This window comes from Cheilinus undulatus, linkage group 1 (assembly GCF_018320785.1).
Source record: "Cheilinus undulatus linkage group 1, ASM1832078v1, whole genome shotgun sequence".
Classification (NCBI taxonomy): domain Eukaryota; kingdom Metazoa; phylum Chordata; class Actinopteri; order Labriformes; family Labridae; genus Cheilinus; species Cheilinus undulatus.
The window spans coordinates 30299935-30588292 of NC_054865.1; the positions used below are offsets into that span (position 1 = coordinate 30299935).

A 288358-nucleotide genomic window follows, 5' to 3' on the forward strand; every position below is an offset into this window, starting at 1 on the left:
ACATTTTACACACTTCAATGCAGCTAGCTCTAGGGTCAAAATGTGTCAAAAATTGACTTAAAAAATGGAAAAATGAGAAGAAAATAGTAATGAAAGGGGGACAAAATAGGCTTCATGGGTTGTAAAGGGTAGATATGGCCAGAAAGGTTGTGAAAATGGGTTAAATAGTGTTAAATGGGTTAAAAGAGGCAAAAATGGGCAGCAAAAAGTAATGAAAAGAGGACAAAAAAGAGGCAAAATGGGTTATAAAGAGTGGATGTGGTCAGAGAAAGTGGTGTAAAGGGGTAAAATTGTTTTGAGTGGGTTAATAGAGGAAACAGATGTGTTCAATGTGGAAGAAGTTGGCTGAAAGAAACAAAAAAGGTAGAAATGTATAAAAAAATGTTAAAAGAGACAAATATGGGCAGGAAAGAGAAATGAAAAGAAGAAAAAAAAGAGGCAAATGGGTTACAAAGAGTAGAAATGGTCAGAAAAGTGGTGAAAAAGGGGTTAAATTATATCAAATGGGTCAAATGAGGCAAACATGGGCAGGAAAAAGGAATGAAAAGATATAATAGAACAAAGTTAAAATTGGCAGAAATTGATGAAAGCTCGAGTATGTAACATTCAATGAGAGCTGTGTAGAATCAACTGTACTCCCCTCCCTTCCTGTTCTTCTCCATGTTTGAGCTCCATAGCTCTGCCCCTCTTCTCACATACCTTATTGCAGATGTGCATGTCCACTGAATCGCATGTCCACTGAATCGAATACTGATTGTAGAGCTCTGGTGGAGTGATTTTGCTCCGCTTTTCCACTGAAATCAGTGGCAGAATTAGAGGTTAGAAAACACTTCACCTCAGCATGAACAAATTCGACACGGGGCCGAACACTGCTGGTAACTCCACAATTGTATCAACTTCTCACTGAGCTGAGAGGCGGCAGCGCACCCACTACAGCGGCCAATAGGAACGCTCCCTCTGACCTGAGCCATGATTGGCTGTGAGTGCTAGCCTCCTCATTGGCTGGAGCATCGTCCCTTGCTGGCTTTCCTCAAGTGAGAGTGCAGCGCAAGGAAGCGTTGCAGAAGTGTGTTATTTTGTTAGATGACTTTAATAACAAGATCCTGACAGGTTGTGTTGTTTTTGTGGGCATACGACACTGAAAATAAATCACTTACTACAGCTTTAAAAGAAACAAAAAAGTTTTAAAAGTGTAAAAAACTATTAAAAGGCAAAAAGAGGCAGGATAAAGTCAAAATGTATCAAAAAATGACTAGAAAAGACCAAAATGGGCAAGAAAAAGTATTGATAATGGGTCAAAAAGAGGCAAAATGGGTTATAAAGTATACTGTCAGAAAACGTGCTGAAAATGTGTTAAGTGGTGAAATTGTTTAGAAGCAGCAAAACAAGTGGTTAAAGGTGGTAAAAAAAAAAAAGGTTAAAATGGGCCATAATAGGAGAAATGTTTGGATTAAACGAGGGAAAACAGGTAAAAAAAAAATGCCAAAAGTTGCAAAATGCAAGGAACAGTAGTGAAAATGTGTTAAAAAAGCAGTGAAAAGAGGTTAAACATTCTAAACAACAGAAATAATATTTTTTAAATAAAAACCCTATTATAGCTTGACAGTCTTTTCAGCTTCAAAATGTGGAAACTAAGAGGATGCCACCATCAATGTGACTGATCCAATACATATATTGATATCATCAGTAAATCACAAATGGGGAGGGCCCATTTACTGATAATGAGATTGCATTTATTTATTTGCCACTGATGTTGGGCCAAAACCTTGTATCTCAGTTTTTCATGATTTACTACTACTACTACTATTTTACTGTGCCCATGTTCAGAAAGTCATGTTTGCTTTCAAATGATGTCCCCACTTCACAGTGGCAAAACGTCAAAGAGAAAAAGTGAAAAGCTAAAAGCTGTTAGCAGATTGCAAAATCACTTTATTATTTTTTTTTGGGAGGGGGGTTGATGTGCCCAAAGTGATGTGACACACAGAACATGATGCACAAAGTTACCCATTCTTGGTGAAGCATGATGATTAATGTGGGCCCCTCAAAAAGAACAGCATATAGCTGCTCATGACCACCTTAACCCTCTGACTGACATTGTCGTATACCACAAGTGGTGACAGAGGCTATGAAAAGTTAAATGACCTGTAAAACATAAATTGTTTCCTCTTATTTTTTTCCATTGAGGTGTGTTATTGTGCTGCTCTAATGGTTCTAGCCATGTCTTTTAATCCCTTATTGAAGATTTTCTAGTGAGACTGGAACTTGGATGACTTTCCAGGGTAAGTCTGACATTGACTATCTCTTCAGCCATTTCTAATCCATTTCAATTCTTTCTGCTGCTAGTGGCTAATGCTAGGCACCATTTTTCATCCCACAATGCTTTTCAGCCTTGGCAACCAATGGTAGGCTCTTCCATAAATTGCTTTGTAAGACTTCGCATGTATTAACTCTTAGGTCATGGAGGAGATGGTCTGAATAGCTAATAATGGAGAGAAAGAGCGACAAGGAGCCTGTGATGTGGCCCTCGGTGTCACTGAAGAGAGGAACTGCTTCGGATAATGGCTCAAATAGAGCCGGTAAAAGGCAGTGCAAGGACTTATTGAAAAATACGTCAATTATTTTTGATATTGTTTTCACAGAATGATTTTTTTTTCTCTTTTTGGTCCCCAAGAGATGGGAGGAGAAGTTTGGCCAAAAAAGTGTCAACTATTATTGTTTACTGTGTGTCATTATGGCAATACACATATTCCTTAAATGCCAGGTTGTCCTGAAAAAAAGATGTCTAAAGCCTAACCATGCACCACAGCGTTGATGTTTTACAAGCTCTTTTAAGACAGCAAGTCCAGGTGAGACAAAATGGCTAAAGGATAGCCCTGCTCAAGAAATTTGTATTCCTCAGTCTAGACACTGGGTTTCTCCACAAGATATACAGAGATGTCTAACCACTCCAACTTTGGCCACCTTTTATAGGTGGCTCTTTGACCCACTGACCCAACAGAAAGCATGGGTCAGAGGAACATCACTGCATTGCTCCATGCTAACTTTTCACTGTCATACAACATGTAATTGCAAAACAATTATATAATTATTGGACAAGGTGTCCAGATGGTCAATAACTCTTTGATTCCACAGGCTTACTTTCTTCCATCAGAAGTGCTCAAAACACATCAACACTGTGTCAACATGGTGTAATCTTTACAAAGCCTTTTGGGGATTTTTTTTCAAGACCAAGATGGCATCTCTAAATTAGAAACCATCAGAATTAGAGTACCAGTAAATTATAAGTCTTTTACTACATTCTGTTATGCCAGACATCTGTATTTTACATCTAATTAGATGCTGTATAAGGTTGGAGAGAATGAATCTAGCTGAGAAGGATTTCACTGCATCTCATATACCAAGGATGGTTCTGGTCAGCCCCCTTTAAAAGTGTTCCCAGAAAATGAACCGAGTTTCCAAAATAACTGACATTGTGAAAATGTGGCAATGTCAAGCAAAGATAACCAAAAACATCCTTCAACCTTCAGCAGAGCTGCAGAGTCACAGCTTATAAACAGATCTACAGTTAACACATAAAAACAGGAATAAAGCTCCATTTACATGCACAGGCAAAGAAAGAAAAAAACCTATATGGCTGTACTCAGGGGAGGCCTGTGCAGAGTATTCTGGGATTCATTAGCAGCCCGAAAGCGAATGACTCATTGTAGTCTCCCTGACCTCTTATTTGTTTTTCTCTCATTTATTCCCTTCCATGCATCACAAGTGAACTTAAACATGCAGCAAGAAGCCTGCTTATCATTCAGCAGTACATCAACAGCAGCACAGAGCAAACACCACCCATAAGGGGAAAAACAGAGATGTAATCCACCTTTTCAAAAATAAAGTGAGCAAAACTTAATTTATCAAAAACATTGTTCAGACTACACCAACAATCACTCCTGCATTTTCCCCTGCAGCACAGGAGCAAATGAAGTGGCAAGAAATTGTGTTTTAAGAGAAAATTATGGCCTCAGAGTGAATGGTTCTCTATCTTACAGTGTGTGTGCGTGAGAGGGGGGAACAGTGTGCCCCTCCCTCAGGCACAGTCTGCAGCTGAGGTTTGAGGCTGCCCCAGTATTACCATATACACTCACATATTCACAAAAATACTGTCACACCTCATACCAGCTGTGCCATGAATATCAATGGTGGCTCTTCTTTTGGACTCCCTCTACAAAACAGACAGTGAAAAATGTTCATGCATGGCTACGTTCCACCTGGCCCACTCCATATATCCGCTTTAATGGGATAATGAACGCACAGTATAAAGGAATTGTGCATGACACCAAGCTGTTATGCACAATGCATGACTTATTTCACTGAATTTTGCTTCTTTAAGGGACTATATTTTTGGAAGCTATTTCAAGAAGTGTGTCTGTGACATTGCAACAAGTCACCTTGACAGTGAGGTGAAAAATTTTGGTGATTATACCAGAAATGGCATCCACTCTGCACTGGAAAATTGCATTTACACTGGCTGAAATACCCAGGGTAAATATTTTTTGCATTAGTCTGGAGCTGATTCTGCTGACAAATTTACACCCCCCTGTTTCCAATTCTAGCCGTGCGATTGAGGGAAAAGTCCACCCCGGTTGCTAATGGCCAAATACAGTTTTCACAAAGAAACAATAAGAAAATAATTTGAGTGAAATGTGTCTCCAGGTGTGCATGATCCTCCAGGGACCACTTTTCCTCTGTGTTGCACCTTTTTGTGTGCTCAAACCTACTTCACAAACACAGCTGGAACTATTCTCTCTGCTTTTTTGTCTAAAAGGAGAGCAATCGGCAAAGATGCCCCGTGCAGCCATCCAGGTGCTGAGCTTGGCACAGACAAGAAGAAGAACTCTGTCAACCTTTTTGATACGCTTGCCTGTGCTTGAACAAAGGACGCTTACACGCAGGCATAATTGAAGAGATCATGCAGTACCTGCGTTTCTTCCTGCCAGCCAGTTTGCAAGTCTTCACAGCTGTGAAGGCAAACTATCCCGCTGAGAGATGACAAAAAAAAACAAGGCAACAAAAATCACATAGCCAATAAGCAGCACTGACGCTAAATTAGCTATGTCTTTGTGGGAAAGAATGGCCCTGATGCTATTGACAAGGGAGGCCTGTTGTGTTTCTGATCCCCGTTTGGAGCAAAAAATTGTGCAGGATTTTTGTGAGATGGTCTACAAAGACATGATTAAATGGAAAATAAATAAATATTCATAACAAAGCCAGTGCGGTGCCAGATGTTACTGTTAGCTGCTCTCAGAACACCAGGATCCCCAAAGACAATTCAGTCTGACAGACATCAGGGTGAGCACACACGCTCATGCACACACACACACAAAGACCCACAAAACGAATAGAACATAATCCATCTAAGCTGACATCTCTACTTCCCAGTGACCAACAAGTTCATGGGGCTCATTGTGACACCTATCCATACAAATATATGTGCTTATCACACTGCTAGATAGTTCTGAGAAAGGTGACCACCTCGTTGTTCATTCATGGAAGATAAGACTGTCCCTCTGATAACATAAACACAAAGTAGCTCACTGAGATGGCATTCAAATGTCAAATTTGCATCCATATCAGCACAGAAAGACAGAAAGAAAGTGGTCAGCTCAATTACTGAACCATGAAAATGCTGTTTTCCTGTTAACTTTTCATAAAAGTCTATCTATCTATCTATCTATCTATCTATCTAAACTGAGTAAACTAATATGTTTGGTAGATGGCTTACATTACAAAACACACCTTTTAAACCCAGATGGCAGCAGTGTTAGAGGGCATTACTTTCAAATTTAACTCATTGAATTACTGCGTTACATACTAAAAAAGTAACTTTTTACATTACAGCGTTACTGATAAAACCAACGCATCAGAGTACTGTACTTCGTTACCAAATATTTGCCCTTCAGGCACTCGTTCCCACTTGTCACAACGTCCAGCAATGGCACGTCTGCCTTTCACTGTGTTGACCCAACTGTCATTGTACAGCATAGATTACGGCCCATAATCTGTAACTCTACAGCCTTGTAACACCACTAACAGATATAGAAACTTTAACAGCTCACACTCCTACAACAAACTGAGTAGAAGCATGCAGATTTACAGAAGCGCTGTGCGTAATAAACGTGCGTAATTGGAGGAGCTGCACAGCAGATTCAGTAAAGACAACATAACAGGAGCTTTTGAACTTACAATGATGCTGCTCTTGTCCCTTTAATCCAAAATCCAACATAATGAGGGCAATTCCACAGTGTAATGCTGTCCTCTCTGTCATTTCACTAGCTCAGTAAGCTAGCAATGAGCGCGAACTGGCACAGCTGTGTTTATCTGGTATGTCCCAACATGCATAGGGGAAGAGAGAAGGACAAACAGTGCTGATGAATCCGTGTGTCATTCGTTCATTTAATATTTGACTGATAATTGAAAAACAGTTGATTTGGTTTTTAAAACAGAAAAGTGAACAATGAGCCATTTTTCGTTTATTTGTTTTTCAATTTTCAATCAAATATTAAATGAACTCATGATACACGGATTCTGGTGCTTTGTTGAGCTTCTTTTTGCGGCTGCAGGAGAAAAAAGAAATTGGGGAAATTTCCTTTCAGTAATGGATCACTTTTCTGAAAAAAAGTAACTTACAATAGATTAGATGAATTGTAAAACTAACATGTTACGATTCTCGTTACAACAAAAAAGTAATCTGAGTACTCTAACAGTAGCACGTTACCCCCGACTATGCCCAGCATGATGAGCAAATTACTGTAAAACAGTAACAAGTTACAGTTATTCGGTACTACTATTAAAAATTAATTGAGTTACTGCTTTTTAAATAAATATGTTACTTTGAAAAGAAACTCAGGTGTTGTTTATTTCTGCTTTAATACTTATTATTGTACACATCCCATTAATAAGTTGTTACGGCAGTGGGAGAAGAAATAACTCAAATGTCATATATCATTGTAGCCATTATTATCATGGTGAAAACTTTTGACTGGGTTAGAATATTTATTTCAAGTCAAGTGTCTGTACACTGTTTAAGAAGAATAAATTATCTACAATGCACACACTGTTGTATTACTTCACTGCTAGAAATGTACAACACTGATAATGCAAATACAATTACTGCTTCTGCTAATGCTAGTGATAATTGGGTTTATATAGTGCTTTTCAGGGGACTCAAAAACACTGTAAAGGGAGACAGGGGAAAATAAACAAAACAAAACAAAGACTACCTGACTAAGACACAAGGGATGTTTGTGGGGAGTGTTTAGGAGAGATTCTGGGTTGTAGTGAACAGGTGGTGTTTGGGGAATTATTTAACTAGTCCAAAGATAGTTCCTTGAGGATATCTGTGGGGATAGTTTTCCAGAGGGTGGAGGCTATAGTTCTGAAGGTTCTGTCTCCTTAGTAACAGTATGTTGTGTTCAGAACAGAGAGCGGGTCAGTGACTAAGGACTGGAGGTTCTGGTACAAAATGTATAGATGAAGGACATTAGGTACTCAGGGGCAAGGGCATGAAGTTATCTGTAGGTGAGGAGGGGGGTTTTGTAATTTATGTGGAACATAATCGGTAGCCAGTGAAAGTGGATGAGGGTAGTAGTGATGTGCTGCCTGGGCCTGCCAGGATGGGGGCTTTGGAGCTTTGGACATGCCTGAGCCCGTCCAAGGCTTTGCTGGGTACCTAAGACAGGACTCCATTGCAGCAGTCAAGAGAGGAGGTAATGAATGTGTGGATAAGGGTTTTGGCCGCAGGGTTTGAGAGTGATGCTCGGCGTCTGGAGGTATTTTTAAGTTGGAAAAAGTCAGATTTAATGTGTATTTGGTAAGAGAAGGATGGAATATGGGCTTATGCCCTGGTTACAGACCTTAGGGGACATTTGGATGGAGCTATGTCCGCATCAAGCAGGAGATCTCCAACTTTCCAGAGAAGCACCCCGGGGGCCAGAACCATGAGCTCTGTTTTATTGCTGTTCAGTTTGAGTAGATTGAATGAGATTCGGGCTGAGATGTCACACAGGCAGTTGACCGGACTGAGTGGATTGTACTACGCTTACTGTTATGTTTCCTCCCAGAAACATGAAACTTGTAAGAAAGGTCGCAACTGGGGAAACTTATGATAACTGCTTGAAGAAATAAAATGGAGTTAAAAAAAAAGTGGTTGTAGATGTCTAAAAGGTGGCTGGGGATTATAGTTCCTCAATGCCACCCACTAATATTATCAGAAGGATACGTAAACTTACAATTGACCCAAAACAAAAACAGGTGGGGGTCAAAAGATTTAGGGGTAGATAAATTTAATTTTCCCCCACACTCACACAAACAGGTGCCCAAATTATTTTAAATCCCAACTCAAAGTGGGCCAGCTGATGGTGTTGACTCTGGCACACACAACCCAACTAAACAGCGCAACAACTTCCTCTCTATATAGCCTACCAGACCAGCTGATTAGTAGCAGCCTTCCCAAGTTTTGGGGGGAAAATCACGACGTTTCTAACAAGTTTAGCTATTCATAACAACTACAATGTATCCTAACAGTAGGAAAGCATTAGCTATCATATCCCATAATGCAGCATTGCATGCTTGCTGACCACTCTGCATCCATTATAGGCAGTATATCTCATTGTCTGACCTGTGATTCTCAGTCTCATCTTTTAGAGAAAATGGCATTTGGCACTTTTAGTTTGAAGGGAAATTAAAGAATGTTGTTTTGCATTAGTATTGATAAGCTTTTCACTGGTGTGAGCCACATCATTTTGCCTCCATGATATGAGACAGAGCATTTTAAATGCACATATAGATATCAGTACAACTATCTTCACTTTGTAAACCAAGTTAGCAAGCTCTGTTGAGAGAGGAAATCAAAAGAATATCAAGGAAATCTTCCTGTCTGACAGTCCTGTTACCTTGTCATCTCCTTGTCCATGTCAACATAAGCAACAGAGAGGAAAATAGGAACTAGGCACTGCATGTTGTGCTGCATTTTGCTGCATCTGGGCAGAATGGACATTATTATAAGAATCAATATAATCAAACTAATTTTTCAACTGGTGATCACTCCCTTTGAGTGACGATAGGACATGCTATAGAGAGAGCTGCATGTCATCAGCATAGAAGCAAAAACTCAGACTGAATATTAAAAGTTAATGGACAACAATAATTTCAAAAATCAACATATAATTCAAAGCAAAAAAAACCCCCACTTTTATAGAGTTATCTATTGGCATTTTTAAATACTTAGATGTAGGCTCTGAAAGTAGATGTGATTACTGTAGGTAAAAAGTCGAAATTATAGCTATTCACTTGCGTTAGCACTTAACTGAATAAAGTTAAACTTTGTCCCTTTAGTCACCATTTTTTGTGGGTGGATGGGAGGGCATTACTGAAAAGATTTGAGATGCACTGAATTAATGTAACTCCTTGATATTTGAATAGAAAGACAGACAGACAGACAGACAGGTAGGTAGGTAGGTAGGTAGGTAGGTAGGTAGATAGATAGGTAGGTAGGTAGGTAGGTAGGTAGGTAGGTAGGTAGGTAGGTAGGTAGGTAGGTAGGTAGGTAGGTAGGTAGGTAGGTAGATAGATAGATAGATAGATAGATAGATAGATAGATAGATAGATAGATAGATATTCTTGTGAGGCGCCTTCATTTCACTAATTAGCGAAAACAACAGAACAAACTACCCTTTAATTACATCTTTTTCAAAAAGCCAATTAAATCTGACCTCAGGGAGGTTAAACACATTACTTGATTGCATTTCAATAGTAGACATGCAGTTTTTTGCAATCCTACTCAGATCCCAGAAGATGTTTTATTTTCTCTTTATTTGCCTGCGGGGGGTTCAGAGGTCAGGCTCTGTAACAAAACAACACCTTTTGTGGTGTCAAAGACTCCCTTCTTGCCCAAACACACCCAAACATGGCATATCTTATTAGTCTATATGCCAACATGCAGCCCTGACAACCAGTTCTTTCTAATTAATTCTCCCTGTATAACCGATTATTGATACATGCTACGTTCCATATAAATGCTGCCATATCAGGTCTAACTATCATATCAGTATGATCTGCATTGCCCTGGTATTGATGTTACATTCCCATCTGCACTAATTAGACCTTTCTGTGTACAGAATACACCGTGCGAGTAACAACACTGACAGTGCACATGCTCACTTGCATGAATAACAGAACTATCCAGAAGAGAGTGCCTTTAAATGCATCATCCTCTGAGTGAAGTAAAGGACAATCCTGTTGAGAAATTGTGCACAGCAGATAGATAGAAGGTGTGGAAAATTTGAAGTGCAAACATGTACCGTTGAAATTGTAGCTCCAACAATCTATTTCACGCTCTGTGAATGGCAGCGTTGATTCAGCACCATGGACAGTGACACTAGGCAGCTCTGAGAACTCAGACAGGTTTAAGCTGACATCTTTTCAAGCAGCAGTGTTTTGTTTTCTCCATCTTCTACTCCCCATCTGTTCATACTGTCTTTATATCAAGAAAAAAGAGAGGCAGGTTTGTTTGTAAATAGTTAAACAGTCCATAGGCTGCTGCATGTTGCACCTCAGCATGCTGCTATCTTTTTAATTATTCAGCCAAATATGCCTTTGATCCCAGCACCTGACCACGCTGCTATTTTTCTCTTCAAATCGTCCTTTTAAATGAAAGCAGCTGAGGTTTGAAACCAATGAAAAATATGCTTGTTATAAGAAAAGCACCCGTTAGCTGTGAGGACTTCCAACTGCTAAGAAAAAAAAAAAAAATGTTAAGCAGGATCCCAGTATATGAAGACTTGGGGCATATTTAAAAACAATTGTGTAAATCCTTTTGTCACAGACAGATATTTTATCCCTATAGAGGTTTCATTTAGTTTTAGTTCAAACACCATCTTGGGAACAGTTTGTCACTGCAGTATTTGTGAACATTAAAACGCTCGCATTCAAGCCCTTGTCTGGACAAAATCTTGAACCTTCCATGCTCTCTGAGTTTCTGTTGACCCTACACTCTTGCTTCAGCTGATCTATGTTCATTTAAGGATCTGTTTGTTTCGGTTAAGTTCAGAAAACTTCTCTTGACAGCTGTATGCCTCCTTATTATGATAAATTCCGATTCTAATTCTGGAGGTAGTCTCTGATAAACCCTGCTCTGTAAAGATAACATAGCCATCTTGGAGGGTAGAGTTCAGCCTCAGACTGCAGACATAACTGGTTGAAGAATCTCATCTTGATACCTCTATGCATTGAGACTGACTCGTGCCTCCAATGATGATAAGCCTCGTTTTAACAATAGAAATATATTTTCTATCATACTATTTTAGTATAACATCATGGAGCAGTGGCTCTCCGGCCCCAGGAAGCACAGCTCTGTCAGTTTTCTCCCCTCCTGGCCAGTTGACAGCATTCACCTGGCATCCCAGGTGTAAAATAGTCCTTGTTAGATGGTTAGAATGAAAGCCAGCAGGGCCTTGGCTCCTGAGGACCAGGATTGAGAACCACTGCCGCAGAGAACATTTCTACAAGGCTTCACAGCAGTGACTTTCATGACTAGTCCTCAGGACTTACAGCCCCGCTGTTTTTCTTTCTAAACATCTGACAGGGACTTTCTTTTGCCCAGCGTGCCAGATGAATACAGTCATTTACCTGAGAGGACTGAAAAAAAGGAGTACACATATGTCCAACAGATCAGAGGGGTTATGTGAGAATAGTGCTCTGCAACATAGTCTCTTAAGATCTTTTTAAAAGCATCCAACAGTTGTCAGTAGACAAAATAATAAAGACTAACACATTTAATTTCTGATTTGCTTTCAAAAATAATTAAAACATCTGGTTCACAGTATCAGAGTAACTTTTAGTCCAACACAATAGCATTGTTTGCCATTAAAAACTCAAATTTCCATCAGGCAATACCAAATTTTTGCCTTCTATTTTAAAGAAAAAATGCTGCCTCTGCACCGTTCAAATGTCCCGAGCTTTCCACTCCACACAAATGTTTGCATTCTTTCTCTGCCCTGTGGGGCCTTCAGCCATCCTGCTCCCTCATTGGCCTGCGCTGCGCTTAATATGCAAATGATATGGTGGGCGTGGTTTTATTTAAGGAGTACGGGTTGACGTCACGAGAGTGAAAGAGTAGGGGGGACTCAAAAAATGAAAACACATAGAGCATCAGAAAAAATAAATAAGGCTGAATCCAAACAAGGGGGGCTTATTGGCTGAAAAGAAAGAGGAGAAAGAAGGAGAGAGTTGGGAGGGAAAACAGGAGGAGGAGAGGGGAGAGAGGCACAAATAACGGAGGAGGGGGGGAGTGTGCGAGAGAGATAGATAGATAGAGAGAGAGAGGGAGAGAGAGAGAGAGAGAGAGAGAGAGCAGCTCCGCCGGCCCATTGAGGAAAGATGGCTACAGTCACTGCAAACGGAGTGCAGCAGGAGAATGGATTCAGCACCACGAACAGCGCCGGCAGGATGAACGGGCTTACCATCGGCCAGAACACCATTCCCATGAAGGACCACGACGCCATCAAGCTTTTCATCGGCCAGATTCCCAGAAACCTGGAGGAAAAAGACCTGAAACCCCTGTTTGAGGAATTCGGAAAGATATACGAACTCACTGTACTGAAAGACAGGTTTACGGGAATGCATAAAGGTTGGTTATTTTGAATATTTTCACTTTCGTGTGTGAAATTCAAAGAGGAGACACCGAAGACAGCGTTCGTTTGAGTTTTGGGGGCAGAGAGCATGAAAAGTGTGTAAATGTACACATGTTTGGGACAGCCCCGTAGAGCCGTCAAACACGCATGCACATGAAAACACGCGGATATAGACTATGAGGCGTGAGAGAGGGGGGAACACGTGGAAGTGAATGGCTCGCAAACGCAGGGTTAATTGTTCGCAGCCCGTCCACGTGAATACTACAGCTGAAAACGCCTTTGTGTGTTTACATTGACTCTCATGTGCTGAGCAGCCCAGCGAGAAGGGGGCGGGACAGGCACGCGCTCGATGCTGTGTTATTTGTGCAGCTGCAGAAATGTCTCCACAACTAAAATAGAAAAAAAAAAGCTTCTGTATAGAGTCCATTTATCGGACTGAAATAAATGCTTTCAGGGGAGCGGAAAATGCAAACCATTATCAGGCTATCAGTGATTACGGTGCTGCTTGGCATGCTGCTTTGACCTTTCAGCAAGCTATTATGCAGCCTACTTTTCGGACGTCATTATCTGTGGAAAATACTATTTGCATGGCAGCTGAATTGTAGGCTTATAAACGCTAGCTGCTGCCGTGGGCGGGCTGCAGTCAGGAAGTACAAAGCAGGATAATAGTAGAGCAAGAGATCCAGCATGCACCGTCCTATCTCGCCTTGTACTGTTCTTGTTGTCACCCCTCTCCCTCCTCCTCTTTCTCACTCATTGTCTAAAACGAGCGAGATCAGTGTTCACTTAGTAATTAGACAGACCACGACGGGAAATCAAGGATCGATCAAGTCTGCTGATAGTTATAATAATGGGTGCCACTGTGCGGTTAGAGCCGGAAGGTCTGCAAGGTATTAAAAAAAGGGGAAAAATCCAGTTAAAGTCCGGAAAAAAAGTCCAAGTCTGCTTTACACAAATAATTGCTTTTAATATTAAATAAACACCTTCTCTTGTATTTAATTTACACAAACCTATAATCTAACAAGAATCATAATGCTAATTTTAAAAACAAATCGAGAGAAGTTTATTTTTTTAAATTACAAGTTTTAAGCCCTATTGTGGTAAAGAAAAAAAATCAATAGTATAGCAGGTGCAAAGATTACTTTTATTATTAAAACTGTAATAATAATAATAATAATAATTATTATTATTATTATAATTACATTACTGATCAGAGCACTTAGAATGACTCAATAACTGGAATGAAAATGCACAATAAGGTCAAACGTCCAGTGTGTGTGTCATTACAAGCAGTCTGGGTAGAGCTTCCTTGTTTAGGACAGTGGTGCAAGTTGTAATTTCAATATTGCACTCATATTGCTAACAGTGATTGATCCATTTTTGCTGATTGTTTTTCTAATGTTAGGTAAAAGATTTTGAATCAAGTAAGTTAAAAAGCACACACTTCCAGTGCTCCATATCTGCACATATTTACATTGAATCCACAATCATTTACCTCAATCTATTCACAAGATGTTATGCAGTGGCCATGGCTCGTGATTTCACTGATCAGCTAAAGTCAAGCACTCTTGAAGCAGAAATGAGTTTGCCTCTTTCTCTGTGTGTGCAGCCCTGAAGCAGGTCTCCATGCACCACCTGTTCCTCCAGCCATCAGTAGCTGGTGCTGAACCTGCTCCTGCTCCCTTTTCATCGTTCCTCCTCCTCAGCGCCCCTTGATCGATTAAAACAATATTTCTGATGTTCGTGTTGTTTACGCCTGTCCTCGACCATCCCTGAATGTCAACACTCGAGAGGATGGTTTCCTCGGGAAGGATAATCCTGTTCCAAAGCCAGACCGTTTGCCCGTTCAAATTCATCCTCCACCAAGGCCACTCTGATGTATGCATTATGCCTACTTCATCCCGCGTGACATTCAAAGTCACTTTGGGAGCACAAGCATGCACTTTTAATAAGATTTCACCAAATGCATTATACGGATGAGTTTTTCTTATTGGCTGCTCACCTAAAGCATGTTCATGTAACCCCTGCTGCGTCTGTGTGTGATACCTGAACACTGGAGTAAGAAGGTACAAGAGGAAGGAAATGGGATTAGTGTCGTTAACAAAACCCAAGTAGGTAAAGTGAGTCATCATCTGTGTCACTCAGAGCAACGAGACTGAAACAGTGACTGAAAGCTCATTCTGACACACAGAGAAAAGCTTTTGTAGGTGAATTGAAGGTAAAAGGAATGACTTGCTAAACTGTGAAAGTCCCTTGAAAGGCTTCACAAGTTTGTTTAAATTGAATTTTGTTGGTAGGAGGTCTTCATTGTCTGACTTCTAACTTCTCAAATTCAATTGTGATTTAATATGAAAACCAATACCATCTCTAGATCCACATGCTATCTATTATCTAACACTCCATGGTAGCATACAGACTCCATTATCAGGGATAGTAATTGTTTCTAAAGTATTGAAGTGCTAAGTTGAAAACAGATAGTCCTTAAGATAAACAACTACTTCTTCTACCACCACTACTACAAGCAGTTCTACTATTACCACTGCTACTGATACTAGTAATCTAATGTACAACTCAACTCATTTATCTGCTGAAGATAGATTTTTCAGAATTCCAGGCATAGAAGGTACAATTTTAAGAAATCAAAAACTCTTAATTGCTGGGATATCCATAAAATATATCTCTGTAGATATTATACTGATTTTATATTCACAAAAATACATGATTCTTCTTTCTGAAAGGATTTCTTATTGGCAATGGTTCTCCAAAAAAAAAAAAAAAAAAAAAATCCTTAAAACAGTTTTAACATCCTTCTGCTCTGTTTTGATTTTCTGCTCTGTAGCATTACTATTTTTCTTCCCTCCTTCCTCTTAGCTGTGCTTTTTAAGCTGCAGCAGGCATCTGTTTCCAGTAAAATAACTCTAAAACAACCTAAAATCTACCTGCCCCACAGTAAGCTACCCTGCAGATAAAGTTAGTATCTGCTGAGGCCTGCGAGCATTTATCAGCGTAAGACGTACTAGAGTCTACACACCTTGCAAAAGGAGATTGAATACTTTGATTTATATTTTACAGGTTGCAAGACATGTGCCATGTGTTATAATTAACAATTCTTGCCAGAATAACTTAGAGGGGTTTCAAATACCTGTGTCTCTCTTACTGTTTGTTATCTGCTGCTGCCAAGGGTCAATTAAAAAGTGTCATGCCGCTTTTAAAAAGATCTTTGATTTTTTTCCTCAGCTTGCTAGTGGGCAGTCACACTGGTTCAGTAATACATCATATTTGTCCACGACATCATATTTGTTCACGACATCGACCAGACAAAACACACCTTTTGCTTAAGTGTTATGTCATTAGGCAGACATTAAGTTACTGTGGGGCTGTAGTTTCTAGTTGATTTGCTATACCACTCATCGTTAGGACTTTAACATTTCTACATTTCTAAGTTTGTTGCAGTATTGTCATGAGAGTGTATAGATGTCCATACTGGACAGTTGTGCTGTCAGTGCATGGTAATCCCTCAGCAAAGTGTTGCAGGACTGTCACAACTAAACAGTTCTCTACAACTAAACATTAAGTAAAAAGTTTCACCTACATTGCCCAGTATGTAAGGTTCAAGGTTCTTTACCCCAAAAAGTATTTATTGTGCAGACAGGAGTTTTGCCATCCCAGAGATACAAGCAACAAATAATGACAATACAAGACACAATTACACAAAATTTATGATAAAGCGCTTTAGAAAAACATCCATTCTAAAATACAACATAAAAAATGCCAAAGTGCTTCTGAAGACTCCCTGAAATAAAACATATTCCACTGAAGTTAAAGTTCATCATCTTGTGCCAGTTTTGCAGGTACAAAAGTGCTACTGTAGTGTTTCATTCTCCCTGTAGATTCCACTGTAAAGGAGGTTACAGTCAAAACACTAACAAAAAATAAGAGATGTGCTGCTCAGCTTCACCCATATGTTCAGTAAAAACTTAACTTGATATGGTATTTTAGCTAAACAGTTAGCACTTAACAGTTTCATGAATTTATTCATGTAAGATTGAAAGCTATTAAAAGTGGTTGTCCTCATTTGTGCTGCAAGCCACTGGCAAAGCATTCTTGGATCAGTTGCAGCATTAACCAGGAAGGTCACTTTTAAAAGCTTTTTTTCCTTCATTACATGAAATTCATTTATGAAACAAAACCTGTAAACTTAAACACCTTTTCTGTTGAAAAGATTTATAAATTTTAAATAATTAATCTGCAGAGGTAGGTGGAGATGAGCTGCAGATCTCTGCATGGCTTGGAAATATCTAGCAGTGATGATATTACAGGGCTGTGGATAGAGGGCCCATTACAAGCAAGCATAAAACATGAATGAGATACAGCAACAGAACAGCAGCTTCCAGCAGCAGTTTATGCTTTGTCATGCTGCAGTCTTTGACTGAGGTCACCACCACAGTTCAAACCAATCCTGCACAAATGCTCCAACCACACTTTTCTCTGTTGAGAAAAAAAAACATACTGACTCAATAACTTACTCATTGCCGGCTTAAACCTTGTATCTCCATTTTCCAAGATTTTAATTTATTTTCATAAATCAGTACCACTGGTCACCCTTTACATCTGTCAGCGTTTTTTTTTTTTTTTTTTTGTAAACAAATTTTAAAGCAATTAAAAGTGTCAAAAAAATACTGACTACGACCAATATAGTGTTAAGTTATATGATTTTTTTTTTTTTCTGAATGACACTAGCGCCATGAAACTTACTTAATTTGTAGGGTGCACAACATTATTGGGATATCAGTTTAAGCAGGTATATCCTTAATTAGTTAACTTTTGGTATTGGCAGATATGAAAACTCTACAGATATTTATAACTTATATTTTGGCTGTAAATATCTGCTCATATCAGCTGTTACTATTAGCTGTATGTTGGAATAAGTTTGTGGACCTTTAGGCAGGACCAACAGGCCTATGTCAGCAGAAATGTATTTTTTTTTTTTTTTTTGTTCATCCTTGTTCCTTAAATTCTAAAGTGTGTTTTAAGGACTGGAGTTTGTTTCTCTGTTCATCTTTCAATTTTAAAATGCAGTTAAAGGACAGAAGTTCTGGGTCTGAACTACATTTGCACATAGGTATTGACAGCAAAAATCACTATTGTCCCTACTTTTTTTGCAATTAAAAGCAAGAAAATACAAAGAAACAGGTTTTTTTTCCCAAGCACACAGTAAAGAAAGTTATCTCTTATGGTGTTAATCTTAAAATCTGATGTGGGAAAATGTACTCATATTAAAATAGTTTAGTTTTATTCATGGACCCTTAAAACTGTCCTTCCTTTTCCATCCCCTGTAAGTGTTTCACGGCAAAGATACATTTTGTGTCCGTCACATGACAAGACACAGACCATTACAACTTTATAAACAAGAATTTATCTGGCTTTAAGACCCATTAAAAATATAGGAGAAAATGTAAGTACTTCAGTAAAAGTATGACATGGGAGTAGTAATTTTTAAATTAAACTAGATTTTTAATTGTGAAAATTCTATGTATTGTACCTTTAACATGCTGTTTTATTGGCTGGATGAATTGGATTTATCTACACAGACAACACTGTGCTGAGCTGTGTAACTTTTATCAACAACGCAGACCTTAAGTCATTCCCATCAGCTCTGCACAATATAAAGTTTTGCAATAATCTTTACCCACAGTGTAAGGGGTTTGAAAAGTAGTTTGTGTTCTGTTTTTGTTCACACAAATGCAACAGCCAACAGATCGTGGTTCGCTATTATGGTAATGGCCCGGGAGGCTCTGAATGTTGTAACACTGTCACTAATTCAACCCACATTTTTATCCCAAACAGTCACACAAACATTTTCTTCACAGCAGAGCAACAGAAGCGAGGGGGAGGATATAATCAGTTTGGCTCCATAATCCCTAAAAACATAAAGTTCATAAAGATTTAATGCAGAGCTGTAAATTGAGTTTGACTACTACTTTCAAATCCCTCTTTGAGCTGAGTTTGTGGTTGAGGGAGATTTGATTTGTTTCGGATGGATGATGTATACCGCTGTTGGCATCAGTTAGTAAACCGTACCTAATGGATGATTTGCAGCACTACCTTCTTTTCACAGCCCGAGTCCTGTGACACAGAATTGCACCATAATTATGGATTTAAGGGCAGATCAAAATATGTCATGTTTGCTCATGACTAATTCATGTGGATTGTGCTGCAGCAGTTTGAGCAGATGTTTTGTGCATTGTGAATTCTAACTTTGGACATTTAGGGTACCTCCAGGGACTTGTCTGAATATCTGGGGATTTTTACATGATTTATTTCTCATAGCCATGCTGATGTGCATTCAAAGGGCCTTTTTCCATCATTTTTCTTTAACAGATGATTATAACTCACCCTGTAGTTGTTTCACAGTGTTGCCTTTAATGCCGGTTTGATAGTTTGTGTGTCGTCAGGGAGCCTTACACAGTGCGTGGGATGACTTGACACAATTGGCAGTGTGTGTGGTGTTGTAGCCAGGTCGTGCTGTTTAACATCCATCACTTTGCTGAGCACTACATTATCATAATACTTAGTGTCAGTGCCAGAACGCATGCATTGTTCAGACATGCTGAATGTTAGTGGGGGGCAAATCTTTTGCTTGAGTAGCGTTATCTATCAATCCGTCTCTGATGCTGAGAGGAGGGACTCTGGGCTGCAGAACGCAGCCAGGAGGAAGTGATACAAAGAGATGTTAAATATCCTCATCCATTCTGCTCTCCTCGGTAGGTCCATGCAGTGGCACTGGCTATAAATAGCTGGCCAAGTCGACATCAAAAGACCTCTCTATGGTATTGTTTTTCAAAATGAGGGTCCTGACCCCTGGGGGTTCACCAGGCAGTCCAAGAAGGAGCACTGAAACTTGGAGAGAAGAGAGGGGTAATGGAACAAAAGGGAAATCAATGAACATTATTTGGGTCATAAATGTTTTAATTTGTTTTTTTTTAAGATGTAGGTTACTGCAAGACTAAATCTTTGTGCTCTTTTTCTAGGTCAGTCCTTCAAATAAAAAAATATACACACACACACACACACACACTACTCTTTCCAGTCAGAACTGACAAGCCGCAGTGATTGATGCTGACAAATCAGAAAGTAACCATACCACTGAAACTTATTTTCCGCCTCTTAAATAGGAAAAAAATCTACTAAATTATTAACTTTTACTCTAACCACCCTAACTCATTAACTACTTTTACTATCTATGTAAAATACTGTTAGGAAGGAATTCTAAAGGCTGTTTCTAACAGGAAACAACATGTTGAATGTATTAAATGAAAATCTGAGCAAAAAATGTTTAATTTTACTACTGCTGATTGTTAAGACAGTATGATAAAGATAATAAATGAAAAAGGTCAACAAAATTATTACTTGTTTTAAAATATGGAATTACATCAGGAAAGTTGACTGTTTCATTTCTGTTTTTTGCCACTGTTATAGACAGTAAAGTTTAGACAGCTTTATAGAAAGGTTAATACTATATGCTCCTTGGTGTTGCAAAGTTTGGGGACCCTCCTCAAGGGCAGTAGTAATCAAAAGTAGCCAGTATAGGATCATTGATATGAGCTAATTTGCCTTAGAAAAACAGATAATTAGGGCTGTCAAATGATTGATATTTCTAATAAGGACTGTTTCCAGATTTTTTATCGTTAATCATGATTGATCTCCATTTTGTAGCATTTGAAATTCTACTAATTTGCATTCAAAACTGTTTTGTTTCATTTTGGATTTTTGTACTGTCTGAGACTAAGGGTATTTGACCTTCTGTTTGGATACAGACATGCTTTTATACTGACAGTAAAAAAGGCACTCTGTGTTGATCAAAGATAAATAAATTGTTATGGATTGAAAAAGAAAAGAATAAAAAAGGTAAATGTTTGATATCACAAGGTGCAGATAATGTTTGACTTAGCAGTTGCACTTTATTTTAGTGGCCCCTAATTACCAAGTAAATTTATACTACATGGTAATAACTGTCTAGTCATTTCTCAGGAATAAGATGGTAATTACCTAGTAATACGTTTGCATTTCACCAAGTAATAACCTGGTAATATAAAGGAAGTATTCACTTAGTAACATTGTATTTCCTCTTAATGTTGTAGCAATTGTTCTGGTTATTAGGTGGTATTTTACCCTTACCCTAACCCTTATGATATCATGGCAAATTCTCTGGTAATTTGATGGTATTTTGAAGTACTTTTCTTAGCAATAAGATGATAATTTTCTATTTAACCCTTTATGACCTACCATAGACCATGTCCGCTAGAGTATATCTTTACATTTTTACATGCTGTGGTCCTTTTTTTGGAGTATTTGAACTGGCTATACATCAATACAACACTTAAAGCCCAAACTGTAATGATATGTTTGTGATAAGTCCACAGTAACAAATGAAATTGCTCAAAAGTGCAAGAAACCACAAGAAAAATGAAAAGAGTTTTTTTTTTTTTTTTTTTTTTTTTTACATACCTCCCTAAAATACAGAGATACCATGGCTGTATCTTTCAAAATTGTGATTGTAAATAGTTGCACAAGATTATTTCAAACCACAAAAAAAATATATATTTTGAGCATACATATGTTTGCAGAAGACCATATTGAAACAATAATTAGTGCGACTCGTGACCTGCAAGAAAACAACATGATTATTGCCCTGATTATATTATATTGTTTTTGATGTGTGGGCTTTATACTACATTTCTGCAAAAGAAGGAAGGATATTTCTAGAAGGAAACAGTACTCTGGAACACATTGAATGTGTTATGTGTTAGTGTTACTACTCTGGTTTTATATACAAAAAGAATTATTGCTCAATCTCATTTGGTTACAATTCTACCTGCGGTTAAAAATAGATATGCAAATGGGAGCGCCAGCGATCCCGTAGGTTTTAAAGGGTTAACTTGCTTGATAATTCCCAGGTTATTTCTAATAATAGGTAATTTGGCCCACCAAATCAAAGTGAGTACATCTTTAATACTTTTCAAGTAATTGTTAGGGGTTGGGGGTAAGGGTTGGGATTAAGGGGTTAGGCTTTGGGTAAGGCTCAAATACCACCATATTAGCAGAGAATTGCCACAGTATTACAAGTTACAACTTAAGAAATGTACATTTTTATTAGAAAAATACTTCCTTAATATTATGATAGTTCCAAGACACTATATGTTAAATACAACTGAACTGGTACCTTAGAAAATACTAGATAATTACACTTATTACTTTAAAATTACTAAGTTATTAGGGCCCACTAAAATAAAGTGTTACTGACTTGTCCACTGAGCTGCCTGTGAGGTTGTTTTTTTATTTAAGCGAAATGAGACAGGGGGGCACAGTCAGTGATGTACATATTTCACATCACGTGGCTGCCATGTTACAATGGCTTTACCAAAGTGTGCCAAAACGGAAAATACAAAGTGATAAACGCAACTTAAAACAACTGAATGCACTGATTCTGGGCTTTTATACCATTTTGATTAATGCATTAATGCTGACAGCCCTACAAGTAAAAAAAAATCAGTATTATTTATAAGTATTTCATGGAATTTATTAATGAAAGGATTTGCCTGAGGAGACAATAAATCATATATTCCTATCCTATAATAATCAAGAGTTTTCAGATTTTCTTTGTAATTGATTCTTTTTCTTGAAATAGTCTTGAGATCTTTCGTTGCAGCCACTAGGAGCCATAGATCCATGTTTTTGTTGGAGTTTTATCTACAAACCGCGTGTAGTAAAGGAGGTGTTGGACAGTGATTGACAGTTTCAGTATGTTGAGTGACAGGTGTATCTTAAGTCTACAGATGACCCCTCTGATCATTAGAGAAGGGGCTGTGTGTGAAGCAGACAGCTAACCACTCAGAACGACTCCTCTCTGAATGTAAATGAACATGAAAGTTGCTGTGCAGGTAACGCTGTGGTTAGCAAAGACACACAAAGAGAAGAGAGAGACCTCACTTTGTAGTAGTCTCAGCACCACTGAGAGGGTTAGGGTCATTTTCAGCAGCATCTCGTGTTTTACATGTTTTTTTTCAGTCTTGTGCTGGATATTTTTTAGAAATTAATTTGCATTCTCATCCCACTTTAATGAACATTCTAGGATGAGACGTGAGTGGAGACCGAAGGAGAGCAAATTGCTCATGATTCATGAATTCCCTGCTAATGAATTGAAATTTTATACAAATTTGTTCAGGAGTTATTTCAATTACAGGTATCTGAAGCCTTAAAAAAGCCCAATTTAGTCTTAATGCCTGGATGCATGCAATTGTGAGCACATGCTAATTTCCATTTTAAAAACAAACTGTTAGAAGAAGCATTACATGGGGGAAAGTTCTTTAAGTAATTACCCTGAACGTGTTGAGCAAACGCAAAAACACATTTTGCATATCCTGTGTTCTCTTTGAAGTAGTTTGCAGGGTTTACTTTTTCATTTGCCTTGAATATAATTTGTTGAACTTTTGTCCCTTGTTGAAATTATAGTGTGGTAAATTGTCTTTGATTACCAAAGTATTATTTTCACCCCTCTTAACCTGCTCATCACAGGAGCCAGCAGTCCTTCTGTAGAGTCTACCCTTTACGTAAGGGCATTATCCTCCTGCTTCTCCTCCTCTACTTCACATTTAATGCATGCAACACTTATTTAGCTCATATTTGATAAATTAAAACTTTGATTCAGGAGGGCATTCATTATTTATTTAAGGAGAGTCAAGTGAAGTGCAATTAATGTGTAGATATAAAACTAGACCAGTGGTCTTTTTAGGATAAATCCTTTTTTTCTACTTATAAAATACACTTCACATTGCTGCAAATCTAAGCATCACATGGGACATCATGTCCCTCTTTGCTTTTTTTGTGCTAATGTTGTGCAGACAATCTAAATCAGTTTGCATATTCTGCATGGACCAATGACCAAGTCCATTTGCATGATTTCATATTATACCAAGGAGTTTAACCATGAATGTAATCCCATGTCAATTAGTCATCTTAAAATTTTAAGCTGACAGTCCTGCCTGCTACCAGCTGTTACATCCTTGTTATCCCCCTTAAACAGTATCATTCTGCCTCTGTTAATGCTCTCAGAGCTAAATTCTCATGTGTTCTGCTCCACAACTGGATTCCTTGTTCCCTGACTGCTTTGGGAATAAGATATCCCTTGGGTCAACGCTGTCAGAGGAAACTTCTTTAAAGTCCTTGTTCCATCGCCCAACACCCTGACCTAAATATTATGAGCTACACTCCTAAAAAAGTCCACTTAAAAAAGTCAGTTTAACAAAAAGTATCTCTTAATGATGTCCTTAAAGGAGTAATCTGCTGTCAGGTATTTTTACTTCACTTGTTTCTGACCATGAAGCCTCCACAATAACAGAACAGTCTTATAAATTTCAGTAAAATTGCAGAAATATTCATGATAATTTTCTTAAAAGCATCTGTTATTTTGTTATGTGGACTCTGTCTGTGTTATATTATTGTATGCATTATCATGTAGCCACTGTTTAATACTGTAGCTTTCATAAAAAAGACTGCTAGAAATTTATCCCATATAAGAAAAACAGTGATTCTAACCTGTACAAAATCTGCAGTGTAGTGGCTTGTAATAATACGTACTTGAGTGCATCTTTGTATATAAGAGCATTTTAAAGTGAGGAGGTAAAATGACAGAATAATAAAATCACAGAAAATAATGAATTACTTTTACTCATGTTATTGTAATTGAGTTGTTTTTGTGTACAAGTAGTTTTTAAAATCAGTACTCTTATGCTGAGTAATTTCTGTGGAGATTGTCGTTCTGCATTGCATTCATACTGTGTAAAAAAACACATGAAGCTGAACCAATCAAATTTCCAGCAACTGCTCTAAACTGGTCTGTTGACTGGCTTAAGTGTACCACATGACTACAATATGAACAGAAGAGAAGAAGAAGAAGATGCATGTTAGTTCTCAGCCCAAAATAAGAAACATGGAGGAAAACGTGGCCCTGGTAAAATGCTGCTGCAAAGCTGAAATAAATCAGTAAATGAACCGGGAGCAAAAATCAACAGCTTCATCATATACTAAATGTCTTAAATGAAGTACCTTCCTGAATAGATTCTTAGAGTGCTATTAAAACTCCTGTTTGAGAAAAATGTTTCAAAGTAACTACATTACTTGAGTACAAACATATGATGTCCTTAGGTGTCACAGTGCCCGGCATGTTTGGATGGGATGAAGATTTCTGCAGGTTATGGTCCATTAAAGGACATTGGAGTCAAGTAATGCATAAAATCACACTGACTTAAACTTTTTTATTATTATTTTCTTTTTATTTAAATTTATCTAACCTCATTGAGATCAAGAATCTCATTTACAACAGTGTCCAGGCCGAGACACTCTTATAGGGCACTTATTGCAATACTTTGGTTTTTAAAATTAAGGCCCTAGAATATTATTGGTGGACTTCCCATGAATTTTTAAAAAACTTTTGTCACGTTCATATACAGTGCTTAACAAATTTATTAGACCATTCGCCATAAAACGAGAAAACTTATATATTTTAGAAATCTTTCAAAAACTTGTTTAAAAATGAAAATGTTATTGTTATTTATTTGGCAAATAACAAACTGAAACAACTAAAAAGTCCTTTTCACACATAATAACCAAAAAAAAATTAATATTTTGTATGGCCTCCTTTGGCCTTGATAACAGCTTGCATTCTTGCTGGCATTGTTTTTATGTACTTTTCCACAGCCTCTTTTGTTATTGACTTCCAAATAGTTCCTAGCTGTTCCCACAGACTTGCTTCAGATTAAACTTTTGTGCGATCAATCTTTGAATCTACTAAATCCCAAATTTGTTCAATAGGATTCAAATCCGGACTTTGACTTGGCCAGTCCATCAGTTCCAGTACTCCAGATTCCTTTTTCTTGTAGTCTCTGCACAGCTTTGAAGTATGCTTGGGGTCATTGTCTTGTTGGTATATGAACCCACGACCAATCAGATTCAGTCCAGAAGGGATTCCAAGATGCACTAAGATGTTGTGGTAGACGTTCTTGTTCGTGATACCGCCGATTTTCACTAATTTGCCCACGCTGTATCCACAAATGGAACCCCATACCATAATGGAATCTCCACCGTGTTTCACTGTGGGTGCAATGCATCTGGCATCAAAACGTTCTCCAGCTTTTCTGCGAACATAAACACCAGGATGCTGACCAAAGAGTTCAAACTTGGACTCGTCTATCCAGAGTACCTTCTTCCAGTCATCACCAGTCCAGTGTTTGTGCTCCCTGGCAAATCTGAGGTGTTTCTGGATGTTTGCAGGCCTCAATAATGGCTTCTTAGCAGCTATTCTTCCCTTTAGGCCTTGTTCCGTCAGTCGTCTGCTTATGGTCATTCTGGAGACTTTCTCAGACTCTGATCTAGAAGCATTTATCTCTGCCTGAAGATCAGCAGTGGTCGTCCTTCTGTCTGTAGTACTTAAAATCTTGAGGTGACATCTGCTTCAGTTAACTTTGGTTTCCTGCCTCTTCCTTGGCACATTTTGTAAGTACCAGTCTCAGCAATTGACTCCAAAGCATACTTGACCGCACTGTGAGAACACTTTATGTCTTTCCCTTTTTGTCTCAGAGACCATCCAGCATCATGAAGTGCTTTAATGCGGACTCTTTCATTTTCAGTGAGCTCTCCAAGTTTTACCATTTTGAACAGGAATGAGGAATTTCAAACTGAATTCCCCTTTTATACCCAAATTTGAGCTGGCTCACTGAGCTTCTCTGAGAAGTCAGAAATGAATCAAGCATAACATTCAACCATTTGACATATTAATCAAAAAATATTAATGTGCTTTACAATTTTTTTTTTGTAAATCAGTAAATTTGAAAATTCATGGATAACAATAATAATTATGTTTTAGCATTAAAAATATCATTTCAGTTAAAGAGCTTCTACATATTGGTGTATATACATACATACATACATACATACATTTATATGTAATTACTAAGTGAAATTTAGTAGTGGTAAGCCCACAATAAAGATAAAAAGCAATTTATGTCATTTAAGTGTAATTAAACTGTTATGCTGTTGTAAAACTGGCTAAAACCAAACACATTTCACTATTTATTCCATTTCTATTTGCTTATAATTCAGTCAGAGAACCTGAAAAAAATCAAAAATATTAACACTATAATTATTTTAACCTCACAGTAAAAATAAAAACTGATACTACAGTTATACTAAAACCATTATAATGTTATAAAAAAGGACCCGAAGCCAAACCTATAATTTTTAAAAATCCTTGAAAATGTCTATAAATTGGTAAACTTTACCATTTGATCACTCGTTGTTTTTTACAAACCTGTGGTGACATCTAAGTACGCTATAGAGTACCATTATCATACACTATAATAACTTATTTTCAAGGACATATCCTAAGTGTGGTTGCTAGATGAAATGGCCATATGTTTTAACATGGACAACATTTTACACCCCTAACCAGCCATATGTCCAAATATGGTTCCTCCATTTTTCAGGCTAAATTGCAGCAATTACTAGAAATCTTATGCAAACAAAACCTTTTATATTTAGCACTACTGTCCATCTGCATAATGTTTGAGTTTCATGTACTTATCTTGGTTAGTTATGATTTTAGGGACATTTTTGGACCAAAAGAGATGTCAAACTGCTTTTGCAAGTTCTGGAGGAAACAGGAAGTTCAAGATGCTTTGGGCCACTGCTGGTTGGCTGGATGCTGGGATGTCACATTCTGTGACATTGAATGGTCTCCACTGATTTGCTGAGAAAATCATTCTGGTTTCTATTGTTTTACAGAGAGTCGGGGAAGGCCAAGAAGAAAATGACTGTTTATGGTTCCTAACCCAATAGGGGGGGTTTAAAAGTCATAAAAACAGTTAGTCACGAGACAAAGCTTTGCCTGATGTCATCTCAGAACACATTATAAACTCGTTGGAGTTATGCAGCAAAGCAGATCAGTAAAAAAGAAAAAAGTAAGGTTACAATGAAGTGTTAACAAAAGCCTACAGCTCCCATAAGCTTTAGCTCCTACATGCCCCCTGGGAAGCCTCTGTTCATGTCCCACAGTTTTGTAATGTCACAAAGGATGAAGAGTGTTTCCCCAGGCTCCCAAACTTTCCTGCTTTGCTGTGTGTCATGTGTTTCATCAGTGTCGTTTAGCAGATTTTTCCTCTCCAGTAAGCGCCTAGTTGTGGAGGTGGGTGAAGGTTGTCGTGAAAGGGAGACTCTTGGCCGGGTGCCAGAGAGTGTTGCTGTTTTTTTTTGGGGGGGGGGAACTGATGGGTGCTATGTGCCGCATGCTGCATATCATCTGTATGTGTGAGTATCTAAGTTTGTGTGTGTCTCTTCTCTCCCATGGGAATTCTTGGCAGCAGGTGTGACATGTAGTAATGGGAAATTATGCTGCACAGTGCAAAACCTCTTCTGAACGGGGTCACCCACTGTCAGCTCTGCCAAGTGCGTAACAGAGCAAGCACTCGCCCTTTAATGAAAGCTGTCACATTAATGTTAGGGACTTATTTATTCATGCATATTCATTCTCTTCTCTGACGTTTTCAAACACTAATAAAAAATCTCCAAAAATGTGAAAGGGCTCAGTGTCAGCTCATCATTTTGATTATTTGGCAGCTAAAACAATATTCATACTGTTTGACTTTTTTTTTATTCCTGTGCCAAATTCCATAACTATGAAAATGATCATTTATTAGAAAGTCATTTGCATGAGATTCCGGAAAAAAGCACACATCTTTGTGGGTGAATAAGCATTTTCCATCAACACTTAAGCAGCCCAATTTACTTTTGTAAAATGACAGAATAAGATGACAACAAAAACAACAACATAGTAGCAAACCATGTAGCAAACATATTCATGAATCTAATCTGAAGGGGCTGTCATATTCTGATTAAAAAAAGGCGTAAAATTTGAATTTTATTTCTCACCCAGCTTGCTATTTTCTCTGAGGGTATAGAGCTATTAACTTCAGAGAGCCACATTCCAATTGTCAGCAGAGAATATGAATTCCATTTTAATATAGTACATGTTTTTGGCAATAGCTTGTAAAACTCCAGTAAGTCTTATATTATGGCTCTGCGTAGAGTGGAATTACTTCAGTGAAATCACAAATCTCTGGGTCCATTTGGAAGGTTACACTGTGTTTTGTTTTCTTATTTTAGTAGTCGACTGTAGGAAAGCTTAATTTCTGAACAAACAATCTATGGAGAGGTGTTAGGCTTATTTGGAGTGGATTTTCACTGAGGAGCTAAATTGAAGGATGTTTGAGTGTTTCAGTCTAAATGGGCTTACATTAAAACAATGGAGAGAGCTAATGTTTTTATTTATTATTATCTGCTGTGTGGATTGTGCTTTTACTGTCTCCAAGCATTATTCTCACATATTAGACAGGTTAGAAATTCTGAAATACCTGCTCTATATTAACCTTTTATGGGTCAAGGAGCCATGTAGTGTTACTTCACTTGCCTTTCTGGCCTCCACCCAACTCCCTGAGATACAGTAGAACCAATATGATTTTTTTCACAGCCAATCAGTGGAGATCATTTAGTGTCACAGAATGTCACATCACGGCATCTGACCAGTCAGCATTGGCCCAGAGTGTCTCAAACTTCCTGTTTCCTACTACTTGCTACTAACCCAATCACATCCCCATTCCAGGCCACGGTCCCACATGTTTCCACAGGTTTGTAGAAAAAAAAAATAAAGACTGATCCATTCGTTTAAGTATGTTTAAGTATATTACACTTATGGGGTTTGTTGGTTTTTAGCCCTATTTAATTCATGTCTGTAACTCTGTTAACTGTAAATAGAAAATGTTAATGAGATATGTTGATCTCAGTGAGATTTTCTTGGTTAAATACATTTAAATAAATAAATAATTTCCCCTGAAATTCATTTAGACATTTAAAATTTGTGATTTTTTAGGTTTCCCGATAGAATTACACAGAAACATAAATGGTACAGATACTAAAATATAAACGATTTTAGTCAGTTACAACAGTTTAAAAGTTTTATTAAACTTAAATGACATAAATCAGTCTTTTATTTCTACTGTGAGCCTTATCACTGCTAAATTCACCTAGTTATTGAATATTTGTTGAAATTATAAGATAAAACAAGTGGTATCACTACTACTTAAACAGAGACTGCACTGACTCTGTGAGGTTTGGCCTGCCCCTGTTCCATGTCCTAGGTTTTATGGAAAAGCAGCAAGTCATTCCTCTTTGAATAGTTATTATGCACCTTAAAAATAATTATATGTATAAAAATATTTTGTGTTCAACTATTTTTTTAAATGGGCAAGTAAATACTCATTTGACTTTTATATGCAAATCTTTCCATGAAAAACTTTTTTATATGCATTAACTCTATAGAAAATCTTTATTTATTTATTTATTTATTTATTTTTACCATGGATGGACAGGGAACCATATACAGTCACTTCATTGAGCTTGATTTTCACCATGATAATGTAAAATATAAATAAATGAGACGAAAGTAAAAAAAAAAAAAATGCATTGGATATCCACCCGTAATATCCTAGGGCTTTAATTTTAAATTCCAGTGAATGCCCTATAAAGGGTTACTGTGAAAGTTTATGCTGTGAATTTTTGTTTAGTAGTATTTCTAAAGTCCTGAAGCTTCTTAAGATTGTAAAAACAAGAACATACTGATAATCCTTTCTCTTTAAATGCAGCAATAAATTCTATGTTTCTGCTGCTGTTTTTTTTTCTCTTTATAATAAATGGTGGTGTATAGTTGTGCAGCGATTGCCTGGTGGTATAATCATATGTCTTTTCTGTCTCCCTGTTAGGATGTGCCTTTCTAACATACTGTGCCAGAGAGTCAGCACTGAAGGCCCAGAGCGCCCTCCATGAACAGAAGACTTTGCCAGGGGTAAGTGCCCCCGATCTGCCCTCTGTCATAGGCTAAAGCCCCTGGGGGGAGAGCGTCCTGGCACGAGAAGCAACATTATTATAAGAATTATATCATACATGCACATGCTGAGGCACATGGGGATACAGTGTACATTAAGATACACACAGTCACACACAGAAACAGATGGAAAGAGTCACTCACCCGCTTTCTCAGACTCTCTCACTGCCTCGTTTTCCGCCTCTCTCTCATACACACACTTTTCTTCCAGGCTCATTCAACCACACACACATAAGCTGACATACTGAAAGAGCGCGAGTGGCCTATCTCACCTTGCAGTGTCTTATTACACTAATCACCCCGGCGGAGATATTTGATAAGCGCTCCTTCATAACAGCCCCTGCCGTCCTTCCCCTGTCCTCTCACAATATGGCTGCCACAGACACTAATTGCCTTGAGGAATCCCGCTCTCATTATCACATATAATCAAACAGTAAGTATAAACAATCATTTTTACCATGTATATCACCATCTGGTGTTTTTGTTTTAATTTTCTTCCCTATTATTTTTTTCCCACACCATCTTGTATCGCTTGCCTTTGGCGGGCAGGTAACTTTTTCAATTAAAATAATGGCCTCTTCAAATGACACAGGTAAAACCAAGCCAGTAGTGGGCTCTTAAGCCCACCCAGGAGGAGACCCTCAATCTGAGATGAGTGTGAGCTGTTGGTGTCTGTCTGTGCTTGATGTGAGCAAGCGGGGATTCAACTCTCACGTCTAGGGAATTATCAAGGTGTGATTGAATTACACCCGCGGGTCCCTAAGATGGAGAAGCTGTTCTAGTGCACATGTTCTTACTGCCCCCTCCACCCCCCCGCATTTTTCTCCCACAACATATCAAGAAACCATCCCAGGGGGAGGCTTTAGTCCCAACCTCTGGATGCATGTTAATTTTGGAAGCTGTATTAGGTTTATTTTTATTTTGTAGACATAAGTGTTTATTAGTTTTAGTCATTTTTACCTTTAATAACATTTGATCCAGTTTTAGCCATTAAGTTATCAGATTTACTATTATTATTATTTAAACATAATAAGCCATATTTCTTAACTAATACTGTAGTGTATTGATACAGAAACCTTTCTTGATACTCCCTAAATATTCAAGTTTTTCATGATTATAAATCTTTAGTATCATTTGGGGAGAATAGATGAGACAACAGAACATTTTTAAGAGAAATTTTATGTTTTTATATTTCTGGAAAAACTATCATTTCCCCCCCAAAATAACTATTAACTAATTATGAAAGCACCAAGCCTTCAATTCACTCATTTTGGTCACAATACATCTGAATACATCATGATGCAACTGGTATGTTACTGTTTAATTAGCATTTATCCTGCTGATTTCAGAATGGACTTTGGCATTTGATGACTATTTTTAACCAGTGGGACATAGCTCATCGTTCCCAGAGCAGCAGCCACTATACTGTGTCTGAATGGTGCTCAGTGCTACAGCCAGTCGACAGTTTTTTCAACATGAAGACAGTCAAAGGTACAACATTTGATCTAATTTGATGCACAATGCTCTCATGCTTGTTAGCTGAAACTTGAAAAAAAGAAAAAGGAAAATGTTCAGCAGCCCACCTCTAACATTTTAATCTAGTCCTGTTTGGAAAAACTGAAAATGTATTTTATTATAAAAAATCTATTTTGGGCTGTCAGGTTCTCATTTGAAATCTAACAGGCAGGGGTCCATCCTAGGTGGGCTTTGGGTGGCACAGCCCCAAGACTAAATGTGATTGACCACCCCAACACAAGCCTATTGTTCTTAATTTTGAGTGGTTGTTTGCTATCACATGATCCCAAATATCCATTGGGGGTCAGGAAGCTGGGGACATTCTTTAGGATGAGTGATTATTACTGCAGTTATCATATTTGGTATTATATCACAAACACTCAGTTCTGCAGATCTCCTAAAAGAGGAGACTTTACCGTTAGGCAAAGGTAGGCAAATGTCTGGAGCCCCGCGCGAACACATGACTAACTTAACCCTCTCCTCCTGCACCTGCCTGTATTCAGGCCATTTGGAATTTTAAGGGGTAAACACATTAAAACATGAAATATTAGGAAAACTCAGTCATGTTTTAGTGGAATTAAAGCAAGCTGATAATGATGAATTGTAAATATTTGTGTGAATCACTATATTTTTTTCAACCTAATAATAGGGTGTCTTAGTGTATTTATTTGAGTACTTTAATTCCTTTATGTTAACTGGAAACATAGAAATATTACAGATTAATGAAACTATAGTTAGGCAGAAATGCTTGACAAAGGCAGTTATGACATATCATTGCATGCAACACAATAGAGCCACCCCAGTAAAAAATGTAGAACTGGACACACCTTTTGTTGGAAGAACAAAGTATGACAAGAAGAAAGAATGGAGAGTGATGGGTTTAAAGGGGGAAGGGGTGTTTGATGGAGTTGGGGGGCTTGGTTTTGTTTCTCACTATCAGGTTAATCGGTGGTTTGCTCCTCAATGTATTTCCCGGGTACTTCACTGAATGTTGTACACTGTGGTGAAACGTCCCTGAGAAGTGAAGGCTCCCTGGCTAGCTCCAGCCTCCTGCAGCTTCATAATGAGATGACTGTCATGATGGTCCTGGATAGGTGTCCCCTGTCTCTATTGCCCTCATGGAGGGACATTACTGTTTGTCGTCTATCTAGGAAGAGGTTAATAGCATGTTCTGTGGGGGTTTGGGAAAACATATCCCCAGTACAGCTCACAGCAAGGGGTCAGTGCTGCAATCTCTGGCTGAGCACAGGCTGCATACAGAGAGCTAATAAAGACATCCGGTCTTTCTGCGTGTCTGTATGAGAGAGAGGGAGAGACACAGGGACAGAAAAAGAGAAAAACAAGGGGAGTTGGGGGGGGGGGCAAAGACAGAGAGAGGTGACACTTCTGGACAAGCCTCATTGTCACTGTCATGGCCGGATGGTTTGAGATGTTCAGTGTTGTAATGCTGCCCTTTCAGTGGCTTCTGCAGCGTTGCAGACATGGTTGTGTTGTCCTGTTTGGCTGTGTGACTGTCAGGCAGTCTTAATGACATTTTTGTTCAAATAAGACATCTGTGATTTGAAAAAGTATAACGTGTTTATGTCAAGAAAAAAACATACAATTTTAAAAACAGTAGAGGGTTCTATCATTTGCAGTACTGGTTGCAGTGTATGACGTGGTTAAATACAATTTAAGAGTGTTTGTTAGCTGTTTCGATCACGTTTCACTTTCACTCTTATGGTAGTATTTGAAAGAAACCAAACTGCCTAAAATTCACATCACCAAGACAGAGCAATTCACTCTTCTACTAAGCTCAAGCAGAATGCTTAAAAAAAACACAAAATAACCAAAAACCTCCACACAAATTCTAAAGTTCTGGAAGGAGCTGTGAGCCTGTGAGTTTTGATGAGCATTGCGAGCGCCCTCTGGCATCTGTCAAGAGGAAAGTGGTTCCAACTGGGCAGAGGGCAGAGGTGCTGAGAGCGTCCCAATTCTTGTTCCATGTTTTCAGTTTGGTCTGCATTAGGGTCTTCTGAGGCTTGTTTGGTTGAAAGACAGAGACAAGTACTATTTTTACTATTTTAGACAAGTTCTACAGCCTAATTCATTTGGGATACCAAGCAGTGCTGGGCAAGATACTTAGAAAAATGTAGTGAGCAAAGATACCAGTAACTCTCTGTTAGATTAATATTTACTACACAGATGCTACCTTCCTGTGAAAAGTAGGATACTAAGCCCTATCAAGACAGTTGAAGATGCTTCATCAGAGCTTTTTTTCACAGTGAGAGTCAATGCTGCTTGTGCATGTTTATTTTGACTGCTCTTAATAACCTTTTCCAACTTATATTTTAGGCAAATAACCTTAACCAGCAACAGGAAAATTAGCTTCATTGCTTTATGATAGTGCACGTTGTATATTTGTTTTACCAGACATACATACTTTAATGATTCTATGAAAGTCAAGGGGAGGCTTTGTTGTAAATAATACTAAGAAATGTTCTTGTCTCTCTAAATCACAGCTACTCAGAAATTATTTGTTTTCCATAGTATAATCAATAGATCGTGGATGCAGGCCAAAACCTAATTTTTTCATGATTTTATTTTTTCATAAATCGATCACCCTTTACAGCAGTGGGTTTTACAAATTTTAACCAATTAAAAGTGTCAACAAGGTTCTATCATCATTCAGTGTTAAATTAATAGAAAAATAACAGTGTTTTTTAAATTCTCTGAAAAATGGGGATTTAGGACAGGAGCTCCCAAACTTTTCAGCCCTTTTTGTGCACCTGATCTTCTTTGGTCTTTTGAAATTTTCCTTGCTGGTGTTTGCTGACTGCACTGGAGATGTTTTACTTTAACCAATCAATCATTATATTTCCTTGTGGTGGTAGCAACACATTTTTATCTAAATATCTAATTGAATGTTAAAAATGTGTTGCAACCACCATAACTCAACTAATGTCGTTTTTTTTTGTAGCACCATGACTCTCTTTTAATGGAGCAAGAATTTTTTTCAGTTTGTATTTCTGTCAGAAATGGTTATACATTATGTAGTGATTGAAAAAACTTAGCTGGGCAGGCAGGTACGAGTTACAGTAGTAAGAACATAATTTAGAACAAGAAGAAATTAAGTGTACAATATTAACTTGCTTGGTGAAAAATGGTATTACCCCCACTACCAGCCAGACTCCCTTGATAAAATCCACCAACTTGAAGATCACTGAAGACAATCATTTTCTTAATTTGCACTTCTTGTTTAAATTCAAGGCCATTTTCCCTGTAGAAATAACTTTTAAATGATGTACTTTGCATAAACAGAGCCCAGATGATGATGCCCAGCTAAAAAAATCTCAGCTAGAATTCTGCATTTCATCCTGTGTGTCCTTCATGTAATACTTCCATTGTTACAAGTCTATTTGCCTCACATTTCTTGCACAGTGACGATATTTCCACATTAACACCCTGCATGCATTCCACAAAAGCAGGAGACTTTAGGCTTAACAGCCCCAGCCGGAGAGGAGGCAGAGAGTTTAGCGTGTGTGGTCTCAGCAGGGAGCCTCCACACTTACATCATCTCCAGATTGGCCGTGAATCTTTAACTTTCCATAATTCACGTTCCTCTGTTCTCTAAGTCTTCTCCAGTGTGTTCCGCGTTTGAGTTGCCACCAGGGAATGTCGCACCGCGCCTGTTGTGGCTGAAGCGAGCTTTGTTTACATTGTTTGATTAATTGCATGTAAAGAGTGTAATGAGGTCTTGATGTCCTGTGCATCCGATCCTGCTGCTTCAGTTTGTACTGTAAATGTAATCAGAGATTCAGCGTCTTGCCCTTGGTGAGTGTTGTGGTGCTGTTGTGTTTACGTGCTCATTCAGCATATTCCCCGATGTAGGGCAGTATAGCATGTGTATGTGGACAGGCTACGTCATGCCTATGAATGATTTCTCCACGGATCTGATTAATTCCTGGAACATTATCACAAACACTAGGGCCAAATAGAAGTTAATGAACAATTCATTAGCATTTCTGTTCCACTTCAGGACAACTTCCGCCACAAAAGGTAAGCTGTTGATTACAGAAAAAAGTCCCTATAGCCAAATTCTTTCTTTAATTTCCTGTAAATGTTATCATTATGATACATTTTTTCTTTAATTGTAAATAATGCTTACTTACTGCATTGTTGTCTCCTAACTTGCTGCCTTCAAATGAACCATGCTCCCTCCTTTCAGGGCCACTCTGCGCTCTCCTCTCAGGCCAATTAACTCCTGGTGTTCACATGTAACAAGCATGCTAATTGGATGCCACTGAAGCCCAAAAGCCAATTAAAATTTTCTAGGCAAAAAGATCCGCTTCTCTTTGTCTCTCATTCACTGTTGCTTTTTTCTTTTCTCACCCAACCCCCTTCTCCTCTACTTTCATTACTTTTCTTCACTTTCTCTGCGTAAAACAACATTTCTCGGTTTCTATATGCACCTGACCCCTGTATTGATGACGGGGCAGCCAAGTGCAACAGCAAAGAAGAGAGGAGGAAAAAAAAACTTTTGCTTTCTGAAGTGTTTCTCTTCAAATCTGAAAGGGTGTAAGTTTGAAAGTATCAGCCTCTGCCAAAGTATGCAGCGAAATGTCTGGGTGTCTCCCCTTCTTTCTTCTTCTTCTTTGGTGCATGAAAAGTGCAGAAAATTGACTTGGATGTGTGCTACACAAAAGTGGGTCAGTGGGAAGATTGTGCAATACCAGAATCATGTGTCACTAAGCACACTGCCATGGACCAATGCGCCTGTGTGCCTGACACTCACTCCTGGCATCACACCATGGACGCATGGTGCAGACCTGCCATATGTCTTTGTCTGTGTCTCGGTGCACGCTAAGAATAAGCAACCAGCGCTTTTCCTCTTATTGTCATTTTAACATTCTTCAAGTACGACATGTCTCAGAGAGGCAGTGAGCATGAATGCATAATGGAAAAAGTTTCATTTGTGTCAGTTTTTGTCGCCTTATTTTAGTTTTGATTAAAGCAGACTTGTTCACGGAAAAGCTACTAAACTATACATACAAAGTCACTCATATTTATTATGGAAGCTGTTGTGAATCATTTCTAGGAGCCTTACTTCCTCTGACATGATTTCAAAAATGTCTTAACTGATATGGATTTAAGTAGAAAGGAAGTTTTTCAGTCATAAATTGTGCATTTATGATGCAGCAGTCAAGCATCTCATCCAGCAGTTTCTCTCCTTGTCACAGTTGAACTAATTACTCAGGCCATGCAAGGCCTGTACCCATTCTTTTAAGGGACAAATTGCGTTCTGTTGCTGATCAATTTGTCCTCTGTGCCAGATTTGTCAACCTCCAGTGCCCCTCAGTGGTTGCCATTATGAAGCAAAAAAAACAGGCCTGGGCATTGGACGTGAGACCTCAGCAAAGGCTCCCTCTGCTCTCCTCATCATCAATTACGTCTATATCATTCCCTTTCTGCTGCCCGCTATAGAAAAGAAATTAAAAAGGGCCATTGTTTTTCTAATCCCCCTGGGATGAAAGCATTTAGTACGCTGCTGCACCGTGCACGGCCATCCTGCCGATTAGGGAGTGAATGGAATCACAATCGAGGGATGCACTCAGCATTGTCTCCTATTATGTGGCTGGTGGCCCTGAATATTGTGCAAAAATTAATTTCGTTCCATCTGATGGGATTTTCAACCTTAGAGAGAGGGAAATGTTAATCCTGGCAGACAGGCAGGCGGGTGGACATCGTGGAATGCCCGACTTTTTTTTTGTTTTTACTGGTATCAGTGTGTGGACAGGGTGCAAACAGAGTGGATTGTGAGAGAGCCTTTAACCAGCCCATAAAGATGGCTGGCCAGAGGCGCTGGACAAACGAGCAGGAGAGATAGTGCCTTTTAAAGGCCGCAGGGCAGGACGGTCTGGGTGCTCAGAGGATGGCAACAACCAGGTCCATTTGTCCTTTTGAGCTTGAACATATACTGCAATACAGTGAAACAGGCTGGTGTTCAGGTTGTTCAGGTGGAAAATCCCAGCTACAAAAATATGTCGTGACTCCTCCAAAGTCATAAAAAGTGCATTGTACCCTTAAAAAACCCAGCAGTTTTTCTCTATCTTGATTTTTCCAGTAAATCTGAAAAACATAACAACAGGTCAGATTTTGTATTCATCAAAAAATAGAAGGTGGCTGTTTTCCCATTTCAGTCTTGAAATTGGCAATCTGATAAACAAGAAGAAAAAAAGTTTTTTTTTCACTTGTCTTGGAGTCTGGCATTCAGAGTCATATATGCAAACTCAATGCAGTATCTTTATTTATAGACAAAACTTTAATTTCCTTACAGAAATGAGTCATTACAGATGATGTGCATATTTTTTAAACTTTGATGCTGACGTCATCACTCTTATATTCACAACTGGATAAAGCCTATACCACTGGCTCCCAAACTGGGGTCAGGACCCCCCTAGAGGGACCATATAGCTCAGAGATTGTCAAAATTAGATTTGCACCTATTGACTTAGATCATGATTACACACTTACTAGATGGATTTTACAAAAGTCTTTTGGGATGTTAATTGAAAAAAAGTTCAGTTTACAGCAAAAAATGGATTTATCAAAGAATTGGGATTTGGATTTATGCTGAAATTTAAGAACAATGTATTGTTTTTAGTAAGCATCCTGGGGGGCTCAGTTTTTCTTAGGTACTTCAGGGGCTCCGAGGAAAAAAAGCTTGCCTATATAATATGCATGCAGATTACAGGGTGTCTGTAAGTACAAACAGACTGAATTGAAAAACCATCATTGACACTATTTCTCTGCAATAATTCAAAAGTACAATATTATTTCTTTGAAGAATAGTTTTATCTTTTAATGCCTGTGCAAAATTGGCAAAGTCAGGCATAAAGAAAACAGACAAATTTAACTCTCTGTTTGGTTGTGGTTAATTGAATAACTCACTTCAAAATGAAAAGTCAACAGAGAAATTTCCCCTTTTTTCTTGCCAAAAATGTTTTAATACCTACAAACTGGGTCCAATAAACAATTACATTTTTCTAAATAGAAATACTTAGACTTATGTGTTCTTGCGGGACTTGTTTGTGTGACAAGGCCAGGGATGGTGTTAAATACACACACTGCAGGTGAGCAGGGAGCAGGTGGCCTAGTGGTTAAAGGCGCTCCCCATGTACGCGGGCGGCCCAGGTTCAAATCCGGCCTGAGGCCCCTTACTGCATGTCTCTCCCCCACTCTTGACCCTGTTTCCAAATCTATCCACTATCCTCCTTTATCTAATAAAGGCACAAAAATGCCCAAAAATAAATCTTAAAAAAAGAAAAAAAAAATATTTCCATGTTTAGTCACACTAGCTTTAGGGTTGCTATTCATTTATTATTAGGTTTGGTTGGTAAGTGTAGTCAGTTAGGGTTTATTTTCATTTCTTTTCACCAAGTAAATTAGTTTCTAAAACACTAGTTAGAGATGTTCTGTTTTACTTGGTTTTTGATTGAGGAGCTCTCATTGGTCCTTTCATTTTAGCCTCAAATTTTGTTTGTTGCATTCTTCTTTTGTTATAAATAACTTAAAAGCCCCTGTAAAGTGTTTATGAATCTTTATTTTAGGTTTGTTGTATGACAGGCCACTGTGTTATGAAACAACCATGCAAATTCATGAAAAAACATCTCTAAGTTTATAAAATTAAGCTTCAAAATCATGAAAAGTGAGGTAATAAAATGTGCTCTAGGATGGTGTGGACGTGTCACTTAAACAAGCCACGCCCACTCAGAAGAAATACGATCCTCTCAGTCAAAAAAAGATGCTTCTGATCAGAACGCATCTGCATGGCTCTGTGCCAGAACAGAGGAGAATGTTTGATATCACAGACTAAGGGCTGATATCAATACCGATTATTAAAAATCCATGTGACTGAAAACTGATACTTTGAACAGATATGCATTTATGACAACAATCAAAATATACTTAATTGGCAAAAGTAAAACTGCATGTTAGAAATAATTGAGATAATTTAGCACTTACTCTTTCAACATGAGAAACAGCACAGAGGAACACCATAGCAGTAGGAAACAGGGAGTGATGCTGTTCACGCAAGCTGTTGCTCAAAGCCAAGGAAGGATCCTCCAACGACTATGTCATTGACTGCCGTCAGAGGACTGTTCCAATCTCAGGGATCCTCGAAATTTTTCCAAGGACTGAGTCCTTCAAACAGAAAATTTCCAAGGATGCACATGTGTATGCTCTGCTCACAGGAACTACCAACAATCCAGTGCCCAAGGGACCTGACTCGGGAGGATCCTTCCCACAGAGGAAGGATCCTGGACTTTGAGAGACAGATTCAGTGTCAGTGTCAGGAACAGTGATATAGTGATTTTACATCACTAGGAGACGCTGCAGTGGCTTAACCAAAGTGTGCTTAAAAGTATTGTAAAGCACATGATTAATGCGTTTGAAAAATTAATGCATTCATTAATTATAGATCTTAATCAACCAGGATAAATGCATCAATGCAGACAGCTCTAGTACAAACCAAGAATTGAATGAAATGACAGGAGGACCAGTTAGAAAGAGCCAACTGAGCCAAAGGTCAAAGATTTGAGTCTGCACTGAAACAGTGTCTTGCACAATCAACCCTTAAACAGAAATGACAAACAACATAATCATTTTTTTTCTCAGTTGAAGGATGCAGTAATAGAAATCCTGTGAAAACCTTATTTTTAAAATATGATTGCTTGTGTTCTCAAACACTGAATGACACAGCGTGGGTTTTTATTTTAGAGAGGATAAGCCTGAGCCTCCCTGGACTGCTTTTATTTTAATATGTGCTGAAGCTGTAAGCTGAGCACTTCCTTCACACCCTTCCTCCTCTACAGACACACTCACTATCTTTCCCTGGCTGACAGGTGGAGTTGGACTCCGTAGTGCATGCTCTACCCCTGCTAATTTATCCACTTCTTTAGCTGTAATGAGGCAGAACTGGTAAATGTGGGGACAGCATTGTTAACATTGCTGCTTCACTGGGGAAGAGGAGAAGGCTGACAAATAGAGGAGGGGGGATGGAAATGAGGCCCGGGTGCTGTCATACCTCCAGGAAAGATGCTTTTAGTCTTTTTCTTGGGCTGGATTGCTGTCTCGGAGTTAGACTGCACGCTGGAAGATGACATTTCCTAAACCAATTAAACATCAAAGTTTGTGTTGCATCGAGATAAGGCTGTTTGGGAATACAAACTAGAAAGGAAAAACCAAAAAATTAATATTTGAGGCAAGATTTTTACCTCAAAATCATCAAAAAGATGGCCTGATTCGGCTAATTAACTTCCGATTCCGTTCAGTTTGAAGGGATCAATTTAAGGAGATCAAGGTGTAAATCTAACTTTTAAGTTGTGCAGTGAAGGATGTCTCCATCTAGTTTCAAAGAATGTGATTTCCAGGAAGAAGTGGATGTTGACACACCAAAATAAGTTGGTTACACCAAAGGTGTTGTCTTTCCCTAAGACAGCTGCCAAAAACACACTTTTTATTGAGTCTTATTCACCTTATCCCTATTTGTTTCCCCAATTCCTTCCCTCCCCTCGCCTGCCTGTCAGGAAGTTCACACCACATTCTGGCAATCACTGCAGGCTTCCAGACAATCTGTACCTGTTTGTTCAAAGCGAAACAAGAGGTAAAGAAAACATTACAATGGTGGTTTCAGCAAATTACTTCAAGCTGTCAGACTGCATATAATCTTACACCTAAGTGTTTAAATCTTGTGCTTATTTGACGATAATCTTCATTCACTGGTGACACAGACACTCAAAGCAGACCTCCTAATTTGGACGATATGAGACTGGATGTGTGAGGGGACCAAAAAGAAGGGAGAGGGGTGAAACAGAGAGCCAGAGAAGAAGGAATAGAGAGCAAAAAGAGGAAATAGATAAACTGATGATTCATCATGACAAAGAGAGAGAGAGAGAGAGAGAGAGAGAGATTTAGATAGAGGGAGAGAAAGGAGGAGAGGAGATGCATTCTTGCATAATTACCAGCCGAGCATCACCAGGACAAACTCCTCCATCAGCGTGTCCAAAGGATTAACTACGCCACGCTCCTCTTATCTCCCCCATTTCGTTTAAGAAAGAAAATGACCTTGCGCTTGTTTACATGCTGATTAAAGACAGGAGGGAGAGAAGGAGACAGCGAGAAAGTCAAACTGTAATCACAAGAGTTTGTTAAGTGAAGTATTTTGGCTGGCGTGCCTTCAGCAGATACAAGGATCTGCAGCCAGACTGTGTCACAGTGTCGACGAGAAGAAAAAAAAAAAAAAACACCTGATGTAGCGGCTAACGAGCCATGAGTGGGCAGGGACAAAAAGAGCGTGTGTTTGTGGGGATAGTATGTGATAAAAAGTATGTTTGCTGTGTGGGTGGTTCCATTAGTTAGTCTGCCTGGTTTATTGCACTGGGAATAACGGCTGTTTCTGGGCTCCTATGAGTCAGTCTATATACTATACGATGCTACTATGTGTGTTTGTGGGTGCAGCTTTGTGTTTGTGATGTGCATGCAAGCACTCTTGTATTTCTTTTCTTGTTAGAGGCAGTGTGATGTTAGATCTTTGAAGTAAAGGGTCATGTCTGCTGAACTATATTTCTACTTTAACAACATGGATTCTGCTTCTTCTTGGGAATTTCAGCATTGATGATCAATACATTTATATAAAATTCTGTACTTGAAACAACTTTTATAAGTATAATGTGTAGGTAAAATCCCTTAAAACAGTTAGGTTATTTTAAGGAATTAGAATTGTCTCTGTACCAAGCAAAAAATGTAGCTATGTTAAGTGCTTCTCAACTTGAAGGCCAAATTTTCCCTCCAGCTTTTGTCTTTTATTTCACTTCAAGCATTCACATACCCACACTTGTTTGTCCCATGGATTGTTTTTGGCTCTAAAGTAATGCAATCAGAGCAAACTTGTGAGACTAAATAGAATGAGCAGCATAGAGGCATAAGAGCACAGTTAGACTGGGCAATTATCATTAATTAATGATTGATTTTCAAAGGCGCACATTTAACATGAGGATCTAGACGGACTAAATGTTATTCAGGACTTCAATTTCTTCAAAAAATAGCTAAAATTAACCATACAGAGCAGGTCATGATGATTGGACAGTTGTCAGTGGGACACTGAAGGAGATGTTCATTTCAATTGGCTATGAAGAGATTCAGTCTTAGGACAAAAGTCACTCTTCTGATATTTTTTCTCAATGGAAAAGGAAGAATTTCTTAGGAAGACTGATTGATTTCAATGTCTGGAGGATTTAAAAGTTGGTGAGTAGCAGGTGTAGTCCATTCCAATGATCTTCTAAATTTGTCTTTGTAGAACATTTTCAACATTTTCTATATAAAATTTATTTTCTTTCTTTCTTTCTCTCTCTCTCTTCCTTCCTTTCTTTTTTTCTTTCTTTAGCAGTATTGGCTCTTAATTCTCTGATTAATAGGAGACAGGTCCTTTAACCTGCTGGATCGCACTATGGGTAGCACATGCGTTGTTTAGAATTTCTCAATAATCATTAGATGGGTCTCTGTGGAGTAAACTGTGATGTGAAGTTTACCTTTTTGGCGATCTACAGACAGCTGGCATTTGTATCCCTTCTGGAAAATTAATCTAGGTGCAAAGAGTGCCATTTATTCAGAGCTCTGAGTCTACAAATCCACATTGCTATATCCATGTTAATATGACTGTTTATTACGTTTTCTGTGATTAAAAACGTTGCAGTATCGGTTCTTTATTTTGACACCAGAAGTAAAAGACAACAACTTCCTCAAAGCCTGATGGCCAATCAGGGCTGGCAAAAGATCAACAAGAGACAAGATTGTTATCTGCTAGTTTTAGAGGAAAGAAATGGCCTAAAAGATGACAAGAGGATGTTTGCTCTCCTAAAATGGGATTTATGTGCATTTTACAAACAACATATGTGTGCAAATTGTGAATTGGTTTGATGGAGATAAATAATAGTGATAGTTCCTGTTATGTTTTTGTTAGCAAGTTGTTATTTTTTTCTCCTGATAGACAAGGCCTAAATATACATGTGAAAAGGCTTGGTCATAATTGATCTGGGTGTGGTTTATATACAGTTATATGAGATTCCATTTCTGTGTGGTTCTTTAACTTGGTGTTTCGTGTCAAATAACTTTTGATACATTCATTCGACATACTTGCTGCTCACATAATCTGATCATCTGGGTTGTCCTAAAAAACACATCTGGGTTGAAATTCTGCAGGCATTTTTTAATTAAAAAATACAGGCACACCAAATATAGCAAAAGCTTGATGGGGTTCCAAGGGTTAAGGTGAGATAACACATTAAAGTAACTCTAAAATTACACCAACTTTTCAATAGTCACATTGAGTCAAACAACAATGCTCAAGTTGTTGTGATTTAACAAGCAAGCTAATATTTCTGAAGGAAAAGCAGTGAGATTCACAAAAAGCCCCGTCCTGTCCTGCAGGGTCCCCATATTCACCTAGTTACTGCATGCTCTTTTAGATAAACAACACCAGACAAATACACTCACTAGCCACTTTATTAGGTACACCTGTTCTATTGCTTATAACCACAAAGAGCTAATCGGCCAATCTCATGGCAGCAGCTCAATGCATTTGGGCATGTAGATGAGGTCAAGATGACTTGCTGAAGTTCAAACCAAGCATCAGAATGGGAAAGAAAGGGGATTTAAATGACTTTGAACATTGTTGGTGACAGACAGGCTGGTCTGAGACCATGTCCATCCCTTTATGACCACAGTGTATCCATCTTCTGATGGCAACTTCCAGCAGGATAATGCACAATGTCACAAAACACAGATCATCTCAAACTGAGTTCTTGAACATGACTATAAGTTCATGATACTCCAATGGCCCCCACATTCACCATATTTCAATCCAATACAGCCCCTTTGGGATGTGGCAGAACAGGAGATTCACATCATGGATGTGGAGCTGACAAATCTGCACCAACTGCGTGATGCTATCATGTCAATATGAACCAAAATCTCTGAGGCATCGTTCCAACATGATGTTGAAGCTATGCCACAAAGAATTAAGGTAGTCCTGAAGGCAAAAGGAGTTCAACCCGGAAATAGTAAGGTGTACCTAATAAAGTGGCCACTGCAATTATCCAGCATTTACTGAGACTAACATAAAAAACAGACTCTACATGTAACTGCTGTGTTTAAAGATTAATTCACAAGCTTATTTTCATATTTCTCACCCACTTGGTAATGTGATGTGAATTATAGCTACGAACAGAAGTTTTTCCGGTTTTGGTAGAAGGTGTTCAGACAGAGAATGAGCGAGAACAAGATTGCCATAGAGAAAGCAAAAGGTGAAATGAGGGTGCACGGGCCCCTGCTAGTTTTCGTTCAGTCAGCCCTGCCATCACAGAGGAAGGCTCTGACAGGGAGGTGTCAGAAATAGCACCAAGGCTAACACCTCACCTCTTGCTTATTAATGCTGCACTCCCATAGCCACCTCTCTTATCACACACACACACACACCAGTTACAATGCAACCGACATCTACAAAGTTCACAGAGCTCATTCACTTGTACACAAGGCTGGTGAGCACACATCCCGCCCAAACACACTCACACACACAGTACATTGTCAGATCAATATTGCATTACTGCAGTATGTTCTCTTCTGAGAGGTTACAGTGATAGGTGAGGGCTGTGGGTAAAAAGCGTCTCTGCTGTCTGTACAGTGTCCAGGCACCTGGGGCAGATCTGAGGAGACTTCACAGCGCTGACAGCCAGTTTCACCTCCTGGCTTCAGCGCTGTCGCTCTTCACGCTCATCCAAGGCTCTGCCTCAGGCCTGTGATCATCTATACAGCATGTGGAAGGTGTATTGAGGGTGTGTGTTAGAATGTGATGCTTTTACGGATATTCTATTAGCTCTGGTATTAATGTGTGCTATGAAAGCTATAGATGGTCAGACAGTCTCTGATGAAACCAGGGAGCCATTCTGCACATTGGCTGACTGTGAATTTGTGTCGTTTTAAATTATTTTAGTTGTCTTGTTTTTTCAGGATCAGATTATCACTAGAAAGGCCAGAACTCCTAGCTACAATGTAGATGGTGAGAGATCATTCTGACTGTTTAAAATGTCTGTTATCTGTAATGATGGACACCCATTTAGAAAACAGAAAAACATTTATTGTGTTGGGATATTTTTTTAAAGTACTGACATAACACAAAATTGTATCAACACATTCATGTCAACATTTTTCCATATTATTTATCACATAAAGCACATGGTAATCAATACATATAAAAACCTGTATTTGTGAAAGATAATTACTCCAGCACTGTCAGAACAAGGAAATAATAACTAGTTGTATCTGAGTTGATGATGAAATATTGAGTTTTGATCCCCTTTTATTGTTTAATAACAATATTTAAGTATCATGAATGAACTATTTATACAAATTATATTTTCAGATTGCCTGAGAGTTTGGGCGTGACTTTTCAATAAAGACAGCTGTACCGTCATCACTTTCTGTCATCAGCTTCACCAATATTTTCACACCAACTGTAAAGAGCCATTTGCTTAGTTTTTTATGAGATGTTTTTGCTATTAGTTAATCCAGAATAATTAACTTAAACTAAATCAAAGCTTCACCCAGGAGAAGTGTTAAAAGGTAAGCTAAAGCAACACAGTAAAGGAACTTGCTACATCAAAGTTTATTTTAATGTATCATTGTTAATATGATCATATATATAGATATATATAATTTTTTTTTTTTTTTATATTGTTTACATATCAAACCAGTTTGTCCTTGCCAGTGCTAATTTCGCATGTTTGGTCAAACTTATCTGTACTAAAATAATGAGCTTTGTTTTATTATAAAATATGAGATAAATTTGGTTGACGAAACCCACGATGAAATGTTTTGATGACAGCTAAAACAACGTTTTCTGATATGTCTCTACATAACAGCTGGATGAAGGGGATGTCTAAAAATGCTCATCCCAGAAATTGTCAATCAAACCAGCCTTTGATCAGCACCACAGAGCAGCACATTTATCCTGACCAATAACAGCCTAAAACCTCCTTAGCCTGGTTTAATTAACCCTTTATAGGACACTCGTTGAAATACTTGGAAATTCAAAATGTAAGCCCTAGATTATTATTGGTGGATGTCCCAATAGCTTCTATTTTTTGTCACAGTTACATAAACACATTCAGTGCTTAACAAATTTATTAGACCACCTGTCTCAGAGACCATCCAGCATCATGAAGTGCTTTAATGCAGACTCATTTTCAGTGAGCTCTCCAAGTTTTACCATTTTGAACAGGAATGAGGGATTTCAAACTGAGTTCACCTTTTTATACCCAAATTTGAGCCGGCTCACTGGGTTTCTCTGAGAAGTCAGAAATGAATCAAGCATAACATTCAACCACTAAAACTAATTTTTCTGTTCAGGAATGCAAGTAAATAACTTTAATTCGACATATTAATCAAGAAATAATAATGTGCTTTACTATTTTTTCAGGTTTTTTTTTTGTAAATCAGTAAATTTGAAAATTCATGGATAACAATAATAATTATATTTTAGCATTAAAAATATCATTTGGGTTAAAGAGCTTCTACATATTGGTGTATTAACCATTACAGAAACATAAAAAAATATTTTGGTTTTACCAATTTTTACTAATGCTGTTAATTTAGGGCAGCTGTGGCATAAACCTTACTTTGGGTGGTGGTCTAATAAATTTGTTAAGCACTGTATATTCATTATTATGGTAAAAATGAAAGTCAACTGATTGACCATATATGGTTCTTTGCCCATTTATGGTTAAAAAAGGTCAAATATTAAATGCATAAATTAATTTCAGCAAAAATAAGGCTTGAAGTGAAAATATAAACTTATATAAACTACATAACTATAATACAACTTAGAGGTTAGTAACATTGTAATTATCAGTTCGTTGCAGTTATACATATTACAAATGTGGAGACAGTCAAAATGACTGCTACGGCCTTCTAGTGTAAAATTACAGATCAGTAAAACCAGCATGGCTACATTTGCATGCATGTGTGCCTGAATACATGCCCATCTAGGTCTCTGTGTCTGTGTGTGTGGACCAGAGGGAGCCAAGTCCTTGGTGCTGACTGAAGCTCCAGCTTTTCCATTTAAACTGTATCATTAAAACGGGCAGAGAGGCGAGGGAGACGGCCCCTCCACACCTCATAAAGTGTGAGTGCCATGCCAGGCGGAGTGGCATGCACCACTGCGTTTACGGCGGGCCAAACTCACTTTTTACACACCTTGTCCTCTCTGTCTCTCTCTCTTTCTCTCAAACTGCTTTCATGGTTATCTGTTTATATGATATTACTCACCTTCTGCTTTCGTACTTTTTCTGCTTTGCCCCTGCTAAGTATTGACTGGTTTTCAAACTACCCCCTTTAGATCTCTCCCTCCTTCTTTTTTTATGTCAAATTTTTCCAACAAGGAGCTGGAGCGTAACATTGAAAGAGTATAATCAATGGAAAAGCACCACTTAGGGAGCCCATTTGATGCATACTGTAGGGCAGAGTTGATTCAAGGGTGTGGATTGAGTCAAGCCTCATTTCATATCCTCCCCAATTAGTCATCCAGCTTGTGCCCTCTGTAACCCCCTTTTTCTCCAGAAGCACCGTCCAGACGGGCTCTCGTTTTGCACTGAACTATGGATGAGTTAATTTTTTACCCTCTCAATCCCAGAGTTTTTTCCTACTCAAAAACAGAGCCATTTCTTTTTACCCTCCTCTCTCTGTTCTCACCTTTTCTGCCTTTAGACACGAACCTCTGCATCTCCTCACCGACCTCCTCCATCACTCCCACATGCTCACACCTCTCCAACTTTTCCACCCATCCGCCCATTTTCCCTCCACCATAAATCTCTACCCAAATCCTACTTAAACCCGCATCAGCAGCTGTCCTTAAAACTCCATTATCTACAATTACTTCAGCATTAGGGAGCTGGAGCACACCTGCCTCCACATAAAAGTGCCCTCACCTAAAAATATTAAACCAGCCCAAAAGGGGATTTGTGCTATTTCACTTTTCCCCCTTCCTTTTGTTGTACCTGCAGTGCGGCTTCCCTCATGGTGAGGATATGAACCAGAAATGCCAGCAGTGTGGATTAGGGCTCCTGATTAGTGGGTGGGTTAGTCAACCTGTGTGTTTGTGTGCACAGCATTTAGATCAGTGGGTTCCCAGTACAATGGTCAGGTCATCTACCTGGCCTGACTGGTGCAAAGAGCTGATCAGCTGCAGTGTGTTTTCATTTGCATGTCTGTTGTTGTGGAACTGTTTGCCTGTGTTTTAGTACATGTTAGCTGGGTCTCTTTTAGTGGGAGCCTACATTGTGTGTAACCAACCTGCGCTAGCTTGAGGAGATATTGGAAACTTTCTGTTCATACTTTAAGGAAAAGAAGAATATAATAATTGGATAGAATAACTGACTATTAAATTTGAAAATTAATTCTATTAGACGTGGTGAGGTACATAGTAAAATACCCAAACTGAAGGAATTTTGTGGAAAGAAAAGCTCCCTTCTCCACATTCTTTTTAACACTTTATTAACCCTGGTTCCCTCATCACACAAACTTCATGCATCATTAAAACTTCTTGTTAAATCATCTTATTTTCTTATTAAACTTGAGGTTAAAGCACCTGTTAGAGTACTTTTACATTACTAAATATTGAAACCCTTTAGCCACTTGTTCCACTCAGCGGTCGTAAAAACAACTGCATGTCTGCATTTAAATGTGCAGACTCTAGTGCCAATGTACAGTGTAATTTACAGCCCATAATCTGCATCTCTGCAGCCTGAGAACACCACCTACAGACAGGAAAACTTTTACAGCTCTTTAACATGCTCACAATCTGACAACAAGATGAGCAGAGGCAGACAGAATCACTCCAATGTGCGTAATAACAGCGCGTTACTGGAATGGCTGAACAGCTGATTCAATGAAAGCAAACGGGGCTTTTAAACTTAAATTTCACCAGAAATCCATCATAATGGGGATAATTCCACAGTGTCATGCTGTCCTCCCTGTTAACTTGTTGGCTCAACAAGCTAACAATACGCACGTAATTGCACAGAATGTTTACCTTCCACTGGTATGGCGTTACGTGCCAACCTGACTACAGGAAGAGAGAAGGACAAACAAGTGCTTCAAGGAGCTTCCTTTTTTTCTTTCTCTCTTTTTGAAGCCATGGAAGAGAGAGGAAATTTGGGATTTTTCTTTCAGTAATGGATTACTTTTATGAAAATGTAACTAATAATGGGATTACTTGAATTGTAAAACTAACGCGTTACGTTACTCGTTACAACAAAAAAAGTAATTTCAGTACTCTAACAGATTACTTTGTAACGCATTACCCCCAACACTGGACATGACAAGAAAAAAATCCAATACTGGAGTGGTTTTTTTTTTTTTTTTCAGAAACAAACTTCACAGGCATGTTTTGGGGACCTCTGAGACTAATATAAGCTCGTCTTAAAGGGGTAAAATATGTGACCTTAAAACAACAAGTGTACATTAAATATTACAATATGCGCAAAAGAGAGCCATAGGTATGCATTAGGTTTAGCAATATATACTTAAATAAGACGTTTCAGTGGATACTTGCTTGTGAGAAAGAATCTGTCGAAACACCCTTTGAAGCTTACAGGTCCTTTCTGAGAGCACGGACCTCCACCTGTGGAGGGGCTGAAACGGAACAGACTCCTTCTTCAAAATATACTTTTTCTTTGGCTCCAGTGTTACTAACCTTCCTAAACCTTAATGGTCCACCACTGAAAATAGCTGTAGGTCTCTGGTGATATATTCACCCATACAGCTTGTGATCTGTTGAGCTCTTGTGCTGTTGTGGGGAAGTGAGATCATGAATGCCTCCTTACGAGTCTTATGGCCTGGCCAGATTCTGCTCGTTGCATCTTCGTCGATCTTTTTGAGGTGATGATTTGCCAAGTGGTTCCTCATGTTACTCGTACTCCCCATCAAATGTGTCACCACAGTCTGGCAGAGTCTGTGTATTGTTATTTGTTTGTCCATTACCTTTTCTCTCTCATTTCTTGACACTGGGAAACCAAAATGATTCCACATATCAGTTTTAAAAGTTGCTGGAGCCTTTGCAATCTCTAAAACTTTGTCACTCACTTCTCCTTTGCCACTTGTAGCACGAACAAATTTCATGCTGTTAGATCAAGCCAGCGATCGCAGTGCAAAGGATGATGTACGCAAGGACTGTAGTTCCCGCTTTCCTTTACTCTCACTTACTTATTGTTTGAAACCATCACATGTCTACGATAGTATTAAGACGCTTCTGTCACCACAATACTGCAAAATTACTATCTCTACTACTAACCATTATTACATTAATTAATCAAGTCCTTCATCCTTTGATATTTATGAAAATGCAATTAAGATTTTTGTAAAAATTCTCCAAAATGTTCTGTTTCTTTGGTCTGTATTCAAACTGGTTGCTCTTCTTGACCACCAGTCACAGTCAAATGCCATTTTTGCTTGTGAAAGTCTTGCATGGCAAAGCTTGGTGGTATAGTGATCATTGTGCACTGCTTTTTACAATGCATTTTGGGATACAGTGACTGCTAAAGAGGAGTGCTTCTCAACCGGTCTAGCATGAGGACACACAATCATTTCTTAAAAGGCAAACCATTAAGCAAATTTCTCCACTTTTCAATTATGATTAAATATTTTAATGAGAAATGAGAAATGGTGATATACGACTTCAAAGTAAAATCCCATCATCCATTTTTTGGCACATATTTTTTTCACATCAATGACCCACTGAAAATGGCTTTGTGATCCACTTTTGGGTCCTGACCTACTAGTTGAAAACCAAGGCTATAGAGGGTAGTATGAAAAGTGATTCCCTATATTGTGCACAATATCATGTGAAAGGTCTACAACACAGCCACAATATTAGTAAGGATTTTCCTTTCTACATTAGTAAATTATTGCAAAGAAAGGAGCTTATTTGCACTTGAGTTCCTGCGGTATAATTGTGATGGTAAACCAGCTCCTATTGCACCAATGCTTTCTGAATTACTGCTGCACTTTGGCTTTATTCCCTGGAGTAAGATTCTAATCAAAATCAAATTTCACCCTTGTTTTTGCTGTGAGCAGGTTACAAGAACTGATCTGGTAATTAGCTGGTAAGGATGCAGAGTTTAGTGGTCAAACATGCTAATCAGGACCTGGGAGGAAAGGCAAAGGCAGTCATTGTGCATGACAGATGTCAGAAGAGCAAGTCCATTTAAGGTGAAATTGCATAAAAGATGATCTTGTAATAGTCTTTTAATTTGCATGTGCACTTTCATGTGTTTAAGATGTGTGTGAGATGCCGCAGGCTGGCGGATGCATAGTGTGAGGGTTGGTAATGGACATGTAGGGAGGCTGGTCTGAGGGGTAACGTGCAAGGGGGGGTCAAGCGGACTCAGCTGTAGGTTGCCTGATCTGCTCTGATTGACAGTGATGGCAGATAAGGTGCTGGTGGAGAAGGGAATGCGAGCAGAGCTGCAGGCAAAGATAAGGGCCAAGATTAGCACCCTGCCACGTCACACTCACACCCACAGATATGCACTCACACACACGAGCAGAGTCCAGCAGAGGGTAAAAGATTGAGATGTTGACGTGGAAAGGTATTGGCTACAGTGAATACAATGGGCAACCAAGAGTAAGACTGGGCATATTGTGTGTGGGTGAGATTGTTCATCAGGCTGTGTCCCAGGTAGCATGCACACACCCTATTGAGTGGAGGCAGCCCAGCTGGGGGGAGTTCAAGGAGGAGGGCAACTAATCAGCTCATAATCCAAGCGGCTGCCGTTTCCAGGGCAACACTGCTGTACATTCATGCGTGGCAAACAGATACACTCTCTTATTTCTGTCTCTCCCTCTTTACGTCTCTTTCCCATCTCTGTTTTTGTTCCCCCTTTTTTCTTTTCTTCCACGGCCATTTCCCATCAGCACAGCCCCATTTTCACCTCTAATTTGTTCCTTCCTCTGCCTTTCTTAATGTCTTTTTCCTCACTATTTTCTTTTTTCCTTTCTCCTCTGTAAACACAACCCCCATCCTGCCCTTTCACTTCAAATAGTCTTTCCTCTCTACCCACCCCATCAAGCCAGACCCACGTATATCTCTCTCCACCTAATGTTCTTCCTCGTCTACCATCTCCTGTCAACAGAACATCTATCAGTTCTCCCCTTCTGTCTTTCACTCTTGTCCCTCCCTGTCTTCTCAAGTCTTTTAAATTTTCCATCCTCCTCTTGTTTACCCCAGACCACATCCTTCCCCTCTGTTTCCACTTCTTCATTTTCTTTTTCACTCTGCTCCTCTCCCCTCAATTTTTTTTATCTCCTCCCCCTCCCCTTTTTTTCCTGTAAACACTCTTGTCTTCTTCCCTCATGCCGGGGGGTCCAAGGTTGGTGTATTTGTGCAGTGATGTTGGAGGCCTTGATGATCACGCTCTAGGAGATGATTATGTGGTCAGGGCCCCGCAGCCTCCTCTCCTGCCCCGCACTGCTGGAGCTCTGCTCTGCTGCTGCTCCTCTCTCTGTGTGTCTGTGTGCACGCAAGTGCACAATATGTGATATAAGATCATTTGCTTGTTTGTCTATGCGCATGTACATTTATGCATTCATATAGTTTACTAATAAATATGCATGTTTAGAGCACCTCCTGCAGACCAGATCTTTAAAGAATGCATATTTCATGTATTTAATGCATTTATTTCATAGTTTAAAGATTTAAATATTGATAAATGAGCTCATTTTGTGCATCATTTTCTGGACAGATTTACAAATCCTACTACTGTGCATGTGCATGTGAGTGTGTCGTCTTTGTTTCTCTTTGTCTATATCAGCCACGTCTTTCTCACGCCTGAGTCTGTCTGCAAAAAACTTCATCTCTCTAAAGCAGTGATGTAAATAACTCATAACTGTAGCCCTAGCTTGTCTTGCTCTATCAGTCTCCATTCCTTTTTCCTTTTTTGACCTCTTGTCTGTTTCCTCCATCAATTCGACACATGTCAATGCCCCACCCTGAAAGCAAACCCACACGCTAGGGCTGGACCGTGGAGAAAATTTGGCCCTGACATTTTTGGCTCAAACCAGCCCCTCACAGCAGGTGGACATAAAACTGAACTGTATACATGCTCCTTTGTCCCCTTTATTAGGTAGACCTACTAAAAAAATCCACAAACTAGAGGTATGTGTCATAGACACATGTAATCCCCTACTCAAGTAGAGTCCTGTGAAATGCATACACTTACTTAAAACAAGTCAGAATCAATTATATTTCCTAAATTTTAAAGGCCTTAAAACAGTAATGAAATTGCAGATTAATTCAGTAAATTTACTGAAATAATGCTGATAAACACAAACTTGATATTAAATCATTCAGAAAAAGCTACTCTGCTTTAATCAACATTTAATGGTTCTGGACATTCCAACTCCAAATCCATCTCTTTAGTAAGTGCTGTACTATGTTATACCATCCACTTCTCTAAACTCATTAACAAATACCAAATATAAGAAATCAAAATGGAATGAAATAAAATTATAATCAAATATACTAAATAGGATAAAGTCCCTATAAAGTGAAATCCAAACTTCATGTCTTAACAGTAGAAGCTTAGCAGTTCATCTCAATACAGTCTGTTTTTTCATTGATAGTTAACAGCCATTTACATGCTGTGGTTTTGTTCATTGTGAGGTAAGATGGCCAAATCTATCAGCCACAGTGGCCTAGGGGTCATTAAAAGCATCAAAGCAGAGAGATTTGTACCAGAAAACAGTAAATGTAATCCCAAACTTCTGTCTCTTTGTTCTGGCACAGAGCCAGGCAGCTGCACTCTGATCAGATTTTTTTTTTTTTTTTTTTTTAATTTGAGAAGTTTGTAGGTTTATAAGTAGGTGTGGCTTCAGCTCATTTAACTGAGATGCCCACACCATCCTAGAGCAGATTTTAATGCCTAATTACCTCTGCCAAGGAGGTTATGTGATCAGGTGAGTTTGTTCGTTTGTTAGTTTTTTTGTTAGCAACATAACTCAAAAAGTTGTGGACTGATTCTGATGACATTTTCAGGAAATGTTAGAAATGGCATAAGTAAGAACTGATTAGATTTTGGAAGAGATCCAGATCACTGTCTGGATCCAGGAATGTTTTAAAGGATTCTGTACTATTGGGAGATAGGGCTAATGGTGGAGGTCTGCGCTCTTCAAGTGCTTTTCTGTTTTTTTTTTTTTTTTTATGATTTTGAAGCCTAATTTCATAAACTTCAAAAAAGTTTTTCATGACTGAATTTTGATGTGGTCTGTCATATAAAAGAATAAAGATTTTTAAAATCACTTTACAGGGACTTTCTGATATCAAATTAATCACATGTAACATTTATTACTGTCAATAATAAGAGTACACAATGTTAATGAAAATTCTGGCACACTCTATGTCACTGTGATTAATCTAATTCAGGACTTTTACTTATAAAGGAGTACTTTTAATGCTGTGGTAAGAGGATTTAACCATGTCTTCATTCCTTAGATCACAGTAGAGCTATAGAATTAATCTCAGACTGTTTTATTTTTCTACATTAAGGGGACCCACAGTCTAATTATATTTATAAGCCTCATTTACCTGTCACAACCTGCCTCTCCTCCTACTTCACATGTAGCTGCATGCAGCTGTAGATGTCTATTAGACTGCAGAGTCTTGACAAGTTTTGTACATCTTGACAGACATTTTTTTACATATCCAAACAATTGCTTCCATACTTAAGTTTTGCTTTCTCTGAACATTTAAGTTTCACTTTCTAAGCTGGAGCAGAGGAGACGTGATTGGGCCAGTACTCTGTCATTGTAAATCAAACAACCAATGGGCTGCTGCCCCTGCGCTATTAGCAAGGAAAAAAAAAAAAAAAAGATAGATCGTGCCGGCCCTAAAGTATGTGGAAAAATGCCTGGTATGTCAGATTGCCAGCCTGGAGCCTCTAGCATTTTGTTTTCAACCACCTGCAATAATTTGTACCTCACCAGGCTGATGATTACACCGGTGTAAATGTGAGAGAAGTGTTGGTCATGGTGTTAGAGCCAACTAAATCACCCTGCATCCCTCTCACTCAATGCTGGAGTGATGGCCTGCTTGCACCCATCTTTTTCACCTATAGGAGCAGAGGTTGGATTTTGCACCTCCATGCCGTTGAAGACACAATCGATTGCATTCATAAAATAAAACGTTGGACATGAAAGGAGCTTGATAAACGACAGGCTATTTGGCCCTAATTGCAACCCTTTAAAACGTCTCGGTGATGATTTGAGCGAGCTTTTTCCACTGAAGTTCCCGAGATCAAAGTGAAGAGAGAAAGATTAAAACGCGCTGACTTGCTGCGTCTTAACTGCATGTCTCCGACTTGTGACCCCACACGGCCTGCAGCTCAGTGAAAACGGCTGATATTCTGCACCTTACAGCCAAATAAATCAAAGTCTCCACAGAAAGCTGTCTTATCGTGAGTTACGCCGGTTCCTGGATCCTGTTGCAGTTAATCATCATCCTTCAACCTCAGCCTCATTATGGCTTTCTAGCTCTGAACAAACACAGAAGGATGGTAGTCGAGGAAAAAGTAAGAGGCATTTTTTGGAAGCGCATAAGCAGCAAACATTTATTTCCTAAATACTGTCAGGAGGAAACATGCAGCTGTGGAATTTACAAGCTGCATGCCAAGATTATTAATAAAGACATATGACAGTCAAACAAAGAGACTGAAGCAGGGTGAGAGGATGTGTGTATATGTGCGTGTATGATGGGGGTGATGGAGATAAATGGGGTTAGATCAGCAGGAGCTATTAGGACGATGGAGGGGAGCAAAGAAGAGGTTGTGTGTGTGGGGGGGTGCTAGTCTGCCCGGCTTCCCCCCTTGAGCCGACACGGAGACGATGTTTAATCAGGCCTGTGAACCTATGAGACTGAGGTCACCCCGGCACACTCATTAGACCTGATGGGAGCACTGTAGTACGACAGATGAGTGCAATCTTTACTCCGTTCATCCATCTCTCAAAACACACACATATAATCACCTCACACCCCCCTTCCTCCCCCCTCCTCCTCTCTTGCCCCAAATGCCTCATCTCTTTCATCCTGTTATTTGTGTGTTTGTGTGAGCGCCAAAAGAGACAGATATACTAACTCATCACACAAAAACAGTTCAGCCTCTTCTTTGTGGCTTCAGCTGACAGACTGTATGTAAGTGATGGCTAGATGGGAGCCAGGGATCTCCAGGAAAGATGAGCCTCAAAACTGATAAGTGGGCTAAGGAGACAACTGTAATGGATGGCATGAGGCATGTAGGAACAAATAAATAAAAAAAACTCTGAATGCACAGTAGGATTAAAAGCAGTTATTTTTGCAAAGAACTTCATTTGCCACAGCTCCTTCTTCTTTGTTTTTCTTTTTCAAACATTTATTTTAACACAAAATAACATCAACAAAGGGTGTCCACACTTTTTTCCTGACAGCCACATTTAGTAAACTAGAAAAGCACTCGAAGAGCACGGACCTCCGCCATAAGCCCTTTTTCCCAATAGTACAGAATCCTTTAAAAAATTCCTGGATCCAGACAGTGATCCAGATCACTCCCAAAATCTATTCAGTTCTTTCTAATGCCATTTCTGACATTTCCTGAAAATTTCCAGAAAATCCGTCCACGACTTTTTGAGTTATGTTGCTAACAAACGAACAAACAAACGAACAAACCCACCCGATCACATAACCTCCTTGGCGGAGGTAAATATGATAATGGCTGTGCCGCTTAAGTAACCTTTATCTTATTAAACTTACTTAAAACAATCTTAGTTTAAGGTATGAATAACTTAGTATGCTTAAAGAAAATAGCCTGAATCACAGCTATTCACTAAAGCTGACAAGACAAATAGCCAATCATTATTAAGGACTAGATAAAGTAAGACAGCTGGGTATGTTGGGGATTTTTGCAAACAGATTTAACAACCACAGAGTGATCTTCCACATGTGAATGAAGGCAACCTGACAATGTATTAGAATGGGAAAAGGGAAGTGGTGAAGCCTAGAAAGCCACTTGTTGACCTGAAATAAGATCAGAGAGAAGAGAAATATGAAGGCGATAGGGGAAGTCTCTGAATGATGAATCAGCGCAACATTTTTAGAATTGTATTGAAATCTGTACATACCTGTGACTATGATTTTTTGTGGCACTTTTAACAGCTTTTCTTTCTCATTATATGAAATTCATCAATGAAACCAAAATGCTGTTTTGCTGTTTAGTAAATACACCAAATGGGGTGCAGTTTTTAATGAAAAGAGTCCTCAAGCTAAAGCAAGAAGTAAACAGTAAAGATGGGCTGAGCTGAGCAGCTCGGATTTGACTGCAAGCATTGAGGATGATTCGCACAATATGCTTTGTGAAATCCCCCTAAAGCCTGGTGTACACTGTGTGACTTTGAGTTGTCCCAGGTGAAAGGTGACCAATCGTGGTGATATCTTTGGTAGTGGCTCTAAATCGGTGGTGCTACGTCACACTGTGAGGCAGGCTGACAGACGGCTGTTGTAATGGTCTGCAACCAAAGATAGCCTGGGATAAAATTCTGACTGTGTCAGAAATTTAGGATGACCATCTCACAATGTGACTGCTCTTACAACCTAGGTCGACTAACCAAGCAAAAGAAAAGCAGGAAGAAATGACCTAACAATAAACATAACACTGGTGCCAAAATGTAGTTTGAAGGTTTCAAATAAGGTGGAAAATCTTGAACTCAGACAATTTTCTAAACAAATGAATGCTACAATTAAAATGGCTTTGTTGTTTCTTTGCTTCATTATTTACCATGGCACTGTAGATGGATGATGCACACTGATGAAGTTTATTTCTTGCATATCAGCGTATGTCTTACCTGCGATTTGGGGGCATTTAGTGGGAGCTGTCATGGTACAGTCTGCACACATCAAACTTGATGAGATTTATGTTGAACAGTGTTGCATGCCAGAAACGTATAAGCTTGCTAAAAACTCAGAACAAAGGAGTACCATTTGTGCTGCTATTTGCTGCCATAATTGTCCTGATTCATAAGGGCGTTGGGAATCAAGGCATCAATATCATTTTAGTTATAAATATACTCTTTATGTTGTTGTTCCTCAGGTTAGTCATAAAAAGATGCCAACAACTTCTTTTGCCAAAATGTTTATTTACAGAATTACATTAGAGTCTCTACAAAAATATTTTCTAAAATATTACTTATCAATAATCCCAATAGGAAATTTGTTTTTTGTCAGCAAATTTTATCACATTTTCTTCTCGCACAGGCTTTGTTATTGTAGTAGGCCACCACTACACAAACACATCCTCCACCTGAACAAATGGCTGTTTGAATGATGGAGATTGCCTGAGTACAGATATAGTGAGCCTGTTATGTTTCTATTGTACTTCAGCTTTTGCTTGGGACAAGAACTGTGACTTTGTCCAAATGTCTTGCCGCAGATGTCAGCAAAGGGGTTCAAACAATGTAGCACTTGCAGCAGAACATCTCGTCTCAGTTTCATTCTAAGAGCGACCTGTCTGAGTGAAGGCTTGATGATGCCAACATGCAGACACGGATGCAGATGAGGAGTGGATTCTTTCTGAATGCTGTAGTCAAATAGTGTGTTCAATTTTCCACCTATTCCCAGCAAATGTAGTGTCGCCATGCTCAGCCTAAAGGGTGATGGTTCCCCTTGTCAATGCCTTCATGAAGATCTGCATGTTTGCAGGCTAGCTGCTAGCTGAGCCTCAACCAAACCAAGGATCAATCTTATGTCAAACATGCTGATATAAAACAAACCAGCTCCAACATTTTCCTCCTGATCTTTGAAACATTGTTGTCTGTTTTCTCTGTGTCTGTGGGATCTCCTAGGAAAATGAACCTCAAAACTGCTTAGAGGAAAAAAGGAGATGACTGGACTGGCTTGTAGGAGAAAATAAATGCTAAACTCTGAATGCACAGTTGGATTAAATGCTATCATTTTTACATAAACCTCATTTGCCACAGCTCCTTCTTAAATACATTCATAAAAACTGAACCCAATGTTTAGTCACTGGGTGTGCACACCTGGAAGTGACGATACCCCACTCAGTCCAAACTGGTTGGAGTCAGGGGAGTTGATAAGAGTTTGACAGGGATGTTTGCAGAAGCTAAGTACACACCTACAGTAAGAAGCTGAGATTTATTACCATACAAATGACAACCCACAGAGCATGCCAAGGAGTTAATTACATGCCAACCTATCAGAGGAGTAACATGACAAAATAGATTTGGCATTGGCAGATTAAGATAGAATCAGGGGAGGAAGAGAGAAAAGAGGTGGGAGAGAGAAAACAGAAAAGAAAAAGGTGTTTGCATTGGTGCTGTGTCAACTGAGAATATTCCAATAACAGTCACAAACATTTAGAGATTGTCTGGACACACACGGTCGCACAAAAATAAACATCAGACAGGTTATCCTGCAGCAATGTTATTGCATCCAGTATTACAAAGAAAGACAATAAGCATATTGTCTGTGTTTTATTGCCTTTCCTTTATTTCACTAGCTGGAAATATCCAAACTGTTCATATTACAGCACTCTTTTTGCATTATTTTGGTTATTGAAACTGGCAGGGATGAGAACTGTCAATATAATAAGACAATATTCGCACCCTCAGTACACAATACAGAGAAAACAGGGGTCGTTAGACATCCCAAAGAGAAGAATTTTATTGCCATTGTGCAAGAAAGATCATGCCTCTGCAAAAGGAAGAAGAACTGTATTTTTCTCTAACGGGAAGAGTAGAGAACATCCTATAAATCCTTATTGTGACAGCCGTGTAAATATTTATGTTCACAAGCCAGACTGAGACTAACAGCAGAGGACATTGTGGTAAGGGGAACTGGGAATGTAGCTGTACCTCTGCTCAGCACGTTAACTCAATATTCATCTACCTCCCTCGCTCTACTTCTTCCCAGTATCATCCCCGCTGCAAACCGCACATGTATATTCATTACTGACCTCTGACTGTCTCAGCCATGGAAGCCGCGCAGCCCCGCAGGCCGCTGTGATGGCACCATCATAAGCGTACAATGGCGGCTCCGTGAGAGGCTTTTTTGTGTCGGATAAAATGAGAGGCGATGAATGTAGATGTTGGTGTGAGCTATCAAGAATGGTTGCTTGCATCTTTGTTTGCGAGACTGTAGTTCTGCCAGCACTCTTTGGGGCAAGTTGCTTGTGCTGTGGGTGGACGGAGGAGGGGGGTGACGACATGGGAGAGGACATGACTCAAACAGCTGCTGGGGATGCTGGGGGGGATTTTCCAATGGATAGTGTGGAGTTGAGGAGGGTATCTTTTGGGCTACAGAGAGGGTGGCAGTTTGTATCATAATCTGATTTTCTGTTGTTGTTTCAGAGCGTACAGATTCGAATTTCGGTGATTACAAAGAATTACTTACAATTGATCAAAAATGGAGGTAAACAGCATTGATGTAAGTCCAGAACAAAAATGGGATGTAATTATCCTGTGTGCATCTTTCCTATTAAAAAGCATATTGTCTGTTGTTTTTCAATAAAATTATTCTTATGTTTCCCAAATGTTGGCGTTGATGTAGATACCTTTTTGATGCACCATGACGGTGGAAACAAAAGGCTAAACAACATGAATATTTTTGGCTACAGTCCTCAATTGTCATTTGTATTTCTTTAAATCATCATCATTATCAGAGTATCAATTTATTGGTCTGAAATATTCCTAAAGAGCCGAATACCTACAAAAATTGAACACTCCCTCATTAGCCACAGCTAGGGGTAAGCTCAGATCAGATAACAATTAAAATTTATATGGAAGTCCAAAACATCAAATTACAACTTTCTAAATCAAAAAAAACGGAAACTTCCTTGGGTTATGTCCCAGTTCAAAGTGAAAAAGCACAAAATCTCTACAGGCATTTTTCAAAATTTCTGATAAATTCATCCACTCCGAGGCCAAGTACATGTAAAATTGGAACAATCAGAAAATTAGTTACACTGAAAGTCTAAGATGTCCTGATTAAAATGATGTATGGCACTTGATGTTGACTACTAGCAGGCCTTTTAAAAAACAACATGAATGCAGATGAGTCAGGCGTGCCCCAAACTGGTCTAGGTCTTTAAGGGTTAAAGGTAGAAATCCCCTAAAGTTGAGGATTCTGCTCGTGGTCGTGGGAACAGCTGGCTGGGCTGTAGTCAGGTTGTGGTCAGTTGCAGTTTTCCAGTATACACTGCACAGCACACAATCCGACTGAAAGTCGACGCAACTTCCAAGTTAGTCGTGGGACACAAAATCTGCATCTTAATCATACGAAATTCGCACAGTGTTCACCAAGCTTTAGTTAGGACATGACAGGTCAGGTATGGAGACATATGCTGATTTAGCACTCCCCCACATCAATCTTGACCCTGTATTACTTTGGCCTAATGGTGGCTGTTGTCTAGGCCTGCGCCGTTCCCATGCCCCAGTTGGTTTGTGATGTTCTTCCACTTGTTAAAACAGCAACTACATTGACTGATATGTATACAGACAAATCAGGGTTTCAGGGTGAATTGCTTTGGTAGTTATTAAAATTGGGATGGGGGGCTGTTCAAACCATACTAGTGTTTTACAGAAATCTGCAACGACAGGACACAGAGCTTGAAAATGGGACAGTCCCGGTTAATCAGGATGTATCTCCTCCCCATATGTAACCATAGTGTGTCTTTGGTGAGCGCAATTTCTTCATTTTAAAGTAAAGAATTCTGACAACAACCCAGTGAGCATTGTTAGGATGGCAGAATTTGTACTGTGTCGTGTATGTGTGTTGGTGTGAGTGTGTGGGAGATAAAGGGACTGCTCTGGTCGCTGTGAGACAAGGGGGTCTAACAAGGATGTATGGCTGTTTCAACATCCATCTGCAGACATTTTTCTACCGTCATTCACTCCTTCTGCCCCCCTCATAACACTCCTCATCCCACCTCTCCACACACACCTCACCACACACACACACACACATGCACTCCGACAACAGCAATGCTCCTTTTGCCATTACGTCCACTATTACAGCATTCTCCCAGAGCTGACAAATGGGAGGTGTGCTTGGAATCCAAAGTGGCACTGGTCCGATCCCCGCCTTAGCCCCTATGATAGAGGTAAAACCTTTAGCGGTCTTTTATGCTTTTCATTACCTCTATGTTGTTTAGATCTACCTTGGCAATAATTTCTTGCATAAATACTGTCACATAGTAGGCAACTTATTTTTAAAGTAAACTGTATTGACTATTAGAAGTGCACAGACAACCTGCTCTATTTGTGCTGCAGAGAGGAATTACATTTTACCTCAAATCAGGTCATCCTTATTTTGGGACTGTCTGAGTTTCTTATCAATAACATGTCTGTGCAGCATTTAATGAAGCTTAGTGAATTAGGCTTCTGTAGGTGTTATTTTTTAACCAATACAGGCTGTTTCTACTCAAATTATTGTTGTTCATGCATGCAATCTGTTACCCATGGAGGTTGGGTGCAAAAGCAGGAATGTCAAGACTGTGTATATGTTCAGTCTGTAGTTTTGTGATGCTAACACTAGTTGGATTAGTCCTGGATTAAAACAGTTGTATGATAACACCCCCTCAATGCACAGTATGCTTTTACAAATGCCAAAATCTTTTGAAGGAGCTGAATCTTCAAACATTTTCATGTCTTCATGCTCAAGCAGATTAAAAAATAAAAATGCTGACTTTATTTTTCTAAGATAAGCAGCAGCAACACTTGACAGTTGATCCTGATCTCTAATTTTACCCACAGAGTTAAACAGAAAAATGAGAGCAGATTGCAGAGTGTTTGAGTCATACATGTCAGTGTTGTAGAAGGTTCCTGTTGTTTTAAGGCAACCTTGACAGCTCAGACTCTTGTTGATTCATCCTCATTTAGTCAACTTTTTTTCCTATGCACCATGGACTATAATGGAAAAACTAAAACAAGCTCCTGCCTTATAATCTACAGTAGTTCATCTTACTGGCAGTGTGTAAGTAAGTTAAACTCATTCCTGCACTTTGATTTTCTTTAGTACAGCACATTCATATCCCATCTCAAATAGCTTTACTAACATGAATTGACAGATTTTAACCATGTAAATAGAAATTATTTTGCAGCATTGATAATGAAAAGGATAAAGTGATGACTTGACCCAGATTCATAGTGGTCTTTTGCCAACTACATCAATTTAGGAATACATTTTTGGCAGTTCATATGAGCACAATATGGTGAAAGTGCTGGCATTAAAATGACAAATTAGTCAGAACTCAATCTGTAGCAATCCTTCCATGTTCTGCCACAGTTAAAGAAAAAATTCAAGCTAAAATTAGAGATGCACAGTGTGTAAAAATCAGGGCCAATGCTGATGTTTAAAATACTAATTTAGCTGATTTTTTTTCCCTTTCTCCTTTTGGTGTAACACTCCAAATGTCAACATTATCTCTACCCTTGACAACAAAAAGAAATCTGAGATTCTGCATCATGCCATATTACCCTAACCTTGCAAAACAAATGGATACGCCTGATTCCCTGTTTTTCATTGGCGAATCCATCTTGCAAAGCTCCCGTCTGAACTGTTTGGGCCTGGTTAGAAAGTGACAGGACCAATCAGCAACGGGGGCAGTACTTTCAGGCGCAGCACAGTCGTGACGTAAACAAGCAGCAGCAAGAGCTGGTGCAGTTATGGAGGAAGAGATTAGCATGGATGCTGCTAAAGTGGCAGTTTTATTGGAACTTGACAACATTTCTTTGTTAAAAGCAGAACAAAGAACAGCACTGAGTTGTTCTTTATTCAAAACAACAAAAGTCGAGTACTTACATGTCTATAGTCGCCATGTTTCACATTATTGCGCAGCTCGATAGTGCTACGTCATGTGTTTTGTTGCTCTGATTGGCCTGTAGAGATGTGACAGACAGAATGTTCATCCAATCACAAATGGATGTTTGAAACACATCCATCTGGCATGTCAGGTTAATATCACCCTAAATCGGTATGACACCACAAATAAACATGTTCTTCTGATGTACACATTAGTGGTCAACAGAAGATGTTTGTCAAAGGGGACGATATTGGCCAATACCGGTGTTAAACTGATGCATCTGTGCATCCCTAGCTAAAATGGTACCATAGAGCAGGGCTTCCCAAACTTGGCCATGCTAGGGACCAAGGCCGTCCATAAAGGGGGATAAAGGGGGTCCTTTTTTGGGGCCCAGCCAAACTGGGGCCCCATGGAGGTCAGCAAAATTGCAGTAATGTTGAGCTGTGATAACCATATTTTATTTTTACCCTGAATAATAACCACTCTTCTCAAAGAAGAAAACGAACTGTATTTATTTATGCTGTAGTACAAATCTAGCCTTTTTCAAAATGTAAGCCCCTTAACCATCTGCGCCAGGCATTGTGGTATACAACAAGAGGGGACACGTGCTAGTCACTTTTGAAGCATAAATCGTAGCAACGTAAATGTTTCCTTCGAAGGCCCTCCATTATACCGTTCTAAAGACACACACCTTCATAGCTCTTAAAAACATTTTCTAGCAAGCCTGGAACTTCTGTCTTTAAAGATTAAATCCACACCAGTAAGTCTAATATGTAATGTCTTTTTATCCATTTATAATCCATTGTTGAATCACTCCTGCTTCTAGTGGCTAATGCCATACGCCATATTGTCTCTTTGTATCCCACAATGCATTGTGACTGGGCTGTGACAACTAATTGCAGGCTGTTTTGTCATCACATCATGCGTTGTTGAACAGCACATGTGCAACACTTAGAAGAGGAGGTGGAGAAATGAGTGAAAAGCAACTAACAAAAAGCAAAAAGCAGCAAAAATGGAATATATAAATGCCAAAATGAAGTGGGATGAAAGGGCATACAGAGGCAAAACAGTGGCAACAAGGGCAAAAAAAGGCAAAAATAGGTTAGTAATGCCATTAAGAATTAGCAAAACTGGGCAAAAACTGTCTTTAAAAGGGGTTAAAGTACCACAAATAAATAGTTCCAACATCAGAACCAAGTAATAGTTTGACACACTTTTCAGGTCAACAATAAGGTAACTGTTAGCCAAGGTGCGAATGCTAATTCAATACATCCAGCGCACATGTATTGATACCATCAATGAATCTCAACTGGGGAGATCCAATTCTATGGGTTTTCAGGGGCCCATCCAACTCTGTGGGCAGGCCTGACCCCCTCTCTGGCAAAATGTCCTGAATTCCTTACACAATCTGATGGAAAATATCAAGAACTATAGAAATGATGTATCAATAGCTTTTCTTATTTTGATTAACAATGAAACATCTTGCTATTTGTTCATTGCATTTAATGTTCTTGTAAAATCTTTCTTAATGTTAAGATTGTAGTAACAATATTAATTGTCAGTACTGGTAAAAGTTATTCTTTTTGTAAGGCATTTTTAGTGCTTTTTATCTACTCATGAAAAAGTATTTCTCTGCTACAAACAGTCTTTGTAATGACTGAGAGTGGGTTAGAAAATAAAGAAAATTGAAAGATTGGTAAGGAACACATGGAGATCAATATACAGTGATTTATAACTCTAAAAGTCATAATTATGTCAGATTTATTTTTTCATTTTCCCACATCTTTTACCTGCAACTTCCTCTTGGCGATCCCCCTGGAAGTCAGGAACCCAACTTTGTACAACACTGCCATAGAGTACAGCGCACTAGTGTACACTACCTCCAAGAGATTACACATCATGCACCTGAATTCTCATTTTCGGGAGGTTTCTAACATCCCAAATGGCACTTGGAAATAGAAAGGATTATTTGAAAGGCCTGTGGTTGTTTACCTGTTCTTTTAATATAGCCGAAAATATCGGCAAATTAAATTTCACAGTCTGCTCTTAAACCTCAACTAATCCATATATTGAGCCGAAGAGAGCTTTTTAATTAAAATACTGGGATCAAAGTGCAGAAGTAGACTGATCCAGGTGAAAGGGAGAAAAAATCCCACTGAAAAAATGGCATCATCCACATCAAACAATTCTAAATCAATAAACAGCAAGTCAGGCTGATTTGCATCTAGTGTGCAAACACGATCAGCCTTTTTTTATGTTTGGAGAGAGAGAGAAATGCGTCCCCATCCTCTCATTACTCATAATAATACATGTTAGCATATTTTATCAGCCAAAACAATGCAATCCGATTAAAAATAAATTATGACAATACTGTTTGTTTTGAGGACTAAGACATTAGGCCAACTTATTCGACTCAATTACAGCATGACTTGTCTTGGCTTAATGAATTAAATTGTCAGAGACCAAATCTGTCTGTGTTTGAGATAAATAACTATCATGGGATTTATTCTGATTTTGAGTTTATTTAACATGCAGTGATCTTATTGTGTAAAGAGATCTTGATGTGCACTTCAAATATGGAGAAATGCACAGATTTGATGCAAGAATTTTGACCCCTGCAGAACAAAAGCAGTTCATTTATACCCTGTCCTGAGCTGGGTGATGTCATTGTCACCTGCGGGTACTAGACTGTGCCATTTGTGCACGTCAGCCTCTTCTTGCCTCAACAACTCCATTGTCTTTCTGTCTTTACCTCTCGTCTGTAACGTCTAATCCACCTCTCTGAGTGTTTCAGCTTGCCTCAAATTCACTTTTTCTTCCCATCCCTGTCTTCTTTTTTCTTCACTTTCCTCGCCTGCCTCTCCGTCTCTTCTCTTCTCAAGTAACTTCCTTCTTTGATCCAAGTAGTTGAGAAGCAACAGACAGGAGAATAATAGCACTTTTGGTCTTTGAGCTAATGTCAGCGTGGATAAGCAGCGTGCCTTGCCTGGTATTACAACTTTCACCTGGCTTCTCTTTTTTGCTTTCATCTCTCCCCTTTTTTCCTCCTCTTTTCTTCCATCTCCACCTCCTCCTGCACCAGACAGTTTAGATTCATTTCTCTCTGATGGCTCCATCTGAACTTGGCTAGGTAATGGAGGGCAAAACAACAAACAATAGCTGAAGGCTTTCCTGGGCTCTTTCAAAGATGCCAGGTGGAATCAAACATTATCAGCATGCAAGTGAAACACTCCGGACCATAATGTAATATTTGTCGCACGCAGTTTATGCATTCACACAGACTTATGCCTTTACACGGGCACACATTCACACAAACACACAGCCTCTCAAGCCCCTAAGCTTCTTGTGCCCCTGATGGGAGACAGTGCCTTGCTGGTAGTGGTGATAAAGCATTTCCAGGCTGTTCTGCCCAGCCCTAACCTCCTGCCTGTGTCTCTTCCTGTTCCACAAACCCAAGCCCCTGCTGGTTAAACCTATCGATCCCCACAGCCACACAGCTACACCCAAGACAAAGCTTCTCTTTTCCCTTCTCTCTCCCTCTCTCTGAGTCAGAGACAAAGCTGAATTTTCTGCCATGTTTATTCCCTCCAGTGTGTCAGCAATGTGGAAAGATTTGTGTTTTGTAGTCTGCGTGTGTGTGTCTTTTGTGGATCATCAGTATTGGTCTGACACATTTTCCCCCATGTGTTTCCCGAAGCTCTTGTGTGTATGAAACGTGTGAGTCAGTTTATGACGGAGGGCAAGGGCCACGTTCATGCCCTCAAAGTCAGATTGCAATTAAAAGGTGGGGGGAACGACTGTGTTAAAACAGCACTTAAGGACCTGGGAGCTCAGCTGGCTAGACCCATTTCTGTAAGAGTGGCCTCTGACGACTCCCAATTCTCTCAACCAATTATCTGTGCACTCATCTATGCACAGCAGGGCCACTCCCCTCCCTTGACCAATCAGAGAGCTGAGTGCCTAAAGATAGTCACCATGGTAAATGAGTCCAGCGTGCCAAGTAAAAATGTTGATCTTGGTACTTTAAGGAAAAATTAGATGCAGAGTTTAGAAAAAAAATAGAATTTAGGTCTGGCTGATACTGCTCTTATTATGGCTGTTTCAGGACAATTTAATAAAAGTGAAAACCAAAATTTGTGTCCAAATCCACTCGCTTTGTTCAAATAAGGTTGCTGTAAAGATACGTTTAATCTGGGAAGGGTAAATATAGTGCCCCATGATGTCACAGGACTCTATGGGAATTACCCAAATTATACAAAGATGTAAAATCAGGAGAAGCCTGTTGTTAGCCGGTGTCACTGCCCTCACTGAAAATTAACAGCCAGCTACAAGCTGTGTTTTTTTAAATCATTGTGAGGTAAATATGCCAAATCTATAAGCCAAGGGGGTCAGGGGGCAGGCTAATCTCTGCAGTACTTGTCTGTTTTTCACCAGAACAAGGCCAGCAGGAACAAATAGCTTTCCTGCTGAAGATGTTATAATTCATATTTCACTTGTCCTTGGTCCTGGAGGAAAAAAAAGGTGCAGACTATGGCTTTGTCTCTCTCAAAGCAGCAACAGTTCAATTGTCCTATCTGTTAGCATAGCAATGCTAAAGTTAAGTAAAGTATCTGCTGATAGGCATGTTCTATTCTTACCAAGTCTGTCACAAGAAAAGTCACCAATGCTAGTCATAAATGACTTTTATTTTGAAGATTTAAATCAGGAAATGCAGTGCTTTCAGAAGCAACTTAACAACAAAGGCATCCCACAACAAAGAGAGAAACATAATTTCACATAACTCTGTAAATAAGATACTAGGAATACCTGAAGTGTTAAAAGCAGGATGAGAAAATGAAACTTTTTGGAGTTTTTTTTATCTCTAAACCATCCGCCTGTCATGACATGAATGTGATTGTATCTCTGGTGTCTTAAAAAAAGAGACAACAAAGTCCTTCATTGTAGTTGTAGCATTTTTTTTTTTTTTTGAAAGAGAGAGGATCGTCTTTCTTGTGACTGGATGTGACATCAATGCATTCAACCAGCATACCCACAGCATCGCTGATATTACAGTGTCATTTTTCATAATTTAGAAGCTTAATTTTATATACCCAGAGGTATTTGAATTATGACCAAATCGCATACATAAATAGTTAAATTGTCACTCCAATCTCTTTATAGCAACCTTGACAGACCCAAAGAAAACAATGATGGAAACACATGGTGAATTCTTGAAGCAGTTGGTCTGTGAGCATTTGTAATCTAAGAGATGGATAATAATCTGAAAAGCAGCATGCCTGACTGAGGCTTTATTGATAAATTTGCTCACACACATACCAGAGGTGATTTTGAATATGCTAATGAGTGGTCGTTGATTGATTCCAGTTATGGAGAATAAAGCAGGAGTTCACAGCTGAGAGCCTGTGGCAAGCTGTCAGATCAATATGAAGCTTCCTCATACCCACCTATAGAGAATGAGAACACACCCACTCACATGTGCAGAGCATGTGTGTAGCACTCACATGTACTGTACGCTGTCATGCAAATCGTGCAACACTGAGAGGTTATTTCCACATTATATCTAGGGCATCCATTTTTATTGGAGGCTTGGAATTAAAACTTCATCCAGTGGCGAAGAGGGTTCTGTGAGTGGCAATAATTGAGGGAATATTGCCTGTCTCCAAGAGTGAGCCACGCTTTTACGTGAGGGCCCAGAAAGTCATTTCATTTTTCTGCCCATTACTTTTTCCCTTCTTCTTCTTTTTTTTCCCCTCCCCCCTCTTTTTTTTCTGAATCAAAGTGATGTTGAGCTGGTGCTTTGGGACCAAGGGGATTGAGATGGAACATGTGTGGCGGTGGGGCAGAAGAGGGAGGAATAAGGGGGGAGAGAGAGGAAAAGCACAGAGAGATGAGTGGGACTGATGTGACCAAGGGAATTACCTGAAAGAAAGATGGGGGAGAGAGAGAGAGAGAGAGAGAGGAGGGGGACGTTGATGGGAGTGAGCGGGTGCTGGCATCAGAAGGAGATGGAGAGAGTGATATATGTGTCAGAGTTTTGTGTGTGAGAGAGAGACTCTCCATTTCATGCCCCACCCTGGTCTCTCCACTCTTTTTACCCATCCACTTTCACCCCTTCCTCCCCTCCTCTCCCCCTCCACTGTTTACGCTGACAGTAATTTGACAGGCCGGGGGTTGACAGACTTGAAGCCGGCAGGGTAAGCGATTGTCAGGCCCGGCGTTGTCGGGCAGCTGCTGACTGGCTGAGGAGCTGGCAGCGAGATTGGGGGAAGCTGCAACCGGCCAAGGGGGATTGATGGGGAGGCCAGGGAGAGCTGTCGCAACGGTGATGCGATGGAGTGGGATAGACGGCCCTTGAAAGGCCCAGGGGGGTATCTTTTTTTTTTTTCTCCATTGCAACCTCAGCTTAGCCCGAGACGTGCCACCTCTTTGATTACTACCCTGCAGTCTCATACAGACAGGAGCAAGACACCTCTTACACTTCGGCCTTCACGCCGTTACTTTTCCCATCAGTCTTCACGCTGCACAAGCACTCGGACAGTTACAGATGTTGTCTTATTTTTATTTTTTCTTTGTACAGTTTGACCACATATTTGAGTGGGGAAAGATTGAGGAGATACCATCTATCCAAGCGGAACAACAGACAACCTGACCATGAAAATACAGAATGAAAAAATGGATAATCCCAGGAACTTTGAGGGCTAGTATCAGCTAAGTCCTGTTAGTCACCCCTGTTAAGACTATCAGGAGAACAAATGCATAACCAAATTTAAGAGAAATAATCTTAAAGTGGAGGAAAAGGTAAATAAAATATCACTTTGGTAGAGTTTAAATAAATGTGCCAGCTGGAAGTGGTGCTGGGGAGTCCCCTGAAGGGTTCACACATACTTATGTAACCTGATGTGAGATAGCCAGGTGGGCACACACACACATAAACATGCACCTATAAACAAACACATATACACAGTTGATAATGTTTGCACTCACAGACACACATGCAGACTCGCACTATAATGCAGCAGATGCCAACCTGGCTTGACTTCATGAGTGGACAAACAATCTAAGCACACACATCCTTAGACACATATTGAATGCACAAACATGCAACAACAAACACATACACATATGCAAGCACTGGAACTCTTGGCAACCTCAGAGAACCCAGAGGAAATCAGCATTACTTAGGATTAAAACAAAGGGGCCTGCAGGTTTGACGTGACGTGCATGTTGTCTCCTCCAACCTAATCTCTTTTTCTTTCTCTGCCAGTCAAATCTTTGCCTCATTCTCCTCTAAAATAATGCTGCTGGAAGACGAAGCAGGAAACTTGTTTTGTTGTTGACGTCAGTGTGTTTGCGAGGTCTTATCAGGATTCAAAGGATTCCTGGTCATGAAACTCACTCAGTACTTAACTATGTAAGCTCTAATTTCCAATGAGAGAAAGAAAAACTATCAAACACACAGTTACGGGGTTTTATTCACCATCAGCAATAACCCAGTACTGCTGTACCTGTGGACACATCAGAGGGGTTTATGGGATCTTTATTTCTGATTGCACCCTTGTGAGCTGACAACGGCATAAATCTCGGCGGTGCTTTAAGCAACAGCATATGCAGCCATGAAATGCTCAGGGAGGTTGTTACAGTGAAGAAGAGGGAGAGGAAAAATTCTTTCTCACATCAGTTCGGCCTACGTGCTTCTCCTGAGAGGCTCTTTCAGCTTCACCGCTGCAGAAAATGTCTATATGAATGTTGTTGAATTGCATTGGATCATTGAATACTGTTGGTAAAATAAGTGAACTAAGAGCTGTTACATAACTCTAAACTTTCAAAGCAATTATTGAATTGGTTCAGGAAGTTTATTCTGTATAAAACACAGTCGAACCTTTTACAAAAAGAGGATGCACGTCTTTCAGGAACATATACATGCCTCTACAGAATTACTTTATTTATTCAAAGAGTGACCTAAATGATAAGCCTATTTGGGAGTAGATTTTTTTGCTTCTTTGACCACATTTTCTTTCCTGTATACCAGACAGTGATTTTGAAAGCTGTTTGGGATTCTGGTGAAAAATATGAGTGGTCAAAATAAAAGCTTTTTCTTTGAATGCATGTATATTTTATGGCATCAGTTCTTGCAATGCAGCTGAAGTACAAAGAAGATCCACAAATGTTCTCATGTACAGAGGCCTTAAGTGGACTTTCATCCATACACTCCATGTTGAATTATTTATCTCATTATCTCAAGATAACACAATTGGGTTTCCTGTGATTTCATGGGAAAATGAGTCCTGAGGTAATGAGATTAACAAGTCCAGAACTTGACAAAACAAACAAAACTAAGTAGTTACAGTGTCTACAAAGAGTATTCACCCCCTTGGATGTTTTACCCTTTAAATCTATTTTATAAATCAATCATGATCAATATAATTTGGCTTTTTTGAAAAAACAAAAACAAAACTCTTTAATAAAAAAGTGAAACAGATTTCTAAAAAATAATGCCAATCTAAGAAAAATATGTAATGTAAAATAAGTGACTGCATAAGTATTAACCCCCTTCACCTCAATATCAATCTGGCTTTCACATCTGGACACTGCAATTTTACTCCTGTCTTCTTTGCAAAACTGCTCAAGCCCTGTCAGGTCATGCAGGGATTGGGCATGAACAGTCCTTTTCCAGTTGAGCTGCAAATTTTGAATTGAATTCAGTTTAAGGCTTTGACTCGGCTACTCCAGAAAATTCACCTTGTTGACTTTCAACCATTTCTGTTTAGCTTTCGCTTTTTGCTTCAGGTCATAGTCTTACTGGAAAATAAATCTTCTTCTAAGCCGTAGTTCTCTTGCAGACCAAATAAGATTGTCCTCTGGGATTTTTCTATATTTTACTGCATTCATTTTACCCTCTACCTTTACAAGTCCCTCAGGCCGGCTAACGAGAAGCATTCCCACAGCATGATGCTGCCACTACCGTGCGTCACAGTTGGGATGGCGTGGTTAGTTGTGATGTGCAGTGTTTGGTCTCTTTTTTGCACAGTCACTAAGTTTGTAAGGATGGCCTGATCTAGCTCGATTTACACATACCATATTCCTTCAATTTCTTGGTGATAGATTTAACTGAACTCTGGGGGATGTTCAGAGACTTGGATTTTTTTTGTATCCATCCCCTGACTTATTAACCTTGCAAAGCAGATGGATATGCCTGTTTCCTTATTTTTCACTGGTGAATCCATCTTGCAAAGCTCCCGTCTGAACCGTTTTGGCCTGGTTAAAAAGTGACAGGACCAATCAGCAACGAGGGGCAGTACTCTCAGGCGCAGAGGGGTCGTGACGTATGCAAGCAGCAACAAGAGGCCGGTGCAATTATGGCGGAAGAGCTTAGCGCGGATGATGCTAGAGCACCAGTTTTATCAGAACTTGACGACATTTCTTTGTTAAAAGAAGAACAAAGAACAGTAAGTGAGAAGAAGTGAGTCGTTTTCTTTTCAAAACGACAAAAATCGTGTACTGACATGTCTAGAGTCGCCATGGTTCGTGTTATTCCTCAGTAGCTGCGCACGCGCACCTCAATAGTGGCTACATCACCTGTAAAGACATGACAGACAGAACGTTCATCCAATCACACTCCAAGTTTTTTTCCAAATCCTCTGCCCTTTTCCAAACGCTTATTGAAGGTTTTCCAGATCTGGTGTGTCAGGTTACTGACTTATACTTTTCAAGAACTTTTTCTCTAAGTTGCTTTGAGTGTTCTTTTGTTTTCACAGTGTAATGGTAGCCAGGAATACCAATTAACCAGTGACTGGGCCTTCCAGACACAGGTGTCTTTATTCTACAATCACTTGAAATGAATTCACTGCACTCAGATGATCCCATTTCACTAATTGTGAGACTTCTAGCACAAACTAGCTGGACTTCTGTTGAATTAGGCCAGTCACTTTAAAGGGGATAAATATTAATGCAATCACTTATTTTATCTTATATGTATTTTTGTTTAATTGACGTTACTTTTTGAAATATGTTTCCACTTTGACATTAAAGAGGCAATGATCCATGTAAATATAAACAAACCAGTATAAAAAGAGTGGATTTATATATAAACAAATTTGGAATAATTCCTCTGCCTTTGATTTTAATGAAAAGGAATATTCTGTGCTGATTATACCATGATTAATGACCTGCTACAGAACACACTTACTGCAGCGTGCAGACTGACACTAGTCAACACCGTCATCACTTTGGCTTGTCCCAACCTGCACCTGCTGCTCCCTCACTAAACAGAGCTGGAGCCTATTCCCATCCCTGTCTCTTAATCAACACTGAAACATCAAGGAAGGCTAACTCAATGTGGCAGAGGTGCAACAGGCCCATGTTAACATCCTCCCTGTAGCGCTCAATGGAGTGCAAATTCGCTGGCTTCTTTTCCTCGCTTACCAGTTGACATTTCCTTGGTTTAGAGATGAAATGCATTTTGTGAAATAAGCCTTTTAGAATTGTATTAAAGAATTATGCAAAATCTCTTTCAACAAAAGGAAAGTAAAAGGGACCGTGGAAATAGACAAAAGTGTTTTTGGAAAACAGGTTAATGATCTTGCATTGGAGCTGAACCTCCTAAACAGGTCACCATATCCCTAATGAGGGAATTGGAGACTAGATAACACTGAAAATGGTGTGGCCATTAATTAATAATTAAACCTCATCTCTTTGCCGTTTCTGCTCTCGGACGATCCCTCCTCACTGGGGTGTTTCTTTAACGAGGACTTTTCCGTAATGGACCCTTAACGAGGAGCGAGCCCCCCCTGCCTGGCCCAGCATCTGTGCTCTGCCGTGCTGGGGTAGATTACAGCACGCTTCAGCAAAAGTGCCCATCACCACTCCCTTGCAGCCTGTTACTCCATCCCTTAATCCAGCCTGCCGAGATGCTGCACTTTCTCGGCTCTCAGGCCATATGCTCACCCAAAGATCAACTGAGATGGGAGGGTGAAGAGGCACAGCTTGAACTTGCTGCATTTCGGACTCAGGGTGCGAGTTATTCCAAAGCGAGGGAGCTCATTTTCCCTTTCCTTCCTCAGTGAGGAGAGTGAAGAAAAACGACGGCAGTAATTCATGGCAGCAGATGGAGACGTCAGCTCTTATTGTTCTCTTGTGCAAAGTCTGAACAGGACTGCTAAGCCACAGTCGCTAATCACAGCCCAGCACACAGTCCCAGGTTGATCAGGTGATTACTGGGGATATGGAGATGTCTGACATTATGGATCCCACATGCTGGGACACCAGACTGGGTAAAGGGAAGCAAGGCAGCCATGGGGGCCCAACATAACCTGGATGCAGTGTCTGATCCTATGAAGGGCAGCGGGAGAGGCTGCCAGCGACCCACCAGTAAGCTCTGACCTTTCCATAGCCTGAGTCTGATCTGGTTTCCTGTGGAGGAGTGTAGGTCTTGGAGGAGGAAAAGAGGAGAGACAGAATCTCTGGAACTAACTGTGCAAATACTGTATAATCCAGACGCAGCCATTGCATGAAGAATAAAACAACATTTCCAGAGAATGTGGTTCTATTATTCTAGATTTAAAAGAAGGCTTTTACTCATTTAAAACTTCTTGTACTGTCAGAAAAAGACTGAAATGAACGATTAAGGCCAAAAGTTTGTGGTGACCTTCCGTCTCTGTGTGTGGCTCTCAGCCCAGAAACTGCTCATTCCAATTGATGGTGTTTTATTTAAAAGCAGGTCACACATTTACAGTCTAAATTTTAAGAAAATGTTTCATAATGTCTAAAAACAGCTGGTCATTTTCACTGAAGGTTACTTGAACTTGAAGAGCTGTTAGGTTATCACATCTGTTATTCATGCTATCAGGCTGTAGGTTGTAAGATGGCTGTAGAGTCAACACATTTAGAGGTAGACATATAGTAGTTTAAGAGCCATCTGGACAGTTTCTCTTGGATAACAAGTCAAAGAAGGGTTTGTCATTTTTGTTGCCACAAAAGTACTCGAGCACAGTGTTTCTCAACTGGTGGGTCAGGACCCAAAAAGTGGGTCACAGAGCTGTCTCTAGTGGATCGTGAATGTGTGCCTTGGGAAAAAAAATGTGCCAAAAGGCTATGATGTATGGCAGCCCTCTGTGGACAAACATCCATACATTTCAGTTTACTCAGTTTTCCAATAATTTCACAGGATTTTAACTTATTTATCCACTTTTCTTGGGTTACCAAAACTGGTTTTCCCTAGATAATGAGGTTTTTTCTTGTGAAATAAACAAAATTTCCCTGCAATCTTGGGAAAATTCAAGAAAATATAATGTAAGCATGTATGCCTTTCTGTAACAATTTGCATTTCAAATATTTTTATGTCTAATAAATTCACCATAATAAATTGAAGGTTTTAGGTTTTGAATTCGGGTCGCAATTTCTCACATGGAGGTGGTGGGTCCTGGTGCCCGACCAGTTGAGAACCCCTGCTCTAGCACATCACTTTTTTGTATTGCACAGTAACAAACCCCTTTTTAAGTGATGATACCCAACACTGTTCATAACATACTAACTATGTTTACCTGGACCACTTGTAATCTGAATAAATGCCTGATCTGAATAAAAATCCTTCACATTTAAAACTTTAATCAGAATTAATATAAGGTACAGACACGTGAGAGTAGTACAATCCAATATTTTCACGTGGCGAGGAGTTAAAAAAAAAAACAAGCAGTCTGATGGAGTATAGTAATGGTGGTTTAGTCACAATACAGGCCTAGAAAAAATTTATTTTTCTACAGAAAACCCTTAATAGATCTGACTGATGGGATAATACAGCACATGACAGAGCAGTTTTAGTCATTATTATGATACATGAGCATGCACATCTGAATCAGATCACATCTTTTAGAGTCCATGTGAACAGAGAAGATTACATCTTTGATCAGAATAAATTAATCGGATTGTGAAAAAATTGCTAATATGAGGTAACATTAGGCTGTAGTGCTATCTGTTGCCTTAGTGTTAGTGTTAAGAAACCTATCTCAACTAGTCTAATTAATCACCCCCTCAAATGTAGCCATTTAGTCATGGACTGTAGTCAGAAAACAAACAGTTTGTAAAGAACAGGCTTTAGACAATGGCAAATTGATATTTGTGTGAAATCTGATGATATCAGATTATATAGATATGTATAGATAATAATAATATCAGTCGACATAGCTCCTTTGCCTCTGACAAGGTCTCTGCCAGCTTTTTTTTTACCTCATGTTAGGTAACAGGGCTATGTTTTTCATGACTATTGATTTAATTCAGAGAATTTAATTTGGCATTGAAGCAAAAATAAACCATATTTCTACTTATTGTTGCTGTAATAGTGTGTATACTGTTGACTATTTCTAGCTGCTGATTATAGCTCTGTGCTTGCTCTGATGCACAGCTAAGATGCTGGAATATACTCTAGCTGGATATAGTGTTGTACAGTGTATAGTAGCTGAGTCATTTTTGTTGGTCATGGGACAATATGGAGGTTACCCCACTTGTCATCAGGATGAATGCTTTACCAGTTGAGTCTTTAAGAAGGTATTATATGGCACACATCTTAAACGTATAATAGATTAAACAGGACTTGAAATGTTAATAGTTTTAAATGATTCACACTAAAATCTTTCCTCTACAGCTCAAAATATCCATTTTCCCTACCATCACTGAGGAACAAATCTCAGCTCTTGTAAGATTTCTGCCATTCATCTTGAGTTCAGCATCCCCGCTTTACTCCGAGGTGACTAAGTTTGAGTTGCTAGCAGGGCCTATTACCTCTTTGTGGTTCTCCATTTGTTTGTCTCTAAATAACCAGGGCACTCTGACTGGGAGGTCAGCACTGGGAATGCAGCTGCTGTCGGCTTCCATTAAAGCTCTCATCTCCTTGGCAGCACAGCCATTCGGGTATACCTGCACCCACATCTTCTCTGAGGGAGAAATTCTTGCTTTTTTGTCTCTAACATTATATCTCTACCCCTTCTAGTCCCTTTCTTTTCTCTTCCTGATGCTTCTCTCCTCTCCTTTTTATCTGAGCCTGCTCATCAAGTTGTGTTAAGATGAAGAAATCCTTAGATGATTGCAGCTCTTGCATTGGAGGAGAGCATTCAGAAGTGTGTAGGGGGAGGGGAGGGATATGTGGAACGTTTTAAAGATTGAAAGGTCAGGATGGTAAATTGCCTCTCTGTACATGAGTCTCACTAGTCCTCTGACTATAATGTGTAGGATTAATCCTATCCACTACCTTTTTTGTTCACAGTGAGCCAGAGACTGTAATATGTGAGCTGCTGATTTTTGAAACTTTCTGTGGATGTTTTCTCCTCCCTCTTAAGAGCTCTTTGAAAGAGTGGGCTTTTGAAGGCTGAAGGAAAAAAACTGCTTTAAAAGGGGTTTAAAGGGAAAAAGGTGCCTGAATGTCTGAATTTATGTCCCTGTTTGATTCTTATATAAGTGAAACTCAGTATTGAAATATGGATGTGTTTTTTTATGTGAATTCTATAAATGCATACATAAATATGGATGGGTCCGTCTTCTCTGCAGATGCTCTTGCATGCATTTTTTCCCCCTCTCACTTTCCAGTGTACGGCCAGGCTGATATCTGTGGTGGGCTTCATTTTCATATAATTGAATCGCGGCTCTTCCCACTGCGAGGCAGGATTTGGTTAAGCTGAAAGTCCTTCTTGACTGCTGTTACCTCTGCGCAGATTTGGTTACAGCTGTTACCACAGCAGCAGCCTGCCAGGGCCTGTCTCGGCGGATACCTCCCCTAATTACTGTGTTTATTGGAAATTAAAGATATACCAGCTAATGAAACGCGGCAAACATTACCGCCAATGCAATGTCATTAATTCTAGCCTGGCTCCCATCTCCCATGTGAGGCAGAGGCGGAAAAGAGGTGCCGCAGATTAGCATAAATATGAATTTTAGTCAGCTGGAAAGCACTTGAATGAAGAAAAAAATAATGAAAAAGTTGTGTTTTCATTTCCCTCTTTATTTTCAGGATGGGGATAAATAAAAAGATGATGGTGGACTGGGCACAGGAAAGGCGGTTGACGCAGATAACATTGTGAGCTTCTTTTTGTATAAGGCCCCTGAGTTGTATGGATGTTTGGCAGCCAGGCATGGTGGGTAGCTGATGGCCATACAGCACAAACCTCTTATTTTCTGTTGTTTTCCATCAATAGTTATGCTCTAAACTCAATTTTAAAAACCAAACTTACAGGCAGTAGTGGACACGTATATAATGGAGTGAGTATTTCGTGAAAGAGAGGGTACAAGGTAGCTAAGAAATGCTGTATTGTCAGCCTGCTAACACTCAAATGAGTCTAGCTTGTCAGATTAAAAGAAAATTAAAGTCTTACTTTTGTTTTTTTCTGACTGTTTCTGTCATTTTAAGCTTTACATTTTGTTTTCACTGCTGCAATACATTTCAATCTTATAATATGATGATAAATATATCAGACATTTGATGAATTAGTGCTGTATTTTCACAATGTGCAACATCAATACAATAGATATCCTTTATATCCTAATTGAATATAACATTTCGTAATGACTTTTTTAAAGAAGAGAGAAGTCAAACTCCCTGTGAGTTTGTTGTTCTCAGCATTGTGTTCACACTGACAGAACATGGCTTCCCTTCACTTACATTTTCCTTAGAGGTTCAAACGTTTTTTTATATGCCTTTTCATGTGGACAGCCTCCTCTCAAACCGAGTAGAGACAGTTCCGCTTTCTCAGGTTGAAATATAGTCCCAGAGTACAATTCAAGGACAACCAACAGACTTTCCAAACCAAAAGAAGACTTCAGTCAAAAATGCATTGAAGAAAAAGAACCAAATCTATCCTGAGCTGCATATCTGAATGGAGATGTGTCCTTTAAATGGCTTTGGATGAAGCACAGTACATTTATATGTCATCAGGAATGTTTATTTATTGTATGATTCTGACTAAAATTTCACTTCTAAAATGCATGTAAACATTTTAGGCTGACTGAGATCAGCCTTAGTCAGACTAACATGCTTGGCTTGTGCAGTTCTGAATTGGTTTACTCTTGCATGTACCACTATTGAACCCAAACAAGACTGAGTGCTCTGCAAATGCTCCACAGTCTCTACACTGGGCTCTGACCTGGAAGTCAGCTAATGTCATAGTGTAACAAAGTAGAAGATATCACCATAAGGTAGAGGAATGGCATTTTTTCCATAGTTTTGATAAGTAAACCAGAGAGTATGTAAGAAACATACAGAGCTTTAAATTTTGTTTACTTTCATCACTGGATGCACAACCAATTAATTTTGCTAGCTAACTTGCTAGGTCCATAGTAAAAGGTCCACAGTAACTTGTAACTGAAAGGGGGCGTATTACTACTGGCTGAGATGTGCTTCCATCAACAAAATCTTTCCCTGTTCTTGTACACTGGGACTAGAGATAAGCCAATCCACAGTTTTCACTTCTGATCTGATTCTGATATATCAGTACCAATGCCTGATATGAAATCTGATATTTATAAAAAAAACATAATTAATATTCTTAATGCTTTTGGTGGCATTATGCATAAGGTTTCACAAAGCTCTAGCAAACTTGAAACAAGATTTCTTATTTAAAGATCAAAACAGATTTTAAAAATGCATAAAACTTAATATTATTCCCAGTAAATATATTTATTCTTTGTGCTGGCTTCACATAGAAACAGGTGGCAAATAAAAAGCCATCATTCAACTAAACAAGATATATCTTGGGACTATTGTAGCAGATTGCATAAGATTTACAGTTTTCAAACAAAACATTAACATAAGAAAGTAAGCTACTGAAAACATTTTATTTCCTGATGTGGGCATTAACAATAAAAGCACTCAAGAAAACAACTACTACATATTTTCATTGTCAAGGATTTGTCAAAAGTACCATGTTGATCATTGATTTAACTTAGTTTTTACAGTCGGCCCTGCTGTCTGCAAAGCAGCTTCTCCGACCTTGCTAAAACAAGCTAGTCATGAGTTAAATCACCTTTAAACAGTTGTTTAAGCTGTTGTAATACAAGTTGCTGCAGCTCAAATTAAAGCCACGGACAGGCAGACCGAGTAGATGTTGTTTATGCGGATATTAAACTTGGAGAGGATAGAACACACCTTTTGCCCTTTTTACCATACTTCATGTTAATCACAGATGGTAACACCTGGGTTGTTATGTGACTGCTCTTTAGTGATGGAGTAAATGTGATGATGAGTGGACTCAGACTGAGCTGCTGTCTCTCATATGCTAAGCTAACGGTGGCACCTCGTGTCTGCATGTGCTGCCTTCATGGCAAAGAGGAGGCGTCAGAATTTGGATCAGTAATGTGGATCAGCGCCATCACTATGATCTCTGATAAAAAGATAATGTAAATATCTGACTCAGTACTGATATAATTATCTGGGCCATCTCTTACTAGGACAAGGGCTCTCATCCAGATAAATTGCCAACTTGAGCTACAACTGTATCTCATAGAGACATAGAGACTAAGGCTTTGTCCACACGGAGACAAAAACGATATATTTCTGTTCCGCTGTAGGATATATGCCAAGCCTGTAAGTGGCGCTTTAATGCTGCCACGTAAATGCACCAAAAGAGAGAAGAAGATTACAGAAAACTGCCCCAAACTTTCTCCTGGTTGCCCTTCTGGTTGTTCTCTGCAGTGGATCTAAAAACATCTGGTGTATGCTGTTCTCCATGACCATTTGTTGTTCTCGGTGGTGGTAAAGAGCATCAGATTTTGCTGTAAAAACCATAATAAGCTCAATAGCTTCTGCAGCACAAACACAACCCCGTATTCTGCCATAGTTGTATTGGCTTGACCCGCGCATGCAGTTTAGGTGAGCTATGCTAAGTATGATGTAATCGTTTCAAGAAAGATGCGGTTGGCTGCCCCCACGGAGACGAAACAGTAAGCATTTACAGATTTGTTCACTCTGGGACCTGGTTTCGAAAAGAAGCAATAACGGCTTCCCAAAACACCGTTTCCGTGTGGATGAAACGCCGATATGACAGAAAACTCTAGCATAAACTCCTGAATTCGTCTCCGTGTGGACGGGGCCTGAGGGAGGGGTTGAGGGAGGAGGGAAGGGGTGAGTTGTGATAGTTTTGTTTGGGTATAAAGGGACCAGTGATAGAGCAACATCTATTGGATCAAAACTTGCACATTAATCCTTATAATTCTTCCTCATATTTTGAGTGTCCACACCAGTTTTAAAGTTTCTAAAATTTCTTCAATGTGTCGAAGCATCTTCTTCCTTTTCACTGTCACACCCATTCACATCCTGTCCCTTAGTACCCAGCCAGTGTCCTTTACGATGCTGTTTTAGTGGTTTACCTGATTGATGTTGATGTTGCTATTGTGTTCTTTGACTAAGGCTATTAAAATCTCAGGTCAATGCTTTCAATCTTCCCTGATTTGGAGTCGTTAAGCTGCTATCTGCATTAGGCAAACCCTGTTTTTGTGTTCAGGGGAGTAAACAGTGCAACAGCAGACAGAGAGTAAGTGAATTAAAAGAAAAGGATACTTAACTTCTCCTGAATTATATAGTACTGTCTGTCCTCTGTCAGTTAAGGAACACATTCTAGTAAGAATAAACTGTTGAAAACATTGTTTTGAACTTTTTTCACCATTTCTATTCAGTCAGTCCTCTTGTTCTTTCTGCTCTCATGTATAAGAAAGTGACAGACTTGTTCATTCATGTAGGTATGCAAGGGTTGCTTAAACATCTAGCTTATGCACTCGTACTGTATATACGTACAACCATTCCCACTTTTGGGTAGTTAAGATATTTGGGTAAAAGCAGCATATGAGTAAGAAGTCCCTCTCTGTGTTTTAGCTGTTTATAAGGAAACAACCCCAGTGCTCTCCCTTTCACACTCTGCCTTGTCTTTCCTCCTTAGGCTGCTTGATTTTTCTCTGCTTCTCCTCACTATTTCATTTGCCTGCTGCTACAAAGAGAAAAAGAAAAAAAAAAAAAAACAAGGTATGTGCCAGACGAGCATCAAAGATGAGAGAGGAAAAGAAAAAGGGAGGTGTTTTTAGTTTCCTTGTGTTTTTCTTTTTTTTTCTTTCCTGTGACTCCCTAGAGAGTGGGGCTGCTGGTGTGTCATTCAGAGTGGACACAGGAACTCTGGGGACTCTCCTTACTTCCAGGGAAAACTTGTGAAGAACTATTTTATCAGACCGGTCCCGTGGAGAATCCTTTCATTTTTCTGTTGCCTTTGTTTTTATTTTCAAAACATGTAGATGACAGTGTAAAGAGAAGAGATCAGAGGACACGAGAGACAAAGATGTGGGATCTTTTTGTTCTGTAAAGATACCATCTCCTCGCACAGAGTTCAAGGATATGCATCAGAGGCGGTTTCATGTTGCACTCTTTGTTGTCTATTTGACGCTTCGCAGCTAATTACAATCCCCTTGGAAAGTTAGATCCTCTCTGCATCTTTAAACTGTAAACACAACTCTCCTGTCTGTGCAGAACTGTAAGCTCGCCTCCCCGCAGTGGCTTGAGGGGTGCTTCCTTTCCCTTTCAGTTTTGTCCTACACAGATTTCCTTTTGTGCAAATGTCCTCTGCACACCTTGGAGTGGTGCTGTAATATGATTAACGTGGAAAGTCGTCCCAGCAGCGGCCCGTGCTCCTGAGCACTGTGCATGCCCTTTGGACTGTCTACAGCAGCGCTGATGAAACCAAACACATTTATCAGGCGCATTTATATTAAACTGCACCAATTTCATCATCCCACTGCCAGGCACCACACCCCTGAAAAAATAAAAATAATAACAGCAGAATCCAATTTGATAAAGCAATAATTGGATTTACAAACATCTGAGGAGAGATGTGATCCCAGATTATTTATTTAATGAAGTCTTGTGATATTGGCTATATGTAAATTGTTAACCATGGGAAGCATTTTTAATAAATCCCCTGCCATATTTACAGGGCTGCCAAGAAAGGAATACATTATTAGGGCTTTGTGTGAGGCCTGCTTGTGTGGATTGTTGGTGATGTTAGGTGTAGATAAAGTTATGCACTGATTGATGGATATGAAGGCTGAGAAGGCATGCAAAGGGGAAGAAAACTGAGGTGTGTTTAAATGTAGGTGAGATTGCTCATGAATGAAGCCTCTTGATAGAATGAAATGTTTTTTTTCTCCATCCTTCTTCAATTTCTCACACTTTAATCCCTTGTTCCCATAGGACAAGTTGAGGTTGCATGGCTCCTTCTTTCTTATGACTTAACCCCTGATAAAACTCATCCCCAGTGACTGAAGGCTCCTTGCAGGCTTTGATTAAACCACTCTGCCTTGGGACAACCAGCATCTATATGGTGATGGCTCATATGCCTGCAGAATGATGTTATAAGGACTGTGGACTGTATGGGGCCCTCAGTGCAGTGTGCATTAATTGAAACCCCCTGCAGTTCTTCTTGTGCATTGGCCTTAGGGGACTTATTCTCACACACCCTCAGTGGCATGCTGTCTTAAAGCTCGTCAAGGATCTCTAAAGTGAAATCTTAATGAGCCACAATGTGCATTACCCCCTGGTGTTATTTTTCCATGTAATTTTTTTAAAATGTAGGCCCATTGAAATTATCTCAAGTGTTTTGAAACATCGACCTCTGTGTAAAAGGCAGTGTAAGAGCAGAGATTTCTCCTCCTGTCCCCTAATCTCCCAGCAGGATAAGGATGATGGACAGACAGACAGACAGATACACCCGTCCGCTCCCTCTCCTTGCTGTGGTAACCTCCCTGCCATCCTCTCAGGCAATATTGGCAGTGTGACCTGTTTTTATCAACACGTCCCCATCCCACCTCCAAGCCAGATGCAGCACGGCTCTGAGCGACGTGGAAGGAAGATCTGCTGTTTACCAAAGCCTCTGTCCCCTCTACGTCTTCAGTAGAGGTCGACACCACATGGGCTCTCTTTACAACACACAAACACTCCAATACACACTCCAATACACTCTCTGAGCTTGTTTGTGAATTGGAAGCACTGAGAGCTTTCTAAAATTAGTTTAAATGTATCAAGAACCCAGCCGCTGACCTTTTTTTCTCAGTATATTGACAGTAACTTGGCGGGGAGTTTTGCAACTCTAACACTTCCTCCTTCATAAAGAGATGTAAAGTTGAGATCACAAACAAACTGAAATCAAGTTAAGGCTTGATATTTTATTATCCAAAACAAACGAACTTGTTAATTGTTATGTGTATTTCTGCATCTGTAAACTTAGGGTACTGTTTTTATTGGATTAAAACCTTGAACAGTTCCTGGGACTGTCAACATTAATGCAATAGTTGTGTTTAATTAAGGCCCATAATTAGTGACTTTTTATTGCATTAACCACATACGTTGTGGTCACTTTCTGCAGCATTTCCTTGCAGCAGCAATGATGTAAAATACATCCACCACTGCCCCTTACAAACCTTGTGAGACTGGTGTTGTTATAAACAACAAGAAGAGTTCTAAGTTCCTTATTTCTCTTTCAAAATAAAGGTTTGTTTTTAATCTAAACAGGGAGTAAAGTAGCCTTAGCTCAAGACAGAGCAAAAATACAGCATGAAGCATAGCAAAGAACTTACTGTTGAGCTTAACTGTAGTATTTTACATACTGTACAATACATTTTGCACTTTTTTCCTTTTGTTTAAAGATTATCTTTAGGGCTTTTTGGCCTTTTTTTAGATAGGAAAACTGAAGGGAGACAGGAAATATGGGGAAAGAGTGGGGAAAGACATGTACCAAACATGAGCCCAGACTGGTAATCTAACCTACAACCAGCGCGGCAAGGACTATAGCTCTGTATATGGGTGTATGCTCTACCAACCAAGCCAAACCGGTGCCCCTTATCACACTAATTTTACTGCCTTTCTAACCAATTAGAATTTTCCCTCAGCATTTTCTAAAAACAAGTATTAGACAGTACACAGAATATTCAAGGACGATACAAACTTTCAGTTAAGGCCTATAAAATAGATTAAAAGATCAAAATCAGTTCCATACTGCTACCAATTTAAAATACTGCTGTAAGATAATCAAATGAGATATAGTAAACCAACTAAAGAATTCAAAAAAGCTCACCAGTCATAAGGGATTTGAATATTGCTGGTCTCGGGCCAAAACCTTGTATCTCCATTTTTTTTTTCATGTGTTATTGGTCACCCTTTACATCTGCCAGTGAGTTTTAACCAATTCTAAAGCAATAGAAAGAATCAAAAGGTGCTGACTATGATCATTCCGTGTTACATTAATTGAAAAACAAAGTTTTTTTTTTTCATTCCCTGTAAAGCGTTGATTTTGGAGATACAAGGTTTTTGTCTGACACCAGCAATATGTAGACGCTATTGCAATACATGATGTATTTTTGTAAGTTTGGCCGCCAGGGAGAGAGTAAATTTCTCATTTGGGTCTTGAGCTGAAAAAGTTTCGGGACCCCTGCTGTAGTGTAATATTGTTTTGTTAAACTAAAGGCTGTATATTAATTACACTGTATGTGAAGGACCAACAAGGGACAACAGCTATAATTGGAAGCTTTAATCTCTCAGTAAAGCATGTTGGTTTTACTCTGTTTTTAAACCAGGTTTCCTGGTTGTCCTGATCAAATACAAAAACACTTCTTATAAAGCATAAAGAGCATAAATCTGACTACCTTTTTATGTCTGTGGCCATGAACTCCAAGCCATGGATGATACAGTGAAACTGAAGTATCTTTAAATAATTTGTTATAGTCCTTTAAAGGTAAAATGTGCAACTTGCTGTGCTGTTGACATCATGCACAATGTGAGCTGAAACAACAAACCTGGAGGGAGTCTGACTTCACTTTTTTTTTTAAGAAAGTCATGACTCAACAGTGTAGTTAGGATATATCTGCAATATTAATGTTAGAAATATTGCATTCATCATGTATTTTAACATTTCAGTTCGTCCTTTGAAAGGGAAATCTTGTAAGTTTACAGTAAGAGAGTCAAAGTTTCTTTATTTTCTATGTTCCCTCCTGGTCTGAAATGAGAAACTTTAGTCTCAGTGATATTAAGGAATCACTGCATTAAGCCAAAGCCCTCCTATCCTTTATTAAGGCAAGTCAAGTTATTTCTTGCTCTTGCCTAACTAATTCATGTATTCCCAAAAGATCTTGTTAATATGTTGTACCCATTTTGTTAAAGATTTGTAAGTTTAACTCTTCAACGCACAAGCCTTTTGTGAAATCTTAAGGAAAAACATTTAGATCCAGCAGTGCTCGTGAGGTGATTTTTCCCCTAATCCTCTCCAATCACACAGGACCCAGTGGTCCGGAGCCTCAGTGCCGAGACAAGAACCAACACGCAGACAGGCAGAGGGATGAGTCTCACTTTGTTAACAGTCCCTGGCTACAGTGCAGCCCCATCGCCTGCTTTTGGGGGGGTGATTTTTCAGCCTCCAGGTGTTTACCTGCAGGATACGCATCCCTCCTGAGAAACACATCAGTGTCACACACTAGCTGTGGGCAGGCACATCGCTCAGTGCTGAGTGAGCGAGTGCGCGAGTGAGGGTGGGGCCGGCAGTGGCAAACAAACAGAGAATCGAGGGCAGCGCTGCTTTTTGTGCAGCCCTGCTGGAGCTCAGACTCATTAGGTATGAAGCCATCTCGGAGCAGGCATCTGTATCCTGCGAGAGATCCCACCAGAGACCGCACTGAGAGAGCCATCAGATCTTCTCCAGCAGGCCCCTTTGAACACAAACCCCCCCTCCTCGTTCTCTCCCTCATTCCAGCTCCCATCTAAACACAGAGACAGGATAGAAATTTAATGAGAATTCTGTGCTGCTTAAGCCTGCTGCAGCTGCTGCGTGGAGCCCAGATAGGAATGTTTTGTTCACTTATTTTGCCCTCCGCGTGCAGGCTGTGGGGTGAAAGTTGCAAATGGAAGGGGGAATAATAGATGAGTATCTGCTTGCATCTGATGAAAGGTCTAAGTGATACAAATGTGTCCCATTTCAGTGATCCATCCAGCCCTGTGTCATCTTGGTGATTTGTGGGAAAGGTCGTGCAAGAAATGACTTTGGCTGAGGAGGCAAATCCCCTGTTTATGTTTGTTGTGCTTGGTGCGGCAGCCCGCAGAGCGATGTGCTGGGGAGATGGGCGTCTGGTGCAGGTGGTGTTTTTGGAGGATAGGGCTGATATATCATTTGCCAAGGTCGTACTCAATTAGGCTATTTGTTGAGCATAGCTGCATGAGGTTGGTTTAATCAACCGAGGAATGGAGACAACAACGACAAAAGAGGAAATAAATTAGGCATGGCCAGGCCATACTCTCAGGCATGCAGCAGCATGCGGGAGAAATGCTCCATTTAGCTGGCCATCTCCTCTCCCTGAGAACCCCCTATACCCACCCGTATACAAACCCTCTCACACACTCTCACATACAACTTTCATTTGTCTGTGACTTTCTTATACAATTGAAACAACCTTTCTGAATCACGACAGGGGTACAAACAAAAGGTCAATTACACCAGATGGGCACAATTAGTAAGTAATTTAAAAAATAGATTTGGGCTGAAAATTAGGAGTGGCTCTAGCTGTAAGGTGTGGCATACATCAAACAAAGTGGCACAGCCATAACAAAGAAACAACATTTGTTTACCCTGATTAATCCTAGACCTTGAGGGGTGCTGGAGCACCTGTGTAAGTGTGCACAGCCCTGGAGGAGAGGAGTCAGACTGTGTTAATGGTGGAGCAATCAGCGGCCATTCAGGTTAATGGGCTTTCAGCAAGTCGGCCCTGGCTAATGTGTGATTTGGAGGGTTAGCCCATAGCTCAGCGGCAAACACCAGTCACATTCAGCCTCGCCACATGCTGCCAGTAGCTTTCCCTCCACCCTCAGACTCCTCGGCTGCTTATGACAGTAAATATTTGATTAAATAAATGAAGGTTGATTAGCTCTCCAAGGCACGGCGGCGGTCTGTATCGTGCTCAGGTGCGAGCAGCTTTGGTTTTCTTACCAAGGGACTGTCTCTAAATTACCAGACGTCTACATTGTCATCTGCTCAGGCTGTAAACTAAGTTAAGAGGTGAGTTGGAGGATTGGTGGGCGATGCCAGATGATTAATTTGATTGCACAGAAACTCCACAGATAATGTGACAGTCTTGCTGCAAAGATAAGGAGTTATGCATTGATCCTATCACTGCGTTTCCTCACACATACCTGTGCCTTATTTCTGCCTCTCTCTCTCTCAGTTCCTCTCACTCGCTTTCTGTGAGACCTCTTAAGCTGTGACATTTCCGTCTCCCTGGAGACAGAGCATGCCAGGAGGTTGCCATGGCAACTCTCTGCTCTTTAAGGCCCGCACAGCATCAGCCCACCCCCCCTACCCCATACCAAGGAGGGGGTACTGAAAGGGTTGGGGGGCTCCAGAGAGAAAGCACACCTGCTGGCTTCCTGCTAATTGGCTATTTCTCTTACTTCCTGTTTCTTCTCTAACTTTTTACCCCCTCCCTGGATCACTTTCCTTTCTTTACTCTTTTAACTCCTTCAGTCCTCATCTTTACAAAAACTCTGAGCCCAACCACAACTCCAGCCTCCAGTGTGTAGCATCTCTGACCCTGTCAGTTCCTCCTTCCTCTATGTCTGTATTTCATTTTCTAGTGCACCTCTATTATACTGCCATTCTGCAGCCCTGTCACTTTGGTTCTGACCCTTGCACATACTCTACTTATTACTGCTTGCTTGTCATGTTGGTGATATCACAATTGAAGCTCATTCTGACAGGTGTCCCTTGCAAAGAGCATCAGGTAAATGTAAAAGGTTAAATATAATCCCATGCCCTTCCACACAAGCACCCTCTTAACACCTAAAGACAGGGATAAATCTGTCGCATGCACATCTTTGTGCATTTCACCTTCATTCAGCCTGATGTAGATGAGTGTACATTTCCAGTGGGGGTGTGTGTTACAGCTAAGGTTGGTTAGTTTCGGACTATCTTTTACTGGTGAATGATCCTGATCCTCTCATCCTCCAGAGACCTCTGCTCAGATTAGAAATCATCATCTCTGTCTCTCTGACACCAAGCCATGCCACAGATCCTCTCAGTATGCACACCTACATTTGGCAAACCACACAGCTCATATTCCTCATCTTTCTCTGAATGCTGTGCTGCTTGAGTGCACCCGCTGATTGAATGACATGTTTGCAAACTGATGCTTATAGTGAGGAATGTATTGTTTGTCCTGCACAGTCCGTTTCCTGTAAAATGTCTGATGAACACACGTATCAACCACTGCAACTTAATAATACATTCTTTGTGCTCAGAAGTAGAAAAAATTGTACTTTATCAAAGGTAAAGACAGATATTCTGGTGGCGTCTGTTTTCTACACCAGGCGTCGAGCATTTTCTTTGGTGGTACTTGTGAGAAGGAGGCTTGACAGGTGGCCGGAGCAGCCTGCCACCCCGTCGGCTGGTGACATTTCAGCAATATAAAAAGGACTGCATGCATGACGCTGAGGCTCAGCTATTCCTGTTCAATTAAGTCCATGAACAAACCTCGCGTGTGTGTTTTCCTGCTGATAAAGTCTTAGCTATTGACTTGTGAGCAACGCCAATGATGATTATGAAATCTGTTTGCTAGCACACAATAAATATTCAGTTTGTCTATTTGCCAGAAGAAAAAGATAGGCCAGTAGACGGTTACATCAGTGAAAAGGGACAGGGGAGATAAAACAATAACAGCAGGGTCTATAGGCTCACCCTAGACTAATACTCCTATAAATACCACATACTGCAGAGAATATATTGGCTGTCATATCATTTGTAAAGGTATATTTTTCTGCTGTCAGTTTCTGTACCTCATATACGCTGCTTGGGGCACATGTGGCTTGATAGGATTTATAAGCACTGAGCTGTTCACACATATGATGGCAGATTTAAGTGGATTTTTTTGAGAGAGAAAACAGAATTTGGACACAAAATGCCCCGTGACCTTTTTTTTAAGTTTTCTTCTGCTCAGGCCCAGTCCACACATCCCATTTAGCTGCAGCACCTGGAGCTCACGATTACACTATTGATCCATTGACTGGCTGGGCTTCATCTGTCCAACCCATCCACCTTTGAGCACTTCAATTATCAGAGCCATCACAGCCTCACTGCTGCGAGTGGCAGCTTGTCCAACACTGTAATCTGTCAGGGAATGAGATCTCGACTGCCACGTCATAACGCCAGACGCTCTCCCATAAGTCACCTTGATCATGAAGGGCCGTCAGGAGCTGACAGCGTTGTGAAAGGGCCAAACTAGCCTCGGAGATCGTTGCAGCTCGGCTTAGCAGCACAATCTACCCAACCAGAGGGGCGGAGACTGAAGAGGATCAGATGCAACCTTAGATGCCTAAAAGACAAAAATTGACTTTGCACAAGCTTAAGTGTGATTTTGCCTTGGCTGTGATTTGTGTTTTCTGCTTTTTTTGTGGTTTTATTGGGAAAGCTCTCTTCTTTAGCTCTTGTCATGATGGATAGTGAAAATAAAATCTTTTCAAAAATCTATATTTACTGAATGCTCAAGTCTTTAATTCCAATTTGCCATTCAAGTTTTAGGTACAATCAACATTTCTCCTTGATTTCAACCTGAATTTTTTTTTTTTAATCTGAATTTATTTATATTTGAGATTTATCTTTTATGAGGTTACAGACACAAACTGTATGAAATAGGACTACCATTGGAATATTTCTAATATGTACTGTGGTAAAGCCCCTAAACTGCTTTGTTTTTTGCAACACTTTTTTTTTCTAAACACTAGAACTGCCATCAGGTATATTTACTCAGAGCTTTTTTTGACTTTATAATACAAATTTAGAGTCAGTCTTTGACTTTCCTGAGTTTTTTGCGTATCACCAAGGGTGGTTAAAACTGTTTGCATAAAACCAAATTTGAGAAATGGTCATTTCTATACCTACAACTGCCAAGCAGGTTAAACTTACTCCATTCACCCCATAAGAGAAACAATAGACATTGCCGAGGAAAAACCCTTGTCTATTGCTGCACTGCCTAATCAGAAGCCATAGAGCAGCCATCCCCAAATGGCGGCCCGTGGGCCACTTCTGGTCTGCCATCAGGTGTCATCTGGCCCATGAGACATTTGAGAAAAAAGACAGAAATTTTTAAGAATATTTTCATTTTCAATATTAACCTTCTTAGGTGTTTTAAAGACAAATTTTCACTCATTTATCTTGATCTTTCCACAATTATAGCAAGGAAAGGTCATAAAATGATGCAGTAAATAAGTTGGATATGGTACATTGAACTCTCCTTAGAGCAGGGAGGAACATCGTAAAAAGACGCACAGTAGAGTGGCAGCAGAGCAACTGCTTCTTCACCTCAACTTTGCAAACATGCAAAAAAAATAACCCATGTCCGGCCCTTGGCTTGCTGTCCTTGAAATATTTTGGCCCCGGGGGAAAAGTAATTGGGAACCCCTGCCATAGAGTAACCTCCAACATGGATACCCCTGGTGAAAAAAGGGGAGATTTACTTTTGAGAAATGTCAGTAGATATGCAGAGTGCATCAAATACAGAAGAATCTGAGGGTGGAGAAGTTTCAGGATTTGGCGACCAGTCCTGGGAGGATTTTGGATGTGATAGGGCATTATCTGGCAATGTTATAGTTCTCTTTCTGTTTTTAATCAGCTGTTCATACACTGGTACACACCCAGGCATACACTGGTCGAATTTCATCCGATTCAGCCACAAATGTTGAGTCGCAAGAGTTGGATTGTGTGTCGTTTGTGGTGCGGTGTACAGAAGGATACGATGGCCGACCATGACCAGACTACGCCCCGACGAGCTGCTCCCAACTTTTTGAATGGATTTCTGACAAGTTTTATAACTTGGTCGTCCACACCCTACCAGAGTGAGAGCAGACTTATCAGCTTTGGGGTACTTTTTCCTTTGTACTATTAGAGAGTCAGCTTAAGAATGAGTACATTTTACCTGCTGGCAGTTTCAGGTATAGAGAGACCCCCGGCAAAATAAATCCCACTTTGTATATGTACATTTTTGGCATGGATTGGATTTTATTTTGCTCTGTGCAATTGCCACCCGCAAAAAAGTACAGAAAAGGCTCATCATAAGGCCGTGGGCAAAGTTATGTGGTGCACAAAGAAGCTGCCAATGGAAATATAAGTATATAATAGTATATAACTATTCCTCATATGAACAGAAGGATTTATAGAAAGCTTTGAAGGATTTGTGTTGTGAATAGGTCTTATCCTTGTTAACTTAGGATTCACAGCTGCTTAAGTTGACAGTAGATAAGTCCTTGGTCAGTTCTGCATTTTTAGAGGTAGAGAAAGACTTTCATAAAGCTGGCTGAACAGAGTTTTGCAGGGAAGATTTGGGTCTTGACATGTACAGAGTGAGGGGATGAAAACTAAGGCAACATCAACACCTACATTTACAGCTCATGAGAGGGAAAAACAGAAAAAGCGACATATTTTACCACACAGCACAGAGACAGAGGATATGTTTCATATGTACACTGTTGGCTCCACTAAGGCACTAGCAAACAATAACTTAAAAGAACAAAGTTAGTAAAGATGCACAGCGCAGTTTGTTTTCTGAGTAATGCACCTGGTTTTGCCACTAGTTTTTATAAATTCACAGAAAAAACATTACATGTCAGACCATTAAGACTGTTAATATTCCGTGCTTCAAACCAGAGAAACCAATACCTTAGTATTGTACGTAAATGTATTACAGTGAGGTAAACAGATTCCTTGTCTGAGACACAGAAGACAGGAAAACCACAAGGACAGGTTTTCAGAAGCAGCCTGTCCAGTCTGAACTAGCTGGCCAGCAGGGGACAGGATATTGATCTGAGATCCAGTCTGAGCTGGGTGAAACAGCACGGCCACACCACCGCCCACGCCAACAAACTCGCTCTATAAAAAGATCATATTCCTGGGGAAGTTGGGCTCCGTGTGTGTGAGAGTGAGAGGTAGAAAGAAAGACGAGGAGTGTGTATGTGTGACAAACTGTTTGCTAATGTGCATGAAGTACATGTTTGCCTGCTCGTCTGTCTGTGTATTTGAGTCCCCCCCCCCCCCCCCCCCAAACAGGGTGACTCTTGCCTCAGGGTGGAGGTTTGTGACTCAGAACTGCAGTAATGGCTAGAGCTATGTTGGAAGCGAGGCCAAATGGACTGAATTCAAAGCACGAATTAGTCAGCACGTCTGTCTTCGAACACACCACAATGGTGCTACTACTTTAGCAATAAGATATGAGTAATATCAGTGATAAATCTGAAAGTAAAGTTCACCCATTTGAGTCCTCTACTACCTATTGAGCGAGCAGAAAATGTTGCAAAACATGTATTTTCTCCAACTGGAGGAAAGTAGCAGAAAGATAAATTTTTTTCCTGTAAGGTGAAAGGCTCTGCCACCTATCACACATGCAGGGGTGTTATTTTCTCAATCTTTCTCCATCTGGGGTGTTACAGATTTCCCTGAAAGAAGGCGATAAACAGTTCTTAGTGGATTTGATTCTTTGATCATAATGCTCCGCTTTGATTTTAACGGTGAACAAGACAAACAAAATTCATCCCCTGATGTTGCATGCCTTCCTGTTCTGTTCATTTGTTTCATCTCCGTCATGTCACTGCACTGTAATTACCATAACAAAAAAATTGCTGTCCTCCAATGACATTGCTCAAAGAAATAAATACAAACTCCATAACTGTCAAATAACATCTAATATAAATGAGAAATGGCCGAGACTTTGACAGCTTGATGATATGCAGCAGATAAGGTAGAAAATACACTGGATTAGAGCTATAATCATCGAAAAGTGCCTCTTAAAGTTCCAGAGAAGAGATGTAGTGACAGATTCATCTTTACCCTGTAATTCTAGTTAGACTCTTTAAAGCTTCAAAACTTTTCCTCTTCAGAAATGTAGAACCCTGAATGTTTCTCTTTCACTTTTCTTGAGTGTTGTAGAAACTACTTGGACATCCTTCCAATAGTGGACTAAACCATGTGGTAGACATAGCTGAGGCATCAAAACTTAAAAATGAAATAATGTGAAGAAATCAACCTTTGTTTTGCAACTGTTGGTGATTTGATCATTTCTGAACTAAATTTTCCATTACATTATTCACAAGCTAATCCAAATAAAAGCAGAAAAACTGAAAAAAAAAGTGTTTTTAAGTACTATTTAAAGGCAATACATTCCTGTGTTTGGACCAGTTTGAACCCTTTTAACTATTTTGTCTTGTCTGGACTTATTGTCTTAAATTAAAACACTTGTAAAACATCAACCCTGTGTTGCACAGTCAAGGACCAAACATCCTTTTTTTCAAGACAACCTAAGCTTTAAGAATCTGTGTGCTGCAGCACTGTCACTTGAATTTTTAAAAAGTTATGGGACTATAAAGCCAAAAGAAAAAAACTCAAAGATTTTTTTGTGTGACACACAGTTAACAATTATGACTAAGACTTTTTTGCACAGACTTGTTCTCCCAAAGTGAAAAAATAATAATTCTATACAAAAACTCCTCAAAATATTTTTACATATTTACAAAAAAGTCCTTGTGCTTTTTGATTTAGTTATTTTTGTGCCGTTATTCAAAGCTGTTCCTGTCTGCAGTGATGTGGAGGGCCATATCACAGGCACTCTGTCTTTTCTTCTCTCCATTATGAGCTACCCAGGCTGTTTTCTGCATGACTGAAGTGTAAAGACATGCAAAGAACGGCAAAGCATGATGTAACCACGGAACAGCCTGCCATCGATTTCACAACCATCATGGGAAAACAATATAATGTATAGCATGCTATGCTAGTGGCAGAAATGATGAAAAAAGATTAAAAATGATTAAAAAATATATTCAATGTCGGAGTTATTGGAGTGGATTCAAGGCTTGCTAGAAAAGCTACTTGACATGATATGAAGGCATGGATAGCGTCATTAGAACAGCACAATTGCAGGCTGCAAAAGGGGAAAAAAAGTAACTGGCTGTGATTTATGGTCAGCAAAAGAACCTTTGTTATAGCAGATTTTATCTGCTCAGCCTGTGAGAAAAAGCAGAATGTATTGTTTATTACTGAGCAACTTTGTAATTACTTGTATTGAATTGATTTTTTAAAAAAAACACTACAATGGTATTTTTTGTGAAATTATAAACTTATAAATCCAATGACCGTTTGGCACTTTTTGTGCATGATACGTTGATAAAGTTCAATCTAATCTAATTTATTGTTTAGTTATTTGATTTTTTGTAACCTGTGTCTCTTCTTGTCATATATGAAAACTACTGCAGAGGGTTGACTCAGAGGCCTGCCGTTGTCGCAAGATTCATCATTAACTGCAATTTTGAAGATGCCTCTCATATTTATAGCAGCTAAAATGATTTATTGAGCAGCGCATCACAGTCACCAATTTAGAATCCCTGTAAAGTGATAGAAAAATCTTTATTTTAGTTTTGTTGTATGATAGGCCACTGTGTTATGAACCACCAGGCCAAATTTCAGTCTCCAAAAACATCTCTAAGTTTATAAAATCAAGCGTCAAAATCATAAAAAATGAGGCAGAATGAGTCCATGCTCCAGCATGGTGTGGGCATGTCAGTTGAATGAACTAAAGCCACACCCACTCACAAGAAATCCTCTCAAATTTACAAAAATGCTTCTGATCAGAGAACAGCTGCCTGATCAAGCAGAGAGACAGAAGTTGGGGATTCATTTTACTGATTTCTTATACAATTCTCTCTGTTATGATACTTTTAATGACCCATAGGCCACTGTGGCTGATAGATTTGTGAAATTTACCTCACACTGAACAAAAAACAGCATGTAGCTGGCTGTTAACTTTAAGTAAATGCAGTGACATCGGCTAACAACATCTTTAGATGAACTGCTTGGTGATTTTATATTGTTTATATTGTTTATATTGTTGTTGCCCATGACATCACCTCAAGACTGGTGATGTCATGGGCTCAGATTTTTGCCCTGGCCAAATAAAACCAAGCCAGGAAAGAGGTGCACACCTTTCTAACAGTCTAAATTCAAAATTCAGTCAGACATAGATCTCAGTGTTTTCATGTTTACAGGAACCTTATTCCAACATATCTTATGTGTTAAGTTTGGATTGTTAGTTTCTTTTTTCTGGAAAATAATCCATTACTGAAAAAAGCCTCCCATGCTCTTTCTCTGTTGTGGCCACATAAAGAAAGAAAAAAGAAGCTCCACAAAGCATATGCACTGTTTTTGTTTCTCTCCTACCTCTTAAAACAAGTAAAAGTTTCAGTACCTTCACATGTGTGGTCTTCTTTGTCTTCTTCTATGGGAGAATGTTTAAAACTGCACTATTAAGGATGATTTTGAACCTTCTTGTTAAAATTACACAGCTTATAAAGCAAGGTAAAAATGTTTTCTTTGATAGAAAATAAAACAGGTTGGTGGAATCTGATCCATGGCTGCAAAATTAATTTGGGCAAATTCCAGTACAATCATCATTTCAAACATACTTTCATCAAAGCTAACACATTGATGTTACAACCATAGCTGAAACTGTTGAAAATGGCATGATTTAAGTCTCAAAGCTTTAGATGTGGTTTCAACCTGTTTGCAAATGACTCAATATGGGGTCCTTTTGCTTTTGATACATACATATTGGCAGACATAGAATCTCTATGAAACTACAAGGTGATCTAGTAACTTCTTTACTTTAAGCCGCAAATGCCGACTGCCCACCTCTACCTATAATGCAAACATTTGTACAGAAGTCAGGGGTGTTTGTGAAAGCATGCTGTGGTTAGACCCTCATTTCAGTGAAGGTAAAAAAAAAAAAAAAAACATATGATGAATACAAGTGAAAAAAGGAATAACCAAGTCAATGTCAAGAGATCAAGGATTTTGCTTTAAGTGCTAAAGCTAGAGTGACAAGGCTAAAAAAGGAATTATCAAGATGAGCCTGGCCCTACTTCACCCCTGTCATGCTTAAACAGGCACTTTCCCTGTGAAAACTGCTCTAAGCCTGAGTATTTTCTCTCTTATCTCCCTCATATCATGAAACTGTCAACATTCCACCATTTTCATTTATATTGGATTTTATTTGAAAGCTACTGAATTTGAATTTTCTTCTGCGAGGGTTCAAAGTCTTTGTTATGGTAAATTCATCTCAGTAAAATAGCACAGGAGGCCAGTAAAGTGGCTCAGCAGTTGGCACTGTCATTGCACTGTTAAAGAAGGTCCCTGCCTTCTTTTTCTTTGTGGCACTTGTAAGTTGTCCTTGTGTTTACAATGGATCCTCAGGGTGCTGCAGCGTCCAACAGGTTGGAAATGTGCAGGTGCAGATGCAGGGAAAAGTTTCAGTTGTATTGCTTTGTGTTTAGGCTGTGATTTATTCCCCTTGACTGGAACAACAGAATTACTCCAAGTGTATTTTTTAACACAATCTTGGCCATGTTTTCTCGTCCTTGGGTGTGAGTGATGGCTGACAGTTAGTCGTCACCGCTCTGCCAGGCCCTGTGTCCCATCTCGGCTCTGCTCAGGTGTTACTGCAGATTGTCCTGGCAGACTCGCAAGAGAAAGACTCCACCCTGCTTCTCTTTTTTTTTTAATAGCAACACAGGGAGTATTATTTGTGCATCCTCTTCAGCCTTTTATCCCAAGCTAACACCTTTACCACGACACCAGCCACACAAAGCAAAACGCCAGCTGAGCCTAGCGCACACGCATGCAGCGCGTTCCACAACATGGGCACTATGACTGCGCCTGGGTGTCAACACAACCCAACTCAATTACTTTAGTCTGCAGCGCACCACTAATCCCCCCTCTACCCCGCCACTATTATTCATGTACATCAACAGATTTGCATGTACTTTCACGCCAGTATTTAGTTTGCTGTTTATTTTTAGAAGCCCACGCCTAATTAGGGGGAGCTGGTGTAGAACACAAGCATAAACGGCAACATTAGTGCTGGAGCTAATGAGAGAAGATATTGTGGGTAAAGCTCAGTAATTTCATCCTGTACTCTATTATTATTCTTTCATTATCATCTCAGCGGATGGCTGACCTCTCTACCTCTCCTGCTTTTGCTCTTCTTTTCTTGCTCTTGGCAGTTCTGGGCTTCCTTTTCTCTCTGTTTGCTCAGGTACATATAGCTGTAAGTAAACAAACATTTGTGTTGTTTGTGTTGTGAGAGGACCTTCTTGCAAAGAGCAAACAAAGATGTGCTATGGAGAGCGATGTGAGAAAACCACCAAGTTTTCCCATATGCACCTGTATTTCAAATTGTGCTTTCTATATATGCCCTGTTTTATTTTTCTGTTTGATGCAGATTCATTTTATTTTTAATGTACTTTCAATATACCCTAAACGATTCTGTTAGATCAGGGGTCACTAACTGGTGGACCGAGGTCTGGGTCCAGACCCATCCGATACAGACCTGGGCCCGGACCTACAATCATTAGAAAAACAAAGAGAGTAAAAGAAAAATCGAGTGAGCTGAGACAAGGAGTCTAGAGCCCTATGATTTCTGCATTATGCTGTGCTTTCTAGAAAGAGGAACGTATATCTGAGGAATAAATTCCGAGGAACACTAAACCGTGGCACAACCTGTACCTCACTTCACAAACACTCACCCTGCCCCCTCCTTAACAATACAAAGCATGTCAGAGCAGCTGCACCGGCAAATATCACTTAGCTCAACATGGGGCAGTACAATAAGGGGTAGTTTAATGTTGTACCTTCAAGAAAAGTCATTGGTGCTACAAGTTATTTTACCTCACCAGAGAGTCCCGGAGAGAGAGAGGTGTGTCTGTGCATGAGGCACACAGCTGAAGTCACAACTTGAGGACCTGCTCACCCCTCTGAGGCTTCAAACTCAAGTCGGAGGGACTCGAAGTCCTGTATTCTAAATGATGTTACATTTAAGTATCAATTAGCATAATAATTTCTCCCATAGATACTGCAGTTCCTTTGGTTGCTTAACGAGCCAATACGTGTCTGCATTAACTTAGCAATATGAGGCAGATGGACAGACAGCGAAAATAGAGAGAGATGAGGAGAGAACCATTACAGTCAGAAGTAAAACACAATGCAGCATCAAACTGCAAAGACTGTTAAAAACTGAGAGTAAAGAAAAGTTTAGAACACAGTCACTTTAATGTGACTTTCTTAAGAAGTCATTATCACTCTGTTTGTTGTAGTTTCAATACATTTAGGGTAATTTCTATTTAATTAGTGAAGATTTTATTTATTTACATAAACAGGTCACTCTTTTTTATGGTAAAACTAGTGGAAAGGTAAAAAATGGAATTCCAAAAAAATTAAAATGGAATTTGGCAAAAAATAAAACAGATTTCATAGGGCCATAAAGGGGAGATTCACAGACAGAAAAATGGATGAGCTGTAGACAAAGAAAATTTTCATATTTTATCAGCACATGTCCCTGAAATCACCACTATCGATCACCTGGCTCATACAGCGTCATAATGGTGATTTATGTTTGAAAATAGAACACAATGAACCCCTGTCTAGTAGAGATGGCAATTCAACCACCGCTGCGATATGATTTTGGAGAAAAGGAAGTTCATTTTTTCTTGACTCTCTCAATGAAAATATGAATATTAACAGTATAATACAATAATATTTTTCCTTTCATGTTGATGCTATATAGAGCTGTTACTAAGTCTTAACTGCTGCCTTCTGTGTGATGCCTATATGATGAAGTGCTAAAGCGTCAGTTTTATCAGAACTTAATGACATTTCATCGTTAAAAGAAGAACAAAGAACAGCAGTGAATTGTTTTCTTTTCAAAAATGTCAAAAGTGGTGTACTGACATGTCTATAGTTGCCATGATTCGCGTTATGCAGTTCTATATGGAGATTATTCCTTGGTAGCTGTGCAGGCGCATCTCGGTAGCTGCGATGACGTCATGTGTTTTGTTGCTCTGACTGGCCCGTAAAGATGTGACAGAACGTTCATCCAATCACCCTCCAAGTTTTTTTTCAAAGGCTCTGCCCTTTCGCAAACTCTGTATATTGAAGGTTTGCCAGATGGATGTGTGAAACAAATGGCATGTCAGGTATTGTATTTTCTCTGAGCCTTTTTGCTATAAGACATTAAATATTTGTGATTTTATTAAGGTTTCATGATGGAATTATAAGGAAATGGCAGAAAGAGTGAAATGTATGTGATTTCAGTCAGTATAACAATTTCTCTCTTAGGACTCTGTCTTAAGTTTTGTGGGAAAGCAGCATGTTTGATTCATCTTTGAGTTGTTATTATGTACCTCAACAATAATTTAGCAATAATTTTGTATTTAAATATTTTTGAATGTGTTGACTTTTTATGTGTTCATTTTTTCCTTCATAACATTTTTTATATTTATACACTTAATGGAGACTTTTTTTAATATATAAGCAGGGGAGGAACCATACGTGGTCACTTCATTGCCCTTGATTTTTCACCATGATAATGTAAAGTATATAGAAAAGAGACAAAAGTAAAAAGTCATTGGATGTCCATCAATAATATTCTAGGGCTTAAAATTTTAATTTCAAAGTTTTTCATTGAGTGCCCTATAAGGACTTTGTAATGCAGCAACAATCTCCCCTTTACTGTTGGTTTATGTCTGATGTTATTTTTACCATAACATTCATCAATTACTATGATATCCATGAGCATTTTATATGCATTGTATGTTGGTGCTGGTCAAATGAAGAGGTATTACACAAATCATTCATCACAATGGCACAGTATCAATGAAGGCAGTATGTTAAAGACAGTCAACTGTGCTGAACTCAATATGAGCCAGTCCTGGCGTGGGCATATCATATTTATCATCTTGCTTAAGCAATGGAGACAGCCATTAGTAGACAGTGTATGGCAAGGCAAAACAAGCTGGATGCCTTCTAAGCATACAAACCCATACATTATATTTTGAATCCTTTTTCCTTTCTAAAATTTCAGGTCTTGCACAGATACTGTATAACAGCCTCAATGTATGTGTCCCTGATTGAATTGTCCAACGTAAAGCTACCTTAAACAACTGAAGTTTTCATGAAAGTGAATCCAATCAATGTAAGTTTAGTCAAACACTGCAAACGCTCAAATCCAAGCCAGAGTATTTGCCCAACTTCTATTTAAAAGATCTCATCACACTTATTTCCAGCCACCTTCACATGACAACTCAGTATCGTCTTATTTTGAGAAGTAAAACACACTAATAATGCATTGCTTGAAATAAGTAACAATATCTACTGAGAATTGGAGAGTAAATTTACTTACAAATATCTAAATAAGTTAGTTCATCTTATTTTAGGACACTTAAGTAAAGTTGGCACACATCTTTACCTATTAAAACACTTCATGGCTTATTTTTGGGTTTTATATCTCAAAATAAGATGTTTTATAGACTTGTCTAGTAAATGTGGCTAAGAATAAGTATATCCAGACATTTTACACATAAATTGGATACAAACTTGCAATAGATTAGAATGTTTGCAGTGCAGGAACTCATCTTATGCTCAATATCTTGATGGTTACGGTGATATCCGTAAAGCTTCACTGATTCATCCTCCCTGCATTTGGAAGATGGTGCGTGAGATGTTTTCGGTAACCTGGTGGTCAGTGGTGGCAGGAAGCCGTAGGACTGTGTGCCGTCACGCCTGTCTCCCCACAGGCCCTCTCGGGCTGCAGCCCCTCTGTGCTCCTCTGCCTAATCAGGCTGCTCAGTATGCAGAACAGCCTCCCCGATGGCTCTGCTGCTCAGCCCCCAGTCACTGACCTCCCCTAAAGCTATGGAGCCGAGCCGGGCTGAGCTGTGCCCAGTCAGCCGCTGCCAGATGTCAGGAGGGATGGATGGCAGAGAGAGTTATGCAGAGGAACAAACAGGCCTGGATCAGGTACCACTGGAGAGTTCTTTTTTACAGTTTGCCTACTTTAAGCCAGATGGGTGATACTTGTTTGTCAGAAAAGACAACAAATATGAGAGTATCTGAATGTTGGACAAATAGACCAAAATAGAACACTGTAGTCAACACACACACCAAAAACTACAACTAAAGCACTCCTGACTAATTTTTGCATTAGTGAAGTCAGTCTAATAATCTAACAGTTACTTTACTGTGTACAGTGGAGTAGTGGTGGTGATGCCGCCTCACAGAGGGATAACTCCCTGGTGGAGAGGAGCCTCTTTGGTGGAACATGTGTGCATGTGTGGCACTACAGATTTATCGTACAGTTCAAAGACATCCTTATTAGCTTAATTTAAGATTTTAAATTGCCCATAGGTGTGACATGAGAAGGAATTTTTGTCTGTGTGTCAGCTCTGTGATTGACCTGCAACCTGTCGAGGGTGTACCCAAGTTTTCAGCCAGTGGCAGCTGGGATCATCCTGGATGGATGGATGGATGGATGGATGGATGGATGGACGGACGGACGATAGCCTACAAAAAGTATTTACCCCCTTAGATGTTTAACCATTTATTGATTTTATAAATCAATCATGATCAGTATATAATTAGGCTTTGACTCAGCCCCTCCCGAACATTCACCTTGTTATCTTTAAACCATTTCTGTGTAGCTTTCACTGTATGCTTCAGGTCATTGTCTTGCTGGAAAATAAATCTTCTCTCAAGCCATAGTTCTATTGCAGACTGAATAAGAGGTGTCTTGGTGGCCTCTCTCACTAGTCTCCTTCTTGTACGGTTATTCAGTTTATGAGGACAGCCTGATCCAGAAAGATTTACACATGTGCCACAATTCATCGATTTCTTGACGATAGTTTTAACTGTCATCCAGGAGGTGTTCAGTGCCTTGGAAATGTTTTATATTCATCCCCTGATTTATACTTCTCTGATTTGTTTGGAGTGTTATTTTGTCCTCATGGTGTAATGGTAGCCAGGAATACTGATTAACCAGTGGACCCTCCAGACATAGGTGTCTTTATACTACAACCACTTGGGACACACTCACTGCACTCAGGTGATCCCCGTATCGGTAACTGCAAGACTACTAGCACCCATGGGCTGGAACTTTGTTGAATTAGGCCAGTCAATTTCAAGGGGGTGAATATTTAATGCAGTCACTTCACATTGCACATTTTTGTTTGATTAACAGTAATTTGTAGAAATTTTTTCCACTTAGACATTAAAGAGTTGGGGGGGGGGACTTTTTGGGGGGTTCAGGGCTTCTGTACCTTGTAGTTTAAAGATACAGAAGCAGCAAGACAGATTTTTAAGTTTTGACAAAAAAAGTGAACCATGGGTAAGAAAACTTTAAAAGGCCAAACTATCTGTAGAAATCAAGAAAAATGCAGCCCCATTTATATTGGGGATTAATTAGAGCCCTGGAAGATATTATGAAACATCTTCTTTTAGACAAAACTTGGACCAGCATTAGAACTCAGCACACATAAATCAAACCATCTCTGCTTAATTCTTGCTAAAAGAAACAGAGAGAAGTTGCCAATGTTGCTCCAGCTCTTGATCTGTTTGGATGCACTGCTGTGTATTAGAGGCACTCATTTCTGCCTGTGAGCTGACAAGGCTGCTTATAGAATATCTCAGATCTGCAGTAATAGCGTAGCATCGCAGTCTTTTAGTCATTTTAGATATACTGCATGTAGTACAGATAATACTTCCTCTCTGCAGACTTATTCACCATGAGGCACTGGCTGAGTTTCTGTTGTTCTGTTATTTGTAGTCGTTTCACTAGTCTCAGTAGGACAGCCTGTTCTTGTTTGTTTGGGGTTTTGGGAGCTGCTGTCAGTCGTGAGACATCAAAGTACTGCAAACACTTTTTTAATGTGATCATGGGGAAGTGAAGAGCAAAATACCAAAGCACTGGCCACTTATCACAGAAGGAGACCAAGCAACTAAAACAAATATCACATATTTCTAGGTGGGTTTGTATAGTTAAAAACAGTGCACTTCGAGCACTTAGAAAAAGTGTTTTGAGAATCCTGTGTCTATTGTTTAGGTATTGGAAAATCTGCAATCAACTGATCATTGCAAATTGTTTTGGTTTGATCTGAAATATATTAACGTTTGCAAAGTCATTTTTAAAGAATTACACTGAAGGTTTGATTAATCTTTGTCTCAAATAATGACATAAGACACATTATTTGTGCACATACTGAACATGCACAGTCCCTCCCATCACTCCCCTTAATAAAGAACAAGGCTGATGTAATCCAAAGTAATACAACACCCATAACCACATACGGATGTTCTCACACCTACTATATGTCAGGCAATTTCACCAGAAAATCACATTAAACAAAAAAAGGAAAGGGAAGAAAAACTCTCCCTGGGAATTCAGAACTGGAATTCCTTTTCTGCCTCTCAACATGTCACACTTAAAAAAGGAATCGAGGTATTGATCTCTGGGAAGAGAGTCTGTCAGGCTTGCCGTGTGCCTCCCCCCTGGTTCCCAGCTCAGCCAGAGCCCAGAGAGGATGTTATCCCCCAGGGCTGATTAGAGGCGTTTCACTGGGGGACTCCCAGGTCACTCTTTAAACTCCTTCCTCTGCAAGCCTGCTGTGTCACACCAACGGCATTCAAGCAGACGACTCCTGAGGAAAATTACATTTTTTATACAGCTTTTACTCATCTGTATGTCCTCTTTAAGCCATTAAGTTGTGTGTAAAAAAATAACTCCAGGATTAATTTCTGATGTGAGTCCAGGTTTCATCTAAACGTGTACGTGTCTTTGCACATGTGTGGATTCTTACACCCATCCTTCCTCATTGTCACCGCTGCGCTCTGATTGATCACATAGTCTGATTCTGTCAACACTGGTGCCAAGCCTGCTCACTGCTGTGAGAAAGAAAAGAAGATGCTGTGAGAAGGAAAAGAATAATCTATTTTCATTGATATCGCTGAATGTTTTTGGAATTTTGTAGTTACCATAAAATCTGTGTTGTACGGATCAAAGGCAAAGACTTTTGAGTTGAATTTTTCAAAGCAGTTTTGGAGTCTATTTCATGTTTCACAGGATAAATGAAATCTATAGAAGAGACTGCAAAAGAAGAGCAAGAGTAGTGTTTGTACGAAGTGTGTGAAAGAGAGGCATGAGCTGAGAAAGGCAGAGGGGTTGCATGGGGGAACTCATCAAAGCAGGCACCAAAACAGCCTTCTGCCATTTATGATTGTTTTAAGAAGCTGTTCTCAAGTCCTTAGAGCAATGTTGTTCATCATTGTCAGCATCTTTCAACCTTGCAGACAAAAACTACTCCATTGTAGTGGCAAAAAGGCAAACCGATAGCACCATGAAAAAAATCTCCTTTGCCAAGCAGATTTTTTAAACAAGAGAACAGACAGCTACTATAAAGCTCTGTCTAAAGCTGACACTGTATAAACCATTAAAAGCAAAACCCCTTATACAGTTGACAGTGCTTTCAAGGTATTTGAATGATAAGTATTCCTGATTTATTTGTACTAATTACGAAGTGAGGATGAAACAAGGCAGTCACCTCACTTGTGCTAATACTCAAGAGCAAAAAACAGCAGCTCCATTTCCATTTAGGATGGGCTGCAAAAGCCCCAGAAGTCCCATCAACACTCATAATGAAATGATGACTTTAACATAAGGTACATGTTTACCGCCTAGAGCAAATATGAACTTGGAGTCAAAAGCTGTTCTTTATGATGGCACACTGTGACTCCTCCTATTTAATTTCATTAAAGCTGAGTTATGCATTAAAACAGGAGTGACAGACAGGTAGTAGCTATGTGATAACAGATCAGAGCAGTCTAAAATACAAGACTTCTTGTGCCCAGTAAAAACCAGATTTAAATTGATGGGACAGCAGATAAACATTGGCTACTGATCTGTTCATTCTACCTCATTTGCTGATGGCTGATACTGATTTTAAATTGATGCAAAAAGCAAGAATAGTAAAGGTCATCAATATCTGCTTTTTTGTGCTGTTTTTGGGGATAAAGTTATTTTCAACAAATGTAGTTTCTTCTACTCTGAGGCATGTTCTGACACCATGCTTCATGCTCAATTATCAAATTTGACAGACCTTTTGCTGCCATTGATCCATTTTATTGCCCAGTGAAGCCTTGAAGTCAGAGGAGACAGAACATCTCAGGGAGTTTTTAAGTGAATAAGCGTTGATGCACTCTCCATCAGAGGCCCTGAATTTGTGGGGCCATGTCTTCTGTCTGTCAGCAGGTCAAATCAGGGACAGGGCATCTACTGGGGGGAAGACTGACCTTTACCTTATTGAGTTAGGCATGATGAGATTACAGAAGAACCTGAACTGCCAGGCCCATTACCACCCTGTTCTCCATTAGTGACCTCTGGCTGGGACCAATATGTGAACAGCACGTGCATCACAACGGCACAAAAAAAAGCAGTTTTACAAAGGTAAGATTACATAGAATAAAGCATATACATGTATACACAAAGACATGCATTACCAGGAAAGTACAGCATGTACAATAATGCTGTTATGTTGGTTTGTTGTGCTTTATGTTACACCTAAAGTGTGAACAAGTTAAGTGCATATAGTTCAAACGTACAGATTTATATGTCTGCAATATTTTTTGTGTGTACAAGTCTGCAACTATTGTGCAGCCGAGGCGGCCCGCGGGGCGAGCATGCTCTCTCCTTCTTTCGCCTTGTCGCGTTTGTCTGTTCCTATCTGCCTCACAGCCTCCTCTGCCTCCCCCACACTTTGCCTGGGGAGTGATTAAATCAGTGTACGCCTGTCCACAATCCAAAGAGATTGGCATACACACACAAACACATCCGCACCACACACACCCGCACAGCCACAGAGAAAACAGACACACACATACACACAGTAAGGACCCAAATACAGAGAAATAAATTTACCTACATCAACCAAAACATAATATTTTCAATATTTATTAACTATTAAGCTTGGTCACAATGAGACTGGATGTGGCTGCTGACCTGTGTGATTGTCTGAGAGTGAGCGAGCGCATATGTAGTACTGTAATTTTTGCTTGTCTGAAATATACAAAGACCTTTTGCTGTTCTGTATTCTTGTCGTAGAATATCCATACGATGTGCTTGTCCGTGGTATAAAGAGTGTGTGCATATACATACTCTGTGATCACAGGCCCCTCTTCCCTCTTCGTATGCTTGGGTGGATGTGTCTCCTTAACCTACTGTATGTCTGTGTGCTGAGGCATCATGATGTATTTCCATGGGTGCTTCTCTAGGTCTGTGTGGGTTTAATACACAAGTGTGAATCCCTGCATGTGCATGTGTGTGTGTGGCAAAGCGTCCTTATGATAAGTGACTCCCAGGCTGATTAAAGAGAACTCTTTCCCTCCATAATGAACACAGGAGATCCATCAGCCATTGCCTTTGAGGAACGCCAGGCGCGTCAGCAGCTAAAGTGCCTGTGATCTCTCGGATTTCAACCAGCGTTGATTAACTTGGCAGCATATTAAGTGGAAAGGTATTGAGCCGGCTGGAACAGAAAAAAATCACATCAGCAAGAGTTTGTCTTGTAGGTGCTGGTGACGTTATATTTGCATACTTGAGTAAAGTTAAAGTGCTTATGTTTGGGAATTAGAGCAAATATGATTAGAGTTTTTCAGGTCAGCTGAGTGGGTCAGAGTATTACCAAGCTTATGTCTGCCCAGGGCTCACAGAGGAGAGGGAACATCTTACATTTGCAGTCATAAATAATTTGCAAATGTCTATTTAACAGCATGTTTAAAAATGTCTTTCATGTCCCATGTTTTGAGCTTTATTGAATTACGGATATTTGGTACTTTTTGAGGATGACAGATACAGCAATCATAATGGATTGCAAGCAGAGGTGGAAAGAGTACAACAAAGACTACTGTGCTCAAGTAAAGGTTGTTTTGGTTAAAATGTACTTTATTAGAAGGGAAAATACTGGTCTATAAATCTGCTCAGGTAAAAGAATAAAAGTATTTAAGTTGAAGTTTCTAAACACTGCAAAAAAGAATAGTTTTATAAAGTTAAAAACACTGCTTTTAAGTGGTAACACACAGTTGAAATAAGTTTCCCCTGTGCAAATAAACAAGTTGTATAGTTCATTTGAGTCAAATGTATTTATTTTAATATATATAAACTCATTTTTTTTTAAATTCATGCCAAGGTAGGCCAACTGCAAGTGAAAAATACTGAGGGGTGTACACAGAACGAGGAAGTCCTCTTCCATCATGTTCAATATACCTTTCATGGTGTTTTGTGGTTGCACACCACAGGCAGGACTTCTCCAGCTGAGTCAGTTACTTCACTCATGGTGCAAAGTGTCTGATGCCCAAAGTCAAACAGAAAAACGCTACAGATTAAAGGAAATCATTTGAATATAATCACAAAAATACTTTAAGTGATTAAGTACTGTTAACTTAAAGCTACAATATGCTCTATTAACTTAGAAAATTTGTGCTGATTTTGTAATTTATTTTGTTTTTTTGTTCAGTACTCAATTTTTTTTAACAGCCTGTAACTGTTCAGTCTTACAACAAAAGACTGACATCTGTTTGGTCCAGAAAGTGCACTTCTTTAGAATTCAGTACATCCTCTTTATAATATTTTAATTGGTCCCCACAGGTGGGATTTCTCTGAGTCAGTAACTTCACTCATGGTGCAAAAGTGTCGCAAAGGCATTCTTGGAAACTCTGCACTTAACTCTTCTTAGAATGAAGTACTGAGTGGCTACCAGGGAGTTTAACAGTAAAACATGATCTCTCCTTAATGTGCAATAACTCGAGAATATGGATCTCTGACCAGGTTGTTCAGGTGAAGTTACACCTTAATTGTAAAGTGAAATGCAACAACTGTTATGGGCTTTAATGAGGAATCATTCTCCCCCTTATACTGTAAAAACCATTATGAGGTACCAACATAGAATACTTAAGTATCACGTTTCACAGCTTATTTGATTTGAGGGGCCAAACTTAATAGCCTACTTCATGTTTCTGTTTGGTTGACATAACCTGCTCATGGTTAAAAATCTTAAGTTGGCAAAAAAAAATTTCCAGTAGAGTTTTATATTTCAGTTGGCTCAGCTAAAGAAGCTGAGACAGAAACAGACAGAAATATTACATAAGTATGACATAAGTATTCTGACCAGTTGGAATTTTGCTCAGCTTCCTCCCATTTCGCCTGATCTTTGCTTGGACTGGAATCCACCTGTGGTAAATTAAATTGATTGGGCATGATTTGGAAAGGCACACACCTCTCTATAAAAGGCCTTACAGCTGACAATGCATATCAGAGCGAAAACCAAACCATGAGGTCAAAGAAACTGCAGGACTCACAGCTTTGTTTCGTAGAGAGGTACAATACTTCCCCTCAAATACACTTAAAAGTCAAATTACTTATTTCAAATTGCACTCAAAAAGAACAGGTTTTCAAAGAAGCGCACAGTAATTTGAGTTAATGTAATTAGTAACTTTACACCTGAATTACTAGTAAATACCAATCCCATTTGTTTAATTTGACCAAGATTATAAATGTTTGAAATCCCTTTAGTAGAAAACTTTCTCTGTAAAGAAAACTACTCCATTTCCCAACTCTCTCTACCCAAATATTTTGAAAATGGGCGAGCAGCACTAACATTTTCTTACAGTCTGTGTCTTAAGAGATTGGGAAAACTGCAAGAACAAGACACCTTAAGAACTTAATCTTGTTCCTTGATCTTGCAAAAAAAACATACACTTTTATGTCTTGAGGGAAATACAGTACTATTTTATCAACAACAGTTTCCAGGGTAGGTGAAGTTCTCCTGCAGCTTAGTTTGATCTCTTTTATCTTCCCTCTGACAAAGGCCAGTCAGGTAGAACAGACGTGGATGCGTCTGGCGGTCCCCAGACGTCCTGAGGGGAGATGCTATATGTGTTAAAAAATGCAGGGAGGGCAAATTGGGATTCAGTGTAAATGTACAAAGGTAAACTTCAATAAGGCAGCGTGGGGACTAGTCCTGCTCTTTTATCATTTATTGGCCAGTGCTCTCACAGCCTGCTGGGAGTTGTCCCACTTATTCCACCATACACACCCTGCCACGTAGGTGAACCCCTCCCTAATATAAGATAGGCCCTTTCCCTCTCATACTGCCTGCTGCCTGATCTGATACCAGACCAATAGAAAGCTTTCCCTTGCATTTCCACTCCAACTACATTTCCCAGAAGGTCTCTCTGTTGGATATACTGAACTCGAGGGCACATTTATAAAGAAAGGTCCTCAAATCTGATTCTGAACTAAGTGGCAAAAGCATGAGGAATGAATGAGACTTTGTGCAAGCTCATATTTCATCTCTTGACACGTCAACTGGAGAAAGCTGTCCCATTTTGAAGTTGAGTTGCGAGAGAATTTTTAAGAAGTCGAGGCATTCAAACGTCTCAGAGTCAATTTCATCCTCCTTTTCCTCCAGTCAGTCATGGATTGTCGCTTCCCTACCATCGTGGGTAATTTGTTTCCTCATGTTTACAACATCAGACATGGCTTTGATTATGCATTTTGTGTTTTGAGATGAACTCATCGTTTCAGCTGTGGATGGCATTGAACGGAGACTTTAGCCCTAATGGACCCAGATGTCGAGCCCTTTTGATCGCTCTACAAAGTGTCTGACACTGTCTGACCTCCAGAGAGGAGGGGGGTGGGGGGGTGGTATTGTCATGTGGTATAAACCACATCCAAATCTCCTTTTCCCTTCTCAACCCTGTCTTGATAGGCCTGAGTTTGCCTTTGTTGGCCGGTATTCCACCGACACTCTCACCCTGGATTAAAATCTTAATTAACTTGAGTGTCAGTCTGCTTTACTGTGGTTCAAAAGGCAAAGGAGATGAGGCTAACAAGGAGAGGGGACTGTCGCACATGGAATCATGGGATACCAAATGTCTACCAAAGAGGCCACCATGAGTGTGGCTGGTAATGCTGCTTTGCCCCTCCTCCTCTTAGCTCGCTCCTTCTCTCAGTTTCCTTTCTGCCTGTCTCTGTGATGAGCTCTCATAAAGCAGAGGTTAGCCTATGAAAGAGGGAGAATGTTGTGAAAAACTCTTTAGTATGAGACACAAAAGCCAGTAGATATCTCTCAGGGTGTGACCTCATATTGTGAGGCTGACACAACCACAAAATAAAGATTTCCTCCAGCTTTTATACTTGCGAGGTTGAAAGAAAATGTGAATGTTAGCCTGTTTTTGAAGCCATGCTTGCAGGCTCCGGCTAGACACTGTGGTCTGATCATTCGGGTCACCTTCCTGACAGAAACGACATGCCTGATCAAAGGCTGGCCATTTGCCGATGGGATGCCTTGGTCTTTGCTTCCAGCTGTCCCCGTCTGCTTGTCTGACCTTGGCCTCGCACTACGAGAGTTAGTGTGGCAAATAATGGCTAATCTGGTCCCGACTATGGCGCTCCTTTGGTGTTCTCTTCATCCCATGTTTCATCTTGGCATTTTGTTTCTTGAGGCTGTGTGAGCTCTCCGCCCTGATGGTCAGAAGAAGGGCATCCACCTCAGAGGTGGCTGAAATAGGTGGTGGGTATAGTTTCAGGACAGGGTGCAGCTTACTTAAGAGAATTACTGTAAAAACGAGAGGCGTCTTGCTGCAGACCATAAGTTTCAAACAGCTTGCAGACTGTTCATCTGAGACGCCTATATCTCAGAAGGAAGTACTGTAATTTACCGATATGGCAAATTTCCAGTTTTAGATTTTCTTTTCATTTCAGCTTTATTCATAAACAAAGTCTGGCAGTTGCATTCATGAAAAAATACACTGCAAACATTACAGACTAAACAAAATTTCATAAATAAAACACAAAAAGATCCGCTGTGGGTTGCACCAGATGTGCGTGAATTCAAAAAATAGCATAATTTAAACGTCAGTTCTTATTTATGACGGAGATTGAGCTCCATTAAACATTTAAGGTGTTTCACCAGCTGAGATGGTTTCAATGTAGGCTAAAGTTATAACTTAAATCTTACACCTAACTCCTACTAGGAGTAAAGTCTTCCAGAAAATATGGCTGGCATAGTGATAGTTTTAAGAGATGGGATAGGAGAAGATATTAATGGTCAGCAGTGCGTTCTCCATGATCAATAACACTGTTGCTTTCCATCATTTCTGCCGTCCTTCTGCCGGGTCATTAGTGATGTCACCACTTGAGATCAGTGTTGTTATTTTGTACTGGCTTCAAGCTTAGGCTGTATGCTTTAACCCTTTAAAACCTACCATTATGTAAGTCTGCCAGGACATATTCTTATATTTTTACATACTGTAGTGCCATTTTTGGGAGTATGTTTATTTGCTTTACACCAATATAACCCTTATATCCCAAGTTTTAATAATATGTATTGACTTATGTCTTAACTACTACAATAAATTGCTTAAAAGTGCAATAAACCTAAAAACCATGAAATCGTTTTTGTTTTTTTCACATATATTTCAAAATACAGAAATTGCACAGCTGTGTCCCTCAAATGTAAATGTAAAGAAGTTGCACAATATCCTTTCGAACCACAGGAAATTTATCTGGTGTCTGTACATAACTTGATTTTTAAGAAATAGTCAATTTTGTAACCTGTAAAAAAAAACAAGCCAGATGAGTAGTTGGACTCTTCATCCAACGCTGTAATTAGTTTGAAAGCTTTGTGCCAGCTCTAAAACTGTTTGACATGACCAGGGTTTTGTTAATCCATAACTACATACGTGTGGAAGTGTGTCAAAGGTGTGTGTGACGGATGTCTGGTGTGTGTGGGTTGTGTGTCTGAGTGTTTATGTAAAACAGTAGGGGGGAAATGAGAGCGAAGGTGAGTATGTGTGCAGGCTAAGTTCTTCAATGTATTCCATGGAAAAAACTACAACTCCTGGGAAAATACGCCACTTCCTGTTGTTGGAGTGGGGAGCCTATGAGGTGGGGACATTTAAGAATCATGTGACAGGTCATGCCCACAACGTGATGACGTTTATTTAAACGTAGGAAGTGCTGCAAATACCCGGGGTCTCATTTATAAAGATTTTATGTGCATTTTATCGTGTATTTTAACAAACCCATCACTGCAATGAAAAAGTGCTCTGAAACATGGTGAATCTGTGAAATGTTAGTGTAACTCCCCAGTTTTTATATGCAAAAAGAATGTTCGATCTACAGTGCTTAACAAATTTATTAGACCACCCTAACCCTAACCAAAGTAAGGTTTATACCACAGCTGCCCTAAATTAACAGCATTGGTAATTACCAAAATCATTTTTTAGGTTTCTGCAATGGTTAATACACCAATATGTAGAAGCTCTTTAACCCAAATGATATTTTTAATGCTAGAATTAAAAGAAAAAACTGAAAAAATAGCAAAGTACATTATTATTTCTTGATTCATATGTCAAATTATAGTTATTTACTTGCATACCTGAACAGAAAAATGAGTTTTAGTGGTTGAATGTTATGCTTGATTAATTTCTGACTTCTCAGAGAAGCCCAGTGAGCCGGCTCAAATTTGGAGAATTCAGTTTGAAATTCCTCATTCCTGTTCAAAATGGTAAAACATGGAGAGCTGACTGAAAATGAAAGAGTCCACATTAAAGCACTTCATGATGCTGGATGGTCTTTGAGACAAATATGACAGGTGGTCTAATAAATTTGTTAAGCACTGTATTTTATCCGGTTTCAAATCTACCGCCAATCAAAAATGGATATGCTTATCGTAGTGCCGACGCTACCCTGGGTTCTATAGGGTTAATAATCACCTAGGCAGAATTCTTTGTCATATTTTTCAACCACATTCGGCTCTGTTTAAGATAGGTAACGTACCTACAAAGCTTACATAGCTTCTCCCGTCAGCTTAGCGTTATCTACATTAGCTCATTGGTGCCGTAGATTCATTAGCTACATAACTCTGTTATCTAAGTTAGGTTAAGCAACACGAGCTTTAAGACACAGTTAAAGCTAACATAACTTTTCAGATAACAAAGATACTGTAGCTACTTTGTGAGCTTTGCTTTAGCTATGTTAGCCATGCAGCTCTGTTATCTATGTAGCTCCATTATCTGCGCAGCTAACGGAGCTAAGCAAGCTATGCTTGCTGCATCAGAATGTTTCCCTGGAGGACAAGCTTTTTACCTGAAAGCTGCTTGTTCACTTTGCTTTATTAAATGTTTTTAATCAGGTATTGTAGGTCAGGTGTTTTTTTTTTACTTTAAACTTTAGGTATCTTAACTGTTACCTTAACCCTTACCCTAAACAGAAGTTTAACCTGATTTTATTTCTCAAATTTTTGTGTGTATTTCCGTGCTGAGATATATGATGTCTCAAATTAATGGTCTATGTGAGTAGCTGTCAAAAATGATCAGTCTCCAGCCAGATCTTGGTAAATCTGGACTATGAGTTGCCCTGGTATAGAAGCTGTAGTGTAGTCTCTTTTTGTGTCTTCCAGAGATAAAAACAGTTCAAAATGTTTGCCAATATGAAATTTTCATTTTTGCAGCTATATTGCTATTTTAGCAAAACCATTCCCACCACATTGAGTCAGGGCATCTTCTAGCTATAATATGGTAGTCAATCAATCAGGTGTATGATTGTTGTGAGACAGCCTCACAGTGAAGTTGCACAAGTCTTCATTCACTCTACAAGTACTCTACAAGGTTTATTTACTTAACAGTAAATCACCTGTTAAATGCAGGTTTTTGACCTACTGAGGGAGAAACAAAGGTAAAAGTGGTGCTAACTCCCACCAGTCTGATCTGTGTTGCTGTGGCAGTCACTTGCAACACACAGAAATGGGAGCGAGTTTCACCTTCTTTGGGTTACTTGCAGTGAATGATGCACTTGTGCTTTTGATGGTGTATGTCTTGGGATTTTATCCTGGTGCATTAGTTGCATCTGTATATAGCGGATGGTCAACTTAAATGTCAGGCATTTAAGGTGAGTCTTATACAGTAGATTTTATGGCATTGCTGTCAGTTATTAGTTGTTGATGAAAAATCAACAGCATGTCCTAGCTTGGATGACACTTTCCTGATGTGCCCACTTTTACAGGGGAACTGTATTAAGTATTTTGCCTAAAAGGGGTGCTCTGCATGGTCCTCTGCACATGATAAAAAACTGTGTATGATGGCTGGTCCTGCCACAGACATTAACATCTCTGTGACTATAACAACCCTCACACCAGCTCCCTTTATCTCCACAGCTTTGTTTCTTTTTCTGCAAGAAATACCATTTGCATTCCTGCTGGAGCACAAACAAGCCATAATCTGAGTTTAGAGAATGCTGTTCTTTCTCTGCCCCAGTATGACAGAGCTTTTATATGCCGAGGCTATTCTATCAGCTCCCTATGAAAGCCTCAGTGTGTTTTTTTTTCCCTCTAAGCCCTCAGCGAGTGATCCAATGGGCCTCCCACTGCAAATGGCAAATGTCTCTTCCCATGTAAAGCGCTCATAGCTCTTTATTGAGGATCATTGCACTGGCAGTATCTTTCAGCCAAACATCAGCGTTACCATTCAGATGCTGGAATTAATTCTGCAGCCAGCCGGGGTAAAAAGGTGAACAGTCATAACAGTAAACTCTCTCCTGCTCTAACCCTCTCCCCCTCTCTCTCTTAGTTTCCCTTTTATATAGCCAGGAGTGGTGTTTTTCTTTTCTTTTCTGTCCTTTTGATTCTTTTTTTTTTCTTTTTTTTTTGCAGGGAGAGAATGTCTTTGCATCTGAAATGTGCATTAATGCACCGCTAAGGTCAACTCGGCTCATTTAAAAAACAAAGCATTCGGTGAGTTGTGGGCCCACAGGTCTGCTGGCACACAGGAAAGATTTATTGTCTGCCCTGTGCCTGTGCTATGGCTCCTTGTTACTAGACAACTCTGACCCCGAACTGCAGACACCGCAGAGACGCTTAATATCCATGGACAACTTCTGTATGAATACATTTTAGTCAATGTGGCGCCCTAGACTGGTGCCCTGGCATTGGGCGACCACCACATACAGCAGGGAAGGTTGGGTAAAAGGGAGAGACATCTGCTTTGGTCACCCACCCTGCTATGGCCTATTGTACCGGGACCCATAACACCACTGTGGTTTACTCTGCTCTTTTTCTTTATGCATGAGTGTGTGTTGGAGAAGCGTGGAGATGGAGAGCGCACAGGAGTAAGGGGATGGTTTGCCATATGGCTGATTCCCTGCTTGGGTTGAGCAAAGAGAGTAAAAGCACCAGAGACAAGCCGAGAAAACACTGTGAAAAATGTTTGCTTTTTACAAGCCATTTAATCTTCCATTGCTCTAGAATCCTATTTTCCTTGAATTTGAGAGAAAAACTACCATTGTTGTGAGATGATCTGACTTGATTCCAATGCAATCCAACTCCTTTTCTCTGAATAAGCTGACATTATCCTGTCACAACTCACTTTGTAACAATATGAGCTCCTGCAAGTTCTTTTAATGAAATAAAACTAATTGGTAAACAATCAAAACACTCTCAGTAGGAAAGTAACTATTGAGACTGTCAAGGGATTCCAGTTAAATTGAATAGTTGATGGGATTATTTCTTGCAGTGTGGGCAATGGAAGCAAGCAGAGGGTGGCAGCCACAAAAAGACCTCTTATCTTTATCATCTCTCTCTCGCTTGGAAAACGTGCCTGGAAGATGTAATGCCACCAAAAGCTACTGCTCTGAAAAAGTGTGACTTTTTCTGATTTGAACCTTATGACATTGGGATGTTCCTTGTGTGATACAGGACAAGAAATGTAACAAGTGCTCAGCAGCTGGTCCTACCCAGTCTTTAACTTTAAGGGAATTGTTTCAGAAATGTCTTAAAATGTCAGTCATGTTTTCTCAGCCCCATGCTGCTTTAGGAGTTCTAGTAAAGGTAGTAGTTTTGATAGAAGAAACAAAGAGATGTAGACGGGTTGGAAAGAATAAAACAGTGATGCCACCCAGGGTAAAAGGGCAGGGGCAATACTGGTGGCAGTTTTAGTCTACAGTATTCTCCCTTTAAAGGAGAGATCTAGTTTAATCATCCCCTGACAATTGTTTTATCTGTTCATGGAGAAACAATTTGACTTGAACAATATAAACAGACATTGCCCTCAAAATAGCAGCTTCTCTAAGGACACTGGACTGTGCCGCTTAAGATGATTCCTAACTGTCCAACATAAAGGCTGAGAACTCAATGCTGGGCAAGAAACCAAACAGCCAGATCAGATGTTCACACTGTATGATCGAAATACTCATGGTCAAAGTTAGTTTTTTGAGTGATGTGTTTCGTCATTAACTAGAATTTATAATTAGTACCGTGGGATTTTGAAGAACTCATTGCATTTCAAAATAGTCATGATGGGCTTTTAGGAGGGTTCAGAAATGAACTGCCTCTTGATTTGAAAAATGTCTGCATCTCCACCGAGTTGATGAGGTTGTTAAAGTACTCGTTCCCGGTTGATGTTGGCGGGTGAATTTGCTGTGACAGCAAAGCTGCTGATTCTATCACTTGATGAGGCTCACGACTTTAAATAATTGACATCCAGTCATCAGATAGCTGAAATCAGTGCAGCTGCTGAGGGGTCTGAACAGTTCTGGATCAATGAAATCAGCAGAGACATGTTTTCATATACAGGGAGGGTTTCTCTATTTAGCATACTGTTTGCCTTGACTCACAAAAACATGCAGGCACTCATTAATTACAGGTTATCTCCTTCAGTTTTTGCACATTTTGCTGACAACTTATAAATGTATAAATTCAAAACTCAATTCCAAATCTATTCACTGAACTGTATGACTTGTTTGAAGTGGCCCTTTTAATGCAGACTTTTTTGTTGAAACAAATATTGTATTAAATATTTCCCTAATGTGTCTTTTGATGCTTGAAACAGACTGGAGCAAGAATTAAGTCTGTATCATTTGTTCCAAACTTTTAAAAGATGCACACCAAACTTTTAAAAGATGCACACTGTACACACAAGAGGTAACATTAAAACCACGGTTCTAATTGGTGGGTCAGGAACCAAAAGTAGGACATGAAGCCATTTTTAACAGGTCGCAGATGTGTGCCTGGAAACAAAACAAGTGGTACAAAGTCTACGATGTACTTTTACTTTGAAAGAAAATGTCCTCATCTTTGTTCTGTTACATTTTCTTGTTCAATTTCATGGATAAAATGCCCTATTTTTCACTTAAAATATTGGCTATATCGGAAAATTTTAAGAAATTTGGGTCGTAATTTGTCATTGAGGAGGTTTTGGTATATCCTGATGCTAAACCATCTGAGAACCACTGCATTAAAAGACAAAAACATTACATTTACATAAGCTTAAAATAAAGTTATAATAACGTAACACTGAGAAGTTACTTCTTTAGATTTTTACTTATCGAGGTTGATCAGAACAATTACCACAAAAGGAACTTAATGGTATTAACCTCTTAACTACACATAGACAATACATCACCAGCAAAATACACATACACATAGGACTGGTTGGTATAAATGGGCCATCAAGGCTTAGCCCTCCCTTTCTTTTGAAGAAGAAATGAGAGATTTATTCTTCAAGCAACAGACTGGTTCAGTTTTGTGTAATATACTAAAGAGTAGCAACTAGAGTTATTATAAAACGGGAATTATGAATTTTGATGACACTAGTAAAAATCAAACAATATTAGGGACACGGATGGGGTAGTGGTTAGGTCGGGCCCCGTGTATGCAGGCAGCCAGGGCTCAAGTCTTTCCTGTGGCTCTTTCACCACATGTCATTCCCCTCTCTCTCATCCCAGTTTCCAGCTCCAGCCACTGTACTATCTCTCCATTAAAGGCAAAAGGCCCTGGAATAATTATTTTAAAAAAGAATCAAACAATATTGATACCAGTTTCAATACCGTGGTAAAAAAAAGAACTCCTGGGCACCCAAAACAGCTTAATTTAATTATTTTTGATTTCCCATCTGCTCTTAAACAGGGTCACAGCACTAAAATAAAACATACTGGTAAGATTTTTTCTCAAAATAATGTAGCCCCAAAATAAAAATGTCCCCTGAAATATAATGAAATAATCCAGAGGGAGTGCGGGGATTCTTGCCCAGAGAGTTGGTGGGCCCCTGAAAAACCCAGTCAATGGGCCCTCCTCAGATATGATTTACTGATGATATTAGTGCATGCGTGTTGAATTAGTAGTAGTGGTGCTCACGTTGTGGCTGAAGGTTACTTCATTTTTTGGCCTGACAAGAGTTTGAGTTATTTTTAAGTTTTGATGTTCAAATTATTTATTAATGCCACTTTTTAACCACTTTTCATCACTGTTTCCACTAATTGTTGCCACATCTGTTTCTCTGTTAAACACACTTTTACCTCCTTTAGCCCATTTTTGCCACTGTCAACCCATTTTAGCCTCTTTTTAACTATGCACTTTTTACAATTCCAAGCCCATTTTTTCCCTTTCGCCATTTTAACCCTTATTTGCTGCTTGTATTCATTTCCTTTTTCATTTTTGCAACTGGTAACACATTTTTGCCACTCTTTTAACAACTCTTCAACACGTATTTCTGCCAATTTTGATCCATGAATCTTCAGACATAGAATTAGAATGTCAGGCATTTTGGTGGCCATGTACTCAGACTGATTTAAAACAAGTGTAAGAGCAGACAGAGCTTATATTAGATCTAAAAGAAATTCAAGCATCTAGCATCATAAAATGTATGATTTGATGCCCTTGCGCACTGCTGATATTCTGACAGCAGAATGATCAGAGTGAAGGACAGACACACGAGGGATATTCTTCTATTTGAAAGCAGGAAGGTGAGGAATGAGACAAGGAGATTCAGCCGGGAGAGAGTCACAAAAAAAATGAGACAAGGAGAAAGACGGAGACATTCAAAGAGAGAGAAGCCAATGATGCTGCTCATGCATTGGGATCGCCACGCCCACCGAGCAGCCGGGGGGCTCGGGACTGAAGGAAGGATTTCATCTGTTTTATCTGCCCGTCTTTTTTTTTTTTTTTTTTTTTGGGTTACACAGAGCACGTCCCTTTTTTCCCTTTTCCCTGCTTCAGTGAGGCAAGATCCTAATCGCCCCTGACCGTAATCTACCAGAGTGGAACGCTTTTCTTCAATAGACAAAAAAGGAGCTTATAGATGCTGCACCCTGCAAGGGTATAACATCACAGGGGTTATCCTCTGGCAAAAAGGGGAAGGATGTGCAGTGTGGGTTTGTGTGTGTGATTTGTTCCTATTGCTGTGACGGGCACAGGGGACTGTGGACAGTGACAGGCATACAGAATGAGAAGAGGGAAAAAAGGAAGGAAAATTTGTCACAACTTCATACAACTTCTCTTTTGTCTGCATAGAGCAGCCCAGCAGAGACAGCTTGTTATTTTTTTCCTTTCCTTTTGTTAGTGTGTGGAGGAATCAATTAGATGTGCGCTCACACAAAATCATCAGCAATCATTTTCCTTCAGTAAAGGTGAGCCAGTGCTAATCACAGACAGATGCAGCTGCTTACTAGACAAAAAGGAGCTTATAGATGCTGCACCCTGCAAGGGTATAACATCACAGGGGTTATCCTCTGGCAAAAAGGGGAAGGATGTGCAGTGTGGGTTTGTGTGTGTGATTTGTTCCTATTGCTGTGACGGGCACAGGGGACTGTGGACAGTGACAGGCATACAGAATGAGAAGAGGGAAAAAAGGAAGGAAAATTTGTCACAACTTCATACAACTTCTCTTTTGTCTGCATAGAGCAGCCCAGCAGAGACAGCTTGTTATTTTTTTCCTTTCCTTTTGTTAGTGTGTGGAGGAATCAATTAGATGTGCGCTCACACAAAATCATCAGCAATCATTTTCCTTCAGTAAAGGTGAGCCAGTGCTAATCACAGACAGATGCAGCTGCTTACAGAAGGATCTTTATGCTGTAGTATAAAGGGTGACCGTAATAGCATGCAAAGAAAGTTTAGGTGACACTGTAGGTGTAATTTTTGAGGAAGATTTTGTTGACATCTCTTCAGGCGGTGCTGATGAATGACAGCCCTGCGATACCCATTCGAATCGAAGAGCCAAATATTTGTTTTGTTTTAATCTCCCAGCAGTCTGAAGGGTTGACATATGACAGTTTAGAGCATTTGAGAAGTCAACTTATTTCTTTACAGTTGACAGATCAGTATCTTTTTTCCATTCTTGGCATCTGAATTGTACTTGTGTTGAAAAAAATCATCCATCTGCTACTAGAAGCAGAGTAAAACTGACACTATATGTTATTTGCAAAGAGAACAGCAATCATAGAGGGATGGTTTCTGTTGCCACAGCCAATCCCCCTTTAAGTTTCTGTCTGTCTGCTCCATGTTTCATATCTTCTCTCCTTTTCCCTGCTCTTTTCCTCTTGTATTTCATTGTCATTTAGCCTTTTTTTTTTTTTACTTTATTCTTCTTCTCTGTCGCCTCATTTTACTCTCGTCACTTTCTTCCTCTCTGTCTTGGTCTTTTCTTGTTCTTTTGTGCTGTTGTCACTTTCTTAGCACCATTTTTTGTCATTTCTTATACTTGTCTTTTTTGCAAACTTTCACACACACACACACACACGAAAACTGACATAAATAAATCCTCACTTTGTGAAGTCCCTGAAGTCAGTGAAAGAATACAAGTTCCAAAAATCCACAAAAAGTCACTTGCAGAATATTCGTAGAGTGTTATTTCACTTGCCCACCTAGTCTAAAGCTGAAAGCTGGCACATCAAACTTTTCAAGCATTCATCTGTGGTTTAGGCGCAGCATTTAGGCAGAGGTGTGCATAATGTGAGGAGCTGGTGGCTCTGTTACATGGTGCAAAGAGCTCTGTGTAATCCTTATCACAGTAAACATTTTGTCTCTTTACTGAGACATCTCAATTTGCTAGCCTGCCTTGAATGTTAACAGTGACTTAAAAAGTTTACTACATTCAGGCATTGAATATTAGACTCAGGCCGGCCCACAGAATGGTCTGGGTCCCTGAAAAACCTAGAGAATGGGCCCACCCATGATATCAGTGCATGCATATTAGATCAGTAGCAATGGTGCTAGCATCCTGGCTAACAGTTACTTTATTTATGAGCTGAAAAGTTTGTCAAGATATTATTGGTTCTAAATAATTATTTGTACCACTTCTTTAACTCCTTTTCAGCACTGTTTATGCCCATTCTGCCACATTTGTTTAAATATTAAACCCACTTTGCCACTTCAAGTCAATTTTTGCTACTTTTAACCCTTTTTCCTACTTTAGCTTCCTATTGTTGCCTCATTTGCCACAATTTTTTTTTACCCTTTTCCACTTTTAAACCACTTCTCACTAGTTTTACCACCAGCTGTACCTCTTTTAGCCATTTTTTAAGCTTCTAACCCATTTTTTTTCCTTTGTTAACCCATTGCTACCACTATTTTTTTTACTGCTTTTCACAATGTTGCCACATTTTTCCTTTCTTAACCAATTTTTCTGCTGTATTCTTTTGACCTCTTTCAACCTATTTGTGCCATTTTTAATCAATTTTGCCATTCTTTTTGCCATGTGTTGCCACTTTCCAAAATGCTTATCACCATTTTTACTGCCCATTTTTGTAACTTTTTTCCTTTCTCAACCCATATTTGGTGCTTTATCCTTTTTGACTCTTTATTTTTGCCACCTGTGGCCAATTTTTGCTACTCTGCAACCACATTTCACCGCTTATTTCTACAAAGTTTTGCCACTTTAAACCTACACCTGCCTCTTCTAACCCATTTTTACAACTTTTTAACTGCTTTTCACAATTTTTGGCCTTTATTCTGCAATGATTTCATTATTTTTCCCTTATCGTTTTTTATTATTCTCTGGTATCCTGACATCTGTGCACATCATGGCTTAGCTATGAAATCTGACATTAGTTTTCTAATGGTTTACTTCAATGTGCTCATCCACATTGGTAACAATACCAGAAAAGGTCATTCAAGAAAAGGGGTTAACATTTTCCAAAAAAGAAAAAATGAAATATGGGTTTCACAGATTAACTTGGGTCATGATTTTGCTGACCCCAGTTTCGGTGAGCCCCTGGAAGATCTCCCCTTTATCCTGCCTGGTGGCCTTGGTTAGACTTAAAAGATTGTTGTACTTATGATGTATCATATGTTTAAGTGCGACTGTGTGGTCAAGCAGGACACGTCTGCATGTCTGTTTGCAAGTCATCATTTCACCGACACAAGCTTTAATCAATTATTCATGTTTTTCAAATGTTCTGTGGTAGGAACCACACATGCAGACTGACAGGCCTCTCTGTGATACTTCCTTGTTAAGCGCTCATGGCTCATGTTGTCTGTGTCTCTGCGATCAGTGTGGATTGGCAAATTGGATAGAATCTTATCAGGCGTAAATAATGGCAGCTATCTGTAAATAGCGTCAGAGCTGGGGAGCAACAGATGCTGCTCCTGGTGAAGGAGAAAAGGCTGCTCTCCTCCACTGAGCCCACTCCCCACATGCTGCCACTCACGTATTTGGCTCCCATTTACACTGATCTATATTAATTCCTTGAGAAAAAAAAAGGATGAAGAAGGAAGTTGATTAAGAAAATGAAAATCTATTATGCTGAGCTGAAGCTCAATGTGTTCCAGTCTGTTTCACACTTTGGGATTTTTTTAAACCTTAATGGCTATCCAGTTAGTCACAGATCAGCGAAGCAAAGCTTGGAAACAATGTTTATTTATCCATCTATGTATTCTTTTTCAAACATTTAACCCATTAACTTGAGATTTTTCTAGATTCCTCTTTAACTATTAAGCCTTTATGGGCAAGGAACCCTATATGGTAACTTCAGCTTTCTTCGTTGCCTCCCTCCTGCTCTCTGAGATAGAACAAGAATGATTTTTCAGCTAATCAGTGGAGATCAGTCACAGAAAGCCATCCAACCAATCAACAATGGCCCAGAGCATCTCACACTTCCTGTTTCCTCCAGAACTTGCAAAATGCAGTTTTAGATCTTTCATCATTAACATTTTAATATGCCTTCACTGGATTTTTTTTTTCCATGAAAGTGCAAGGAACCATATTTAATCACTTCATTGACCTTAATTTTCACAATAATAAAGAAAATATATATCAGTGACAGAATTTTAAAAAGTATTGGGATATCCACCAACAATGTTCTAGGGGCTTAAATTTTGACTTCCTGAGTATTTCAAAGTGTGCCATATAAAGAGGTAAAAGAAACCCAATGGAGTTCCAACTGTTGGCAATAGACGTCAAACGTTTCATGTAAGTTTAGTCCCTTCTCGTCTTAAATTCTGCATGAATACAGTCAACAAAAACTTTGTGAGCTACAGTCATCTGATGAAATGTACCTGGCATTCATCAATAGCTGGAATGAGAGCTAGCACCTTCCTGTGTCCACTGAGGCTTGTATCCTCCCATTGATTTCTGGCCAGGTATTTGCTCGCCCCAGCCAAGGTCCAAATGCAATTTAAGTGTAGAGTGGGGACATGTTTCTTGCACAGAACCTGACATGGTGTGGTCAATAGCCCCCGGCAGTGAATGAGCTCTCAAGTGGTGTAAAGCAACAGTGAGACGTATTTCCTCTCTCGGCTCACCTCACGCCTCCTCGTCAAATTAAACAATAGAAGCTAGAGGGTTTTTCTGCAGGCCTCTGGCACACTTTCACCCGTCCATCTCTGAGAGTACAGGCAGGGCAGGCCCACAACAGATAAACACAGCTGCTCTACATGAACAGGGAGAAAAAATACTTCAATTATTCCATTTAAAATGGCATCTGCTCTCGACCCTCTACTTCAGGAAATTAAATTTCAAAATGGACAAGAGTTATGGTGGCAAAACGAAGGCGCTTGATGATTAAAGGGGGATTTTAATAATGTCAGATTTTCTCCACAGGTCTGCAGAATATGGGAAATGAATGTAATAATTTTCAGGCCTTGAAAGGTTAGTGAACTGAACAAAAACCAAAAGTATACAACAAACTTTTCATTGATGATATGTCTAATATTTAATGGGGTAGTTGGAGGCACTTTCATGCTCAAATATCTTTGATATTTTGTTGTGCAGGCAACAGCATGATCTTGGGGAGTGATATGGTTTGTCAAACCAGCTGCTTGTCATTAAATGTATGGCAACGTGAGCTGCTGCAAAAATATGCTGTACTAACCAGAGGTTGTATAAAGAAATAGAAATTAACACGTTGACATTATACTTTAGTTTTTGAAGTGTAGTTTTGAAACAGATGGATGTTGTCATCATTTGAAATGCTCACTCAAACTCTGACTTGCTAAAAGATAGTCTGGCTTTGTGGTGTTTTACAGTTTTATTTTTTAAAATAGTTCCTCAAACATTCTGGGTTGAATAAAAACACCATAAAAGCTAAAAGACAACTACAAATTAGAAAAGCACCAGCAGAGCGCAGACCTCTGCCCTTAGGCCTATCTCCCAATAGGAAAGAATCCTTTAAAAAAATTCCTGGATCCAAACAGTGATCCGGCTCACTCCCAAAATCTAATCAGTTCTTCCTTATGCCATTTCTGACATTTCCTGAAAATTTCATCAAAATCCATCCATAACTTTTTGAGTTTTGTTGCTAACAAACTACCCTGCTGATCACATAACCTCCTCTCTTGCTCTTGCAAATGTTGTACATGTTTAAGTTTGACTTTAATATTGTGTATTTTTACCTTTAGCTCTTGCAAAAGGATCTACTTGCATGGATCAGCTGATGTAGTCTGATCACTGAATGCTGTGTCATTAATAACCTATTTATTTCAAAACTTTGACAATTTCCTACGTAGCCTTTATTTTTATTTTTTTTTTATTTGATAAATGAGCAGAAAAATGCCACACGGACATAAAAAATACACAATTACCACCCTAAATCACAGAGATACTGGTTCGCACAGGACAAGTATTACCTTTCAACTTACATACAGTATTTGCTTAAATATGGTAGATAATTTGCCCTGGAATTTTTACTCTGCAAATTAGAGACGTCCTGTGCGACTGTGGCAAACTACCAGAGTCCCTAGGTAATACTAATCCTGTGCGAATAGGGCTTTAGATGAAATATTAAGTCAGATTTTTACATTTAAATCAATATGCAATAACTATATTAATGCACATTTCCCTTCATACATAGCAAATTTAACACACTTCACTTTCAGACCAAGTTGTAGTTATGAAAGATGCAAAAAGCTAGCTAAAAAATCTACATGTGAAAGTTTGCCAAATTACAAAATATCAAATAAAACAGTAGCTTTATTACAATGAGCATGCAAAGCAAATAGAATTTTAACCTTGTTCCACAAATAACCAAAATAAAACCCTGTTATTTTTGACTGCATTTTACTTTTACTTCCTGTCTTTTTACTTTCAAGATAAAAGCATCGTATATTGGCTGGAACAAAACAAAATGATTTAAAAATCTTTATTAAATTACCTTTAGAACTAATAAGACTTAATGCCTGTATTATGGATAATTTACATCTTGGTCAAACTAGCAACAAACAAAGGTGTGGAGCTGAGGCCAGCCTTTAGCACCCTGGCTAGCAGCTACAATGTGCCCCCCGTCAGTCAGCCAAAACTCTAATTAAGCATAACTCTTAGCCTGAATAAAATCAATTAAAATGGTTTTGTTAATCTTATAGTTTTAAAACCCTATTTATTTCTGCTGTCAAATGAGATCATGGATGTTAACTGGACTCTTCAAGCTTTTGGAATCAGCATCAAGTGGTCACTCAAGGAACTGCAATTTCTTGCATTTCTACATCAACTCCAATTTTTCTCACTGGAGGTTGAAGCTTGGTTCTACCAGCCACACAGCACACATACACATGTTAAAAATGCCACATCCTTTGTTTAAGTGTTTAGATAGGCATAAAGGCCGTCACCAGCTGCAGCACCCGACCCCTCAGCCTAGGAGAATAATTGCTGTGGGAGGCTGATGGACTGTCAGGAGTCATGCATGTTTGTTTCCTCTGTTCTCCTCTTTTCTTTCCTTCTCACCGGGTGACATAGACAGACGCTACGGAAGCACCTTGTGTTCACCATGCACAGAGATAAACTGCATATTGCATTCTGTTTCAAGTGTTACAAATCTCTCACAATAATATAATAAAAGATGTATTATTCATTGCTTCTTCAGTGACGGAGGGGAGGGATGAAATATGCATATTGCGTGTGTGCTGTTTCAAAAAGGCACGAGCACTGGGTGGCGTGTGACGGGTTATGAAAGAGCATCACAACATGTCTCTGGTGTCATCAAAAGCAAGGGCGAGGGGGGAGATTAGATGAGTGAGGACAATATGGTCACATATAGGGCCACTTCATGGTTGGCAAAAATGGCTGCAGCATTTGGAAAGAGAGGGATGCAGGTGTAAATAAGCATAAATTTTCAATCTACTGTATGATGGGAATCCATTTGCAGTTCCCAGGTGTGACAAACAAAAGGTTTGGATGTGTTTGTTCCAGATCTGTCTAAATGGTTCTGCTTTATTTCCCATTGAGATAGGGTGCGCAGGGAGTGTGGGATTGGGGTGCTGGGGGTGCCAACCAAGTAATTTTGCTGCCTACACTCTGCCGAGGATATAATTGCAGACTTTAAAAATACCCATTCTGCTTTGGCATGTGTGAAAAGCTTGGGAGGGGGGGCAGCAGTTGTTGTCATGTGGGTACACAAATGTGCAGCGTGTGATGGAAAAGCATGGGTGCACATTAGAATGAGATGTTTATAACACATATGCATGAGTACCGCAATACAGTATTTTATTTTAGATGAATAGAGGAGAAAAACGCCTCAATTGTTTTCATTCCAAGAAACCTCATCACACCAGAGTATATTTATGAGGGTGCATAAAATGAACTACATTTTTAAGGGAACATGCTCTTTTTTATGTTGGTGATTTCCATGTGTTTTCTTATTGGCCTGGGGGCCCGCGCAATGAGTAATAGATGGAGTAATGGCTTCATCCTCGCCTGCCTAAATTTGTTTTTTCCTTCTTCTTGCCTTGAAAATAAAAAAATGCCAAAAAGTGATAAATAACAGCCACCCAATTATTCTGGCATCACTGTATTCTGGAGTTTATGTTTACATTATCAAGATGTACCAGTGCTCTGCATGACAACACCTTGCCACAGAAACAAATGGCATTTACATTTCCTCTGGGTGCTAGCTGGGTGCAGGTTCCTATTCATTTAGCCAGTTTGCCTCCTGAAGTAATGGGAGGCCCTGACCTCGAGCCTCTCTGTCAGCCCATTAGTGAGCATGGAGAGCATTGCATCGGCTCTTCTGCTGTTCTGCCACTCACAAACACTCTCTAGAATCAACACAAACAAGCCCAGAACGCTGCCCCCTCCAGCTCACACGCACTCACGCACACACACAGCCGGGCGAGATGAAGCTGGGGCATTGATTTTATAATGATGCCCTGGCTGCTTCCAGACATGGAGGAATTGAAGCTGGCTGAGTCGAGCTCTTGGTGTGTGGAGAGTTTTTTGGACTCGAGCCTTGCCGGTTTGCTGGGACTCGTCCGGTGGAGAGGCGAGGCTACAGACGTGTGCAGTCGGTGGATCCAGAGCATGTAGAACATGGAGAGGCAGCCGTGCCCAACTTTTACAGAAGCACCCGGAGCCAAGCGTCCCTCCTCAGCACACACAGACCTGCAACTGCCAATCAAAGCAGCCTCAGGCGCTGCCACTGCCTTGTGCGCATAAATTAGCATGTATTTGCATAAGAATCCACTCGTTTAGCAGACCCACTTGGCTCTCCCCCAAAATGGCATTTTCTCTCTCTCCTCCCTCCCTCTATCTCTCACTTTTCCTCTCCTTATCCTTTTACAAGCACCGATAAGAGCTAGAAAATAGTGTGTTAACCCTTTTCATCCCAAACCTCTCTTGAGACAAATTACATGCATGCATGATTGAATGTGTATAAATGCTTGTTTGTTGTGGGTTTGCAAATGAGCAAAATGAACAAACAAATGAATCACACAGCAAACAAACAAACATAGGTATGCTAACATATTTCAGCGTTGAACACAGAGCACCAGTTTCCTTTTTCTGGAAATTATTCTGCAGTTTGTGATGTTTCTGTTGTCAGGAGTAAAGTTGTGCTTTAGCCATTACCAGCTTCTTTAAATGTCTCACACTTCAAAGCTGCACAGCAGCTTATGTGTCACATAGCATTCACCAACACGACTACATTATTCAGAGACAACTTTAAAGCCTTGTTTCACATGGTTCAGCCTCGCCAGCCCGCAGAGAGCAGCGGTGCATGCATACCCTGCTAAATTACAGCTTAGAAGACAGAAATATTCAGTTACTGGTCAGCAATGGTTACAAGGAAGGTGTGCGAGACAGAGCAAGACAATGAGATTGCATGAATTTTTCACCATGAGCAGTCAATCAGGGCGCTATACAGCCAGTCTGGCAGCGATTAATAAGTAAAGAACACAGAGGGCTACCCACTGCCCTGAGCACAAGTTTTGGGATGCGGTAATTGGCGAGGATTGTGCCTTCAGAGTCAACTTGAAGCGTATACACGAGTCTAATGAAGGTTTTCTGACTTTGTTGTAGTTTTTTACCCGTTCTGCTTACTTTTAGCATCCTCTGTGGTTCTCATTTGATAAATTATTAAATGTGGTCTTTGGTCCATAAAGCTGACGAGGGTTGCATAGTTCTTTGTCTCAGCTATAATCTACAGCTGATTACTAACACTGGCTATAATAAACAATGTATGAGGTAGTCAGTGGTGCCAAGTCCATTTAAATTAAAGTATGCTCTCTAAACACACCTCCAAGTTTCCAATGCAGTATGATGACTTTGAGTCTATGCTTATCTCAGAAGTCTATTGATGCTTCTGTCATATGTTTTCATTTGCCTGAGAAGGTAAAGCCTCAACCACATGATCCAAACTGGCCCTTTTGAGGAATGCTGTCAATAACCTACATGAGCTGCTTACATTCATCATCCTAAGTCAGATACATCTGCAGAAAGCTAAGGATACACAAGATATTTGTTCAAATTGGAATAAATAAACTGCGTTTTTGTATGTGCCCACTACATGAACACCTAGTGATCCCTAAATGGTGGCCCACCAGTGCCAGTTATCCACAGACCCTTGAAATGATTTTACTCAAAATTATCTTCATCATGATTTGACAAGATAATGCACTTGTGATGAAGACTGTCCACATTTTTTGGCAATTTTTCTTTTTTTATTTTCTTGTGTGACCTTATACAGGATAAGGTAATTTTGAATTACTATACTACCTGTACTTGTCACGATCACAAAATAATGGTAATCACAGCATTAACAGAATCTACGATTACTTATTTGTGCAGAGGATGGAAAGAAAATTTTGTTGATGCCCTCAACTTGGTAACACAGTCCAAATGTGGTCCTTAGGATAAACCAATTGGGGAACTGTGACCTATGCCATTAAGGACATATCAAATACATTTATTAACTGCATAGGCTTTATAAGAATTGGACTAAAAAATGAGGCCTTAAAACTGATGTGGAGTTTATTCCAGAATGTGTGGTCCCGTCACCCAAGTGAAGTTCAAGTATCATGGGGTCTTGTTCACGAGAGAGGGTAGAATGGACCACAAGATCGACAGGCAGATTGGTGCAGCATCAGTAGTATTGCAGATGTTGTACCGTACTGTCATGGTGAAGAGGACGCTGAGCTGGAAGGCAAGCTCTCAATTTACTGGTTGATCATCGTCCCAACCCTCACCTATGGTCACAAACTCTGGGTAATGACCAAAAGAATAAAATCACAGGTATAAGCAGTTAAAATTAGATTCCCCAGGAGGGTGGCGACGCTAAGCCTTAGAGATAGGGTGAGGAGCTTGGCCATCCGAAGGGATCTCGAAGTAGAGCTGCTGCTCTTTTGCTTTAAAATGAACTAGTTGAGGTGGTTTGGGCATCTGATCAGGATACCTCCTGGATGTTGTCTGGGCATGTCCAGACCCTGGGATAGACCCAGGACTCGCTGGAGGGATTATATATATCATTTGACCTGGGAATGTCTTGCAATCCCCCAGGAAGAGCTGGAAAATATTACTGCGGAGCGAGGTGTCTGGGTGGACTTTCTTAGCCTGCTACCACTATGATCCAATCCCGGATAAGCGGAAGAAAATGTATAGATAATAGATAATGGCCTGTGAACTCACACACAGTCCTAGAGATAGTGGTAATGTCAGCATGATGAGCAATCAGGATCCCACTGTGTGGTCAGGCTGTCAGCCAAGACAGGGCACGATTTTTAGTTGCATCAGCTGACAATGAATGACCAAAAACATCGTCTAGGCTGGCCTTTAAGTAAGCTAGTTCCAGTATAGCTGTTGAGGTCACTAGGTGACAGGTGGTGCTTAATAAAGAAATGATGAGGATGGGGACAGCAAGTGATGTAAACGGGAATCCTCCATAGGCCAGACTGTCTCATTTCAGATCTGCTGATTTATCTACACAGGTTCCAAAGACTAGTAGGCTGGGCTTGAATGACACTGGAGATGCCATACGTAGACTGCTTTTTTTTTACCCTCAGCAGCATTGTTTTGTTGAGCCAGACAGAGATCATATTTGTATTGTTGACACAAATGGTTAGGTTCTTTAAATCGAAATGGCTCAGATGAAACCTAATGGGAAGCTGCCATGCCATTCAAGCAAACTTTAACCCCTTATGTAAATTACTGAGAGAATTATTTAAAAATCCATTCCTATATTGTTGCCTTTGTTTTAAAAATCTTTTTTGTAGCAGTATGTAATGTTTTCAGTATGCTGTTATTTTTCTAAGCATTATTTTTGAGGGAGCCTCATGTTGCCATTTAAAGAATTACAGTTCTGAACCATTTTCACAGAAGACATTCTGTATTCTAACCTTGTGAAGCCAATGGATTGGCCAGATTCCATGTCAGTCATCAGGCAGATCCACCTAGCAAAGCTTCAAGCTGATATGGTTGCTCCTGGTCGGACAGTGAACGTACCAGCCAGTGTCATTTGAGAGTAAAGAGGCTAAGCTAAGGGCAAGGTTTAGTTGTAATGCAAGCCAGGAAACAATGGCTGCCAGCGAAGAGATTAACACTGATAAAGCTGTAGCATTAGTTTAATCAAAACTGGACAATTTTTCTTAATTCAAAGCAGATCAAAGAACCACACTGAAAGCTTTTCTCAGTAGAAAATATGCTTTTGCTCCTCTTCAGACTGGCTTTAACAAGGGTTTGATTTACCAGCATGTCTTGTAGCTCAGATTGGCCTGTAATGAATGTGACAGAGCGAGCATTCATCATGTCTGCACTACCCTGCAAGATTTTTTTGGAAAGGTTCTGCCATTTCAAATAAACATGTATGAACTGTTGGCCAGATTCATGTGAAATAGATTCCACGTAATGGATATGTGAAACAGTCAGGTTAATTGTATCTGGGAATGAGTGGAACAAAACACTCACTCTCATGTTACATCACATGAGCTTCATTAACTGTATGTTCAGGTGTAATCGATGTGGTATTCTGCACAATATGGAGAGTTGCTTGCATGTGTGATAGCATCATGAACGTTAGAACTGAGTATGTTTGTGTTTACTTGGTGCATACTTGGTGGAGTGTGATAATCAAAAAAAATGATAGCACAAACTTTTCAGGCATGTTTATAGCTCGAGGACAACTAGCAAACTTCAGCTCAGCATGTGAACGTCTGTGTGTTTATGTATTTATATCAGTGTGTATTTGGGATTTTTAATTTTAAGTTCAGACAGCAGCTCAAACCCCAGGAGGTTGCGCTGTTGCTCAGGGGGCCAGCCTTCCTCCCCGAGCTCCCTGCTGGTCCAGGCAAACGGCCGAGCTCCCTGTCACCATCTCCAACCTGTGTCTCCTTCCTCTCCTCATATCTAATATGAGTCGCACACACTCAAAGAAACAAACACACCCAAGGGGCTTAGAGTGCCCTGTCTCATCCCATTTCCTCAGTGCCTTTGATCCCCAGCCCACCCAAAAATACATTGCTCCCCTTGCAGTGCTAACTTCCTGCCATGCTATTTAAGCTTCGTTGTCTGCCTGGAGCGTCCACAGCTTTGGCGCTAGCTGCTCCTGTCATCTTCTAATGACAGTGGTGTGAGAAGAACAGGCTGGAGGCTGTCGGACAACAGGAGCAGGACAAAAAGCCTTCAGATAAGAATGGCTCATTACTGCTCAGGAAGGGTTAATGTTTATAAACGGCTCAGAAGGACCCCTCCCAAAATGCTGCTGCTTGTTACGAGTGCTAATGATGTCAGCGGAGGGCCCTGCTTGTTGATTAGCCTAAATGGAGGACTAATAGAAGTGCGTGAGCGTAATTAATGACTGAAGGAGAGCCTAACAAAGACAAGAACACACCACTGTGGTCTTGGGTGTTCCTGGGTTAAACTTGTCTCAAAAAAAGAAAAAAATGCCAGGCACCTTATCAGCTGGCCGAGTGGTCTCTATGCCATCACATGCCATGCCCTGCCGTGCCATGCTACGACTCCCACTCCAGCACCCAGACAGGCCAGCCTTTGTGGCCGGGCCTAATTAGCTGTCACAGCAGGTGGAGCAGAGACCAGGGACGCTCTGTGGTCTGCTCTCTGACAGCACAGGTCCCCGCAGAGCTCCCCTAGACACCAACCCCACAAAACAATGAATGTGAGTGTGGCTCTGAGTGCATGTGATAACGCAAGCCTAAATTTCTGTGAATGCAAGCCCGCTTATATATGAGGAGGGATAAAGGGGGAGCTTTCTGAGGGCTCAGCCAAATGGGGGCCCATGGAGGTCAGCAAAATCACAATACATTTTAATGTTGAACTGCAATAAGGTTTTTTTTTTGTTTTCCTGAATAGTAACCACTCCTATACGGTCAACAAATATTTTTGTATTCATTTATACCATGATGCATAGTATATAACCTCCTTCAAAATATAAACTCCTTTTCTTAAAATAATGAAAAGAGATTAAAAGTGGATAAAAATGGGTTACAAGTTGAACAACTAGTAAAAAGAAGCAAAAAATTGTCAGAAAGTTGCAACAATGGGCATAGCAGTGAAATGCGGTTAAAATTGGCAGAAATTGGCCTAAAAAATTGTGAAAATTAGTTAATAATGGCAAAAAATTGGTTAAAAGGAGACAGCGATAGGTGGAAAGCGGTAAAGGTGAGTTGAAAGTGGAGAAATCAGGCAGATAAAGTGGTAAAAAGGGTTTAATAAGTGATACAATTTTGTTCAAATGCAAAATAGGGCATAACAAATAGTGAAATGTGGTTAAAATTGGCAGAAATGGGCATAAAAAGTCGTGAAATTAGTTAATAATGGTAAAAAAAGAATTGATTAAAAAAAAGACAGCAATAGGTGGAAAGTGGTAAAGGTGAGTTTAAAAGGGCAAAATTAGGGAAAAAAGTGGTTAATAGGGTTTAACAAGTGATGAAATTTGGTTTAAATGACAAAACAGGCCATAACAAATAGTGTAATGCAGTTAGAATTGGCAAAAGTCAGCATAATTTGTACGTAAAAGATGTTAATAATGGCAAAACTTTGTTCAATAGCGACAGCAATAGGTGGACAGTGGCAAAAATGGGCAAAAATTGGCATAAAAAGTTGTGAAAATGGGTTTATAGTGGCAAAAATCAATCAATAGACACATCAATAGGTGGAAAGTGGCAAAAGCAGTTTAAAAAAGTAGTTGAAAGGGTTTTAATAGTGACAAAAATGGGTGAAAAGGAAGTGAATGGGATTTTAGAAGAAGCAAAAATAGGTTGAAAAATGCCTAGATGGGTTTGAAGTGGGACTGAGAAAGTGCTTAAAAGGGGGTTTAATGTGGCACAATGAGGCAAAACGGGAAGGGAAAAGTGGTGAAAAGTTTAAATCTGTTCAAATGTGGCACAAATGAGTAATTGCAACATCAGAAACCAATAATAGCTTGGCACACTTTTCAGCACCAAGATAAGGTATGCTCACACCAACGCTACTGATCCAACACACATACAGTGATAGAATCAATAAATCCCAACTGGGAAGGGCTGGTTCTCAAGGTTTGTCAGGGGCCCAGCCAGATCTGTGGGCAGGACAGTGTTTATGTGAGATCTTGAGTTTGACTCAGACCATCAGTCAAAAAAGCCACAATATGATGATGAAGTAAATTTGAAGTGAACGCAAACATAGTTCTCTGTACACAAGCAAAAAGAATCTTCTCGGCAAACTGTTAGAGAAGACATAATTTAACTAGCTGTAAAAGTTTTACAAGCTTGCAAAAGTTTAAAGACACTTTAAGAATTTCTTTTTTCCTATTTTCATCACAGATTGTCAGCTTTTACTTTAGCGTCCTCAGATATTTGACAAGAAAGAAAGAATGAGAGACAACACAGTAGAAAAGTATAGTTTTCATAATAAGGTCAGTGCAGAGTGAAAAAGGCAGCAGAAATTCAAGAGATAATATAAATCCATCAGGTTGCAAAAGAAGACATTAAATAAAAACAGCAAATAAAGGCATAACTATGGTTTCATCCTCGCTGACGGATTTACAGCTTGAAGCAGATGTGTGTGATTTATGGCGCATATGAATATGATAACACACATAACCCAGACACCAGGGATAGAGAAAGGTAAATAGCTAATTTCAGGTGCAAAGATGTTTTCTCTGGGCAGATCTGTGGCCATAAACAATCATTCTGCCTTCCTCTCCCTTAATAACAGCCCATTTCCACGCTTCCTCTGAATCGTCGGACCCCCGTCACCTCTCTCCCGGCACAATACATTACTTAGTGTGTTCCCCTGGAACCTCCTGCTGCATTTGTCCCTCTTCTGTTGCTTTGTGTGTGTTTACATGGGAAAAAGATACCATGCATGCTGATGCTCCCATCTGTTTGCTAAGGCCTGTGTAAGCTGTGGCAATACTTCTTCACTGATAGCTCGCACTGTCATGCACATACACACACTCTACACACTCCCCTGGCTTAATCTATTACCATTTTTATGTGGCTCAAATATTCAGGCCATGTTAACCAATGCATCATTATGGGGCATATAACTGCAAAAGCTAAAGGATTTATAGGCTTAAATAAATTATGGGATAGGATAGTGCAAGTTTTATGAGTTGCAACTTTGCAGAAATTCTTTTAAATAATAATAATAATAAAAGAAAAAATATCCTGCTGTTGTTAGAAGATGTGAGAAAAGGATTCGTCTCTCCCTGCTGTTAAAGCCGGCCTTTACAAGCTCATCTATCTCCAGCTATCCACACTATAGCTTTCCTTTACAATCATCTAACATGCATTATATGAATTGATGGGTTCATTGGTGGCATTTAAACATCATGTTTTTTCTCCTCGCTGTATTGCTGGTGTTATCATTTTCCTCTATGTCAAACTCGTGTTCCTTTAATGTTTCTCAAATCATTTCTATCGAGCACACTGGCACACAGACGCTGATGGAAAACGTTATACCCAAGCACACACAACAACATACCCAATGATGTATTGTGCATTCACAGGGTAATATGTTTTACACATGGTCACTATATATCACCTGTGAGGCTGTGTGAGTAGGTCTATTTGATCCCATTTGGCAGATGGATCCAATTGTCCGGGGCTGATATTGGCCTGTGAAAGAAAGCAATCTAATGGCAGGCTCATTGATGATGATGAGTTCTGTTCCATTGCACTGAGATCCAGTCCAATTTCAAAAGCAAATTCAGCCATTCATCTTCCAAATAATTGTGGCACTTTATCAATTGCTCCCAGTCTTTTATCTATCACTTCGATTGATGTGATCATTTTCACAAACAGCCCTCTGTGCTAACGGCTTCTTGGAGCACACTTGCAGGGCTGTGTGGTTGTGTGTGGGAGTGTGTGTGGAAGCATTCCTCTTAAGGCATCTCAGCACAAGTTTGCAGGCATATGTGTTTGTAGATGTGTTTGTAACTGAGCAATTATCTTCTGTTATCCACATGCCGGCGCTTTCTTCTGCACAGCAATGTTCCTCTATTGATTGTTACAACAATATATTTCCTGCACCATAATTACTTTTATTTTATTTCACTGTCTGTTCTGCTCTGAGTATTTATGACACCATTTAACTGTGTTAGCACCTTTGATGAGCATCTTCAAGCTTGTGCCTTCTATTACTGTCAACAACCATTAAAGTGTGTTTGGATGAATAAATCCACTACTGCTTTGTGGTGTGGGTGCATTGTCCCATTATGATGGTTGCACGTGATCAGTGCCCAAAATATAGGCAGCCTTTGTGAGTGTTTGAATGCCATGAGATTTTTATTTCAAACTTAAAAGAGTTAAAGCTGAAGTGGTGTTTATTACCTCCACCAAGGAGGTTATGTGATCGGCAGGGTTTGTTAGTTTGTTTGTTACTTTGTTAGTTAGTTTGTTTGTTAGCACCATAACTCAAAAAGTTATGGATGGATTTTGATGAAATTTTCAGGAAATGTCAGAAATGGCATAAGGAAGAACTGATTCGATTTTGGGAGTGATCTGGATCACCGTATGGATCCAATAATTTTTTAAAGGATTCTTTACTATTGGGAGATAGGGCTAAGTCTGCACTCTCCGAGTGCTTTTCTAGTCTGTTCATGTATTAAGGCTCCTGTGAAGAACTTTTGGTTTGTGACCTTCGGCCCCCTCCTTCATGATCTGTTCTTATGAATGCATGCTACAGATAAAAGACTGTTTCTTCAGCATGCTTTTCATGCTTTTAGCGACTTAGAAGGTATTTATTCAAATGAAAGTCCTCAAGATTATAACTGTAATGTGCTTTGTAATCTCCATGGAAATACCCTAAATATGTTAATATATGAATAAAACTGAACAGACAACAATGTAAGCACAGCATGGATCAAAACAACTCCATCTATATTGTCATATAAAATAATTTAGTAACATAAGGGACTTTAAGGAGCAGATTTTAGGTATATTGTTGCATATCTTAGGCCGGGCCACACACTAGATGATTTTTAGATCTGAAACAATTTTAAAAACACGGGAGACCACAGACATCAGGACAATTTCAAACTACTTTTCATCTTTAATCCTCTGAACGCACACCTTAGACAACTCAGCCAGACTGTCAGATCACAGAAGACCACACACCTGCCAATGACCTTGGGTGATCACATGACTTCAGAAAAACACAAACAAACACGGATGTCTGTCGATACCCTCTTGCTGTCCCTTCACAACAGGCTGCCCTGACATGCGTTACAGGTGCAGCAAAAGTCATAAAACAAGGGACAGACTCAGGATGAAATCCTGTCTGGAATGAAAGTACAGTTGTGTTTATGCCTGTGAGCGGTGAAAGTACATATGATCCGGCTGGTGATGGTACCCCGTCTGCTCGCTCTCATTGGTTGTTGTAGGTGCTCCGATTTAGAGCAATAAAACATTTGCGTTGACACCACACACATGCAGATTATTCAGACAAATAATTGTTTGGTTCCACCATGATACACCCCCACAATTGTCAAGGGAGACAATTCTTGACTTAAATCTGGCTTAAAATCCTGTAGTGTGTGGCCAGCCTTAATGTGCAAAAACAGAGATGTACGAACTGGAAACATTGTTCTGCTTTTAAGTAGTTTTTTTTTTTTTTTTTTTTTACATCACTCTTAATAATTGCACCTGTTTGACTAGCTGAACATGGACTTCTACCTGGTTGTGCTGTTTTAAGACAACTTGGTCATACATCTGCTTCAAAGGAGAGAGCTGAGAGCCTACTCTCCTTGGTAAACATGAGCACGTGTGCAAGCTTAACCCGACAAAATTTACACATTAAGGGGCTAACACACATGCAGTGCTTCTTCATTTACTTCAGGCCTTTTCTAGCTGTAGTAATTATAGGGATTTTATTCATGTCCTACACAGTTTGATCTTATAGATGCAGTAAAAAAAAGTACAGTTATGTCTGGTGTACCCACAGATACATATGTACATTTTATTTGAATTTATTTTGATGATGAAGGCAAATGTGTGAATGTATTTGTGATTATATAGTAACTTATTGTTTTTATTGTATATGCAGTAGGGTTTTAATGTTGTATGTACACTTTACTCTGCCTCTCTTAACCAATTAGAAGTGAGTAAGTCTATTCTGGCATTGTGTACGTTCATGGAAATATGCTGAACTATTGTGAATGTAACTTCAATTTTATAAGGCAATGCCTTCAAATTGTAATAAAGCAAATAAATATGGAAAATTAATCTGATGAAGTGGGCACTTAATATACTACATATTTAGAAAGAGTCATCTAACAAGTCACCATCAAGAACTTATCTGGTAACAACATGTAGCCAGGTGGGGAAAAGTTGTTACTGTAAAGTTTACCATCCGCCATCTGTTGTAAAAATTCCTTAATAAATTGTTAGAAGATATAATACACATATTTGAGCATCAGAGTCTTTCTGTGAGCCTGTACTGGGCCCACATATCCAAAATTTTCTCAATTCTTGCTTATTTGTGTTATACCTCTCTCTGTGCATTGTTATCTGCCTTTTTTTATGGTGTTTGTGTGTACAGTAAGTGTAAGTGCATGTCTTTAGTACTTGTTTGTTGGATGTTGTCATTGCCTATAGCAGAGTGAGCCCAGCTCCATCCTTCCCTTTTGCTCTGTGCTTTGTGATTGCTCACTGCTGACTCCTCTCATCAGCACACACTGTGCTGTGTGCACAGGGTTGGAGTGCAGACCAGGCCGCCAGGTACACAATCAGAGCTGAGCAGATATACACTCATAAATCTGACAGATGCATGGTGTGTGTCATTACCCTCCACTTATTATTATTCTCCCTCTCCTCTTTAAACTATGAGCCACTTTGGCTGTTTTCCTGGCCTAACGCAGAAACATTTGTACTGTGGGCTTGTGGAGTGATAGACACTCTGCTCTGCTTTTTGTTTGTTTGAGCTTCAGTCTGGGCGTTTAACCTTCTGTGTTTGGATGTATGCATTGGCAGGGTTGGGTTAATTCTGTTATTACCATGGCTTTATTTCTGCAGGGATAACCTGTTCATAAACACCTGTATGTGTTCACTTTTTCTTTAAAGAGAAATGGTCAGCAACTGTACAAAATATTGGTAGATTAGTCCAATGTGTACATATACACTGCATTCAGAAATTCAGCCTGATGCTACAGAAAAAAAAACACTTAATCTACACTCAGTGCTGCATCATGACAAAGTCAAACCAGAGTTTTGGCGAAGAAATATCTAAGCAAAGATCAAGAGAAACCTGTGCTAAATTTCAAGTGTTTTTGCAAAGGGTCTGAATACTTCTGTCAATACATTTTTTTTCTTCATTCTGATTTAACTGTAGATCAATGAGAATAAAAACTATTATTTTGTTTGTAGCATCTGGCAGCAACATGACAAATTAGATAAAGTGAAGGGAGTCTGAATACTTTCTAAATTCTCAACTGGTTAAGCATCAGAACCGATCACCGCCTCCTTTACAATAAATTGTGACCCAAAGTTCTGAAACTTTTTAATCACAATCAAATGCTTTTAATAAAAAAATGGGGAAGTTTGAGGTTGAAATGGAACAACATGTGATGGAACAAGGGGGTGACAACATATTCTTCAAATAAAAGCACATTACAGACTTTATGCCACTAATCTTTTTCTGGGCACACATCAGCGAGCCACTGAAAAAAAAAGCTTCCCAACCCACTTTTGGGTCACAACCCACTGGTTGAGAACCAAGGATTTATACCACTTCAGATTGGTCAGAGGTATAAGATTCATCCATATTATTAATATATGTGTGATGATTTCATGGACACCTCTATGTTATTATTTTATTTTTTGCTTTTCAATCTTAATACAACAAAAAGTCCTCTTAAATTGCTATGTCTTTCAAAAGGAAGACCTGGCCAAGACAGAACACAAGGTATATATATTTTTAGATAGGGGTAAAACACATCAAGAGCACACAAAAAACACTAAATCAAGCTCAGGAAAGGCTGCTGCATTTTTAAGTTGCATAAACTTAAAACTTGTGGCTTTTAAATCATGATAAGTGAAAATCAGAACTCAGAGTAAAACTGGACCTCTTCCCTCTTGTTTCTTGTCTTTGTGCCTCTTCCATCCAATATTTTCCCCCTCTTTCTTTCTCTGATTACTCTAACCCATCAGACCTCATTTTGCCCTCCTTATTCCATCAGTTCCTTTACTACTCCTGTCCTCACACTCATAAATATATGCATCATACTCAAAGGTATGCACATGGCCCCGGTGAGGTGTCCCCATGGCTGAGAGAGAGAGAGAGGGAGAGGTGGGGGAGAGAGCAGCAGTCGCCTCACCAGAGCAGACCTCATAAAACTCCCTGTCACTTTGACTAATTTGTTAGTCTTGTCTCACTGTGTCGAACCGTCACCCTACTCTTCCCCCCTGATGCACCTCTACACCCCTGTCCTTCTTTCCACAACCCCCCCTCATATCGCCGAGAAGAGGAGGGAGGGAGAAAGGGAGAAAAAAGGGGGGCGATAAATGTAATGTAGTGCGTCGGCCATTGGTTGCAGTGATCTACACAGCCATCCATCGACAGTCAGAGGAAGAACAGGGGCTTTATGGAGCAGAGGATAGCATGATGGCTCGATTTCTCATCCACTTTCCGTCTCCGTCCTACTCCAGAGCTGGCCTGCTGGGCACCCGTGGAGGGAAAATCAAAGAAGCAGAAAGGGGGGAGAGGAGGGGCTTTTATGAATGCAAGCTGGGCTAGAGTCCTCAAGACTAGATTGGGTTGTAGTGGGCCAAAAAGGATTGGGTTGGAAGGCAGAGGCTCAGATGTTCAGCTTGGCCTCTCAATGGACTCAAGAGCCAATATCAGATTCATAGAGACAAATTAAAAATCCAAAATCCTGCTCTGAGGGGATTCAATCGCCAGGTAATTATGGGAGAAGGGACAGAGATTAGAGACAAAACACAAACACAGAGATGCTCCCCAGTGATGCTGCAGCATCACACCAGGGAATATCATCTAAGCTACAATTTTTTTGCTCCCCTTCTCAACCAGCCCCCTGTCTTTAAATAGGAGCACGGGCTCAGAGCTAAATATAGGCCGTATTTCACCGCCAGCCACCCTCTGCTGAGCTGTCAGCGCCCCATCTCCCTCTTCCTCACAGCAAGGCAGACACAGCCCTCCTTCATGTGTTTTCGAAGCAGAGACAGGCAGTGTGTGATCACTTCAGCTCGATCTAACCCCATCTCTTCCAACACACACGCGGCAGGCCCCAAACGCCCCTTACTCGCCGGCCTCACAGGGAGGCTGCTGTGAACTCACACACCAATTTGAGAGGATAGACTTGTTCCCGCTGTGCTGGCCCTGTTTCTCTGCTACATGAGGGGCAGGATGTCCTGACATGTGAGCAATGGGTGATGGAAGCAGTAATTCAGGCTGCTTCAGTACAGGCTGGACAGGATCCGAAAGCTTGGCTGCCAGTAAGAAAGTTTTACAGTGAGATAACTGTGTTCGAAGATGTGTTTTTTTATTGCAAAAGCAATGATACATGAATAGACTCTGAGTGGGAAAAGGATTCAATGTGGACAGGTTTCACTTTACCAAGGAATTCTGCACTCTATTTGCTTGGTCTACTTTCCTACCATCTACTAAAGGAAAAAAAATCTATATTTAAAGCAAATAAAAACAGTTAAACTAATTACAAGCTTACCATGACCCTTTAAAGTGACTATTGACAGAAATGCCAATACCATTCAATACAAGAGGAGAACACTCTTAATTACCCAAACCTCCAAAGGCACTGATAATAATGACAGAGGTCAGGACACTTATTGTGGCTCTACAATGGTCAGAGGTCGGGGTCTCAGCATCCTCATATGTCCTTTTGGATTGACGTGTCTTTGTCTCAGCCATCGCCACTGGCTCTTTGTTGGCCCTTTAAAAAGAGTCAGTCTGCATTAAATGTCTTTAATTGAGCTTAAAAGGCTGTAAATGGCATCAACGGCTACAATGAATTCACTGATGGAGAAACTGAGAATGATAATGAGAGTAATCAAATGAGGACGGCATACAAGGAGAAGACCGGAAAAAAACGTTCAGTGTGCCATCAAATGTGGAATTAAAAAAAAAGTCTAACTGTAAGAGATACTGACCCATTCATTGTCATGTTTTTTAGTGAATATGTTTTTGCATTCTACATTGAAAGGTCATTGTTTTATCATTCATGCGGGCAGTTCATGCCAGTTAGACAAAAAAATAAAGTTCCTTGCCGGAGCTTCGAATGGCACAATGTAAAGGTTTGAATCCCCTTTATCTGCTTGAGCCATAATCAGTCCTTCTTAATGATATCTGAAGAAAAATATATTGTTTATACTGTATTCAGAAATGACAGCATTTAGTTGATATAACTTTGTCTGCAATCACAGCCCTGAGTCTGTGGATAGGTCTCTATCAGCCATGCACATCTGGACACCACAATTTTACTCCATTATTCTTTGTAAAATGGATCAATCTCTGTCAGGTTGAACAGGTCTCAAGCATGAACAGCCCTTTTCAAGTCCAGCCACAAATTCTCTGTCGGATTGAAGTCTTGGGGCTGTGACTCTGCCACTCCAGAACATTCACCTTGTTGTCCTTTAACCAATTTCTGTGTAGCTGTTTCCATATGTTTCAGGTCATTGTCTTACTGGAAAATTAATCTTCTTCTCAACCCTAGTTTTCTTGCAGACTGAATGAGATTGTCATCCAGGACTTTCCTATATTTTGCCATATTCACTTTACCCTTTACAAGCCTTCCAGGGCTGGCTGCCAAGAAGCATACCCACAGCATGATGCTGCCACCACCGTGCTTCACAGTGGGGATGGTGTGTGTGTGGTGTCCGCCACACATAGTGTCTTGTCTGATGGACAGAAAGCACCATTTTTGTCTCATCAGACCAAAGAACTTTCACTTGACCATGGAGTCTCCCACATGCCATTTGGCAAACTCTAGTTGAGATTTAGCAGGTTTTCTTCAACAATGGCTTTCTCTTTGCCACTCTCTCAAAAAGGCTGGTGAAGAACCCGGTCAGCAGTTGTTGTATGCAGAGTCTCTCCCATCTCAGCTGCTGAAACTTGTAACTCCTTCAGAGTAGTCATAGATGTCTTTGTGGCTAGTCTCCTATTTGCAGGGTCACTCACTTTGTGAGGAAAGCCTGATCTAGACTTAGACATGTGACATCTTCCTTCCATTTCTTGATGATGGACTTGACTGAACTCCGGGGGATGTTCAGTGCCTTAGACTTTTTCTTTTTGTATCCATCCCCTGATCTACATTTTACATTAACCTTTTCTCTGAGTTGCTTGGAGTGTTCTTTTGTATTCATGGAGTAATGGTAGCCATGAATAGGGATTAACCAGTGACTGGACCTTCCTGACACAGGTGTCTTTATACTACAATCACTAGAGCCACATTCACTGCAGTCAGGTGATCCCCATTTCACTAATTGTGAGACTAGTAGCACCAACTGGCTGGACCTCTGTTGAATTAGATCAGTCATTTTAAGTATGTAAATTTCAAAAACTGTAACTGGCATTGATAAAAACTTTGCTTAATTGCAATAAATTACTGTCAGTGAACATTAAATCCACATTTGTTGACAATCTGATCGTAATTTCCAGAGGTACATGTTATAAAGCAGATGGTTTCCCTTAATTTGTCACTATTTTCAAGTTTTGTGAGATCCAAGGGAAAAAAGTAGTTTTGCAGTGAAAATGTTACATTCATTTCGCAAACTTGACATGTTAAAGTCCCATTTTCCCTTTGTTTTACCTCGATGAGGTCTATCTCAAAAATTAAAGGCTTTCAGTTGTTTTTCTATGTATTGTATTCTCATCCATGCTTTTTAAATCGCAGTATTATGATTGGCTGCTGTGATGAATTACATGATGTGTTAAAGCAGAAACATGGGTGTTACTGCTTCAGTTAAATGTGACAGTGGTGAGTCATGAAACAAGTTAATTGTTTTGGAAGAGAAAAAACAAATTTTCACAGTTCTCTGGGGAGAGTCATGTAAATAGGATTATTTTGGGGAATTGTGGGTTTATGCAGGGCTCAAACAGAGTAATGTGCAATCATAGAGTTGGCAGCAGTGGCTCTGGTGCTGCATGTTGCAGCCAGAATATAATGAGTCTAACTTTATTAATTTCAAAGTAGAACAAAATTAAAGGCAATGTAACATGTGATGTTATTTGCTACTTTAACAACACTTTTTTCTATGCTACAGGCTTTAAATATAATCGTACTTTATGTTAAAAAAGCTTCTCTTTCAATATAAAATAATGTTTTGTTACCACACATTTGGTATCTACAGAAACAAGAACAGATACTCTGTCTTTGTCACCCTGTTTATAGAGACAAAGAGGATTTGAGTCTCCTCTTTATTTGGTTGGCACTGTTCTTCATGTTCCACTGTGATTGGCACGGCTGTTTAAAAGTTATGAGATGAGTAATGTGACTGGCTGAGAAGGTAATGATTCATCACCACATCCCAATATTAATACCCCACTTCACCTCACACACTGCTGGATGCTCTGTGAAGAACAAAAATAGCAGGTGCCCCTGGATATGCCTGCATTGTGCATTATGTACATGACACAAATCCTGTGTGGATGTAAATGTGAAGTTAAGCTTGGGCAAAGCTAATGATGTTACAGCTCCATGGAGAAATTCACCATTTTATATTGTTTGCATTTGGCTTATTGTCTTATCGGATTGATTTCAAGTTATTTTCATGTCCACATGATCAAATATAGCTCTTGTATAAGAAAAATAAAGACCACTGCTAAAATGTGTTTTTCCCTGGTTCAATTTAACCATTCAAGTTCTGGGTAAAATTAGTCAAAAACTCCTATCCAGGAATACCATTTAGAGTACAAGCACAAACAAGGAGTCTTGAGAAAGGTTAGACTCGAAAGTTTCTCCCTAAACTATCAGACTCACTGTAGAGACTACTGGTAATGAGTAATACAAAAAAAACTGTATCGTGAAACAGAGACCTGTCGATGACTCTAGCTGGGAGGTTTAGCTGGAAAACTCAACTGAAGTCTTAGCTAGTTCAGGCTCAAAACTGGTGACAACAGAACAGAAAAGTAGTATTTAACACCTGTTTTTATGATGAAAAAGTCCAGGCATGTTCAAAAAAGATCAAGGTTGGCAGACATTTTTCTACATAGCATTGCTAATTATAACAGCAAATACAGTGGACCATTGAGAGCAACTGCAAATTTGAAATGATACAAAACCAGTCCATGGATCTTTATGGATGTAATCATGTTCTTAGACTAAAAATTTGACTGGATTTAGATTGTGTGGACTCTTTCAGATGCTGTAGGACTGCTTTTGATGGAATATTATGATCAGGAGAGTACAGGAGAGATTCTAATGGTAAACTGTGTCAAATTCATTATTGTTTGTTTTGTAGCCTGACAAATTCATTAATTGTGGCTGCTGTGGTGGTTTTATCCTAGAATAGTTGACATGATCAGAAACATGCAGAGCTTTCTGGTGGTGTATAACATGTTTTACTTATGAACAGTCATTTTGTGAATAACTGAATAGTTTAGAGAAAAAAAATCTGCTGGCCCACCGGTAGGTCTTGAATTTTTGTGTTTTATTTGCAGTTTCCTTGTTTTCGAAGTGCATGTCTTTATTTGACGTGTCCTGCTGACATCTTAGCCAGGTCACCCTTGTGAAAGAGATCTCAATCCCAGCAGGTTTTCATCTGGTTGAATGAAGGTTCCAGACCAGCTTCCTCTCATTGTCCAAACCCATGCTCAGTAGGTTAACTGGAGAGTCTAAATTGACCGTAGATGTGAGTGTGAGTTCACTTGGTTGTTTGTATTGTACATGGGTCCATGGATGATATTCTGGTTTCAGAACTCTTCCTAAATTAATACTTATACTTAGGGGTGGGAATCACAGGGTACCTCACGATACGATACGATACGATACGCAATACATGGTCCACAATACTGATATTATCGCGATACAGCGATACTTCGATAATCGATATATTGCAAGAAAATTGTATAACAATACATCACAAAATATGTCTAACTAGAGAATACAAAACAGTTGTAAAATGGTCAAGTGCAGGATTTCTCAATTTATTCACTACAATTTAGTGTGAATTTCACAGACTGAGCTAAATACTGAATATGAAGTGCATAAAGTCTATACATATGTGTGTAGTATATATATATATATAACTTAATGCATAATTTTAAGTTAATATGGAATTTAACCATGTAGAATTAAGCTATTTGAAAAATATGTAGTCCTGCATCATCTCGCATTTTACCTATCTTTGTTCAATCTGAAGATGAGGACTTTACCCACTTGTTGTGCTTATTTAAAATGCTGCTGATTTTTTTTTTTTTAAGAAATGGGAAATCAATTATTATATAGTGAATGTACTCCAATCTTCCGTATTATATCAGTTTTTATGTCATCACATAACGACCAAGTGTTTGTGGAGGGAGACTATGGGAGACGAGCTGATTGTCACGTCCAGCTTTAAGGACTGATTGACTGTATTTTGCGGAGGGCATGACGTGACAGGCCAGTGTTTCTTTATTGTATTACCGAAGCGGTCATTCTTAACGACACTACACGGGGCAGGTCCTTACAAATAAAACGACTGTGATTATGGTTGCACAGGTAGAGACCAGCGATAGCTTCAACGGGCTTGTTTGTTAATGTTAGCCGTTAGCTGTAGCGCTAACGCAATGATGCCTAACTCGTAGATTCATCGTGTTGTCTGAGTATTTTTCTCTGGTGTGGCATATCTTGCAAACGACAGTCTAACTCCTGTCTAAGTTTGTACTGTCATTATGAATGCAGCAGAAGTCGCTCTGCTGGGTAGATACAAGCAACCAGCTCACGCAGACCGGAAGTCTCGTGTGATCTCGTTGTCTCAAGAGAGAAGAGGCAAGAGTCAACTGCCAGCTGGCGATGCCTGCTGCCAACTAGCGGTCAGGGGGTGAAATTACATCACAAACTACCGCACCAACAAAAAGAATAATTGGCTAATTAAATATCGATACTGCATTTTAAAATATTGATACAGTATCACGCCAGGAAGTATCGCGATATTTCAGTGTATCGATTTTTTGTCCCACCCCTACTTATACTATATTCTGTTGTATCTCTCTGGCATGTCTTTCCCCACTCTCTCCCTCTCTCTTCCAAGTGTGCCTCCATTCACTTTCTAATGTGAATATGGGCATACAAGCTCATAATAGATATTTAAATGACTAAATACTTTTTTTCATTGCTTTTTTTTTTTTTTTTTTTTGCAGTCTGATAATACGGCATCTTTTTGTTTTCTTGACCTGTTTAATATACCCGAATGAGAACATTTTCTTGGGGAAACAAAAAAGTTTATTTTATTCAAGCTACATCCTTCAAATAGTAGAGCCAGAAAAAAGAAAGCACATTTTTGCAGTGCCTTTCATATTTTTTCAGGACTTAAATGTACTCAGATTTTGTTGAGTCTCTCATAGTTAAGTAAAGATGTATCATGAGCAGGTTGTTATCGCTGCATGGAACCGTGGCAGGGCAGGCAGGACCCCAATGTGAAGCAGAGGGTGAAGTGAGATGCAATGAACAGATTTGTATGAATCAGTGCAGCACCTGATTTGAGTTTTTCTGCCTTGTCAGAGTCTGTTGATATATTCTTTTCCATTCACCAGTCTCGAAACACCTCCGTGTCCCATTACAAGTCCTGTTATGTGTTTACTTCATGTGCTAACATCTCGGGTGTTGTAGAATTTTCTGTCATAATGTTCCATATCTAACCCACTTATCTGCATTTCACCACTGACTGGCATCATGTTGATTGACTTATTTCCAATAATTAATATGATTACATTTCGAGCTGATGACACAAGAGCAATGTTTATAGCAATGATCTGGTTTTCTGTGTGACGGTGTGTAATAAACAGTTACTATTTAGAAAAAGACAAGAATGCCACACATCACTAGTAAATCTTAATAAAATCTGATTTTAAAGACATTCCAACAAATGGTATTTCATGGGTCAAACTCACTTAAAAGAGACTCAACTGGGGCATAAAAGTTCAAAGTGCTGACACTTTTCCATGCTTCTGAGGGAGTATTTTTCTGTGCTTAAAGTGTCTAAAGATAACATTTTTGCAGCTTGCTTTGTGAGCAGTGGTATTCACAGTGCATGGTCTAACAAGGTCAAAGGCCAGCAGTGTCCTTGTCTGTCTTTCTCTCTGCTGCACTGTTATCAATCAGACGGACAAGCCAAAGACAGATGGGCTGAAAAACATGCACACACAAACTCACCCTCCCATACTTACACTTAACCCTTTCTCTAGAAAAACTGTAAGCAAGTTCCTCTCTTCCACACTGTTGGTTTTTCAGCCCTCTGTGACTTCAGCTGACTTTTATTCATCATAGCAGAATGAAAGATATAGATTCACCCCTGGAGATTAGAACAAAGAAAAAAAATGAATGTATAGACTTAAAGGAAATAGAGCATGAAGGAGGTGGATATATGGAGGGGGGAAAGTGAGTGAAAGAAGGAGAGAGACAGAAAAAAAAGGGTGAGGTGAGGAGAAAGAGAGATGGCCTCTCTAAGTACAGCAGCACATAGGCACAGAGCTGTGAGTTCCCAGGCAAGACAGCATGAGCTGCCTATTTGTCAGCATTGATCAACCCATTAAGGGGCTGTGGTGGGAAGCATATTGGTTTTGGAGGCCAAAGGGGCAGAGAGAGACAAAGATAAAGCAAGACGGGGGGTGTTGAACTCCTTTCAGCCTCGGCATCCCCATCTGCGGGATGAAAAAGCCTGTAGTCTTCCTCTCCAATGTCTACGCAGTTCATTTTGCAAGGGGCCCCGACGGGAAGGTAGAAGATGTCATTTGTCTTACAGCATCTCACGAGGCCCCACTGTATATGTTATCTTAGCTTTCTGCCACTTCGATGCTAATAAGGTGCTAGCTAGCTTCTCAGATGGACAGCTTGTCACTTGTCCTCTTCCTTAGTGTGTGTGTGCGTGCAAAGGGTGGGTGGCGGTGGCGAAGGTGGGGGGTGAGATCTGGCCCTAAGGGAACACAGGCTGCCTCTTCGCCCAGCCTCTGATGAATTCATATAATTAACTCTGCCTTGATCTGTTGGCTAATCCTGCACTCAGTAATAAGGGATTAAAATGTCACCTAAGCCACCTGCTGTTATTGAGCCCCTAGACTTTTTGTGCCTGTGTGTATCCGTGTGGGTGTGTGTGAGAGAGACAGAGCGGGAGTAAAGTAAAGTGGAAGATTTTCGTGCTAGTCATTTTCTCTGTGTGCATAAGGAAATGTGTGTAAAGGACACTATAACGTAGCTCAGAAAAGCAGACATCTTAACCACTGCCCTTTGCATCGTCACTCTATCAGAGCTCTGTAGTTTGGCATCAAGCTGAACTCTATAATTTGGCAGGAAGCTGGAGCAGAAGTTGCAGCAGACTCGCTCTGAAAAACTCATTGTCACAGTCACTAAAAAGGGACATGAAAGTGGGACATGCTGGAAGGTGGGAGTTGAGAAATCTTTTTTTCCTCCTCCCCTCTCTCTATGACCTCCTTGGACCAAGAAAAAAAGAAGAAAGAAAAGAGTGCCAATTGGTTGGCTAACAGCCCGCAGACCAACAGTCAGCCTCGCCTTGCTTGCCTGCCGGCCACCTCCACTCGGTTGCCTAGCAACCCCAAATGTACTTTTGGGTTGTCTAATGACTCTGGTTGCTGCGGTGGCACAGGGGCTACTAATGAAGCCTCCTGACCAATCGCTGCTGTTTAAGACCTGGAAGCTGACTGATCACTGGACAGGGACTTTGGGACTTCGGGCTACACTAAACTTCTTTTCTGCCCCTGGCCTGAGCCACACATTCTTATAATATGTGTGAAGATCACACCTAAACTTACAATGCTCATGCTGACCTTAAGTCTTTCCCCTGCATTCTCACAAAGCTATAAATACCTCATCTGACCTGAACTTTACCTCAGACTAACATGTAAGCATGCCCGATAACAGTCATGCAGACAAAAGCAATAGAATCAAACTGTCCTTGTCAGTGTAAAGCCAAATGCACATTTAGTCCATCTACACTATTAATGAGAACCTATGTGTCAGTATAGAGACTCCATTCTTGAAAGGCCTCATTACAGCCACAGAAATCTTATCTTCTCTGTTTTTAAGGCTTAAAGGAAGTTATATCTTAAACGTCTTTTTTATCCACTTCAAACATCAGCCCATGGGTATACACTTAGAAACAGGAGGAAACAGCCTGAACCAGCCCTGAATGGCTCATAATGGAGAGAACGAGGGACAGAGTGCCTCTGATGCAGCCCTCTGTGTCACTGCAGACTGGAAATGCTTTGAATAATGGCTCATAATCAGCCAATTTAGACAAGTGCAAGGATATGCAAAAAGTCTTAAAATTGTTTACTGTGTGTCATACATAAAAATCTTTGTTTTCATTTCCGTTTAGAGTGTTTTTCTTTACATTAACATCACTTCCTTAAAACTCATATTCTTAAAGCCCAGTTGTCCTGAAGAAAAGACGTTTAGAGCTTGACTGTGCACCACAGGGTTGACGTTATACAAGCATTTTAAGACAATAAGTCCAGGTGAGACAAAGGGTTTCAAAAAGCATAGGGCTCAGAGGGTTAAGGATGGACTTGACAGAGCTTAACTTTTTTAACTGGTCTTTTAGGCTTATACCACTGAAATAAGCGGCACAATCTTACGTACATTCTACTGTGGACTTACCAGATAAACATAGCTACTCTGGGGGCAAAGAGAAATCACAGCCTTCTGTGAACTCACCTGGAAGTTGGTAGATGCTAACTGATGGCTTCAGAAGAACTAAAGAAAAATTTCCATTCATTCTTGAAGGTATAAAGCATCAATCAGATGATAAAAGGGAATGATTGGTTCCAAGATTAATATGACAAAGACAAGGAGAAAACTTCTTTATGTGATTTTAAGCAAATTAAAAATTGAAATAAATAGATAATAATAACAGTAATATTCTGATTAAATAAGTGACTCCTGATGAACTTCATTTTGTCTTGGACAGAGTTATTGCCAAACATCTGGACCCAAAATTGTCCTTACGAACAAAAAACAATCAATCTGTGTATATTAGAAAAAAAAGAGTCTGTCACCATTGCTGAACATTAATTGTGACTGAGTAATTGTTGAAGATAAGATAAGAAATATGACAGTCTTTGATATGCTAACATTTTCTTGTTCTCTTTAAATTGGGCAGTGTCTTTCTCAGTACAACTTAAGCACTGGCCACCATAAGAAAACATTAATTCTTGATCTAATCTTACTTCTTTTGTCAGCTTTTACCGGTGCATATAGTGTCCATTTTGACTTTAAATGGATGTGGAGATATGTGTCGATGCAGGTTAAATTATATGGGCATGACTGCAGCTGCATCCTCATCTCTCTCTGTCTACAGCTTCATCTGCTTGTCTTTGTGATGCATCCGTCATCCTTTCAAGCTTTGTTCCCATGTCACAGCATATTGCTAGGCATGTACAATACGTCCCCAAGGGTGCCACCATGTGTATACTTGTCTATACATGTCCAGCCGTCTTTGGTCTATATTTAGGCTGTGGTCAACTGCTGTCAAGTACTGTGCTGCCTGAGAGCCCCGACACCCACTGTGCTGCCCTCACTGACTGATCTGAGGGGGCAGAGCTGTGTGCCATTCACTGGCACTCACACGGTGGACCTGTCATGGCCTAGTTAGAGAGATGGGCCGACTAAAGACAGTAGACTCTGAGCCAAATATGACATGCATGGGTTGCCTCAGTAAGTGAGGGTATTTGAGGGTAGCTTTCAACACCCCCCTTTTTACAGTGAGGAAAAGGGGGATATTATTCTTGGATCAGAGAAGGCACAAGATTGAGTATATTTTCTGTTTTCATATTCAGGGAGTACACAGATATGAAACCATTGATGGGAGCGAAAAAGGAACCAGATGAGTTTTTATTCACAACAGGCATTTTTAAAAGTTCCTTTTTTTTCTCACTCAACAACGTTTTGCTCTCACCTCACTGCAGAATGGATCTTCAAAGGTTACTTATCGATTCTCTGCTTTTAACCTTTCACAAGCTTCTTTCACTGTTGCACGTCTGGTGGCTCTCAATAGCTTTCAGTAGGAGAAGGAGGAGAAAGACGAGGCTGAGACAGGTTGGTGTTGGCCACCCTAATGAGTGGCATATTGGTTGTTAGGTGCAGAGAGAGATTGTGAGAGCAGAGTCAGAGAAAGAGGGATTGTGAAAGGGTCAGGAATGAGCAGGATGTAGCTGGTGACTAGGAGTCTGGAGCCAGGAAGGGGACAGGAAGAGCAAGGGCCAGCTTGAGAGGACCTCTCCCTGTGGGGCTGGGAGTGGCTGATGTAATGGCATTAATCTCCAAGTACCATCTGACACCCAGTGTGGCATCGTCATTGAAAAGTGCTAATTCTGCTGAACTGTGAGGGGAATTCAGGCATCTCTAGAGGCAGTGCCCTGGATTAATTAAACACTCTGGCATGGAGCAGTGCACAGTTTTATCTCCTTAATGCCATCAGAAATATTTGATTTTAGTATTGAGCTCAAAGAGTGGGACACATTCAGGACATTAATGCCAGGACTGCTGCCACTTGTTTTCTTCCACTTCACACATTGAAGCAATTATTCCTTTTTGCCTTATGTTAACCAGGTATTTCCCTTCTTCTTTTTCTCTCTCTCTGTTTTCTCCTCACTTTCTCTCTCTCTACAGATGAACCGGCCCATCCAGGTGAAGCCAGCCGACAGCGAAGGACGAGGAGGTAATTAACCTTCTTCTGGTCTCCATTGCACACACAACCCCCCCTTTAAAAACACACGCAAACACACAAATACACTGGCACAGCACACACTCAATCCTTAATATTCTGTTCTCACTGGAGACACACTGGGAGTTAGTGGAGTAGCCCGTAATATAGGTCACTTGCTTCTATTGACTTTCCATCTGTGCCAGCAGAGGGGCTGTCTCAGGTTCACAGTCACTGGGAGTGGTTCAAAGACAACAACCAAAAAGAGAGAGAAATAAAAGAAATACAAACAAAAATGAATGATAAGTGAGGTATCTCCATCTCTTGATCTCTATGGAGTAACAGTCGAGTTTGCTTGCAGAGCAGAGGAAGAGGCACAAACACAGACAGACAGAATCACGCACAAACAACACAAACCTAAAAGTGGGACGTCTCCTTACTTGTTTGGAGGCTCCTTGTGGTACACAGGAGCTGATTTAAGTGCACAACTTAAGGTTAGAAAGTTTCTTTTTGACTTCTTTAAAAGCACATGTAGCTACAGTATCAACCCTTAATGCATGTTCCTGCTACCATGTCACGAAATACCTATCTATCGATATCTAAGGCACCTTGCATAAATATGAGTGGTGTAAAGACCAACTCATACATCTAGCTCCTTTTAATTTGAACTGGCTTTGATTTGTGTCTCTTGGGAGATTGGATATTTTCAGACATATTAATTTTGTTAGTGTGTTTTTATCTTATTTTTACTCAGTGTCATTTTTTTAAATGCTTAAAATATGTTTATCATTTCTAGCTATATTTATCTTACCTTTTAATCAGAGTTTCACAAAACCTCTAAAATGAGATGCATAGGCAAGCTCAGATAACAGGTCGATTATTGATGCTGATATTTGGCATTAAGCCAATTATCAGTATCAGCATTTTATTTTGCAGGCAATTGAAAAAAAATACATTTATTAAAAATTGTGCTACTTAAGCCCCACTGCAAGGTGCATCTTTCCCTCTGGCTTTGTTTTCACTATCTACGGTCTCACTTAATGTTCTGCCCAAACTACCAGCCAATCACCATAGGGCAGGGCGGCACTGACATAGGGAGTCTATGGTAGCTCTTCCTGTTTTCTGCTGCCACTGTGTTGATCTGTGCTGTTTCTCATGTCAACAAAGCAAGTTTAATTTTTGCCACATTAAATAAGATTTGTTTGTCATAACAAATGTACAGTACTGTGCAGAAGTTTTAGGCATGTGGAGCGCTGACAGTTCTTCACAGGTCCTGATGTTCCACAACCCCTGGCTAAAGAGAGGAGGGAGGCCAGAGTCAGTGTCGACACGTTTGACAATTACTCGTGTTGCTCAGCAGCCAAGGTCAAGCTTCACAGCATTTCTTTTGTCCGGGCCTTTGCACCCCTGGTAATACGCCCAGCAACCACCAACAGCTTTCAGGTGCTTGGATCATACACACTACAACCAGGGGGTTGTGGCAACCCTCCTACCCACCCTAACAGTACCCTTAGCTATGTTTAAGCGCCACATCTACCCATAACTCCACCCTAAAGCTGTGGTTTTGTTTTGTTTTTTTTTATCAGATTATTTTCCCATGCCCTTGGTAATGTACAAAGACATCCAGATCATGACCTGGGTTGTGTCAATCCTCCTTCCCACCCGATGGGGCCCTCAGGTGGGCATACTCTCCATTGCACACCTAACTTCAGCCTCAAAGTTTGGCCCAAACATCCCCAAAACTTCTGCACAGTACTGTACATTGAATCCAAATATCAGTTGCAGTACTACTAATAATAATAAAAGTGAGACACCTGGTGTGATAAACACTTCAGTTCATCAGAGTATCAGTAAGCCTAGTCTTTTGTCTGCTAGACAAGACAGAGACACAGAACAAGAAAGCGACAGTACATCGTCTTTCATATTTTCAGTAGTTACTCAATCCTCAGACCCCTTTATTTAAATAGATTGTATGGGAATGAAATAGGACTGTTGCTCAGTTAGGATCCAAATCTTGACATTTGAGCACAGAGTATTGAAATTCTACATTTTTTGTTAAAATATGCATAACAGCTGTCCTGTACAGGTTGAAATTATCTGCTGCAACTGTGCCCATACACTATATAGACAAAAGTATTTGGACACCTGACCATTACACAAACTGAGACTGTAATGATTTTTTTTCAAAGACATGTATTTTGATATGGAGTGTATGCAGTTTGTAGGGAATTCGTGCCCATTCATTCTGTAGAGCATTTATGAGGTCAGGCACTGATGTTAGATGAGGCCTGGCTCACAATCTCCATTCCAGTTCATCCCAAAGGCACTCATTGGGGTTGAGGTCAGGGCTCCGTGAGGGCTAAGTCACGTTTTTCCACACTGAACTCATCAAACCATGTATTTATAGTCCTTGCTTTGTGCACTGGGGGACAGTTATATTGGAATAGAAAAGGGCCCTCCACAAACTATTGCCACCGAGTTGGAAGCATGGCATTGTCAAAATGTCTTGGTATGTCAAAGCATTATGGTTGCGCTTCACTGGAGATAAGGGGTCCAAACCCTGAAAAACATCCCCATACCATTATTCCTCCTCAATCAAACTTCACTGTTGGCACAATGCAGTAATGTTCTCCCAGCATCTGTAAAACGTAGACTTGCCAATCTGACTGCCAAACAGAGAAGCATGATTCATCCCTCCACAGAACATGTTTCCACTGCTGCACAGTCCACTGTCGGTGTGTTTTAAACCACCTTATCTGACGCTTAGTATTGGGTTTGTTGATGTTAGACTTACATTCTGCTGCTTAGCCATGGAAACCCACTCCATGAAACCCCCACCATAGTTTTAGTGCTTATGCCAATGCCAGCAGAAGTTTTGAACTCTTCAGCTACGGAACCAGCAGAGTGAGGACGACTTTAAAGCACCATAATCTTTATCAGTTGTTGACTCCACTCTGTGATTTTACATGCTCTTTCAGCTGAGTTGATGTTATTCCTAAATGCTTTCACTTTCTAATAATATTGCTAACATTTGACTGTGAAATATCCAGCAGGGATGAAATTTTATATACTGTCCTACTGCAAAAGTGGCATCCAGTACAATTCCATGCTTGAAGTCACTGAGCTCTTCAGAACGACCCATTCCTTTAATCACAAATGTTTGCAAATGGAGACTGCATGGCGAGATGCTTGATTTCATACACATGTGGCAACAGGTCTGATTGAAACACCTCAGGGGTGTACCCTGGGGCCACTAGTGATTCCCACCCCTAGGGGCCAACAGCCAAAATCTGCATCTCCACCAATCAGAGACATTGCTGTGACACACCAGCATTGCAGTTAATATAGTGCAGTTGCCCTAGAACAAAACAAACAAAACAATCAGTTTCTTCTTAAAACAAGGTCGATACTATTCTTGCTTGCGTGTTGCATGATGGATCCATCTGATTATGACATATCTGGCGTTTCATCTGTTTAGTAATGTTAGGCCTCATTATTAGTGTTGTTGCATGATTAAAATAGTGATTATAATCCAGTACAGATTTTGAAACATCATTTGGTCACCCTCTGTGTGATCCTGCTAAGTTATGCTAAGTTATGCTGACATGCAGTAAATTATTCAATAGGGTTTACATTTTTAAGGTTAAGTGAGATAACTTGTAACATAGAACTTTCATAAGTAAACCCATCACTTTAAAGCATAAATCATTACATTAAATATGCAATTTTGCTTGAAGAAAGTACCCATCTCGACCTCCTTCCTCCATCTTTAGTCTATCTGACATCCTGATAGACTAGATCATTTGTAAGCCATTTGTCGCTAACATCACTGAGGTTAATGCAGATTAAGCCAGTTAAAGAGCCACACAGATGGCATTGGATCTAATTGGACTAGTCTGTTAGTGCCCTATATTCCTTTTCAGAGTGGTGATTTAGACTGCATAGGTCAGATTAAACTGAGCCACTCCGCTGATGTATGTGGTCAAGTGTGAATCACAAAGTCTATTTCGATGGCCCCTCACACCCCCATGTAGATCGTATTTTTTTGTCATGGCGGCACTTTAATTAACAGCCATCTAAAAACAGGCAAAGTCTGACCGACAAGGCCTGGGCGAGAGCCAATCGGCATTCTCACCAAGATAAATTGGATCTCTGGGCTTAAGAGGGGAGGATGGATGGGTCCCAATATCAATTACTCCTCTTTTTCAGCAGAAAGAGAATGGAGATGAACAGGCAGTGTGAATGAAATACAGAGGGCTCTTAGGATGCCAGGGCCCCTGCTAGTCTGTCAGATGAACTTTCTATATGGGAGGACAGGATAGGACACAGCGCGGAATGAAATAAGACCAAGCAGACAGGCCCCAACAGAGATATTGAGCGTTAATGGCAACAGGAAGTCAGCAGACAGGCCGGGGAAGTAAACCACAGTCGCGGCTGACAATGAAATGAGATTTACTATGAAGGCCTGTGGTTAAAGGAAAATAGACAGCCCAGCTATCAGGCTGGCTAAAGGAGAGAAAGCAGTCAGGGCTTCATCTGTGGGAGGCAGACGACCAGTCAGGTAGACCACTCCCAGTGGGGCTGAAAGATTGTCAAACGTGGGGACATTTGCACCTCTAAAATGGAGTCACATTTATCACTATACGTAATTATCTGTCATGGGAGCTTGTGCAAAGGTCTCCATTACGTGCCTGTGTAGGTATTAGAATCCATTACTCCACTGGAAAACTCCAGTAGCCCCTCTTTTGTTCAAATGTCCCTGAGAGACGTCCTCTCTCTGGGGATATGAGGGTGTCAGAGGGAGAAGTAAAACCAGAGCTCGGAAAATGACAAGGAGGGGGCCTGGCGCCACAATCCTGCCGCTTGGCTGCCATCATGGATCACAGGAATGATTCTCTGGTTGTCTATTACAATGACTCATGTCTTATTCTATTTTTTCTTGGATTATCTAGAAAGAGTAGAGCATGGAAGGGGAGCTTCACAGCCTTTAAATCTATTTCTGTTCCTTGAGTCAGCCAACTTCTTCTCTGCTAAGTCCACATTTATCTGATGTGCTTAACACCACTTCTTTCCGACCAATTCTGTCACACCATGATTTCAGCTCAGAGAAACAGAGATGCAATCAAGGCATGGGGCTACTCCTCCATCACTCTGTGGTCAGCGAAGGCGCAGACCGGCAACTTGAAACACAACCAATTTTCTCCAACTTGGAAGGCGCAGAAATGAGTGAACCTCTCACTCTTTCTGTTGCTTCTTGTCTTTGCCTTTGTCACTCTCTCTGCCTCACTGGTACCAAAATGCAAAGACGGAGATGATAGAGAAAGAGGTGGGGATTCAGTACAAGGCCCACTGAGGAATACGAGAGGGTGAGAGATAGAAGACGAAAAGACAGAGAGGAGGGAGAAGAGACGACAGGATGAGAAAGTTAACGGAGGGTGATGGAGGCAGCTGAGTGAATCTCAGCACTAAATCATCTCAGAGCCGCCCCGTCCCTATCTCCTCCTCGCCTCGCCTAGCCTTGCCTCGCCTCGCCAAGGAATCTTTTTCCCCCTGACCTTGTCTGCCGCTGTGTCTGTGAAGAAAAGATGGGGCCAGATTATCTATGATTGGAGATGGCCATTATCTAAACACAATCTTGGAGCCAGGTCCCACTTCTCTAGCCACTGCTGTGAGACAGGAGACCACACTGATGAGAAGAGAGATGACGGGTCAGCCAGCAACACCCTCTTCTTTTATTAACTCTGATAAGATGGGTTTAACACTCTCCCAAAATACCCTGCAACCTCCATCAACATCGACTTTTTTCCACAAAGGGCCACTCTCTGTGCATTTGTCCACAGCTCCCTCCATACTTTTGTTTTATTGGATACTTATACAGTGCCAGGAGCGTCGTAATCCCTGCATGTGATACTCAGCAGCCTTTTTAATATCTCCTCCATGCTCTTTAGTCTGTCTGGCTGAGGGGAGTCTTTGCGAATGGTTCATGTTTGTCCTTGCCAACCTGCTGCTCTTCAGAGGGTTGACCCCAGCAGGAGCGGTGGAGAGATTGACAGGACCTTAAGATGTAGCGCACTGTGCTGTCACGGCCCACACCCCAGCAGGTAGGGGGAAGAGTGAGGGGCTGCTGGCTGAGCTCAGTCTGGCAGGGCCACAGGGGAGGGTCTGTCTGGAGGCACCTCACGCCCACAGAAGAGAGAGAGAGTGGGCTTCACTTTACATGCAAATGAAGCCAAAAGATCCCTCTGTGCCTCTGGTCAGGATCGTGCAGAACTCTGAAAAGTCAAGACGAGCCCTCGCAGTGGCTAGAAAGAATGTGCGTGGAGTAACACATACAGAGACATGGAGACACATGGACAGACAAAAGGATTCAGGGACTTTAAACACTGAACATTATCCATTTAATTCTTACTTTTTATTATTGTGGATGCCTTTTCCTAGGCCTTGCCTTTAGAGATGTTCAATCTTTTAAAAAAAAAAAAAAAAAGTTCAAACAATTTTGCTCGATTAATCTGTGTTGACTTTTAAGGACTCATACCAAAGCTCTGCTCCCATTTCCCTAAGTAAGAGACGGTTACATCCCTAGTAGTTTAAGTGTTGCATTTACAAACACAACCCGGTATCCTCTCATCACGCCTAAGACGCTGACAATTTGAATGTTTGTTCTCCTCTGATTATTCCATTTACCACCTCACCATACTGGATAATCCACTTGCATACATCAGATTGGGGCAACCAACAGGAAGGTTTAGTGTGTGGTTGCACATAATTGTCACAGAGAAAGGGTCTAATTACTTCTGCTAGCTGAGTGGGAACTAAACATGAGTAAAAAGGAGAATGGGGCTTATATTGTAGAGGTCGGTGTTGCATAAAAGAAAAGAGAAACGGGTGGAGGATGAGAAATGAAGCTGAACAGATGCATATATCCTGCAGGTTGTTTTAATATTTCCTCACAAGTTGCTTACATCTTAACCTCAAACCCAAACCGATGCATGCATAAAGACATGAAGTTATACATCAAGTTACAGTAATCTTAGAACTTACATTTTTTCTGTTGGTGATAAAAGTCTACTGTTTTTTTTACAGGAAAACAACAATAGCTAAGCCAGTCTGACTGCAGACTGTTCATCTCTGGCCACTCTCACAGACCATTCATCTGATACACTATATTTCAGACTGGAAATACATGCTGAAACTTTCAAAATTAAGTTGAATGAGCTTCCATTTAGGGTTAGGACAAGGGTTAAGGTAAGAGTTAGGAAACCAAAAGTTTAAAGCCTGATCGGCAAAACCAGATTAAAAAAGCCAAATTAAAAGTCTGCATACAAGGAAAAAGCTTGTACTCCATGAAAACATTCTACTGCAGTAGATAATGGAGTTGCATAGTTAACACAGCAAAATCTAAGCTCACAAAGCAACTACGTAAGCTATGCATCCATGTTTTCTATGTAGATAATTAGTTTTAACTACATTTACTTAAGCTCAAGTTGCTAAATCTAACTTTGCTATGATAATGGAGCTATGTAGCATACATATAGGGTTGCTAACTTGTGTGCATAAAAATAATGGACACCCCACACCCCTCAGGTCCACAGCCATCACAGGCCAGTGCCACGTCTACTATTACTACTCTTTTTGGCGTTTTTCTGTAGGCCTACTTGTACTTTTATGAGTGTTTTTAAAACCACTGATTTTAATCTGGTAATTTTTGAGAAAATTGTCATAGTTTTGCCATATTACACAGCAACTAAAAACTAAAACTTAAAAAATGTATGTAAAGTAGCCAGCTATTTGGCCTATGCTGCCACCAGACAGTCAAATAGCACGTAGAGAATGACTTCTGAAAACATTCAAATTTGCAGTTGTTTGAAGTTGTTGTCTTACCAACCAGACCAATCCAACTGACAAATGCAACCAATCAGTGGCAGAGTAGGATGTTAGGGATGAAAATATGGAACAAACTGCATCCCGTATTGACTTAAAATGGGACACAGTATTTAACTGTCAAATACAAGAAAATTCCGTATTTTAAGGGGCGGTTGGCAACCCTATGACATAACTAAAAGCAAAAGCTAAACTCACAAAATCAGCTACACAGATACATTAATAATGTTGTTATTTTAGCTTTGGCTACATTTTCTAGAGCTCATGTTAAAGCTAACTTAGCTACATTGGCTTATGTAGTAACATTTATTACACTATGTTTACTTTAGCTAAAGCTAACAAAGTTAAAACAAGCCACTGTTCATTACTACTTAACAGATCTATTCATAATTTAATCCCGAATTAGATCTCTCAGAATATTTGAAAGGGGGGTTGGGGCAACACAGACAGAAACTTAATGAAAAATTAGTTAAAACTTTTTATACTTTTGATGCTGCAACATTAAGAAAAAAACGCTAAAAGGAGGAAGAAAATGCATGGTAGTGTAGATAGGTACATGTTGACAAGCAGAAAAAACTGGTGCTCAAAGTGGGGTTGGTATTTTTAGATTTTTGGCTTTTTAAGTACATATGATAAGATAACTACTCTATTAGTGAAGTTTGGTTTGTCTTTTTCCAGTTGGCTTCTTAAATTTAATATGGTTCAGTTAACATAACACTTAACACCATATATAGGACAGATCTTCAAAGAATAAACTTCAAATCCACAACCTTTTGATAAGAAGCGTCATGCTCTGCCAGCAGTGCAAACTTCACTGTGAATGTATTTTTAAAGTATCATTTTTCATTCTATGGCATGAACAAAGGGTTTCTGCACTTTTTATTCTCTGTGTCCACTAGTAAAGCTATGAAGATTTATTTATAAGTTCATCACTTATTCATCAATCAAGCATAAGCATAGACCAGTCGGTCAACTAATATGCAGGGTGTCATTCTCTGCTGATCAACAGGTGGCAGAAATATGCTAGGACATGCTGCGAAGCAGAAGAAAATGTGACAGAAATGAAGATTTATGTCTAGGAAATATAGACTTAAGACACGCAAGATATTAATTACTGCAGAATGTGCCTCGAAAGTGGGAATTAAATTGTGCCATTTGTTAGATCTTAAAGATTTGTACATAAGCATTTTGTTGAGTACATTTCTCTTTACTACATCAACAAAATGTCACAATGGGGTTTAGCCAAGCCTGCAATCAGCAGGTCAGAGGGACAGTAGAATCGGTAAAGCTGATCTAAATGATACTTCTCAAACATATAGTAAACTGACTACTTACGCATGGTAGAAGCACAAAGATCCAAATGAAAGGAAAAAAGAGACAAATCCAATTAAATCCGTCCTTCTCCAACACTTGCAGTTTGAAACAATAGCTTAATGTGTGTACGTTATGTTATGGACTACTTGGTCTTGTGGGTTATGCAGTCCTAAAAAGTTTACGGGGAAAATTTCTCAAAGATATAGGTAAATCCACAACAAAAATCCTGAATAACTTATGTGTAGCACATTACACATGCAGCTTCATAGACTCTTTGTCCATTTTTGTCCCCAGGCACCCATTCGTGACCTACTGGAGACAGCTCCATGGCCCACTTTTGGGTCCCAACCCACCAGTTGAGAACCACTGCTTTAGAGCACCAACCTCTCTTGTGCGCATGCTTAAATGTCTTTGCACAGCACATAAAAATCCAGTTGTGAGTCTTAAGTATCTTCAGCTGTCATCCAGCTTTTTTTAAATTCAATTTTAATATGCAAAAGTCAGACTAAGTGCAAAACAACATTTTAAGATACAGATGTAGTTAATGTTTACAGAGGTTCAGAAATTTTTATAAGCACAAAAATGCTTCCTTTTTTCTATTTTGCTAATTTAGATACAATCAAATCTTTCTTCTCATCCGTTGCAATAAAGGCAGGTAAACTCATTCCTCACTGGTGGTAGGATTGCCTTATAGTGTTCAAGATACAATGTGGCATCCTCACTGTTCTCAAAAAATATTCCCTTTTCTTTGTTTATTGATGTAGTTTAAAATACAGGAAAAACTTCTGATTATCTAATAAATTATATGGTCCAGACTTTCAAATATAGACATTTGTTCCATTTAACATTCTGATCTAGTGTGAATTTAATGAAGATGTTCTTTAACTTGAATGTAAAAATGTGAAGGATACCTTGGGGGAAGTTTAATGTGTGGATTTTAGCAAAGACTATCTTTCTTGATGTAGTACTATTTAGTCCACTTAACTTTATATTTTACATTGTAAAAAGAAACTCAATAACTTTCAGTGAAATTCTCTGTCATGAACAGTTCAATCATCATCACTGACTTGCAGTGATTGCTGGTCCAGAGAATAATTAACCTTTTAGTCAATTATTTCTAGCACTTATTTAACAAATAAGATAATCATTCTTCCTCAATGCATCTGCAAAAAAAAAAAAGGGGGAGAAATATAGGAGCAAAGGTTTCATGACAAATTTAGGACTGTATGTTGTAAAAACTGTTGTAGACATGAAAACTTTATGATGGGACTCCTGCTAACACTACTATCCAACATTTATAACGGTTCTACCTTCCACTAGTGTGCGGTTGTCAAAGAGTTTTTACTTTTCCCTTTAAAAGTTTTAAAAAATGTTTGATGCTTATCATTTTAAAAGTCTCAAATAAAAACTGAATGGCACCCTACAACTCCAAACAAAACAGTGCCTTTACTGGGACATACAGTGGATGATGAAAAACAAAGTCTAACTCAATATTAAGTAGCCGTTCTCAACATTCTGTGCACCCTGTCCTATACGCCCACATGTGTGAGCGTGTCTGGTGGCGGCCCTCCCAGGCAGCAGCGCAGCAGCATCAGGCTTTCTAATGAGACCATAAGAAGCACAACTTCTCTGTTGTGCTGCCTGGAACATTAGTCTGCATTTGAAATGCACCCAGCGGCCTAGCAGGCATCTTTTATCGTTGGATGCAGCTGTCCATGCTTTCTGAACACTTACTACTAGCAAGCTTCCCTGACTACTGCCAGCGGGCAATAAGTGATAGAATCATGGGGAAAAAAAAGGAAAAGTAGAAATATTTACCACAACACAGGGGTAGAAAAGTGTTTCTTTTTAGAAAAATATTCCCATTATTGGCAAACAAAGGAGTAAACTTTTTAAAAGTCAACTTCACAGCAACTGATTCTCTGCCTGGAGAGAGAGAGAGAGAGAGAGAGAAAGTGATGAGGGATAACAAAAAGATACAGACAGAGCAATAGAGATACAAAGTGAGAGAAAGGGGAGGAAAGAAAAGTTAAATCTATATGTATAGACCGCAGCCTATGACAGAAGTAACACTTTATTCCATAGAGAGAAGCATCAGTCTTGACAGCATATGGCATCTGTGCGAAATCCATTAATTTTTAATATACCTGGCACTGAAATGAAAAGGCTTCCTGAGACAAGCAATTGTCAGATGTCAGCAGTGTTTTGATAACTTTTTTGATCCCCTTTTTTATTTGCATTCATAAAATGAGTCCGTCCACATGCCACCTTGGTTTGGACATGGCTTGAGACTGACAGGGAGGCATTTTACTATACAACTGCTTCCATCAACAGTCAGCAGATGAGGCACTGTAGGGGAGACAAAGAAGATATGTGGATAACTATGAGTGATGTGCTCAGACTAAGGCCTGAAGGCCTGAGAGCGAAACAAAAACTTTGTAATTTCACATATGCACTGTGAGATTTTTGTGCTTAATCACAGGGTCTCTGCGCCTCATATGCTGCGTAGAGTGTGGCTTACTAGCTGCTAGCTTCACCAGCCTTCACTCCTCTTGGCAGATCAATGGCCTCTTTTCTTTCAGTTGTTATACGTAAGTATAACCCTCGACAACCTACATAACACTTTATTTCTAGATATCTTTTAGAAATCTTAGATATCTGAACCACCTTAACTGGCTCCATTTGAAGTGAAGGAGCAGCAGTTCTACTTCAAGCTCTCTCCAAATGTCTGAGCTCCTCACTGTATCTTTAAGGCTGAGCCCAGCCAGCCCCCTGAGGAACCTCATTTCGACTGCTTGATCTTACTTTTTAGGTCATTACTTAAAGTTCATGACCATAGGTGAGGGTTTGAATGAAGTTTAACGCTAAATTGAGAGTTTTAACTTGCCTGTTGATCTCACGGCCCATTCTACCCTCACTCGTGAACAAGACCCGAGATACTTGAACTCATTCGCCTGGGCAAAGGACACCCACCCTACTTGGAGTAAGCATTCAACCATTTTCCAGCAGAGAACCATGGCCTTTGACTTGCCGTTGCTGACCCTCATCCTGACCGATTCGCACCCAGCTACAAACTGCCCCAGCGCACACTGGAGTTACCCGGCTCCACCTTTAGACACCTTTAACCTCAGCTAGTTTTTGTTACAGCACCTAATTTGAAAAAATTCAAACTTTTGGAACAACACTGTGTTCATAAATGTCACCCCTTCATTACCAGCCTATCAAAATCAAGAAGGAGCAGGACCTTGATAGCAGCTTTGTCAACAGCGATGGCAGAGAAGAAACTGATTGACTCATCTTTTCAGGGTTAAATCCCCAGGTCTAGAGCTGCTGAAAATGCCAGGGCAAGATTCATTTACATAATTTTCATGTTTTCTTGATATTTACTAAAAGAAAATCTTTAGCCGCTGGGCAATTTTATACCAAACTTGAGGATACTACGGAGGAAAGCAGAAGTCACTAATAGAAAGCAAAAGTGGTGAGAAGTGCTCTGAAACTGAGGTTGTGGGCACTGCCAGTGCAAAAAACAGCAGCTATGGGCCCAAGCTTTTATGGATGGATTAAAACTATGGCAGAATATGTAAAAAAGTCAAAAAACACAGACTCTTATCTATACAGCCAAATCATTGTTATAGCTTTCATTATCCTTGAATCGACTATAAGTTCTTTAATGTCACCAGTATAAATGCACCACAGGAACAGAAATAAATTAGAAATGGTTGAGGATGAAATCAGAAAATAATGTAGCCTACTAGCATGCACACATTATCATTTTAAAGTAGAGGCAGGGTTTGAAAGTGCAGATTACAAAGGTCTCTTCAGAGGAGAGCACAGAAGTGCTGTAGAGCTCAAATGTTCTCCAGCTGTGTGGCTAAGCTCTGTTAGAGGGATAAGATGAGCCGCTCTCAATGAGAGATAAGTAGCAGAGGTCAAACAGTAAGCTCAATGAGTTTTGTCATACTTTTCACACTTCTATATCCTCAGACAGCTCTATATGAAGGTCCTCGACCCTCTTAATGCAAATACATGACTGTACTCCACAAGAGTATTCTACTTTTTTTTCCCTCTCCTCTCCCCAGTTTTAATGGATAACTCTTTGGAGTCATCCTTTCCTGCAGAGGGTGCATTACAAGATATTTATTCATATTCATAAAATGCCAATTTAAAGCTCGCGAGTGGCCATAGGAAATGAGCGGGGAACTTACAAAATCCAATAAGAGCTGCTTTGGAGACAGGTGCAAAGCGGACTAATTAATAGCAATCTATACTCTGGCCAGGGCACGCAGTGGGCCGACTGAGACGCTCTTAGGTCAGGCAATGAAAAGATAGCAGCTCCAAATTCATTTTCTCACCGTGGCTCTCCCAAAGGAAGACTCCCAAGTACACTCACACTTCCTTTAATGCCTGCACTGGGGTGTAATTTATTTTTGCGTTTGCCAGCACATTTGGAAAGTTCATTACTTCGCTCATGGCTTGTTAATTAGCCTTGTAAAGCCGCCATTAGATCTCCTCGGGCCAGGACCGAGATGAGACTTTTGTCCCAAAACATTAACACACTGCAGGAGGCCTGTAAAAGTGCACTCTGCCCATTTACGTCGGAACAGTGACACCTCAGTGAAAATGTGAACGATGGAGGGACAATCAAGGCAAAGTCACGTATGCTCTGGACAGGCTGTTGCCTCATTTCATGTTTCACCTTTGCTGCCACGGACAGAGGTCAGGCTCATTTCTCTGTAACACCTGTTCAGGGCTGACTTTACAGCTACGGAGCTCCTCCACAGATGCACAATATCCAGTTAGATGTCTGTCCTCCTGTCCGTCTCTTTCTAAACCCTAGTCGACAGTATAAATGGCTGTCTCTGTGGTGATCTCCTCTGGGTTCTCGCTTACTTCCAACCCTGGAGCTCTGAGGGAGGAGAAGCGGTAATGAGCAGTAGTAGCAGGCTCAGCTGGCGGGTTGGAGAATTCCTGCTGTGTGAGGCGTGACTACAGGAACACGGACTGACACCGTAGCTACAACAGAAGCCGAAGAGACCAGGCAGTGTGGCCATATTGATTATGCAGGTGCTCATTTGTGTGGCCAAGCGGGTAGCAGGCACGTGTCTCATTTGAACTTTACAGGAAAGGAACAGGACACGATTTCCCCGCTGCAGAAAGGAAGCCCCGGTGCTTTATTTTTATAACAGCTGCGTCTAATGGGGCCTGGCAGGTACAGGAGGCGTCACATCTGTCGAGGCCCTGGTGATGCTCTCGCCCTCCGCTCCTTCGCCACTCCTAGCCCTCGTTCCCCACCAGTCAAATGACTCACGCCGAAGATCAACAGTGTCATTCCCAATAAACTCTTCTTCCTCTTCCTGCCACTTTCTATCAGTTCCAGCGATAGGTTCTTGCTAGTAGCCATTTCGTTCCACAACACAGCGGAATAAGGGGATGCATAATGTAAAAGATGTAAAGAAGATGAATGCTCTGTCCAATGCCAGGACATGGGGAAGATTAATTAGAAAAATTCAGCCTTCTGACTGGCTAAAATGTTGAGGTATAGAACCCATACATCTGAGTCAGAGAGCTTCCCTCTGGAGTTCAAGGAAAGGACATATAGTGTCACTGAAGAGCATAAAGGTCCCTGTCAAACTTCATGAGCAGCAGTACTGATACTCCAACACTTAACAGCATTTCATTCTAGATTTGGATTACTAGTAAAATTGGAATAAGACTACAAAAGATGTTTTTAAGTTAACCAATATTATTGTACTATTTGAATATTGTTTCAAATTTTCCTAGCTGCGTTTTGGTAATGTTTCACCTGTCTGGGAATAAGGCACTGTCCCTTAAAGAAAAACAAGAGATGCCATATGTGTAGTCCGAAAGTAAACAAGGTTGTGTTGTGGAGTGGCCATTTCTTTAATTAAAGTTGCAAAAAGTGAAGATGGACTTGTTTTGGACTATTTATTTTAAAGGTTTAATATACCGTGTACATGTTCACCAGCACAAGGCCAGTATGGATACATTAACCCTCCCCCCAACATCTCAACTTTCATCTTCACTGTGGACAAATGGGGTAAAATATTTTAAGACACAAATTTCAATGAAATATTTAGTCTAGTTTTTATGCTTTGTAATAATTTGAGTTAAAGAGAATTACATTATGTAATTCTTTTATATTTTCTATGATTTACAGTGCTTTCAGTGCTAAAAATAAAGCCTTCTCAATCACTGGGCGGTGAAGGAAACAGAAACAGACCATTGTTACATTTGGTCACGTTTTTGTAAAGAATAAAATGTATTAACCTTTCACTTTTATCTCACAACCCCACATGAGCAAAAGGTGATACATTGCTGTTAAAGGTCATCACCAATTTTTTACGGCCTTTTTGATAAAACCCAAGGAAAATAGGTCTACGCATATTGTTCTTGAAACCACTAATGAAGTGTTTAATCATGAATTCAATTACTATATACAAATCTGCTTTGGAAAACCATAGAGCCACCAACCCCAAGCCCTGCAGATCTTTGACACTGAGAGTTCTGGACCCCAGGTTGGTAACCAATGACATTGTAAATAGATTTTTTTATCTTCTTGTCTTTAATTTCATTTTTATTGAGGGGACATTTTTCACTGTTTTAATTGACTTGCTTTATGGTATATTTTATCCCTATCTAAATTTTTGTCACCTTGTCTTTTACTGATATTTTTTTCCTTTTGTACTTAGAGTTATCGTTTAGGTTTCGAGAACTGAGCCAGCTCACATCAAAGCAAAACTAGTCAGATATATGTAAAGTGACCTAGCCTAACTTAGTGAATTCAATTTAATACAACTCACTTAACTTAATTCAACTTAACTCAACTTACTTTTACTTAACTAAACTATATTAAAATTAACTTAACTAAACTTAACTTAGCTTTACTTAACTATATTTAACTTGACTAAACTACATTTAACTCAACTAAACTTGACTTAAACTCAGCTTAACTTTCTTTAACTAAACTAAACTACATTTAACTTGACAGCTTGACTTAACTCAGTTCAGTTCAACTCAATTAAACTAAGTTTAACTTGACTTAAGTTAACCTGACTTGTTAGAACTCAAGTCAACTCACTTTAACTTGACTTTACATGATTTGGCTAAATTCAACTAGACTTAACTCAATGTAACTTACTTTAACTTAATTTGACTACATGTAGCTTGACTTAACTCAACTTAATTTAATAAGAGGAAAAATGAATTTCTCTTTCATTATGTGAATCCAACATGCTCAGATTTTTTGTTTTCATTAAAATGACAAAAGTTGGAAAATGACAATCTTCCAAATCTAGGCCAGAAAATTATCCTCAAACTTACTCTGAAAAGCTTTATCAGTTAGTTCTTTGCATCATATACTCATAAATGCATGGAATCATATTTATTCTTATTCCAGTCTTTTATGTTTATGCCAAGCAGCAACCTCTGTGGCTGAAAAATGAAAACAATTCAGAAGTGCAAAAGACCAAAAGTGCTCCAGTGTCCACTAGAAACACCAGGAGTCACCTACACACCTCCATGTTACAATACCAATTTTTACACCAGAAAGAAACATTTACTGCCTGGTTCATAAACAATTTCAGTCTGAACTATTCAAAACTGCAAAGGGGAGGAGTTTTTTTCATTTGTAAATTATGGTTTATATAAGTATACTAATTTATCCATAAATTGGGACATGGCTGATATACAGTATCTGCATGATGTAACTGTTTTTCAGGAGGGAAAAACCCAACTCAGATCCACCACTTCGCTACTACGTTAATCTAAAGTTTAAGATAAGTGTTTTCAATATTCGGTGACTGTGGGTTGGACTCAAAAGCCCCCATAACTAAACAAATGGCCGACATCCCTCAGTCTTTATCCAATAACTTCTGGAGCCTGTGGTTTATATGCATAATCCTACATGCATACATATGATATGTACCTTGAAGTGCCTTGAATCTTGTATGCTTGTGACATACTTTACAAATAATAGTCAGCAGAAAGTGGAGCAGCTGAGGAGGAAACATTTTAATGTAAAACCTGCACACGCTGGCTCAGAAAGTGTTTAGTAGTGTTACTTCTCATGGGTTTAAATTGGAAAGAACGTGCTGTACTCTCACTTATTAAAACTCCCACTCCTTTGGAGATGAGAAAATGTTCTTCCATGTTCTTGTTCCATGTTCTCTTTGAACTCAGTGAATTGAAGCACTGATACGATCTAACAGTTTTGTCTACCTGTGCAAAATATTGCTGCTCTCTTTCTACCTTTACCCCGAACCCACAGTGCTCCAAAAATCATCATCAAACGTCACTGTGGCAGACTTGAATACCTAACTGGAAACAGGAATACATCTCGCTCATAGCAGGCTGGGGTGGCACACCACACAACAGTGAGATCAACAACAACAACAACAACAGCAGCAGCAGAAGCAGCAGGATCGGCTCAACACAGTCGACTGCTGATAAAAGAAAAGGGGGGTTTGGGTTGCACTAGTTCCTCTCAGCTCAGCAGAATGGTGCTATCAGCTATAGCATTTTGTCTGTTCTCTCCTCTCTTTCACCCTTCCTTCCTTCCTTTCTTCCCTCATCCCTTTTCCTTCCCCCTTCCCCTCTTCCCATCCAGAAGACAGGAAGCTGTTTGTGGGGATGCTCGGCAAGCAGCAGAGCGAGGACGATGTCCGGCGGCTGTTCGAGACCTTCGGCCAGATCGAGGAATGCACTGTCCTGCGAGGGCCTGATGGGGCCAGTAAGGGTCAGAGCCCACACACCTCCCACTCCTCTATTTTCCTTCTCTCTTTCACCCCAAATCTCTCTTTATGCCTTACTGTATGAGTGCCATTCCTTTCTCTTTTGTCTCTTTGCATGTTTTCAACTATTCTTCTCCTCATTGACATTGTCTGCGATCCGCTTGGCTCTTCTGAATAACTCATCCTCCCCTTCAGCTCTTTTTTTTCCCGCACCACCTCTTATGTGTCTTGCTCTCGTTTCTTTCATACCTCATTGTCACCGCACTCCGACACCTCCTCCTTCCCACTTTTCTTTTCTCACTACTTTGTTCATTTTCCTTCCCTTTGTCTTCTCACTATACCTCTCCTTTCTCTCTCCTTTTTTTACTCTTTCCCTCCGAAACTTACTCTTCTGTTCTCTCTTCATCTCATCAGCCTCTTACACCCCAGATCCATCTCACAACACCTCACCTTTTTCCCCCCTCACCTCTCTAATCCCCCCCTCCATCTCTTCCTGGTGTCTGAAAAGCTGAGGGGTTGTAATCATGTTTGTTTCCCACAGTCCCATCATCCCTCCCCAGGGACGCTGTTGGACGATAATGTCCTACTGTAAATAAAGCAGCCAGGCTGTTTTTTTTTTTTTTTTTTTTTTACACTGCTGTCACTCACCGTGCGGCAGATTTGCCTGTATTCAGGAACAGCTTATGCATTCATGTCTGTGGCTTATGTGCTATTTAGTTAGTAGAGCGTGGTCGAATTTAAGACGGCTGTGTAATGTGCGATGCAGGTGGGATTGCTCAGAGAGTGCGGGAGTCTCCCCCATTATCCTTTGATGGGTTTCTGTCTTATAGCCATATTTGGAGTGATAACGCCGATGATATTGCTTTGAACCTTTACTTTCCTCTCTCCCTGTGATTTATTCCCCCATATGAAGTGACTGAATGTGAGAAAAGGATGTGTGGGAAGGCAAAGCCTGCTGAGTATATCAAAAAGAAAAAAGGTGGCTATACCTAACCACATGCCTATCTGTGTCAACATCTGTTCCTCTCACTGTTAATCCCTGGTCTATTGCTCTGCGTCACCCCAGCGGCCTGCTACCTTTCTTTTTCCCCGGCTTGTTTCCTCTTTTTCCCTCACCGGCTCGCTCTCTTCCTGTCTGCTCACACGCCTCCAGCTGATTGACAGCACATAAAATGAAATCAGGCCGGTGCTGCTGTGTCAGACAGGAGCTAGTTTTCTCCCTTATTCTCACCTTCACTCCTTTTTAGAACCCCTGCACCCAACACCTCATCTTGTTCTTTATTTCTTCTCTTCTCACATGCCATATGTTTCCTGTACTGGTATTTGTCTCTATTTCCCGATCACCTTTCCTTCATGTTTTTTCTGCTTTGAAATAGAAAAAGTGTTAACCAGGAATCCTACCAGCAGACAAAGGTCTCATATATAGGTTTCTGGTCCTATCATTGTCTGTGCAACAGTCCCACGCAATCATTACGGGATGTTACGGCAAATTATTTTGCCAGCCGCCTCGCTTGGGATGAGGTTGGCGTAATTTGAATGAGACAGACCTTGAAATTGACAGTGCTATCTGTTCCATGATGGAGGCTTTGTCCCCTGTTGATGTAAATTTATGCTACTCAGAGGCTTTTCAGCACCCCTCTTCACCCAATAAAAAGGCCGCGAAGTTTAACATCCATCTCTCTATGGCGCTGCTCCTCAAAGTACTTTTAAAGTGCAACACTTGCTGCCAGAGTTGAATGGAGCCCTGAATTGTCAGGAAAAATAGAGAGATGGCTTTTAGGTCTATAATTAAGTTGTGTTATAAATGTCACCCATCCAGCGGGATGGAATTCATGCATACATATTATTACCCCGGGAATTCAAAAGGCAGTGCAGATCCTCTCGCTTGAAAGCAATACAATCTCTCTTTCTCCTTTTTCCCCCAAAACTCATTCTGAGCCATCAAATTCAAAAACTCAAATGTGCACTATAATTTATGAGGCTGTGGCACTTCCTATTCTTTTGAGATGCTGTGCATCGTGTCTCTTAACCATTTTTTTTCTAGTCCAACAAAAGTGAGGCTACAGCATCACTACTTTTGGCAAAGAAATTTGAGGACATTGTATGTTTGACATGACTTTGCCATTGATGGTGTGTGCCAAGCCCTGCAGTTCTGAATGTTTCTCTGGTGCAGCAGAGCTGCCGGGGTCACTACTATTCTGGCACGATATCTGCCTGAAGCCTTGTTAGGGAAACAACAGTTTATGTTGCCTTACAAAGCCAAGAGGTTTTTTCCAAGAACAAACTGCCCATTATTATTTCAACTACAAAGGTTAAATGTGTTTGTTTCTTTAAAAGCAGAGCTGCAGTCAAATGGGACACAGTGGAGCAGACGTGTTAAAGTTGGAAAAATGAAGACCTTTTGTGGCGCGAACCAAAGAGCTGTTGAAGTGAAGTAAAAGGGTGATAGAGTGCTGTAACAGAATCAAAGCTTTCTTTGACTTATCAGTTTGCCTCTGTAGATCTATACAGCTTCATGGACATTTGATGGTAATCAAGTGGCCTTTACAACCGTCACATTTCTGCACAAAACCCTCTTAGTATGCTTCCATTTAGTGTGTGGCTGGAAAACAGATGGAAAACCTCTTTTGAAGATAAAAAATGTCCTCCAGGGATTTGATTTTTCCCTTGGTTACATTTTTTATTTGGTCAGAATGTCATTCTTTTGAAATAAAAATGAATAAATTGCTTTCTGAATCCGCACAAATCAGAGTTGATTTCAGACTGATCTCAGAACCCATCAGCAGTCATCATAAATGATAAATGCACATGGGAATGGATGCTTTTTCAGTAAATCTGGTGAAACCAGTTGTTAACATTAAACAACTTCCAGGCAAGACGTCCTTTTCCATGTGGCATTTATGTCATTTCTAGGTCTATGATATTCAAGAGTAGCTTCTGTTCATGTGATGAGTCTCATTTTGCTTCTTTGCAATACATTTCATAATGGCGGCACAGGGGCGGGTGCTGTTGCCTCACAGCAAAAAGGTTCCTGCTCCTGGCCTTTCTGTTTGGAGTTTGCATGTTTTCCCCTTGCACGCGTGGGTTCTCTCTGGGTACTCCAGCTTACTTCCACCACCAAAGACATGCTTGTTAGGTTGATTGGTGACTCTAAATTGGCTGTAGGTGTGTGTGAGAGTGCATGGTTGTTTGTTTCTACATTTCAGCCCTGTGATTGATGGGTGACCAGCGTATACTACCTCTCACCAAAAGGTTCCATCCCACCGTGACCCCAAATGAAATAAGTGGGAACATGCATTTGTGGAATGAGCAGCTGAGCTGAATATGTTGGTTGTGCTACCTTTTCTCTGCCAATGCCAAACAGCTTATTTTGCTGTTGATATTTGATCTTCTGGTACCCCAAGGTGCTGACAATCAGGTGCCTGATTGATAATCTCAATGCAAACAGATAACAAAATGAGATTCTGCAACTAGTGGCAATCCCATATCTCCTAACCTGACACGCCAGATGGATTTGTTTCACATATCCACCTGGAAAACTCCCATAGACAGCATTTGGGAAAGGGCAGAGCCTTTGAAAAAAACTGGGAGGATGAATGGATTAACGTCCCGTCTGTCACATCTTTACTGGCCAATCAGAGCAACAAATGTGACGTCGTAGCCTTAAATCAAGGTGCACCCCTACTGAGGAGTAAACTCCACAGGGAACTGCATAACACGAACCATGGCGACTGTAGACATGTCATTACCTGACGTTTGTCATTTTTGAAAAGAAAACAACTCAATGTTGTCCTTTGTTCTTCTTCTAACGAAGAAATGTCGTCAAGTTCTGATAAAACTGCTGCTTTAGCAGCATCCACGCTAATCTCTGCCGATTTAATTGCACCAGCCTCTTGTCGCTGCTGGCTTAAGTCATGACTCTGCTGCGGCTGAAAGTACTGCCCCTAAACGCTGTTTGGTCCTGTCACTTTCTAAACTAGATGGGACCTTTGGGAGATGGATTCACTAGTGAGAAACATGGAAACGGGCAAATCCATCTGCTTTGCAAGGTTACATACCTCCACGGTCTGGGACAGAACTCTACCCTCCAAGATCACAATGCTCACCCCCACAGAGCGGGGTTTATCAGAGACTACCTCCAGAATTTGGGAGTGGAGAGGATGCCTGCCTGCCAGCAGTCCTGACCTTAACCCCATTGAACACTTGTGGGATCAGCTTGAGTGTCCTGTTTTTGCCAGAGTGACCAACACAGCCACATTGGCTGGCTTGCGATAAATGCTTGATGAAGAATAGGATGCCATTCCACAAACTGTTAAGTTGCCAATTTGTCTTGTTTCTTCAGACTTCAATCATCCAGTCCACCTACAAGAGTCTACAGCAGAATAAGCTGTTTTGCATTGCCAGAGAAGATTTGGTAAATTTGTCATGGGTGCAACCCACATACTCAGCTCTGCTGCTCATCCCACAAATGCATGTTCTTTACAAATGTGGCATCATTTAAAAGGGAATGAAACAGGCTTTTTAACGATGTAAGATTTATTGCTAAGAAGCATTGTTACAACAAAGAAATAATCTTCCAAACACAAATTTTCATACATTTTGTGCTAAGTCTATAAGATATACAGAGGCTTGGGATCAATTCTGTTTTTCGAACTGGAAAAAGAAAACAATTTTGTAGTGATTTATTTTTACATTTACTTTCTTTTACTACTACCCCTGATCAGTGCTAGTATGTCATGAGCACAGATAGCATTTCCACTGCTTTTTGCTCCGAACATGAACTGTCTCTCCTGCATACACCAAAGCCTGCTAATACATAATTGGTTAGTAAAATCTGTACATAGTGGTTAGTTGAAAGAGAATAAGGACCTAACACCGGTCAGTCATAATACTACAACCATCAGTGCAATCATATGCAGTTTCCAACATTTGTCCCACAAAGTCTGCTTTCATAAAGCTTCTTTATTCTCAGTTTTCTTGCCAAAGTCAAAAAGGTGATAATTCAACCCAATATTTATTAATTTAGTCATACTAGATGGCTGGTGTACTATTTAAAGGTGATCCTGAAAATGCACGGGGAGAGTAAAATATAAGCAAATCATAAAAGAAGAATTAACGATACAACTGTTCCACTGGATTGCATTACATAGCACTGGAGGCCATAATGTTCTGGCTAATGGGCGTATGTTACTGTTTAAATCAGTATCAGTATATTTGTAAGAAAGCAGGGATTGAACTCTGAAAAGCCTGTCTGCTCCTAACACACAGGAGCTGCTTTGCTAATGAAAAGAGGGGCAGAATTAATCCATGAGTTTGTTAATTAGGTATCTCTTGGCTTAACACATGAGCTACCTGAAGGCAAGGATAAGAATAGGACATAACTGAATACCTCGTGAAGTCTCTGACGACCATAAAGCTTAGAGAAATAGCTCCTGTTTAATTTAACGGCTTTTGGAAAATTACCACCTTTTACTTCCACTGTATTTCAGCTCACTAGCTTCCTCTTTATGTCTTAGTGGTTTAGCGCCCATCCTTCCCTGCACACAGATGCAGTATTCAATCATACGCTTAGGATGTGTAACCTTCCTAAAAAAACATATTGTGCATTATTATTATGGACCTAAATCATATTTAACATCAGTGAAATGTTAATGCAATGAGGCTCCAGAACACCACAACCAACAGCCGCTCTCTTGTCTCCTGGCCAACTTTTTATGTTGACTTTTCCTTTTGTGCACAAACCACACAACAGATTTAAGATAATTTGAATGCCCCTTGAGCAAAGCCCTCCCCCCTCCATGTGAAATTAAACGCGAGCAGAGATTTGGTTAGATAGGCAGATTATACTATGCCTTTGTCATCATAATCTCTTTTATGAGTGACTGCACACAAATCACAATGTGTAAATATTAAACAGATTAATAATCACAAACAAGTCAGGGTAGTAAATGCCTTGGCTGCATGCTCCAAAGTGGAGGGGGTGGAATTAGAAATGGGCGAGGGACAGGATGTTCCATGCAGTTAATGCCTTCGCTACTATTAGACTGATTTATTCAGAGTTATGCGCTGAACACACACATGGCAGAATATATTTACAAACTAGATAACATGAAAACAATGGTTATAAATGCCCCACTCCCCCGCCCAACCACCCATATTCAATGCAATCTCCCTGATGTTGTTCCCCTCCCTCTTATTTCTCTTGTTTTGTGTGCATGCAGGCTGTGCCTTTGTCAAGTTCTCCAGCCACGCAGAAGCACAGGCCGCCATCAACAGCTTACACGGTGGACAGACTATGCCTGTAAGTAACACACTGTCACGCACTAATATGAATTTTTCTCATGCAGACCTGACTTTTAATTATGACTAAATAATGCTTAAGTAGAACCTGCTGTTAGTTTTGTTCAAGTACACTTTAATGAGGGCTGTTTCAGAGAAAATGATGCATGGTCAGTTGGATGTGTTTCTTTCTGCTGTTTGGCCCGTGGCCTCAGATTTATAAGATGTTTGAGGTAGACTGAGATAAAGTTGACAACAAAGACTGCTTCACTTTTTGATTCTGTTTTCCACCCTGCCAAGAGACACACACCATCTGAATCTTCCCTTTAAGTTTTCTATCCCAAAAGCACGCACCAACTGGAGGGTGTTTGCCTCTTTTTAGAAATTCAACCCTGAATGTCGTTGTTCCTCAAGGCTGTTGGAAAAATGTTTTACTTTTAAGACAAAAAATACACAAAGAATATATCAGAATGTCTATTACCAATGTATATACCCTGCTTATCAGTTTAATACACACATCTATACAGTAAATGTATGCAGTCACTGTTGTGACTCTTCAAAGCACATCAACAGTCCACACACACACACACACAAACATTTTCTCTCAGTGTGTTATCACACACAAAAGATGCCTGCAGTCAGCATCTGCCACCTCACAGCACACAGCTGCATACTCTATATCTGCCTTTCACTCAATATCCATTCCCTTCTGCTTTTCAGATTACCTTTAAAGCAGACAGATACAGAGTGTTTACATTCACACTCTTAAAGAGATATGATTACTCTGAACTGCACATGAATCCTTGAATTTGTCCTCAGGAGACATTGTGCTACATATGATAGGACTCTACTCTTAAGCTTGGACATGAGGAAATGAAAGGGCGGGCAGGGGTATTCTAAAAGAGAGCAAAGGGCAAAATGTCACTGTTGAGTCTGTTTTAGGCTGTTTATGCCTAGGTTGGCACCAAATCATACCCACAGAGCATGTTACTTTAACAATATCAGTTTATTTTAGCTAATGTATTAGCTAATCATTTCCCCTCTGACATGGGCAAAGAAGCCAACTGCTGACAGCAAAGTCAGTGTTCACTGAAATTAGAGTCATACTTCATGTGTTCTACCAAGATCTATGAACGAGAAATGCAGTAAAATAGAAGAAGACAAGAACAAAATATATGTTTCACACTGGAACAAACCAAAGCATTTTTGCTCTTTTTCTTCCACAGGAAATATTATCCAATGTAAAAAGTATACCATTTCTGTGGCTGTTTTAAACTGTCAGTGACTGTGGAAGATAGAGGATTTTTTTCATTGAATATACAGTAGTTACATAGAAAAGCAACTGACTTTAAATAATGTGCATACATGAAATACACTATAAATACCATTCTTTTCAAGAACTTGTTTTCCAGGACTTTTCAAGGACGTTTCGAGTGATAATTTAGCAGCTATGACAGGAACATATTGTGCCCATACACCAGAATGTTCCGTTCTGTGGAAGTCTCATTCAAAAGATTTTCTGTCTATGAAATGAAGATGGACTGATTATAGAATGAGCCAAATACACCTGTGGGCATGTAGCACAGAATTTTATTATTATAAAGGCATTTCTAACCTAATTTTTCCTCTGATTTTCTCTAAAATCAACTCAAGTTCTTCTTTTGTGTGTTGCCTTGTTTTAAAACTCATACTTCACACTGAGTTTACCCACAATACACTTTGACCCATTTCCTAGAGTCATAAATGTCTCTCTGAGACACTGCTATAAACATTCAAGATTCATTTCATAATATGGTCCACTTTACCACACTCACAAAAAACATGTTAACCTTTATTAAATACTTTATGAAAACTTTTTCCACGTAAAATGTTTAATTTTGTTAAAAAGCAAAACTTTTAATTTAATGTTAGTCATTAAACTTGGGCTACAATAATGTAATGATTTAAAGTTGAGCCAACTTGAAAGAAATACTTAACATTAACAAGATATTTAAGTTGGCCTAAATTAATTTCTTTATGTTAGACCAATTCAAAAAAAGATGTGTTATATCAACAAATAATATGTTAACCTTATTTAAGTATTTTATGGAAACTTTTTCCATGTAAAATGTTTAATTTTGTTAAAAAGCAAAACTATTAATTTAATGTTAGTCTTGAAACTCGTGCCACGTAATGTAATGATTTTAAGTTGGAGCAACTTAGTCATTACTCGTGGAAGCAAGTCAGCTGGCTGACTTTGATAACTGTCAGTAGTTATGAGTAATATCAACCACAAATCTGAATCACCATGTTAAAAAATAAAGGAACTACTGCTAAAGATGTTGCAAATGTTGTAAAAGCACAATAACCGGCGTACACAAAAGTCCAAATATTTGGATACGACTCACGCATAGTCCTTAGAGTCCATTCATAGTCTTAAGAGGGAGGATACGTGAAAACTGACTAGGCTGTTCTTCCTGTCATGGACATTCCACCTTTTTTGGCTGATGAAGTTTGTTGTCTTGGTGCCTGCCACAGGTGAGGCTGATTCACACTAAACATCTGAAATCACATGAAAAGAAATAAATGATATATCGTTTCAAAATATGTTGTTATTCATTACTCGTGGAAGCAAACTTTACAGAAAGATAAACCCCCCCAAATTCTGCCTCCAGCAGAAAGTTACCTTGTTTAATTCAAGTGTGATAGAAGCTTGCTCTTGATACAGTAGAGTGAAGTTGTAGAAGCTTCAGGAGAAGGCTGCAAGCCATGCTGCAATGTTTGGATGTGGAGGCACAAGCGCCTCAACCTCGATGCTCAGCATCCCAAAAGCTGCTGGGAGCAAATCACCTGAAAAAATAATCATATTCTTTACTTTACACACAGACAAATATACAGATCATTGATACATGGCTTACAAAAAATTTCAATTATTGCAATGCTTTTCAACATATTAAAATCAAAGTATGCTTACCTCAGACCTTTAGTCTTGGACAGTTAGGAGGCCTCAGTGTCAGCAACTGATGACAATGACTATGACAAAGACAGAGAAAAATATAGCAATCAAAATTTACAAGCCACTGCTCTGAGCTTTACTGCTGGGAGTAAATGAAAAAAAAATCTAAAACTTCAACATACTGTAATTCAAACTTAATCTGGAGAATTTAAATGAAATGTGTAACGTGAATGACAGTAGATAGCTTTACATTTTATTGAATTAGCTTCTCTATTTTAGAGGATAATAAAAACCATCTAAAACATACCTTCAGTCCACTGTGCTCTGAGGAGCCTCAGACAGAGGTGAGATGATAGCAGGGAGATCCTCCTATCTGATGAACTGCAGGCTAGATTTGGTTTCCGCTGTGGTTCTTGCTGGATAATTTAGATGGGACTGTTTAAACTCTGGTAGGATAGGCAAGCCTGCTAGCACAGCTAGCTCTTCATGATAACATGTACCTGAGGGAGTGATAAAATACTATTGTAAAGTTGTACAGATTTTACTCCATCAATCAGCTATAATCCTTCTGTGGTCGTACTATCAAGAGTTACAACAACAGAAATAAATATATATATTTTTTACAAACCAGCTCATTCAGCAGGGTGTAGCAGGGCAAACAAACTGAGCTTAATTTCACTAACTAAATAGTTAAACAATCATTGAGGTCATGGTAAAAAATGTGATCCTACAGGAAAATTAAAACATAGATAAACACAGACACAAAACATTAAATGACTTTTGAATGTATTACCTTAAAATCATGTTTACTTGATCCCTGCTCCATCAGCTGAGTCTCTTACTGGTTATGTCCTACTAGGCACCTGTAGCTTAATGACACAAATACAGTCAGAAAACAGTTTAGTTCTTTTATTTCTACGTTTTCAGTCACTTGACGTGTAAATAATATCAAACATTTATCACTAGTTACTCATTTCATAGACAGGACCCCCTCACTTAAAACAAAGACCATTTGCTATAAAACTAATGTGTTTTTGCCAACTGAGATGAAATGTCAGTGACATTACATGTTCATGCTGAGGAATTTAACACCAGCTGAATTGAAAAGTGTTAATAACTGGGTCAAACAGAGTCTTTTGTCAAGACTGACAGTGTTATTTTAATGTCTGAGAAATCAATCAATATATATAATTGGAGTCAGGGATAGTCAGCAGCTTTTACGTCTAAAATAACAGGCTCCACAGAGTGTTTTCTCAGTGGAAACAGTTTTTAAAGACACGCAGAGTTCAAGTGGTTTCATGTAAGTGGATGCAAGGCTATCTTAAAACATTCCAAAATCAAAGTTTCATTGTGTCTCAAAAAAACGTACAAAAAACACAAAAAATGCACTCAAGAAAATATTCATATTTAGAGCTGTCTCTTACCTCTTTCAGCTCAAGGATAGTCTGATAGTCTGCTAAAATTTGAAGATATGAAGGTGAACTACAATGGAGCAGCTGTGCGCCTGTGCAGTTGTCATCATTCAAACGTCTTCTTCTTTGGCAGTGATGGGTTTCTGTTCCGCACTACTGCCACCAACTGGTTTTTAGAAGTATTGCAGCCGTCTTTGTGGTAACCTAAATGCTTCATGTCAACCAAACACATAACTGTAGTTTAAAGGAAACAAGTGAAAAATTTACATTGACTTTTTTTTTGCAACTATGTGTTTATTGGGCAAAGTAAGGTATTACAGATGTGATTCAATTATCACAAAATCTATTACATACAATATTTATCCAAACCTAAAAGGCTTGGGCAAAAAAAATAGCAGTAACTTAATTCCATTGTTTGCCCCACATTTACATTGACTTTAATAAAAAATAATATTTAAACCTAACAAAAGCATTTATTTTAAGTTACCTGAAAATAACAAATATTATTAAGGTGAACAATGCCTCTAGTTCATTTTTTGGAGTGTAGAACAGTTTGGGCTACCACTGTTAGTTGCTAGGTAAATCTGGCACAGTTCATCAGTATTTAGTCACTGTTTGATTTATTCACTCCTGGGCTGCCATTCATAGTTTTTATCAGGCTGTCCAGTTTATTAACACACTTTCCCAGTGATGCCCAACATACATTTCAAAGCAGCGCGCCAAGCTGCTGGAGCACAAATCTTTAACCAAACACACTAACCAAGTTTGCTTTATTCATCTAGTAATCATTTTAATAATTTTAGTCATTTTAAGTTTTGGCCACTGCTGTTGTAATCTTACCTTAAAGTTATCAAGCCTCTAACTGCTACTGTGTGCTGAGACTTGTGGGTGTTTGAAGCATGTAATCTACTCTTAATACAACTGCCCATAAACTACCAGCACTGATATGATCTTTTACATCACAGAGACCTCAGAAGACAAGGACATCTTTTTGGTAAAGTGACAGGACACTGACTGTTAAAACTGAACAATTTCCAAGGAAATTTAACTTTTTCTCTTAATTCCCATGGTTTTTCCATGACAGGAAAATTAGTAAACTGTTTTCCATGTCTTTTGTGAAATGCTGAAACCACAGTGAATAAAGAAATTGTGTATTAACCTTTAGAATTTAATATGCTGCTCACACAATTGATTAAGATGGCTTGATAGCTAATGTTAAAACACTAAACACCAATAAATAAATGTGTGTTATCAGCATAACATTAAACTTTTTGTCGTCTTTGGACTGATCTTAATGGAATAGTTCATGAGTACTGTAACTGAAAGAAAACCTGCAAAAACAAAAAGAAAGTTGGATTTAAATGGATAGAGTGGTTATAATTAAATGTATTCTCAGCAATCCCTGAGATAAACTGTATGTTCAACTATGTCCAGAGTGCTATACCTGATACACAACATACATGCTGTAATAGTTGTTGAAACACGGGTGAACTATGAACTCTTAACACCAAGCTGTGGTAATTAAAGTCAGAGACAACAATAATATGCTATAAGAGCAGAATGCCAGAAAAAAACAGCTCCTAATTACCAATTTATTAACAGTGACAGTTTGGACCCTTCCGGGAGGGGATGGGAGCATTTCTGTAGAAGAATATTAAATATTTGAAACACTTAAAAACACTTATCAAGGGAGGCTTCATTACAGTGACTGTAGAGGAGGTTAATGAGTTAGTCAATAATATTGAAAAGCACCCTACAGTTATGATGGATCTTCAAAATGAGGTCAGATTAATATGCCGCTTTGGCTTCCTTAACTGCTTCCTGAAATATCAGCATAAGGTTCTTCATAACATTATGGGACACTTACAAGTTTATCAACCTCCCGATAACTCTTGACATTTATTCTTTATATAGACTGAGATATTTATCTTAATATGTTGTGGAATAATGTTCAGCTCTATCTGTAAATAAGACTGCAAAAGAAAGGTCGCCCATAAGGTAGGATAAAGGGGAAAGTTTTCTGGGGCCCAGCCAAACTAGGGGCGTATGGAGGTCAGCAAAATCATGGTCCATTTTAAAGTTAAGCAATGCTGTTGTTGGATTGATGTATTTTTTTTTAATAACAACCTAAAATATTGATTTGTTCATTAAATCTAAATCTTCTAAATTATCTTAATGGTTGAACCTATATTTTTTTATTTAAACTGGCAGCTGGACACCAAATTAAATTCTGTCATTGGATCAATGTATTTTTATTGCATTAAACCTGCTGTGCGCATGCGCATTCGTAACAACATCTCGTAGGTCCCGAATGGATTCAAAAAACACTCAATGCAACAGCAGCTGTCACTTTCTGAGTGGTTCTCCCTCTACACTCCAGCACAGGCATCCAGCGAACCGACTTTGACTGAGAAGAAAGTGCCAAGTTGGTAACAGAAAGGAAAAACATAAGCTTTGTGTGCAGTTGAATTAATCCAAATATAATTTATCCTTAGCCTTCATGGCTCCCTCTAAGAGATAGCGCTTATTGCTGAGGTTTATCTCCAGAGGTTACAAATATGACAGCCCAAGTTCTGAGACTGTGAACTTCTCGTTTTCTGAGATGTTCTTGTTCTTACATGGTTGCAATTTCACTGCAGTATTTTAAAGGGGACTTATTATGCAAGAATCTCTTTTTCAGGTTTTTCTAAAAAAAATATGTGAACTCTCTTGATCCTCCTCTCAGCTAGTAGCAGAGATGCTGGATAGCTCAATGGGTTACCCCGCTGACTTTTGACTAGGAGATTTATGGTTGGAATTCCAGTCAGGTCCTAAACTTTAGATAGAAGTGCCTGAAATATCATGAGAGCAACATCCATTTCTTGCAAGATTCTATACTACTGTTTTTTCAGCAATAATCTTCCCAGGCATGTTTTAGGGACCTCTGAGACCAATCTAAACTTGTCTTAAAGGGCAAAATATGTCCCATTTAATACATTTCTGCTCTCCCATCGGGCCAGAGTAGCAGGAGTTTTCAGGAAAAATTTGTTGAGTTGACTTTCAAGTCTTGTGGGAGGCACGGCGGCGCAGGGGTTAGTGCTGTTGCTTCACAGCAAGAAGGTCGCTGGTTGGCTTCCCAGTCAGGGCCTTTCTGTGCGGAGTTTGCATGTTCCCCCGTGTGGGATCTCGCCGGGTACTCCGACCTCCAAAAAATGCTCATTTGGTTAATTGGTGACTCTATATAAGCTGGGATAGGCTAAAGCCCCCTGCAACCCCCCAAAAACAACTATTATTTCTGAACTGAAACAACCTAAAAAAATTACATTTTTACAACCTTTATAAAATGGTTGTATGAACATAAAAATTTTAAGTTCAAATGAGTGCAATATTTAAATCGGTTGATTAAGGGAAATTTTTATTTTTAGTTTAGGACAATCTAAAATGATTAGTTTGCTTAACCTTTAAACATAGTTTCTATGAACTTGAAAAATTTACATTTACCTAATTAAAAAAAAAATTGATTCAATTCAAAATGTTTCATGGGATTGATTACTTCATTTTTTTTAAGTTCAACCAATGTTTTACTTTTTTCAGTGTATGTCATTTTAGACTTAATTAAACCACTCTTATTTAAGCAACAAAAAAGAATTTTATTATTTATGCTGTAGTAAAATACAGCCTATTTCAAAGATATATTTTGGGGCTTTTTATATCTTTAGTAACAGAGGAGGACATTAGATTGAGTCAGAAACAGGAACAAGAGAGCGGGGGACAGACATGTGGAAAGGAGCCCCCAGGCACATGGGGCACAACCCAACCACAGGCTATCTGTGCCCTATACAATTTTATTTAAACAAATGTAAACCCCTTCCTTAAAATAGAATTACCTTCTTTTTTTTGGTAAGGTTGACAATGTGGATGAGCACACTGAACGAAACAGTAAGGAAATTAATGTAAGACTTCATATCCATGATGTGCACGAATGTCAAGATACCGAAAATAAAAATGGAAAAAAGAGAGAACTGAAATGGAATATATTTTAACTGTTCTGAAAAGAGGCAAAAAATGGATGAAAAGTGGCAAAAATGGTAGAAAAGTAGCAAAACGTGGGTTAACAGAGGCAAAAAAAAAAAAGCAAAAAGGGTGAAAAGCAGCTCAAATGTGTTAAAAGTGGCAAAAAAAATTGGCAGAAATGGGAGGAAAACTGGATAAAATGGGTTAGAAATGAGCACGTAAATCATTCCAACATCAGAACCCAATAATAGTTTGACACACTTTGAGGTAACTGTTAGCCAGGATGCCGGGACCAATGCTACTAATCCAACACACACGCACTGATACCATCAAAAAATGACATGAATTGGTTTTTTTTTTGTTTGTTTGTTTTTTACTATCACAAAGGACGTCAAGGTGTAAAGAATCATTTGGGGCAGAGTGGACTATAAACCCATAAAAGTTGTGATTTTGCTTTAAACACGATAAACAGTATTTATGAAGTGCATGAAATAGCATTAGTAAGTTTGGATTTGATTACTGGAAGACTGAGGCCACCAAACCTGCTACCCTTTTCAATCTACAGTTAATTATAAATTGGATATGCTTCTGTCGAGCTTACAAGGCCACCAAAAAGGCTTAAGCAAAAGAAATGATGAATTACGAAGCATCTCCCTGCCAGTTCTCTGTGTGTGTAGGGAACTGTGCAGCTGGACACACACGCTCAGCACACACTCTTCCTGGCAGACATCCGCACCTTCACACACTTCACTGATGTTCCGCAATAAATATTTACGGACGCTTCCTGGCAGCCAGATAGTGTCCTGGAAGCCAGATGTAATTTACACATCTTTTTGATGCCGCCTCATTTTGCATTACATTGAAGTAGTGAGGAAGGGAAATGGGTGGTAGAGTCCTTTTAACTTTGCATGTGTGTGGTTGTTGAGCTCAGGAGACCAAACTTTCTGGCATGTAAACCACAAGGGTTGAAACTTAATAAGCAGCGCGCCATCAGCTGAAGAATAATCATGATGCACACTCATCAGGAACAATTATGACTGGCCTGTTATTGAAATTTGATTCTAATCAAGATATTTACCTTCTACTCAAACTATCTTGTTGACTCAATCAACAGAATATGTTTACATCCAGACGATTTACATAATTGGACTCATCTGGGGCGGAAGTTTGGCTTTCTTGTACAGATCAAAATTTGGCTTGTGGACAACTTTTGTGCACTCTTATATGTTGTAGCCATGGACTGTATATAAAGATGCACAGTGCATCTCCACCTCCTGTCATTGCATAAAAGTGAAGCTAAAACAGTCTTTATGAGGTATCAATGACATATGCATTTTGAAGTAGTGTATGCCCAGGCCCGCCCCTACGCAAAGCCCCTCCTTCCCTCTCTCTGTACATTTACCTGGTCTTCACACCTGAGTAAATTAACCCTCAAGATATCCTTTTTTTGGAGATTGGTGCCATCCATGACCAATTATGTGCTCGCATTGTCCGCTCGCTGTACCTCCCTCTCTCTCTCTCTGTTACACAGAAACTCTCATCATGCCTGTCCCATAATTTCACCTGCTGTTCTGCAACCCCTCTCAAACATCAACTTCTATCATCGTTTAGTTTTGATTCTATCATTGTGAATTTATGATAAAACTGTAAAGTTCCTGTGCTGGTTCTGATCAGGAATTAAATGACATCGTCGAACTTCCTTGCGCAAATCAGCTGCTTTGAAATCAGGTCGCGGGTGAAAACAAATAATGAAGACATATGATTTATGATGTTTCAGTAAAATAAAGGCTACTGCTGCTAACACTAAAGCAGAAACACAGTGAGGAAGAGAAAGCAGCAAAATGTATGAGCTGCTGTCTGTGAGGGAAGGGGAGGGATGCAGGGGTGTGTGTGAGGGGGGATGAGAGGGGCAAGAGCAAGCATATAGCTAATAAATTAGGATTAATGTTATGATGAAAATAAGGTACCCCAAGTGATGACCAGCACCTCCTAAAAGTGGGCAACAAGGGAATACATCATATAAATAAAATACAGAGCGAGTCATGCAGTGTCACATCATGTAAGATACGTGTTGAAATGCCTGACTGTGTTCTGGCAGAGTGTTTTTGTTATTATTGTAATTTTTTTATTATCATTGTTTTTTGCCAAACTTATTTTAACTGGTCACTTAAATTTATAAAGCTACATGTTGTCTCTGTCTGTCTCTCTCCCTCTGTGCGTCTGTGTGTGTGGAGAAGAAGCCCAACGTCATCCTCCCTCCCCTCCTGCTTTTCGTTTATTGCATCTGATTGGTTAAAAATCATAGAAAAAAACAAATGCACCGACAGACACATCGATTCAGCCACAGCCCTTGAGGAAAAAATATTGTCCCTTTATTCTTTGCTCTTTTGAGCGGGAACATCAATACAAAAAATACGCAAAAACCTCTTCCCTGCAGAAGACAAGCTCTTAGTGTGGCCATCGGCTCTGGTTTTAACAGGAACAGTGGTCCAGTTCGAAGTAAACTGCAGTGGTCCTACAGCAAAATCCGAGCTAACAGCTAGCATACAAGCATAGTAATGTCATACAGAAACGTGGCCCAGTTCTGGTAAAACAGATGCAATGCTAAAGCTATATCTGAGGTATTCAGAGGCAGCCATTACTGACATCTTGAAAGAAGCATCAGTCAGACACAGACAGAGCCATCTGTAGGGCTGACCTCAGCAGCAGTGGTGAACAAAGTATTCAACTCCAGTACTTGAGTCAAAGTATTGATACTCGTGGTCAAATCTTACTTAAGTACAAGTAAAAGTTGCTTGGTAAAATTTTACTCAAGTTAAAGTACTAAAGTACTTACTTTTAAAAATACTTAAGCATTCAAAAGTACAAAGTACATTTTCTAATATCAGTAGATTGCTGTATTGTTTTCTCAGTGCTTTTACAGAATCTTGTTGCTCTCTGAAAACACCTAATGATGTACTGACTTGCATGTAGAACCACTCTGCTACAAAAAGTCTATGAAAACACCTGTAAAAACTTCACCATAAAAATGCAATCAAAAACAATAAGGACAACCATTGTCATTTAATTTTAGATAATATGAATCATTCCTCATTTCTGAAATCTCAAACATTGAGCTGAGATATGGCCATGGGTGTGCTGGTTTCTCAGCTTGAGTTTCTCCTGCCATCTCCATTGTTGAATTTTGTTTGAATGAAGGTGGGAGAGCTTGCTACACAGAGCAAGGATGACATAGCCTATTTCCAAATCCATCCCAGGTGTGAGTGGTGACTGTGATTGGTTCCCTTCTGTGAGGAGCACAGCATGTGTCAATTGCATTTCAGAAAAGAAAAACACCGACATCTGACTACAAAGCTATGCTGAATCTTAAAGGTACAAGTAACGACAAGCTTTCTAGAAATGTAGTGGAGTCGAAAATACAACATCTGTCTTTGAAAAGTAGTGGAGTGAAAGTCATAAGTTTCCAAAAAAAAAAATCTCAAGTTAAGTACAAATACTGAAAAAATGTACTTAAGTACAGTACTCAAGTAAATGTAGTCCGTTACTGTCCACCACTGCTCAGCGGTCAGCCAAAAATAGAGTAATGCAACTGTGCATTTTTAATTGAGAAAAAGAAGAAATGATGGAGATCACGTGAAGTATTTCCTTAGAATGTGAGCACAGCTTTTCAGAGTCTCCTGGATAAAGATCTGGATGGACATTTTGACCTCAGTGAGTGATTTTTCTGGGGGTTTTTCTTTTGTCATTTTCCCAAGATCTAAATTTATTTAACTGTTATAACTCCTTTTCTGCGTTAAACAAAACTGTTTTTCTCAGTTTGATGTGTTAGGTTTTCAAAAAAAAAAGGAATTTGGGTTGTGATTGCCTATACAGGAGGTGTTGGTGGGTCCTGAGGTTAGACACATTGAGGAGCACTGCTTCAAAAAAAAAAAAAAAAAAAAAAGAAAAATTAGGGTTGATATGTTTACACCACTATCAGTTTTACATTATGTCCAGAGAAAATCATTTTGGGGGAGCTCTCTTAAACGGTTCTGTATATAAAAAAACCTGATGACAAAAGTCTTAGACCACTTTCAGATTTAAAACAAGCCTAGGCATAAACCTAGCATATGGCTGACCGCAACTATCTGGGATGCCTGTTGAAATGTCTAACTGGCAGAGTGATTTTGTCATCATTGTTATTTTTTGTAAGCCAAATTTATTATGGCTTCTTAAATGTACATAACTACATGCTGTCCTCTTTCTTTCTGTCTCTCCTCTTAACAAAGATCTTCTCTGTGCATATGAAACACTACAGAGACATGTGCCAGACTTCTCTGATAGAGATAGACAGTGTCACTGGAGGTTTAATGTTTTTGTCAGATATAAGTCTTTAATGGTAGTACTTTTATTTTAACAATTATCACTAACTGTTAGTGAAGTGTTTATTCTAAAATTTTAAAAAATGCAGCAGGTTTCATGATTATTTCTAATTCTCCTCAGACAGGTGTGTAAGAGTCTATATATGTGTACAGCTAAGCTGAATTTCTACTTTAGTGTTCCTATTGTTTTTTTTTAATATCTGTTAATTATCAACAAACAGCACATTTATCATATTGCTGCCAATGAAAACTTGCTGAATGTTTGAGTAGCGCTCTCTTAACAATGCAAATGAGGAGATTTTAACCTTTATTTGTTCCCCATAAACATATAGTCTTAAAGGAATATTTACCAAATATTTTTTTAACACAGCGCACACCCCTGGCTTATGCGGGTGATACAGACGTACACAGCTGGAGCGCACACACACAGCGCTGACACGCTAGTCCTCCGTGGTCAGAGAGGAGCTTTAAGAGGAGAAAGTTCTGTGGTTTATCCTCCAGTATTCTGAAACTTTTTCCCTCAACAGATAGAAGCCTGAGGTCTACACTACCAACATGCCAGCATGTGTTTCAGTGTAGGTGTGTGCGTGAGCATCGCGTTTATGTGTGTCATGCAGTATGAAAGCAGCCAAGGATGAGAGGAGTGCAGGGGGACAGGAGTTCATGATGGAACATTGAAAACCGAAGATTGTGTAAGAGTCTCAAGTCAAAATATACTTTCTGCACAAGACAAGCTGTCGTTGCAGCTCTGTGCTCTGGATTTAAGAAGAACAGTGGTAAAGGTTGGAGTAAACAGCAGCGGTCTTACAGCAACATCCAAGCTAACAGCTAACGCCGGACAATGTGGGACAACCCCACCACCATGATTGGAAGGCCATGCCGAAACAGACCGGGAGTGGAGAGAAAAAAAATTTCTGTCGCAGAAAGCCAAAAAGCCAGCCAAAAAAATGTATCCATGTAAATGTCATTCAGTTTGCTGTTCCTTCTGGAAAGCACCTGACAGGAATAGATTTTATTTTTCATCATTACCATGATTTAAACTGCTAATTTCAAGCACTCTTCTGTCATGAAATTATATTTATAGAAGATAAACAAAACAATTATTGAACACTGGTAGTCATAGACTGATCTCAACAAAGTCCCAGCCTGATTATAATAAAGGCAGTGTGAGCTCATATCTACAGAGGGAGGAATGGAAAAAAAGCCTAGAACGAAAGTGGAACTCTGCTGCAAAAAGCCTGTATGCATAATATAGCAAAGAAAAACATCAAGACTGTCTCCCCAAAATAGTTCAAGATGTGCTTGGTGCAAAGGAATCATGATACTGGCAAGTAAAACTTTATTAAACAAGTAATAATCCAATGATATCAACATCTTTTTGATCCCATGGAAAATAAAAAGAAGTCGTAAGCACTCAATATTCAGTAATTTATTTTTTCTATTCTCAAAAACTGCTAGCAATTGCCTGCACACAGTCAATACTGTACAAATACAACAGCAACTGTAAGTCTGCTTGCAGTTTTGGATGGATTTCCACCTATCTTATAAAATATATGTGTGAAGCTTTGGTACTTTAAATGCTATTGTTCAATAAGATAACACAGAATGCATTGTTTTAAATGAGTGACATCAAAAGAATAAAAAAATTGACAAATGTAGTACAAGGTCAGTATAGCAAGGTCACACTAAACACTGGTTTTGCCAGTAAAGACAATGTCATTCTGAAAATATTAATTATATGTATTTATTCCAGCATTTTCCTGGTTGTATATTAACAGATTAAGTTATAATAAACATGGATAGTCATTAAATCTTTTCTAAAACAGCAAAGCAAGAGGTAGAGTAGCACTTTTGCATAGCACTGTGGTCTATGGTTTTAGTCCAGACGTAATAGAAACAGGTCTGGCTACTGATCCACCTGAGCTTTCCTGCAGACAAACTGGCCAAGGCGACATATGGAGCCCCAAACAGACCTGAGGCGGATCAAGCACCATCCAAAACTTCATTAATAATCTATATTATCCATATCTCTCCCTCTATCCCTGCACCTGTTATCCTCCTCTCCCCAAATCCAACTTCCACTCTGATTAATAGGCAAGGTGGCCATTAGTACCCAACTTAGGCCTGGGTACCGATGGGGGATGCAGTTAATTTGGATAATATCACTGCCACATGTCGTCAACAACAGACTAACAGGAGGCAGGATTCAGAGAGTGGGCCGCTCAGCTCGCTGCCTGCTGCCAGCTGTGAGGTCTGGATGAACCTTGAACAAAGAGTTGTCTCTCACTCTCTCCACGTCTCTCTCTCCCCCTCTTAATGTTCTCTCTGCAGCATCTGTGTTACCTGGCACACACACCCATGCCATAAATAATACCTGCACCAAAATACGCTGGCCCAAAATGAAAGGCTCTAATGAAGCTTAAGGGCAAGGGGGATGCCACCGAAGGGCATGCGCTGATAGATCGGGTCATGGCTTTAATTGATGTTTATTGGGGACTGCAGGTGCTGCCAAAATTAACTTAAAAGGTGATTGGGTGACAGAACAAGTGCTATCTTTCTCAGCCATTCAGCTGTTGAACTACAGTAAGGCTGCAGAGGCACAGGTGGCAGAACTTCAAATGGCAGAGCCGGGGGCAGGCAGACAACACCCGGCAAATTGCAGACATTGTCATGTTCAGTGTCACAGCATGGCTGACAGGGTCTGTGGAGCTGGCAGAAACAAGACAGTGCATGTGTGTCATGCTATGGTTCTGGATTAATGAGCAATAAGACCAAGCCAGAGAGCATTGTCATTGCTGCACACATTTCAACATACGCCACATGAAACTATTGTAGAAGCTTGTAGGTGACAAACAACATGAAGTTTTGTGTTTTGCATTCATCATGCATTGTTGTGTACAGCAATGTACAAACTGAGTGAAAATTGCTGTAAAAATGACAGTTATTGTCTCCTGTGTGATTTGGCTTGATGCAGCATGCTCAGCAGCTGCAGCAGTATGTGGTGGACAGCAAGGCCAGACCACGACAGCATCATCCAGTGCTAATGAGAGACAGTCCTCCCATGAGGCTAGCAGAGATGTAGCAAGGTTCAGAGAGTTGAATACAGAGTCCACAGGGGGCTCATCCAATTACCAACAAACTTGTTATGGTGTTTTCAATTAATTTTTTACAGATTCTCAATTAACAGTCGTAGAGTCTGCAAGCTTGTAGAAAGCTGACACAACTCTGGAAGTTTTGTTTGTCATTTTGAAGTAGCTATTTGGGAGTAAGAACCATTAATATGCTTTAAATGACAGTTTTCCCTTCATTGAGTGTGTTGTTATATTACACTGCTGTAAGCCTCTGTAGAGGATGAGTGTGTGTTTACCTGTTGTTACACACTTAACACCAGTGTCTTTGTATCCCAGTAATGCAGAGATAAAAGCATAATTCCATTTCACTGCTGTAGTTCAGTTCTAATCCCTCAATTACTGTTGTGTATTTTCCCATCTACACATTTGGTGGCCCATACAAAATCCAATATGGGAGATTTTCACAAGTCAAGTGCGTTGTTCAAGAAATTAGATTAGTTTTTGAACCCGTGACAAATTCCTTAGTTGTACCTGTCAAAAGTGAAGGCTCCCTGTTGGCCCTTATCAAATTCACTGAATTCATTTTCGCTCCAGGTATGAGGAATCGTGCCGGCAGAGGTTATTATTCTGTTTGTTTGTCAGCTTGTGATTTTCTGCTTCCAGTGAAGATGCTGCCGCTTTGCATCCAGCGCCTTTTGTCTGCTGCCACCTGTTCCTTCATTACCTGTCCACATATTACTTTGTTATATTGACAGAAACTTTTGATCCGCCAGTGGATCAAACTCCGATATCTGCTTATTCTGATAGGGGATCTAGTCAGAATACATCTGCTCAATATGTAAGGATATGAAATCCTCCTGTTCAGAGGTGAGGAAAAGAGAAAGTTGTATTTTTTATTTTCAAGGGGCTTACAGGCTATGAAAGTCAGAAATGCTACGCTTTGACATGAGTGACAGGACTGACAACACCTGCAAAGGATGTTGTAGTGCTTTAGTGCGAATGCCAAGTCCTTTTTGGAGTAGACTTTGCAGACTCAGTCTCCTCCTGTGCTGTCGTCTACCGCAGAGCTCTCTGCTGGGAGAAGCCAGACCAGGCCAGACTCTTGAGTCATGGTGCAGTGAGTACAGGCAGCCTCAGGCTTTCACAGTCCCCAATGCATTCTTCATGAGGTATTAAATGAATGTAAGAATACACAGACACACAATGCAGAGAAAATGAATGTGATCTAAATGCCAGGCGGCTACCCGTGCTGCAGGCGGGCTTGAGCAACAACGACGCTGGAGGAGGATGTTTGCTCAGCGCCAGCCTCATTAAATCCAACAGCCCCGTCCCTCCAACGGGCCCAGCAAAGTTGAGAAAGAACTGAGAAAGGTCAGGAGGTGGGATGAAATGAAATTAGAGAGGGAGAAATTGTGCCGTTAACGCCGCCACGTCCAAGTATTGATTTAACTAATTGAAATGGCATCGAGGGAGAAACACCAGATGGGTCTCCTCTGGCCTGAGGTGGGGTGCTGGCTGGCTCTGATAGGATCCCATCTGAGACGCACTGTCCCTGGGGTCCATGCTGATGCTTTTTCTCCATTCCCTGGCCTATTTCTCACAGTTATCTGCAGCCAGCACATTCTTTTGGAAGTGTTAATAGAATGTTTGTTAGACACTTTTCACATGGGTGAGTCGAAGCTTACTCAAAGCCGCTGGAAGAGAACTTGTTTGTCTTTTGAATTAAGAAAATGCATTTTTAGATTAGACAAGAATTAGATAAGAACAAATCAGCAGCTGAGGGAAGTATAGGCTTAAAGATGCTAACTGATTTAAGATAAAGTACTTTTTTTAAATGTGAGGATTTTGGCAGGATAAATATATGACTAGATGTTATGTAAGATTTGTTGCAGAAGCGATGACTACCCAAACCGCAAAGCATGCGACCACCCTGGCAAACTGCCCTCTCGATGGCACAATCACTTAACCATCCCTGTTTAAAATTTCATGAAGTGCTTATGAAAATAGGACACACTTTTTGTATGAATTACAGCAAAATAGCATGAAGTAAGGCTGCACAACAGTGAGGCAGAGACTGTTTGTTTAGCATCTGGATACACACTCTCACTGTGTAGTTGCATTATTCAGCTTCACAGGGCATTCGTTGGTTTGTTTGTTTCTCTGATTTTCTGTTTGGATAGCTCTGCTTTAGTAATGTGTCTCATGTAGGTAGCACTCAAGCTTAAAGTTGAACCTGTGGAGCAGCTCTGCCTAGCTTTGTCAAATTCAATTTCTCACACAGAGAATCACAAAAAAAAAACAGGTGGATGAGGCATCACTCACACCGGTCAGCCTCATCATTTTACAGAAATGTGTCCCCTGCTATTCACTCATGTTTCAGACCTGATCCCCCAGAAGACAAAATGGAAATCTAAATCAAAGTCTGAATTTGTTCTGACCCTGTCAGGATGAGACGTTTTGTGAAAGATGAATCCAAGTTGTGATTATGGAGTCCTTTTCTCCGCATGTCTTTGCTTTTATGATCTTACTAATCATATCCTGACTGCCCCCTGGCTGCCTGTGTCCTTCTGTCCTGGTGCTGCTCCGTGCTCTTTCCCAGCATGCACTGCCTGTAATTAAATAGGAGCCTGGTCCTCTTGACAGTATCTGTGGCTGTTTCCCTGCCTGGCAGCCTCATCCTCTCTCTCCCTCTCTCTCTTTCTGTATCTCTCTGTCTGTCTTTCACTCACTCACACTCTCTCTCCCTCCATCTCTCCTTGCATGGATGTCACAAGAGGAACTGACTCTGGTCTCTGTCTCTCAAATGATTTAATTGGATGCAAACTCAGGAGCACGGACATCAATACGGAACTATATCTGCCATAAGGCAGAGCCATTAGTCAATACTTCGCCCTCCACATGCCGAAGGCTTTTGTCAGACCTAATTACCCAGGACTGTATTCAGTGGAGCTTCACCAGTGGGTGACTGGGACTCCTGTGGGATCTGGTTAGGATCACAGTTCACTTCCAGTGTATACAGTGGAGTTTGAAAGTTCAACAAAGCAAATATCACTCACTATTCTCCTCCATTTATTGCTGACAGCTAAATGACCGCAGTCATGGGAGCTGTACACTCACTTCCACTGACTTACTGGACTTAGATAAAGTAGGGCTTGAAGGCTGGATGTTAAGTGGATATAAGAAGAAAGGCACGAATCCCCCTGTTCACGGAGTTCTCCTTGATAGGATAGGATAGGATAGGATAGGATAGGATAGGATAGGAGGGTGAGAGATTAGCACCTGCCATTAGCCAAACACAGCTATTTTTGAGCATTTTTGCACCAATTTGCTCATCTTCAGTCCAACATAGTTAAACAAGGCCTGAAGTCTGGCATGAAAGTGCAGGAGTTGTGCACAGAAAAATTAATTTAATTCTTAAGTCTGACACTCATAATGCAGAAAAATGCTGTTTATTTACAGTGCAGGACATTGACAGGCAGTCATGTGCAAATGTTTGCATGGACTATTACAGGGAAAAATTGGTTGAATACTATGCTATAATGCTACATACTTATACTAATACTAAATACTATAATACACGATTTTTATTCTATACTTCATCTCATCCCTTACAATTAAGTGGCTGGTAAAAAAAAATGTGTGCCCCAGAGGCAGGTAGGAGAAACAGTTTATTTCCAGCCCTGTAGGATAGGATAGGATAGGATAGGATAGGATAGGATAGGATAGGATAGGATAGGATACAATACAATACGATATGACGCACTTTAATATCCCCTGGGGAAAATTAAGAGGGGTCTGGCTACATCTCTGACGGGCACTCTCACAGTCTGTTCATCTGAGACAAGGTGTATCTCAGAAAGGAAGTGCCGTAATTTGAAAGTAAAACATATTTCCATATTTTTAATTTAAATTCAACTCTATTCATACAGTCTGTGCCAGTGCCAGTGACATTCATGAAATAACCACATAGCAAACATTACAGACTAAAAAACATTTCAAAGATTAAACAGAGAAATTGTCAGAGGTCTAATCTGTGATTAGGGGTAGTTTGACAAAAAAGGTTTTGCAGGTCAGGTTTTTAACTTTTAACTTTTGGTACCCTAACTATTACCTTAACTATTGGCGAACACTAAACGGAGGTTTGATCTGATTTTATTTTGAAAGTTTTAGGGTGTATATCAATTCTGAGATTTATGGCGTCTTAGATGAACGGTCTGTGAGAGTCACCATCAGATAAACAGTCTGCAATCAAACTGTCTTGAGAAAATGTGTCTTCTGATTTTGACTCCAAGTGCTGCACACATTTAGCTGCTACATGAAAAAGTATCAAATTAGAACAAGAACAACAACACTACACATGCATACAGAGTTTAACATACCACTAAGAAACAGGCCTGTGAAAAACATATACATAAACATATGCATGCACTCAAATTACACAAGACTTTCAAAGAATGACATTGTTGGACATATCTTTAGTTGTTAAAATATGTTGTTACACATAAAGTTTGTTAGAAAGCCGTATAAACCACACTAAGAATGCAAATGAAACACATTTTTATAAACAGCCTACTGTAAATTAAGGTTATAGTGAGATTCAAAGTGTTAAATATGTGCATAAATTTGTCTACTTTCAGTCAAATTAACACCTACTAATTCGATTAAAAAAATTTTCGGGGGTATGATATGATGCTAGACTTAAAATAGCATTAATGAGATCAGTATTTTAAAAGGAGTTTTTCAAACTGTTAAGTTTATAGAGTTTGTGTTGTCATGTTGTTCTCCTTCCCAGGGAAGGAAGTAAAGTACTTATTCAATCTGTGAATATTTCCACCTCCAGTTTTGGCTATCAAAGAAAAGCTCATTAATTGGTTGGCCAGCTGAAGTGGCAGGTGCGATATGCAAAACACTCTGAGTGAAAGCAACCATGAAAGTTACAAAAGTTAGTATTATTAGTCAGGCTTTTGTTGAAATTCTGACAGCCAAAATAGCTTTGTTCATTTTTTTCAGTTCAAGTCTGCTGCAGTTTGTTATTTCAGTATGTTCATTCATTTTTTAATCTGAAGGTAGCATTGAAAAGAGGGATCCAACACTGAAAGTTGGCATGAAACATACATTTTATAAGGAAACATTTATCAAATGCAAAGTGACTAATGGGACTTCTCTGCAAAAGTTTTTAAAGTGAAGCAGCATATTCCGCTAACCTCACCATATATGTGTCATTCTAGGGTGCCTCGTCCAGTCTGGTGGTCAAGTTTGCAGACACAGATAAGGAGAGGACCCTGCGCAGGATGCACCAGATGGCGGGCCAGCTCGGTATCTTCAGTCCCATGACCATCCAGTTTGGGGCCTATGGCGCCTACTCACATGCTGTAAGTCTCAGCCCGGCGGGGGAGGAGACGGTGAGCTTTAAAAAAAAAGAAAACTGTCATGATTTGAGGGTTTAAATCACTATCTCTCATTAGGCATGTGACACTTCCAGCTAAAACTCTCTTATATTACAATATTATGTCAGAGTCTGAATTTACTTGTATTACTGTCTTTTACCCCTTGTTTTATTAAGAGGAAGTACTTATCATATATTCACAGTATAGTAGAGTTTAAGGTTTATACAGTTCATGTTTAACTTTCCAACCCCATATTTTGTTGGCATGGTCAATGAATTTAAACCCCAACCAAAGCCATGCATCTTTAACATTTCATACATTTAGACATTTACACTTAAACCTTGGTGCATGTAATCACCACAACCCCCCTTCCACAGCCCCTTCCAGCTCACCCAACCTCCAATTTCATATTCATGCATAAAAGTCACAGGCTGGTTAGGAGTCTGTGAGTTTCTGCACTCACACAGTAGCTAACAACTCTTCCTGACAGGTGAGAATCGCCCACTCACACACCATCTCTCCACTAACTCTGCCATCGCACCTCCCGTTTTTCTCTCTAACATATGCACACTGCTTATAGATATTCATAGTCTGCAGCTTAGTGCGCAGCCTTCATATCTCTCCAATGTAACAAGCGCGAGGCCAGAGCTGGGTTACAGTCGCTGGGAAGCGACGCTGCAGGGCAACACAGACCACTCTGTTGAAGAACAAGGCCTGGGCCAAGCAAACAGAGATGTGAGAGTAAACACACTCTGCTCCTGTGGCTATTTCACCCTCCTTTTTTTCCCTTTTTCTGTCCTTCCTCTCCACCCCACTCCCGCCACTTGCCTCTCTCCCCACTGCTCTTTAATCCAACAGCAGATGATGCAACAGCAAGCAGCCCTGATGGCGGCGACACAAGGGTCCTACCTGAACCCCATGGCGGCCATTGCTGCCGCGCAAATGCAGCAAATGGCAGCTTTCAATGTCAACGGCCTGGTGGCTACTCCCATGACACCATCCTCAGGTATATGCACACACTAACAGGACAAACCTTACACATGCAGGGTTTGGACTGTTCCTCAGTGCTGCCCTGAAATATTTTCATTGTTAGGAGCAGAATTCAATGCCTTTCTTTTTTGCCCTTGTTGCATTTTTTAAGAAGTGGATCTGTTTTCAGTAATACGACATTGCTAGTGTTGTATTAGTAAAGCAGAGCCTCATATTGAGTGAGACATGACGAGAAATGTAGCATTCCTTGACAGTCATTGGCAGCCACATTAAAGTCTCACTCTCCCCTCCACGCTCTCATTATCTCTCCCTCTCTCTGTCGCTCTCTCTCCCTCCACGTCTCTGTGACAGTGTGTGTTTTCTGGGATGACAGCCAATCCGATGACTTTGGATGCAGAGTCCTTGGCTTATACAATATAAGAGCAAAGATTTGTTCGAGATAATCCGGGACCCCAGTCTGAACTATCTTTTTTGGCCCTTGTCATGAGAAGCTTTGATGGCTCGACACTAAGTAGGCAGGCGGCCCGAAGGCAGGGTCATTGCAAATGTATTAAATAAAGTGGCTTGACGCCGTACCTGGCATTTGTAATCCACAAGTCCTACATATACCAGGTAATGCTTATCAAACATAATCCTACATGACTTAAATGTCCTTCACCTGGATTAGAAAAATAATAAAAAGACATCAGCACAAAAGGGCACTGAATATCAGAACAAGGAGGAAAAAGAAGTTCAAAGAAGCGCAAGACTATGCATCAAATAAGTCTTACATTTAAACATTTTCTTTGTCCTAAACCACCCACTTCTCACTGTATGAGGCACTATAAACCAAACAGACCACTTTGTTGTGCTGTCCAGATAATGAGTGAAAATCACACCCTATAAATGGCACACTGCTGCCAGTGATGCTTGTTAAAGAAGTGTACGACCGATGGTCACTAACTTGAAAAGTATTTACCAATTATTCAAAGCAATGTTTTGATGAGAAGGAAGAGACATTGACTGCTCATGACCATGAAGAACAGAGGAGAGAGCACAACCAGCATGAATACAGAAAAGTTAATATGGCAGCATTTCACTGAAATCTAGAGGCTGTTTTAATGAAGATTAAAGGTATTTCATCAGAGTTAGACCATTGTTTCACTGTGATTATTACAGGAACAAGACCATAGTCTGTTTAAAATGAAATAAAATGAAGTTTTATTAAAGTTCTGTGTTTTATAAATAGTATTTACTATATTAACCCTTTATAAGGTACCCATTGAATACTTGGAAATTGAAAAATTGAAGCCCTAGCACGTTATTGTTGGAAATTCCAAAACTTTTGTACTTTTGCCCCTTATATATATTTTTTCATTATAATGATACCATCAAGGTCAGGAAGTGACCATATATGGTTCCTTGTGGTTAAAAAACATAACAAAAATAAATCCATAAAGTGAATGCATGGTAAGACGTTCATAATGGAAAATAAACATATATAGAGTTTAATGAGTTTTTACCTGCACATTAATAAGACATTTAAATGCAAAATATCCATTTTACGAGACATGGTGAGGTTGTCTTCAGATTCTGATCTCTTTTAGAGACAAGACATTTCTAGCTGCAGAATACTGTATTTTTAAATGTGATACCAACAGTTTTATCTTATAATTCCAACAGGAAACCTATGATAATCACAAATATTGAATTGAAATAAGTGAATTTTAGCAGTGATGAGGCTCATAGTAAAGACAAAACTGTTGTATGCCATTTAAGTTTAATAAAACTGTTGTACTGTTCTAAAACGGACCAAAATCACACATATTGCACTATTTACACCATATAATAAAAAATAAGGCCCACAGTAAAAAAAAAATTATAACTATATGAACCACATAAGTATTATAAAACTGTTATAATATATTATTGTAATGGCTTCTTGTTGTATTTTAAATGCTTTCTTCTTTTCCTTTTAATCTCTGTAAAGCACTATGAACTGCTTTGTGTATGACTGGTGCTATACAAATCAACTTGCCTTGCCTTGCCTAAGGTTATACAACTGACCAAAAATCATACCCATTTAAGTTTTTATATCTTGAATATTTCTATAAATTGTAAAAATCTACCGCTGGATCACTCTTTAACTGTTTACAAACCTCTGGCAACATCCAGCTACAGTATAGAGCCCTAGATGATAATACATTGTTTTCCAAGGAAATACCATTAGCATGGTTGCTAGATGAGTTGGCCATATATCTTAACATAGACATAATTTTTGAAGCCCTTAATGGGCATATGTCCAAATATGGTTTCTCCATTTTTCATGCTAATATTCCAGTAATTGTTGGAAATCCTGTGCAGAAAAAAAAAAACTATCATGACATTGAGTACTCCTATTCCTCTATATAATATTTCATCAACTTTTCATGGTTAGTTCTGATTTTAGGGCCATTTCTTGGCTGCAAAATAGATGTAAAAATGCATTATGCGAGTTCTGGAGGAAACAGGACGTTTGAGACAAACACTGATTTGATATGTGATTATTTTCTGTTTCTCATCTTGTGTGTTTTCAACAAGCAAGCAATAAATCATGCTATATTATAACCAACACAGTATAAGATTGAATAAACTAGGGCTGAACAACTTTGAAATATATGTTTGATTTTGACTAATATTGCAAATTGGATATAAATTGTTATATTTAAGGGAGTGATCATTTTTAAGTCAATTTTTATTTTGATCATGAATAACATACAAAAATGAGGAAAGTAAACTATTCTAAAAGAAATGACACTTGAATGATTGCATGTTGTCTTAAGCATAATATCTCTGCTGCAAAAAAGTTTTAAACTGGTATTTTGGCACACATTTTTTGTTATAGAAGTATTGCACCTTTTGCAGTAGAAAACTGCAGCAGTAAATATTGCGATTTAATCAAAATTTTGATAAATTTCCCAGCCCTACTTTCCGTTACATTGACTGATTGTCACTGATTGGCTGAGAAAAACAATTCTAGCTCTAATGCATCACAGAGAGTTGAGCGGAGGCCTCGAAAGAAGTCAACCAACCATATATGGTTTGCCTCATAAAGGATTAAATTATTTTGTGATGAATGTTTTAGTTGTATAGCTTCACAGACACCGTTAATAGTCTCTGATGATAGTCTTAAAGTGACTTCTGTGTAAAGACCTTCTATAAACTTGACTATTATGACGTCACACTGGTAACAGCCAAAGTGCCACTGCTGACACTTGTTGATGCTTTTGATGGATAACTGTGTTCTAGGTGTATTTGGTAGCCATAAAAGTACGATTAAGTAACAAAGTATAATTAGTCTACTTAAAACAAATCTCCCTGTCTCTGTCAAATGAAGTAACTCACGTTGAGGGCGCTTGCAAAAAGATAAACTTGTGAAAAACACGCTGAAAGAGGCTTTTTTCCATACAAAAACCAGTGATCTTAAAGCCTACAAAAGCCTTAAAGCCTGAATAGCTGTCGTTGTGAATACCCTTTTTTTGCTTAGTTATTCATGAAAATGTCAACATATGCTCATCAGACTACACAAAGAGGTATTCATGAGTACTCTTTAGAGGACAGTCACCTCTTAATAAGGCCATGTTTTAAACTGTAATACTGATGTTTGCTAGCATCAGCATTAGCCTACTCAACGCTTCTGTTGTAGCTGAGAAGTTGCAGGCATCTAATACTGACATTTCAAGCTTTCTTAACTTGTGTGCACTGCACAGACTACCATGGGGAATCAGGACAGCTAGCATCCAGTGGATAGCATGCTCCTATTGTCATCTAGGCAGGGTAGGGCGGACAGAAAAGCCAAAAGTCTACTACATAGATCTTAATGTGGGGAGTAGGGAGCTGTGGAAAAGTGTGTGATTACAGACACAGCCACTATGTTGTACTATTGCTTCCTTTACCTTCAAAACTGCAGTAAAGTGCCCATTTCAGACAAAAACACTCCTTTATACCAAAATAAATTCACAAAGAGCTCTACTTCAGAGTTCTCTTACTTTGGTGGGCAAGGACATTTTCCTGTGCACCATGTAGAAATGTGATAACTTCACTGATTTAGCAACTATAACTGGTACAGGCTGAACTGGCACCAATTTGGCACTAACTATACTTCATGATGGGTCTAAAGGTGCACATTTTTGCTCATAAAGATCCATTATGTGCCTGTTGCACAGTAGTCTGTGCTTGAGAAAATCTAACTACAAATATATCCTTCTCTTGTGCCTCTATTTTTGAGTGTCTAGCATGTAAAACATGCACCCTGTAGTCTCTATAATGATTCTGTATCTATTTGCAGGCACCAGCACACCCCCGGGCATCTCTGCAACAGCCGTGCCCAGCATAGCTGCCCCTATTGGGGTCAACGGATTCAGTGCCCTCCCGCCTCAAAGCAATGGGCAGCCCACCTCGGAGCCAATATACACCAATGGCATTCATCCATACCCAGGTGAGCCAATGAAGGTTTACATAAAAGAAACATGAGCTATAAGTGTCAAATCGACTTTTACAAGACCTCTGACCCTGAAACTTACGACGGGTGCTTGTATTGCTGATGATATAAATATTTGATTATTCTTAGGGCATCTATAATCAGAAAAAGAACATTATCTAAATGGCACAGTCCAAGTTCAACATGTCAGTAATCAAATTAAACGGTATGGCACAGTTTAAAAGTTGACAAGAGTCTTCTTTTCACTCGACACTCTCATCACATCTTTCTCTGATCTGAGCTGAAGCGTTTCAGGCTCGAGGGTTAATCAACAGTGTCTTTGGCAGATTTCTGAGCAGCCAGCTCCAGTATCATGATGAATCCATCAGTTCATCCATCAGTCCATTATGCTTTAATTTGATGTGTCTCAGCCACGTTCTCGGCTTCTTAATGCTGCCCGGGACTGATTCCTGAAGAATTGACAGACACACACTCCCTGTTTCTGCATTATGCAGAGGCAGCTGCAATTGTAATGAACTACAAAGTGGTTTGTTTGGCATGTTGTTAATATTTGATGCAAACATCTGGGGCGAACAGGCTCTCTGAAGAACGGAGATTTGACAACCTAAATTTCTCCCACTCCCTGTGTGATCTTCCCCCCCAATGGGTCTCAATTTTCTGTCATGCTCTTTAACATTCTCTCTGTATCTCTGTCTCTGTCTGTCTTGACCGTTCTTCGTCACCTCTGTCTTTTTCCTCCATTTATCTCTTTGCCACCATGTGCTCGGTCTCTCTCTCCATCTCTCTGCAGCACAGAGTCCAACGGTGACCGACCCTCTCCAACAGGCTTATGCTGGCGTCCAACACTACGCAGGTGATCTGTCTCCTCTACCTCCTCTGTTCTCTCATTCCCTCCATCTGTCCCTTTCCCTCTCTCTCTCCTGTGCGTTTTTGTCACATCAGTAGACACTATGACAGGTATAGAGATAGCCCAAGACCAGCCAATTTCCTTCCGGATTAGACTACTTTACATTAGGATTGCAGAAGGATTTTCAGTGGACTTGATTATACACCCACACATAAAAAAGATCTTAATTCTAAAAGTACACTGAGAGCTGAGGATCTGACCCTGGCATAGCCTCCTACATAAGAGGTGACATAGACCTATCATAAGCGCTGCTTTTGCCTGACATCAGCTCTCATTAACACGTTGTAAGTCTCCCTCTCTTTCTCTGTGCGTCTGCTCAGTTGAACCGCACTCCACTCCCCTTTTTTCCCCATACTCTTTGTGTGGTGAACCGCAGCCAGGGCTCCCAGTCATAATGCAATTTATTTATGCAATGTCTGAAAAGGACGCAAATGAACAACGGCATAATGATTCGAGTTTTTTGTTGTGTCAAATATGAAAATGGAGATGTGAAAGATTCCACTCTGGTTCTCCCTTTGCAACAGCAGCCTACCCTGCCGCCTATGCGCCAATCAGCCAAGCGTTCCCCCAGCAACCGACCATCATTCCCCAGCAACAGAGGGAAGGTAAGAGCGAGCGAGCGCGCCCACCCAAGATAAAAGGTGATAATTGCCATGTTCCATTCTAATGTAGCTGTGCTGCTTTGAATTAGCGAGGGAGGGAAAAAGCTGGCTGGGGAAAATGTGAGAAAAAGGCTCCCCATTTAAAGAGAAGAACATTAGCAGTGAGATGGAAAGTTACTCTGTCATTATTCAAAAACTGCACTAATTCAAACTCGCAGCGTTGGACTGCTTAATCAGTCCATTACAATGTGTTTAAGTGGTTATAAATATTCATCAGATTAATTAGCTGCATGCATAATCATTTATTACCATTCCTGGTGCAGCGTTGGTTCTTATGCCACAGCATCAGATGTAATAAAGCAAAGGATATACTGTGATGGTAAATCACTCTTTTTGACGCCATTCATCACTCTCAATTATTCATCTATATGATTGTATGAGACAGCGTAGAGTAGCATGAATATTCAGTATAGAAACTCCGGAACTGAGTGTTTCCAACACTGCCTACAGGGAAAGATTGTGTTTGCACTTTTTTTCTGTAGTCTGAGTGCATGACGGGGTCACAGCAAAGAAATGTATGGAAAATATCAAAGTATACGTAACTTATCCCCTTTACATGCAGGCAGAACTTCATGCTGCAGGTCTTAAGGACATCCATCTCTCTCTCTGCTACCCTGGAATATTTTACTTTATCATTAGCAGGAATTACAAAAAAGTCACGGGGACAAAAACACACATACACAAATGCTCTCCACACACATCCTCACACAAACCCCCTGGAGCTATTCTTGGTTGAGCCAGTGGCCTGTCTGAGTTGTAGGCTCCTCTGGGTTTTGGCTGCTTTCCCAGCCTGTCTCAGTCCACTGCCACAGTCTGCAGCCCTGCCATTTAACAAGAGACACCTAAACCAGAATATACACAAACAGGCACCAGCACAGTCGAGCCGTAGCTTCAGCCTCCCTCTGAGAGCTAACAATCTACACGCTTTCTCTGAGTCTGTGTGTGTATGTGTGTCAACACGAAAAAAATCCAAGAAATTATTTTTGAGCAGATAAATCATCACAGCAGTCTTTACCAAATGACACAAAAATGACAGATTTTAGTGTGTGCTGGAGCACAAACACAAGATTTAACATCAAAAGTTTTTTTCAAGGTTTTGTATATGTAGCCAAAGCACACATGCTTCAGTTCATCAATCAACTTTTGTCACAACTTGACTTTTTAATCATTGTTTTAGAAAGTTTTGAAGCTCAGCTTTTAGACACCGGCATTTTTTTTGTTATCACATTTCTAAAAAAAACATATTTAAATATCAGACACACAAAAAAAATAGTTTTAAATCTTTTGGTCAGGATAGTCCAGTGTACCACTGTTGCCTGACTCAGCTTTATTTACAGGACCAATAAAATGTGTTGACCTCCTTTGAAGTTGTATCCTTGTATTGATTTCATGAATCAGTCATAGTCAAACATTCATCTACCCTCTACCTTTACAAGCCTTCCAGGGCCAGTTGCCAAGAAGCATCCCCACAGCATGATGCTTTATTTACAGGACCAATAAAATGTGTTGACCTCCTTTGAAGTTGTATCCTTGTATTGATTTCATGAATCAGTCATAGTCAAACATTCATCTACCCTCTACCTTTACAAGCCTTCCAGGGCCAGTTGCCAAGAAGCATCCCCACAGCATGATGCTGCCACCACCTTGCTTCACAGTGGGGATGGTGTGTTTCTGGTGATATGCAGTGTTTGGTGTCCGACAACATAACATCTTATGTGATGGCCTAAAAGCCCCATGCCTTCTGGGGAACTCTAACTGAGATTTAATATGAGTTTTTTTCTTTAAAAGTGGCTTTTTCTTTGCCATAATGCTTTGACTGGTGAAGAACTTGGGCAACAGTTGTTATAAGCAGAGTCTCCCATCTCAGCTGCTGAAGCTTGTAACTCCTTCAAATCAGCCATAGGTGTCTTGGTGGCCTCTCATACATTTTGTTACGTCAACAAAGTCAAGTCATATTGACCATGATTGATTTATAAAATCAATGAAAGAGAAAAACATCTAAGAGGTGAATTCTTAGGACTGTATCTAGTGTCTCATTTTCATGTATCAAATATCTACAGATAGCAAAAAAACTGTTCTTGCCATTTCTCACACCCAAATAAACAACATTACCTTTAAACACAGGTAAATAATAACAACTATTCCATGTGGGAGGTTCACATATAGGCCTTTTCCTGCTTGTTTATTTCCCTAGGGGACATCAAAACGGCATTCCTGCTGTGTTCAAGGGGATTTAAGATGTTTTTCAACAGTTTATAAAGGAAAAATGCCTCAAAGTTTTAACTGTGAGTTCAATTCAATTAAAACAACTTGATCAATCTCCCAAGGGGTAGTTGAGTGTGTGTGAATGTACAACATTTTCAAATATGTCAGAAATCCAATCAGGAGCAGCTGGTCAGGCCATGGTCAGCTGTCATGTTCCCCTGATCAGGCTTTAAGTTGGTCCAACCTCCAAGTGAGTCACGGGACTCAAAATTTGTGTCTTATTTTTCTAAAACCAGGATATGCCCAAATTTAACTAGTCACACCCACACACGACATTCACACACTGATGGTAAAACTGCTATATTAACCAATCCCATACATATGCATTTTCACACTACTGATACAGTATTAGGGGCAATTTGGGGTAAAGTGTCTTGCCCAAGGACCGTAGACTTGTGACAAATGTGACAAATGTGCAAGCTTGACAGGCTCTCTGCATGATGGTGTAAGCATGACCCATGTCAGGGAGAAAAGTTTAAAAGCATTACAGGAAGCTATTAGTATTGTTGTTTGTGGTTTAAAAAACAAATATCCGATACAAAATGACAGCATTAGATGTATTTGGTCCTTTATTATGCATCCTCTTCTTCTGTCTTTTTTAAAATGGTTCCTTCAATACCCACGGTGCCTCTCTTTCGACACTTAGTTTGGAGATTCAGGTGTGCTACGCTAATAGTGACAAATATAGCCTGGAGCCACTCGCCTCAAGCAAAGATAAAGAATGAGCTCCAAAGGTTTGGTAGCTGACTTCTTTTTAACACCACACACAAAGATATTTTTAAAGTGTTTTATTCAGGGCTGCAAAGTGACACAACTAAAGAAAAAGACTGAGTGATTTAGTAACTCTTTCCTTTGATGTGTTAATTCATTGGAGCTCCTTTTTCAAAAGTAAATTTGCAGATGTGGAACACCACATTAGCAACTAATGTGGTGTTGAAAATGCAGAAGATGAACTAGTCATCATGCACCATGCATTTGACACTTCATCAATGTTGACAAAATATTTTATATGCAACTCAAGCATCATTATATGGAAAAGCATTTTGCTGGCACAATAATCAGATTGACAGTTAAAAGTTTTGTTTTCAATTTTGCAAAGAAAGTGCTGTACAGAAGCAGTAACAATGGCAGCAATAGGAATAACTTCACCCAGACAATGCTGCCCCACCCATTTCTTTGTGACAACGTTCTGTCAAAATGAATGGCAGTAAATAGGAGAGATGGTGTCTTCAAAAAAATGGAACAGGAGTTATCAGAGCCCATATCCAGCATCCAGTGAGTAATGGATAAAAATGATGACTTTATGAACAGAGATCAGCACTTTTACATTAAAAACAAACTAAGTCATAGGTGTATATGAATTCCTGCTCAGGCTCTCCCCATCAAACTGGACAAACAATCTCATCTTGAGACTGGAGATGTCATAAACTGGCATCACTCATGTATGTGTGCATTTTAACCAGGTTACTTAAGTTGGATCTTAACTTTTAAAACTTTTTTACATTAGTGACTGAGTGAAGAATCCATTTTAACAGGTGGGCAGACTACAGCTCCTGTTGTCACAAAATGACCACTGGTGTAAAGTAGGGCTAAAGGATATGGCCTTGAATTCATGTCACAGTTTTTTCACCCTTCATGGTAACAGTATGACAAATTTAAGGTCCTACAACCTCCCCTCTCCCCTTAAAACAAGGCTGTGATGGCATAGTGACTCGTGTCTGTCTGTAAAATCTTGTTCAATTCTTTGTGACTGCACATGCACAGCACTTTTTCTCATTTGAGCATGAAAAACACGTGAACAGTATGTTTTTCTAATTGCATGAAATACAAAACACTATGCTTTCAGTCACATTGCCACCACTTTTTCTGATTTGCTGCCATTCACTTTGGAGATCTGGAAATGAGGTTTGCCTGCTCTCATCATTTCTACAACTGTTTCCAGTTATCCTGCAAACTGGAAAAATATTATAGTCATTCAACCAGAAGTATTTTTGACTTTTGCCTAAAGCAATAACTGAAAAAAACTAGTGTTGTTATGTTTACACAGTTGTGAAAAGGTGGCTCTTAAAACTAATTTTACCAACCTTCCTTATACACCAGCTGCAGATGCATCCTTCATTAAAACAAACTACTTTTTTCAAGCATGAATCCAAGACACCTAAACAGACAGAAATGAGATTCAGCTTTTAACTGTGAGAAGAAAAAAAATCTCTTTTCTGTCAACCTGTGTGTTTCTGTGTGTCCTCTATCTCAGCGAGGCATAGCAGCACTACAGCCAGCCAGCCACCACCGCAGCTCTCTTATCAGCCTTCTCACAAGCCTCCAGTCTCATCTCGTCATGCTATCACCCTGAGCAATGAGACAGGAGAGAATGCTAGCCGGGCAGGCAGCCGGCTGCAAGCTTACTGTCCCAGAGTCCATCACGTCTCTCTCTCTTTCTCTCTCTCTGTCCATGCTTCAGTTTCTCTGTCTCTCTCCAGTTCATTCTTTCCTTTATCCTGATTGGCCTGTACAATATGTGGCAGCTGGGTGGATGAGTGTGGAAGGGATGGGGAGAGATTGGAAGACAGTCCTATTGTCACACAGTAATTGGGACAAAAACTTGGCTTATGCTCTGCCTCCACCACCTTCTCTCTGTGTCTCAGAGTTTCTCTTTCTTAATATAACCATCTTAATCTTTATCTTTCCATCATCCTCTCTGTTTTTATCACTAGCTGTTTTTCTCTTTTACCTCTATCTCTGCTTCTCTCTGGATTCACATGTTCACTGCTATTGCCAGTATATTTTCTGAGACAACAGACAAATTTAAGTGCATAATATAAATACTAAAGTGACACCTCTCTATGTAAACACAAATGTGGTTCGCGGGAGGATTCAAATGAAAAATATGTGACTGTGCAACGTGAAAACTGGTGTTTACTCCACACATGCCCACATAACTAGGTTTATCACAACAAATATTTGTGTCACAGGTGGCATAGTCAGAATATGTTGTTTACATGGTGTCTGTGTTCCACGGATTATTGTCTTTTATTGTTATATTGAGTCATTTTTTTCCAGCCGTGTGATTGCGGCTGCTCCCTTTCTCTCTCACTGGGCATCCCCTGTTTATGCTCCTGCGTAATCGTCCTGTTGTCTTTCTCTCGTCGCCAGGGCCAGAAGGTTGCAACCTGTTTATTTATCACCTGCCCCAGGAGTTCGGAGACGCGGAGCTCATGCAAATGTTCCTGCCTTTTGGCAACGTCATCTCTGCCAAAGTCTTTGTGGACCGAGCGACCAATCAGAGCAAATGTTTTGGTGAGTCAAAAAAAAGTCAACACTGAAGATGAAAACGAACATGAAATCCACTGAAATGAATGTCAAATGAAAACATGCTACCTTCAAACAGGCATACTGATTAACCATAACAAAGGGCATCAGCAATAGAAAGGGAAGTGATATGGCCTTGAAGATGTGGCTTCAATTTCAACTGTGAAGACAGCATACTTTGATTGAAAATTTCATTAAACATCCACAAAAACACAGTGAAATTTTTGAAAGTCAAAAACAGCCTCTTAATCTTTATCACAACAGCAAAATGAGCCATTTTCTAATTTTATTTGACCATAGGACTCTGGGTGTGGCCAATAACACTTTGACTGACATCTAACTGACTTTGTAGCTCATGTGACAATACACGTAGTCATCCTTTAATCAAATGTTTTCACTGTCTGACTCAGACTGAGAGGAAACTGCACAGCCCACCTGTCTGAGCATTTTTTTTTCCTTTTTTAATGAATCAGTGCTATTGGTCACCCTTTACATCTGTGAGTTGGTTATTACAAAGTTTAAACCAATAAACATTAAGCATAATGCTGACTATGAAAATTCAGTGTTATCTGAAAAAACACTTTTTTTTTTCATTCCCTGAAAAGAAGTGATTTTGGAGGTGGGGCGTTTTTGTCAGTTGCCCCATAACCCCTAATCCCTTTCCCAGTCCCCCACTGGTCAGAATTCACTTTGCTCCAGTCTCATCTAGACCTGAGAACAGATATGTCATTACATTGAATCATGGCATGTGCAGTTTACACGAGTTACGGTCTTAGAGTCATCATAATGGAGAAATAGATGGACAATATGATAGTAAATTCACTCACTTTGTGCCCTATTGTAGCCCTTTTGGTCAGATATGGCCCTATAACACTGCCATATTTAAGATGGGTATCTGAGCATGCAGATGAAAGTCAGAGTCTTTTGGTCCTTGTTCCCTCTGGTCTTACTGTGAGGCCTGGACATTGACTGATGGCCAGAGGTGCTGACTGGACTTCTTTTTGACAACTTCTATTTGGCAGGTATCATTGCCAAGATTGTATATCTAATTCTGACATTCTCAGGAGGGCAAGGGTGGGAAGGGTCAGCTGCCTGATGCACTTTTACAAGCACCTGGTGCACTTTGCTGGACCTGATACAGCTCATGGCATACCGGATGCCCAGGACCCAGTAAGCTGGTTCAGACACTGGGCAACCATGTGCACTGTGGAGGGGGCAGCTGGGAGGATACCTGGAGAGATGGGGCATGGGCAGGGCACAGGCTTGGAGGATGGCCATCAGGAGGCCAGACCAGCACTAGACCAAGGTTGACATGGCAAAATGCCAAACCAGCAAATACTCCCATACCTGACCTGATATTTGAGGAGACTGTCAAGATGAACGGCCATATCAATAATATGTCATAGCCAAATTGTGCGCCTGTGCCTTTGTGCAAGAGCAACTTTGAGAGCAACCAAAGCGCAACCTTTCAAACTGAGTGACTTTACAATGGACAGTAACCAAGTATGAAGACAATACTGGAAGAAAAAGTCTAGAAGCTGCTGTAAGGTTGCTGCTGTAGAGGTAAGCAGAAGTCTGAGGATAGCTGGTTAGCTCAGTGAGTTGACAGAAAATTGAGTGGGAATTTAATGACAGTTTTATTCTACAATTCTGAAGTCTGACTATACAGTAGCGGAATTCCATGTATCCACTCCTTACAAGTAACTGTCATGTAAAGAATAAAAGTTTTGGTTTTGGATTAAAACTAGCTTTGAACACTTTTAAAGTTACAGTCATGAGGCTATTTAGGGTATTTGGGGGCTTTTGACTCACAAAAGTCAATCATCTAACATCTATGTTTGTAATCCTCACCCTTTCTACCTCACCATTCTTATTATCATCTGTATCAGTTTTAGAAGTCATTCAGTTTCCTTTTAACCAAAAACAAACATTTTCTCAGACCCTCCCCGTCCTCCAGCTGGCACCCAAGCAGCATCCCACCACCCACTCCCCCTTCTTTCCTCTCACCTCCCACCCAGCAAACCGGTTCATCAGGGTGGAGGCAGTGCAGGTTGAATCCATGGGCTTAAAGAGATAATAATAGACTGGTGTGGGCCTTGCTGTTGATTCAGTTGGACAGCAGCACCCAGGAGACGGGCAGGCAGAGAGAGAGGGAGAGAGACTCACAGCATTGGCTTTCTTTCACTTTCCCTTCAACACAGCATGTCTATAAGGCTTTCTCTCTCCTCGGCGGTCTTACTCTGTCCATCTCAGGACCATCTCCCCCCTCCCGGTTTGTGTGCTCTCCGCTAAACATATGCCTCTTGCTATCACTATCTGTCAGTCAACAAGGGGGAAGGACAAAGGGGCGGTGACCTCATCAGTCTCACAGGCTTATTTTTCTATGCTCATAATTAAGATATCAGCTGAAAAAAGCTATTTAACCCGTGATTCTTTTTTAGACTTTTTTTTTTCTCATGCCTTCCTCCTTTTTATAGCACAAGCCCCGGGGCTCTTTTGTAAGACGTTAACAAATTAGGCACAAGATACTGTGCATTAAGGGGGATAAGTTATTAGGCCTCCAAGAATTTGGAGCGCTTCATCTTTAAAACGTGTGAGTTTAGCTTTGATGCTGTGCTTAATCGGCACAACCAGCTTGGACATGCAGGAGACTACACAAAGCAGATTTATACAGTGGTTGATAGGCTGATAAAGCCTAGCAAAACAGATGGAATGGAAAATAATCCATTGGAAAGTGCAAAAAAAAAAGAAAACAGAAAAATTCAGAAAAACTTGTGTAAAAAGTAGCATTACTGTCTTTATTCTTAAAGCAATACTAGAAGAATACTAGATTTAATTTATTCACTTTAACAACTCAAATCTAAAACTATGAAAGACCAAGAGAACATACAGTGCTTAACAAATTTATTAGACCACCCTAACCCTAACCAAAGTAAGGTTTATGCCACAGCTGCCCTAAATTAACACCACTGGTAATTACCAGGGCAGAGAAGATTTGGTACATTTTTCATGGGCACAACCCACATACTCAGCTCTGCTGCTCATCCCACAAATGCATGATCCTTACAAATGTGGAATCACTTAAAAGGGTAGTAAACAGGCTTTCTATCGGTATAAGATTTATTACCAAGAAGCATTGTTACAACAAAGAAATAATGCACCAAACACAAATCGCCTTACTTTTTGTTTAAAGTTAACTTTGGGGTTTAGTGTACCAAACCATACCAAACCATACTCAATCAAACCAGACCCCTGATGGAAACACAGCTATAGATCCCAAAATGATGAATGGGGGCTTTGCAAGGCTAAACTTTCAGGAAATTGTAGGCCCTACAATAAATCGACAACAGACATCACAACTATTAATTAAACAGAGACAGAAAATATGAAGTCTTATCTCTCCTTTGGTTTACATGCACTAGGGAGGGTATTAAAGAGGGGAACGTGCTTCTTTTTATCTCATCCTACCTGTGGGAGACTGGTACTGTATTTTCATGTATATCGATTTGAGTATTTATGTTAATCTGTATAGTGATGAGTTGTCTTGGAAATATTTTTGTTTGCCGTTTGCTAAAGGACGGCACAGCAGAAAAAGTTTAGGAACAACTGAGCTAAAGCAGAACACTGCATTCATTATGCTCAGTGCTTTAATTGGGCCGGTGTGCACCAGTACTGCTACTCCTAAATTTTACACCTTACCAGGTCTTTTTTTGGCGGATTTGGACATCTCATCAGTTTCCATTCTATCTTCTGTCCTCTCCACAGCTTACAGCTTATATGGATGATTCATAATAGCATCATAGCATCTAGATGCATTGCTATGATGCACAGCGCACTTCAGTTGTGTGCCATGGTGTTCATAGCTGTGTAAAAATTCTCAAACGTTCTCCTCTCCTGGACAGAATGGACGCAGCATGCTCCTCCGCTGAGGAGCCTGATGCTCCACTAACACCTGTTCCTGCTGGTACTGCCGCTAAATGAGATGTCAAAAATAACAATATTCCAAATTAATGTTCAGGCTGTTGGTCAAAGGAGCAAGGAAACAGAAATCTCCATCAACACTATTAGTTTAGAGAACAACTTTATTAGATCGACATGTTTCAGCTTGTACTCTTTATCAAGGTCATCTCTGGGTCATGAAGGCTACAAGCCAAAATGCAATGCTTTAAAAAAGTTATTCTCTAAACTACAAGTGTTGCTGGAGATTTCTGTTTCCTTCAAGACTTTCTTCACCCTCCATGCAACTTGAAAGTGAGTGAGGCTTTGCAAGAATGATCTACTTTGGTAAAAGGATGACGTCAGTGTTTTTTTGCTCCAGATCAAGTAGCTTATTAGCAAAAACTAAAAGTTTGGTTGTACAGTGGCAAAGGCAGCCCACAAACACTGCATAAGGAATTTCAGGATCTTAATTCAGTTTATTTTTAGATATGTATAACTTTGTTGTAATGTTTCATTTTTATATTGTTATTAAATATTTTAATATTAGAGTTTAATTTTAGATTCATTTTTGGGCTTTTTGCCTTTATTTGAAGAGGACAGGACAGTGGATAGTATAGAAAACCAGGAAGAGAAAAAGTGGAATACTGATTTTAATCTGATAAAACTGGCGCTTGAGCAGCATCCACGCTAATGTCTTCCGCCATATCTGCACCGGCCTCTTGTTGCTGCTTGCATACATCACAACTCCACCGCTCCCAAAAGTACTGCCCCTCCTGTCCTGTCACTTTTTAACCAGGCCCAAACAGTTCAGACAGGAGCTGAAAAACTGGCGTATTCATCTGCTTTGCAAGGGAAATAGCTTATCAGAGGAGCTATAATCAAATGTCAGGTATTGTACCCCACAAACATCCAGTTAATTTTAATGCCATTTTTCATGTTTTTGTTAATAAGTGTGACATTTGGCATTTCTTTGTAGAATAAAATAGCCAAAAATATATTGTGTATTGCATCTAAGCTTGCATTTAACCTGGTTCTCTGATTGTTTGACACACTGACAATAGGTGATTAAGCTGAGTACCAACACTTGTTTATTTTCCACTTAAAGAACTGATTATGCGTACTCATATTTCGTGAGCTCTCTGACAGTTCAATATTCAAGTCATGAGCAAAACGTGATCAAGTTTGTTCTAGAGATGGCGAATAATTGCTCAGAGTCTGAGAGGTTCAGAGAGTTGTCTGCACTTGAAAAATAAAGCCTTAAAAAGACATGTTTCACTGCATTTAGAATGCATCCCAAGACTAACATGTAAAGTATGATATATTTTCTGAGTGCTTTCAAAGTAAGAGCCAGATTTTTTTTTCCTGTGATGAGACCACTCAAGTTGTCACACCATGCTTTTATTCTGAATTTGCTTTGGGGACAAGTAGCTTTAACTTGATATACCAGCCAAGTTTTCTTTACAAAAGGTAATCTTAAATTCATACGGGCTGTTTGCACTCTATGTTCAAATAAAAAAAAAAATCAGATGACAGATGACGCTATTTTATGTGTGATCTCCAACTTGTTCTTTATCCACCACACTTTTTTTCTCTGCATGCAGATGTTTTTCACCTGTTCATTAGTTTACGGATCTATAGATATGAACTATGAATATAGAGTGGCTCATTTTCATCTGTGGGAAATAAACTTTGAGCAGCTCATTTTAAGGGTAAACTTGCACAACACAGCTTATTGTCCTGAAAATCACTGAAAATCATAAATTAGTTAACATCTTGTCTAAAGTTTAAATAAAATAATTATTTACCATTACAGGGAATGGAGTAGAAATGTATTGATTTGTGTCTGTTCAGGTTTTTCTAAAAAAAAAAAAAAAAAAAAATGTATCAACTTATAAATAACATTTCAATTCTGTTGACATTACAGACTGGCTGTTTAACAGAAAACATCTTTCTCAGAATTTGAAAGTTTAATATGTTAACTCTTAATATAAAATTATCAATAAGCTAGAAGGAAATATTGCCAGAAAAGTCCTAGCCTCTGCAGAATCATTCTTGTAGGTCTCAACAAAAAACATCTGTGCATACATGGGCTGATATCTCTGCTGCACAGGTGAACTACATTTCGGGAATTTGAAAGGAGATAATCAGACATCACTCTTTGAGATGGAGTGTTTACAGAGACGCTGGAAAATTTGAATGAGATGAAAAAGGTCACTGGAGGAGCACTCCAAGCATGTTCTCATAAAGGATGTATTTCTGGAGTAGGATTAAGAGTATATCTTGAGGGATACATCACTGTCGGCTCAGACAGATGTCTGTTTAGTTTAATAGGTTTATTTGCACTGTGATAAAATGGTATGAATATATGACATGGCATATTAAATGTTTTTTAAAAAGAAATGAAGAAAAATCCAAGGGATTTGTAAATATATATGCCTTTAAGCAAATTAAAACACTAAGATTATATGAAAAAATAAGTGACGCAGGTGTTGACACGGCCTGTGTTAATGCACATGTGCTCGCCCCACAGACATTTACAAATGAGAGGCTATATGGTTGTGTTTCATTTAACCTGGGACTCTATGGATACGACATTAGTCTTAATCCTCTGCATTTAGTCGCTCAGTATTGACTTTTAAAAGTGATCAAAGCTTACCTTGTTAAGTGGAATTAGCTGGATTTAGCTTGAAAATGAATTTCAAAAGGTCTTCTGAGAGCAGAATGACACACTCGCAGACACACGTGCACACCTATAATAGGAAACCCACTGCTTTTAAGATATGAGAGTAAAAATATACACCAGGAGATGCAATTTACCTAAAGGGCTCCTGAAAAAAGGGCATGTCTTTTTTTTGACGTGGCTTGTTTTATGTAGTTTTCTTTTTCTTCTTCCTCTTTCACATCAGGGAAAAATGTACTTGCATGTTTCTTTCAGCGTGTTTCTTTCAGCACTCATCTGTAGGCCTATGCAGTATATATTTGCTGTTTATAGAGTCATTATTCCATCATTTATTTTAACACAGCCACCAGTAAGCAAAATGACAATTAGAGCACAAACATATTTTAGATCAAATTTAAAGATGCTATTGTATTCAGAATAGATACACTTAAAAAATATATATTTTGAAGGGAGTGAACAAACTTTGAATTATTGGGTGCACTTTTGATAACCAAACTAGTTGATACAACACATTATAATGGGTTTATTTAATTATGTATGCCATTTACCAAATGAACATAGAGGTGTAAGTTGAGCCAACATCTTCTGGGGGTCCAACTTAAATAGCTGGCACAGCTATCTTTAGTTAGGCTGCCTGAAATAAATATTTTATCTGGGAACATTTTCTGCCAACTTGACATTTTTCAGCTATGAGCATGTTATGTTCATCAGCTAAATTGCATATTTAGGGCCGCTCAAACTTAAAGCTGCAAAATCTGGTACTTACCTATTTTATGTTGGCCCAATATTCATTTTTACAGGGTATAGGAATGTATTAAAACTTTCAAATGTATTTATTGTCAAGACAGCTTCTGTCTACTAAGCCACTTTAATTGATCACCTAGATTTTAATCAACCTCTAATTGACCTTGAACATAGAAATGCAAAATGTGTTCTTTGAGAGAGTCCCCCGAAATACAACAGCATCAAAGCCAACCATATAAACCAAACACATTTAAACAGGTAGAATTAACCTCAAAAATTTGACAAGCATCCTCTAGCAGTTAACCTTTTAGGGGGAAGGAAGCAAGGAACAATATATGGTCACTTTGGTTGACTTCCTTCGTGGCCTCCCCCCACTTTGTGAAATAGTCAAACCAGAAGGATTTTTCCCAGCCAATCATGGAGAGCAGTCAACGTCATGGAAAGTGACATTACACCATCTGACCAATCAGCAGTTGCCCAGAGAGTCTCAAATGTCCTGTTTCCCCCCCGAACTCACAAAATGCAGTTTTTATATCTCTTTTGGTCCCAAACTAATGTCCCTACAACCCTTACTAACCATGATAAGTTGATGAAACTCACACATTATAAAGGACAATAGTACGAATAGTAAAAAAAAAAAAAAATCTTATTTTTCTTAATTATCTTGAAAGTCATGTCTTCTCTTAAAACAATAGCCAACATAGGTCGAGAGTAGCTGAAGGAGATGATGCACACCTTGTTCTCTTAACGCCTGTGTCTCTAAAGTTCTAAAAGATTTACCTCTGTCTCATCCCTCATTAATCTCTTTGCCTATTTAATGCATACATTTTTTCATTCTAAATGAAAGAAGATAACCAGCAGTGTTTTTTTTCATGCCTGTATTAGTTCAGTTTCATGCAGCTGTCTCACTCAGAGCAGGTTTGAATCCAGTGAACTGTGGGTGTTTGTTTCTGTCATAGACTGTAGAAAGAATTGGACGAACCCCGAGTGACGTCAGCCGTTTGCTTACAATAGGTGGACTCAAACAGCTCTTGAAGCCCACCCACTAAGCGTGACTTCCTGTCAGCTAGCTAGCTAGCATTCTGGTTGACAGAAACGCAGCTTCTGCCTGTCGAGCTATCTGTCAATGCAATTTTTTGCACTTCCGCATTGGCTTCATTTTTCAGGACCGGAGGTTGCTGCTTGGTTTCTACCAAGATGATCATTGATGAATGGTAGCTGCCTAGCTATGTTAGTCAGTTTCTTTTTGCAGAGCTGTTCCCAATAAGGAGAGAGTGAAATCAGCAGTGTGTGGGTACTTACAGTAAAAGGCAACTTCAGAGGTTGTGTTTGGTGTTTATTTAACTGCTCTTCGTTTTAATGATGAAACATCTCATCCTGTAGGCTTACTGTGCATCAAAGTGTGTGCTTTGTTTTACTTTCATGGCTGCTAGTTCCTTTGTCTTCACTTGCACTGCCTGATCCATGAAATGGATTTGATTGGCTGTGCAGTGCCATGCATGACAATTTCAAATGAATTAATTGGTCTTTACTTGCTGAAATTGTTACTGTGACGGCAAGGAAAGCCGTGCCATTCAAAACTGACAACAAAGAAAAAGACAAGTTCAGCTGTTTAAAACACAAACACTTGTCATGACAAGTATACAGCTAATGTGTACATTACAGATGTAGCACTGATTGACTTCACACAAACACACATATTGCTTCCTCTACTTCTTTTATATCAAAAGGAGCCTCCCATCATACCCTCACATTTAAGTAAAATTATTCATCGGCTGCAAGGAAAAATGTTCTACCAACAGGTGAGACATATGTGGCACTGCAAAGCCAAGAAGCATCCCCACAGCATGATGCTGCCACCACCATGCTTCACAGTGGGGATGGTGTGTTTGTAGAGATGAGCAATGTTTGGTGTCTGCCAAACAAAGTGTCTTGTCAAAAAGCACCATTTTGGTCTCAATAAATCAAAGCATTTTCTCCACCTTAACCATGGAGTCTGACACATGCCTTCTGGCAAACTCTAGTCAAGCCATGTCATATTACTTCCAAGGAAGAGGAAAGTTCAGTGCCTTTTTTTTTTTTTTTGTTGTTGTTGTTTTTTTGTTTTTGTTTTTTTGTATCCATACATTTTCTTTGAATTGCTTGGAGTGTTCTTTTGTCTTCATGTTGCAGTGGTAGCCAAGAATACTAATTAACCAGTGGCTGGACCTTCCAGACACAGGTGTTTTTTTACTTCAGTCACTTGAGACAGATTCTCTGCACTTAGGTGACACTCAAGAATGACATACATAATACATCTGCATTGAGAATGTAGCTTTAAAGTTTGAAGAGTCAGCAGAGAACATGAATAAGATTTAAGTTTATGCGTGTCCTTGTAAAAAGATGTACTTATGGTGCATAATAGTTTGTATGTGGAGGACATGAAAAGCCTGTCTTTCTGTTTTTAGAGGGGGGTATTTGAACAGTAAACCATTACCTCTGCACGATACAGCCACACCTAAATACTAGACAGTACTGAAGCACAGGATCCCTCCAAAGTAACTCTTGTATGAGTTTACTGAGGCACACTCAGCTGCTCAGTTGCATTTTCCTCGTCACCCTGATAATGTTTGCAACTTTGTGTGTGTTTTTATTAAAAATGCATAAGTGAGAAGAGGCGTTTTGCTGATATGGATGGCTGCAGTAAGAGCCATACATCAAACACCAGTAGTGTTCAGGGTATTCAGTCACACAGCAGCGCACACTCCAACCGCACACTCAGTCCTACAACAAAGAAATGAAACATCAGCCAGTTATTTTGTCTCCAGAAAAACAGCTGAAACTGAAAATGTGTGCGATTTCTTTTCCTGCCTTTAGATTATTTTAATATATGTGAAGTGTGTCCTCTGCTTCTGTATTCTGACCCCTGAAATCATATCAGCAGTTTGCTATACGGGAATGTAAATGTGAGGTATGGTGTGTGTGTTTGTGGGATTATGAGGGGGGGATCACTGCCAACTGACAGGCCCTTCCCTGCTCAGTTTGTTTAAAGGGTTTGTAAAAGCAGCAGCCTTATCTCACCCGCACTGACAAAAGCCTGCCCTCTCCCCCCAAATTAAATTGGACCCATAGCGGTGTGATCAAATCAGCTGGCAGGTGGAAAATTCGGGCCGTCAATCACAGAGGTGTCTGATAAGAGCAGGCAAGGAGTCCTGGTGTGGAAAGCTTTGGGCTCATTCCGCCTCGACACCCAGGTGATAACTCAGAGCAGCAGGCGTCTCCGTTGTACGCACCTTGCTGCTAGCATCTCGTTTCGACCCCCACGACCTTTAGTCTTTACTCGGATACAGGCTCAGTCACACACAGCCCTGTCACTCTAGGATGGCTCAGGTAACATTTACACACGCCGCTCTGCTGTAAAAAATCCACACACAGCATGAGATCCTTCCTCTCTCTAATCTTTCCACACCTTTTCATGTTTTTTTTTTGTTCTCTCTTCAAGTCAAACCCGTACTTTCTAACAGCCCTTCCCCCATTTGATTTTTAATATCTGTGTTATTAGCCTTTGTGGTGGTTTATGTAATCTCTTTAATTCAAAGATTTTCAATTAATCTGCTGAAAAGAGAAAACAAAGAGCTATTGTTGTGTCATTGTTGGGAGTTAAATAGGGTCTTCTTCTCCCCCTTTCATCTTTCCCATCTGTTCTGCCTGTCTCTTTCTTCTTTCTGTTTCTCTCTCATCTCAACCCTTCCTTCTCCCTCTCTTGCTCTGTTGTTCCTTTTTTCTCCCACTTTTCTCTGACTCCATCCCTCTCTCTTTCCTCCGTTGTATGTTCCCGTCTCAGGCTTTGTGAGTTTCGATAACCCATCCAGCGCTCAAGCCGCCATCCAGGCCATGAACGGCTTTCAGATAGGCATGAAGAGGCTGAAGGTGCAACTAAAGCGGCCAAAGGATGCCAACCGACCTTACTGACTCGTCTGCTGTCCATACCCAGGTAGAGTAACACCCATGCCATTAATCTGTGTCATGTCATGCTTGTTTTAAACCAAACTGTCTGCTTTAATGGGGCAGTTTCACTCATGATGCTGTAGAAAACGACAGTGTGCCATTATGTAAACATGTTAAATGACATCTAAAACCTAAATCTGTTAGATTAAATCATCTCCTTGAGATCTGATTTGACCTTTAATTAAAATAAACCTAAAATTAAAGTATAGGCATGGAGTTAAGAAAATTAACAGAAAAATCAGACATGTAATCAACCATTAATGACTAAGAACAAAAAAAATCAAATTAAATGTAATTTGTGAAGCTTTGTATGAATATTTAATGTAAAACTCAGATTAGTAGGAAGTGCTTTTCATTTCAGGGGTGATCAGAGCAGGCTGAGATGAGCACAGAGGAAAATTGATATCATCAAAAAAAATCATCAATTGCATAAAAAGTAATCTTTTAAATTTGCATAATCATCTGTAGACTAATAAAATTACAAATGCCAGCTTATTAATACATTTCATCAGCAAGGGAATACACTAAAAAGTCTAATTTTGCACTCATTATCTGCCTTTGTCTTCTTGAGCCCCAGTGTGACATTAAAATGTGTACTTCTTTAGGTCATAGTGCTTCCTTTTAACAAATTATCTGTGAAAGTGTCAGGGCAGGTAGTTTCTCACTTGGACAGCATCAGCCTCTTTAGGTTTCCTTACTCCCCTGAAATTTTTGGCTTCCTCTGTGGTTTAAGGTTTAATTTGTACCTGCAGGATACTCCAGTGTAAATAGATGACATCATCAATACTCAGCTTAGCATAATCACCGGTACACAGAGGCAGGCATCGGGAATCAATGTGTTTTGTTAAGCCACAAATTCATAAAAAAGATGTCATTTGTTCCCTAAAGTAGGGCTTCTGTCAGTTTATGAGCAAAACCTAGAGGTCCTCCCTGTTTGACCTTTCACGATGTTATATTTGGGGTGCCAGTTTGGCTCAGTTGTTAGAGCAGGGGCCTGTATTCATAGCTTTCAGTCACATGACCCTGCTGAGACCTGGAGGGGGGAAAAAGCAGCAATGGCAGCTACTACTGAACACTATGTGGTGCTGCAGCACCTGACAACCAAAGAAAAAGTGAGATATTAATTTAAACTGTACACTTTTTTCAGTTTTGTCCCTTATACAGCACCAAGAATATTTAAATTAATGTAGTAAGAAAAGTTGGAGCCAGAAATTAGTTTCGGTTTCGGTGAGGTTTATGTTCTGTATCTACAGAGGATAAGAATCTGTCTCTTTGCAACCTCTGCAAGCATAAATTCTACAAATGCAATGATGGATTTTTGGTGTGTTCAGGTCAATAATGTTGTCATTTGGGAAGTGAAGGGTAAGACATTTCAAGATCAAAGCATAGGTGAGTGCTAATTAGCTAAGTTCAGCTAGTCCACAGTATAGGTACCGATAGTATGAGGATTACTGTTACCTGTCTCTCATTCTTCAAGCACAGTAAGTTAAAGGCGGCCATGTTTGTCGCGATCAGTAGAGGTCTGTACAGTGCTAATGTTGATTGCATAGATGTCATTAGGCCTTTTTTGAGGGGCTGAAGCCAACCCTAAAATATAAGAAAAAATATTTTTAAGATCATGTGGCAGTTGTGTAGAATAAGGTTAAGTACCATCAATATAGACTGTCTTCAGACACATCGAGAAAACCAGTGGCAGGCAGAAATAAACATGTTTTATTTGGAAAGCATGAACAGCCTGAGAGAAGGAAGAGAGGAAATATGGAACTATACATTTTAGGATAAAATGAAACACATTTATACTTACACTAGATATGCTAATGGGTATGTTGTTCAACATATTTTCCATGGACTCAGCCCAACAAACCTTTAAATACCAACTCATAAACTAGCTTAGACTAGCTGTTAAAACCAGGAGGGCCTCCTGTAGGCAAAGGTCTTCGAAGGAGGGCAGGCAAAGAAAAGAGAGTGAGCCAGATAGCAGGTCCTGATAACTGCTCTACAACTAAAAATAAAATTGATTAAAGAAGACTTTTAAGGTGTGAATAAATCATTTCGGCATGTGACCCTTAGGGCTAAGCCTTCCCTGTCCTTCAATCCTAGTAACATCCCTGGTTTATTGTAACCTACAGAGACAGCAGAGATCTAACAGCATCAACCCACTATTAACTCTTCTCTGGGTTTTCCTTAGGCTTTGCTCCTCATCAGTTTGTACATCCAGTCGAACAACAGCTTTCTTTGATTAAAAAAAAAAAAGGCTTAAACACATCTATGACAACAAAGACCATCAACTTCTCTGTAGTGTACAGCAGGAGGAAACAGTTCTTACCTAGCAGGGGGCAGTTTCATGAGCATGTGACGTGACGTGAAAGCTATGAATACAGAGACCGCTGGCCTTAACGCACTGGAAGCAGGTTCCAGTCCCAATCCTGGCACTGTTTGATGCATGTCTTACTCTGCTCTCCTGTCTCTCCTCAGCTCTCCTGTCCAAAAAAGGCAAAGGGCCAGAACATATATAATCTTTGTAAATTGGGGGGATGTATGTAGTATAGGGTGGATTTATAGTTTTTAACATGTCCACTTACAAGCAGGAAAGACAAATGCAGTATATATCAAAGAAAAGCCAATGCTCACAGAAATAAATAAACACAAAGATGCTTAATGGAAAAGCACTTAGTACACTACCAGCTGCAGTGGCTTGTGTTATGACAGAGAACAGCACCAATCCCAGTGAGCACCATTTTGTTAAGATCAAGTGATGCTTTAAAAATGTTCTCGCAAGCAAAGCAGTCATTGTCCATTTTTGTATTTTTACTGACCTTTGTTTGCAGGTCGCCTAAATGATAAAAACTACACACAGGCATGGCTTAATTTTGTTATTTTAATCAGTCCTGAAAAACATGGACATTTGTTTATGTTCATTTTAAGAGATATATGTCAGAATCTAAAACCAGCTTTATTGGCCTTGTGTTTACAGATATAAAGAATACGACTTTGAATTGTTTTGCTCTCGATGTATGTAACGAAGAAATGTTGTCAAGTTCTGATCAAACTGGCGCTTGAGCAGCATCCACGCCTCTTCTCGCTGCTTAGATATGTCACGATTCTGCCGTGCCTGAAAGTACTGCCCCTCGACGCTGATTGGTCCTGTCACTTTCTAACTGGGCCCAAACAGTTCAGATGGGAGCTTTGCAAGATGGATTTGCCAGTGAGAAACACAGAAAGGGGCATATCCATCTGCTTTGTAAGGTTTATATGCAATGCAATAAATCAATATAGCAAAAAACTACAGTGTTAAGAGCTATTATGATAATAGCAATAATAAATATTTAACCCATAATCATGCCAATTTAAAATAATAATGCTATTTGTATGGCACCAGTAACAAGGTTCAAAAACATAGTATATGTTCATATATAAATGTGTTGTATCATAAGAAACAGAATCATCATACTAGTAAAAAGGGTGTAAGCAAAGGCTGCTGAAGCCAGTCCTATCCATCTAATTGTGAACTATCTGCTTATTTTACTATATATAAGTACTGTTTATATCAAGTTTTTATTTACAAAATGTAGATAATATGAGATCTTTCTTTTGGATGTTGCCTCTTAAATGTGTGTATATCTGCTACAGCAAATCTTCAAATGCCAACACTGTCTGTTTTTTTCACTCAGAGCCTTAATAAAAAAACAATGTAAAGACGGTTTAGCTAAAGTGGCCCCATCCTTCAGTAAGAGCTTGTTTCACAGTGTCAGGCTTGATTCAAAGAATCATCTTCCATCTGTTACAAAGTGCAGCTGCCACTGCAAAATAATATAGATGCATGCTCTCCTCGCCCAATTGGCTGGGCAACATTTCATTACAATAACATAAGCCTGGATTACATTCGTCCATAAATAAAAGCATGGTAATACCATTTGTTTGTTTTAAAATTGACTCCTTAAAAGCCACAAGATGACATTAATGGAAGGTGGTGTGCAGTGCAAATGATAGATGCTCCCTTTATCCCTTTCATGATAGCATTTGAATAGAGCCGTGTCCTGCTAATTGAAGGGAGGCTTTCAAAGCCGACACCCCAAGAAAGACTGGGGGAAGGGGGGGTTATTTAGCACATCAGTGATGGATAAATGAAACAATATCCTGCAACAGTACTGAAGGAAATGACAGTCATTGAGAGGTACTGAGAATATCTTGAAGCAAAGGCATTTCCCACAATAACATTGCCATTTTTCTGTGCGTGTGTATGTGATGTTTGTTTTTTCCACAGTCTCTAGTCTGGTTCAATCCATCTCTGTGTTTTTCTTTTGCTATTACACCATTTCTGTTGTTGAGTTAAGGGCAACCAATAGACCAAAACCAATACCAATCCCATCAAAACATTAGAGGAAAAAAACACAAGTGGGGCTTCTGAGGCCAGCTCTCGGTTTATGGATTCTCTCAAACTAGGAGGAATTTTATAAAAACAAGTTGTACTTGAAGAATTTCAACAATCAATTTCTGTTTCTAATTTCTTATCCTCGTGTATTTCTGCAGAAGCTGAATTATTGAGCAAAAGACTGGATTAAGTGCAACAGTCGCTGTTTTATTTTCAACATCCAACTACTTTTATAAGAATAGCAAACTTTGATTAAACTTGAATTATGATGTTTTTTCCCTCAGTGTGTGCTTTCCTTGGGTAAAAAAAAAAAAAAAAAACTTCAATATGTTGATAGCTTCAGAGTTCCCTTTCTTTCATATAAAACTGACAATTTTTCTTTGAAGCTGAATTAAAAACACGATCAGACAGCATTCTCTCCTGCTGGTCTCAGGAGCCCTGTGAGTGGAAATTGCGTTCTGTGTCTTAAAGATAAACTTAATGCAAAAAAAAAAAAAAAAAAAAAAAAAAAGAAAAGGAAAAAAGCTCACTGTACGGCCACCCATATAGCAAACAATGCAAGGCAAATCCAATTACTGTAGACAGGACAAGTTTCTGAAATATGCATTTTTGCCTTAAGGGTTATCTTTGAGAATACAAAAACATCAATTCAACCTTTAAACCTGCAAATATTGTCAGGTGGAGAGGATTTCACCACCACTCTGAGGCAGGAAAAAAACACCTTTTTGTGCTTTGTTGATTGTTGTGTTATTTCTGTTTTACTTGTCATTTCTTTTCTCCAGTTTTTTTATGGTAATAAGCATAATAACATCATTTGATTTGTCAGGCACAATAAGCGAGAGTGTGGAACAAATATGAAAAGGGTGCTTTGAATTCTAACTTAAGGAGAACAAAAAGGAAATCCTACTCTTTCTTTCCTTCTTTTGCACCCCCCCACCAACCTGCCAACCTGACACGGCCAGTCACAGTGTGAGGTGGCCTATTCTCCGCTATAGCCACACCCAACCCACCCACCACCACACACCTGTCAGGGGCCAAGTTCCCACAGCTGTAAGTTGATCCCATGGTGTCATTTTCTTTTGGATGACGTCATGTGGTGGGACTGTGACTGCGTTGCATGACGTGGCGTTGATTGATATTTCTGAACTCTATCTCTTTATACTCTGCCCTCCTTTTTTATATACATATACTGTTTATTGTATATTGGCAGTCTGTGGAGTGCAGTAAAACGATGCCTTCCTTGGCTGGTACCTGTTGTACATAATGTAACTGACTGGTTGGTGGATTATAACTGGAAGTGGCCTTTAACCCTTTGTGCTATTGTACCGTGTGCCCTTGTGTTGTTATTTCTCTTATGTGTATGGGTGTACTGTATTTTCTACCTCTCTACTTCTTCACATTCACATCAACACTGTTTTCCAGCAAACTATGATTTCTAATGAAGGGCTGAATCTTTGCAAAAAAGGACCTTTTTCTCCCCCCTCCGATCGACAGCTGTTTAGTGGAGAGATGGCCGAGATGACCCTGTGTTTGTGTAGCCAATTAAATCTCCAGGCTTCATGCAGAGAGCACAGGCAAATGTTGACACTCCACTTCTCCCCTGATTCCATCTTCACAGGGAGTACTTCTGCAAGATTGTTTTGTTTGCCCAACATGAGAATCACTTCCCATTTATTTATTTATGAGGGTGCAAACCAATTACACTGCGATAGCAGAGCTGCAGGCAGAGCTGTAGACCCACATGGCCACAACCTGTCCTCCATACTATATGCATCGGCATATATGCTGAATGCATGTTAGGACTAAATATAAATACCCAGGATGCCTTGCTTGTTAGGTATACTGTATCACAGGGGTGTCACACTCCAGGCCTGGGGGGCCAGATCCTGCCCGTGGTACATCATTACCGACCTGCAAGTTCATATGATATTTTTATTATTACTGGCCAACCATTATGAGTCTGCAGATTTCCTCTGGTATAAAATTGTAAAGTTGACCTTGATGATTTAATATATCCTTGTTGAGTCATAAGAATTAAAAAAGTAAAGAGTAAAAAAATTACATAAAAAGTCAGGAATGTAGGAAAATGAATAAATTTGTTTTTATTTTACATTTTCGATTTTGCCTCTCACAAGTATGACTTAAACTTATGATTCTGACTTTTTGTTTCATATTACCTTTTAAAATTATAATTTTGATTTTTTTCTCATATTTTGATCTTTTAGATTCACAATTTTAAATATTAAGTCATATTTTGACCTTTAAAACTCATAATTTTGAATATTATCAACCTTTTAATCCCATATATTTTCTTATTAGACTCATAATTTAAATTAAAGTCACATTTTCACCCTTTAAACTAATAATTTTAACTTTTATCTCATGTATGTGCCTTTTAAAAACATTATTTTAACATTTAGTTTTTATGTTTCATCCTTTTGAACTAGTAAGTCTGATTTTGTATCACAGATTTCCAGCCTTGAAACTTGATTTTGACTTTTTTAAACCTCAAAATCATTACCATCAGTGCTAAGTCCCCATAATTCATTACTGATTAAAATGAGGTTGACAGTTTATGGCGAAATGTTGACCCCGTTAGGCTCCCAAGTCATGCCAAAATTTAGCCCCTGCAGTGATTGAGTTTAACACAGTTTTTCAGTTTTGCTCCTTACATGTAAAATGACCATTTCTTAAAGAAATGGCAGCAAACAGATTCACGGTGAAAAAGGTCCTTTCTTTGCAAGTGAGTTTGTCTCTATCCCTCCAGGCCAAGTCCTGATAAGAGTTAAGTTGTTTTCATCGAGCTTCTTCCTTCCTTATTCTTTCAGAGGCCCTGCAGGCGGCTCTCCCTCCCGTAGTCTCTCCAATGAACTCAAGGGGTGTCTAGCCACACAAGCCGCGAGGGATAGTGTCTTTTCTGGCATCAAATATGCCTCTAAACTGGCAGGTGTCCTTTATAAAGCCATCTAAGTAGATGGGGAAGTAATAGTGGGACAGACATCTTGGGAAAAAAATCTTTATTATCTGAAAAAGTTGGGGGGTGGTTCTGATGTTTCAAAAAGAGCTGTTTACTTGGCAAAAAACTGATCTATTTTAAAGCTGCTGTGTGTTTTTCTGCTCTGTGGTAGATGCATATAGAAAGAGAATCGCTAGTGGCTTATAAAAGAGGGCATCTGTAATCGGGACTCTTAGTGCTTTATGCCGCTAATGGCTCGGCTCGCTTTGGCACACATATAAAAGAGGGAAGAATCTCCGCTCGCACATCTAGAAAGCAGATCTATTATGAGATGGTAACAAGCTCATTTACAGGAATGGAAAGGAAGAACAAAGAGTGTCTGGGCGCGCGTTCCCGTCACAAAGTCAGACCCTTTCATGTTCGCTCCCGGAGAGTGATTTACTGTGATTTCCAAGCCTTTCTTCACCGACATCATAGCTCACAACATATTAAGGATGATAGGCTGTAAACTAGATCTTTTATATCCGAAAGCTTGCCGGCGTGGCCACATTTAGTGACAGTGCAGCATTTTAAGGCAACACAAAAGCAGGGGGAGAGGTTGTTTTTTTTACTTAGATCCTAATTACAGGCAATTTTTTTGATATGTTATTATTTTCTCATCAGTTTTCTGTCATAATCATTAAACCATTATCCCACTCATACACTCACTTGTCTTGTTTTCTTTGTGTTTCTGTCTTGTTCCTTTTGGTATGTTTGTAATTAAGTATAAAAAATAAGGTGAAGCAGGATTCAGCTGTTGAGAGGTAGTCAGTTTAAATTAGGGCCTATCCTTGGATTAGTGCTGTCACAGTGTAGATGTCTGTTCCATATGGTTAAAACACAAATCTCCCACCCCACCTCTAGCCCACTTATTTCTGGTTTTTGATTGACACACTCCTCATTTTTTTCCTTCTCCCCGTCTGTTTCTCATGCTGTTGGCTGTGCCTGTCAGTTTGTGTGATAACCAGGAGCCAGCAACCCTAAGCATGTTTGCCTCAGCCTCACTGAATCCCCTTTTTTCCCCATCTCTCTCTCTCTCTCTCTCTCTCTCTCTCTCTCTGTCACAGGATGAAGGGCCACAACACCTTATTTCCACAAGTGCAGTAAAAGTACAAAGACTTCTTGCTCTGCTACATATCATGAAGGAAGGGTGGTCCCTTGATCCTGCTGGAAACCCGCTGAAAGATTGGGTGACTGAGAGAGAGGGATCCCAGAGTTGATGTTCCTTTTTATTTAATTTTATTTTTCCAGATTTTTTTTTCTTCGCAAATGCCTCTTTTTTCCCTGTTTTGCTTTGGCGTCTGTGGAAGAAGATTTTTTGCAGAGACCAACTTTTTGCTGCTGTTTTTTAGACATGACGGGGGAAAAAAAACCTTTATAGACTCATTATGCTCAAAGCATGCATACCGACACAGGATATAGTTAAACATACAAAGATAATGAAGCAAACATACAACATTTAAGGAAGCCACACTTGAAGAAAAAAACTGAAAAAAGGAAAAAAAAAAAAAAAAAAAACAACTTTGTACATGTATAAATACGTGCAAATGCCAACTCAAGTACTGAAGCAAACACATGCGTGTGCAAACAAACACATACACACAAACACACACACCAGCCTGCTGCCATTTTGGTTTTTTGTGCCTACACAGGTGTTGTGCTCTGTGACAGGGCAAGCTCTGGATCAAAGAAGAAAATGAGAAGAAGACATGAAGAAGAGGAGGAAGAGGAGAGAAGAGGAGAATCCAGGATAATTTACATGCATCATTCCTTAGGAAATAGGGACCAAAGGACTAAACGCTTTTTAAAAGATTATAAATATATAAATATATAAATATATATTTAAAAACTCATACCTTGTAGCTGCAAGTATTACAATTTACTCTTAGTCAAAAAATCATTAAATCAATATCCAGTGGCCTACTGTAAGTACGAATAAAAGAACATGGAAATAATGTATAAAAAAAGACATGGAATCGTAGTATAGGGGCTGAACTTTTGCTCTGGATGCTGATTTAGCACCAGGTTGTAGAATAGTAGTCTAGAAAAAAATGTAGATTTGCTAACTTTTGCTGTCGTTTAAAGAAAATACTTGAAGTCTTACCGAAACGGAGGGGTGACAGGAGGAGAAAAGGGGGAGGGAGGGGGGGGGGTATTCATCTGCCCCAACAAGTCTCTTTCTCTTGGATTCTGAGGTATCAGCCACTGGATATCTTGCTCATCATGATGTAAAAGACACCGCACTCTCCGACAGCTATGAACAGACTGTTTTGGAAGATGAAAAAAAAAAAAAAAGATTGACAAGAGATGGAAAAAAATGGAACTTTCTAACGTCTGTGCTGGACAAGGTGCAGATGTTTCAGGCTTCTCACTAGCCTTTGTGTTCAAGCGACAATCCACTGTAAAGACCAAGCTAAATGGACATAGGCTGTATTTTGATTTGTTCTTTTATTTTCTTGACCTTTTGTATTGCCACAAGGAGTGTGAACTATGAAGCCACAAATTGTCAAGGGGGGGGGGGGTCTATAAAGAGATGGACAAATGGATGGTTCAAGGGAGGAAGGTGACAGCTACTGAAACTGCCAGCAGAATGAACTCAGTGTCTAAATTAATGAAAATAAATCATGGCCCTTTTAAGCAAGTAGGACTTAAATAAGCAACGAGCCAAGGATATGTGCAAACTCCAGATTGAGGATTCCCACTTTTCTCTTGGCAGATATAAACAAACACTTCTTTGAAAACAAATTCGATTTACAGTATTGATGGAAAAGGGGTCCAGGCTTTTAGAGCTCAATCATCTCTGTCTAATCTAATGTAAATTCATTATTAACATGCTCCCTGCCATGCTTTCTTCATACATTATACATAAAGCACATGGTGTAAAAAAAAATACCGCCCAAACAGACTATATCTAAACGAGCTCCATCTTTCAGCTTGCTTGTAGCCTCTCTGACAGTGACACCAAACAGCGAAGGGTGAAGCACTCCACTTCTGTCATGTCTTGATTTAGAGGCCTGTAGCCCTCATTGGGACTGTTTTAGAGCTGTGGGTGCAGGCTCCTCTCTAAAAGCAGATCAATATGTTTGGAATGAGTCTAGAGGGAGGAGCAAAGCTGTTTCAAGTCAGTCTGAACGCATTCCCAGTTTTCTCTGTTGAACACCGGCTCACATCTGTACACCAGTGCTTTGAGCAGCGACAGCTGGCAGTATGAAGCATGGCTAGGCAAGAGAGGGGGAAAGGGAGGCAAGGAGAGGAGGTCTACCACCAAACGTAATGTAAAAAGCTATAAACTTACTCTTAAATGATATACCCAATAGCTTCAACACAGTCTGGCTGTGGATGACAGCCAATCTCACAGACCATTCAGCTGAGATGCCATATATCTCAGAACACTATGATTTTTAAAATAAAATCAATTTAGACTTCTAGATTTAAGGGAAGGGTTAGGATACCAAAAGTTAAAAAGTCAAAAATCTGACCTGCAAAACCTGATGAGTCTGCTTACAGGAAGAAGTTTATCCTCTATGAAAATATGCCAACACAGCCAGCGCAACTTACATAACTCTGTTAGGTGTGTAAGCTACATAGCTAACTTAGCTGCGTAGGTAATGTAGGTAAAGCTTACAACACAGCTACATAAGCTATATAGCTACATTATCTGCCTAGCTAAGTTAGTATAAGCTATGTTGCTAAAGCTCACATTGCGCTAACTTAGCTAAGGATACTGAGCTACGTAGCGAACCACATGACAGTAATTTTACTCATTTGGTGGCTTGTTTTGAGTCGTTTCAGTCAGATGCGCCTCTGTAACTCTGCCATTTTTTAAAATGATTGTCAAATATACATCTCTTTCATGCAGCACATCAGTGCCTATAAGCATGCATGAGCACCTGTGCAATCGTGTCAAAGCCTACCTCCTCCATTTCCCTTGCGCCAGAACAAGTGAAATGTGCCATGCCTGTGCACAGTATGAAGTACTTAAACCAGTCAAACAAACCAGACTTTGGGGGTAAAGTGTGCTTGGGCGCGGTATGGATTAGCAAGTGTGAGAAAAAAATGAGAGGGCCTAATCAAGTCACTAGAGGAGGGGTGTGACTCCAGAAACTTAGCCAGGCCAACTAGATCCACTTTGGATTTGACTCTTCTCCTTGCTGTTCCCTCCTCATAAAGAAAGGTCAGCCAGTCCTGTTCTAGAGCACCAAAGGGGTGACTGAGATATTCCTGGTATAGCTTATAGGGTTGTCAAAATTTGTGATACTTTGACAACACGTTTTAAATTTTCAATCTTTGTTCACGCTGTGAGTGAAACAGAGAGATTGCAGTTTTTCTTCACTAAATGGTGAAGAAACACTGCAAATTATTTGTATAATTTAGACAGGAGTAAAATAGTATAAAAGTTAAAAAATCGGGTATCATGTCAACCCTTGTGCCATCTGCTTCCAGAGTTTTCCATGTACAGCCATTTATCGTCATATAAAACTAGAGGGTCATTAATTGAGTTCCTGACCATGTACTCTCTCCTTTCCCTTGTCCTAAGAGCAGCCATGCTTTTCCAAACCTCAGCCCCACCGCTCAGTATCTCTCCCCGTGGAACAGCATTTTCCAAACCTGGCTAATGTCTGTGCTCACTACCCTTCAATTATCTCCTGCACCGTATTAGACATGCTATTTCACCTTTCCCTCTAATCACACCGTAATCACCAGCCTCTATACATTAGCAGCAACCAAGTGAAAAATCACTGGGATAATCACTTGGACCAAATGACGGGAGAGATGGTCCCCCTGCATGCACATGGATGACAGAAGGAAGATTAGAGAGAATTATGTTTGTGCCTACTCCCTGGCAAGGCTGCTGACAGCTGACCTGGCACCGATAATACCGCTGAATTTACTCGAAGAAGCAATGAAGGATGTGGAATAAAACCTTCTATATTCTAGCAAGGTGTTAATATTTCAAAGTAGATTGACTTTACTAAGAAAAGATGGAAAACTAAATGGAACTATTTTATTCCTTGAGCACAAATCTTTCAGCAAAGTTACTTAAAATTGGGTCAAAACCAACAATGTTAGGGGAAATCCTCACTTCATAGAAGCAGCCGCTGTAAGGACTGAGTTATTGTGCTTCTTATTTCAGAAAGTAATTGTGTTTCAACAAGCTCTTCAGAAGCCACAATTTTCACAAAATAACTTGTTCTACACTTTTTTCCCCTTTCCTTGCTTGTATCCCTGCTGGGACACCTGCACAGCACGGCATTGTTCAACGCTGAAAGAACATTTATGTAGCACAGTGGTTCTTCACATTCAAAATGATGGCCATCAAAATGACACTTTTTTTCTAAAATTGCTTCCAAACACAAGAGAAAAAAGTGCTGCTTCCTCTGCCCATTAGTTTGAGGCAACATGAATTGAAGTGACATGAAGTAGGTCAAAACAAAGCCATGTTCTGCAACCATTTGTGCTCATTATTCATGTGAAGCTGAACTAATCGATGGGAAATCTAATGTTCCATGAGCAATGAAATGTCCTGTGCTTGTCTCTAGAAAATATTCTGCAAGTGAAGCTCTGCTAGGCTGAACCTTGCATGCCTGCTCCACTGATCTTCTCTGTCTTGTACCAGATGCTGTAGTGGTTTCCACTGCTAATTGCAGGTTGAGTCCCCAGTGAGCCAAAACCCAGTCTAGCCTGGTATCCTGCTGTCTGCTTGGCTAACAGCGCAGTGTTCATGTAGCATCTCTGCAATGCCAGGGCTAAATTAGGCAATGTGAAATCAGCACTTCGACACTTAATGAGGGTGCTTTTAGTACTTTTACACCCCGGGGAGGAGGTTACAGAGATGACATGCATTAAAAACAGAAATAGCTATGAAGTATGCTCCAGAGCTACCAATCAAGACAAGATTGTTTTGGGATTTTTCCATTCCCCATTTATCGACAAGGATCTCGTCTTTCCTTCCTCGCTTGCAACCTCAGACTGGTCTTGTTTTTTTTCTTTACCTGGGCCATGTTTCACCTCCATGAGCAATGACAAATGTCAGCCCAGCGGTACTTGCCAAGCTGTTGCCAAAATGCTACTCCATATTTGTCCTGTAATTTAGAAAAGAAAAAAGAGATAAGTATTGCCATTTTGGCCAAAAGGAATTATATGCCTCTAATTAATAGTGTATAAATGTAATATTCCAGGCAAAAACATAGCAGACATTTGTTTAAGTCTTTGTTAAGCATACACCTTCTATCCCTGCATTCATGCTATCTTTAATAAGGATCTCACAATGGTTTATTAAAGCCCATTTTAAGAGCATTAAGGCCACATGCTTCTCTACCACATGTACTCATTGGACCCTGCATTATTTTAATGAGAATGTAGGGGCTATACACAACGTATAGTCTACTTTTTTCTTAGTTGGCACTACAACATGGCTCACAAGGTCAGTCCTCTAGTCCTCCAGCAGTGTGAATCCTTAAAGGGTGCCAGCCAGCCAGTGGCGGCGTGAGCAGAGAACTACTAGAGCATGTCTACAAGTCTCCAACCCCCCGGGTGCATAACACTCACCCTAAAATAGCAGTGATTGTCAAGGAAAGGAAGTGAAATGTAATTGACTGAAAGTGGAGAGATAATTAAAGGAACCTGTTGGACAGGAGGGAAGAAATTAATGCCTCTCATTTAATAGCTGCTTTGGGAGAAAGCTTTTCCGTCATCTCACTTGAGCGCATGAAAGGGTTTGGCTGTGGAAATGGGATTTGGTATGGAAAAAGGTGGAGGTGGAAATGGGCACCGGGTGGTAGGGGTGCTGTGTGCTAAACTGAACTTCCACAAAATCACTCCCAATACTCAGGGCATCAGGCGCTATGATGTCATGATTAGTGGAGAGGTTCAGAGCCTTGCCTTACCCCAGATTCTGAGGGAAACACAGGAAGTTAGTGCAGAATCAGTCACTGTAGTTAAACAGTCAGTGCTCTAAAAATGCGTGGCATGGCAGGAGAGGGGCTGATAAACCACCTGAATTATGCTAAAGGAGAATCATCAAATTCCATGACAAAGATGCCATTGCCCAAACAACAACGCACAGTGAAACACAGTGGTGTGCAATTATATCTAACAACATGGCTGACAGTGATGAAGACAAAAACTTTTTTATTCCTCATTGTAAATAGACTATTAAATAAAATTAAAAAAAACAAGAAGGTTGTATAGCAGCTTGTGTTGGGAAGCCCAACTCTGTGGGACAATGATGTCACTATAAAATGTATCCACAGAGGTGCAGGGATACGGAGAGTTTTAGTGTGTTTAAGCCCCTTAAGTTTGAGCTCTGAACATGCATCCTACAACCCTTAGTGTCAGACAAAGGCTTAGAAAGGCGTCTTTGACTTAGTGTCAAAGCTTAGCCACAGCCCTGAAGTGATCCGTTAATTAAGATTCTGTGTACACCGCCATGTCATGATATTTCTAACAGAAGAAAGATCGCCTGTGTGGTAATTGGATTATTCCAATCGGGGGTTGATGAACAGATATGACAGTGACAGTAGAGTTCATCCATCTGCATGCTTACCACATGACAAAAAAGCATCAGCCAACATGACAGTTTTTATATTCTTTGGAGCTGAAAGGCTGGGCTTTGTGAAATTCAAGGAAGTCAATTTTACAAAATAAAACTCTGTTAGTTTAACATGTACATAAATCATCTGGATTCGGGGAAGGGGACAAACAGAGAGCAGATATTGAAGACCCCAGCCTGCTAGACCCGATCTGCCACTGCTCTCCTGACCACACAGCTGCATTACTCCTGTACATACAATATAGCTTATTTTTCAATTTTGTTGAACCTTCTTTATAGGCCGTACAATAGCTCATGTTCAAACTTTTAAAAAATTAAAAGAATAGTTAATATATTTCAGTGAAACTAAGAGAAGGAACCTATGAAATAATTTATCAAAAACAGAAGATAAAATGATGTTATTTCTTGTATAGTGAAGCACTGATAATGAAAAATGGGATTTTATACTCATGTTGGTAAATGGTTCTTTATTTTCTTTGATTTTGTTATCTGCTGAAGCTGGGATAATCCCATTATCATGAGGTTTCTTTGTATATGCTTTGATCATTTTTTTGTCTTTTTCCCTCTTTTTTTGGCTGCACATTCCCTGTATGAGAGTTCAAAGAGATTTTGCTCACTGAAAGCTCTTAAAATCAATCCAAAAACTAACAAACTGTGCAGTGAAAGGATGATTGATATTGCAGGTCATATGGATTCAGACAAAAAAAAATTGCACAACTGAGTTTAAAGGAATCAGCATTGCATGTTCAAGAAGAATCTTATTTGAGGCCTTTTGTTTTTGAGAAAATGGAAAAAGACCAAAAAAAAAAAAAGTCTGCAGTCAGATTGGTTTTGAAATCTTTGCTGTCATATTTCATTGTTCTTACAACATATGAGGTTTACTGTAATGCTTTTTCTCTCTCTGACACATTTTTATCTATATTCTTGTCGTTATTTTGAACTGTCGGTGGTAATCATTGACATCAACAGTGTTTTATCCAATGGGAAGTTTCTTCCAGTTTGTTTCATTATGTTTCTCCAACCATTGAGGATGTAGTACTATCAGACAGCTTCATACTGCTTTATTACATTCAGGTTGATTTGATAATGTAAGGAGGGAATTCTGCCTTAAACCCAGCCTGTTCTCTCTGACAGTACTACCTGTGAACAGTGGTCTGACATAATATATTCTGGTGATGCCAAATGTTATTTCTCCAATGGTTAAAAATCATGAAAAACCAGAGTCAGTTTTGCCTTGTGCCCATTCTGACACAAACACGGACGTGGACATCCACCTCCATATCTGCTGGTTACAAGGACCAAAAATGTAAACAAACTCAGCTAACTGAGCACTTTGCTCCAATCAAGCATCCAATGAGAGCCTTTGATAATTCACTTCAATCATAGGTGTTTTTTTTTTTTTGTATCATGAATCATAACATTCCCAGCTTCACCATCTCATGTATCCCCTTTATCTGAATAAATTTATCCTAACATATTTGGGTATTTATATCCACAGTGAATGATAATCATGACTTTTGTTATCAGACTTAAACAATTCTTTTCTTTTCGTTCCAAACAGAGATGTAATTTGAATTAGCGTTGGCTCGGGTCCTTTCCTGATTCGAGGTGATATCTCCCATAGTGCTCCTGAACTCTGTAGTTCTCTAGTTCATTATATTCTGCTTAGACTAAAATAAAGCACAGTCCTGTAGAAGATTGAGCCTCTTTTGTCCTTCTTATCTTTTAGCACAAAGCTTGATTAAATAATTCCTCAAGGTTTGGATCCATCTTGGCGCAAATGCATGCCCTCGTCTGCAAAGATGTAAAGTGTTCCGTGTCCTCTTGTCACTTGGATTGTAGGGGGAATGCATTTAGGACATGTCATTGTATTAATTGAGCTAACAGCGCTAACCATATCCGAATACCAAATGAGATGAGACGGTTAGTAGGAAATCGTTTAAAAAGGCCGAATAATGCATAATAAATGGAAGGGAGATTGGAAGAGGGAGGGGAATAAATTGTGAATTGATTAAAGGGAAATGGATATTCAGCTCTTGTCTCGTGGAGGTGTTACAGTGAAAACAAAATCAGGTGCAAGGGGTGCTGCTGGTTAGCATCTGTGAATGAGAAGCAGGAGGTCAATCGATTAATCAAAGGTTTTCCTCATGCTGTGTTTTATCGACAGAGATGTTACGGTAAGGAGGGTTGGGTCACATTGAAGCCTGTGGTCAGTGTGTTTTTTATGGCCCAGAGTCTCCTCCCTCCTCATTAACCTTTGGAGCCGGTCAGAAGTCACTGGAAGCTTCAAAGCCTAATAAAGAGGAGGAGAATCCCATACAATACAACCAAGCATCTGGTGGTAACAGGAGCTATCTCTTTAAGTCAAAATGAACCTGCCAGGTTACAGGTGTTACACGTTGGGATGATGTTTGCCCACAAATGCTGCTATGGTTTTGAATAACTGTTTACTTCATCTTATTCATTTTCAAAGATCTATGGTTTATTTATCTGGATTTTTAAAATTTTCAATATCTTTTTTTTAGTTTTAGTTTAACTATAATTTCTTGAAAAAATATTATCCTAGTCCGACTGTTACATTCATGAAGTCACCAAATTGCAATGCAGACATTTCAGACTAAGAAACATTTCATAAATAAAACAAAGAAAAGGATCAGAGGTCTAATGTGGGATTAAATTATGCATCGATCCATTTTAGAAATAGTTCCACAAAAAATGGCTGGCTTTAGCATTGCTAGCTTTAGCTAAAGCTAACATATCAACACTAGATACATACCTAATATTTATACATAAGCCAATGTAATTAGTTAGCTTTAGCAATGTGAGCATTAGCAAATATAGCTAGAGCTAACCCAACTACATAGATAACATAGTTTACATATTTGTGAGCTTTGGTTTAGCTACATTAGCTATGTTATGTATGTAGCTATGTTATCTATAGCCAAGTTAGCTTTAGCAGACATAGCTAAAGCTAACTTAGTTAAGTAGATTATGTAAACACATATCTTATGTAGCTGCCTTTGTAGCTTAGCTTTAGCTTTATTAGCAATGTAGCTTTCTTACCTACAAAACTCTGAAAGCCACCAAGCTCTACTAGTTACATAGTTTTGGTAGCTATGTGGCTTACCCAGCTAATGGAGCTATGTAAGCTATGCTGGCTGCAGGAGGATGGTTAGATACTTTATTAATCCCAAGGGAAATTTTAGTTTGATAAGAATGTGTACTGTTAAACTGCTAAAGAGGAAGAAAATGGCACAAGGAGAAGAAGTGATACATTTTTCTCAGGAAAACTTTTCTTTGCCACTGCCTAGAGTGCTGAATTGAGAAGGGATGTTTGGCACATATCTGTACCAATATCCATCTACCACTAGCTGTCCCTGCCTGAAATCTGTCTAAATTAATACATATTTTGCAGATCACCTGAAATGTTTAACCAGCAAAACAGGTTATGCGTGACATCTGTCACCATTTGTTTCTGTTGACAGCTAATTGCACAAACTTCTTTAGACCTGAAAGCTACACAAATGGAAGACAACAAAACCCATGCATTTTATCATAAAGATCAAATTTATTATCATGTTGCTTCAGCATTTATTCCGCTATTGAAATGTTTTCTGTCTTTATATACCCACAGCCACATCAAGGTACATAACCAACAATTATCATTAAGTTGAATTTTAGCAACTATACACCTTAGTTTGAGCCTTTTAGTGTATGAACAAAAAGTCCAAACATACCTGCGTATTGTAAAGAAATACATCATGTCAATAAATATAGAGAAAGTAAAAACTGGAAAAACTGAAAGGTTAAAAACTGTCACTGTGGCAGACAGAAATAAATGAGAGTTCTTTATTATATTAGTGGGGATGGTTTGGTAAAATGTCTAGTGTGCCAGATCACAAATAAATTATCCAAATGTTAGAAAATTGTAGAAAGTGAACCCTAATCCTTACACTCTGCACATTTTGTAATCATGTAAGTATAGACAAAGACAAACTCCTTGTGTTTAATGTTGAGCATTGTCACATGAATGTAAAATTTGATCTTTTCTGCATCATGCCTCATAGTTTCTCTTTGATTTCATGACAAATTGGTGCCCACAAATACAAAAGAAAACAAAAAAATTAAGTGTTTGAATCTTCAAATTTGCAGGGACTGAAAAATGGTTTTATGATTTTAAAAAACTATGCTTTTACCCCTGTAATTCCTCACATAAGCCTCATGCGTTACTGTAAATTTTTGTTTTATTTTTTAAAAAGTAGGTTTCGATGTGAACTTTAAAATCAGCCAATTAAAGGTTTTAAAATGTTGCTAGTAAAATATGCATGATATACCCTGTGTTTATGGTACCCATGCACATTTGTGCATGTGGTAGTAAGGTACCATATCAGCTTCATTTTCAGCTGGGAAAACCCTGTCTGTTCTTATACTCTGATCACCTATTCATTGTGCAGATATGCCATGTGGTTCTTATAAGGGTTATGGTAAAAAGTAAGGAAACTTAGTTTTATTTTCATTATTTTTTCTAACTTCAATGCTCACTTTTGTTTCTGTTGTTGTCATTCGCTGTAGGTCTCACTGAATTTCATCATCCTGCTCTTCAGTAACATAAAAGCTTTTTTTTCTACTTTTGGTTCAATATCTATGAAAGCAGCTCTGACAATGGAGCATAATGATGCTGAATCTTGTTAAAAGGCTGATATATCTGTAACACCGGTGTGATAAATTTCAGCACCTTGACATCCCTTCTTCAAATCAGCAAGGTTCAATAATTTCCGTCTATCACAACAGAGGGAAAACATTAAAAACTGTGTGACAGTAATTGTTCCCAGAGTGGAGGATGACACCTAAGGGAACATCAATGAGCGAATCATCCCAAGACACCAAACATCATTTCTTGTTTATGGCTCTCTGTGGTGCATGCCTGTAGCAGCACTGGTGTGGAAACAGATTTATGGTTGCTAAATTTGCAGGTGATAAAAAGGCACGGAGTGGCCAGTTGGGGCACTAACTCTTGGCTATTCACATGTTGACTCCCGTACAGAGTCTCCGGGGACGCTTTCTCATTGTGCGGCAGACACTCCATGATTCCACATGACAAACTGGATTGTTCCTCGAGTGAGTCCTGCTGAATTATTTTGGTCCTTTCGATTGCATCTCCTACCCCTGAGATTTTCCTCCACTGTTGCCTTTGAGCCATAAGCCTCGACAGCAACCGTTGTCGATACTCAATCTGTTCTGTAACCCCTAAAGCTAATGAAATGTGCTAACAGGGGTTTGTTTGTTTGTCTCCAGGAGGGGGGCCAAGGGAAAGAAAATGGAACAACAAGACTCTTTTGACAGTTCCATTTTTTCCCCCAATGTTTTGGAGTGAGGGATAATCATGAAGTATGGATTGGATAGGGGAAAGTTATTACATTTTGTTGTCTTTATCCTTGTTTGAGTTGTACAAAAAAGGTCAGATTGTAACAAACATGGTTTTTTGCAGTTCTTGGGTTTATCCTCAATTCTGACTCCCCTATGCTCTCGGTGTGGGAGAGGAAAAATCATTTTTCTCACTTCTCTCAACCTTGTGGCCCTGTAAATCTTCAGAGCAGACTTGACAAACACTAAAGCACCTGTCTGGCTGGAGTGTTTCTTTGTGTGTATTTACTTTATTGCTGATGTTGATTGGGCAGTTTGAGGAAGCTCAAATATTGTAGCGGACTGCACAGACATAAGAAGAAATGAGTGTTTAAAAGATCTGTCTCAATCCTTTAAGTATCTTCTGGATATAAGGCTCATAACATGTACTATTACTTAACATGTAGTTTATGTGGGAAAGGTAGTCTGTGAATCAGCTGCATTATAAACATGCTATGTCATGGATATTTGTTGCCACTTGAAATACAGATGAGCAGTGCTGGTGATAAAGAACAAATTCAGAAAGACAAAGGTTGAAAAAGAGAGAGAGAGAGGGAGAGATTAATGTGAATTTGCATCAAAAACTCCCTTACAGCCACATATTTTTTATTGGATTGACATCTGGGCTTTGACTCGGCACTACAGAATGTTTACCTCGTCGTCATTAAATCATTTCTGTTCAGCTTTTGCTGAATGCTTTGGGTCATTCCTTTCCAAGCCGTAGTTCTCTTGCGGACTGAATAATATTGTCCTCCTTTTTCTTATATTTTATCACAATTATTTTACTCTCTACCTTTACAACCCTTCCAGGGCCGGCCGCTGAGAAGCATCCCCACTGCATGATGCTGTCACCACCATGTTTCACAGGGGGATGGTGTGTTTGTGTGGTGTGGTTGGTGTTCGCCAAACATACAACTTGTCTGATGGCCAAAAAGCACCAATTTTGGCCTCATCAGACAACAAGAACTTTCCAAGGAGTCTCCCACATGCCATTTGGTGAACTCTAGTCAAGATTTTATGAGATTTCTTCAACAGTGGCTTTCTCTTTCACACCCTCCCATAAAGCTTTGACTGGTGAAGAACCCGGCAAACAGTTGTTGTATGCAGAGTCTCTCCCATCTCAGCTGCTGAAGCTTGTAACTCCAGAGTAGTAAAAGATATCTTGGTGGCCTCACTGTTGTGAGGATGGCGTGATCTAGGCAGATTTTCATATGTCACATTCATTCCAATTCTTGGTGATGGATTTAATTGAAATCCGTTTGATGTTCAGTGCCTTGGAAATTCTTTACATCCATCTCCTGACATATTTTTCAATAACATTTTCTCTGAGTTGCTTGGAGTGTTCTTTTGTCTTCATGGTGTAATAGGAGCAGGGAATGCTGATTAACCAAGAGCTTGCAGACACAGGTGTCTTTATACTACAACCACCTGAGACACATTCACTGCATTCAGGTGATCTCTATTTCACTAACTGTGGGACTACTAGCGCCAGTTGACTGGACCTAAATTAAGTCAGTCACCTGAAAATAAGTAAATATTTATGCAGTCACTCATTTTACCTTACTTGTTTTTAATTGAATAGACATTAATTTATAGAAATTTGTTTTCAGTTTGAAATTAAGAGTTTTTTTCAAAAAAAAAAAAAAAAGCCTAATAAAAGGGTTCAACATCCAAGGGGGTGAATACTTTTTATGTAGGAGTAACCTTTTTTTTTTTTACTAATGTAATGTTTCAGTGCAAAAAGTCAAATTCAAATTCATGCCCAAAAATTAAACAAATTGTTCCTTTGAAGATCAAGTATGAGAACTTCTTGTTTGCATTGATTTCTTTGTGCCCCCGTTGGACAAAGCAAAACCTCTTCTCTCTTCGTTGATTTTGGCCTGTATAAAAAATCTTTTCTGATTAAAAATTCAACCAGACTTTCTTTCAAAGGCAAATCCTATCAATCAAAAAAAACAACTAAATAATAAACAAAGTGTTTCTGCAGTGTTCTGTAACTCACTCAGATGACATCTACCCTGCAGCAAGCATTAAAAATTACTCTGCTGAAATGATCAATCTTCTTGTAGAGGGTCTTGTTTACATTCATAGGTCAACTAGAGGCATCAGTAGTAATTTCAGTTTGCTTTATAATGGGCTAAAAACTCCTCACAGGAGTTTTGAGTGCCTCATTACACCAGAGAATTTCTTATCTGTATGTAAATATAAATAATGGCCTTTCAGCTTCTTAACTGTGGCTTGCACAAATATTTACCACACTGACTTATCACTTGTCACTTACTCTGCATTTACCATCTGAGTTTTATCATCCATTAATCTATCATCGTATCCATTAGGGACACTCAGTAGTCGGCATGTAGTATTAGCATGGTCACCAACAGGAAGCATGTTGCAAACAATAAGCATGAGCTATGCCACTCAAAAGCCTGAATGCATAAACACTGTCTCTAAATGGTAGATTTGCATAGAAGAGTCTTTGTGTCGCATGTTTTTTTAAGTTAAAATAAAAGGTCTTGTCCCTGAAGGAGGCTCTGAAAGGCGACGACAAAGGGTTGGGAATTCGATTCCATCCCTCTTAACATGCAGATTCCCAAATAACAAAAGAATATAACTAAATGAAAGTGTGAAGAGGACCTGGGTAAGCAAAGCTGCACAATCCCTTTGATCCTATTATGTATTACAAAAGCTTAATCAATATCTAATCAAGGAGAATACAGCATGCCATGTCTTACAGAGCTCGCTGCTGTCAGAGGTGAGGTTGCCATGGTGACTGGACAGGTGTGGAGAGCTTAGGCTGCAGTGGTATTGATGGAAATTAAGAAGCATTGATGAGACTTGAAGATGCTGGGATTGAAAAGGGAGATAATTAAAGAGAGGGATGCAGAGGGAGATGCGGGGGCGGGAGGGACAAAACACTGAGAGAAAGATTTAGGTGAGAGATACAAGAGGTGATGCAGACAGGTGGAATTTTGGCATGTTACCGTTTCTGGAAAGCCAAGATTTCCACCAAGAAACAATGCCTGACAACAGGGGTCAACAACTACATTTGCAAAAGCGCCAGCATTTTCTTAGCAGATGGTGTGGTGGACAGATTTTGGGGGATGATTGATGTACTTAAGCTCCATATTCTGGGGCAGTCATGTGGTCCATCCCTGGGTTTGATGTCAATATGCTGTACCATGACTGGCAAAGAACCTGTGAGATAAAAGTCAGTTTTTCATGACCAATTTACATTTTTATTTTGAATTTAGAAATCAAAATTTAAGTGACATGTTGCCTCCCAGAAACACAGAAAAAACCTGCCTTTGACCCTTTCAGGAAGTTCATATTAAATTGAGACTCTAAAAGTGGAAAGAGGTGATAGAGGTGATTAAATTAAAAACTTTTTGTTTTTTGTCTTATTGTTTCAATATTCTGATCCAAAAAGGACAATCAAAGAACAGAACACTGGTGATGTCATTTTTTTCCTATATAAGTGACCTAGTGCAGGTGTCCTTAAAAAAGAATGTAACATCACCAGTGTTCTGTCCTTTGCTCTTCCTTTTTTCGATCAGAACACAAATCAATAAGATCAAAACTGAACCTTTTGTTTTCTTCACTTTTTTTAGGAAAAAAAAGGATAAATGGAATTTGGAAATGGAAAAAAACTTTTTTTTTGTATTGTAATTATTTGAGTTTAATCAAAACCCCCTGGAGAGGCCAAATGTAGATTTTTCTAAACAGTAATTGGAAAACAGCTTATTTCTGGAGTTTGGACTTCTCACTTCAAAATAAAAATCAATTGGTCTCAAACTACACCAACCCTCTCCACATGGTGTTGGCTTATCAGCGCTAAAGCTTTTTAAAGAGCAATAGCTCATACTTGTGGTTGGATATTGGCTGATAATGGTGGACAGGTGCTTGTCTGTAAAATCTATTAAACATTCAACCACTCCAGACAAAACTTTCTCAGTCTTCACTGTTTTAGGTTTGATTTATTACCATAAGAAGAAAACACCAACCAAACACCCATTTTTTTTCCTCCTAATCTTCTGGGGCTGGATGTGAAGCTCTGAGGGGCCTAATGTGGCATGCCCCATGAGCATGCCTTTATTTAGTTTAACACAGAAGAAACCGTGCTTGAATTTACTTTTGTAAGCAACCTGATAAAAAAAAATCTCTTCTACTGTAATTTTTGCAGCTAAAGACACAAAAATGTTCTAAATCTGCCTAAAGAATGGCAAAGGGTCAACAAAGTGCATAGAAGTTAATGTAATCAATCTGCCTTAAATGCTTCATAACTGGATTCTCATTTTAATCTTACACAAAGCCATTTAAGAAAGAAATATAAGAAATTCATCATATGACTGACCACATTTCAGTGGAAGTGCATTATGCCCATTTTGAAAGTAATTCCATTCCCAACCACTATCAGAAACCCTATTTAATGTCCTGTGCCTTATTCTATTAAAACCTCTGGCCTTTCAAATGAGTAATATCCGGCAAGGTTAACATAGTTCCTCTGAATTTACGTAACTTTACCAGCTGCGTATATTTCATAAATACAAAATGAAATGAGAACACATCGGGAGCACGCTCAGGCCTCCAGTTTTATATATCAATTTCTTTCTCCATCATTTGGAGCTAATTCACAGGGTGCTAAAACTGTAACAAGGGAAGATAAAGGGAGTGAGAATGAGGACATTAAAAAAAAAGGCAACAAAATATCTGAGTCATAGCCGACCTGGGCAAGCTAAAGATGTCAGCACAGACTGCACTCAGAAGGGAAACTTGTTAAGCAGTGTGGCTGCTTCAAAACCCCTCAACTCATCCGAGCAGCAGGAGTCCAGCAAGTTCTGTCCATCCTGGCCCCCCGCCCAGCTCGGTCCCACGGAGAGCTGTCTGTCAACACCTGATTAACACTTGGGATAATAGGTCATTAAAGTTGCCCTTCAATCAATGAGTCCAATCGAGTAATCAAGGCTGAGATTGAATGAACCCAAAGCAGCGTGGAGCCCGGTGGGAGCCAAAGAGCCTTTAATCAGTATTGGATGGAGCTTTACTTTCATCTGTGGGTTTACACTGAATAATACTGTTGTGGTTAAAACCAGGCAAGAACAGATTTGGTAATTATTCACCTACTAGTGAAGTCCCTGAGTTTCTTGACCCTTGTGGTGTCAAAATCACTTACAATCCAGTGTTATCTTAATTAACTAAGTGCTTCAAGGCCATTTTTTCTTTGAGGATTTGATTTTTATTAACTTATTTTATTCTCTGAAAAAAACAGACCTCTAAAGTGTTCTCCAGTATTCTCTTGAATGTATTATTGGGCAAGAATGAGTACTGCATACCATATAGTGCATTAATACTATGACATATATAATATTTTAAAAAATACCCCCAGGTAAATTTTTGTGTCTCGACTAGGGAGGGGCATGTGCAATTAGTCCATTACAACTCAACATTATGGCCCTTGAAAAATGGCACCAGGAAGACAAGTCAGGTAACCATATTCTTACTTTTATAGTTCAGCCTGCATTGGCAGTCAAATGTTGTGTCTTAAGTCAGACCATACATTTTCAGCACAATTATAGCCAACTCAACAGTCATAGGGATTCCGGATTTCAGCTTCAAAAATCAGTCGTTTTAAAAGACACATCTGAGACCCCTCATGACCTCCACACAGAAAGTCTCATGTTTAATTTTTGTCCTGCTCTCTATGATTTGTTCTGTGACATCAGTGACGCTGACCAATAATAGCACAGAGTGCTTTGCATGCCCAGCACTCACAGATGTAAACAAACCAAATGAAAGAAAAGTGATGAAGTTGATGTTGTGAAATGTGACAATGAGACAATGGAAATGTCTGTCAAGCTCTGATGACAACATCCCTGCCTTGATGATGTGTCATAAAGGACTACTAGAGAGAAATATTGATGAGAAATAGCAACTCTTAGCATTACAGTCAAGCTAACATATCACTTTTTGTACTGCTTGGATAGACAAAAAAGTACAATATAGTCCAGTGAATACTTGTTAAAGGTCCTCTTTCTGGCTGTGTTACAGGTCAGCTCTCCTTCTTCTGAAATCATCATTTAGTTGCAAAGACTGATTGTGTACCTCTGTGTAGTCTGTCATATCTGTTGGTCAAGTCAAGGCACAAATTTATGCTCTGTGGTCGCTTGATCTGACAAAGCTATCATCATAACAGTAAAAAAATGATAAAGTCTGACCTCAGCTTAAGCTGAAACACAGCTACAGTATCTGCTAGCCGGGCCTCCAGCAGCAGGGACCAGTTTTACAGTGGTTTGATCTAAAGATGGAGAATAAGGCTCGGTTCCATGTCTAAGTTTTACCTGTAACCCTGCCTCTTTTTCCCAGGTGCCCCTTGCACCTCAAAAGTTACACTGAAGTAGGGAAATCTTTACCTACGACATGGGATGACCCTTCAAGTTTCAGACACTGTTGGAATTTACATAAATAGACACAATAACCATACATCTCTACTATGAGTGATTTTTTTTAAACTGTGTTGTGAAATAAAAGCAATATTAGGAATTAAAACAAAATCATACTAAGATAGTGTGTGGTTGTAATTGTACACTTCTTTAGATGCTTAAGCAGCTATCTTGGCAATGCCTTCAAGATTTTCCATAACACTCAGTTTGGAGTGTGCCTCTGCAAAATCTCTAAATGGTCATGTGTCCTACTCCTCTATTTCCAGAGAGAATCAGGACACCCAAACCTTCAGGCCTGCCCACAGAAATGGCCAGGCCCATTGTGTTGGGCCCAGCAGCGTTGATGCTAGCCTTGCGGCAAACAATTGCATCCTTTTTGGGCTAAAAAATATATTGGCATGTTGCTGTTGGGTTCAATCTTTCCTGTGCAGGTCATAGTGTAGTTATCTATTCTGACATTGTCTGCTAGATTGTTTAGTTCAAGGAGTCGCTGTCACTGTTAACAGTACAGAATATATAGTAAAAATAAATGGCTTGGTCATTTTGACATTTACATTTTGAAAAGGTTCCATTTTACTGAGGAAACACAAAAGTCTGTTATTTTGTTGCTTTGATAAGAATGTGAGTATTCAAGTTCAAATAAAATATGGTTATAGCAGCTTAACTTTGCAATTAATCATGTTTATGCTGATGCCATGGACCCCGGCTGAGCTCCAGAAAGCTCTACCCTTTATCCCCCCTTATGGGAAGCCCATGCTATCTCTAGACATGACAACACAAAAACATAGGGGTTAAGGTCAAGTGTTGGAGCAAGGGGCATACTACTACTTATACTACAACATGTAGTATAAGAATGTGGACGTTCAACTGCAAGAAGACTAAAACTGGTGATATGTCATGTATTTTCTCAATCTTCTGGTACTCAAGTCCAGATATCAAAATCTAACCTGACATGCCAGATGGATGTGCTTCACACAATAGGAAACATTTGAGAAAAGGCAGAGGCTTTTGAAAAAAACTTGGAGTGTGATCGGGTGAACATTCTGTCTGTCACATCTCTACGGGCCAATCAGAGCAACAAGACAGATGACGTAGCTGCTATCAAGCTGCGTGTGTGCAGCTACTGAGGAATAACGCGAAACATGGCGACCACAGACATGTAAGTGCTCGACTTTTGTTGTTTTTGGAAAAAAAAAAAATACTCACTGCTGTTCTTTGTTCTTCTTTTAACAAAGAAATGTCATCAAGTTCTGATAAAACTGGCACTTTAGCAGCATCCACACTAATCTCTTCCTCCAGTACTGCCCCTCGTTGCTGACTGGTCCTGTCACTTTCTAACCAGGCCCAAACGGTTCAGATGGGAGCTTTGCAAGATGGATTCGCCAGTGAAAAACACACACTCTCCCAGTATAAAAGGTCTGGACGTCCTAAAAGCTGGCCTAATGCTGCCCAAAAATCTGCAACATATCACACACTCTCCAATCCTCTTGTTTCACTGATGTATTAGCTCTGGCCCTTGTTTAAATCTCTCACAGTATTTGGAAGGTCAACATTGTTTAACCTACCACCTTTCAGCTGTGAATTTTTTATCCAATCTCATAAATCACACTGAAGTGTCATCATTTACTGATTACTGTCTTAGTCACCCAAATACACAATTAATGCTGCTGATTGGTGTCCAAATTACCCCACATGGATATTTATTTTTATCTGAAAAATGATGCAAACACATAGTCCTGCTTTTTCATATTACCATATTATAATTTTATTGATTTTATAAATCAGTCATGGTCAGTATAATTTTTGACAAAGATAAAATAAAATCTCTTTGATGTCAAACTGAAAACAGATATCTACAAAGGAATGTCACTTGAGTAAAAATATGAAATGTAAAATAAGTGACTACATGAATATTTTTAAATATCAAATGACTAATGTCCTAATTCAACAGAGTTCCAGCCAATTGATGCTAGTAGTCTCACAATTTGTGAAACAGGGATCGCCTGAGTGCTGTAAATGTGTCCCAAGTGATTGCAGTATAAAGAAACCTATGTCTGGAAGGTCCAGTCACTGGTTAATCAGTATTCCTGGCTACCATTACAACATGAAAACAAAAGAACACTCCAACAACTCAGGGAAAATGTTATTCAAAAGTATGAGTCATCCCCGGAAGTTCAGTTAAATCCATCATCAAGAAATGGAAGGAATATGGCACATGTTTAAATCTGCCTAGAGCAGGCCGTCTTTACAAACTGAGTCACCGTGTAAGAAGGAGACTAGTGAGGAAGGGCCACAAAGACATGTATGGCTACTCTGAAGGAGTAACAAGCTTCAGCAGCTGAGACTCTGTATATAACAAATGCTGCCTGGTGTCTTCACCAATCAAAGCTTTGTGGAACAGTGGCAAAGAAAAAGTCACTGTTGAAGAAAACCCATATTAAATCTTGGCCAGAGTTCACCAAAAGAGATATGGGAGACTCCATAGACAAGAGGAAGAAAGTTCTTTGGTCTGATGAAACCAAAATGGTACCTTTTGGCCACACCATCCCCACTGTGAAACATGGTGGTGGCAGCATCACGCTGTGAGGATGCTTCTCAGCATCCAGCCCTGAAAGGCTTGTAAAGGCAAAGGGTAGCATGAATGTAGCAAAATATATGAAAAGGACAATCTTACTCAGTCTCAGAGAGAATTACAGCTTGAAAGAAGATTTCTTTTCCAGCAAGACAATGATCGGAAGCACACAGCGAATGTGACACAAAAATGGTTAAAAGACAACAAGGGGAATGTTTTGGAGTGAACGAGTCAAAGTCTAGACCTCAATCAAATAGATATTTTGTGGCTGGATTTTAAACAGGCTGTTCACGCCTAAACCCAGTGTACCTTAACAGAGCTTGAACATTTTTGCAAAGAAGAATGGAGTAAAATTTAACTTTCCAGCTGCACCCTGATAGAGGCTTATCCACATAGACTCGGAGCTCTGGTTGCAGTAAAAGGTCCATTTACTCCATACCGACTTGAGGGGGGTGAAAATTTATGCAGTCATTTCTTCTATATGTTTAATTGACATGTTTTTGTAGAGATATGTTCACTTTAACAATAAAGAGGGTTTTTTTTAATATATATTTTTTTGTCAAACAAGTAAAATTATTTTGACAATGACTGATTTATAAAATCAATATACTCAATCAATACTTTTTATAGGCACTGTATGTACAAGCAGGTACAGAGTTCTGAAAAAAAAAAAATTGAATGTGTGCGAGTCTGCATGCGTGCATGGCACTTGAGTGAGTGGCCATAGCAGGCTGACAGTTTAGCAGAGCTGTAGTGAAAGCACAAGGCCCAGTGACAGAGAGAACAGAGGGATCAAGCATTATCATCAAAAACGACTGCAGTGCTCCCTGCTGCGGCCTCACAGCTTCCTCCAGTCAAGCTGTTAGTTTATTTGTGCGTTTGTTGTGTCAATGTGGACGCTCCTTCTTTGTGAATCAATGTACTTTTCAGCCCAGAGTACTTGATGGGGAGTATAACTAGAAGATGAATATTTCTCTTTTAAGTTGAGGTGAAACAGAGAGGTAAGGAAACTTCCTTTATTACATCTTAATTTATCTCTATGTATGAGAAATTTGTCAAGCCAGCATTATGCTGAAAAAAGTTATCATCTAAATTGCTGCTTTGTCCTTACGTCACCTCACAAAGAACAGACCTGTATTTTACCCAGTAACTCAGCTGTGTTTTACTGCTGGAACCAGCACACACGATGGCAATGAGGTTCCCAAAAAGACATATCACTGCAGGGGAAGTGTGCCTAATTCTGCTCGGAGAGGAGTTCTCGTAAAGAGACACTGTGGCTAGCCTACTAATAGAGCTGTGAGGGGGAGAATGATGCAACTCGGAGGCAATGCTTTAATTTGCCCTTGGTTTCGCACACGCGTCTAGGAACAGCCACTCTGTTCCAAAGCTGATTGGCCCGTTTACCTTTAGACATGGTCCAACCAGTAGCCTCCCTTCTATGAGGTAGCTGGATTTAGCTATTTTGTTATTGGTGTGTTCCTTTTTTTCTGGCCTGTGTAGGTCAAATGTGGTAGATGCAATCATAGTGGTAGTAGGTGTAATGCTGAAGTTTATTCTCTCCTCTTTTGCTGCATATAGAGCCCCTTTACTTCCACACTAATTTTAAATGTTTAAAGTTCATTCTTATCAAAAGATGTTTGCAGTTCAGTCCACTGGGTCCAGGATGCTATTTGTATCTTAGCAACCTGTGCAGCAACAGAGGAAGATCAGAGAAGCTACTTATTAACCTGTTGCTATGACTACAGCAGTAGGCAATAACTCAGAAGATGCTTTAACCCTTTCTCGGTAGACCGCCACCCCCGATCAACAGGCAGACGGATAATTTTCAGAACATTTGGTGGAGGGAAGAATCAAAGACTTCATATTTTTTATCTGTGAGGATCTGATTTAATTTTTTTTTCCTGCTGTATTCAGTAGTGTGTGTTTTGTGGGTGTGTGTATTTCCTGTGGCACAGATTACGTCCGCTCTGCAAACCAAAAAAAAAAAATAAAAATCATAACCCATGCACCATGATAGTGAAAACAGAACAAAGCATTTTCTCTTTTATTTTCCTCCTCCAAGATGACTTTAATGTAAAGATGTAACCTATGTGATAGAAAAATCTCCAATCAACCTGACATGCAGATGTGAAAGAGTGCCAGTGTTTCTTCTTTTTTTCTCCATACCTCCAAACAGGGGCACGGAGCAGTGACAAATGCTTTTCGCAGGCAGGTTGAAGCGTTGAGTGTGAACTGATTTGAATTGATGTTATTCCAGGAGAAATCAATGCATTTTTTTTCACGGCTGCAATTACGCCCCTCACGTCAATTCATCAAGAGATTTGCATGAGGTAATTGTTGGCGCCACGTCTACTGATGCATTTTTATTACGTTTCAATTAGGAATTGAATCCAATTAGGGGAGTCATTCCAATCAACCAACAGGGGTCTGTGCTCAAACAAAAGCCTTACAGTATGAAGAGGCTGCAGAGCTGAAGGGCAGAGGGCCATCTGATGTTTCATCCAAACCTATTACCTCTCACAATGAGCTTTTACACAATAACAGAAAATAGGCAGTTCAGCGCAAAAAAAGCAAGGCACTTTGTACTTTAACACATATTTTCTTAATTTGATTCTTTTGCTTTTACAGTGAGAGATTGCAAATAAACTAATAAGCACTTAATTAGTTCCTCATTTCTTATTTCTTTGCTGTTTGATTGGATTTTGTTTGCATGGGGACATCAAACAAGGCAGCCAATGGAGGAGATTTCAAATTTATTACGATTCATTAATAACAACAAATTGTCAAAAAGTCTTGTATTTCTCGAGTCAAGTCCTGAAAGAAATAAAGTAAGACAGGGACACGAGGGTGCAGATAAAAATAGTTGTTTTTAGCAGCAGATTTATTTCCTCGGCTGTCAGTCAGTGACTGATGTAGATGGTTTTTCCAGTGAATGTAAAGCGTTTCTTGTGATCATCTATAAACCCTGCAGCCTCAAAAGAGATCAAAAGCCCAACCTCTAACTAACCCTGATGTTTGCTCCCTCACCAGATGACACAATATCAGTGAAATACACACACAATAAGCCAACCTGAAAGGCAAATTCATAAGGGTGTTACACACTGTTTATTTGCTTGTGAGAATTATCTGCCTAATAACACTGTCAGAAGCGATGGGCACACAGAGCTGCACATTCAAAGCTGAGAAGTCGGCTTCTCATCCTATGACATCATGTTAATGCTCTTTTTTCTGAAAAACTGCAGAAAACTTGTTCAGAGGGAGACGGAAGACGGGGCGATGCTGGCTGTTTCGGGCTGGCAGAGGCGCTGTGCCTTTGATCTCGGGGAAAAAGCAGAGAGGAAAGGATGCTAAGTGGTCGTGTGCGCACGGTGCTACTGCCCCCTGGGGGAGCAGGAGGGGATAATCGTGGCTGGGAGCGGCAGATGGCTCCTGCAGCTTCAGCACCAAAAGAAAGAGCTATTTCTATCTACCAACAAGGAAACTCGTGAGAAGTGAGCACTCCCATGGGTGTCTATCATCACCGTGCTAATCGGATCAGCCTTGGAAAAAAAATGACAGCTTGTGCAACTCAGGTGGTTTTGTGGCCATGTGCACTAATAAACAAGGAGCTTTTTACTCTCTGTGTGCAGATGAGAACACAAAACATCCAAAATCTACATTATTTTAAAAATCTCAGCCTCATAGGAAGAATTGTTTTTCTCATTTCAGACATATTCAACATTGTTTAAATTCCCATGTTCACCCAAGAGAAGACTCCAAACTTTTTGTAACTCAGAAGTTTCCTTTTTATAACCTTTTTGTTCACTTTTACCTTCATGCAGCATGAAAAAAAAAATTCTAAAGCAGAACGACTCTGACTGAAGACATCCGAGCAGCAATTTTTAACTCTCTTTTCTGGCATAATAGCAGCTTTTTCAAGGAGTGAGAGTACATTCCCCATTTTCCTTTCTTCTCCCCTGTCACTGTCTTTTACATGCTGCATAAATACACACTCTCACCATAAAATGTAGCAAATGGAGGTGTGCAGATTGCCCACTTAGACTGCTGCATTATGTTTACTTTTCATTCTCAGCCTCAGTCAGGTGTTTCTGTGCGTCCATCTCCTCTCCCCTCATTGTCCTGTCTCTTGTCATCCCTTCACCCTGTCCCCTTGTCTCTCTCCGCCGCCATCGAGGACCCGCCGGCCTCCTACGTCGCACCAGTGGAGAGAAGGGTCTGTATCTCGGCAACGCACCTAGCAACCGCTCCTCGTAACTATGGATTATAACCTGTTGCCAAGGGAGACAGAGATGGAGGATTGATTTTTTTTTTTTCTTTTTCCTTTTTTTTAAAGGGATGAAATTCAAAGTGAAATAGATGCATGAATAAACAACATGTCAGGACAGGGCACGCTAACATTAATGAATGGTGACTTTCATTATTTTGTAGTTTTATCTGTGAGCTTTGAATTCTGATCAGACTGGAGAAGATTAGCCAACAGATTAGCACAGAAGGACACTTTCTAAGAGTGAATGTGCTCTCTGTGGGTCACTCTGAGGGTTACCAGCTATTATGGGCTGAACTGTCAACTGATGATTCAGGATTTTATTCCAATGCATTCAAAAATTCAACAGACAAATAACATCCTTGAAATGTGACTCAATTTTTATCTTACATTTTAAAAATAAAGCATGTAACAAAATGCTGTTATTACATTTAGCATTTGTTATTATGAAGCAAGCAAAAATATTTTTCTCCTCATACTTCAGTAATTGAATTACATTAAAGAGTGTTTCAGTAATTTATGGATTAACATGGTATTTGCTTCACAATAGAGTGTAGTTAGTACTAAGGGCACACTTTCAAAACTTTTCACTTTGATTTAAGTATCTAAATATTCACACATATACTTTCCTCTCTGATAAAGCTTATAGTTTGGGCTGGCTCAGTTTTAAGGCTATAGCAGCATAACTAGGGCTGGTCCAGTTGTAAACAAGACCTAACTATAAGCTGTATCAAACAGTTAAGTTTTAAGCTGATATTACCATAGCTAAAGGCTGGTCCACACCACATCCAGCCAAAGCTGTAACCTTTATCAAACAGTAAAAAATTAAAAGTCTAAAGCAACATAACCAAAGGCTGGTTGAGGTCTGACTCAGTCCTACTGATATACTTTGTCAAACAAGAAAGTTTTAAGCCTATAACAGCACAACTAAGGGCTGGTCCAGGACTGAGTCAGCCATAATTAAGCTTTATCAAACAGTAAAAAATTATAAGCCTATAGCGGCATAACTAAGGGTTGGTCCAGGACTGAGTCAGCCATAATTAAGCTTTATCAAACAGTAAAAAATTATAAGCCTATAGCGGCATAACTAAGGGCTGGTCCAGGTCTGAGCCAGCCCTAACAGCCTATATGTTGTTAGATCATGCATTGTTACATTACCAGCTCTTATACAGGAACCACCTGGTATATGTTTTTTGGTGAAATAAATACATCAACAGATGTTAAATGTTGATTCAGGGCATTAGAAAGTGTTCTTATAAATATATAAAATAAACTAGTTTGATTGGATTAATCTATGCAGTGTTTAAGTAAAAGAGACTGACAAAAAAAAAGAAAGATCAACCCCATATTTTGCCTTTGTTTTGTTGTTTAACATGAGCTTCCAATTTTTCATTCAAACTATAGAAAATAAATGTAAGAGGAACAAAAGTGCAGGCTTTATCCTTGACTTCTCTGTCATTTATTTCTTCTAAACATGCGCTAAACCCACTGAAAATCAGAGTGTTAGAAAACAGAGCATTAATAAGAAATGGGGTTGTACCTTCACACTCAAAAACACACTGACACAGTCCCTTCTCTCCCTTGGTTTTTGGTGCTCCTCACCCATTCTCTCGATCGCCCACTCTCTGATGAGTGCTTTTACATGGCCACACAAACTTGTCATTAAACTAACCCACTATTTTCCATCACCTCTGAGCTAAATTACCACACTCTGCCTGGCATCCCGTGGACCAGCTTGTGTATATGAAAGCCCACAATTCCCCTGCTATCACCTCTCTGGGCTCTAGCAAGCGCACTAATGATAGCCTGCCACCGGAGAGCCGGTGGAATGGAGCTGTAATGTCCTTGGAAAGTGCAGGCTGGTGTGCATGCTGTGGGAGAGCGAGGTGCTTCGTGTCAGACTCGCTCTCTTTCTCTCCCTCATGGTGCACGTAGCCCCAATCCACCGGCCTCCGTGTTAATGGGCAGATCCTAGCTTGAACTCTGACGGCTGGATGCTTGTGATGGGGGCCTGAATCTGACAGAGGGCTGTACCATTAGCACACTGGTGTTCAACTAAGAGAGCAGATGTACACATGTAGCACAAACACACACAAAACACACACTCGCACGCTGTACACAAAAGCCTTTACTTCAAACTAAACAGCTTAAGTTCTGTGAACCTTTGTTAGCTTTAGTTTTACTATCCACAACTTCAAACTGAAGGAAATGAAATGTGCTATGATTAAACCCATATGGTGCTGTACTGTACACATCTGCTCATCACTCCCTTACCATGCACTCACTCTAAAACACAATAGCGCACTGTTAATTCACTCTAGAGTTTTTTAAAACAGTACTAAATGGAAAATGCCTTCAATTATTTCATGGCATACATGGTTTTAAACTGCACTGCTCTTTCTGAATAATCCTTTAGTTAAGTGATGTAAAATATTATCATGGTTACCAACGCTATCCCAAACTGTAAGAAAACACTAGTTTTAAAGTATCGTCAGTGTTAAAGTATCTATTATTTCATTGACTTTACTGACATTTGTCTAAATTCCATGTTTTACTTGTAAACCTCAAATAAAAAATAGGCTTTGTCTGCCTACCAGCTATCTTATAGTGTGAGATTTATAAATTAAAGTAAACTTCCATTTTGTATGACCCCAGTTTCATAAAACATGCCACATTTTTTTGGTTGCAAAAGTAGCATCCAGCCCTTCACATATTTGTAAACAATGTGACCCTGTTATTGCTGTTTAATGTAACTAGTATGCTTTTGTCTCTTCATGAGTCCCCACAAACACACCACCCTCACTGTGAAGCACGGTGGTGGCAGCATCATGCTGTGGGGATGCTTCTAGGCAGCCAGCCCTGCCTTGTAAAGGTAGAGGATAAAATGAATGCAGCACAATATAGGAAAACCCTGGAAGAAAATCTTACTCAGTCTGCAAGAGAATTACAGCCTGAAAGAAGACTTATTTTCCATCAGGACACTGACCTGAAGTGTACTGCTAAAGCTGCACAGAAACAAGGTGAACATAGAGAAGTCGAGTCAGAGGCCGGACCTCAATCCAATAAGAAAATTTTTGGCTGGGACTTGAAAAGGGCTTTTTATATCTGATCCCAATGTAACCTGACAGAGCTTGAGCAGTTTTGCAAAGAAGAATGGAGTAAAAAGGCAGATGTGCAAGCCTGAATGAGACCTATCCACACAGACTGGGTGTTGTGATTGCCGTCTTAGGTGCATCTAGTAAAAACGAACTTAAAGGGGGTGAATAATTATGCAGTCACTTTTTTTTACACTAGATACAACTATTTAAGACTTTACATTGTAGAGATCTGTTTTCACTTTGACATTAAAGGATTTTGTTTTGTCAAACAGCCAAATTATATTAACCATGATTGATTTATACAACCAATAAAAGGGTAAAACAACCAAAGGGGATCAGTTCTTTTTATAGGAACTGTAAGAAACAGCAGACTGACTCATGTTCATATTAGCAGTATGAGTCTGAAGAAGACATTAATTCTAATGTGATTTCCTCTTAATTAAGGGGAAAGAAGTTTGCCAAAATAACAACACCATGACACAGATTTGTGAAAAATAACAAGTCATGATTTGTCAGGTCTGTCTTTAAGAGAAGAAACTGTTAAATCGTTCAACTTTTCGAAGGGCTTTTTAGAGGACTCTTATTGCTGACTGGCTTTAAAGACAGCTCCAGCAGGCTTAAGTTGAAATATTTTATTTATGATAGATTGTAAGCTGTACTTTTATTCAGGTATCTGCTCACAGAGACAAATAAATCATAAGAAATTTGTTAAGGAAAGCTGCTACCTTATCAGTGCAGCCAAAGCTCCACCTTTGATTTGATCTGCTTGCTGATACATGATTGGTCATTGAACTTTTAATCACTGAGGGTATGCCCTCATTTTCAATGACGTTGAGAGAACAACAACATATAAATAAGCATCAATCAGAGCAATTAAAATTGTCATAAACACATAGTTAAATACAGTTACATTTAAAAGCAGAATAGTTCCTCATTGTAGTTTTAAAATGACCAATAGGAACAAGTGTTTGCATTTTTAATGTTAGTTGTGAAGTGTTCAATGTGAAGGCAGCAGAAAAGCTAAAAAGAAGTTCTTCTAAATGAAGGGTTAGTTCATGGAACTTCAAGCAACAAAAAACTAGACTGCCTTGAGTATTGATTATGAGACAGATTTATCAAGGATATTATTTAGAGGTGTCCAACCCACCTTTTCATATAAACTGTAATAGTGAGTGGGGTAACCATCACCAGGAATGAATCTGGGTGATAAATGGAGTCCAGAAAAAAAGAAAAACTTAAGATGCTGAAAAGCATCACCCCTGCATACAGATTTAACTTCTCTAATCCTTAAACAGAGACTGCATATTCCAAAGACTGCTTGTTAAACTAATAAACATCTCTAAATTGCCCATAGATATGGGTGGCAGTACTTGTCTGCCTCTGTGAGCCCTGTGATTGACACAAGACCAGTCCAGGGTGTACCCCACCCCTCTGCCCCCACTCCTTGAACTAGTCTATCCCAGTCTAGCCCAGTTCAGGCTTGCTTAAGGGCACTTTGACAGGGCAGGATGGACAAAGTTTGTTTCTTATGAAGAAAAAATTGATATATGATGGCTACGGAGAATTCTTTAAAGCTCTCACTGGCTTATTTCATAAATTAGATAAATATTCAGTGTTCATGTTCATTATTTAATGAAGGTTGGTCTGTCTTTCTTTCTTAGGACACAAACAACTAAATAGTTCTTGCCTTTGAAAGAGGAAATGATCCACACTTTGGTATGCTTTTGTAAAAGCTGTCCTGAAACAAATATAACTTAATTTTATGCAATAATTTTTCATTTATCAAACAAAAACAGCTGCTGGCATTCTTCTCTCCAGTCTCTTACATCAAGATATCAAACTGTGACAGTATTGAAATAAGAAAGAAACACATCCAGACAATGTCTTTCAAAGTGTTTTTCATGGTTCTATTTGAATAAGAAAGCCGGCATAATTTGGCACAAATTCTGAGAAGCTTGAACTGGAAGAAATATTCAAATCAGACTCAGTGATTTACCACCATCTTGTGGTTACCAGGAGGGTCACAAGAAAAAGACCTTCCATTGATTTTTGTGAATCAGAATTTTTTTTTTAATATGCATTAGTTTATTTAAATTTATGACCAAAATTCAGTGTTTTGATTGACCAAGTAAAAACATCCACAGTATTGAATTTAGAAAGTAGTTCTTTAGAGGGCTAGAGAAATATCCCTGCTGCAAAATGTGCATATATTAACCTTATGATGAAAAAGATGTCAGACTGATCCTACACTGTGTGCAGCCTGCATTGTTTGTTAATGACTACTGTCTTAACAAATTGTTAAAACAATAACCAATACAGCCTACTGAAAACTATTTATTTTAATTATTGTAATGTGTCTTTTCACCACTAAGGGGCAGTAAGAGTCTATAACTGACAAGAGGGCACTGAGTACAGCAGAGATCCTCCTGGGAACAAAGGATTAGTTGGTGGTCCAGCACAATCAAAAAGAGTGTTGTATGTAAATTGTGTAAATCCACTGAGGGAGGAGAGGGTTATGCCAGTCTGATTTCATGCCCGGTCAACCAACTGCATGAAGACCTCAGGCCAGCAGACCCATGGCTGAGTAGTAGAGGGGAAAAAAGGGGGACTGTGAAGAGTCAGTCACTGTCACAAAACAGTTTCCTCTGCAAATGTTTTGTCCCTCCAGTTTTCGGCAGGGGATATTCTTTGGCTTTGGTTGTGTTTGTGTCCACATTCTGAATTAATTTTACTGACTCAACAGTGAAATACAAAAGTTAAAGTTGTCTAGTGAGCATAATCTAACAGACCAAGGCAAACTTTAATCAGTATTTAACTTTTAATGTGTATAAACAGTGGCATCATGAACCAGGCTACATTTTGTCATTCCAGTCAGACTGCCAGTCACCCAGGGGATGATGGGAGCTCTGCAGTGTGGGTGAGTGAGTAGGTAAATAATTTGGGAGAGGAGATAGGGACACAATTAAACTGACACATGTAAATGTTGGCTAAATGGGACACGCAGAGGAGAGGGAGCCTTCTCAAGCAGCTAATTGATCAATTAAGTAAACAGAGGCCAGTGGTGGAGGGGTGCAGCGTGTGTTTGGGCTGGAGAAGGGTGGCAGATAAGGAAAGGTGCTAATGACTCATCTGGCTAAAATATGAGCTTGGAGGTGATAATTCTGCTGAAATGACTGTGATGAGAATGTAGCACCTGGTGGTCAGTAATACTGTTGGAAACCATGCTGAAAGTCAGAAGCACAGAGAACACTATACAGTATTTAGGTTAAGATTTGTGTGCATTCAGTTTTACTCCTAAAACTTCAGTGTATGGTAATAAAGTTGCAGGTGTATTTTAGAGTCCTGCTTCCAAATTTTACATCTCTATTTATGCTTTTATAATCCCAATGTAGTCCCACTGCTTTAGCTGTTTAAGTACTAGCAGCACAAACATAATACTACTCACACAGACTAACAAAGGCACATGTTTGTGGAGATACACACGCTTCAGCCTGTGCAGAAGCTTTCTGCTTGAGCAAGGAGAGCTCTTAAACACCCGCTCCTACCACCTAAAAGTCCATAATTGGGAGTAAATATCATAATTTGCTTTTTCAGAGTGAAGTGAAGAAGCATTGTAAATTCTGCATCCTGCATCAGTGCTGCTGCAGAGCTTAAGGACAACAATACAAAGCCTCAGTCTGTAAGAGTAGACTCAACAACAGGAACACTTAAAAATACATCCAACCGTCAACCAAAACCTGCAATCTCATATGCTACCACAGAAAATACATACAGGACATACAGGAGGGCAATCAGGCTGAATCAAATATTTAAGGGGTTCCTTGATTGTCTCCTTTCATTCACTGCAGTTATAGATTGATTTTAACCCAGCCTTTATCTATATTGTCATAAAAGAAGGTCACTGGGAGCACAACCCACACAGGGTCACGTACAATATATTTCAAGTAGTGATTAAGGTCAGGTCTTTCCCTTCTACATAGCCTTACAGACATTTGAGCAAGTTATCAGGGGAAAATACTGAGAGGATGATACTCTCACCAATGAGGGAGTCTACCTGTCACCAGGACCAGGCACTGAATATTGTTGGACACTTTAATACACAGACAAATGAGGAAAAAAAAGAAGTGTGCATACATGTGAAAGAACAGAAGCAATGTCCAGGTTTGTGCATACAAATATGAGATCACTCATAAGATGATATATAGTGCCCATGACAGTTTGTTTTTTTAATGACCCTCAGTTTATCTCTCCTGGCTCACATATTTAAGAGCATTTTCGCACCTAGTTGGTTATGGTCTAAACCATGGACCAGTTTGTTAGATAATTACCCTGTTTGGTCTGTGTTCACACTGGGGCATTTTCAAAGGGACCAGAATGTGTAATGTGCAATGAAAATGCTCTCTAATTGGTAAGAATTTCTTCAATAAATACATGAACAATTTATACAGGGATGCAACTTTGTTGCCTCAAGCTGAGATAAACACAAATGAGCTAACAATTCTGAAATGAACTGACAACATCCAAGTATGATAGACTCTAATGTCCTTAGAATATCTTTAATTAATTAAAAGCTTAAAGGGTTGTCTCTTGTTATGGCTGCAAAGTTAATGTTTGCAGCCGTAACAAGAGATATTGCAGCATTTGCATAAAATTGGGAGAAAGTGGGTAACACTTTTTCTAGAAGATTCTTTTTTCCATAATCTTAATCTCAATTTAATGCCTTTTTATTTTCTCAAAGTTAAACCATAAATCTGTTCAGTTTTCATCTATTTCACCCAATCAGACCATACAACAGCCAAGCCAGAAAAGGAAACTTTCTCATAATTATAACTAATATCAAAGCGATCCAGACTTTAACAAAACATTAAGAAGGTTTTGGAGGTGAAGGAACATAAAAATTTTACTTGTTTTACCACTGTTTAAGCCGATGTTTTATTATTACTGTACTTTATTATTACTGTATTGTTTATTGCAAACTGTGCAAGTTTGATTTTTGAAACTGTGTATTGCTGCCATTCTTGCTCAGGTCTCCCTTGAAAAAGAAATCTTCCTCAGTGGGACTAACCTGGTGAAATAAAGGTTGAATAAAACAGATAAACTAGATAAGCACTCAGAGAGCGCAGACCTCCATCATTAGCCCTATCTCCCAATAGTGAAGACTCCTTTAAAAAAATCTCTGGATCCAGACGGTGATCCGGATGACTCCCAAAATCTCACTGATTACTCCCTCCCTGGTGGGGTGGAGACATGGTGAGACAAAGCATTGGCTTCGCTATGTATGGAAGTCATGGCAGAGGGTGAATATTCCTCTATTCCTCCCAGCATTGGGAGTATTCTCTCTACAATTTGCTGTCTTTCTCTCTGTTAAGCCCCGACTCATCTCTCTAAAAACTCCAAAACTTTGAATAAATTACTCATGTCCACCATCTCCCTGTGTAAAGTGGTAACAGCGCAGACCTCTGCCATTATGCCCTATCTCCCAATAGTACAGAATCCTTTAAAAAATTCCTGGATCCAGTCAGTGATCCGGATCAGTCCCAAAATCTAATCAGTTCTTCTTTATTCCATTTCAGACATTTCCTGAAAATTTCATCAAAATGTGTCCATGACTTTTTGTGTTATGTTTCTAACAATTGAACAAACAAACAAACCCACCCGATCACATAACCTCCTTGGCGGAGGTAATAAAATTAATGATCACATCTTGTACAAACAGTTGTACTTACCAATCAGGAGAGATCCAAAAACAGCAGTTCATTTACAAGAGGGCTGCAATGTTAGTCCATTTTTATTTACATTTCTATTTACTACAGCATTGTAAGTCCTCCTGTTATCTTTTTCAAAATATTTCTTTCAGGTAATTTAGTATGAAGTTTTTAATTGATGTAATATTTCAACCAACATCGCAAATGCCTATTTTTTGCTCTTTCATACATTTTAATGAGTAAATAGATAATTATAATTTTAACAAATTTCAACAAGTCATATTGATGATTTTTTTAATCGTGTATAATGCTCTGTATTTTAATGTCTTGTATCTGCAACGTGTCAGTTCTTGCTGATTTAAATGCATCTTTGATTTATTTTGCTCTGCAAGGCCTTTTAAATAGATGCAGCTATGAATAGAGCCCTGTAAATAAAGTTGCCATGCCTTGTCCAATAAGCTGCTCAGCAGTGCAGTGTGTGTCTTTTGCAGTAGGAGGCAGAGCATGTGGAAAGTGTATGTTAATGATCTGAAATTGTATAATTCCTAAAAAGACTGTTAAGTTTGAGTGATACCCAGGTAAAGTCCACACAGGGGAAAAGCTGAATGTTCATTACTTTTGTAATATTCCTCAAACAAACAGCAGCCTGATGAGAGGAAGAAGAAACACTTGTGTTATAGTGTCTGAAGATACTTCAGGTGTGCTTTTGTTCGTTATGCCACATGTTCGACTGACCATGTTCTTACTATAAACAAACCGCACTGGAGTACAAATCAAAGCGGATCGAGACCCAATTTTTTGATTGACAATAAACCAACTTAGTAGACTGGCCTTAGCTTGTTTTAACCAAACGGGTTAGGTGTGAGAGTACCTAAGTTCTCCAACCAAAGGCCTCTATAAAAATGACTCAGGCCCCTTGTGTAGGAGTATTGTCTCAAGTCTGTAAGGCCATTGGTGCTGGATGTCAAGAGGTCCTTAATGATTGCCTTTGTTGCTCACACCAACAAAAAGTATCCAGATTTTCAACACTGCCATTGAACCAGAATGTTCAAGTCCTCTTCTTTTGGTCTTTGCCTCTTTGTCAGACCTTTTTTGCTAAAAGTGCTGTATAATACAACTGACCTGACTTAAATATATATACGTGGATAACAGGCATTTCTGTTCCAATTTAAGATGAAATGTCTTTGCCTTTGCCTTACTTGGATCATATCTTGGCTTATAAAAGGCCCCTGTAAAAGTGGATTATATCTGCACGCTTCACAGGAGGCTAATACATTGACAAGAGACACGCTCTGATGTACCAAATGTGCGGAGTAAGTGGCGCTGAACGAGACGGGTTCCAATGCTGACAACCAGGTGGACAGGTCCCCACCCTCATTCCCTCCGTCTTTCATTTGAATAATGCATGCTAATTACCTACTTGCCGAGAGCAGAACTGTCACCCCACAGGCCCCGACAGACATTTGCACGTACAGCCACACACAGCAGCACATACGCACACTAGCATACATACACATACAGTGGCTGTCACTGCAGCAGCCCTACTCACACTCTAAACAGTGGCACATTTACAATAGAAACTTCAGAGGACCTTGCTGATAACTTGAGGGAATTCCTTTAACAAAAGCACCTGTCAAGACAGTATGTAGGCTAATGATAGAGTACATTCAGCACTCTGCTGAAGGAGCTGAGTGTGGCACTTCCTCTGCTACACTGTTGAGCAACTACCATTTAGTGAAAGACATAGAGAGCAAATATGGAGACGTATTTCCTTTAGATTTTAACACTGTTTAATATTAATATCAACTCTGCTATTTTCAGAGTAGCTGCCAGTAGATGTCACACTTTAGCAACAGTCACACACACCAAAACAAACCTTGTCTTTGGCCATACCTCAGGGCACTTCTTCCCCTTATTTTAGACCAAACAAAGGCTTTTCTTTAGAAAGTCTATTACTTCTCTCTGAATTATACTCTTACATTTACATCCTACAACTGGGCCATTACACAGCATCTCTGAGTGGGCAGGCCATCTTTCTTCACCCATGAGGTGGCATGGCTCACCTATGGAGAGGGAGAGGTTTATGTGGAAAAAAGGAAAAATACGTTTAGAATATTACCAAGTTGAAGGAAGCGTCAGGCCATCCACGTGAACACAGAGCTGAGAAAAACTAACCAAGGGAGTGGGTATGACTTTTTTTAAAATGTCATAACATCAATTCTTTAAAAGTCACATATTTTGCCACTGTTTTAGAGAGGCTACCAAACAATGAAATTAACACTGATACCTTTTAATAACTTGGCTTTTATTAAATCAGCCAGATTAAGTAATATTTTGACCTGTGAAATATATGTGGGCTTATACTTTATTAAAATCATCCGTTATAGTAATACTGAACCATATTATTCCCAGAATAACACAGTAGTACATTATGTTTGGTGTAAAACACTAATGTTGTACTGCCTGTGGCTGAGCTGTGTGGGGAAAAGATTATCCTTTTATTCTGTCATGTATTAAACAACAAAAAGGGGAGTGAAGAAAAACAACTGTCAAATGGGGGTGGGATCCTATCATTCACATCAGAGAAGCAGCTCAAAAAGCTGACTAATCCGTGAAAGACTCATCACTAATCAGCAAGAATAAGATGTACAATTTGGTCCACGGAATCCGCCCAAAACAGAGTAAAAGTTCTGCAAACTACTACTACTGATACTACCACAAAAGCAGCTAGCAAATGAGGCCATAAGGAACAATATTACTATTGTTCTTAATGATTTTTGATATGGCAATTTTTAGTATTCACCACGACAGACACCCTGTCAGCATAAGCAGAGCCAGAGAGTTGCAAAAAGGGCTTAAGCCACACATGTTTTCTCAAAAAGGCCCAAATCTCTCATTTCAACCATAATTCCATGCCATCCACCGCCAGTCTCTCCATGGCTGAACACCAGCAAATCAATGGGAACAGTGTAAAAGGGGAAATATCGCTATCTGTTGTCCTGTCCTAACTACCAGAGGATGTGGAAAGGTGTGAGGAATGAGGGATTAGTTTGATTCAGTAGTCTCATCCCAGTGAGCAAATAAGGCAGCTAGCTGGCTAATTATCGTATCTTAAATGAAGACCTCAAAACATCAACTGCAATTCACAAAAGAAGAATCAGCAGCATAATCATCCAGGGATGTTTGTTTCAAGTTAGTGTATGGGTTTGTAACACAGTCCATGAACTAATGTTAGCTACGTAAGTCAGTTTTGCTGCCGGCTATTCCCAGTGAAGACGGCGTAGCATTTGGGTATCAGGAGTGAAAAATACACTGAAAAATACACTGTTGATATTACTGCTGCAGGCCACAAAAATATACAAGGTATGGCTAATAAAAATTTTGACTAAATCTGTAATACAATTTTATTGAACATAAACATTATCATCTTTCTCCTTCAATACTCCCTCTTTATCAACACACTGCTGCATTCCACTGATCAAAGCAGTGCAGTTGGTCTTCCTTGGATAGCTGTCTCTGAACCTCTGTCGTTCGTAACACCTGACACACATTAAAAATGTGTTCCTTTGAGTACAGATTTGATCGCAGGAAAAAATCACACTGTGCTAGATCAGGTGAACTGGGAGGGTGATCAAGCACTGGGATTTGTTTTCTGGCCAGAAACCGCTTTACTGAGTCTTGACAAAGAATGAATCTGTTTTTCCACAATCGTGGTCTCTTTCATTGGGCTTTTTCTCGCAGTTATTTTAGAGCCTGTTTGTAAAAGTGTTGTTTCACCATTGACCCTTCTGGAACCCACTCCCCCAAAAGAATACCCTTTATGTCAGCGGAAAAAATTAACATGGCCTTGAATGTGGACTTGCTTTGTTGTGCTTTTTTCATCCTTGGTGACGATGGTGTTTTCCAATGTAATGACTGCCATTTTATCTCAGGATTTTATTGAAAGATCCAAGTTTCATCGCATGTAAACACAAAATTTGTGTTTCCTTCAATTTGTTCCAAAATGTCTCCACAAATTTGCTGGTGTTTTTCCTTTTGATCAGGAGTCAAAAGTTTTGTCATGTTCAAATCTTCATGCTAAGTTTGCCAAAGACCATTTCTGCTGTCATCCTTATACTGAGTCGTCTATCATTTTCCAACGATTTGTTCAATTTGTTGAATATTTTCATATGTTTTTGATATGCATGGGTGCCCAGAGCGTTCATCATCCCCTATACACCTCAGTTAATGTACCAAAAGATTCGGCTGATCTTTTGTTCAGTTTAACCAAAAATTTCAATGTGTTGCTCATTTTTAAAGCTAATCATTTTCCTAAGCCCTGGCAGAAACATGTGCAGTTTAATCAGTAGCTAGCAGTGAACTAAAGACATCACTTTTTGGAAATTTAACAGCAGTCGTGTGTAAAAAAAACAACCTTAAACATACAACACAGGTGGGACTGTGAAACATGTGGTTTTATTCTCATTGGCCCAGTCTCATTATTTAATAGCCATAACTCATAATTCAAAATTGTCCCCAACATTGTAGAGTTACCCTACAGAAATATCTGTTCCTGGTTTCACTAGTATACTACTTTCCTACCAAAAAAATGGCATGCTACTTTAAAAGCTTTTTTGAGGGGTGAAGAGTAAACATCTTTAATCTTTAAGAAACATGAAAGAAAGAAGTGCTCAACTTTATTTAAATTCAAACTCAACATTCATGTTAATAAGCATGCGCTTATACACGTGTAAAGCCAAATCACACCGATGTATGCCCATGTATCCACATATATGCATCCTCTGGATCTCTCCCACATTTGCACTTGAATACACACACTTCTCTCTGTAATGCAGCCCCAGCATGGAACTAATTCTCATACCTTTGCTGAGTTGCACACCACTTACAGTACATTGTGGGGGCTCAGAGGTTTTTTATCCCATTCATTTGAGGCATGGTTACACAGAAAAATCCTCAGTTGGCTCAACCTGCAATTCCACTGATGAGCTTCCTGGCTGCATACCCAGTACAGAGGTAAATCTGGCTAACTGTGTGTGGGTGGGTTTTTATGAATTTATCATGTTTGTGTCTGCATGTGCATGTGAAAAAAATCACCAAAAAGAGCTGCCAGCACTAGCTTCTCCATCTTCAGTTCCCAAACAAAAACTGTCGAAACCTGAGGCTAGTATGACCCTCCTGTGTGTCTTCCTCTGAGAGGACTGCCATTGGTATGCAAGGCATAGTGTGTCCTCAACAATAATTTGGGGATAAAATCAATGATGCTGCCAGTGAACGGTCCCTGGTTTTTACTGGCTCCATCAGTGACTTTAGGGAGGGTGTGTGTGGCTCTGTGACACCAAGGTTTGACAGATCTTCAACAGCTGTGTTGGTGGAGGGCCATGTGCGAGCAGGGATGAGGATGTTGACAAGGCTGTCCATTAAAGCTACGAGTGACACACGAGCAGCAGTAAAGCCGTTCTGTCCCGTCCTGTCGCCGCCATCGCCGCTGCCAGTTTGCGCTGCGGAGGGTTTCAGCTCGGCATTAATGGATTCCTACTTGACGGATTCCACTTGATCACATCTCAGTTGAATCACCATTAAGATGTCAACGCAGTGGTTAATGTATTTGAGATTTTCCCCCCGTCCTGCTAAACCGTTATTTATGACACTTATTAGGAAGCATAACCCGGCCATCAATTAATGTCCTGCAGGCATACTAAGCAATTGGGCCCATTGGCGTCAGACCAAATGTACTGGAACGTCCATTAATACTGCAATGCACACACAAGTGCTCCCATTCAAATGAGCACAGACACACAAATGTACTTCTTTTGGAAAAGCTCAGCATTCATGCACATTTGCAATTTTCTCAAACTGCACGTAGAAAAAGATTTAATGTATCATGAAAAGGAGACAAATTTCCCCTGTGCTTCTGCTGCATAAAGAGCATGAGTAGACATTTACATAGGTTTTGTACTTTTGTACCCAGCATGCATCTGAATTATGTAAAAGTGTGATTTAACTCACAATTATCTCTGATTCAAAAAAAGAAGTAACTGCAAAATAACTTTGAACTAAGTGGTTTCCTATATAATTTCTAATGACTGTACGAATAATGTAAGTCATCATGAGCTCATCAGCTATAAAAGCATCAAATTCTGCACCATTGAATGAATTCATATAGTGTGAGAAGAGTAAAAGGTCTCAAGAGGAAAGGTCAGCTGATGAGTTGCTTGCAGTGAAATGTCAAATATCAGTGATTTTTCCTCCAGAGTTTGGTGTGCAGGCACTTTGACTCTTATTGAAAAAGAGGTTAATGCACTGACAGTAAAATGCCAGGTAGCAACAAAGTGCAATGACATTTTAAGAGAATTATACAACATTTTGTGTCAGATTTAAGCATTTTAATAATTCCCTGTGCCTGTGTTGTGAGTTTAAAATAATGCTAAAACTGGAAACACATTAAAATAATTATCAAACCCCCCTGGAAGTTACCTGATCATCTCATTTACTTTTCAAAGAACAATCATTTGGATTTGTTTTGAAGACAATTACAGCAGTTTGCATTTAGGTAATTTAGAAGCAAACAGTTTTAAAAAGCAACAACTGTAAACCTACTAAAGGTTGGATTCTCTGCCCTAGCCTGACACCAGGCTGTGAGCTGGGTTGGGCCAGGCTTGAGGAGAGTCAAGTCAAAGACATTTGATCATGCCTTCAGGTACGGCAGCTCCACAATGGCAAAAATCATAATCATAATTTATTTGTTTGGAACTAGGTTCACAAATTTTTAGCACAATTACTCAGAATCTAAATCACATGCATTTATTCAACTTAAACATTTTAACGCTTAACGAAAACAAGCAATAAATAAATATAAATTGGGGAAAAAAACAAACGTGTCATATTTTCATATATGATAACAAAATGATTAGTTACAGCAAACACTAAAATATTCACCATATGAAAAACCTATAAACAAAATAAGCATAACATGGCATGTGGCACAGCAATCATTTGATCACTATTATGTTGTTTCCATGACCATGGGAAGCCAAAATTGTAATTAAAATTGCACCTTCATTAATTACTCAGCGCTCTGTCTGGCATAGCTGTATGGCAATATTTTAACCCAGATATACCCTAGAACTATTTGTCCTGTAAAACTTGAGAACAACTTCTGAAGGTGCAGACCCACTACACAAATCATGACTAGTGATGTACCGCATAACTCTGCTACTCATGTGTAACTCAAGAAATTGTTTTGATAAAAAATGTCACTGAAAACAGTTTGTTTACAAAAAATTAGAGATGCACCAGTTGTAAAATTAGGGCCGATACCAATACCAATGTTTGGAATAATTCAGCCAATAGTAATGTTTTTTGAATACTTCTGTAATGTAACACTTCTAGTGGGTTAAGTTTATTTGTATCAGGGACAATGTACAAATACCATAAGTCTGAGAAAGAGAAAGGATTCTTTGTAGCAGATTTAGCTTACTAGCTTCCATCTGCAGTCCCTGCAGGTAAATATCGATATAAATACCAGGGCTGAACAATTTGCAAAAATAATCTAATTGGGATTATTTTCCCCCAAGTATTGCAATTGCAATTTGTTATGCAATCATTACTAGGTACCTCATTTTGTGTATTTTTTCAACAAATTCAAGCAATAAATTATTCTATCTTACAGCCTACACTTACATGTTTTGATTTTCCAGGGAGTGCATAGCTACAAAACCCTATATGAATCGATACATTTATGACAATGTGCATTGAAAACAATGAAATTATTCAGAAGCAATTAATTTAGAGTTGCACAATCTAAATAGGAGGGAGCACCAAGCTTTATGCTAAGCTAAAATTAAAAAGGAAAACAGGCTAAGCTAAATGTTGATTAATGGGCCTATATTGTACCTCTACCATACAACACTTCATATTTATTACTTCTAGCAGTGTTTACGTTTTATGTTTCCCTGACGTGCAGCTCCTGCCATTTTTCTGAGTGCCTTTTGATGGTGTGAGCCTCTGTGGCTCAAACACATTAAAGTTTTCTGAGATTTTTTCTCTGTAAGACAATCTTTCTCTGGTCAGCCTAATAACAGCTTGTCTCTCCTCTGTTGTGAGATGGCATTTGCCTGGCATGATGACTGAGTGTCTACAACCACTTTCTCACACAGAGCCTGTTTGTTGAAGAAAAATGACACATTCAACCTGCTGTCATGGGTTAATCTCTGGACATGTGACCACCAGTCTGTTCCTGCAGTTCAACACACAGCAGCCTGAAAGTAAACAGGACCATGTCCTTAACATATCATGGAAGATGAAGAAAAATCTGATTCTGGATAATGGTTTAGTGAGAAGGGTACACTGGTATCAGTGTAATGAGGCCAAAACCCACCTTTAAAGGTGATGCCTGTTGAACTACAACCTGAGGGCTTACATCCACATTTGTTTAGCGTGCCTGCCCAAGGAGAGTCTCCTCAGAAGAGGAGTGGTGCCAGAATCAAAACATCACATCCAAGATCAGCTGGTGGTAACACCCATTGGCAGTGTTACTGGACATGGAGGAAAATGGTTTTTCTGCTGTAATGTTGGAGTCTGACATTCTTGGCTACTTACACAAACCAGAACACAGTGGAGGAATTACGGCCCGCAGAGACCTCTGCATCAGAGGATGAGGCAACATTGGGCAGTGAAGAGAGAGAGGAAGAGCCACAAAGAGCGGGTGAGAGCTTATGGTGCCTCTACGGTAATTGCGCATCAACAAAAACTTAAGTCAAGTCATTGTGTGTCAGTAAATTTAAAAATGCAATTTTAACAAATGTGTTGTGCAAGCACTCTTTAATTCTCTTAGAAGTGGAGACCTGTAGTTTGTATTTAACCTTTTTCAAGCCAAAGTTAAACTAATCCATATGGCCTACTGGCAGTATCTTCCAAAAAGGAAAATATAGTGTCCATAAAAAAGTATTCGCTCCCTTGGATGTTTTACCCTTTTATTGATTTTATTAATCAATCGTGGTCAATATAATTTGGTGTTTTTCACAAAAAATCTTTAATGTCAAAGTGAAGACAGATTTCCACAAAGTATTGTAAATAAATAATGACTAAACAAAATATTTAGGGTAAAATAAGTGACTGCATAAATATTCATCTCCTTTCAAAGTGACTGATCTAGTTCAACAGAGTTCCAGCCAATTGGTTCTAGTAGTCTAACAAGTGAAATGAGGATCACCTGAGTGCAGTGAATGCGTCTCAGGTGACTATAGTATAAAGACACCTGTGCCTGGAAGGTCCAGTCACTGGTAAATCAGTATTCCTGGCTACCATTACACTACGAAGACAAAAGAACACTCCAAGCAACCCAGAAAAAGGATATTGAAAAGTATAAGTCAGAGGATGGATAAAATAAAAACCCAAGGCACTGAACATCCCCCGGATTTGAGGTGAATCCATCCTCACAAGATGGAAGGAAAATGGCGCATGTGTGAATCTGCCTAGATCAGGCCATCCTCACAAACTCATTTTTTGCAACCTCAAAATACTGTGAAGCATGGTGGTGGAAGCATCATGCTGTGGGGATGCTTCTTGGCAGCTGGCCCTGGAAGGCATGTAAAGGTAGAGGGTAAAATATAAGCAGAAAATATAGGAAAATCCTGGAGAACAATCTTATACAGTCTACAAGAGAACTACGGCTTGGGAGAATATTTGTTTTTCATCAGGACAATGACCTAAAGCATACAGGAAAAGTTACAAAGAAATAGTTTAAAGAAAACAAGATAAATGTTCTGGAGTGGCTGAGTCAAATCCTAGACTTCAATCACATTGGGAATTTTTGGCTAAGCTTGACAAGAGTTGTTCATACCCCATCTCAATGCAACCTGAAAGAGCTTGAGCAGTTTTGCAAAGAATAATGGAGTAAAATTGCAGTGTCCAGATGTGCAAACCTGATTGAGACTTATCCACACAGACTCAGTGCTGTGATTGCAGCCCAAGTCGAAGGGCATGCATATTTATGCAGTCACTTATTTAAAAATTACATATTTTTATTTAATTGACATTACTTTGTAGAAATCTGTTTTCACTTTGACATTAAAGGTCACACAACCCTCAGGTGGTCCTCATGTCCATTTTGTGAACCACTGCCCTAATGTATTGTCTTCAGTCAAATGATTAATCTACAGATCCATGTGTAAAATATTTATTAAAATTGTGGTAAGTGCATTTATACATGTCTCTGACCTGTTGTCATTTTTTTCAGCCTCCTGGTTCTGTTGATGCCTCATCATTCTCCTGTCTCTGTGGTAAAGAGTTAAGGTATGTGTGCATAGCTGTCTGCATGTGTGGGCCCATGGCCTGTGGGGCAGGGGGTTCTGTCAGGCCTACGACTGAGTGATGAATGTGTGTTCAGTGAGGGGAACCAGGTGCCAAATGCACTGACTCCTCTTCTCCACTGACTGTGTGTACGTGCATGTGTGAACAACAGAGACAGAGATAGAGCGTCTAAACATTACATGTGTGCATTTTAAATGTGTGCTTGTGGGCATGCACAAGTCGATGTTCATGTATCTACACATATAAAAGTGTGGTTTTGCACGTGTAGGATTGTGAAAGTAAGGCAAGATAATACTTCTCTCTTTCTCATCTCCCTCATCCTCGCTCATCCTGACATCCCCCATGCCCTCTCCGTCACACTACTGCCTCTCATCACAAACCTAATCGTCTCACCCCCTCGGCAAGTACGTGCTGTGCGAATTAAAGCGTCCCTGCCCTCTTTTTCTCTTTGTTACTCCCTCTTTGTCTTCTTCCTCCTCCTCTTACCTCCTCCTCCTCATCCTTCTCATCCTCCTAATAATTTTTGGCTTTTTGAATGGAATGGGTGCCCAACCTTAAGTGGCCACAGTGTTTCAATAATGTGTTTACTTATCTCCATTTAGCTATTGAGCTTCTGACATTTTCAATTTATGTTTACAAATTGCCAACATTAACATGTAAATGTGGAGGATGCCTCACAGGGCTTCTGTTTTTTTTTTGAAAAGGGGTCATGAAATGGGACAACAAACCAGTAATGGCACAGCTTGTTCCCAATCATTTGTTGTGTAGTACTATTCTGCTGGTAATGGATCCAAATACACACAAAGGAAGCTGCAATGAGTACAAATGCTTTAGTCTATGATCTGAAATGTTTACTTGAGCCAACACTACCATATGAATTCACACTCATACATGCATTCATATTTAAACGAAAATACAGGCAATTTTAAGTTAGACTGACTTTTCCAATTCAAACTTTAATTTTGGCAGCAACTGGGAATGAACAAAGGCTTTGTAATACAACTCTAAACTTCTACAAATATGCCGCATTTCAAACCAATAGGACAAAAAATATATTGTCATACACGTTTAAATCAGCAGAGAGCACTATCTTCTTCTCTACAGTATCTTTTACATCAGCACCAAAACAGCCACTGAGTCCAACAGCAATCATCATCTGATAAAAGCTTTATCTCTGACAACAGAGGGGAAGTTTTCTTAGACCAGCAGTTAACATTACTATTTCCAGGCAAGATTTCCTCTTCCATATGGCATATACAAGTCTGCATATAAAAGTTTCAATAAAAGCTTTCACCAGAGTAGCAACACCTATCTGATGGGTCTCAGTTCCACAGTATAATGTCCAAAAGATACTGCAACTTTACCTGCAATCACTGCAAATTTATAAGCCCAAAAAATAATGTAATTCTAATGTGATTTTGTCTCAGTTAGGCTGAATAAAGTTCCAGCTGACACATGATTGGTCAAAACAGCTCTGATTACCAAAAGCGGAACTAGAATGCTTTGTAGAGTTAAAATTAGTGATGCAAAATAAAGATTTTTTGAACCAATAACTGATAGTTTCCTACTCCTGATTGCCAATAACCAACCTGCTCCCCAACTCTGGAACTCACTCCCAGCAGACATCGGGAACATTGACTCTCTCCCTCTCTTCAAATCTCGATACAAAACTCACCTGTTCAGGATAGCCTACTCTTTGTAATTACTTTGTCCCATTTTATACTGTGCTAGCTTTATCTGTTGATTTTTTGTACTTGTTTTTATCTGTAAAGTGACCTTGAGTGTTGAGAAAGGCGCTTATAAATAAAATGTATTATTATTATTATTATTATTATTATTAAATGTCTTAAAGGGACACTTCAACATTTTGGCAAATTTGTCCATTGCCATAATCCCTACAGTCTTGGTAATGGGTTCGTTACCTTCGGTTGTCGATACAAGCTATTTTTAGATCGCGGCTGCCAAGCATAGCGTGGTAAATGTACAGGTCACAACTTGTCCACGAGAGCGTTTTAGAGTTATTGGATTGTGTATTTGATGAGTTTGATGAGGGAAAGCCGGAATACCGTCTGCTTACATTGAGTTGGCACAGCAGGTCCGAACTCGGCAGCAGTGATCTAAAAATAGCTTGCACGGACAACTGAAGGTAACAAACCTATTACTAAGACTACAGGGATTATGGCAATGGACGAATTTGCCAAAATGTTGAAGTATCCCTTTAACAAATTGTCAAATCTGACGTTTCAGTGTACTGAGCAAGAATTCAGCTGGCATATGTCCAATCAGACATTTCCCTTAAAAAAAAAAAAAGGTAGTTTTCAAACAAGTGCATTCCTCAATATTTAAGAACTTTGCTGCAAATTAGTCTGCAGATAAAACACATCAGTGATAACAGGTTGTCATGATAAATAAATGGAGAGGTTTGGTAGACACCTGTGTTCCTTTTACTCCACTATTTACAGTAGTGGAGGCGGCCATTACCAAGGGCCTTCGGTACCACTTAACCCCGCCCATAGCACATCTCTGTATGTATGGCTCTATTTACCACAGTGGAGGCAGGCAGCCACTGGTGATGACTTTCAGTATAACTAAACCCAACTCTGTATAGTATGACTCTGAAAGGAGCATCACTCACTCAGTGAGTCAGTCAGTCAGATACACAGGCCTGTGTGTAGGGCTAACCTCAGCGGTCAGCCAAAAACACTGTAGTGTTATCCTTCGATAAAACACTAAATAAATTCATGAGAGATGCTGTGTTTTTTAATGTGCTGTTGTGGGTCACGTACTGCAGCACCAACTACCATTTCAGAATATGAGGAAGTGAACGGAGGTCTTTATTATCCATGGAGTTTAATATCGAAAAAAGAAAAGACAATGCAATATCAGGCAATAATAAACCAGAACATATAATCATTGTGAATCCTTATCAAAAATCATGACCCCTGCATAAAATTCTACGTTTCTAGGTAGAATCTCCAAAGAGATGTGCTCCATATTACACACAAACAGACCAAACAAGCCAGAATCAAGTGAAGATTCTGAAATTACAAATGCACCTGCTTGTTTCAATGTGACAAGAAAAAAATGTTGCATGTAATAAAGGAGACTAGAACTTAGTCTAAAACTTATATCACAATTGTGGTAACACTATTTAATCATGTTACTTTAATTAAACCACAAGTGTGACTAATAGTTTGAGCTATCAATTGTATTTCCCTGGTGTGTACTATGTGCATTGATGTTTGAAGGATTTGGGGTTTCTGATTGACATATTACATCTGGTTTAACTTTTCAAGTATGTCAACGAAAACTAAAACTAGGTGACAAAAAGACAGCTAGTGAGGAAAAATCAGGTCTTTGAAAGCTTTCTGTGCTTTAGAACCAGAAATACAGGAAACAGCTCTGCCTATTTACAGAGATTTTCTTTATTTTGGCTATGAATTGATTTCTTATTAGATTATAAAATCTTTCATTCACTTTTTTTAGAAATCAAAAAGGGTGTGGTAAATATTTTTCAGCAACATACTTTAAATAACTTACTTTAACTTAAAAACAGAAAAAGAAATGTAGGCTTTTTACAGTCAGCTAAGTTTACAAACAGTTTACATCAATGCAACTTATTTTTTATGATTTAATCTAAGTCATACTGTAAGGAATTACTATGGTGAACCTGAATTGGAGATAATGAATTGTAATTGAACCGTGTTATTATAGTTTGAGTAATAGCAATTTATTTCCATTAGAGGCCTCTTTGTTAGTAGCCAAGCACGAACTGAGAAAGACTTTTTATGATAAACTAACTTCTTTGTATCTCAAATCCAGACAGATTTCTCCAACAGTGACTTCTTTCTTGTCTGTTTTTCCTTTTATGTTGTTTATATGGGTTAAAACTTAGTCCGACACACATGATAATGCATTAAGTTGGAAACTAAATAAGCAATACTCTATCCAGCTGTGCAGGGACACAATAAAGAGCAAAGAGAAAGAGTGTATCATGAACCACCTACCAGCTTTCCTCTGAAGGCTTTTCAATCAAGCAGGAAGCCATAATTCATTTTCTCCTCGGAGCCACAGTTGGTTGCAGTTGAAACCACAATTACATGGACAGACAGAGAGACTTAATGCTCATGAAAGGAGAAAGAAGAAGGCAAAGTCTATATTCAGGAGTTCAAACTGCGTTTGGTGCAAGCGTGGCTCTGTAGACTGTAACAGAGACTGCCTGTGGCTGGGGAGAGGAGTAAGGCAGGAGTAATCTATAACTGAGAGGCTAGTAATGAGAAAGATGTGCCAGCCGTCTGCTCACTGTGATAAGATGAGGAAGTTCCCTCAGGGCCTAAAGCATCCCTGACCCAAACAACAACAAAAGACAACAAACGGGTTACTGCCCAAGCCATTCCTTTTTTCCTTTTTTCATTTCCATCCATTGCTTTCTGCCTCCGTCTAGCCTTCTGTCTCCTCTCATCCTTCTCTTCCTCTCAACCTCCTTTGTTTCTAGCTTTTTTTGTCGCTTCTCCCCTACTGTCTCTCTCTCCTTTTATCTCTTTTTTCAACATCCCTCTCTTTTTTCTCTATTCTTCCCTCACACTCCGTTCGTGCCCAAATCCAACTCGGTACAAAGCCCTGCTGCCATGTAATCGGTTTCATCAGCGTTTTTTATTAGCTAAAGAAGAATACATGGTAATTAAGGGGAGGGCGGCTAAGCGTGACGGGGGAGAGACTTCACCCAGCCGCTGATGTGGAACAAGAAGGAGAGAAAGAAAGAAAGAAAGAGAGGAGATGGAGAGGGGGAGCGGATGGGGTGTGCTGGGGAGCAAGGACAAGGAAGAAAAAAGAAGACAGCAGAGAAAGGGCAAAGAGGAAAACGGGAGAATAGAGAGAGAGAGAGAGATAAGGAAGGTTTGAATGGTGACAGGAAATGAAAGGCTGGAGCGTGAGGGTCACAATGATTTTGGTCGCAGCTCTCCAGTGTTGTGTGAAAGCGCACGCTGTCGGAATGGAAATGAGACTAATGTCGTGTTAATGTGGTCCGAGTCACACTGCACCAATAAGAGGACCTCGGCTGCCATCATCTGCCTAATCCCCTGTGTCCACTTAAATGGCCCATTCAGGACAAGTGCAGCATGAGGGTGCTATGGGAACGAGGGCGTCGGCATTGTTTCATGCTAGGTTGATCTTTATGTTCTCCACACTGACTGAATGATACATGTGTTAATGAAGTAGACAGGAGATGCTCCTCACTGTGGAGCAACTTGATGTCACTGAGGAGCAGAGGGACTGATCAAACACTACTCAGACTCTCGTGTTCCTTTTTGAAGTGGGCTTGACCTTTCAAACTGAATCGTAACATTTTGACTTCATAACACAGAGTAAAGTTCAGGTAATAAAACAAGCATTTCCAGTAAGAGATATCACTCCCTATAGTAGGGGTGTCCAAACTATGTGGGGTCAAATGTGGCTTTAGTCCATTTTTGATTGGCTCATTGCAAATTTTTGACATACAACAAAACATGGCCCACATCTGAACATGAACATTGTGCTTGATTGTACTGAACTACCATGCTAATTCTGTAAACAAACATTTTGACAAAAATTATTTTGGCATTTTGTGACTAAATTGGGATAGCACTGTAAATAGTGAACACATCTGCAACCAAAATGATAGCAATATCTTGATTTGTAACTGGATTATAACAGCAAATAGCTGTACCAGTAACACTTCAGGGACGGAGCCGGTGGTGGCCAGGGCCGAACAGGGCCCCCTGAAATCTGACTGGCTTCTATTTGCCTTGTCAGCTGCATACTCAGTAACTGTGCCTATCTTAACCTAAAATTCATTGGCTTTACTGGTTTTAAATATCCACAAGATGATAAATTTGAAAGTGGCCCTCACATCCTTATATATTTCTGTATGTGGCCATCAGTGGAAAAGGTCTTAACACCCCTGCCCTGTAGGACTCTGGAGGTGTTATTTGATTTTTGCAAACAAAAAATGTCACTGCACTGTTAAGGAGTTGCAATATTTTGAGGTATATCTTAAAAAAATATTAAAGCACAATGATTTTCTAAAAAGGGTACAAATGGAGGGGTTTTTTTCTTTTGTAACTTTACCAAAAAAACCTCCATGGATAACAGAATTAAGCACATTGTGGATGTGCTCCTAGGAGGAAATCCTCAAAGCAGTTACAACTTTCATAAACTTAAAATCTTTCAGAATTCCAAACCCAAAATAAAAGTTGCAAAAGGCTATAAAAACCTTCAGATATGTTGTTGATTGTGTGACAGCCACCATGACAAACATCACTGAATGCCAGAGTTAACTTCTATTTCATTTATTTACAACATTTAACAAAAACAACCTCATTGAGATCAAGAATCTGATTTAGAAGAGGGCCCTGGCCAAGGCAAGTAGCAGCACAATCACAGAGTTGCAGACACAGAACAGAGAAACTATTACAAATGCAAATCAAACAAATCCATGTCACAGAGCAACAAGTCATTTGTCAAAAACATCTACAACCAGCTGCAGCATCCTCCAACACTCACTAAACAACACTAACCAACACTAAAGTCTCCTGTAGCTGATTCCAGGCTGCAGGATAGGCATACCTGAAATACCTTTTACCTAACCTTGCAAAGCAGATGGATACGCCCGGTTCCTTGTTTTTCACTGGCAAATCCATCTTGCAAAGTTGCCATCAGAGCCGTTTGGGCCCGGATAGAAAGTGACAGGACCAACCAGCAACGAGGGGCAGTACTTTCAGGCGCAGCAGAGACTTAACCTAAACAAGCAGCAGCAGCTGGTGCAGTACTGGAGGAAGAGATTAGCGTGGATGCTGCTAAAGCGCCAGTTTTATCAGAACTTGACAACATTTCTTTGTTAAAAGAACAAAGAAAAGCAGTGAGTTGTTTTCTTTTCAAAAACGACAAAAGTCGAGTACTTACATGTCTATAGTTGCCATGTTTCGCGTTATTCCTTAGTAGCTGCGCACACACAGCTCGATAGCTGCTACGTCACGTGTTTTGTTGCTCTGATTGACCCGTAGAGATGTGACAGACAGAACGTTCACCCAATCACACTCCAAGATTTTTTCAAAGCCTCTGCCTTTTCTCAAACATTTCCTATTGAAACACGTCCATCTGGCGTGTCAGGTTACCTTTTACCCATTTCAAGACAGACTTTGGGCACAGATAGCAAAAGTAAATTTTGTGACTGAGTCACAGAGCAGAGACTGTAACTTCCAGAACTTTTCAGATGAATGTAATCACACAAGTATGACTGAAGCAGATTTAGAATAGCCTTAAAAATAAGCATATGCCAGTGCTTTTGTCTATGTGTGTTTAAAGAAGGCCATCCAACTTGATCATACAGCGTACAATGATGATGTAGATGATGTCAATGTAGTATGTACTTAGGAATCAGAAACTGATCCCTAAACACGGTATTGGAATTAGAAAAAAAAGTTGTAAACCTGTCAAAATGCAGCTGAATTCTGGATTTAGACCATTTGAAAGGTTTTATCACTTCTAGGAAGTAAGCACATTACTTAGCTAACTTACATGGTATCATAGTGCACAAATCTAATACAGATGTTACATGAACATTTCATTGTCAGGTTGAGTAGCTTTTGAAAACTGAGGAATCTTTCAAAAGCTGAGGGAACTGAAGGAGGTGAACATGGCTTTGGTCTATTTTATGGATATGCTTCCATTATATGAAACTCACAGTAGAGCTGAACTATAAATCTCTTAGAGATGTTACCATACCATTTTTTCCTGCTCACCATCAATTCTGATACCAGAGGATTGGGTATCAGCCAGTACAAATACAATCCAATACTGGTGTAAACCTTCTGGACCGACTGTGCTGTGGAAAACTGGCACATCACTTTAGCCCTACAGCGGACTCAGAACTTGACTCAACAAATAGAATCATAATGTACAGCCTCTCTGAGGCACTTGTTTATCCTGGTAATCATTTTGAGCTTTACTGCTCAATATAAAAACAACACAGAGGGCCACATTACAGGCTATCTTTTTCTTAATTGTGCACTATTCATGCTGTTTTCATAATGATCTGCATGTTTGAGCATGCACAGTTTGACACAGCATGACGTGAAGATGAAACAGCCTATGATTGTCCCTCACATTCTGGCAAAACAATATGGCCATTAGGATTCGAGCTAGTGGTAATAAATGATCCAAAATGGATTTTTAAAAAATGATATAAAAGACCTTAAATTGGAAACTTCTGGTGTGGATTTAATATATAAAGTCACCAGAGTTCCGTAAGGGCTACAAAGGCATGGAAGGTGTCAATGGAACGGTTCAATGGCTAGCTTCAAGAGGGAAAAAAGTAAAAGGCTATGATTTAGGGTTCAAAAGTTATTTCACTTTTAATTTAGTTAAAAGTGCAAGAATACTTTAAGCCCTGATTCCAGCAGAGTCCACACACGACGTGGTGCTCAGGCTTTAATTGAAAACGTTTGAAGGTTAGAGAAAATTGATAAATGTCAGTATCAATGCAAAATATTTTATACCATGGAGAATCCAGTTCTTCAATTATTGCAATCTCAGCATCATGACTTCCTGGAGGAAATTATCTTTCAGTGTACCTGCTTAAGCTTTGCTGCTATTCTCACAGTGTGCTAATACTGAGGTGAAAATACTGTGTGTGCATTTGTGTGCATGTGCACAAAGGTGGAGTACATGCTTTTTTCTCAACACAGGATGTTTCACACACAGAGTTGCAGCAGAAGCCAGTGGACCAGAGAGACCCGACTCAGAGTATATTTCCTGAAACATGCCGAGCGTTGCGCCGCCAAGCTGTGCTAACATTAATTTTCTGCTGAAACAGCCACTGGCCTGCGAGTTCAAGTTTGCCCAGAGCTGAAATATCAATTATACCGTTCTCCCTGGCAGAAAGCGCCAAGCTTTAATCTTCACACAACCAATCAAAATGTCGTCTGGACTGGACTAAAAGAGGGAATTGTTGGCCACGCTTTAAAAGGGCAGCAGTTTCAACCTGTCTAGTTAATATTGGCACAAAGGAGGTCTGTTGGTGGAGCGATTTGTTGCCATGTCTTACTTGTATGTTTCCTTATCACCCTCTCTCTCTTCACTCCCCACCAATAAATACATGCGCACCCACTCACTAAAATACAAAATCATTCTTTATACACTTCCTCTATGTGTATTTCTTCTGCAAGGTCACAGATTTGGAGCAAATCCCAGCATTCTCTGGGCTACATACAGGGTAGTTCCTTAAGACGCTGCAGACAGAAAAGCTGGCATAGGTAAACAACCATTTTAGAGTTACAATTTCAGCCTTTTCTCAAGTTTCTGCTCTGAATAAATAAACCAGAATCAGTTAAATTGATACAAAGAGGCACATCATCTCGAAGAAAATTCCTATACTCACACTCAGCCTACATATCTGTAATTTTAAAGAAGATATTTTAAACTAAAACCTTTTTCAAAACAATCACCTTCAAGAGGAGAGGCCCCAAGTGTTTCAAACTTCAGTTCAAGCTGGTTCAAACATGTTCTGAAGTAGAAGGACACACATACACAAACACACTCCATCCCTCTCTCACCACAAACGAATTATACACTTTGACGTCCTCCCAATTCCTCTGTCTTCTTCACACAGCCCCGGCCCCCACCGAGCAGCAGCAGCAGCAGCAGCCTTACTGGCTGGCATGTGAAGACTGTAATTTTCCGCCACACTTCCCCTGCTGTTTGCTGGCTCTCTCCTTGGTGCCGTGGAGATAGCAAGCGAGCGAGCGGTGAACAAGGTGCGGGCCTCGCCAGCTCTCCTGCCTCTCTGCGATTATTAATGCAGCAGCAGCCAGCGTGGCCGCCAGGTTAAAGCAGCAATCAGCGCACACTAAATAAGATCATTCACAGGCTCTTTAAAGGCAGACAGACAGACAGGGCTGCAGAGAGACACACACACAAACACACAGCCGCATGGGCATGGATGAAAGAAGAGGCAGGTGAATGGAGAGAGGAACGCTGTACACAAACCACCCACTCATACAGCAGCCATGACTGAATGGATGCTAAACAATGTTAAAAGTATACAGCTATAAGATACTGCATGACAAATTAGCAGGTAACTTTTAATTGACACAAAGAAGGGACTCGTTACATACAGTATAATTTTTACTGAATATGTGTTGATGAAAAATTGTGATGTAAAACAGTTAAATTGTTAAATTACATGAGCTGTGCTTTAATAATGACAAACTGAATTTACTCCACTGAGTAAAGTGATGTCTTTTTTGAGGAATCCCCATACCACAAAATATAAACCCTGATTATAATTGAGTGTGCACTTTTAAATCTCCACTGAAAATTTTCCATCAAAAAGACACAGTACTTTCCTGTTTGTTTGTTTTTTGTCAAAAACCAAGCAGTTGGCATTTTTTGGTTAAACAACTCAGAGTCTAGAGGGTTTTTTTTCCCAACTTAAATGACATTAACAGGCTCTTATGACATTCTAGACAGCAGGTATATTTAG

At 39.6% G+C, this 288358-nt stretch overlaps 1 protein-coding gene across 4 annotated transcripts; it reads left to right on the forward strand.

Annotated features, from left to right (window-relative positions):
• Window positions 1-12423: 12423 nt before the first annotated feature.
• On the forward strand, window positions 12424-233765 carry celf6 (CUGBP Elav-like family member 6). 4 transcript variants are annotated; one of them, XM_041786101.1, is made up of 13 exons: window positions 12424-12673; window positions 30545-30627; window positions 155769-155817; window positions 173624-173752; window positions 179969-180048; window positions 201027-201200; window positions 202044-202191; window positions 206482-206631; window positions 207425-207487; window positions 208066-208146; window positions 213622-213765; window positions 224964-225113; window positions 233562-233765. In XM_041786101.1, the coding sequence occupies exons 1-12, from the start codon at window positions 12424-12426 to the stop codon at window positions 225089-225091; spliced, it is 1479 nt and encodes a 492-aa protein (XP_041642035.1). In that variant the 3' UTR covers window positions 225092-225113; window positions 233562-233765. The 4 variants fall into 4 exon arrangements, with proteins under 4 accessions (XP_041642035.1, XP_041642042.1, XP_041642049.1 ...); XM_041786108.1 differs by having other exon boundaries at window positions 12439-12673; window positions 208069-208146; XM_041786115.1 differs by having other exon boundaries at window positions 12439-12673; window positions 201027-201170.
• Window positions 233766-288358: the final 54593 nt, after the last annotated feature.

Bases quoted from the DNA above. Each gene is read 5' to 3' on its own strand.
- celf6 (XM_041786101.1), top strand. From the start codon at position 12,424: ATGGCTACAGTCACTGCAAACGGAGTGCAGCAGGAGAATGGATTCAGC. The intron at 201,201-202,043 runs GTGAGCTTTAAA...TTAATCCAACAG, and splicing joins GCCCGGCGGGGGAGGAGACG to CAGATGATGCAACAGCAAGC. The intron at 213,766-224,963 runs GTGAGTCAAAAA...TTCCCGTCTCAG, and splicing joins CAATCAGAGCAAATGTTTTG to GCTTTGTGAGTTTCGATAAC.